This window comes from Seriola aureovittata, chromosome 4 (assembly GCF_021018895.1).
Source record: "Seriola aureovittata isolate HTS-2021-v1 ecotype China chromosome 4, ASM2101889v1, whole genome shotgun sequence".
NCBI lineage: Eukaryota > Metazoa > Chordata > Actinopteri > Carangiformes > Carangidae > Seriola > Seriola aureovittata.
The window spans coordinates 30,849,887-31,138,244 of record NC_079367.1 but is presented as its reverse complement, the minus strand read 5'-3'; the positions used below and the strand labels follow the sequence as shown (position 1 = coordinate 31,138,244).

Sequence of the window (288,358 nt, the reverse complement as noted above, 5' to 3'; positions counted from 1 at the left end):
AGTTTACAGGTTACATGCCTGGCCCTTGGACGGGAGCCGCCCTGCGGCTTGAGTCCTGCCATTATGGCTACCCTACAGGCAGCTAGGGCTCCCTCTACCAGAGCGCTTTATGCTGGCCGATGGGAGCGGTTTTGCCAGTGGTGTGCGGAGACAGGCCGGAGCCCGGTCTCTTGTGGGGCACAGGGGGTCCTCTTGTTTTTGCAGTCCCTGTTAGAGAGAGGGCTGACTGAGTCCACCTTGAGGGGCTATGTGGCCGCCATATCTGTTCGTCACATCCCTATTGAGGGTAGGACGTTGGGCGCAAAACCCCTTATTGGCCAGTTTTTGAAAGGGGCTAGGCGTATCAGGCCATCACGGTCCCCCATGGTCCCGTCATGGGATTTGCAGCTGGTGTTGTGGGCTCTGTCGGAGTCTCCGTTTGAGCCTTTGTCCAGTTTGGGGCTGGAGCTCCTTTCCCTCAAGACGGCTTTTATTCTTGCCATGTCTTCGGCGAAGTGGGTCTCTGAACTGCATGCCCTGTCCTTGCATCCGTACTGTTTGAGGTTGGGGGAGGAGGGCTCTGCCATCTCTCTCCTGCCTAATCCAGCCTTCTTACCTAAGGTACTCCCTCGGTCTTTCGTGGTGCGGCCCTTGGTTCTGGAGCCCTTTCACCCTCCACCACATGACTCTCTCCCTAAGGGCGTACATCGCCCATACGGCCCCAATTAGACAGGCTGACCAGCTTTTCGTCTGCTATGGGGGTACCAAGCTGGGCCACGCGCTGTCCAAGCAGTGGTTAGCCCGCTGGGTGGTCCAGGCCATAGCTCGGGCCTATGATAGTGCTGGAGTCCCTCCCCCCGGGGGGGTGGTGGCCCACTCCACCAGAGGCATGTCTACCTCTTGGGCACTCTTCAAGGGGGCTCCCTTGGAGGATGTCTGTGCGGCGGCCGGTTGGGCCTCTTCTGGGACCTTTTCAAGGTTTTACAGACTAAATGTTGGCTCATCTATAGCCTCTGCTGTCCTGCAAGCAGGCCAGTGAGGCATGTGGTCCCTACCATGCTGAGACATGGCTTCAGGGTTGGTGTTCACCCGGTGGTTTTGTTGTGGTCCTTCTTCTCTGTCCATAGAAAAGGAACAGAAGAGCTGGCCAGTATTTTCTTTTGCAGCAGGTGACCATGTTGGTCTTTGGCTGTTGTGCCCAATGGCTTATTATTTCTTCAATAAAATGTATTGTGATCAGTGAACGGTTGTCCTGAGTGTCTTTCAGCCTCACTGCACCTCCTGCCTGACCTTATTTGCTATACTGTTGACCCATACGGTGGCGTGTTGACCTGATATGAAATAGAACGGATGGTTACAGAAGGTAACCAAGGTTCTATGAATAAAGGTCAACACGCCAGCTTGGTTTGTCAGTCAGTAGGCTGGTTCGGCCTCAGTCGGAGAAAAGAGACTGAGCAGGTGATCGCGCAGCTGTATTTGTAGGCTCTGATTGTGCCCAAAGGGCGGAGGTGTTAATTTTCTAATTGTCTCCTGAAACAGCTCACCCTCGGAGAGAGTGACCCATACGGTGGCGTGTTGACCTTTATTCATAGAACCTTGGTTACCTTCTGTAACCATCCGTTTTAAGCTATTCATTTTTGAGGGGTTGGTATCTCTCACAGGTGAGTCTTCTGATCAGTGTCCAGTGCGCATTTTGAGAGACACCGTTGGCTCTCAATCTGTGATCCTGGCTAGTGCCTTGCCATTTTCTGAAAATTCCTCATGTGGTTATAGTATTCCCATACAAGGTGTTGAAATGGGCTACATCCCACGGCCTGTGCACATAATCCACATTAAGTCCGAATTGGTAAGTGGCGTCTTCCCTGTAGCTGTATGTCCTGCCCTGCCCACAAACGGTGTAGTTCTCCTAATGGGTAATTATATTGCTGGTGGCAAAGTCACGCCTGCGCTGGAAGTGTTGGCTTCCCCTCAGCGCTCGATAATGCATAGCTGTGAATCTGACTCAAGATTGTTCCCTTCTTGTGCTATAACTCGTGCTCAAGCTCGTAAACGTGATGAATTTACTCTGTCTGATACTGTGCTTATGTCCTCTTTGTCAGACGAGAGAGATGTGGAACCTATGATGGAGAGAGTTCCCGTACCTCCGCCTTCTAAAGCCGTTGAGCCCGTGCGCTCCGCTCATCCGAGTGTGTCCTCGTCGGATGTTCTGACGCTGCCGGTGAACGGTGAACGCCTCACCGCTGCGCAGAGGGCTGACCCGAGTTGGAAACGTTGCTTTGAAAGTGTGGTAAGTGCGGACAAAGCAAGTGATGAAGTAGTGGTCTATCTGATTAATAAAGAAATCCTGGTGCGTAGATGGACTCCTACTGCGACTGGTGCTGACTCTAGTGTCTATCAGATTGTTGTGCCTTTTGTGTATCGGGAGCATGTAGTAGCAATTGCTCATGAAAGCAAATGGTCAGGTCATTTGGGGATAAACAAAACCTACCGATTGATCCTAAAGCATTTCTTCTGGCCTGGATTAAAATCAGATGTTGCAAAATTCTGTCGCAGTTGCCATGTTTGCCAAATATCGGGTAAACCAAATCAAATCATTCCCCCTGCTCCACTCCATCCTATCCCTGCAATAGGTGAACCCTTTGAGCGCATAATAATGGACTGTGTAGGCCCATTACCCCGCTCTAGAAATGGGAATCAATATTTACTCACCTTTATGTGCGTTGCCACTCGTTACCCTGAGGCAATCCCGCTGCGAAAAATCACGTCCAGCTCTGTAGTCAAAGCCCTGACCAAGTTCTTCTCCACCTTTGGCCTCCCTAGAATCATTCAGACGGACCGAGGGACAAACTTCCAGTCGCGATTGTTCAAGCAAGTCCTTAAGACCTTGGATATAAGACATTGTGTCTCCAGCGCTTATCATCCTGAATCCCAGGGTGCGTTGGAACGCTGGCATCAGACTTTAAAGTCTATGCTCCGAAAATATTCCTTAGAAACAGGTAAGAGTTGGGATGAAGGAATCCCGTTTGTAATGTTTGCTGCTCGCGAGGCCGTCCAGGAATCTCTAGGATTCAGTCCCGCCGAGCTTGTCTTCGGACACACTCTCCGCGGTCCCCTCAAGTCCCTACAGGAGAAGTTTCTCTCCTCTGACTCCTCTAGTGAGAGGAACGTGCTTGATTTTGTGAGCAAATTTCGTGAACGTTTGCACCGTGTTAACGCCCTCGCTAAGGGAAATCTTTTGTTGTCCCAAAAAGTAATGAAATGTCAGTGTGACCGTTCTGCCATCTCGCGCTGCTTTGATGTAGGGTATAAAGTACTGGCCTTGTTGCCTATTCCTGGGTCTGCGCTCTCTGCGAAATTTTCCGGTCCGTATGAGGTCCGCCAACATCTCAGTGAAACTGATTATGTTATCGCTACACCAGAGAGAAGGAGAAAAACTCGCGTGTGTCACATAAACATGCTTAAGGCGTATTTCACGCGTAAACCAAACTCTGCTCCACTCATTGTCCCCGTAAAGTCCAGACCTGCTGTCAGTGCGCTAATTGTTACTGAGCCTCCTAACAGCAGCAATGATGAGGATGATTTAAAGACGCGTCATTTGCCCTATCAAACTGCTCGCCTGCCAAACTCGAGGATGCTCAAAATGTTACCTTCCCAGTTAAGCCACTTGACCTGCGCGCAACAGAGGGACATAGCTTCATTAATTGATAGTTTTCTATGTCTCTTTAATGATGTTCCCACACGCACCACTGTTTTGCAACATGACATTGACGTCAAAGAGGCAAAGCCCATCCGCCAGCACCCTTACCGGATTAACCCCGTGAAGCGCAAGTTAATGAGAAAGGAGACGGACTACCTATTAGAAAACGGTTTAGCTGTGCCAAGCTCCAGCTCTTGGAGTTCCCCATGTCTGCGAAATCATGCTTAGCCACGCCCCCGTCCTCGCTGCGCCTGACTTCTCTTGTGCTTTTAAACTAGAGGTGGATGCCTCTGCAGTGGGAGCCGGGGCTGTCCTGTTGCAGGAAGATAGTGATGGAGTCGATCACCCAGTGTGTTATTTCTCTCGCAAATTTAACAAACACCAGGTAAAGTATTCCATCATAGAGAAAGAGACACTTGCTTTGTTATGGTCACTCCAGCACTTTGAAGTTTATGTGGGCTCCAGTCCTCTGCCAGTTATAGTCTTCACCGATCAAAACCCACTCGTTTTCCTCAAGAACATGTACAACCACAACCAGAGACTCATGCGGTGGGCACTGATCATCCAGGATCACCATTTAGAAATTCACCATAAGAAGGGGTCAGAGAATATTATTGCTGATGCGCTGTCCAGATTATGAGGGTTGATTTTTGTGTATTTTAGATGACAAACTGGGTTTGTATCTTAAGGGGAGAGGTGTTACGGCCGCGGCCGTATTCGGGGAACCTTTGTCTTTCCCTGTGTATATTTGTGTGTGTGGTTGTGTTGTGTCCTGTCTCGTTCGCCTATTGTTGCAGTCTGACTCTGCGAGAGGGGATGCCCGTGACGTCACCGGGATTTCCTGGGAGTGTTCCGCCTTTTTCCCTGCACCTTCGATGCTCCAGCTGCAAGCCATCTCCCTTGATCAGCTGGGCCCGCCCCTCGTCTCCACCCCGAGTATAAAACAACTGTCAGTCGGTTGTTCGTGGCGATCTGTGTTGCCCGTGTGCAGACTCGCCTCCGCGCTGTGTACCTGCGCTTGTGTAACTGTGATAATTAATGTGAGCCGAGTGAACAATGTGAAGAGCTAAGGTTGTGTGGTTTTTGGTTTGTTAGCATAAAATCAAGTGCGGCTTTGTTTGAGATCTGGTGTTTTGATGTTTTGTTTTTCTTTTGTTAGCTGCTCGTGTTTTTTTTGTGTTAACTGCATTATTGGCTGGCTTTGTTTTCTTGTGCCGCCTCTCTTTTTGTTTACCCTGTTTACTTTGGTTAATAAATAACCTATTTTACCCTTAACATTGTGGGTTTTATGTTACTTCCCTTTCCCCTAATGAGCTGGTTGTAACAGTTTATATTCAAAATTTTGGCCACGAATTATCACTGGGAGCATGTTATCAGATTTATGTTTTGTTTTTGAACGCAGTGAGTATCCCTCTACTTCCTTTTCTGATTTCTTTGAATCTTTTTTCTTCAGCTCTTTCTTTTTTATTTCCAGCTCCTGTAGTTGTTCTTCTAATGCTTGTCTACGATAGGGTGAAGGGCATGCATCCAGTTCTGTAAGACATTGTTGAATTTCTACATCAATCTCTTCCTCAATCTGTCCTCTGTTCCTCCTTCTTCTAAAACTAAGTATTGTCCTACCAGACTCCTCTGAAGAGCTATCACTGTCTAAGCTTCTGTCCCTAACCTCATCTTCACTTTCAGTGGAACTATCATCTTTAACCTGCTTCTTCTTTCCCTCTCTAACCTACTTTTTCTCTCCCTCTCTAACCTGTTTTTTCTCACCCTCTTTGGCTCCCTTTTTTTCGGCCCTAGCCAGGAGTCGCCTGACTGTTGGGCCATATCCTACCATAGCTTTTTCTAAGTCACTCAGATCTTCATCTGAATCCTTTTCCTTAGATCTTAACTTTTCTGAGCCAACATGTTTTTCTTTTTTTTTACTCTTAGTCGTTGGGTACATCTTGATCGTTGTCTCTGCCTGTCCTACTTCCATCACTTGATCGTCGTTATCTCTAATACTATACCTACCTTCCTGACTCATCAGTGGAAGCTGAGGATAAAGCTCCTTAATGAACGGTTTCTCAGATTTTATCAAAGAATCTCTCTTACATATCTAGTCTTTCTGGGGCTCATTCTATTAACAAATTTATTCATTCATACTGTCCTAAATAAGCATGCTTTTGCCGTTCCCTTATCTCTTTTAATCTAAATTTCTGCTACCTGAGAAAGACAGCACTTTCAATACAAGCAGCATCATACCTGACCCGTCGGTCATCGTAAGAATGGGCACTTTCTAACTGAAGTAATCTGCTTCTCCAGACCCCCTTTTTGAGGACTGACCTGAAATTCTACCTAGAAAATAACAGGTTTTTGGCCGATCTAAAACCGCGTCCCTGAGGGCTTTTATCCAAATTAGCGGCTTCCTTAACTCTTATTCTTTTCCTTATCCCTTTTTTTTTTCAGCAGACTTATTCCTTTAGCCTGCCATTTCCTCTAACTCAGTAGGTATATTCTTTTTCCTTTTTCAGCAGACTTATTTTAGCAGACTTATTAGAACAAACTTATTTCCTTTAGTCTGCCCTTTTCCTCTACTTCCCCCCTTTTTACGTTCCCAGCAACGCAAATAAAAAACCCCAAATTTAAAAAAAATTTAGAATGGTAGACAACTACTCATACCAGCACTACAAAAACCCCACAAAGATTCTTTTTAATGGTGCAGCCTATCAGCGGACCTACAGCAGCAGCTCTAATCGAGCAAACCAGCGCACAATCTTGTGAAAAACTCACCCTGAAAAGAAGCTTTGATTGATGCGGGAGTTGGTCCGATGGAGCTGTCTGCTGATGTTGAAAAGGCCACAAACACGTCCAAGTTCGTGACGCCAAAAAGTTGTGGTATCTTGAGGTGCCGATGTGAAGAAGTGATCACTGCTGACACCTCTTTACTTGCAATCAAAAATAAGTTTATTTACAAGAAAGAAACAGTGTCAAAAATGCCGAATCCTGGAGCATCTCTGCCAATGTGAGATCTCCTCTCTACTGTCTCACAAACCCCTCTATTTATCTGTCTCAACCCTCCTTTGGGATTTGCCCTTCTTTCAATAGAGGAGCCTTCACCCAGAGGTTGACCACATCTGGTCTACGGCCTCTGGTCTTTGGCATTTAACCTTTTGGGCCAGCAAAGACCCCCACATCCTGAGTCTCTCGTACCGTATGTAGCAGAAAACCAATGTTTAACCAGTTTTGCCCCTTAATGCACATTCCTTAACCTCAACTTATAATGGATGGTTCAAGGAAACCTTTGACAAAGTCTTAGTTGACACCCTTCTTGAACTTTAGGATAAAACATACATAAAAGAAGAACATACAACAATTTTGAATGTTGTAACAAAAGGAAATGAAGTGGATAATACACTACAATGCCCATGTTATAAGCACTAATTTTGGTGTTAAAAGGGTATTGACGTCATTAAATCCCATGTGTTGACTGAAACCAAGAGCATTTATCTACTGCTTTAATGCGTTTTCCTGCTCTGTCTGTGGCTATCAGCTCCACTGAGAGAAGAAAATCTTTACACCTCAGAAATCTTTAGCTTCATTCATAAAAAGAAAAAAATCAATATTGTCCTAACACCTGTTTTATCAAACAAACAGGATGAAATAGTGTATTTGACTGTATTTGATTTGTATTTGATTATGACAATGTTCAGCTGGTATGGTTTCCACCAGACTTGTGGCAGATCTCTTCTCTGTCTTTCTGTCTATGTCTCACTCTCAGCTCTGTCTGTCCACCTGACTGTCTGTGTGTCATCTGATAACAGGATGTGTTTCAGACTGATTCTGGACAAATATTCTCACTTTCCATTTTTAGTCTCACAAGCCCCTTCCTCACTTCCTCTCTCTAAGTTTAACCTGTTGATTTGCCCCCCTCCGCCACCCTCCACCTGTGTGCACATACTGTGTTTGTTTGTGGTGTTTTGATTGAACATGGCCTTATTGGGAATATGCATAATGGGAGAGCAATATAAACTACAACGATTAAGCTCTAAAAACCATGTTGGTGGAAAACCTGAGGTGCATCTTTGACATGGGAAAGAGAATGAAAGTAAAAGTGAGCCCCTGTGATAATCCATGAACCACAAGAAAAACTGTTTGGATTTTTTGGAGGAAATATGGTTTATTTAAGTAAAATGTGAAATATTTAAATGATCTCACTGTATACACTTGAATCTGTGTGGAACAAAAGGTCAGTTGTCAGATCCCTTAGTGCCAAAGGATTTAAAAGCTGTGAGTCACGCAACAGACAGACAAACATTTCCTACTGCTGAAAACAGTTGTGATTGACAGTATTGCTATTGTAGCGTGAACACCACGATTTAGAATTTTTCTTTTGTTGAAAGGGGCACCAGTCCTCAGGGAAGACAAAAATTAATTATTTCATTGATTATTGTTATCAATGTCATATCAGATGGATCTCCAGTCTCTACTTCAAAACAACACAACAGGACAACGACTGGGTGTAAATAAAGAAGTTTATTAACTAAACTACTATCTACAGATTAAATGCAAGGTGTAATAATCATAAAGATCATAAAGCTGTGTGATGAGTTGGCAATGGTGGGAGAGAATATGTTATGGCAATACACTACAGCTATACAGCTTATGATCACTTCAACTATGAATGGGATTTGATGATTATATATTGCTATATTTCGACATCAACTCAGTCATGAGCAGAATGTTAAGACCGGCCTTCTGTGTGTTGCGCTGTAGCTGGAGACCCTTGGCTGGAACCCAGGTAGCTGTGGTTGCTGTGGTAACCCTGGAGACACTTAGAAGAGACTGGCGTTTAACAGATGATCTTCAAAAATGAAACGTGATAATAATTAAAAGTTACAAAAAATAACTCTGACTTGACTTGACTTATTAAAAATAAGAGACTGCGCGTGTAGACAAAGAAAATGTTACTCGGAGCACGTGGCAAAGAAAGAACAAAGGATACAGACAAACGATAAAGGAGAGAATGCAAAACAACTAAAAGCTGGGAGCTAAGAGCTTGGAACTAAAAGCTTGGAGCTTATAGCCAATAACTTAGAGCTAAGAGCAATGTGTGAATTGATCACATCTGTTTTATCCCCTGGGGGCTGAGGCACGTTTCAGGGGCGTCAAACGTCTTCTCCTGTGTTTCAACTTGGAGAAGAGAGCAACTCTCCACTTAACTTTTAATTTTCAATACATGACACAATAGAAGAAACAACATATAAACCTAATGGCACTAATAATGACAGACAGGAATAATACAAATGTGGATTTCATATTACATCCTTCAAAACCAGAAATGAGACCTAATAGGGTTTAACTGATCAAACAACATAATAAACATTTCCTAAAGCTAATAGTTTATATATGTGGATTACACAGCAGTTCTTTGACAGTAGTAGTAATAATATGGACATTCTGGATGTCTGGTGTGTGTTACCTTGTGTGAAGGATGCTGACAGTATGGTCATATGACAGACATTGTATTAAAGTCTTCATGTTACATCTCAACCATTCTATAGGATAGACATCTTGGGATTGATTTATTAAATAGCAGCATCACATGAGTTAACATAACAGTTAGATATTTAATTTTATATTCTTCATCAGATCTGGGTCTGTGAAGAGCGTTGGTCATTACTCAGGACTGGAATGTGGGTTGTCGTTTATGACTCTTATCTAAAGAGGGACACACATTTCAAACATTCTATAGGATAGAAGTTTGCGATTGACCTATTACATAGAAACATCTCATGAGTTACAGAACAGTTAGATATTTAATTTTATATTCTTCCTCAGATCTGTGTCTGTGAAGAGTGTTCTGTGGGTTGTAGTTTATGACTCTTATCTAGAGAGGGACAGAGGAAGTGAGGTTGGTGTGTGTGTGTGTGTGTGTGTGTGTGTGTGTGTGTGTGTGTGTGTGCGTATTCCTGCATGGCACAAAGAGGCCAGGATTCACACCTTGGTGACAATCCATCCATTTGGACTTTTCTCTATAAAAAACAATCAAATATCATTAGACAGAGTCTTATTGTTACAAACTGGAGATTTTGCCTATGCTCTCCAGTTTGCTTGGTGTGCATTCGTTGATCCTCTGGAGCTGACCCTTTGACCCATGGTCTGGTTGTGCATCCCTCTGACATGATAAAAGCATTGTCTGTTTGTGAGAGAAAGGTCCTTTGCCTCAATCAATTTGATAGTTTGATGGTGGGAAGAGTAACAAAGTGTCAATTTTGGATCCATAACTCTGGTTCAGGGGGTAGAACGGATCGTCCACTCACCAAAAGGTTGCTGGTTTAGTCCCCAGCTCCTCCAAAGATTCCATGGGCAAGATACTGAACCCCCTTGACCCTGATGGCTGTTTTATCAGTCCATGTATGATTTTGCTTGTGAATGGGTGAATGAGCCAAGTATTGGAAAATGCTTAGTCATTAATACTAGAAAAGCACTATATGCGCAGTTATTTATCATACTAAAGCTGTGATTAAACTTGCAATAACAGGTTTCTGACCACTTGAGGGCAGCGGAAACAAGTTGTGAACACAGCACTGACACTTCATCACTTTATTGTTATATTAACTAACATGTTGAACATTAATAATTATTCATAAAAAGTCATTTACAGATCAACATGAAGATTTGTGTGTGTGTGTGTGTGTGTGTGTGCGTGCATATACCCACTTATTTTTCAGTCAGCATTGCGTATACCCACTTCTAAATCCCCCCTGATGCACACCATTCAGTAGTATCTGCAAGCCAAATTGCCCATTTTTTCCCTAAGATGGTGAAGCCATGACCCACGCTACTCTGCCTCTAATTGGCTAGTACTCGCTGCCTTTACTGATTAGATTGGTTAACTTTAGGCATGAGGACTGATGAGCCAATCGGAGGCAGAGAAGGACGGGTCATGCCGAGGTAAATATTGCTAACCAACAAATTTTTACATTTTTGCAAGTTTACTTTAAATGATTTTCCTTTAGGATATGTAATGAACCGGTAAGATGAAGCTTTTCAAAAAAAATGTTATTTCACAATTACAAACGTCCTCGCGAATCAACATCAGCCAGCAGCTCAGCTAATGTTAGCGATGCTACACAGGTACAGATAAGCCCAACGTTGACGCCCACTCCGCCCCCCACCCCCGTCGGAGAGGACGTGAAAACTCCTGCAAAAAGCAAGTCTGTCTGGAATATACTGTAGTATGAGCAAAGGTTAGAAACCCGGTACTGGGTTGAAAGAGTATATCACTGTTGTATATTTTACATTCATGCAGGCTGCCTGTGTGACCAGTAATACCTACGAACTGCTCCTGATCAAGTCATGTTAATTTTATAATAGTGGCACACTCTGGCCCACGCTATTTGTTGCAAATCAGCTGTTCAAAGAGACAGTTTACAAAAGAAACTATTGACTTGTCAAGTGAGAGAATAGGTGTCATTAGGAATAGTTCACTCAGAATGCAGGGCAGAAATTGAGAGTTTACCCACTTCTCTACAGGGACCACTACACCACTGTGTATGACTAACTACCACCTAAGCAAACATAACAACAAGACATTGACCAACATGTACATGAGTTTAGACTTCTACTACTTTTTTGTGCTATTCTAGGAGAGTTTAGGCCCAGTCAGTTAACATTACCCAGGCCTTGGAACAAAACAAAGAGGTACTTTCCAGTGTTGTTGTAAAGTCCCGGCTTCCTGGTTTTCTCCTTTGTTCTTCTCACAGAGTTAGCTGTTCCACACTAACTCTGCTGTGGCTCCTGTTGCTTGGGAATCAGCTGGCTGACCTTGTGTTGTAGCCACTGATTCTAAGACTGAAAACTTGGTTCACTTTCAGTTACTCCTAAGCAGGTCGCTGCTGTTGAGGAGTGTTGCAGTCTACTGTGAGCAGGCCGGCATGAGAGCTGTTGTCTCAGGTAGCAGGGCTGACCTGTGCTGGGGCCTTGTTGCTCCTTGAAGAGCCGAGAGGGGAGAGGAGCTGCTGCTCCTGAGCAAGTCAAAAAGAGAAGAGAGAGAACAAAGAAGATCTGGTTTTGTTTGGTGACACCCTAGGTTCACACACTGACCAACACTGACTGGTCAGTGAGGTCCCTGGGGGATGGTCGTCCCCAGGTATGAACAGTGAAGAACTTTGGGGAAGTGAGTTCCTTTGTCTGTGGAACAAAGAAACATGGGGTCTCCAGAACTTTGAATGTACTAGAGTCCCAACAATGTGTTATAGTGGTGCTTGTGTCACCTGATGAGTCTCAGTCCAGTGTTCCCTTTCTTCTTACCTCTGTGTTTGGTCTCCACCAGCTCATCTTTAGCTGCTAAATACTTCACTATGTTCACTAGCTGCTCTCTGACTGAGTCAGTCTGCTGTTTGCTGCTCAGCAGGTAAGGACAAAGACAGCTTACACCCGCTGAGGATGAAAATAACGCTATGAGAGATAATTCTCTGTTGTTTCATCACTGCCACCAGGCACACTGTCACACTGTTGACATATTGTCACATTGTTATACAGTGTTATTGTAAAAATTTAAGGTAAATTTCAGGTTTGGTTAGGTTTAGGAAGAGGTTGTGGTATGGATGTCTGATAGAATTAATTTCCCTTCAGATCCAATTCTAGGTAAAACTGGGGCTGGTAAGACCAATACGATACTGACAACTTGTACAACATACACTTAGAGGAGAGTCAGCAGGTTACATTGGCTGTTTTATAGAGAATGCTGTATAATAATCCAAAATCCAAATAATTATGAATATTATTATCAGTGAATATCATTGGCTGCTCATGTGTTATAAGGTAAGGTTTGATGCCTGTCGAGTAAATTATTTGAAATTGATGTGTCATTTAAATGTACAGAGTATTGGGAATAAAGCATCCCGACATCTTTTGACAATAATAATATGAGTGATAAATATTTGATTGATGTGAGCTGAACCCAGAAGCCTTTATTGATTTATATCATTACTTACTTCATAACCATTTATATTATTACTTGGCATGTTTACTTTTATCAATTTAAATTAAATTGCATACTATGGTTCTATGAATGTGGGTAACTGTTGTTGAATATCAACACAAAAACTGAAGCCTGGACAGACATGAATCACTTTCCCACGGTCAGTGACCTCATCATATTCAGTATTGTGATTAAAGCTCGTGATTAAATTAATGAGACTTGAGGTGTTGCTATAGTATATCACACACATCAAAGACAGCGTCGCTGCTGTTCTGAGAACTGAAAAAATCCCCCACAAGATAACATTGACGGTTAACCATTATCACTGTCAACACATTTTTTCATATATGACTATGACGGAAGACAAAATTTTTCCTATCACCCAGTAATTAGGTTTGACAAGATTCTGGCGATGGTGTAAAGTTTCTGTGTCTGTATTGATGATAAAATACACATTTAACTTGTTTGGATAATGATCTATTTATATAGAATTGATCCTATAACAGAAACATTTGGAATCAAGTGTATTGATATTTCAGGATTGATCCTTACACCACTAGTGTTAAGGTTAGAAAAACATCTTGTTTTAAAACTTACTTCTTCATGAGTGGGTCATCATCATAATGCAATAAATACATGGTTAAGAGTCATAACTAGAAAATTCCAGGGCAATTTTGAGTGCCACGGGGGCTACTGCCGGGATGAGTACATGATTTATTTCCAGTGTTCAAAAGTCACCCTGATCATATTCTGGTTTTGAGAAATGTCTTGATATAAAAGACTCTGATATAAAACAATGGGAAATATCTCATATTCTGTGTTGTTTTTTTTAATAAAACAAGAGGCAACATGTCTTCAAACTGGCATTTAAAGGGTTAAAATCCTGAAAACTAATAATCATTTGGTAGGTTTGAGCAGAACTGAAGTGGTTTATGAGATTTATGCAAAAAAAGCAGAAAAAAATATTGATATATGATGATTTTATAGCATTTTCTTTGTGTGTCCTTTTTTGGACGCGAGGAACCCCAGAGGGTACAAAATGTGTTACCAGTGTATAATAGACCTGTAACAGTAACTGACATTAGATTTTAAAAAATATGTCAAAAAAGACACTTTCTTGCAGAAATCCATACCTTCAGCTGTAACACAGCCAAAATGATCAGCAAATCAAAAAAGAAAAGTAAAGAAAATGTCCAAAAAAGGACAGAGGGACCCCTGAGGGTTAATAAATCCCATGAACCGCCATTTAAATTACCACTATTATGTTTTTTTCTGTGCTAAATTTAACATTACTGGGGAGGAGAGCAACACGACTAGAAGTGACAGCGAGAGAGGGCTAGTAGCTTCTCCTCTCCTCTGTCTCAGCGGAGACCGTCACAACTTCATTCACTCTTTTAACAAAACAAAAAAAAAAGCAACGAAGGAAGCAGTAAATGGACTTACATATTTAAGACCTAACTAAATGTAATTTAAGACCTAACATGCGGCTAATGTAAAGCTAGCGGAGCTTGGAGAGTTGGTTATCTGGTTGCTAGGCGCACGCACGCACGCACACAGGTCAGGAGCTGCCGTTGCCATGGCAATGTGAAAATCTGCCCAGAATTTGGCTTCTACATGGCTTCAAACAACTGCAAATTATGAGAAAACTGTTACTTCTTTTCATAAACTGAAAAGACCGTGCCAGACACTGAAGCCAGAAGTTTCTACAGTCTCTATTTTATTCAGATATTCCTTAAAATGAGTGCGTAAGCTCAGTGCGAAGACAGAGTGAGATTCTTTTGAAAAAAAAAGACGATTACATTAGGTGTCAATGAGAGTGAGACAGGTATTGCTGCCGGACTCGGCACCCCCGTTTAAATTTTGTGCAGACCCTGCCTGTCAAAGTTACATTTTATGAATCCCAACAACTATGTCTACATTTTCAGAAAGAATTATTTGTCTCCTTTTTACGGTTTGGCCGCGAGCTCGAGTTAAAAATAAAAATAAAGGTTATTTTTTACTGCTTCACGCACTCTAGCCAACTGACGCTTTCACTCTAACTTTGAAGAAAAAGTGATTTGCACTCCTCCTTTGAGTGCTCACAGTTTGAAAAGTTTTCCTCCGTTTTACAGTTTGAATCACATTTCTACATGCAGGTATGAGAGAGCTGGGTGACTCAGCAAAAAGGTGCAATTTTGTAGAAAAAAGGTGGGTTTCTAAAGAAAATTCCAATGCATTTCTAATGCATTATTTATTCCAAGTTTTTTGGGAATAACTTTGGGAAAAATTTGAATTTTAACACCAAAAGTCATAGCACCCCTTTCGGGATCAAGACGCACGTTTTGATGTATATATTACCAGGGTTTTCTCAAAGCTGCGGGACGAGTTACGCGCCGAAATTTGGCGGAAGAATAATAAACACGAAATAGAATATTAATAGATGCCTCGGAGCTGAGCCCCCGTGGCACTAATTATAATGGCTACAAGAGGGAGTTGTCACTTGAATCTAAACAGATATTGTTTGAGGAATTTGCAGAACGGTTTTCCTCTCGTGAGAACTGTTTCCCCCTTTAGTTGTGGTTAGGTCTTAGGTTAGATTAGCCAGTCGTACTGTAAAATATTTGATTTATTATTAAGTCAATGTAATTACATAACTTTACTGGTTAGTGTAAATGATTTGTCACCCACTGAACAACCCTTATATCGAATAATCCTACTGACTAAATTTCTAGTGGATTGTTTTTAAATTATTCAAAAATGCTCTTATTTTATTAGAATATATATGCCTTAGTTCCAAACTGTATAAAGCAAAGCATAACTTGGGAAATTTACTTAAAATCACCCAACTCAAAAAAATGTAGCACTGAAATTTAGGTTTTTCTTTGTTTATCTTATCTTATCTACCAGAGTGTGTCTCTGCTAACTGGTAACTGCCATCTTTAACTCAGCAGAGGTTGAACATGTTGTGGACACTGTTGATGCACATGTGCCTGTGCATGTCTTCCACCCACGCTGCTTTGCTCTGGAGGAGAATGGGAGGAAGAGGAATCCAGCAGGGAAGAGGAAGACATCTGACACGAGAGGAGGAAGTGGAGCATCTCCATTCATCTCTGCTGAAACAACACTGAACATCTGCACAGCTGCAGTGAGGCACAGCTGGTTGAGGCAGCCCTGCTTTGCAGCATTCACTGCTGCAAGGCTGGTGGGATTTGTAAGTTCCATTTAAATGTAATGATGTAAAACCACTTGAAGTCTGAAAAAGCAGATGACCTTAATGACAGAATTTGCTTCATATGAAGTTATTGAGGCTTAATGGTGTTTACATATTTTGAGGCCTGTTCCATTTTTTTGATAATATAAATACAGGGGAATTCAATGTGATGTGTTTTCTATTTGATTTCACTCATATAATGTAAATGGGAAATATTATGCAAAATGCACTTTACCATGGATTTCTAACAGTAATATGTCTAAATGGTCCTCAACTGAATCCTTCTTGACATTATTACTTTTCTAGGTAAGATATACAACTCTAGAAAAAGTAAATGATTACATTGTGAATAAATAAATACATTTACAAGGGGACGTATTATGCAAAATGCTCTTTTCCATGGTTTTCTATCAGTAATATGTGTCCCCGGCCTGTCTACAAAACCCCCAAACATGAGAAAAGTCCATCCTCTCCATCTTTTGCTTGCTCAACTTTTCAGAAAATGTGTGCTCACACAGGCCAATTGGAGATTTTCCCTTGATGTCATCATGAAGGGAAATAACACCTCCCCCAGGTGGGTGACACTCCCCGAGCTAGGTGTGTGTTCAGCCCTCTGAGTCCGCCTTGCAGCCGCTATCGTTTATTCCCTGGCGTCACTGGCTCCGGTAAAACTATGTCGAAGGTACGAGCGATGCACGCTAGTTGCTCCGTTGTTGACTGTACAAACCAACACAAAAGTCTTTTTACCCCCTACGTTCGAGGATCTGAAGATCCAGTGGATTTATTTTATTTTATTTTTGATGGAAATGTACCCGCTACAACTCCTAAAGTGTTATAGCGGGCTAACCATTTCATTTCGGACTGCTTTCTCAACGAGGGCCAGTACAATGCGGGATTTGCTACATTCTGAAGATAAAACATGGATCGGCACCGACTGTCCGAAGCCCCAACTTCAAACTTGGGAGCTGTATTATATGCAATTCTTCTGCTTGGTATCGCTGTGTGACGTTGATTAGAGCCACCCTGCTAACTTTATCACACTTGAAAGGCGTTTTAGCTGTCTGTAAAGTCAAGCCAGTTTTGCAGTGATTAGCATAACCTATGCTAATCTGGGCTTGTTTATTAGTGCTGTGAAAGTTATTATTGAGAGTCATCCCTTATGATGGCCGTTTTAACGTTTATATCATGTTTACAGATACAGTGCCTGTAGGGAATATCTAGATAAGCGCAGAGTTAGAGGGAATATGTGAAAGGGGATAGTCTATAATACACATTTTTTGCATTTTGCACATATAGTGAGCTATTTGCAGCATTTACAAGCTTTTGACAACCCAATTTACACATAATTGAGTGCATTTGTTGTTATCATTTTTGCACTGCTTGCAGCTGTTGCCATAACTACACATTTGAGGAGATGTTGGTGTAACCTCTGTTTCCTCTGTTCAGGCCATCTATACAGCTTCCTGCAACAAGGGATGTTGCATGCCAGACTGACCCACTGTAGGCACACAGTTATCCTTGAGGACTCTTCAGCCTCACATCAGAAGTACAGGTCTGTAGCCATCTGAAGTGCATCTACTTTTGATGAACCTAACAGTCACTTATCAGTCTTGGAATAATGTGCAGGTAAATGAAGCTGTGGTTACTTAGAACTTGTGAGAGTGTGTAGGCTAAGGTTTCTGTCAATATTAACATCTTTGATTTTCTCCTTACTGTACCTCCAGACTCTACCTGGCTGCCATGTCCTACAATGAAAATGCTGACCGACCACAAGCCCAAACAAAAGAAGGTGAACCACTTTTCAAGGTCCAATTTCCAAAGGCCATGAAGGGAGAATGCAGAGCTACACCAGTTAAGACTGAGCCGACATTTAATAAGTGTTATATCATTTTATTTTTCAACCAAAAATGATTTGTACACATTGTATTATATATATAATATAATCATGACAGTTTCACCAATACCAAAATACAGTAAAGAAAATGTCAGGAGTTAGAAACAGACTTTCAGTCATTGTTTTGTAAAAAAACAACAACAACAAAAAAAAATGTAAACAAAATCTTTTGTGTTTTATCAAACAGGGAATGTGGTGGACCTCATATTTGAAAAAGTCTTTGTTGACCTGGGACCATACACAGAAGCTGCTTTGGCCATCCCCATCCCAGAGGACCTCACTGCACAGTTCGAGCGGCCTGAGAAGGAGGAGGTCATATCCAGCTCTGTGTCCCGGTTCTATCATGGGGCAGTGTAAAACCCACGTACTGGCATGTGGCGTCACGAAACTCGGCATGGATGCGTAGGACCAGGCTGGAATGACGACCCAGATTCTGTGACCAAGGAATCCCCAGCACCAGCTCACAAAGCTCCTTTAGGCTAGATACCTGTACTGACTAAAACAACTGGACAGGGCATTTAGTCTTGCAAACATATATCTATGTTGTGTCTCACGATTTTTTTTATGGATCCAGTGAATCCTACAGCTTTTTTATTATCACTGATTATAAATGCCTCATTTGATGCAAATAAATGCTTGATCGTTTCTAAAGAAATGACTCCTCTGAATTCATATATTATATGCACATTATCTGCTGATAGAAGAACTTTACAAATCAAAGAGCAGCTAAACTAATTTATTTGAGGGTGTGTTACTCTATTTGTGGTGTGTTATTACCATTGTAAAATGATGTGCACTGAAGTAAAACAGGACTGCCTAACATATTTTATTTAGATTGAAACTATGTTTTTACAAAGAAGCAAATCATACTGGTGTATTCCTCTCAACCGTAAAGGACCATAGTCAGTGCGGTACATGTTGCAGGCAGAACACAATGAGGCAGAGCGGCTCCAACCCAGGACGGTCTACCATACATGGTAAATCTTCCTCGATCTCCCATAGCCGTCTGGTAACCTACACTGTAAGAAATGATTCTGTGGTCATGTAGATTTGAATTAATGTATTAGGTAAAATATATTCAATATAATTGTGTTTTTGATTTTGATTTTCAAATAAAAATGTTCGGAATAAAATCCACCCATTGTAGTTAAATAAAACATAAGCATTATGTTGATCTAATTGCAAATAGAGAGAATATGGAATTGAATATTAAATTCAAATTAATGTAATCATTCAAATTTTAATTGAAAAGCACTTCCTGTCAAAGTGCGCTTTTTTTTAATTCAGCAGGCTATCATTTGGCCACAAGACATTTGAAGAGAGTACAGACAATGAATGTTCATATTCTTCCACATTGCCCATCTTGCAAAATTTAACTGGTTAACTAAGGTAAGGAAACTTCTTTTGTTATCACTGGGCTTGTAAGAACAACGCATGTTATTACAATATAAAATGAGCTATCACAGAAAAAGAGACTCAGCAGTAACAGAAAGTCGGCTTCTGCTGGCAAGGCTATATGTTTATGTAGTAGTGTGAGGTTGTTGCGCTATAATATGAACAGGGCATTATACATTTTGGAAGAATTCATATGGATCGATGGACAAACTTTTATTTTGAAGGATGCTGCAATTTTATTTCTTTTCATGCATAAATCTGTTAATTTTAGTGTGGTAATGTCCCGTCAGCAGCGGTTAGCACGGTTAACGTTAGCACTTAACGTTAGCAGGAGGGGGGAGGCTTAACATCGCACAAACTTTCTCATTTTACAGCTAAACTACACTAAAGAGGTTTCTGAAAACATTTTATGCAAGAAATGGGAAACGCAGTAACAGAATGCTGTTTCATATTTGTCTGGCGGTGTTAAGTTTGATAGTTGGAGTTTAGTGAGCCAGCCGCCGTACTCCATTGGAAAAAACGGCCATTTAGCATAAAGATGACGTTGGTGAATGGCTTGTTAACTAGTCATTTAAGTTACATTTTTACTGAAAAAAGTCCACATTTACCTACAAAATAGGTGCCGAATCAAATAGTGGCTTCTATCGTTACTTTATTTTCAAAATGTCTTCATGTTGCTCGTCCTGAAGGCTTATTTTAACTTGTGTATTTTTATTGTGGAGTTCTGCATGAAATTAGGTTTAGAGGCTGTAGTTGTGTGCTTTCAGCGCCTTCAGCGGACACACCCCCAGTGTGTCAGAGCAGAGAATACTGCTAATTTTTTAAGGTTTTTGAAACATAATTTTACTCATACGAAGTAATAGTAATTTTACTTTTACGAATTGTTTTTAGTCATTATAAATTGTCTGGGTGGTTAATAGCACAGTCTCTGGGGTTTGATAACTCAGAACATGTAGTTATTGTTGCTTTACAGTGAAACAGACACAAAAGAACACCTGTAAAATCAGTCTTTGAACATTGTTACGTTTTGGAGCTGCAATTTCATTTTATATTGGTGTTGTCTCATCTTATATTTTGTCTGAAAATATATATACATACCATAAAAAGTCAAAATACCACCCAGCCCTACTATACAGCATAGACATTTCATTGACATAGGGATGGTTTTCATCTGTAGAAATGTGGAGCTGAAAAGCACTTCTCATATCTAAAACTTTGTGTTTTCCTTAGGTGCTGCTAAATGAGATGGCAGTGTGAAGTCTGTGGATTCAGAGCGACAACAAGGGGTGATCTTCTGCAGCATTAAGGACTACAGCACAGGATGTTTGAGATTGGAAATTCGGTACCTTGTCTCGATTATGCTTGTCCATGCTCCTTTAAAACATTAAGTGCCCTCTGCGCACATTTGTCAAGATATCATGCAGAGGATGAAGCTAAGGGGCCAGAAGTAGTCCTCTCTTTCACATGTGTTATTTGCTCAGCCAAATATCCCATTGAAAAAGAATATTTCCAACACCTCGGCAGTCACCTAAGGATCCAGGTTGTACAAAAACCGATTTTTCCCATAAGTGTTATGTGTTTACATTTCTAAATTACAGAAACATTCAGTGTTTTTTTTTTTTTTTTATTTTTTGGTGATTGACTTTTTTGTGCATTCCTCCCCAGGACTCAGTGCACTCTTCTGTTGAGAGGACCAGAGACGTTGTCCTTCGGTGTCTTATGGAATACCTTGGAGAACATGGGGGAAATCTCAGCAAAGAAATCAACATAGGTGAACTTCATTTGCATTGACTTAATTCAAGGACCATAATTCCTTAATTCCTCAAGTAGATGCTGTTGTCAAATAGATTGACAGATCTGACCTTTGTTTTTGTTTTTTGTAGTATCTTTTTTTAACAGCTTCAGTGCTCCTTGTCATAGATTCTCCAAATCTCTGAACTCAACCTGAGAGATGAACACTATTCTTCCACAAGATACTGTACATAAAGAGGGATATTATAGTAGAACAGCATAAACCCCTCATTACCATGAACAATTGTAGACTATAAAAACATCTAAATAGAGAAGAAAACAAAACAAAGAACAATTTGAGACCAAGGCCCGCAAGAAAATAAAATAGATTTAAAGGCTATGAAAACAATAATGAATGTATTGTCTAGTAATGCGATATGCTTGCAATATATTTCTGACAGTTTTATACTAAGACACTTACAATTTCATGTTGCCGGACACTGAGAACTTGGAGGAACTTGAACAGCTCATAATGGCAATTACTTTGACCACAAAGCCCGGAGCTTCTACAAGCAACAGCTCAAAGAACATTGGAATTGTCATAGAGGGCGTGGAAGTCATCACAGGACTTGGATCTATTTCAAGGGCTTGCTCTGTCCTCCTTGGCTTGACCTACGCGCTGAATCTCAATTATCCCAGACAGCTGAAGTACACCTTTGAGGTATTCCAAAAAAGTTTCTTGGAACTGGATGATTCAATGCTGTCAAACAAAGTCCAGTGCCTCAAGAGCAAACTTCTGGCTTGAAATGAGACTGTGGTCGCAGTGCACACTTTTGTGCTACACAATGTTCAGCTTCTACAGAGCTTGAGAATTGCACATTTGAAAGTGCTATGTTTGTAAGTTAGCACTGATTTGGACTCTATCCCTCGAATATCAGTGAAATTTCTATTGTGGTTAGTCCAAAGTACAAATGTTTTTTACTCTATACAAATTGCACTTTTATCAATTATGTTTTGGCACATGCAGTTATGGAGGATTTTTCTTTAAGAACTTTATTGATCTAATTTAGTGGCTAAGTGAGGTGAGAAAGCATGGAAACGCATGTTCATGTAATATACAAATACAAAATAGTTTGAAGTCAGCATTCTGTCCTTTTCAAAGTTCTGGTTTGAAATGCAAGAGCTAATTTCTGTCTTGAAATGAGACTGTGGTTGCAGTGTTCACTGTTGTGCTACAATGTATAGAAAGCACAAAAGTGAATTGTTAATAAAAGTCTTATTTGTTTAACATTCAATGTCATTTGAGTATTTTGAGTTCTGTACTTTCTGGGACATAGACTAGTTATTCCTAAGAAAGAATAATATTTAGATGTAATTCATTGCATTGATTAAATTCAAATCAATGCACGGATTAATATAGATGATTATTACTCAATTATATATCATTGATATGTAGAATTAAATTAATTTTTATTAGTACTATTTACACACTAAGAAGTTTATCTTTTTCAAATCAACTCAATATTTTTGTTTAGGTTTTAATTACATTATAATTAATATAATTAATTACATTATAATAATTATTATAGCACCTGTATATAAGCCGCATCCGCTCTATTTTTAAAAAAAGAGATATACAAGCCGCACCGGGCTATAAGCCGCAGATATCTATGTTGGAAAATGAGATATTTACTGCATGTACAGAACGATTTTGAACTGTAAATGTACATGTATGTACCTGAACAGATTCTTTCCGAACAGTGCCTTTTAACACGGCAGCAACTTTGCTGATTAAAACGGAACAGAACCAAGAGAAAAAAAACAGCATTTATTTACTTTAATTTCTCCTGTGTTTGAAAGCACAAGTCACTTTAATCCTCTTCGCTGAAACCCATGAAGTCGTCTTCTTCAGTGTCGGAGTTGAACAGCCTCAGAAGCGCTTCGTCACATCTGTCTCCATCAGTCTCGCTCTCCGTGTCACTGTCATCCTCCGGTGAAGTTGACCCTGAAGGTGCGCCGCTCTCTTCGCGTAGCAGTCCAGCCTTTCGGAACCCGTTGGTGATGGTGGATTTTTATAATGACCAGTTGGTAATTTATCTGCTAAAGAAAAAGTGGCGTATTCTTCTTTGCATTGATTTTTCGTCTATCTTATTTTTTATTCTAATTCCAGTTAGAGCGCCCCTAGCGGTGGAAGAAAAATCCACAGAATAGCCGCACCTGTATATAAGCCGCATGGTTCAAAACCCAGGAAAAAAGTAGCGGCTTATAGTCCGGAAAATACGGTAATTCTGTGGTATCTCCTAGCAGCAGATATTTTCAGCTTCTGTGGGCATGGTTGCACAGTTTCCACAGCACCTATCCAAAATATAGAGAAAAATGGTAACATTCACCAGAATATAAAGCTTGTGAAATTCAAACACTGACAGACAGTGGAGCTAAGGTGGGTAAGAAGTAAGCTTGGCTACATATCAAGTGCATATAACATAGGTAATTTATAACATGTCACTTATTGCATATAATGTGGAGCTTGACAACAGTGTAGTGTAGAAAACTGCACAGTTTAGTCTGACTAAAGATTACTGTTGCTGTCAGACATGTTTATGCTGATTTACAGCTTTCATTGTAATACACAAAATACATTTACTACATAAAGGAAGATGTCATGATGAGCATCTGCTCAAAACATGGAGAAAAATTAATGAAATAAAAATGTTTTACTTTGTCAGCATCTATTAAAGTATCTTACTAGTCTTGACATTGAACACCTGTAGCAGTCCTCAGTCAACAAACATTTTCATAGACTGTAAAAGTATATCTAAAGAGGCATGACAGATAACTACATTACACTATTCACAATAGTGCTTATTTACCAAAAGAGCTCCCAGTAATGACAGACAGTAACAGTTAGCATTAGCTACCTAGCTACATGTTAGTAACTGTGTGCCAGCACACATCAGCAAACTGAAAATGTAAAGTCAAAACACAAAATTGGTTACCAACCATTCAGAAACGTCTTGCTGCAGTTGTAGAGTTTGAACTTCTTCAGCAGCCTCTCCCTCTGGCTCAGATTCTGGATAAAAGTTGTGTGGTTGAACCAAATCGCTACCGATGCCAGGGTGCTGGTCACGGTCACCGTAAACATTAGAGCATGGTGCCAGAAGCCCAAGCCACATCCCCTTCTGAAGAGGGGCGTGGTCAGGCACAGCTCATTTGCATTTAAAGCTACAGACACAGAAACAGCCTGTTCTGAACAGGGCTGAAAAAGAGGGGTTTACAGGAATGCTGAAATATAGGATCGGAGTGGATTTTTTAGCAAGAAGCTTCAAAGACATGTTTTGGGGACCTCTGAGACTTATTAAAACTTGTTGAAAAGGAGCATAATATGTCCCCTTTAATGTTCAATTTTTTGTTTTTTGGGGTATTGCTGCTGTGATGCTTTTTCTGACCATTACACAGTGGTGGAAATTAACAAAGTGCTTTTCATTTTATGCTACTTTATATACAATAATATATATTTTACTCCACTTCATTTATCTGACAGCTTTAATTACTTTGCAGATTAAGATTTTAAAAAGATATGGTGAAAACACAAGGCATTATTATACAGTAAATTCAAAAAGTCTACTGATTTTCATTTTCCCACAAAGCCGTTGACAAACTTAATGGTGGCAAGATTAGTGGGCAAGATTTTATCTTTGATCTCAAACCAGTGTAAAAATATAATCTGCGATCATGGGAGAGAAGAGAGTTAGTGGTTTCTATTCTGAGACATTTATTAACAAGCTAACTATGAAATAATGTCAATAACATAAACTGCTAACTTTCACCTCAACAAATCTTTTATTTAAATAAAAATAAACAAGTCCTTAACATTAGCTGGTAATTTGGTCATCAGAGATTTTCCTGTTGAAAAGGGAGTTTTTCTCTCCACTGCCACCAACTGCTGCTCATTGTGGGTACTGTTGTTTCTCTACAATATTGATAGGTCTTGACCTTAGCTTAAAGTGCTTCGAGATAATGTATGTTTTGATTTTACGTTGATAATGGCTTATAGCTGAAATGTGTTTGTGGATTGCCCCATATTAAATAATAAGACTAAGGGCATGCAGTCACTACAAACCTAGTGTTTAGATAAAAATAAATAAATAAATCAACACATGCTGGTAATTTGGTGATCAGAAGGTCGCTGGTCCGATCCCTGGCTCCTCTGGTCCGAATGTCCAAGTGTCCTTGGGCACAATACTGAACTCCACATTGCGTGAGTGTGTGTGATAGAGATGTGCTGTGTGTATAGCAAGAGCTGCATGAATGTGTGTGTGATTGGGTAAATGTGTGCTTTGAGTGGTTTATGTCTAGAAAAGCACTACGCAAATGCAGTTCATCTAACAGTCTGATATTACTGTAAGATGCAGCTGGTAAAAAAAATCTAAGTTACAGTCGCTGCTAAGTTTGGACTCATGGCTAGATCATAACCTAAATAAACTTGCATTGTGAAATAACACTAAGCATACATAGGCCTACTTAAAATTAACAAATGTATTTATTTGAGCATATTGTATGTGTGTGTTACACTGTAAAAAAAACAAACAACTCAAAAAATGGTTATATTCCGGCAGCTGGGGCGCCAGAAAAATATTGTAAAATAACGGAAACTAACTATCTCATAAAAATACAGTAAATTTCCATAATTATAATACAGTTCATAGCTTTAATTTTACATGAGATTTTCCACATTTTTTTGGCTTTTTAATGTTTAATAAAGAATATATACATGTGTAAAAACAATGAAATTACCTATAAATAAAGTTAAAATTGCAGAAAGGTACTGTTATTAGTTTATTTTTATGACATAATTTTACATAAAAATCTTGTATATTAATTCATATTTGGTGTAATAAAATGATAAACCACACATAAAAACATTTGATGTATCTTTCAAAAAATGTCAAAAAACAGTTGAAAAACTTGGTAGGGGGTTTAAAATTGCAACAATCTACTGTTAATTTTCGGTCATATCAAATATAAATTGAGTTTTTACATTTAATTTTACATAGATTTCTTGTATATTTAACGGACCTTTAATGTTAATAAAATATTTTATTAGTAATTAGTAATTAGTAACTTAATTAGTCAAGATGTTTCCATGGTGCTGCCTCCTCCTGTCCCGTCCTGTAGCTGTTGCAAGGGAACAGCAAGGACGCAGCAAATGTTACTGTATGTGGATCAAGGGTTTCGCCAGGTTGGATGGACTGAGTTGCAGCAATGGACTTAACACCAGCATCAGGGAGAGAGCAGAGATAACACTTATTATATGATCAAAAGTTGTTTCATTGACACTTAAGTTGTGGTGAGAAATATTTTTAAAAAAATGTATATTACAATATTTTTTATAATTTTTAACCATAATGGTGTACAGTATTTCACAGCACCAAAATACTTTAAATAAAAACCAGTAGTGTCGGCTCAGGGCTGGGAAATATATGGATATCATAGTGTTGTCTTTTGTCACTGGCTGCATTACAGTAAAGCGATGTCATTTTCTGAACTTATCAGACTGCTCTAATTATTTTCCTTTACACACTTAGTCATTATATAGACATTACTGATGATTATTTATCAAAAATCTCATTGTGTAATTATTTTATGAAAGCACCAATGTCCTCCTGACAATATAACCGAACAAGTAGTCAGATGAACAGGTAGCCAAATAAAATCTACACTGTTAAACTTTTCACTGCAAATTTACAGTAATTTACTGGCAGCAGCTTTGCCAGCAAGCTACTGTATTTTTTACAGTATCTCACTGTATTTTAGAATTACAGTTTATTACTTGAAACAATTCTACAGTTCATTGCTGTAACTTTACAACATGATACTTATATTTTTTCAGTAAATTACTGTATATTTACAGTATTTGAACTGTATTTGAATCTACAGTATGTATCCTGTATTTAATTGATATGAAATGATAATTACAGAATGTTACTGTAATACTACTACTACTACTACTACTACTACTATTAATAATAATAATGATTATGATAAAGAAATGACAGCAGGACAATATTCATTATGCAGTTCCTTTTCAAACATTTATTAAAATAAAAACAGTGCAAAACAAGTAAAATTAGACATGAATCAACCTTAACTCCCTGTCTATTTTCTTTCTTTGATTTGTTCTTTCGAAAGATTAACAATTTTTAATTTAAATTACAGTGCATATAATATTTGTTAACTCACTGTGGCAATTTTGCTTTTTATGAGAGAGGAAAATCAAACTGTTTGAATAAACCTGCTGCAGAACAGCAGCAGTATAGTTTGCATGAGTGTAGCATAGGGACGTGAACGGTCAACAATTACGCAACATTTTTTCTCAAATTCCAATAGTTTGAATAAGAAAATACACTGAGGTTTTAGTCACTTAGTGAAGTACATAAGTGAACACAGTGTTTAAATGAGTGGATGGGTGAGATAGGGGGTTGTGTGTGTGTGTGTGTGTGTGTGTGTGTGTGTGTGTGTGTGTGTGTGTGTGTGTGTGCGTGTGTGTGCGTGTGTAATATCAGACAAAGTCCCACTTGAAGTCACTGATCTTCTTGATGAGTGTGCTGACATGCGGATTCACTGATGTCGGCTTCTTCTGGACCATCTTGCCGCTCTTCTTGCTTTGCACCTTCTCACGTCCTGCTTTTGTGCCCCTCTCAGGATTGATGTCAATGCAGCTTCTGAAAAACAATATAGAAGGACAAAAATATGTTTTCTTTCAGGTGATATCAGTCTATGAATGCGACATATCAAATAATAGCATGTTCAGCACAATGTACTGATGCAGAAAGTTGACCCATGTTAAAAAGGAGTATCAGCCACAAATATATTACTAGAGGCAGTAGTTATGTTTGTAGCTGCTGTTCTTGTGTCAGAGGCACCACTGGCTATCACTACAGGTTATTAAAGTCAAGCTCATCAAGTCAAGCTCTGTGGTACAGTACATGTGAAAAAGAAGCTACCTTTGAATGAATTCCAGCGTGCACGCTGCATCATGTTGATACTGAAGGTTGAAGTTGTAGTAGGAGGAGAAGACTACAGCAAGCCCAAGCACGAAGGACGTGCCTTCACATAGCACCTCTTTTTCTATGCTCAACATCCAGCGTTGGTTTGTCTGCATCATTGGACCTAAGAAAAAGATAACAAGTTAGAATCAGTTAACAGAAATCACAAAAATAATGGAATCAATCTCTTCTGATTATGTTTTTATGACAAAGTAAGGTAAGTCAATTACTTCAAATTTGAGTGTGACAATATAAAAAAAACATGTTTGACCAGGACAATACAACAGTTGCACTATAAGATGTAACAGTCAGAACTGTAAATAAAACAATAAACATTCAATAATAAGTATGTTTTTTTTTGTGGTTGTTGTTGAACAAATAATTTAGATTCAAGGCAAGTAAGAGGGCATCCTGTAAAACTTGTGTGTAAGCTTTGTGTATGTGTAAGCTTTACTTAACAAACTTACTTAGCGAACTATGCATATAGCTGTCAATATTTTATTCACATTCAAAGCCAGATACTGTACTTACCAGCCATAATCAAACGTGGTGTGTCAGGCAGTGTGACAGTCAACTGCACAAGGGCTGGTGTGGCAGACACCACCAAGCAAAATGAATTATAAGACTTTGCAGATAAATGTTGATTGACAATGAATGGAATGGAATTATAGAATAATGGAAAAGACCTTATGTAAAGAAAGAAGAAAATGTCTAACTATAATCTTGTTAAAACAGACACTGAAACAAAGATAATCTTACATCAGTTTGGATGATGAGGGCATCCAACGGCTCCTTGAAGTGTGCCATTAGAACCTGAAGGATGTTTGAAACAGTCACACTGCAGTCAGTCCTGAAGAGAACAGCCTTTACGTCATCATTTGTTGGATTTTGTTTGTTTCTACCATGCTCTTCAAGAAAAGCCTCAATCTTTCGGACAATTGGAACGTCAGTCAGCACTTCAAAATGAGTGCACATGCTCCTTGGGAAAAACAAATATGGCCATTGTTGCTTCACGTCTTCTAAAGCTGGCGCAGGATTCGCATTTATCATTTGGCGCTGCAAGTAATATGTCGTTTCCATTAGTTTTAACACTTCTGCTCTTTCCATTCCTGAGGAACGTTCACGTGCAAAGAGCTCCACCAGCTTTTGTCTCTTATTTTCTAGAGATGCTTCTGTTTCTTCAGGTGGAAGCTCAGGCTGCCATTGTGTGCAACCGTAAGTGTCTGCAGGTCCTCGTGGTTTAGTTCCATTTGCATCCTTTGATGTTCTGCGACGAGCAAGTGTGTTGTTTCTGTTTAAATGTTCTATGCGTGTCTTTATTTGACACAGAAGAGATTCATAACCTGCCCCCACAGTTGTTCTTCCATCATCCATTGTATCTATAAATGACTGGGGATACTGTTGCACTATGTCCCTTGCAATGATGAGACACTGGGCTTTGCTCGGATTCACTTCAATTTTCCGCATGTCATCAACGAGTACGCGGATCATCTGTCTCCTATCTGCTGGTGAAGGCCTTTTTCCATTCTGGATGCATGTGTTTACACTGGGCGGCATTTTGTCCCAGTTAACTTTAAAAGTGTCAGGCCAGTTTGCCTTTGCAGGCAAGGGTGATGTTGGAGGAGAGGACAAGGGACTGCTTGAAAGTGAAGAGTTTGGTTGAGTGGGATGCATGTGGACATCAGCTGTGGTGGGGCAGAAATGGACACAGGCTCTAGAATGGGGAAAATATCACGTGTATATGGATTAATATCTGGTAACATCTGTCACTCTCATTGTTGCAGGATACACTATGCTTTTACACTTTTAACTACAGAAATATTAGTACCCTATTCCGTCTTATATGCATATAATCAGACGACCATTTGCCACATGATATTCTAACATGTGCTGGCCTGGGTATACAATACTTTTCCGGCATCAAACAAATCTATATCAAGTAAATCTGCATGTTTTTCTAATTTCTGCCTCAATCTCTGTAGTTTAGTAATATGCTTATATTTCTGTGCAAAAGCTATGCCCCAAGGTGTGATGTCATAAGTACATGTTCTCTTATCTGATCATATTTTGTTTTGTCGTTTCTGATTACACTATCAAATTGTATGTTTTTGTCAAATTTAATGTTCTCTACCATAAGAATTTGTTTTCTTACTGCATCTTTTCTTAGTGTATTTTTCTTCTGTAATTGCAATTATATATTTCATTTTATGTCATCATGTAGAAATTATTTTGGAAATAAGAGTCTGAAATCTGAAACATTAATTGCCTTTATGTTTCCAGGCATCCAGAAGTTTTCTGCACTGAATGGGCTTTATGAACTCTTCAATGTCTTGCTCTCTCACATACTGCAGGTCTTCCTCTGTCTCTACTCCCTGCTGTATCAACCTCTCCACCATACGACCTAGTGACTCGACAGGGATACTGGGAAGTGCAGAGAGGATGCCTTCCCTGATCAGATCACTAGGCTCCAGCATCCTATAGAAATGGAAAGGAGTGGTGGAGTGAGATCACTGACAAGCCAAGCATATTATACTCTGGCAGAGGATAATAGTCAAGAAGCCTAGTATGATCAATACAGACACAGAATGTACTTTCTGTGAGACAATAAACCCCTGGTCAACAAGACGGACAGATTGAAATTTTTTTGTGACAAAGTAGACAGCAGTGGCATTGCGAATTAAAATTAACTTAATCCTGCCAAAGACAAGTCATTCATCATTTTTCTCCAGGATGACACACATGTTCTTTTTATAGAGTGTGCCTTTAACACTAACTTCATGTGCTGCAACAGTACTGGTTGGCTGAAAGCTAAGAGGGGCAACTGATTCTTGTATCTTATCACTGTAGTCCTGTACAAAAAAGTCTGTGCCTCTTTCAATGGCAACACATGGTGGGAGGATACAACCAGCACTAAGGTAAGCTTGCAGAAGCTGATGCCTTTCAGCAAGAGTGCAGCAGAGGTTCTTGAAGTTGTGCAGTTTGCGTGCACATTGTTTGAAATACGTATGCTTACTTTCAAATCGTAGAGTCCATAAACGTATAAGAGGCCCAAAGCGAATGGTTAGATCTGGATAATGAGACAAATAATGATGTTTTGGTTTCAGTGGCTGATCTGGAAAACTTTCTTTTCTACTTTGTAAATAATCCTCTATCAAAACTTTCATATATGCTATTTGACCAGCGGTGATCTTTGGCGCACAGATCAGCTCAACAATTTGTCTGAGTTGCAGCACCAGTTGCCAGACATCATTGTCCATGGGGTTGTGAATCTTGTCCCCAATCAAGACTGGCAGAACTCTCAGCAGACACCAGTTCTGCACAGCATGCCCACTTAGTTTCTCACTTTCAGGATTTACATCACTTGGTTTGTTGTTGGCATCACTGCCAAGGTAACGAAAGTGATTTATACGGCAGTTTAGCTCTACATAACTGAACTCCTTTTGCTTTTTGAAAATATGGCTGATATACAGGGCCAAATCATATGACACAACACCTTCAAACACATCATGGCCCAAGCATGGAGGTAGACCAGGTTGGCATACGTGGAAGAAGGAAAGATCATTGAATTTTGAGTCAAATTTGATGCCTGCAGATGACTTTAAGCCTGATGTATCCAACTGCTGCACATGGTCATTGTAGGAATCAGCTGTCCTGATTGAGGCTTTTGCCATGGTAGAGGAAGTGAAAGTTTCACGATCAATACAACAGAATGTGCAGAAGTGAGTACTCCTGCTAAAGTTCTCACTGAAACCACCAATATTGTGTGATCCTAAATTGTCACCAGCGATGGCACACAGCGTGCCTCTGTACACCTGTCCATCAGCCATGACCAAACCATTTTCTTCTAGATCTTTCAGATCTCTTATCAGAGAGGCAAACACTTTGTCATGGCCAAAGTATTTAAAATCTTGCTCTCGGCATAATAATGCCAGTTGCATTTGATCCACACTTGACCTGTTGTGTGGTGCCACATCTGCCAGTGAAAAGTACACAGCAAGAACTTTATGGAGAAAAGAAACATCTGGTCTCTTGAATAAGTCCCAATAGAGCTTTAGATCTAGAACAACATTGTCTGTATGGTATACCCAAAAATGTACTACAATACTATTTGATTTGATTTTGAGATGTGTTTATGATATATTATGATATTTCGAATGCAGTTTTTTATTTTGCAGCAGATTTGAGGCACCTTGCATTTTGTGTGTGAAATTTTTGGATTTGTGTGTAACGTTTTGACAAAATGAGACCTAGTTTAGAAAATGTGTGAAAACAATTGTAAAAAAAACTTTAATACCCTGACTGCAATGGAAAGTATCCTCGGTATCTTGAACTGAGAATTAACAGCGAAGTATAACAAGATGCAAACGTAAGAGCAGCATCCTTCAGCTGAAAAAATTAAACTACCAGATTCCCTTCTCTTGACTGAAGAGTCAGGACATAATGAAATAAATGATAACAAATAGATAATAACTTGTTTGATTGAAAGAAATTCAGCACTTTTATGCATTAAGCTGATTAGTCATTCATTAAGGGAATCAGTTAGTTGGTGCCATATTTATTGATTTAAAAAAGGCATTTAATACAATGAATCATAAGGTCCTCTTATCATATATCTGAATGGGTGCAGTACAGTGGCGGCTGCTGGTCTTATAATGAGGGGAAGCTCATTTTCGGCCTACATCATAAAATGTGTCCGTTTATTTATATGTAAATTCGCAGAGTGACAGAAGAGAGTCGCCAAACACAACGCTAGTCGTTTTTAACAAAGACAAAGTCGCTGAGGATCAGTAACGTCTCCAGATCAACTCCGAACAACGGAATTAAAAACTTGAAAACTGCTCCGGTGGATGCTTATACTTCAAGATCGCTGATTCGCTGATTTCGCTGTCAATCAAAAAGGGACTCAGCCTCAGACAGATCATCCAATCATCATGCAGAAGCCGAGCGTCCGGGCCAGCCCACTGTCCCATAGACCCCCAGAGACGCTGAGCGTCCGATGGGCGGGACAAAGCCCAGCATTTATCCAATGACCGTCTAGTTTCGCTGCAGTGGAACAACCCACTCTCTGCTTCCCCATTGAAGTCAGGAGACGCTCGGCGTCTACACTGTGTAAAGCTCTGTGGCGCTGCGGGGATGAATGGGAAGAAGTCGTGTCGGTTACCTGTGATAAGTAGCTGATTCTGAACAAAAGATGAACGTGTTCTAGCGCATATTTAGTCAATGAAATGTTCACACAACAGGACATATTTGACCACTTATTTTGTTGACATTTTAGGGGAAGCTGAGCTTCCCTTGCAGTCTTAGAGCAATCGCCACTGGTGCAGTACGTTATTTCATCATTTTGCTGTAGTACACTGATTTTCTCAATGTGTGGATTGCAGTAGTGGCAGTAGATGGTAGCCATAGCAGTTAACAGTTCTCTGCAACTACTTGGAATCACATAGACATGCTGAGTGCAGTGTAGCAGAAGCTTCTGCCATGATAACAAAACAGGACTAATAAGATGATCCTTCTGGATTTTACATCCTTTACTCATATCTATTCATGTCAAATTGTTAACCTTTTAAGTTCGTACAAAACCTTTAAAAGTCTCACTCTTTGACAACAGCTGAAACTCAATTGCAAGTGATTGCAGTGAAAAGTATTTTATAGTTGTAATGACTAGAAAGGTAGCAACTCTTAAACTAATGAACAGGTCTCTAAGAAAAGAGAGGAAGGACTATTAATGCTTGAATTTAAAACATGTTTCAATATATAGGCTATGAAAAAAAACTTTTCATGTAGGTTATTTTTTATTTTTTTTATTTTTATTTTTTCACAGAAGTTCAGATCATAGACTGGTTGAGATAAATTAATATGTAGTCCTCTTCCATTCGGTTACTCCAGTCCGTGGTTTATGGAGGTTTTTCTCCCTGATCCATTTCGGGGTTTTACTTCCGCCTTACTGCCCGACAGGAAGTTGGCTTGAAAACAAGGACAGAAACTGAATTTATCCCAAGATGGATTAAAATATAAAAGCGTTGTTATTGTTTTCAAGTCGCACATTCTACAGATGATGTCTAACACGGCCAGGAGCGGAGACATCATCCACCTGAACGTCGGAGGGAAGAGGTGAGAAGCCGGAGGATGTTTGGGGAGTGTCAGCTAACCCGGTTAGCCACCGGGAACACGGCTAATAGAGGGGCGTCTGTTATCGGACAGGTCCATGTCCAATCAGGTCATCCATGTTTTACACGAGGAACAACTGCAAAGTGTTTACAGCAAAGCCTTCAACATTTGGTTGTCTCTGTAATAAACAGCTAAACCCAAACAAACTCAACATTAGCTAACCACTGGTCGTGTCCAGCGGTTTATCAGTTCATTGTGATTTTCTCCAGCCCGATGCTTCATGTAATCGTTAACTGACTTTAGTCTCGTAATTATGCTTTTCGTAGCAAAAACGAATGGCAGAGAGTAAAATAACTTAACATAGACAGAGGAAAGTAAGAGTAAAATTACGTTAGGCTGAAATTTAAGTTAATGGAATACCTTGTGTCCGACAATGGAACAAGGGCAAACCAGCGTGAACATAAGGATGCTGACAGTTTAGACAAACAAACAATGAATTAAATTGTTTCGCGATGTTTAATTGGTGTTTCATACGCGAGAAACAAACAACATGGAGAAAATTGATAGATGGCTGTGTCCAACAATGGACCTCTTAGTATTCGCCTATGATAACATTACAGAAACATGATTTAGCATCTTGCGTATTTATCCTATCCCCAGGAGGAAAGAAAATTCAGTTCGCAAACTGATGTGAACAGTGTCTTACCTACCCTTGCATTGTGTACTGTGCAAAGGTTTTAGTCATTTAAAGTAAAGCGGGGAAGCTTTTTAAATCAGTAAAGAGTAAAAACCAAAGTCAGATCAGTTTGCTGTGACCCCTTTGCCTTTAGAACAGCTTCAGTTCTCCTCATTACACCTGCACATAGGTCTTCAGATACTTGGCAGGTAGTTTGTGTGGAAAGGTTTTTGATGTGGAAAGAAGTGGCTGCCACACAACCCCAAGCAGATTATTTTCCATCGCCACACTTAACAGCAGAGGGATGGAAACATGTAGGGATTCATGGGAATGAAATACAATAAAATTACAATGCAGTGGCAGAGATTATGGGATGAAGAACTTTCAATCAAGGCATTTATATTTGGTTCATCAAGAAGTTAGGGAAGGTGACATTAGACCTGGATTAGAAGGATGAGATGGGGGTATACAAAAGTACATTCATCTCTGAACCTCAAGGGAAAACACCCATACAGAAACCAAATGGAGACTATGGATCGTGCTGTTTTTGTTTGTTGGAAATAAGTAGTACACCAACAGTAGTACAACAGTAGGTGTGTTTGTTTGTTTCCAGGTTCAGCACCTCCCGACAGACCTTGACCTGGGTTCCTGACTCATTTTTCTCCAGGTGAAACACACACACGTAGCATATGCAGCCAACCGCTCGTAATTCCCAGAGCCAAATTGACAATATTATGTCCCCTTGCTAACTGGCAAACACAGCTGTAATTTAAAATGTAAAGTAAGGTCTTTGATGAATAAGAATGTTCTGCTGGTAATTTCAGCATAAAAATAACTGCATTTAAACTGTGCTTCAGCTTGAGGTCTTTACTTTTAACCAAGGATATCAAGCTCTGTGTTTGAGGAATAGTGTGTGAATAAGAAACAAAACACTACTAAGGTTAAATTTATTAACTTAATGGTCAATCAATCAATTGGTCAATCAAAAGAAAATTATTCAAATATGAGGATGTGCTGCTGTTTTTACCATGTATGAGAGTAGCTGAAACAAGCTAAACAAGTAATTTCAGGACATTGCTTTGGTCTCTGGGAAGTTATGATTGACATGTTTTTCTACTTCAAGATTGAACAAATAATCAACAAAATAATCAGCAGATTAATATATAATGAAAATAATCATCAGTTGCAGCCCACTCGGGTTATTTGGGCTTCATGCTCAAAGGTAGGTGTGCTTGCCCATAAAGAAGATGATTTTTACCTGGAGTCTGGGAGGGTGTTCTCCAGTGTCCAGTAAAATGTAAAATGTAAATGCCTGCTGTGTGTTTGTGCTGTTGACAGCTGGATCTTTGTGTTTTGTTTTTGTCTTCAGTCTGTTGAGTGGTCGGATCTCGACTCTGAAGGATGAAACCGGGGCTGTAAGTACAGTAGTTGTGTTTTCATTTGGTGACATAACGATCAAATCCTACTATTGTTATTATTATCATTACACTGGAGGGTAATGGAAGCTATGTGTGTTTATAATAACTGTTATGTGTGTGTGAATCTGCCTTTGTCCCTTCTCTTTAACCGTAGATCTTCATCGACAGGGATCCCTCTCTGTTTGCTCCCATCCTCAACTTCCTGCGGACCAAAGAGCTGCACCCCCGCTCCATCAACGTGCACATGCTCATGCACGAGGCCGAGTTTTATGGCATCACACCGCTGGGTGAGACACAGAGGACAGGAAAAAACTGCTGCATGGCAGTTAAGGGTTTACAGGATTTTTATATTAATGTGATACAGTAACTTGGTATTTAGGTATTTATTCATCATATTTACGTTTTATTTTCTATCAGGAAAAAGCATAATATTGTTAAAAAGAAAAACTGCTGTGGGCCGGACAGTGAGAATTAAATTAATTCCACTTTATTATATGAACTCTCTAACTGTCTTACTTCACAGTATTCTGCTGAGTAACAGCTGGTAGCAGTAACATGCCAAGAAAGACTGGAGACTAGAAAGAAGACTGTTAGCTAGCAAACATGGATGTCAACAATGCACAGTTTAAAGTATTTCAAAAATTTGCTTTGCAAATGTTTAACGAAGATGGAGCTGTATTCAACACAGGATTTAAATAGAAACATCTTTAATTTAAAAGAAAAGTCCACAGGGGAGCTTTAACGTCTCACCTTACCGCAGTGATGTAGAAGTGTAACATGTCTGCCCTGCCTCTGATTCTTAACTATTGCTCAGCTCTGTTCTCTGTTGTAACTTCTAATTAAATCACTGTGTCTGTAACAGTCCGTAAGCTGCAGCTGTGTGACGAGCTGGACCGATCTTCCTGTGGAAACGTGCTATTCAACGGCTATCTGCCTCCACCAGGTAAACTACCCTGTCCTCACAGCAAGCCTGATCCGCCAGAGAGGAGGAGTCAGAGAGGTGCGGCTTAGTTTGAAAACACTGGCTTTAATAAGTCTTACAAACTGAGGCAGGATGAAGCTGCTAATTGAAAACAGTCTGAGCCTCCTCTAGGAAACCAGCTTCTGCACCAGGCTAGAATTCCCTAATGGAGTTGTAGCTAATAAAACACCTTCCTGCACTGAGCTGAGAGCCACACTATCTTAGGGTCCCTGAATTATTTCTGTTGCACTCTCTGCTTCATTCCCCTCTGTGTCATCCCAGTGTACCCAGCGAAGCGCCGTAACCGTCACAGTGTGGCTGGGTCGCAGCTCATGGGAGGCCGAGTCATGCCTGTAGAGAGAGCACCGGTCAGACGAAGCAACACCATGCCCCCCAACCTAGGGAACTCCGGGATACTGGGCAGGGCCAGCACTGAAGAGAGGCCGTCTGGAGGTATACACACACACACACACCACACACACACACACACACACACACACACACACACACACACACACACAGACACACACACACAGACACACAGACTCTAGGATTGGAAAATATTAGCACATTTTAAGTGTTTTTTGAGGGAGGGCTTGAGACCAATATGGTGTTATGTTATCTGCGTGTGTGTGTGTGTGTTTGTGTGTAGGTCAGTCATCAGATTCTGGCATGGTTCGGATCATCTGTGGTCATCATAACTGGATCGCTGTGGCCTACGCGCAGTTTGTCGTCTGCTACAGGTAAACACTTTTATTACCAGCCATGACAGTGTGGCTAGTGTTGTTTTCACCTTGTATGTTTGTGTGTGTCATTGTGGCAAAATGTGGTCCTAGAGACACCTACTGTAGCAGGAGCTACCACAGATGTGGTTTTGAGAACTTTTTAATTTTTTTTTTGGGCCTTTATTGGCAGTAGAGAGAGACAGGGAATGGGGAGGCAGAGAGAGGGGGAATGACATGCAGCAAAGGGCTGTCCGATGCGGGACTCGAACCGGGGCCAAATGCACATGAGGCGGATGCTCAACCAACTGAGCTACTTGATGCCCCGGTTTTGATAACTTTGACAGTCACTTAACCTAGAGGTGTACAGTTCTGACCAAAATGAAGGTCGAGTTCGAAAAAGGGTGTGGTCTGACCCATTAGTGCTGAGTACTCATGTTAAATGGCTGCGTGGCTTGTGTGTGGCCGCTGTTGAATGTCTTGGTTTTCATTTCGGGGCACATGTTAACAGGTAGAGCAGACACTCTGCATGAGTGATCTAGTAATTTGCTGTCTCGCCTATTTTATCACGCTTTGAATATGCCATAGACATGAAAAAATGCATGTGTGTCTTTATATGTTTTTTGTTTTTAAAATGTATTAGTTGTTAATGTAGATTAGGATGATTTTAAAATTGAATTTTAAATGTCATTAAGTTGTCATCAGCTTCATATGTTTTCTCTGGGACACCGGTGTTACAGAGTCTGTGTCCAAAACTCTCAGGCAAAAAGGGCACCTCAGTTTTACATGTTGATTAAAGGGTCAGTTCACCCAAATCACAAGTTCATTCAGACTCTGGTGGAACAACATGTCTAGACTGAGATGGTTGCGGAGGCATGAAAAGCACCTGGATGAGGCTTGCACTCATCTTTAACCTCTGTGTCTCTGTCAGGGTGAAGGAGTCGACCGGGTGGCAGCAGGTCTTCACCTCTCCTCGCCTGGACTGGGTGATTGACAGGGTTGCACTCAATGCCAAGGTGATGGGTGGCTCGCTGGGAGACAATGACAAGATGGTGGCCGTTGCCTCTGTGACAGAGATCATCCTGTGGGCCATCTGTCCAGACGGCAATGGAAATGAAATAGGTATAAGTTGGGTTTTTTTTTTCATATTACAGAATAATGATTTACCTCAATGCTAATTATATATTTTGACAGCTTTCTTAAAGAGCAGGTAAAGGTCTAATTTGAACTAAGAATCTTCCTGAAGAGACAAATCTTGTTTACAAAGCTGTTGCAGCGACACAGAAAAATAATTAGCATCTGTCTTCTGCAGGTGTCTTCAGTCTGAACGTGCCAGTGGAGGCGCTCTTCTTCGTCGGTAACCAGCTGATCGCCACCAGCCACTCAGGGAAGGTTGGAGTGTGGAACGCCGTCACAAAACACTGGCAGGTGGGTGGAGCCACTCACTCACATCAAATAGTTTTGTTCAGTTTAGTTCAAGGTTCACTCTCATTGACAATAAACAGCACAGTGCAGAGGTTTTTTGAAGATGCATTCAAAAATGAAGCCATGAGTAGTTGAACTGTTCACTGTGTTCAGTGTCACAGCGTTGTGTTCTTTGTTGTCTTTGTGCAGAACCAGGACGTGGTTCCTATTAGCAGCTATGACACTGCAGGCTCCTTCCTCATCCTGGGCTGCAACAATGGATCCATCTACTACATAGGTAAGAAACTCTGCTGTGACTGCTTCCTGCTGAAGTGTGTGTGATACAGGAAGTACAGACGGTTCAGTATAAAGACTGTCTGACCTCAGCAGGGATAGACAGAGACAGACAGTCTTTATGGGTTTGTAGGATCTGTATGTTTGTTTACAACCGTTTGAGTCTTGTATCTGTCTGATGGTTTTCAGGAGTGTCCATCAGTCAATACACCACTTTAGTCCAAACTAAAATATCTCAACAACCATTGGATGGATTGCCATGAAATTTTGTTGTACAATTTTACAGAGCTGTAGGACAAATTCTTGGGCTGTACAACAGTTGATGGATTGTTATCGGTAAATTATATGAATAAAGATATGTTTGAATTGAGAATCACTGCTGTCTGTGATGCCCCTGTCTTGTTTGTTTTTTGTTTGTCAGATGTTCAGAAGTTTCCTCTGAGGATGAAGGATAACGATCTGCTTGTGACAGAGCTGTACAGAGACCCGACTGAGGATGCCATCACTGCTCTCAGTGTCTACCTCACTCCCAAAACAAGTATGGAACTTTGACACTGCTGCCGTTTGTTAACAACGCTGCTGCTTTTCTCATAATACTGTTCACAGCTGATCATTTCATCCAAATATTGATGAAATCGCAACATCCAGGTCGCAGGAGCTGTCTTTTTTTTAAATGGTAAAATGTGTCAACATACAGTACCATTCTAAATGAAGCAAACATGCCTTGGCCTACAGACCTTATCCTCCAGATGTACAGACTTCAGCAAAAATCACATCCTCTTTCTCGTGATTTCACGATTTCTTGAGAAAATGAAATAAAATAAAAAATAGCATTCCCACTGAAGTCATGACTCTTATCACAATTTCTGTCAAAGTAATGGCAAAATTATTATTATTATTTTTTTTATTTTTTTTTACAGTAGCCAGCACCTCCAACCTAGAAGTACAGGTTTCTATCTCTTTACAGCTTTAGCTCTATTTGGCTGTTTGACTACTGAAAGCTTTGTGTGACAGTCAGGTTCGCTCTGATTCATCTTCTATGGGATGCAAGTGATTTGCTCCCTGAGGCTCTATGTGTGATGTGTGTTCAAACACCACACGTATTTTTCTACACTCTGCAGCACACTGCAGCATCTTAAGGCACTTTAACTCTCCAGAAAATTGCCAAGTTTGACCACATAGACACCCCAGATCAAAACTCTCACTGTTTTCATCCAATTTGAGTCTGCAGGCTGCAACAGCACAAGGTCAAACATGCGGAACGCAGTGTAATAAATTTATCCTTCAGTTATTAACTCTAATGCACAAAGAAAATAAAATCAGTTTTAAAAACGTGGGAACACCGTGAAACTAATTTTGTTGAGGAGTTTCCTCTTATGTCTGATTAGTCTGTAAAACAGAAAACATAAGAAAATAAATAAATAAAAAACAAATACAATTACAATAATAATTAGCATTAGCATGACGATTGATGAAAATTGAGCCAGAATTAAACAAGTCTAACATGTTGTCAGTCTTTTCTTGTACCTGTATTGGATATTATGACACAATTGACTCTCTGATAATGTAAAATGATGAATCTAATGAGAAAATGTATTAGTAAATTTACTGGGAGAAAACTGGACGATTGACTCCCACACTCACCACTGATTCCATCTAATCAGGTGACAGTGGGAACTGGATTGAGATCGCGTATGGGACCAGCTCTGGAACAGTTCGAGTCATCGTTCAGCATCCAGAGACCGTTGGATCGGGGCCTCAGCTCTTCCAGACCTTCTCCGTCCACCGCAGCCCCGTTACTAAGATCATGCTGTCTGAGAAACACCTCATCTCAGGTCCGAGTCTGAGAAACCTAGCATGTAGATCCAGAGAATAACACATACTGACCCACTCGTCTGTCATTATCAGGGTTTGTCCTCCGTCCTGTCACTGATTCTCATGTTTGTCATCTTTCAGTTTGTGCAGACAACAACCACGTCCGGACGTGGACGGTTACCCGGTTCAGAGGGATGATCTCCACCCAGCCAGGATCCACGCCGCTCACCTCCTTCAAGATCCTGAGCCTGGACGATGTTGACGGACACGGAGGCTGCAGCGCCGGGACAGAGATAGGTAACACACACACACACATGCAACCACAGGGGTTAAAGGTCAAAGTTTTAAGTGTCATCCCAAATTATGTTAAAAGTTCCAGGTGACACTTTCTTCTGCTTTCATCATTTGTTTTGACGCATTGTTAAAAAAATCATCTGATTATATTTGGAGAACAAGACAGCAAAAATATTCCAAGTTCATCACTGGTCAAAACTGCATTTTTTATACAGTAGTGGGGTGTTGGGGAAATCTCCATAGTTATTTGTTTGTTGCTGAGCTGAATGGATGCCTTCAAAATCTGCTTGTTAGAAGTAAATGATCATATTTCTCCAACATTCTGCTGCAGTGAGTTTGAGTCATTTATTCTGACCTCTGACTTGTCCCAGACTTGTAGTACTAAAATGCTTGTAATGTGAATTACTCTCAGACCAAAAACTCAAAGGGGTGAATTAATGAATCATGTGATCTGACCCTTTTTCATCAGCTGCTCAGTCACTGTACTGCAGATTTTGTCCAGCAGAGGTCCCACTGGGAGTCTGAGTGAAGAAAAGAGTCCATTAAAATTCATGTGAGTGTTAGAGTTAGGATTTTTCACAGGGCTCAGATGGTAATTACTTCTGGTTTCAGGTCCGTATGGAGAGAGAGATGACCAGCAGGTCTTTATACAGAGAGTCGTACCCGACACTGATAAACTGTATGTCAGACTGTCGTCCAATGGAAAGAGGTGAGTGACACGTTAATCATGAGGTTCAGATTGTTCTGGCCTCATTTCCCATTTCACAGGCTCCTCATACAGATGTAACAGAATCTTTGGAGACACTATGTAACACCTGGATATGTGCCCCACACATGCACAGGAGGTCGAGACATAATACCAACAAAGTCTTCCTCTTCACCAAACTGATAAACAATTTAGTTGTTTTATGGCTAAAAAGAGGATGAAGAGGAAGTGATGTAGTACCAGGAAATCTGTGTCGTTCCCTCTCTTTTTAAGATTGTCTGTTTCTATCTCTGTGCTTTTCTATGTGTTTCTAAGAAAAAGTAGTTTTGCTCTGTAGGCCTATGAGTTGACACAAACTTAGTAACAACTGAGATTATCATTAAGTATTAATTTTACGTGAAATACCAATAAATACAGGCTTTTATATACATTTACATACACAAGCTGCTCTTACAAGACCAAAAATAGAAAAGAGCTTTGAATGAGCCGTGTGTGTGTGTGTGTGTGTGTGTGTGTGTGTGTGTGTGTGTGTGTGTGTGTGTGTCAGGGTGTGCGAGGTGCGCTCGGTCGACGGCACGTCCATCACGGCCTTCATGGTCCACGAGTGCGAGGGCTCAAGTCGCATCGGTTCTCGGCCACGGCGCTACCTGTTCAGTGGCCACAGCAATGGCAGCATCCAGATGTGGGACCTGACGACTGCCATGGAGATCGCCGGCAAGGTCGACATCAGAGGTCAGGCTCTTCTACTGTCACAACTTTAATGTTCAGTGATGTCACAACAGAGGACAGGTTTTAATGGTCAAACATGAACACAACAGCAGCGGACGATCAAGGAAATATGTTCTGTGATTGTGTGTGTGTGTGTGTATGTATATATATATATATTATATATATATATATATATACACACACACACAAAAAAAAAATAATATATATATATATATATGTGTGTGTGTGTGTGTGTGTAATTAACCCTCTGTGATTCCGTCAGTGAGTGATGTGATTGTTTGTCTCACAGCACTGGGCGGGCCCACCGAGGAGGAGCTGCTGGAGCTATTGGACCAGTGTGACCTGGCTCTGACCAGAACACCTGACAGTACACCTAGAGCCTCTACCTGCAGGTATACACACACACACACACAATTTATGGAAATCAAGTGCATCCTGTATTTATTTAAGGTAATCACATGAAACTTGTGCTACAGAAAATAGCACAAAAGATAATGGAATCTCATATACAGACAGTGGCCACATCAACCTGGGAAATAACCCGAACTGCAGACACCACAACTTCAAATTTCCTGGAAGCCCTGATTATCTATTCTATCAAGTCCCTCAGCAACATCTTTCCGAAACTGCACTACCTGTTCTCCGTCATTCAAGTCTGCCTTGTACCACCTACCTAGACTCTTTACAGATTTTTCCCTAATTAATGGAATTTCCTCTTCGTCTATTACAAACTTCCTATCACTTAACTTCCCTCTGCTTATTGAGATACTTCTAGACTTACTAGGCTTGATTTTCATACTAGCCCACTTTAAGTTTTTATTAAGTCTCTCAAGTACTTGTCATGTCATCCATGTAGGCCCTAATTGGTATAAGGCGCATCCCATCCTGCCGCCTCTCTCCACCTACGTAACATTAGCTTTAAGAGTTGGAATTTATACAGTATATCGCTTGAAACCTGTAGACTATCTTATACAGGTTTTTTATTTTTGGCTGGACCACCAGAGCAGGGCCAGCAGGGCTGTAAACAATGACTGACTGACTGAGTTGAGGTTCCTCATTTGCCATTGCTCTTTCAAGGTGGCGTTTACAGTCTGCAGTGTTGACAACTTAGAGCATTTGATGCTAGAGTTAAAGATTGTTTCATAAAAGCAATTAGTGACAAATCTGGAGACTGAAACCAGCTGACACTAGATACAGCGGCTCCTATACACTTCACACATTGACCATACACGGTCCAGACAGATACTAGGTTCTCACCTGGTCCTGTTACATGACCACAGTGTTTCTCAACACTTTTGCCCAGAATGTCCCACTTTTAAAGAACTTAACTCATATCTAACCTGCGTTTATCTCTCATAAAACATATTTACAGTTTTCAGCAAAGTGACTTCAGCAGCATCATTTCCTGAGTTTTGGTGTTGAAGTTACAAATGTCTGTTTTGGTTCCATTAACTTTTAACAGTCAGAAACTACATTATTATTAGTGTACATATTATATTTAGTTGCATATTTTAGTGTTTAGGTAACTTCATTATGACAATTATATTGTAATAATTACATAATGGATATCAAGTTTTCATCTAAATCATCATATTACATGAATGATATTTGTTTTTGTTGTTGACTCTGGTGACTTCCTGTCTTCCAGTCTGCACTCTCAGCTCAGTGATGGCTTCAGGGTGGAGCGTCTTCATTCTGCAGGAGGAGGACGAGGGACAGGAGTTTCGAGTTCGTCGGCTTCACTATACAGTAGTCTCCCCCGACAAGCTCCACCCCCAATGCCGCTCGCCAAACCTCTCCGAGACCCGAGCCTCTCAGCTGGGCCCGGAGCCGAACCACAGACCCCATCCGTCCCCAGCCCCGCCTACACCCACAGCTCCATCTCCAGCCCCAACCAGGCCGCCAGCCCCCGCCCCCACAGACACCTGGACCGGGACAGAGAGTGGGGGTCTGTCCGCAGAGGGAGCTTTGTGGAGCGCTGCCAGGAGCTCGCTAAGGGTTCAGAGGCAGCTGGAGGGTTTGGGGTCCTGGCGGGGTCGGAGGGCATCAGGCGGAGCCTAGCTGTGTGTAGCGAGTTAGAGGCCAGATTCAGCCACAGGACCCCCACCACTTTCTCTGTGTCACCCAGTGCTCGCCATTCACCTGGAACACCTTCATCACTGTCATCATCACCGTTATCTTCATCACAACGCAGGGCCACGCCCACTTCCCCAACAAGCCCCCCCCCCCCAGTTGTAAGCCCAACCTGGTCTCAGACCCCTGTCTCACCTCGCCACGGCGCTGCAGCATCTCCTGCTGATGTCCCGGCATCACCTGAGAGCCCCACGAGTCCAGATAGCCCCGCCACCGCCCCTTCCACCAGCCCCAAACCACACATGAATGAGACCAGCTTCTGATTGGCTGATCTGGCTGAGATTCAGAGGCTCAGAACAAATCAGAGGAAGACTGAGAAGCTTCAGTATTTCCTGTCAGAACAGACAGAGTTGGTCCTGAGAGCTGGAACCTTGTTTTCAGCAGGTTTGGATTTCTGTCGCATGTTGAGACCTGAAGCCGAAACAAGTGGCAGGTCTGAGTGAGTAGCCAATCACCTGTCAAGTAGTGTCGCCTTGGTTGCCACATGTGGGATGGCTGTTTCCAAGATTGAGACTAACGAAATAATGTCAGAAATGAATCTGAACCACCAAAAAAACGGCTAAACGTCTCTCTAACTGTTTAACTGAAGCTGCACTGATCAATATTTTTACATTATCAATAAATCAACTAACTCAGTTTAATGTTAAAGGGCTCACTCTTAGTTCTGAAGCCAGTAACCATTTGCTAAACCCCATCCCAGATATGTACAGATTATAGTAACGGTAACAAATTTACCATCAATTTTCACAGTAATTTATGAAACAGTGGATCATTGATTTCAGACATAAAGACACAAAAACAGCTTCTGACCTCCAGCTGACGATCAATGACATTAACACCTGAGATAACAACAGAAAAAAACTACAGAAATCAGTGTTGCGTGGCCAGATTAGACAGATTGAACCCACACCGTTTTATATAAAAAAAAAAAAAAAGAAAAATTACGAATGCATAGATAACGTTATATTAAACATTAAAAAAACATGTACGCTTTAACAGTCTGATATCACAGAGCTCTGACAGAAGGAAGAATTGAATAGGGAAAAAAAAGTTTCTACTTAAGTTGTGTTGGTCAACACTGATCAGTCCGTGTGTGTCGAGGCCCCTCTGTGTTAGTCACTCAGACCAGAGGAGGGGCTTTTTGTTGGTGGAAACCGAATGGTACGAAAAGGAAGTATCCCAGTTGGGTGGGAAGCTGTTGATTGTTCTCACCAGTTGATGATTCTGATTATTTCATGTAGGGGCAAATAAAGAAACAGTCCTGTTGTTGTCTCATGGGTTAGTTCTGGTTTTACTTTGTTTATTTTGGTGAAGTTTATGCTCCATTAACTACAACCGGGTGTGTGTTACATTAGGTCACAGGTACCAGGTTTGTCAAATGTTTCTGTCTTCATCCTGCATTAAAAGAAAAGTAAATCCATGATCGTCAGCCAGAAACAAGAAGCTGCTGTCGCCTCTTTGTGTCTGAAATCATAGATCCACTGTTTCAAAACTTTTGACTTGTGGTAAATCTCTGCTGTATGAGAACAGACACAGTCAGCGAGCAGCTGGTGAACATAGTGGAACATTCACCAGCTAAAAAAGATATTTCCCTCAGGAGCTGGTGGAGACCAAACACAGAGCTAAAAGAGAGGGAAATACAGATCCTGTTCTATATCTTCAGCTTGTTCCACTGCCCCTGACTGACAGACAGAAGTCGGTCTATCTTTGTTTCTGTAGCATTTTATAACCAACAGATGAGTCTTTCTAACCAGAATCTTCTATCTGTTCCTCTTCTGACTGTGATTTTAATTAAAAAAAAGTTTTTATAGAAGCTTTATATTTTAAATTTGTATGTATCCTGCATTTTGGTAGTTCAGCAAACTAAATTATAAATTCACACTGTGATGACAAAAAAAAAACAGGTATTCAGTCCATTCTTCACTGTCTGATGCTTTATTTTACAGCTCTGTATTTTCCTAATAATTAATCTTCTATTAATCACAGAGAAAAAAGGAAGAACTGCACCATCTAAACCCCAACAACATTGATTCAGTATTCTTTCATTATTTAAAATGTATTATTAACTCCTCCACTAATACTTTTCATATTCAGATTAATGAAATAATATATAATATAATCAACAAATAAATAATGATGTATTATTATTCATTAAGAAAAAACTTTATTGATCCTGGGAAGACATTCACAAATGACCCAGCAGAATAGAAAGTGATTTTGAAATCAGCTCAAATCCGTTAAAGTGATGAACAAATAATGAGTAATTTTGGTATATTAGTATTGTGTTGTATCTGCAATTAATAAGCATTATTCAAGTATTTCAATATTTAATTATTTCAATGCTAATGCTTTTGGGCTTTTCAGTAAAACTTTCAACACAGGACTTGTAACAGATATTTTGTACTCTGTTGTGTTAAAGTTTCCTCAGCAGGTTTAGAGAGGGTTAAATCTGTTACTGCTGTCGGAGGCCCTCAACCTCTAAACACACAGTGGGTCACTGCTGCAGGACGGCGGTCATAAGCTCAGACCGTCAGTGTTCACAAACACTGAAATCAATTCATCTTCTTTCATTTGTTAATCAATCCACCAGGTTTCTGCCTCTTGTCCTGTTCCATGTAATGTTAATTTAATTAATGAGATCATTAGTAAATATAGTGAGATGCAGCTGGGAAGGACAGAAAAATATATAATTCTAGGTCATATTGTCCATACTGGTTTTGCATCATACTTTCATAATTGTGAAACAGCTGTTAAATAACATTCTGTGTGATTAAGTTGGAGAACCTGCAGAGACCCTCAATTAGTTTGATGCTAGATTCATTCTTTCTTGGAAACTTCCAAAGAAATTATAGGGAGCTTATTAGGAAAATATGGAGCCTTAAAATTAAGTTTTCAGACTGTCCACATGTTATGTTTCTTCCACCGTCTTCCTGTTTTAATTTGAAGTACTTCCTGTTGAAACAGTCTGCTTCCATCCACTCCTCTCGTGAGTCCACCTCCTATAACGTTGACACTGGTTTTACCTCCTGTCCTGTTGTTTTCCTGTCTTACTGCTGAGAGTGATGTCTGACTGTTTCTCTAGTCTCCATGGGCTCATCTCAATTTAAACACACGTTCTCAGCATTAAACCCTAAGTTTGTCTGTTTATGCATCTAATGTTTGTTCTACAGCCTGTGATGTGAATGTTCAGAGCCACAGAGCTTTAAAAAATATTTGTTAAAATAGAAAATATAAAAAAATCAAGCAGTTGATCAGTTGTTTTAAAGCTCTAACTGACAGTGTTTCGTTATCTGTTAATCCTTAGGTCTGTAGAATTACAGAAAAGACTGAAAAATGTCTATTTCAGCTTCATGATGTCTTTCTTCAAAAGTCCAGACGGACTCAATTTACTGTGACATAAAACAGAAAAGCAGAAAATCCTCACACTGCAGAAGCTGAAACAAAGGCATGAGTAATAAGTTAAACAGTTATTTGATCATCAGAATAGATGCAGATAAACTTTCCCTTGTGATCATTTCAAAATGCAGCATCAGTCAGTCTCTCTGTGGCTCTGAGCTGTTCATCAATGCTCAGTTTGTTTCCTGCTCAGTGATTGAATTTCAGTTATGTAAACAGCTCATAGTGAATGTAGTGAGACAGTTGTTACAGCTGGTCTCAGATCAGCACTGTATGGAAAGCTGTGACAGATGCATCAGACAGTTTGTAACCATGTTTACTAACCAAACAAGTTTTTCTAACAGACTTTGTATAAAAAATTAAAAGCAGTGACTCAAGGAGATGTCATGGGAATGATTTGGAAATTAAAACACCATCATGTTTTACTCCAAAAGCATTTATTTCACTCTGTAAACTAGTTAACAGCAAAACATCTTCAGCTCACTGAATGAAACTAATCAGCAGCCGATAAAAAATCAATACTGATAGAAAATGTCTTTGTCACCTTTAAGGTAAACACAACATGATCCACACAAAAATATCTGTTTTCTTTTACAAAAATAGATCACAAATGTGAATTTTATGACATGACAAATTGTGTAGATGATGATGATGGTGAAGGTCTGGTTCCAGCTGTGAACAGATGTGGAGCAGTGTGTTCTGTCTCTGGTTGCTTGTGAGTTTTCTCTGGTCACATTTGTCATGACAGTAAAACACTTCAAATCACTGACCCCTGATCAGCAGTAAAGAACCGTGTCTGGTCCCTGAAGGTGGCATCTTTATTTTCCCAAACCAAAAATATGAGCTAAAGTGTAATGAAACTGTGGTCTAATGTAAGTCAGCAAGTCCAGCTAACTAACTTACTACCTAGTCCTTCATCTACCTGTAACATGAGGTGGAGCTGCAGGTCTGGTTCCTAACTGCTTCTGCATCAGTCTGACAAAAGTCTTCAGTCCAACGTTGATGGACCTGAGCAGACCTGGAGCTGGATTTGGTCTCAGAGTGAGGACAGGCAGGAAACGTTCAGGCTTTGGCGTCTAGCATCTCCAGCAGCAGTTTGTGGAGGGGGACGTGGCGGTGGCGGTGCAGGCGCAGCAGGGCCTTCACGGCTCGGTCGGCAGCCTGTCGCAGCAGGGGGAGGCTCATCAACAACCGGCCTGTCCGGTGCTGCTCCCTGCGGGACGACTCGTACTCCTGCAGGGCCTCGTGGAGCCCATCCTGAAACCTCTGCACCGATTCCAGACAGTCCACCGGGTCTGCGTCTGTCGGACAAGGAAGACAGAGGACGTTAGGAATTACATTTAAGCACCGAATTTAAACATCACTTTATTAGCTCAGAGCAGCAAACATTAGTTGATTAGAGAAAAATGTTCTGCAACTAGTTTGATAATCAAGTCATCAATAAAGTTTTTTTTTGTGCTTTTTTTGTCATGTATGAAAGTAAACTAAAGGTTTTGAAATGAGGAAAATGAATGACACAGTGAATTTACTTCCTGTAGTTACAGTATCACAGTAAAAGTACTTCCTGTAGTTACAGTGTCACAGTAAAACTACTTCCTGTAGTTACAGTCGCACAGTAAAAGTACTTAATTGTGCAGTATACTGTCTCCTGTGACTGATCACTGATCAGATCATTGATCCTGGGTCATTTTACTGTTCCAGCTACTTTAACTACATCCTATACCCTTAGATAGTTCAGTTCACTTGTTCCCAACCTTGGGGTTGATTTTTGTGAAATATTGTAGTTGTTCTTGTTTGGGCTAACAATTCAGTCTCAGTGTTTTAATGTGGTCTAATAGTTCACAAGCCAAAATGTTGGAAAACCACTGATTTCATTCATTTTAAAATAGTAGAGGTAGAAGTAGTAGTATAATCTTAATCTGGAAGTGCTGATGGCACTTAAATTTGAAATCACCACAAGTTTGTTTATATTGTAACTAAAAATTTACATCTATAAATAATTTCTAGCGCAATGAGAAACATCACATTTACTGGATTATACAGCTACACCTGAACTAATCCAGTCTGCATCTGATGCATGAAGAGGCACATAGAGGTCAGGAGACGGTCAAGTGGGAGATGGGAAGGTCAAGGTCAGCCACACACACACACACACACACACACACACACACACACACATTATCTTCTGTTGTGTGAAATATTGATGTTCAGGCTGTTAATGGGCTGAGCAGAAAAACTAAGACCCACATCAGGCTGAAATACATTAACACACACACACACACACACACACACACACACACTGTGTCTGTGTCCTCCAGCTGACACTTAACAGTTTATAGATCCAGAACTGAGTCTATCAATACAGTTTATTGATCCGAGGCTCAGACAGTGGGAAACTGACCAGACTTCAGATGGAAGGACCCACCACTGTCCCATCATGCACTGCTTCATCAGGGTTATTTAATACAGTCAGATGTTATTGATCAGCTGCTGTCCACCCACTGTTAGTATTGTTAGCATTATTAGCACTGTAAGCCACACAGTGAACATCTCCTACTAACAAGTAAAACATGGGTGACATGTTCCTTCATCACCGTGAACACACACACTGTAGTTTACTTTGATTCAGTCCTACACACTGTCCAGTTGCACCAAATGTTGATTAATCCGCCACAGCCAGTGGTCCTCAACAAATTCACTATTTCCTGCTGTTTGTTTGTTTTTTCACCTTTATTCAGAAAGCAACAGTGAGAGAGAGACAGGAAAGCCACGGAGAGATAGAGAGATAGAGAGAGCGGATGATGCGCAGCAAAGGGCCACAGGTTGGACCTGAACCCAGGCCACTGAGGCCAGCACCAAGTTAATCTTTATATGTGTGAGGTATTTCAAAGATTTCCATCTTCAGTAGGAACCAATGAGCTCAGAGCTGAGAGCCACAGACAGATGGGGGACGAACTGAATTAGAAAAAGAGAACAATACCAGAATCAGACAAGCCCCCACCCCCCACCCCACACACACACACGCACACACACACACACACACGCACACACACACACACACACACACACACACACACACACACACACACACACACACACACACACACACATACACACACACACCCCACCCCCCACCCGAAAAAGATGACACAACAGCAGTCCCCGTTTCCAAAACAAAAAAGTACATTTCTGGAACTAATCAATATCAATACTGCGAAGCATCAGCCCCCAGCCACTGATCAATATCAATAACCACTCCTCTGGGATCAATACGTTCAGACTCCCACCCCTCCAACCCCTCCCAAAAAACCCAACTTCTCCCCTCTTATAATTGTAAATCAATATCAGTGTTCATGCTGCTGTTTCTGTTTTTACACTGTGTCTGTGTGAATGTGTCTGGGGGGGGGGGGGGGGGGGGATCCCACCATATCACCAAAGATTTTTTTCCCATGAACTATTGCAGTAATATATTTTTCTTGATTTAGTTCTATTTCCTGTTGTTTATCTGTGATTTGATCCATGTCAGGGTGTCAGGGTATAGATACAGTATCTGTGTGGTTGACTGATGTATGGACAGATAATAATCTTGCTCAGAGAAGAATATTTAGGAGAAAGATGATATTTTCCCCCGTCCCCTCTCTCTCTCTCTTCATTTTTTATTTGGGCTCACCCACCCACCACTGGCCTCCCATGTGAAAACCTCTTGTTCACATTCTCATGTTAGATTTTAGCAATTTATTTGTGTGCGCGTGCATGTGTATGTGTGTACCAGAGTTGGCGAGAGCCATGGCCTTCAGCGTCACCACCTCCTCGGGGCTCAGGTTCATCACCTGGTATTTAGCCGTCAGGTGACGCAATGCCTCGTACAGGTCAGCCAATCCCGCAGCTCGACACTGGCCCTCGTCCAGCCGCAGGTTCCCAGCGAACACAAGCTCTTCCCCTGCCACGCCCTGCGAGCGCCAGGCCACACCTACCAACAGCGCCTCCATCCAACCACTCTGCAGCAGTGACATCTGATCAACCAATGAGAGCCCGGAAAAACCTGGGAGGGGTGGGACAGAGCAGGTGTCACTCCAGTGTCTGTCTCATAATTGTGAGAAAACAAGTATCACTGTATTCTGATTGTTACAAAATGGTACCATAGTATTTAGATAGAGTGACAAACGTTGACAGTTTCACGTCTCTTTGTGTCTTTGTGGTGTATTACTACAACAGTGACATAATAATAATAATAATAATAATATTGATAATAATAAAAAACATCCACTTCACTCAATGACATTAATATCTGTCTCAAACCAAGGAGGAAATAAAATGTCTCCTCAAATACTGATGAGGACCCCCTGAGGACCAAACAACCAGACTACTGCCCCCCAGCTGGTCAGAGTGAATGTGTTCCTTAGTGAGTACCTGGGATCTGTTTGGCCCAGCCAATCAGAACCAGCAGCTCCCGGTTCAGGAGGTCACAGAGGGTCAGCAGGGTCCGCAGGCTGCTGTCATTGGTCGAATCGTCCTGATTGGCAGCCAGGGGGGTGGGTTCTGTCAGCAGCAAATGGGAAATCACCTTGTTTCCTGAAAGACAGACAATAATTAAATAAACTATCCAGACTCCAGCATGAAGTTTGAATAAAATGAATGAACCTTGATTACTCACGGTTGCTGACGGGGTGACTGTACGGCCCTTTGGTGTATAAATTCAGTCCAGTCTCCACTCGCCTCTTGTACTTCTGCCGTCCTCCTCTGACCCGGTCCATACGAACACCTGAACCACAGAGAGGCTGTTTTACATTTTGTGTCTGTTTGTAGTCAGTTTATGTCTCTTTGTGGTTTTTTTGAATCTCTGTGGTAATTTTATGTCTCTTTTTATTCATTTTAAACTTTATTCTTGTGATTTCTGAGTCTCTTGGCAGTTCTTTTGATTCGCTCTATGGTCATTTTTTGTTTCTGTGGCTAAGAAATATGAACAGTTACTTCAAACATAGGTTCAACAACATTACAAAGGCTCATGGGAGGTGTCTCTGACCAATGTAACGTACCCTCCCTCATCATCCCAGCCTGGAGACACTTCTGGAAGCGGCAGGCCTGACAGGCTTTCCTCCTCCGCTTGGTGATCTCACACTCGTTCATCACAGGACAGCTGTACTCGATGTTGCCTAGGTGACCACAAACAACTTTATTTAGATAACTTAAAGTTATTACCAACTACAGGGCCTGGGCACATCTTTACATTAAACAGAGCACATATCACACACTATAATATACTATAATATAATTAATATAATAAATTCTAATAATAAATTCAAAACGTTTTTTTGTTTATTCCTTTGAAAACGTGTCATCTCAGTTTGACTATGGCTTGTGTTTCTCTTCTCTCTGTTCCTGTTGTCATCCTGTCTATTCTCACGGAAATCTATAAAAAAAAAGTCTGTCCAGTCCCCCACCCCAACCCCCCACCCAGTCCACCACCCTCCTCCCATCACTGGGGCTTAAACTGCAGCGTCCTGTTAAAAGGATATTGATGAGCAGTGAAAAGACTGGAAGCTGGTTCTCAGCTGACTGAGTTGATTGTGGGTTTACAAGTCCAGAACATGTTCACATGACAGAGGTGGAGTTGTGCAGTAAAATTCAAACTAGTACAATTATATACATATATATATATATATATATATATATATTATATATATATAATACAATTATATACATACATATATATATATATATATACACATATATATATATATATATATATATATATTATATATATATATATATATATATATATATATACACACACATATAAAGACTTAAAGGTGACACTAGGAATAATGAGGAACATAATCCAGCATCTGAAATGAAGTTCGAGAAATCAAAGTTAAAAATATGTAATGTATTTATGTATGTATGTACTATAAATTCAGTAGTTTTTTAAATTCTAACTTTAAAATTCAGTAGTGATTAAATTTCCCCGTTTTCACAATAAGGTGTTCAGTTGCTTGTAAAACTGTCATCACTTTGCTTCCATAGATCTGTTAAAAACAGATTCAACATGTGCTGATGACTGAACTGATCAGACACGACCAACCAATCAATCACTCAATCATGGACGCTGTTATCTGATCTGAATCCAGCTGAGGTGAGAAACAAGTGTGAGCTGATGATTTCACACACTAATCAATACAGTGGTTGTGCTGCTGAACTGATCAATTGATCAACTCTGCTCATTAATTCACTTATTAATTAACACACACACACACACACACACACCCTCACCTTGTATGGTCCTCTTGAAGAAAGCCTTGCAGGCCTCGCAGGACGCCACACCGTAGTGAAAACCAGAGGCAAAGTCTCCACACACCAGACACAGCCTCTTGGGCCCCACAGCACCTATCGGTGTCAGGTAGTCCCCCCTCAGGATGGAGTCCACCTGCAGACAGAAAACACACTGAAGCCTCCTCTGCTATATAGTATAATTATCAGTGGTGAAAGGTAACAAGTACATTTAGTTACAAGTTCTGCACTTGAATATAATTCTGATGTGTGTTTTCTGCTACTTTATCTTCCACTCCACCAAATTTCAGAGGAAAACATTGTACTTTTTACACCACTGCATTTATTTGAAAGTTGTAGTTACTTTCACATTAAAACTTCACATGGTAAATGAGTTTATGAAATATAACACATTGGTAACCACTGGATTTTAAATCCCTGACAAGAAATCAGTGTCTGGCTGTGTCTCCAAGTTTCAGATGTCTCAGTGTTTCCCCTTTAAAGTGCTCAAATGATTTAATATTATACACAAAAACATCAGGGAAAATAGACTGTGTATGAGGTCTTTGCTGAGTTGTTGTTGTCAGTTTCACTACAGAGACATTTAAACAGTTGTTCGAGGCCCAAAGAGAAAAAAAACAATTAAAAAAAATAAATAAATAAATAAAAAAAGGTTGGAGAAATTCACAGTTTGTGTATTAGACCTTTGTTTTTTTGGACTGTGGACTAAACTAAGGGGTGGTGACATAGTTTAAGCAGCTACACCTGCAGCTGCTACAACAGTAAAATGCTGCTGAAGCGTAAGTAACTCAGGATCAATGACCTGATAAAATATGATTCTTTTACACCAAAATCTGACATATTGTACGTCATCTGACAGTTTATTCATCAGCGCAGAAAATATTAATAAAACAAAGAATAATTCAGAAATATTCTTCACCTGTGCTGAAAACGAGTCGGTGTGCGACACTGTAAATCGCAGCGAAGCCTCTGACACAACAGCGCTGCCTCCGACGCTTCCGCCGCTGGAAGTAGATCCCGTCGGGGAGTCGGGTTCCGGCGCTCCGCAGAGGAGGCTGTAGGAGGAGGAGGAGGAGGAGGAGGCCGGGCTGGGGAGGAGGAAAGCCGGGTGTGAAGGAGTGAGCGTGGTGTCCAGAGGGAAGGAGGGACTGAGGGGGGAGGAGTGGAGGAAGGAGGCCGGAGACCGAGCTTCATCAGTGAGAGAGGAAGAGGAGGAGGAGGAAGAGGAGGAGGGGGAGGACTCCAGGAAGCTGAGGAGAAAGAAGTGTGAGATTTAACAGTTAAAACTGACTAAGCAGGAGCAGTGATGCAGAAATAAGACGAAGAAGAAAAAAATCTATTAAAACTTTCTTTAGAAACCGTTTTAATCAAAATTCACTCTCATTAAAAAGTTCCATCATAACAGAATCACAGTGCAGTATGTGTCATTTTCAATTTGATTTATCTTTTTTCTTTTTTTTAGTTTTTTTAGTTAAAATCTTCCTCTTTTTGTTTCTTGCTGTGCTACAGGAGCAGAAAGGGGGGATGTCTGTAACTCTGGACGATACTGATCCACTTGACTCAAACTGTTGAAACTTCATAAACCACCAAAACATATGAGTATTTCTGCACCAAGTAAAGGCATTGTCTTCTGTCAGTGACATAATGAAGCAGATTATGAACAGGAGGAACGATCACAGAGAGGACAAACTGAAAAACTGTGAATCTGTCCTTTAATATTCTCCTACAATTAAACATATCAATCATATCATATCAAGCATTCTGAACAGGATGTTAACATGGTGTATTGAGTTTAAACTGCAGATTTACACAGAATTTGTTTTTGTTGTTGCTGTCACTATGGACACATAAAAATCACTTTCATCAGGATTTGTGAGTAGATGAATGAAATGCCTGGTTGTGTATGTGCAGATGTACATTTATATGAATATTGTTTCCTCATACAAATGTCTGGGGTTCATAATCATGTGAAAAAACTGAGAAAATTCTCCATCAAATCAGTCTCACTATTTTTGTGCTGAAAGCTGTCAAACCTTTGAGAGAATTGACACTTGCCCGTTTCCTGTGTTTTTGACATTATTTGTAAGGTTTTGTTTCATCTGTATTATTTTTTAATGATTCATTTTCAAGGTTTTATCTCATAATAATTTAGTTTCTGCAGGTTCACCAAGTTAAATTTAAGACTTTTTTAGAGGATGAAATTTACAACCTGTTTCTCTGCCAAAGTGAAAACCGGTGAGGATGATGAGACCTGGAACTATTTACCAAGTTCATGAATCCATTGAAATTTGTGTCAGATGTGTCTCTGCAGTATTTATCAGTCATGTCTGAGAAGATCCTTTAACTCCAAATTGACCTGGATCAGCAGCAGGATATGATGAACTAATAACAGAAAACTCATTTATTTAAAAAACATATTTTGGAGATCATTTTTTCAGTTTCTGCTAAAATCAAAACTAAAGTTAGTGTCTGTGACTAACTAGAAAAAACATGTGAGACTTTTGCAAAAGAAATGAAAGACGAAGCCTTTTCTTTAGATAAATAAAATCGATGCTTTTTAAGACGTGAAGGAAGGCAGATCCTCCATTTACAGACAGTGTTTTTATTTTTGACTTGATTGATTGATTGTGTTACATTCATGTTTTTTATTTTTAATTTCATGGATCCTCAGGCTCCTGAGCTGCACACGTGTTTGTCTTTGACACATTGTTTGCTGTGACCTGCTTATCTGATTGGTTCTTATTTGTTTACTGAGCATGTGAGACCAAACCAGTTTCCCTTTAATGATTAATAAAGTGATGTAGTGTCTGTGTTATCTGATAACACGTCTGCCTTTATGTGTGTTCTGTTCTATGTCTCATATTGTTCTTTAATAAATAGAACAATATCTATTAATATAGAACATAATTAAAACAAGTGAATAAAGAGTGAGAATGAGTTTCTCACCGCTGTGGGCTGAGGAGTGGATAGTCATCAGTCAGACAGAAGTCCTTCAGCTCCATCCTTCTTCAGGACTTCAGACCTGCAGTAGCACCACCTCCAGAATCTGATAGATCCAACCAGAAAATAAAATGAGTCCTGAAAAGTCCTGAGTGCTGTGTTCACACACTCAGCTTTCAGTCAGTAAAACAAGGGTTTCTGATGGTACTTCAGGTCCAATGAAAAAGTGGAAAATCGTAATAAATAATCTTCCACACAGGTGAAAGGTTTCCTTGAATGCTTGCAGAGAGAAGAGGATGATGATGAAGATAATGATGATGAGTGTATAAACCTACATAAATATCTGAGCTCTGAGGTGTCTGAGCTGCTATTTATCTGTTCCTCATATCATCACAGAGGAGGGGAGGGGCAGGACCTGCAGGATGAGCCAATCAGCATCCAGCATCACTGGTCAAAACAGAGGATTGACTTCTTCTTTTATCATCCCTATTGATTTGAACAGTGACAGATGTAGGCCACGGCGGCCAGCCACTTTTCCTCTAGGCCTTTCAATACACATGAGGAAAAACACAAGTTTAATACAGAAAATACACAAAACTAAAGCTGTTTAGTGTGTGTGTGTGTGTGTGTGTGTGTGTGTATGTGTGAGTGTGTGAGTGTGAGTGTGTGCGTGTGTGTGTGTGTGTGTGTGTGTGTGTGTGTGTGTGTGTGTGTTTACAGCAAACAGAGAAGAATAGCTGAACAGCAGAGATCTGCTGACGTCACAGCATCAGCTCCTATAGAACAGACCTGAAACCACCTGCCAACAAATCAACTCATCTACTCAAATAAAACTGAATATAAACTATGATTATATTTAACTGACTGTTCACTGAATCCCTCCTCCAAACACAGAATTGTCCAGTCACAGCTTAGTAACAGTTAATCACAGCAGGTGTCCGTGTTTGTATTTGGAGCTGCAGCAACAACACTAACCTTCTTTATTTAGTTTAGTTTAAAACTAAAAACACATCACAGCTCTTTTTTTTTTTTTTTACTGGATCAGTTGAGAAACTCATCACCTGAGATTTAACTCATCAGTTACTATTGCTATATTGATATATACTTATACTTATATACTCTCATTTACTGACTTTGACAGAGTCATCCATGCTTTTATATCTTCCAGGCTCAACCACTGTAACTCCCTGTATTCTGCAACCGCTCGGCTCGGCTCGGCTCGGCTCGGCTCGGCTCCTGACTGGTTCCAAGGGAAACCAGTCACAGACCTTTTAACCCCCTACACTACATCCACGCCCCTCTGATGGTCAGACATGGGCCTCCTCTCTTTCCAATCGAACTAAACTTAAATGCAGAGATGACCGTGCTTTCTCAGTCATGGCCCCAGATTATGAAATACCCTGAAATACCCTGTAAATCAGATCTGCCCCATCCACCGACTCCTTCAAATCTCGGCTCAAAACATTTTTTTTCTCAACAGTGTTCAAGCCATCAGCTGTCACTCTTAGTTGGTCTGCTTGCTTGTTTTGTCGTGCTGTTTTATTATCTGTTGATGTTTTTATTTACTGTGTTTTTCTTGGTGTTGTACAGCACTTTGGTCAGCTGTTTTTTGTTTTTTTAAATGTGCTCTATAAATAAATTCAGAATATTCTGTTTGAAAAAGACAAACAGTGAAGAATAAATGTAACATGTTAGCGTTAGCCTCAGTCTGTTACATGTTATTATTATATGTATACTGGTGAAGTTCATATTTAGGAAACTTTGACAGGATTCTCATTTTAAGACAAGTCACTTGGAAACTTTAATAAGCAGACTCATGAAGCTCAGTGACAAAATCTGACAGCTACTGTAGAGTTGTCAACAGTGGTTTGAATTTAGAAACGTTGATGGTTAACCCACTGTTTATAAATTATAAACTGTGGCATGTGAGAACAGAAGAACTGACAACTCAGAGTTACTAAATGGTCCACTGATTGTTTAAGTGCAGACTCCTGGGTACAGATGATTCTCTGTCTCTTATTTTTCCACTAATACTCTGTGCTCAGTGAAATTCAAACATTTGTTGTCCTGGATCTTAAAACAAGCTTTACATTCATTTAAAAAAATGTCTACAGGGTAAAAGCAGCAGGTTTGGCAGATAAGATGAAGTCATCAGCATAGAAAATGGATTAAGCGCTGTTTGTTGAGGTTCTACTGTGAGTTCAGTGTCAATCACTCCAGAAAACCCAGTGATTTAAATGGTACTGTGTCTTTTTAAGTTGACTTTACAGAGTCATAGTTCCAGTGTGAGCAGAGGAAGCAGCAGAAGAGAAATTAATGAAATATATTAGAAATATATATGAAGACAGAGACACAGAGAGCTGAGGATTAACACACACCTGCTGCCTGAGTGTGTGTGTGTGTGTGTGTATGTATGTATGTATGTGGAGGAAGGGGGAGGGTGCTGAAGCAGCACTTTCTGACACAGCAAGGTGTGAGAACCAAACACACACACACATACACACATACACACACACACACACACACACACACACACACACACACACACACACACACACACACACACACACACACACACACACACACACACACAGTGTGTCCTAATCTCACCCTCAGACGTACAGGCAGCTCAGATCAGTCTCACCTACATCTGCTGTTTCATAAGAGCTGCATAACTAGGTCTAACTGCCTGCCTGTCTCTCTCTCCCTGCCTCCCTGCCTGTCTATCTGTCTGTGTGGTTTCGTTAGGTGTTCTTGGTTTCCATGGAAACAGACAGAGAGGTTTTCTTCAAAACTTGATCTTCTGTGTTTAATTAATTTTTCAGCAGAATCAGTTTGATCTCTTCCTCTGCTCAGAGACCATGAAGGCCTAATCCTAACTGCAGCGGCCCATGTTCAAGTTCAACCCATGGCCCTTTGCACCATATCATCCTCTCTCTCTCTCTCTCTCTCTCTCTCTCTCTCTCTCTCTCTCTCAAAAAAGGCAAAAAATAACTTAAAAAGAAAAAGGTGATGAACCTGCTGGGACACACTTGTTGTTTACTGCTTTTAACTTCAAGAGTCACAAAGTATTGAACAACAAGTCCCAGCCAGCTTCATCACTTTTTAGTATCCCCTGGAAATTCATGTGTCCATTAGCTCATTGTTGATAATAATAATAATAATAATAATAGCAGTTAATAATAAATAAACAATAATAATTAGATTAGTCCACTTCCTCTGGCCGAGGTGTTCTACAGCCTGATGGCAGTGGGAACAAAGGATCTCCTGAACCTCTCTGTTCTGCAGCGCAGTGAGATGAGACCAATGCTGCAGCTGTAGCTGCTTCTCTGTCCTGCCAGAATGTTGTGGAGAGGATGGTTGGTATTGTCCAAGATGGCCTCCATCTTACATTACATGCATCTCTCCACAACAGTCCTGAGTGAGTCCAGACACCAAGCACAGACCCAGCCTCTTTGACCAGCTTATCCAGTTTCCTGCCCCAGCAGACTGCAGCATTAAAAAGTACACTGGCCACCACTGACTGATAAAAAATGTGCAGCATTGGGGGTTATTTCTATTACCATGGGTTGCTCAGAGGCTCTGTAACTTGTTTGTTTCATGTTATTTGAAGCCAGTTTATCAGTAAAGCTGTGAAATGATCCTCAAGTGCAGTGAGATAATCTGAGTAAAAATATCCTTAGATAAAGGCATAAGTCTGGATCCAGAGTGAAATCCATCTGAGAGCCGGACGGCACTCACACAGCTGACCCACTCACCTGCTTCAGATCTGGGTCAGTGCCACTCTGAGTCACCCTGATCTAACCTCACACCACCTGGCTCCTGCACGACCTCAGCACAGTACATCACCATCATTAGGCTGTAGAAGAAGTCTTTCAACCTAAACAAGGACGTAAATAGGTTGTTTTCAACCCTCCGATATGACCCATAGCAGTGTCTCCTGAAATAGTGCTCCTGCAGCCGCATACCTCCAGACCTCAGTTACCAGTTACCATAATAAACACAGGACTGTACAGAGAGCGGCGTAACGAATGTTGCCGTGGTTACTATAATAACGGTCACAGCTTGGTTATGTTAAGGCACAAAACTACTTTAGGTTAGGGATTGGAACACGTCAAGATTTGGGTTAAAATAAGTACTTCTTTAACATCAGACTGTCTTTGTTGTCATGGTTACAATTATAACAATGAACGGTCATGAATAATAGAAACAATATAAACTACTCCTTTGCACATTTGTCTTACCTTCAAAATCTAAGTAAAATTAAAGTGTAAGTAAAAGTATTATCTGCAAAATGCACCAAATATCAAAAGTAAAAGTACAGCAGCAGAATGTCGTTGTGGTTGTTTTCTTTATCTTTGTGGTTGTTCTGTGTAGCTTTGTGGTTGTTTTTCTTTCTGTGGTTGTTTTGTTTCTCTTTGTGGTTATTCTGTGTAGCTTTGTGGTTGTTTTGTGTCTCTTTGTGGTTGTTTGGTGTAGCCTTGTGGTTGTTTTCTTCCTGTGGTTGTTTTGTGTCTCTTTGTAGTTGTGTTCCATTTCATTTAGGTTGTTTTGTGTCTCTTTGTGGTTATTTTGTGTAGCTTTGTGGTTGTTTTCTTTCTGTGGTTATTTTGTGTCTCTGTGTGGTTGTTCAATGTTAAAATAAACCAAAAACAGAGAAGCAGACTTCAAAAAGTTCAAACCTCATAGAGCACTGAACAACAAGCTTGTCGGCTGGGTTCATGATACTTCCTGTCACACTGATGAAGCTGTTTTCTTCATCTGCCTGTGTTGTGTCTGTTTGTGTGTTTTCTGAAGCTGCAGTGTGTTGAGCCCTCTCAGCCACCGTAGTACTGCCCAGTGTGACTACAGCAGTAAACAGTGACGTTTGAAGCCTCTTATCCAAATTATGTAACGAATATCTAAGTTATAAATCTGATTGGAATCATCACTATGTTTAGATAAAGGGAGGAGGGCAGGGAGGGCTGCATTTTATATATATTTTTACATCTTTTGTAAAACACATGGTTTTGCATTTTGTCTAAAATCTACTTTTTAAATAAACGTTGTGGTTGTATTGGTCATGGTTCATGGGGACACCTACACCCTTCACTGTGAAAACTATTCAACTGAAGGGACCAGTATAACAGAACTGCTGCCACATGATTGGCTGATTGGATAATTGCACGAATAAGCAGGTGCACAGGTGTTGCTAAAAATAAGTGCTCAGTGAGTGTTTATCGTTGGTACTGGGGACTGAGTTTTATCTAGCAGCATGTTTGGATTTATTTCTTTTCTTCGTTTTTAGACACAGATGATAAAATATGATATCATTTACATGTATTTGTTGTCTTTGTAGGTCAGACTTTGACACATCAGTGTGTGTTAACACTACCCAGGACACTGGATGAACAGCTGTAGTATTTAGCAGAGTGTGTTGTGTGTGTGTGTGTGTGTGTGTGTGTGTGTGTGTGTGTGTGTGTGTGTGTGTGTGTGTGTGTGTGTGTGTGTGTGTGTGTGTGTGCGTGTGCATGTTGGATGAGGTGTTGGATGTGTGGTGATGCAGGTCTTTAAACGGTGCTGGCCGTTCTGTGAAAGTGAAAGCTGATATTCCGCTGGCTCAGTTTCAGCCTCAGTACTGGGTGAACCTGTGTGTAATCCCATTAACGCTGCCTGAGGGTGAAAGTATGTGTGTGCTGTGAGTCTGTGTGTGGACGGATTGGCCTATAATATAAAGTGGCTTACAGACCTGGATCTACATAAACAGTGCAGGCACTCAGGTTATGGAGCCAGGTGGGGGATTAGAGGGGGTCAGCAAGCGAGCATCACCGGAGGTGGCAACAACAAACACTTAGTACACATGGCTAGTGTTAGCAACATGCTAATGGAGAGTCCACCATTGAAAACAAAGAGTTAGAGACATACTGCAGGGGATTCAAAACCAACACACACTGACTGAGAAAACTATCCACATCTTTTACTGAAGTCAAATCAGCCAAACTTCATTTGCATAGCACCTTTCACACAGGTTAGTGCAGTTCACAGAGACTGACAAGCTTATAATAGGACATTTTTATTTCTTGTGTAGGCCTACATTGGTCTCAAATTATTTTACTGTTACATTTGCATTGTCTTACTGTCACTTACTGCACTAACCTGTTGGAAAGGTGCTATACAAATTAAGTTGAAGTGATTGATAAAAAAAATATTTCAAGTTAAAGTCCTACCTTCAAAATCTAAGTAAAAGTATTATCTGCAAAATGCACCAAATATCAAAAGTAAAAGTACAGCAGCAGAAAGTCCTTGTGGTTGTTTTGTGTCTCTTTGGGGTTGTTCAGTGTAGCTTTGTGGTTGTTTTTCTTTCTGTGGTTGTTTTGTGTCTTTGTGGTTGTTCTGTGTAGCTTTGTGGTTGTTTTCTTTCTGTGGTTGTTTTGTGTCTCTTTGTGGATGTTTTGTGTTTCTTTGTGGTTGTTTTTAGTCTTTTTCTGGTTGTTTTCCATCTTATTGAAGTTGTTTTGTGTCTCTTTGTGGTTGTTTTGTGTCTCGTTGTGGTTGTTCAGTGTAGCTTTGTGGTTGTTTTTCTTTCTGTGGTTGTTTTGTGCCTATTTGAAGTTGTTCTGTGTAGCTTTGTGGTTGTTTTCTTTCTGTGGTTGTTATGTGTCTCTTTGTGGTTGTTTTCCATCTCTTTGTTGTTGTTTTGTGTCTCTTTGTGGTTGTTTTGTGTCTCGTTGTTGTTGTTTTGTGTCTCTTTGTGTTTTTTTTGTGTCTCTGTGGTTGTTTTGAGTCTCTTTGTGGTTGTTTTCCATCTCTTTGTGGTTGTTTTCCATCTCTTTGTTGTTGTTTTGTGTCTCTTTTTGGCTTACAGCCCTGATCTCCTTTGACCGAAAATAACTCACTGTGAGCCTCCCTGTTTCCCTGACCAGACATTTACTAGGTGGAATTGGGATTTGAATCAGCAACCCTCACTCACTACCTCTCACTTCCCCTCTGTCCTACAGACCAGACAAACACAAACACAAAGCAAGACAACACTCACAGGTTTCACTAAAAGTGTGTGCAAATATATCTTCATTTCTTGTCATACAACCAACAATGATAAAAAAAAGTGAATCACTAACCATAAAAACAAACAGTTTAAAAAACACCAGAGATGACAATTTAAACAATTTACACAATCTCCTGTGTGAACAGATAAGGCTGGTCTCTGGCAGATACAGTGCATGTTATACATCAAACATTAGGTGCTGAGGAGGAAAGGTCATTAAGATGGATTCAGCATGAAAGTACAATAGAAAGTTATTAAAAACACAGTAAACACGCTCTCTTACAGGCTGGAACAGCTTAATTCATTTGGTAACAATAAGGATTATTGTGTCAGTTACAATCTACACAATATGACTGGATGCAGCTTCCAGTACATTCATGAGGCGAAACATGTGGACAGTGGGAATTATGCAGAAAAACCTGACTTCTAAAATAATGGAAACTGGAGGTCAGAACATCAGCCCACGTGGTTGGTTACATTGTCCAGGAGAGTCCTGAGTTTCTGTGTTCAGCAACAGATCATTAATGGGAAAAACACTTTTAATGCTCTGATATTCTTCAGATTAAATATCTTTTTTAATATCTATTTTAAGCCAAAAATAAATTAAATTAAAATGTAATGAAGTGGATAAGCATTTATCCACCAGGGTTACATGATGGCAGTCTGGTGAATGCTTTGGAACAAACTAAACCAATCAGCCGGAGACGTTTTGAACTCATCGCCTCAGTATTTCAGTGTCTACAGCCCCATGAGCAAATCAGTTTTCAGCAGAATGAAGCTCTTTCAATTCTTCAGGTTCCAAAGACTCTCGTTAGCTGGTGAAAACTAATAACTAGTACTAATCTTATCTATTAGCTTTTAGTTAGAAGATGGCTCATGAATGATGCACTTAGTGGCTAACATTTAAAATCTTCATGTTAGCAGAAGCTTTCTGTCTTTACAGTGGGACAGCTGTCATGGCTGAGTTTAACAAAATAGATGTCATAGTCGGAGCTAATGTGGTAAAATGTGGAATATGTTTGAAATTAAAGCTCTATTATTTAAACTTCTGCTGTAAATCATTCGTTAACAATATTTTCTTTTTTATGACTGCAGATGACACCATTCAAATCTGTATGCCACTGAGCAGACTGTTGTTGTGGTGTTTTATATATTTGATGCTGTAGACACTATGATCATTATCACACCTGAGCTGAGACGCTGATTTGAGCTGCACATTTTGTTGATTAATCAGTTAGTTGATTGACAGGAAAATAACTGGCAACCACTTTGATGATCATTTAATCGTTTGAGTAATTTTTCAAGCAAAAACTCCAAACGGTCAGTACAGCTGCAGCCTTGTATCTTTGTTCTTAGCTCAGCGTTTCCCAACCTGAGGGTTGACACCTGAAATGGTTCACATGTTAATTCTGAGGTGTTCACCACATTCGTAATGGAAGAGGTGAGTAATCAAGTTCTCATTCATTGATCTGAAACATCTTGATAGTTTGACCTGTTTGCTGGGTCACTTGCAAACACACACAGGCTGTGAGACTCAGTCTTGTAGGCAAGTGAAGTAAACACATTGGGTTTTGGACTGTAGCTTGAATAAAACATGATATTTGAAGACATTTTGTACTCTGGGAGTAACAGATATTTTTTCTTCTTTTTTTTTTTTTACTGTTTTTTTTTTTTACATTTTATTCACATTGTCAACAATTAATCAATAATAATCAGAAGATGAATGGATAATGAAAATAATCGTTAATTGCAGTGATGTTAATATCTTTCCCTCAGTCATCTGTCAAGTTAAAATGTGAAGTTGTTGTTTCTGAACTGATCTGAGTTCAGTGTTTCTCTGCTGTCTTCCAGTGAAGCCTGGTTAGTCTCCTAAATAAAAAAAAAACACACGACTGTCTCTTCTTCTACTAAACAACTTCACACGTCTCCAAACAAACCTACCAGACCTTCTCATACGATCTACGATAAAAATCCAGATGCTGCTGTAGCTGTGTACACATACACTGTGGGCACAGATTGGTCCCAGTGCTCTTGATAGAGGGCTAAACAGGGCCAGTCAGGGCTGCTCTGGTTTGCACAAGGCTATTTAGAGCTGGCCTGGAGTCAACATATGGGTTAGCCTGGTTTCAGTCACTGGGCTAACTAAAAAGGGCTAGACTGGTTTAGACTGAGCACAACACTACAATTTTTTCTTTGTATGTTGTGTTTAACTCACACTACACTTTTTCTGCTGTTATAATGAAAACCACAGCCTGGGACCAGAATTTAGATTTATAATAAAATGACTATATATAACAACCACCAAAAAGTGGATTTAGTGAAAAGATCTTAAGGAAACAGAACTTTTGGCCAAGCATGAATAAAAACACAGTTTAAATGTACACAACTGGTGAGCTGAACCCCAACACGTGAGCTGAACCCTGTGGGGTAAAAGTTATTTAGTCTCCTATCAAACCTGGTTTAGTTTAGTCTTGTCTGGTTGAGCTGCTAAAAGTTTTAAGAAATTAAAATAATTTTTTTCCCAAATCAGACTTTTTATTAGCTAGTGGGCTGACAAACTAACAAACATACCAGAGAATATATAACTGAAGACAAAGACTAAGCTGTGATTTCAGCTTCATTTTCTGGTTTTGTCTCTCACATACAGCACAGCTTCCGTCTGGGTAAGAAACTGCTGCCGAGTAGACAGAGAGAGAGAGAGAGAGAGAGAGAGAGAAACAGAGAGAGGGCAGATCTGGAGACCTTCTTATAAGTAGCCAAGATTTGTACAGAAAGTTGCTAAATTTGTCTCTAGGTGCTTTTTAGCAAAAAAAAAAAAAAAAAAATTCTGAATAGCCACAAAGTCTCTAAGTTGTCAACACTGCAGACTGTGAACATCCCCTAAAATTGTGCAAATTCATTTGAAAGAGCAATGGCCAATGAGGAAACTCCAACACAGTCACATGGCATTCAGCTGACCAGTGGTGGAACTCGATCACTCAGTCAGTCAGTCTGTTAGTCAGTCAGTCAGTCAGTCAGTCAGTCAGGGACATTCATGATTATAGGTGCTGTTGTGGTCCAGCCAAAAATGAGGAATTTCAAATTTCAGCTCAACTCAATATAGAATAACATAATAGACAGAATAACATGAGATAGTTAACCATGTGCACAGTCAGTTCATTACACCATTAACTTATCCTGGTCCCAGTCTCAAGTGTTCCTTACAACAAAAGTTATTTTCCTTTTTGCAATGAAAATCCAGTAATTCTTTTTTCTAGATCCAAAATTATCTGTGATGTTTCCTGGTAGACCAGATCCCTGAACTACAGGACAACACCCCTCCACGACATAAATCTAAATAAAGAAACCACCTGTCAGAGAGAGTATGGAAAAAATAACAGTGACCTAGTGTTGTGCAAGCCCATTCCAGTCCAGCCTAGCCCAGTCTGGTCTAGTGCAATCTGGAATATTTTAGTCCAGTACATTTTATCCTGGTCAAGTCTAGTTTGTCAAATCTGCTCATATAGTAAAGCCCAAACTAGTTCAGTTCAATCTAGTCTAGCCCTGTCAGCTATTGTGTAGTCCAGTCTTAGATTGTCTAGACCAGCTGATACAGGTCTAATGGAGTCCAGTCTGGCTTGATCCGGTCTATGCAGCCACACAGTGGTTTGGTCTTCGGGACATGATGTATCCTCTCCTGCAGACGCAGCGAAACGAGCCTTCGGTGTTCACACAGCGAGCGTTCACACATGGGAACTCCACGCTGACGCTGTCCTCGCACTCGTTTACATCTGCAAACACACACACAGGTACTATTAATTTGATTCACTAATTATATAAATACTGGCCTCATTATCTCTAATTCATCATGACAGAGTAGAAAAAGAAAAGAAACATAAATAGATGAAGATGTGTCCTTGTGTCCTTGTTCTAACTTAAAAATATTGGAATTTCTCTTTAATACTTTAAGCCCAATAAGTATTTACATTAATGTGTCAGGTAATACATACGTGTACTTACATATACACACATATAAATCTGTCTGCAGGCTGTACTATAACATGTGGCTATTTTCCCCTCTTTAATCTTTAATTACACAACCAGCCTGTGCATATTCTCATTTGTCCAGGTCATAGTATCCTAAAGGAGTTTTAAATCAAAAAAACAACTGGACTTGATTATTTGTCTGGGAAGACGTTTCACCTCTCATCCAAGAGGCTTCATCAGTTCATGTACACATCTGACCAGACTGGGACTGGTCCTACTTTCTGGTGTGGAGACCCAGGTATTTAACCTCTTGTGGGCGTTCACAAGGCTGATGATGTCACTGGTTCCCTTTTGTGCTCCAAGTGTCAACGACAGTCGTTTGCATGACTGTCGTTGGTGGAAAGTTGGTTTCGACTTTGTTAGTGCTCTATCGTGTTATAACGACAGTCGTTGGAGTCACTTGCCACTTGTGAACAGTTGTTATTCTTGGAGGCTAGATTGTTGAGTCTCCTGGGAAGGGATGAAAGAGCAGCATTGTAAATTGGAGATAGGTGGTGTCTGAGACCTCCTCCCCTGTTGAGGGATGGTTTCTCTACTTTTACATAGATGGCCTCTTTTACTCCTCTTTCGAACCAACTGTCCTCTCAGTCTAGGATGTGAACATTGCTGAGTGGGCTTTCTCCTTGAGATGTAAATGGACAGTCCAAACCTGAGGAGTTAGCTCTCCTGTGTTGGGCCATGCGTTTATGCAGTGGTTGTTTGTGCATAAACGCAAAGAATAACAACTGTTCACAAGTGGCAAGTGACTCCAACGACTGTCGTTATAACACAATAGAGCACTAACAAAGTCGAAACCAACTTTCTACCAACGACAGTCATGCAAACGACTGTCGTTGACACTTGGAGCACAAAAGGGAACCAGTGACATCATCAGCCTTGTGAACGCCCACAAGAGGTTAAATACCTGGGTCTCCACACCAGAAAGTTGGACCAGTCCCAGCCTGGTCAGATGCGTACATGAACTGATGAAGCCTCTTGGATGAGAGGTGAAACGTCTTCACAGACAAATAATCAAGTCCAGTTGTTTTTTTTTTTGTTTTTTTTTTCGATTTTCTTTTTTCTTTTTTTTTCGATTTAAAACTCCTTTAGGTTAATTACACAACAGTAAAAAAGGTTGTTCACTCCATGTTTCCCAAACTTCTGATTAGTTTTCCAGTATCTACAGATCTATCTTCTCTTTTCCTCTAAAATACCCAGTAGTTACTCTCTGGTTCCACTGACCCTACATGTAAGTCCCAGTGGGAACCACACAGTCATAAAGTGTTTCCAAGATTATAAAACACCTTTTATAAGTGCAAGAGGGGATGCAGCTGAGACTGAGGTGAATAGGCCAGTCAAAGAGAGAAATATGGAGCAGAAAACTAGAGTAAAATGGCCGAGGGCAAATAGCAAGAAAGAATGGGAGTCAGTCAATAGAGATTTGTCAGCAATTTTAAGCAGACTAAGAGGAAATGCAAGCGATAGACTAGAGAAGATGGGGGATATAATTTACTCCTATGGTGCAGAAAGATTTGGGGTGCAAGACAGAAAGAGGGTTGAAAGAGCACAGTTAGTTAAGTCCAGACGGCAAAGGGAAATGGAGAAATTAGTTAAGGAAAGAAGACAATTAAGAAAGCCGTGGAAAAGGGCAACAGAGGAAGAGGGGGGGGGAATTAATGTGTTGCAAGAAGATTTGAGAGGCAGACTAGCAGTACTTAGAAGGGCTGAATATCTTAGGAAAAAGAGAAAGAATAAAGAGTATGTAAGGACAGCGTTTTACAGGGACCCTTTCAAGTTTGTTAAAGGATTGTTTAACCAGGTAAAGGGAGGGCAGCTTAAGGCAACAAAGTTAGAAGTAGAAAAATATCTAAGAAACACATATTCAGATTTTGAGCAGAATACAGTAATAGGCCTTCCACCTGACATGCCGCAAGTAGGAAAGATAGATCATGAGATGGATGTTAGACCACCCAGGTGGAAGGAGGTTGAGGAGGTAGTCAGGCGTGCAAAGGCTTCTTCGGCCCCAGGGCCAAATGGAGTCCCCTACCGGGTTTATAAAAGCGCACCTGATATCCTAAAGGTTTTGTGGAGGCAATTAAGAATAGTTTGGGAGAAACAGGTTATTCCCAGAGCATGGCGTAGGGCAGGAGGTGTTTTTATTCCAAAGGAGAAGGAATCCTCAGACCTGAGTCAGTTTCGAATGATCTCTCTCCTAAATGTAGAGGGGAAGATCTTCTTTAGCGTAGTCGCACGGAGATTAGCTAGTTATTTAGAAAGGAATAGCTTAATTGATACTACAGAAGGCAGGAATACCAGGTTTCGCAGGGTGTTTAGAGCACACTAGCATGATTTGGCATCAGATTCAGGCAGCCAAGACAGAGAAAAGAGACTTGAATGTCATATTTTTGGATTTAGCAAATGCGTTTGGTTCAGTGCCACATAGCCTTATTTGGGAGGCATTTGAATATTTTAAAGTGCCTGGAGTAGTGGTTAATTTAGTAAAATCATATTTCCAAGATATTAGGCTGTGCTTAAGCACAGCAGGCTTTACAACAGGATGGCAGAGGCTAGAAATAGGCATTATGGCAGGGTGCACGATTTCTCCATTGGCATTCACAATGGCGATGGAGGTAATCATTAGAGCTTCTAAGTGGGTTGTAGGTGGAGAGAGGCGGCAGGATGGGATGCGCCTTACACCAATTAGGGCCTACATGGATAACATGGCGTTGATAACTACAACGGTGCCATGTATGAAAAGAGTACTTGAGACACTTAATAAAAACTTAAAGTGGGCTAGTATGAAAATCAAGCCTAGTAAGTCCAGAAGTATCTCAATAAGCAGAGGGAAGTTAAGTGATAGGAAGTTTATAATAGACGAAGAGGAAATTCCAATAATTAGGGAAAAATCAGTAAAGAGTCTAGGTAGGTGGTACAAGGCAGACTTGAATGACGGAGAACAGGTAGTGCAGTTTCGGAAGGATGTTGCTGAGGGACTGGATAGAATAGATAATCAGGGCTTCCAGGAAAGTTGAAGCTGTGGTGTCTGCAGTTTGGGTTATTTCCCAGGCTGATGTGGCCACTGTCTGTATATGAGATTCCAATATCCACTGCAGAAAAAATGGAAAGATTAGTTAGCTTTTACATTAGGAAGTGGCTAGGTGTTCCTAGATGTTTAAGCACAGTGGCACTGTATGGGAAAGGCATACTTCAGCTCCCAGTAACTAGTCTAGTGGAGGAGTTTAAACTTACCAAGGTTAGGACAGAGCTCCTGTTATCTGGGAGTAAAGATGCGGTAGTCAGTAAGGTGGTTCCAAACCCAATCAAGGGGAGAAAATGGAATCCAAGAATCGCAGTGCAGGAGGCAGAAGCAACGCTCAGGCATACAGAGATTGTGGGTAATGTCCAAATAGGCCGGGGAGGCTTGGGGCTTGGCCCAAGCAAACCGGTGTGGAGTAGAGCAGGTCCCAAGGAGAAGAGAAAGCTAGTCGTGGAGCAGGTTCGTAGACAGGAGGAAATATTAAGGGGTGCTAAGGCAGTGGCCCAGGCTAAGCAGGGACAGTGGGTGAATTGGGAAGGTGTAGACAAGAAAAAGCTTAGCTGGAAAGAACTCTGGAGTATGGAGGAAAGTGGTATTAGATTCTTGATAGGGGCAACATATGATGTACTGCCAACTCCCCAGAACCTAGGGGGGGGGGGGGGTAGAGCACAGTCTAATCCAGCGGGGGAGAGCTAGCCCAAAAAGGCACCTCTCCCTGACTCTACCTCCCTCATTCAAAATGGCCGCCACTTTCTCCAACTGTTTAGGGGAGTTTGTTTGCTGAATCTGCTAGTGTGTTTTGTCAGAGCTGATGATGGTGTTGTTTGTGGTAGCATAGGCAAGATAAAGAAAATAGTCGTGGTGTGAGGAGCAGTGATGGCTGGCATTAGGGGAGTGACTCTGGGACGCCAGTGATCACTGTCTAGCCTCCTGGAGGTGTCGTGGGACCAACTAGACGAAACACCTGATGACCCCAAAGACATGTTAGTTATCACTGCTCATTAGTCTGTATAGCTAAATTAATAGTTATCATAGGACATGTTAAGCTTAGGGAGCTATTCACTGAGTCTGGTCTATTTTCTGTAGCACAAGTTTCTTGTGTTTATCTTAAATAAAAAGTGTCTTGACTTGTGCCCATCTGAGCACCAATGGGTGTGTTGGTCTTAAAATGAGGTGTGATCAGGCGCATTGTTGGTACATTGCTATGGTGAGGTAGTGGAAAGTGACTGACCAACAAAAACCTGGTCTGAAGTCCTGACACAGCGTTTCACTGTTATTTTATGGGTGAATTATCTAGAGAGTGATATGCCTGTTACACACAAGCAGAGCAAGCTTCACATGTTGGGATCAGTCAGGTGGAACATTACAATACAGCGTCAGCAGGTCAGAGCTGCTTTGTGACATGTTGTGTGTTGTATATCTTTATCATGTGTCATGGATGTCTCTGCAGAGAAGCATTCTCACTGGTCAGGACCGGTCTAACTGGTCAGGACTGGGCTCCCTGGTCAGGACTGGTCAGGACTGGACTCACTGGTCAGGACTGGGCTCACTGGTCAGGACTGGTTAGGACCAGTCCAACTGGTCAGGACTGGGCTCACTGGTCAGGACCGGTCTCCCTGGTCAGGACAGGTCTAACTGGTCAGGACTGGGCTCTATCAAACAGAATCTAACTGTGTGAAACACTGCACTGTTGAGACAAAATACAACCCTTTTGAATCATGAGCCTGGAGCAGCAACAGTTTTTTCCATCATTAAAATAGGAAAAGTGAAATGGACACGCCAAACGCTTTTGACCGTTAAAATAAAGTCCCTAGTCTTAAAAGTAAGCTTCAAAGAAAGCTTTCTGCCAGTCAGGACAGAGTCTGATGTTGATCCATATCTGAAGGTGTGAGTGTAGTGATGAATCGAAGCAGCCATCTTTATGTACCTGTACAGGTCATGGAGGCCATGTCCAGTTCATATCCTTGGTAACAGTCACAGGTGTAACCCTCTGCGACGCGGATACACCTGCCGTTCTCACAGCCGTGCAGTATCCCACAATCCTCTGCTGCACTCAGGCCGGCATAGGACTCGTAACGCCCTGGAAGACAAGAAGAAGAGATGTGGTTTAATAAATATTTCCATTAGAGCTGCTTTAATGCAGAAATTAAAGATCTATTCACGTCATGTTTAAAAGCCAAAACCCAGAGTACATCCACATGTCTCAGTCCAAAATCAAAATTATAGGAAGAGTGAAGGGACACACAAGACGGGACCAACAGCATGATGAGGATAAGTGAGTTAAATCGAGAACAAATGATTAATTCAAGAGTGTGAATCTGTTTTATTTCAAATTTTTATCTGTGACTGTGACTTTTTAACTAAATAAATAATGAATAAAGGTTTGGATAGGAAGAAATGTTTCAGCCCTGGTTGGGTGGAAAGCTGCCGAACACCACCAGGTGGACTCACTCTCATACACCCTCCTTGGTCCTGCTACTCCTCCCCTGCTCCTCTCAGTGAAGGGAGTGAACGGTGGACCTGGTCTCCACGTTTCCTCCTCCTCCTCCTCCACCTCCTGCTCTTCATAGGGAGCTCCTGGCAGAGGGGCCAGGCTGAGAGTAGGACCGTCAGGCCGGGACGGAGGAGGAGGCCGAGCCCCGAACGCTGTCTCAGCCCGGGGATCCGGTGGGAGGTGGAAGGATGGAGGTCTGGGTTGGGAGCCGTCAGGGGAGCCATATTCTCCTTCAGAGTAGTAACCAGTGCTGAGAGACACAGACAGACACTTCTGTTAACATCCACAAACACAAAAACATCAACTTCCACCTGCTGCTGACATCATCTACTGATCATTCATAGTACAGCAGATGACTGCCATAATCTTTCAAATGTGGAAACAAGCACCAAAATTGGTATGTTTTTCCCTCTGGGGCCAATCAATTTGAACTCCCATTAGCTACTTGAATTTTCAAAATTTAAAGGCCGCCATTTCTGGCAAATGAAACACATATTTTACCACAGAATTTTACCCATGGGACAACTTTCAATGATTTTATAATTGAATCCTGTGTTTTAGACAATGAGGATGTCAAACTCACAACTCTTACATTTCCAGATTTATTTGTACAATTTGTAATGTGATGTGAAAAATTCTACATAAAACACAATGTATTTTGAATGATGAACCAAAAGTTCTGCAAGAGTCGACAGTTTACTTGTTTATTTGTCTTAACATTAGCTCACTAGGCTAACTCGCTAGCTTTAGGATAGTTAGCAAGCTTTTTTGTGAGTAATATTTTTGCTGAAAGACTTTCATTACATTTTTTACTAAATGTGTGTGTACAAAATTTCACCTTCTACATTGTTAAAATGTTTGATTTGACACCGGGATTATTCATATGAGAAAAGTGTGGATGAATTTATCGCAAAAAATTACATTTCCTAGCCAGAAATGCAGCCTAATGTGTTTTATCAAAAGCTTTACACAAGGGGCGTTGAGTGGCGCAGTGGGTTGAGCAGGCGTCCCATGTGTAGAGGCTACAGTTCTCGCTGCAGCAGGCCCCGGTTTAAATCCTGCATCGGACTGCCCTTTACTGCATGTCATTCCCCCTCTCTCTGCCTCCCCATTTCCTGTCTCTCTCTACTATCCTGTCCAATAAAGGCACAAAAGCCCCCAAAAAAATACTTTAAAAGAGTAATACGCAAGGAGGATTTTAGTTTAACATTTGTATCCACATTTGAAAATTTTTCCTGAAATGTGCAACCTTATTAAACAACCTTTAACAGCCTCAACAGGTGTGATAACTCAACCAATAACAATGTCTGTGAACACTTTCAGTCATTATTTTCCAAGTTGAATCAAGGGCAGTTGGACTTTGTTGAGGGATGTTTCTCTACTTTGTTGAAAGAGTAGTCCTGAAAGAGGATTGTACGTCAGAGGAGGAGGTCTACAACACCACTACGCCCGCCAATAATACTGTGCTTTCATCCCTCCCTTGAAGATTTAACAATCATTCACATCAATGACCTTGATAACGACCCCACAGAGGTTCAGGCTACGTCAACAAAACTACATTTTCATTTTAAATGAAGACAATCTCCGTCCAGAAGAGTGTTTTAGCTCTGTATCAGAAATAATCTCCATCCATACTAACACACCTGAAAACTCACACATACATGACCATTCACCTACTCTGGGCATGTGCGAATCAGTGTAAACAGGAAGCAGATTGTCTACTGTGCAGTTGGTTAACTGCAGAAAATACTCTGAATAAGGAACAGTAAAGACAGTTGTAGCATTAAAATACAGAATTTAACTGATCAACAGCTGCTGGCAAAGACAATTAGGTCAGTAACACTTGTAATTCATTATCCATGTTGCATTTGCCACTGGTAGACAAAGCCAGAACCAATCAGGAGCGATCGTGGGTGTCTATGTCATCATTTCCAAAGTCTCAGTTTCAGTCTGTCCGGACTACAACAGTTTTCAAACTAAAACTGGTCCAGCAGAGGTTCTGAAAGTCTCTTTTTTAGGGGCTCAAAACGTAGCAACGTACCAGAAGTGATACGTTTTAAAACTAAAACGTATTAGTGTGGATGTAACCTAAATACCTGTGTCTCCTCACCAAGTCAGTCAGAACTGAGGAAGCCTCTTGGATTAGAGGTGAAACATCATCAAGTATCTACAATCAAGTCCAGCTATCAAGACCCTCTATTCTACTTTTCTTGGATAATGTTGGTTAAGTTTAGATTTATTATTAAGTATAATATAATATCACCGGACTGATCCTTCACACCAGGTTGGTTCAGTCTGTACTTACAGAGACTGAAGTGTCTTTCACCCTGCAGAGGATGTTTCCACTGAATACTGACTGATGTAGTTTAACAGTCACAGCAGGACAGAAGACACAACATCTGGCTTGAATGAGTCTCAGGTCCACCAGAAGCGGTGAACACAATCACATTTCAACCCACTGACTGCTTCTTGGATCAGATATCTATCAGCAGCTTGGATGTCAATTTGGTTTTATGTGCAAAGTGACATATATAAATAAACCCTTGTTTGTATCTTATATACTAAAGTTTTCATTCTCACCCATACTCAGGCCTGTGATAGACTCCATCAGGCAGACTGAAGGAGGCAGGTGTCCTCCCTCTGAAGCCTGACCTGCTGCCTCCTGGTGGAGAGTAATCATCATAGTCAGGGCGACTGAAGTCTCTGCTGGGAGCTACAGCTGGAGGGAAGGAGTCTATACTGTAGGAAGGGAAACGTGGAGAAGCTGAGGAGAGGAGGAAACAAGTGTGAAACTTAAGAACAAACTTCAAAACCCTAAAACACATTGAGGAATAAAGGAGAAAAAAATTGAAATAAAAGAAGATTAAATCATTTACCACTCGCTCCTCCTCCTCGTCCTGCTCCTGGACCTGCTCTCCCTCCTGTTTCTGATCCGCTCGAATCCGGATAACTCGGAAACAGGGGAGGAAGAAAGGAGTTGCACAGAAAGGCGTAGTCGTCTGCAGAGAAGAGAATTATTCATCTCAGTCTGTGAAGCCAACACACAAACTCTGCCTGTTTCCTGCTGTTTGAGTTTGACACCAAACTACAACTGTCAGGAAGACTCAAACACTCTTCAGTAAGTTTACTTTGCGCCTCCTGCTCCTGTTGAAAATAAGTGGTTTTAGTTCTACATTCATTTTCAGTGTGATTCTGAGACAATAAAATATAGTCGCCAGTCTTCATTAACATTATGACCAGCAGAAAGTTTGAGTTTTTAATCTGCAGTGTTTTTGTTTGAGTGTTTCCTGTGAGATTTGTTACCGGAGTTGGTGGAGGGGCAGAGGGCACACTCCATCCCCCAGCCCTCTCCGTACAGACAGCAGCAGATGGTGAAGGTGACCTGCGCTCCCAGCAGAGGACTCTGACACATCAGGTCTGCTGAGACATGCTGCCAGCACACAGACAGGTTCTCATCTGGAGGCGGAGCAACAAGACAGTCTCACTTCTGCATCAAACCAGACCAGGATCTCTCTATAACCTGAATCACGTTCTATGAGAGTCTGAACAGAACCAGAAAACAGTTTAATAATACAATTAAAATGCCCCTGAATCCACTCCAACCTGAGCAGTCGCTATTGGGAAAATTGGGAAAAAAAGACAAGTGGACAGTAAATGAGAGGTTGTAAACATAGGGAGGAAAGACAGCAAAGGATGAGAGGAAAGAAAAAGAAAAGAGGAGGTATGTAAATGATGAGTGAAGGGATGGAGGAGGATGATGAAGGCAGGTGTCTTACCTACAGTGAGGTGGGAGGAGTTGACACAGTTTCGCTGAGTGTCGTCGAGCACCAGCGGAGGCTGACAACTGCAGTAGTACGAACCCACCGTGTTCACACACACTCCTCCTACACAGCTCTCCTCCTCACACTCATCATGATCTGAGACACACACACACACACACACACACACACACATACACACACACACACACACACACACACAGTTACTGCACACTCACAGCGTCTCAGCATGTAGCTGTAACTGTACTACTGTACTATCTGAATAATGAAGCATATTTTTATTCCTGTGTGTGTGCGCATGTGTGTAGGTGTGTGTGTGTTGTTCATACCGACACACTCAAGCAGTGTGCTGTTGTACACGTATCCACTGGAGCAGTAGCAGCTGTATCCGGGGATGTTGTTGACACACACTCCGTTTTTACACACCTCCAGGTGGAAACGTTTACACTCATCCACATCTGGGAGCAGAGGCAGAGGAAACACAGCTGGATGTTCAGAACAACTAATTATTAATATCAGTCAGGCATGGTATGTGTTGTTGAAATGTGAGTGCTAATGTACAGTACCATTCAAAAGTTTGGACAACTTTCCCAGAAAGGGAAACTTTTTTGACTGATACAATCAAAAATAGAATAGAATGTTCTTGGATTCTCTTTAGTTACTTTTATTCTATCTATTCTACTCTATTCTATCTTGGGGTGGAATGAGTTATCTGTGAGCTGGGAGCAGTGAGTTATCTGTGGGCTTCATCCTCTGTCCTGTTTATTAGTTTATTTGTTAAAGATGGTTAAACAGGCAGATTGGAAACTTCTGTGTGTGTGTGTGTGTGTGTGTGTGTGTGTGTGTGTATGTGTGTGTGTGTGTCCGTGTGTGTGTGTGTGTGTGTGTGTGTGTGTGTGTGTGTGTGTGTGTGTGTACCTCTGTAGCTGAAGGCTCCTGGTCCAGTAGTCACATATCCTCTCCCACTGGGACACAGAGACAGAAACCCAGCTGCATAGAAACATTCAAATACAGAAACTTTATCTGTCAGGTAATAAAGTGAGAGACACCGTGCACAATTCTCTAACAACTTTACAACAGCAGAACTGTAAGTTGTACATCAGATTTATATAAAACTACAAACACATTGTTAAATACAGACAGTGAGGTTATCTGAGCATCTTGTTTGTCTCATGAATATCAGTGAAATAAATTTCTCACATATCAGATCAGATGTCTCTCTCAATCCGTCTTCAACTTAACTTAACACACAACTAAAATCAAGACACAATTATCACAGGACATGAAGTAAAATGGTGCAGTGCAAATCATCACTGATGTGTGACCTTATCAAAGCCATCAGAGTGAACATCCAGCCTCTGTTAAAGGGGTTATATGTATATAGTGTATGTGTTTTCTCTGCTGCCGAATGTGGTCTCTAGCCAGGAGGTGGTGGTGGTGATAATGGTCACTTCCCAAGAGCTTCAGCCATCATTGTGTTTACAAGACAGAGGTTAGAATAGGCCTTCTGTGTACCTGTACTTCTTCACCCTCTCATGCTGAAATGAGGGCACACAGGACGCTACAGCGACTCATTATTGCAAAATGATATTTTGCGAAGGGATAGGAAGTTAGCATGCTAACTTCAGCAGCAGAAAAGTAGTGACAGAAATAGAAACAAAACAAGAGTTGACATTGGTGTTTCCACTTCTAGAGACAGCTGTTGGTGAGTAAAGGAATGAAGCTTGATGCTGAACTCGCAATGTTTCTTCTAGACTGGTAAGTAAACAGCTGTTAATGCTAATGTTAGCTATGGTGTGATAGCAAAAACTTACATATAGCACTTTTAACATGTCTTCATGTGTTGTTCAGCTTCCCTTATTGCATGTGCAATAAGGAGAGACACCTTTCATAACCTGTGACTGATAAACCACATCTGGAGGATCACATTTTTCATGTGACACTCATCCTCATGTCTTCCAGGACACACAGTCTGACAATATCAGTCATTATCACAGTTTCGAAATCTTTATCATGTCCCATTTCTCTCTGTAACTGCAGACACGTTGTGTGAACTGGTTCTTTTCCAGCACCACCTCAGCTTGATGAACTTCCTGTGTGCCCGGTGTCTGACCTGTGTCTGTGGGGGGGCAGGCGTGGTACTGGCAACCCAGCCCCCAGGCCTCTCCCAACGTGCAGCAGCACTCCTGCTGGCTGGTGTTGGTGGCCAGCAGGCTGCAGGTTCCTTGCTCTGCCAGGTTGTAGTAACACTCCCGCAGCTCGCCAGGACGGGCTGCAGGGAGGGGGGGCAGCAAAGGATCAAACTCCACCACACTGACATGGAAGGATGAGGATGAGGAGGATGAGGACGAGGAGGAGGAGGAGGAGGAGGAGGAGGAGGAAGAGTAGTTGGGGCCCACTGCTGCAGGAGAAGAAAGGAGAAATTCACCGGTTGACTTCAATAATAGAAAGAGTTTAGTGTACTGATAATCACATGACCTGAGGAGCTGCACACTGATTCAAAAGGAATCAACAAAGCATTTCTGCTCCACTGAAATGTTTCTATTTTTTCACTTTTTCATCAAAGAACTAGAATCACCTCCTGGTGGTTGTCTGCCTCCTCCACTCAGACTAGCTTCAGGTTACATCCCTGTTTATCCAGAGTCATAGAAAATATGAACCATTTGTGGGAAGTTTTCTCATAACTGCTGTGTGAAGTCTTGAGTAATGGCTAAAGTGTGTTTTGTGAGGTCACACTGACACTGAATCTAATCAGTTCATCCCACAGTCCAGGTGAATGTTTTGTGCCAAAATTGAAGAAGTTTTTATCAAGTGAGATATTGTGTCCATGAGAATGGGACGGATGGAAGGACAGGTCTGGCTGTGGAGGCATAAAAAGTGAGAATGGGACCATAGATCAAATACTGTGATTAAATACTGATACTAAGTCTTGTTTTGAATATCAATACGATCAATCAATAGGATCAATCCCAGAAAGAAATGGACCCCCCTCACTGTAGATGACGTTCTGGATTCGTGAACACGCAGCACTCTCTGATTCTCAGTCTAAAAGGATTCCAGAGGTTTAAAACTTTATCAATCACTTATTATCTTATTTGTGGTCTGGTTGTCAGAACTTCACGTTAACCTCAGCGTCCAGGATGTGGATCCTCAGGACTGACAGGATCAGGTTTAATAAACAGGTTGTTTCTCAAGCTGGTGTAGAGAATCTATCAGTATAAATTTACATGTGGTCAAGAGGAGATATTTAAGATTGTATCGAACACTTTGTACTTTATGTTTGACTGAAGATCACAGTGACAAGTCTTGTTGTTTGTTAGTTTTTAACGTTGGGACAAACAGACTTAACAACACTATATGATTAATTATTAAACATTAACAATATCAGTTTGTTTAAACAATTATAGATAGTTTTAAGCAGCTAGTTTGTTGTTTGCAGCCTTGTCCATATGTTTATTCATTTATTTAGCCATCATTTCCTGCTTTTCTGGCTTTTATCAGAATTTCTACACTTTTAATAAATTCAATTCAAGACTTTTCAAGACACCAGAGAAATTAATCAGAAGGTTGGTGGTTCAATTCATGGCTCCTCCAGTCCACTTGTCAATGTGTTGTAGGGCAAAATACTTGCTGGACTGAACTGTTACTGAGACAGATCGGAGTTTGTTTGTATACATGTCTTGTTGCAGATAAACTTGCAATGAGTGAAACTCTCAGAATCTCAGTGTGCTGAATGAGTCTTGTCTATGGTTGATTTTAATTCACCTATTCAGATGGTTCCTGTGGAACCTCACGCAGTCAGACTGGGGACTGGATATAGTTTCTGCTGTAAAAGGTGCCGCTCTAAAACCTGAATTCTGCTGAGTTCCAAGACAAACCATGACACTATTAATCTATAATTCCCAGCAATATAATTGACTTGGACCCATGTAGGGTTACTGAACAGGTCAGCGGGGCCAGACTCTCTGTATGAACTGACTGTTAATAGTTCTTGTTTGAAAGTCATAGAGATCAGTTAAAAGAATGCAAAAAAGAGACAGAGAAATAAAGAAAAAGAGACACACAAGATGACGACAGCTCAGTGTGTGGTCGTCTTGTCTCTGTCATTCTGCCCAGTGGTCCATTGTCCCATAATCTGTCTGTGCCTGGACGCAGCAAACAGACAGATGGAATAAACTATTTAAAACATAAATCATTTAAGTTGTTACTGAATTCGACTCTTGTCCATTATGAGTGGGTGAGTTTCCTAACAATCAAAAGTTGAAACTGATGTTACCGTCTACAGCAGGGCACAGAAATATTCAAAAATATTCAATTGTTGTAAATTAAATTAAAGACCCTCTATGGCACTAAACAAATATATGTATTTCTGTTTGTACCTCACTGAGGTGTGCATGTGTGTGTGCGTTATTTGCATGTACCTGATTGTACAGGGCTGACACACTTCCTAGCCGCAACGTCAAACTCCTCCAGGTCGTCACACACACATATGAAGGATCCCTCCATGTTCTCGCAACGAGCAGAACCACACGCATCCTGCAGAGACACACACTCATCCTCATCTGCGTGAGAGAGAGAGAGTGACAGAGAGAGAGATAAGAAAACATGGCTGCCAGTAGAGGAGTGGGTGTCATCACTGTGGAGGACAGCTGTATAGACAGAGCTGCACTTCCTCTCTCTGTTTTTCATCTATTGATCCGTCATTTAAATAAAGGAGTTTAGGAGTTCATTCAACAGAATACATACACACAAATATAACAAAAGGAGTAAAAACAGTTCAATACAGTTTGTGATCATGGTTTAAAATTCAGCGGTTTAATGAAGCTCAGATAATGAAAAATGACTAATTGTACTGGAGAAGAAAAAGAGAGTAGAGTTGTGTTGTGTTGGTGCATTTGAATGTCTCTGCAACAACATGAGAGAATCAGACTGAACTGCTCTGTCAGGACACTAAAGCATTTATTTAGTTTGATTTATATTTTGTTTATTTATTGCAATACTCCTCTGCTTATTAACTTGTAATTAATATTATTATTTATGCTTATTTGTAAACCATGCGCACACACACAGAATGACACTGTCAGGTTTAGTTTTTCTTTCTAATGTAACTGTCAAAAGATGGTTTGACATAGTGAAGTATAACTGGCATGGTTTTTCATTTGAATGTGATTTGAGGTTTTAAAAACAGGCTGTAGAACCAGTAGAACAGCTGGCTCTGACCAGTAGAGGCCTGCTCTGGTGATTTTAATACCAGTACCATGGTGAAACACTGATGATAACAACATGGTTAACAGCTTCTATCATCACCATCAGAGGACACAGAGCTCCTGTCTTCATTAACAGCTTTGATCAGCCACAAGGGGGAGCCTCTCCACCAGAGGCAGAACTGAGGCAGCCAGAGCAGAGTGTTACGTTCTGTTCTGCTTTAAAAATATGACTTCAACCATAAACCAGTAACAGAAATCTGAACATGTTGGACAGGTGGGTAAAAATTAGACACTAAAAGAAAAAAGGCTGAAGAGAAACACATACCCACGCAGGCTTTTCCATCGGCAGTGGTGGTGAAGCCCATGTCACACACACACAGGTAGGTTCCTATCAGGTTCTGACAGAAGGCGTGGTCCCCACACACCGTCTTATTGGTGCACTCATTAATATCTGGAAGAGGAGAGAGAGGTTCAATCTGAAGTGTGTGTGACTGTCTTTACTGAAAGTGATGTAGGAAATGGAAAAACAAAACACATCTGCTCTCTGAATCTCCAACTGGATACAAGAATATATTCAAAATGTTTCACATAAAGGAAACACTATATATCAAAAGGTGTCCATAAAAGTACCATACTTTCCTCTCATGGTAAATTTGGTTTTCTCTAGTTTTAAATTAAACATGAAACCTATCAACAACGCATCAGAAGGGGGTTTTGAATTTTGAAGATGACAGGCTGAGAAGCAGGCAGTGTAAATGTGTTTTCTCTGAAGGAGCTGGTTCAGTGCTTGTGTTGTAAGAATCACTCAGTGATGAAGAAATGATGCAGATCAGGACACAACCACAGCATGTGGGTCAGAGCAGCTAGAGACGACTAACATCTGTCACATTTAAGATCTAAAACTGTGTATGCTTTGGATGAGTTGCCTTTTGTTAAATGGACAAGATGAACGATCTCAAGCTAAGCTGTGTGTTTTGTATCTGATCTGTTGCTGTCTGTTTGTTGTTGATGCTGTTTGTGCAACTTGTCCTCCATCTGTTTCTCATTCACCATCATTTCACTTCCCTGGAGGGCTTTTATTGTGAAACATCTGCAGGAAATGTTCAGTTTCACAGTGAAAAAATTGGCCTCAGTTTCACTTTGTGTCCAGTCACCACGGACTGAGAGGCTGCAGTCAGAGCCTCAGTATGAACATGTAGATGTTTGTGATGTGCAGGCAGACTCACCTACACACTTGCCGGACTGTGTCACCTGGTAGCCCGGCTCACAGGAAGTGAGGCAGCGGTACGAACCAATGGTGTTCTCACAACGCTGTGACCCGCAAACTGACCCGCCAGACGAAACGCACTCATCAACATCTGAAAGAGAAATGTGTTGAACATCAACATTATAGAAAACACAACTTTTATTTAACTTTTGCTCAACAGCAGCCACTGTGGGTACAACTGGGCGACTGTGGATCAGGAGGTAGAGCAAGTCGTCCACTAATCAGCAGGTCAGTGGTTCGAACCCCGGATCTTATATGAAAACACTATATGAATGTGTGTGAATGGGAGGAAGCCATATGGGATACTGCGAAATGCTTTACCACTTTTCTAGTATTTTGCTGAACTGCTACTCTGCTGTAACAACCATACAGCCAGGGAGCTAACTCAGTAAAGTGTGATCACTCATCAGTCATCCAGCATTTTAACCCGCCTCAAAACATGACATGGATAAATAAATAAATAGTTCATAAAATGCTTAAATATGTTAAATAAGTTAAAATGTTACACTAAATTCATTAAGAGTTTAAAGTCTTGCAATTAAAATGCGAAAATTAGTTCATTTGTTTTAAATATGTACATTTGATCCATTCAAAGTCAGTTAAAAGCAGCCAGACAGTTCCTTTAATGGAAATAAATAAAAGTATGGCTGTGAGAAATTGTAACGGCACTCCCCCTTTAAGAGACTTGCTGCCCTTTGCCTTTAAGACGAAGTGCAGTGCAGAACAGGCATACAGCAGAGGAGGGGAGTAGAGAAATTAACTGGTGAAATACCTAAAGAAAAGTTGATTTAAGACCCTAAAAGAAATAATACCTACCTGGTTGCTGATACATGAAGATTGTGTAAGAGTTAACCACAACGGTTTAGGTGAGTTTTGAGATGTTTTATTTTGACGTTTTGTAAAGTTTGCACATGTGGATGCTAGCAAAGAGCCTATGCCGAGCTGTGTGGAGGAAGCCATTAATGTTGTTTAGCAGTTAATGTGTTCTGTTTATCAAGGATGCATAGTAGTAGATGGTAGATGTAAATTTGCATATTTGATTTGTGTAATTCATTTGAATAATTTATTCTTTTCATGGCCTGTCGTTCAGGTCAGGTTCTTTGATCCTGTTGAAATTGGTTGGGGACTTTCTTTGCTGTGTTGTGTGGGGAGACAACACCCACGATGCAGGACACAAGATGTCGAGCCATGCCCCTGAACCAAATTTCTATAGACAAGAACTTATCTTCATCGCACCAGTGAGGACATCCACTGCCAAGGTCGAACTATTGGTACCAGAGTGGTAGGAGTGTTGGTCTTTTTCTTTCTTTTTTCCCCTTTTTGCCTGAACTGAGTTGGAACCTTTACTCTTGTACTGAGATTTGGAGTGTTACATGTATTATACTGTGTTGTTCATTATTGTCGTTTTTATGAATAAAGTATAATTGTGTTTCATTTCATTTTGATTTGGAGATTGTGAATTTATTTTCTTATCAGGGAAAGGTGGAAAAAGAGTTAACTTAAAGGAAATAAGTAATTCAAAAATAGGTACAAACCCTTAACCTCAACCAAGATGACTACTCATAGACCGGTCTAATCTAAAATAACATAGAGGCTAACTTAAAATAGAGAATCTATTTGCCGTTTATTTTTTATTTTATATTTTACTTCGCCTGCAGGATTATTGAACAGCTGTTATATTTTCATATTACTTCTGTCTCGGCTCCGGAACCCAAGTCCTTGAGAGGGGCTGGTCTTTCCTCTTTGCTGGAGTTGCTCCAGGGGAGAGGCGGAGGGCCGGGGTGGGCTTTTTGGTGGCCCCTAGGCTCACTGCCTGTATGTTGGGGTTCACCCCGGTGGACGAAAGGGTTGCGTCCCTCTCCTATTGGGAGACTTCAACGCTCACGTGGACAACGACAGCGTGACCTGGAGGGGTGTGGTGGGGAGGAACGGCCTGCCCGATCTGAACCGGAGCAGCGTTCAGTTATTGGACTTCTGTGCTAGTCACAGTTTGTCCATAACTAACGCCATGTTCAAACATAAGGACTTCCATAGGTGCACATGGCAACAGGACACCCTAGGTCGCCGGTCTATGATCAACTTTGTAATCATATCATCAGACCTGTGGCCGTATGTTTTGGACACTCGGGTGAAGAGAGGAGCAGAGTTGTCAACTGACCACCACCTGGTGGTGAGTTGGATTAGATGGCGGGGGAAGACGCCGCGCAGACCTGGGAGGCCGAAATGGGTTGTGAGGGTCTGCTGGGAAAGCCTGGCGGAAGAACCCGTCAAGATGATTTTCAACGCACGCCTCCGGCAGAGTTTCGATCGCGTCCCAAGGGCGGTGGGGGACATTGAGTCCGAATGGGCTGCCGTTGTTGAGGCGGCTGTTGCAAGCGGCGGCCGAAGGGTAGCTGGGGCCAGTCGTGGCGGTGGCCCTTGTACCCGCTGGTGGACACCAGAGGTGGGGGAAGCCGTCAGGCTGAAGAAGGAGGCCTACAGGGCGTGGTTGGCCTGTGGGTCTCCGAATCAGCTGACTGGTACCGGCGGGCCAAGTGGAGCGCAGCCGCGACAGTTGCTGAGGCAAAAACTCGGCGTGGGAGGAGTTCGGTGAGACTATGGAGGAAGACTATCGGCTCCAAAAAGGTTCTGGCAAACCGTCCGGCGCCTCAGGGGAGGAAGGCGGCAACTCGCTCACACTGTTTACAGTGAGGGGGGCGAGTTGCTGACATCAACTGAGGATATAGTCGGACGGTGGAGGGATTACTTTGAGGAGCTCCTCAATCCCACCAACACGTATTCCGTGGAGGAAACAGCGTCAAGAGACCTGGGGATGGATGGTCTAATCTCCGGGGCAGAAGTCGCCAAGGTAGTGAAACAACTGCGCGGTGGTAGTGCCCCGGGGGTTGATAAGATCCGCCCTGGGTATCTCCAGGCTCTGGATGTTGTAGGACTGTCTTGGTTGACATGCCTCTGCAACATTGCGTGGATGTCAGGGGCAGTGCCTCTGGAGTGGCAAACCGGGGTGGTGGTCCCCATCTTTAAGAGGGGTGACCAAAGGGTGTGTTCCAACTACCGGGGAATTACAACCTCAGATAGAGGAGGAGCAATGTGGTTTTTGTCCTGGACGTGGAACTGTGGACCAGTTCTTTACCCTCGCTAGGGTGCTAGAGGGAGCATAGGAGTTTGTCAATCCAGTCCTCATGTGTTTTGTGGAATTGGAGAAGGCTTACGACCGTGTCCCCAGGGGCTCCCTTTGGGGGGTGCGCCGGGAGTATGGGGTGGATGGCCCCTTGTTAGCGGCCATTAACTGTGAGTCTGGTTCGCGTAGCCGGCAGTAAGTCGGACCTGTTCCCGGTGAGGGTTGGACTCCGTTAGGGCTGCCCTTTGTCACCGCTTCTGTTCATAACTAACCAAGTCCTCTTAGCTTCATTGAGCACCGACCTTCAGCTCTTGCTTGGGCGGTTCGCAGCCGAGTGTGAAGCGGCTGGGATGAAGATCAGCACCTCGAAGACTGAGGCCATGGTTCTCAGCCAGAAACGGGTGGATTACCCGCTCTGGGTCGGAGGGAGGTCCTGCCTCAGGTGGAGGAGTTTAAGTATCTTGGGATCCTGTTCACGATGAGGGTAAGATGGAACGGGAGATCGACAGGCGGATTGGGGTGGCGTCAGCAGTGATGCGGGAGCTGAATCGGTCCGTTGTGGGGAAGAGGGAGCTAAGTCGGAAGGTGAAGCTCTCGATTTACCGGTCGATCTACGTTCCAACCCTCACCTATGGTCATGAGCTTTGGGTAATGACCGAAAGAACGAGATTGCGAATACAAGCGGCCGAAATGAGTTTCCTCTGCAGGGTGGCCGGGCGCAGCCTCAGAGATAGGGTGAGGAGCTCGGTCATCCGGGAGGGACTCGGAGTAGAACCGCTGCTCCTCCATGTCGAGAGGAGCCAGTTGAGGTGGTTCGGGCATCTGGTGAGGATGCCTCCTGGACGCCTCCCTGGGGAGGTGTTTCGGGCATGTCCCACCGGGAGGAGGCCTCGGGGCCGACCAAGGAAACGCTGGAGGGATTATATCTCTTGGCTGGCCTTAGAACGCCTCGGGATTCTCCCGGAAGAGCTGGTGGAAGTGGTTGGGGAGAGGGCTGTCTGGACCTCTTTGCTGAGGCTGCTGCCCCCGCGACCTGGATCCGGATGAGCAGGAGATGGCGACGACGACTTCTGTCTAACTTTCCGTGTTGAACTTCAGTAAAGTGCCAGCTTTTGTATTTAAGGTATATGGCCTTCGGTCAAATTTTTATGCTATTACCCCACTCCTTCAGAGCCTAGAACTGGTCCAGTAGCATCATAGGGTTGTATCAGCGATACAAGTGCTACAAGTGCATGGTGCCTGGAAGTGTTGTATGAAGCCAACTGGACTTGCTTGATGTTCTTGAAAGCATTTCACCTGTCATCTGAAACTCTCCTTCACTTCTCTGATGAGCGGTCTTCAAGAAGTTACCAGTTCTCTTTGTAAAGCTCTTAGAAAGATTAATGATAGTTACACAGCAATATTTACCTATTTACCAAAGTACTTATACTAGCTACCATGCTAGTCTGTGCATTTCTTTTATATTACTTAAACTTTCAATTTGTAAGTGAAATCTTTCAAGAGCTACATAGCCTCACTGTAATGATGCAGTTGGTAAAATTGAACTGGTTTCAACCTAAAACTAACAACTCCAGGTCTTAGAAACAGTTTTGTTAGAAAGGTTTAAATTAATAAGATGGTGATAGACTAAATTCTGGAGGTGGTACCTTTATAACATAGGAATATGGATCAACCAGACATCTTCTCCAGTTATTTTAAGGGTTTGTCAGAGGAAGGTTAAATAAGTCAATAAGAACTCTCTGGATCTCCAGTAAGTCGTCCTCAGTCATTATAATAATAATAATAATAATACATTTTATTTAAAGGCGCCTTTCTTGGCACTCAAGGACACCGATTATGCTGTAACTTAATGATGTCATCTGGTCTCAAGGCTCAGCTCAGTTCGTGCTCAGTCACAGTGTGAAATAAATGTCTGTTTATGTGCTAATGTTGCTAACGCTAGTCAATAGTGTTTACCATTATGAAACAGCCCACTAAGAATGTCAGCTTTGTGGTTACTCCTGTTACTAATTTATCATTATTAACTACATCATTGATTTTGTCTTTGTTTGATAAGCAGTGGAGATTTCATCAGTCTGTCTGTTTAATGGTCTGTAACCATAAGTGTTGTGTTCAGCTTTAAACGGCGTCTTCATGAACAGCGACATATAAAAATGAGGGTTGCCTTTTTTTTCTCACTACAGGGATCTCGCCTGTTTCTCTCCACTTGTTTCTGCTGTTTTTCTGCAACCACTCCAAACTGGTCTGAACTTAAACTTATACAAACTTTAAAAGACTTTTGGCTGGAGCAACAAAGTCATCACATGCGAACATCTGCAGCCAAACAACAAAGGACGACTGGACTGTGACTATCAATCAAACTGTTAGCTGTATGGAAAATCTGACCATTACCCTGAGACTGTGATATGGTCAATATGTAAAACACTGTAAAAAAAATTGACTACATATACTGTATGTGCCTATAAGACACATGATATCTTGTAAGTTGATCAAATGTTTTGAAAGTAACCAGTAACTATATGTCAGATAAATGTAGTGCAGAAAAAGGACCTGATTCCCTCTCAAATGTAGTGAAGTTGGACTATTAAGTGGCATAAAATGAGAATACTGAAGTACCTTATGATGTACTTAAATTACAGTACTAGAGTAAGTGTACTTAATTATTTTTATGCCTTAAGAGTGACAACGTTTAACCTCTGCACACAGCTGATGGAGGTGAGACACAGTTTTTGTGTGTGTGTGTGTGTGTGTGTGTGTGTGTGTGTGTGTGTGCGTGTGTGTACCGAGGCAGGTGGTCTTCTCTGGGTTGGTAGTGAAGCCAGTTTGACACTGGCACTGGAAGGAGCCTTCAGTGTTCATACAGTGACCGTCCAAACACACACCTGGCTTCAGACACTCATCCACATCTACAGAGAGAGAGGGAGGTCGTGACTACATGCAACACACACAATATACACATCTACACGTCACCACGAGTACAGGCCAAAGATGACATCAGCATTACATCAGCTGTAAAAGCAGAAACAGAGGACCTCAGAGCTGAGCGGTTGGCAGCAGAGCCACATGAATACTGAGCTCAGTGTTTCTGTCTGCAGAACCACAGCCGCCTCTGACCGGCTGCTACCAACTCTAACATACACTACAGGACCTGTGTGGACTTGGATCTGGACTTTGAATATTTATGGTTCTAACTACAGTGGAGTGAGTCATACTCCAAACCAGCAGAGTGAGGCTCCTACATGTTGCTGTGATTTAAAGACAGAATCTGAACCTACTGAACTGTGTGAAACACAATCAATCCATAAAGTCGATTTGGACTTTATTAGCAACACCTGTACACCTGCTTATTCATGCAGTTATCCAATGAGCCAATCATATGGCAGCAGTGCAGTGAATAAACTCCTGTGGCAGCAATTCACCATCTTTTAATGGCTCCTTCCAGCAGGATAATGCTCCATGTTGCAAACTGGTTTTTAATCCACACGACAGTGAGTTTAGTGCTTAGTAGATCACAACTTACAAGAATCAAATCTAAACACCTTGCTCACTCACAAATTTGTGATCATATATGACTGTTATATAGATGTCCCTTGTGGATGAATGAGCACACAGCTGTGCACAGGACTGTCACTTAGACTAACCATAAGTAAAACTGGGATGAATCGCTGTCCTTAGCAAATGTTCCAGACTGCACAAACTTGTCAAATTTTCTCTTACTTTCAAATGAATGAACACCATGAGGAGATGCGAGTATATGATGTTTCATTCAGAATTAGAATCTACACCTCATGGTTGTTTCCTCCACTAACCTGTCAAGTTACAGGAAACATGGTCAGTCTCTCCTTCCTGAGTTACAGCAGTGAATAATGGCCAGAGGTGTTTTTACAGAACATTGTGATGTCACAGTGAAGTTGACCTTTGACCTTTTGAATATGACACGCTATCCCTTTATTTTATCCCTATAGACATTTGAGTTAAATTGTGTCATAATTAATGAATATAGTAGTATGAATTAGTGAGTTATAGCTAACAGGTGTTTTGTGAGGTCACAGTGACCTTGAACTTTTACCTTTAGCCACCGAAATCTAATCACGTCATCCCTGAGTCCATGTGAGCCACTGGGTTACAAGTTTACAAATTTACAATTACACCTTTAAGGTTAGAAGTTAAATTCTCAATAGATTAAAAGAAATGTCATGTTTTTCATGTCTTTTTTTCACTGTACCAAAAACACACTACAGTTTTTTTCAATTGCTAACAAGCATTGGTCAAAACTGTAGTCACACTGTCAAAACTCTTCACACAGTCAGCAAAACAGAAGTCTATGTGGAGCAAACTGCAAAATGCATTCAGTGACCACTGTGCTTTCTTTAAAGTTAATTTAATAAGTTAAATAAATTAGTGAATAAATATGTTAAAAAACATAGTTAAAAAAGTAATTAAAACTATAGGTTCTGGAAACAGTATCAGAGTGAGCGTCTGTGCTCTTGTTGATCTTTGGAAGTAGCGGCGGAGTGAGTGCTCTTACCGCGCTGTACTCTGCTAGCCTATCTGTGCTTTTCTTCCATTCTCTGTGCTAGTTTAATGTTTTAAGTCGAACGCAGACAGTCAAGAAACACGGCATTGAATTCATGGTGAAAATGTTTTTCTGACACGCTTCTGCCTTGGAGACTATTCGTCTTTTTACAAAAATAGCAATAACCAATATCTATATAATAATTTATTGGAGGATCTTTTAAATGTTCACTAGCTGTCTAGCTTCACACAAGATTACGCAGCGCAAGGGCAGTACAGTAAAAGACGATTGCACGGCGGGCTCGAGCATTAGAAGGCATTATTCAGCGAACATGAGTCTACACTCAGGAAAAAATTATCTTAAAGAAGACACCACAATGCAGCAAAATGAAGCTATTGGAGAACAACAAGCAGAGGTTGTAAATCAAGCAATAAGAGGCAGGAGCTTCTTCGAGCATTTGATGCTAAGTCATAGTCACCTAGAGCATCCACCAGACCCTCTCAGCTATCATAATTAAAAGCCTCTTCAGCCACAAAAGCGTATGCTAAGGCAAAAGCTGCTCAAGCTCAACTAGCCTACGCTGAAAAAGAAGCTGACATGATGAAGCAGATAGCAGACATGGAAGCAGGCATGCTAAAGTAAAAGGCTGACTGTGATGCCAAAGAGCTGCTGCTGCTGCTGCTGCTGCTGCTGCTGCCGAAGCCGAAGCCATAACCTCTGAGGAAGCTGGAATCAAAAGCGGGGAGTTCAGTCGGAAGCCCCACGTTGAAGACAAGCCTTTCAGTACGGTCCAACGCACTAGTGAGTACGTTCATCAACAGTCTGAGTTTCTGCTTTTCCCAGACATGTCTTAACACATTGCAGTAGAGCAATGTGAGAGAAGAATAAATAAAGTGGAAATACAATACGCTAAACCAATCACTTATCAATGCAACACATTGCCAGTCTACAAAGACATAAAAGAGCTAACAATAAATATGTGTCCAAGCAATACTTACACTCATAACCGTCCAAAGCATACAGCAAATCCTGAAAAAGACTACTTCCCTGAGCCTAAAGGTGCACAAGACTTTGCAAGTTATCTCATCTGCAAAGAAATGGTGAGTGCTGGTCTTCTACAATTTGATGACAAACCTGAAAATTATTGGTCATGGAAAGCCTCTTTTCTAGGTTTGACCAAGGACTTGAATCTCTCAGTCAGGGAAGAACTGTATCTGTTGACAAAGTGGCTTGGATCCGAGTCGTCAGAACGGGCAAAGAGAATTTGTGCAGTGCACACCCTCAATCCCGCAGCAGGTATCAACTTGGTTTGGCAACGTCTCGAAGAATGTTATGGGACACCTGAGGTCGTCGAAGATGCACTGCTAAAAAAGATTGAAGAGTTTCTGAGGCTGACCAATAAAGATAATGTCAAGCTGAGAGAACTAAGTGACATTCTCCTGGAACTGGAGGGTGCTAAGCAGGATGGTGCTTTACCAGGGCGTGTGTATTTGGATACAGCTTGTGGAGTTAAACAAATTTCCTTTTAACCTCCAAGAAAAATGGTCTGCCATTGGAAGCCAGTACATACAGGATCAAAGAGTGGCTTTTCCTCCCTTCTCTGTCTTCTCCAAGTTTGTTCAAAAACAGCCAAGGATAAAAAAGAATCCAAGTTTCACTATATCCACCCCCAGCAGTCATGTCTCTTCCAGGACAGAAAAGCCTTTTCAGTGTAGTCGTAAAAGTCTCTGTGACAGTACACAAAACAGACATCCCGGCAGAGCCATCAAGCATCCAAACTAGTCCTGTGCCGAAGAAATTGGAGAAGCCAGATCGTCAGTGTCCAATACATAAAAAGCCCCATCCACTGAAAAATGTGAGCTCAAAGAGCATCACAACTGTTATAGATGTTGTGGGTCTATTCAACACATGGCGAAAGACTGTAAAGTTACTGTCAAGTGCTTCGAATGCAACAGTGATAAGCACATTGCAGCACTGCATCCGGGTCCAAAATCTGCCGGGTGAAAGCATATCCTGCAGGGAAGAAAGAAAAAGCGGTTAAAATGTACACTGTGCTTGATGAACAAAGTAACAACTCTCTCGCTAAGACAGAGTTCTTTAACTTCTTTAAAGTCAAAGCTAGCCCCACTCCACACACCCTTAAAACCTGTTCTGGGAAAATGGAGACTTCAGGAAGGAGAGCTGTCGATTTCTTCATCGAGTCCATGGATGGGAAACTACACCTTCCCATACCCCCCTTGATAGAATGTGACATGGTGCCGGATCTCCAGTGATTGCACACCATCATCCCCACCTACTCCCAGTCACTGACAAGATTCAACCTGTAGACTGAAATGCTCCAATCCTCTTGCTTTTGAGGAGAGACATCCTCAGGGTTCATAAGGTATGTGAGCAAATCAACAGGCCCCATAACGCACCTTATGCTCAACGGCTAGACTTTGGGTGTGTGGGAGAAGTGTGCTTGGGAACAGTTCACAAACCATCAGAGGCCAATGTCTACAAAACGAATATACTGATGAATGGCAGCACATCCTTTCTCAAACCATGTCTGAATAACATCCACGTGAAGGAAGATTACGTAGACGTGGTGTAACATCACAGCCCACCCTTCCCAACTTGTGAAGAGAACACGAGTCTCACCTTCGGCACAGATAGTCTAGGGCGTTCAGTGTTCAACAGGTCCAAGGATGAAAACAAACCAGCACTGTCCATAGAAGATAAAACCTTTCTGGCCATCATGCATGCAGAGGTTGTACAAAATAAAGAAGACAGCTGGGTGGCTCCTTTACCCTTTCGCTCTCCGAGAAAAAGGCTTCTGAGCAACAGGGAGCAAGCTTTAAAATGTCTCTGCTCACCGTGAAAGACTCTGAAGAAGAAAACAGATATGAAAGATCATTACATCAAGTTCATGCAGAAAATGCTGGACAATGATCAAGCTGAGCCTGCTCCACCTTTAGAGCAAGGTAAAGAACACTGGTACCTGCGTACATTTGTTGTGTACCAGCCACAAAAGCCAGACCAGATACGGATCGTGTTTGATTCAAGTGCTGATTGTGATGGAATGTCTCTCAGATTATGTGCTCCTCAGTGGACCAGATTTGAACAATACTCTGTTAGGAGTTCTGTTGTGGTTCTGAAAAGGACCCAAAGCCCTTATAGCAGATGCGCAGCAAAAATTTTTTGCGTTGTCCAAGAAGACCACAGAGGTTTATCTTCAGTATCTCTGGTATGAAGATAATGATATCAACAAGAATGTGGTTGAGTTCAGAATGAAAGTCAATGTCCTCACACGGACCAGAGAGATGTTAGCAGAATCCAACCTGCGAGAGCACAAAGTGGATTCAACAGCAGTCAGGTAATGGAAGCTTTCCCAGCAGAGGACTGTGCAAAGGATCTGAAGGATTTAGACCTTGGAGTGGTCCCTCTCACACTTCAGAGGAGCCTGGGGCTTTCTTGGGACCTGCAAACTGATAGCTTTACTTACTTCGTTGTCGATTGTCGACACTTTGTATGACCCCTTGGGTTTTGTGGCTCCCATAATTATGCAAGGGAAAACACTAGTTCCGGGAACTGTCATCTGAACAACGAGACTGGGATGCTCCTCTCCCCCCGGAAAAGGAAGCAGAGTCATGGTAGGACTCTTTGAAGGCTCTTGAAGACCTGCAGATACAGAGGTGCTACAGTCCAGGCTTGCTGTCTTCAATGCAGAAAAAAGAAATGTGCATCTTTTCAGATGCCTCCACAGTAGCTATAGGAGCTGTGGCTTAACTGAGGACTGTTGATACTGAGGGACAGTATTACATTGGATTTGTCATAGGGAAGTTGAAATTAGCACCCCATCCTGCCCACACCATTCCACGTCTGGAGCTCTGTGCAGACATGCTTGCTGTTGAAGCATATGAGTTGATCAAAGACGAGATGGATTTGGAAGTAGATGCTGTGAAGTTTTTCATAGACAGTAAGATTGTGCTCGGTTATATACACAACTCCACTAGAAGGTTCTATATGTATGTTTCCGTAACACGGATTAGAGGATCCACACAACCCAACCAGTGGTATTAAGTGCCAACAAATCAAAACCCTGCTGACCATGCCACCAGGTCTATACTAGCAGATCAACTTCAATACAGTAACCGGTTCTCAGGCCCAGACTTCCTGTACTCTGACAAACCAGCTGAGACACCTGAAGCCAATCTCTTCACTCTCATTGAACCTGAAACTGATGATGAGATTTGGCCTAAGGTAACAACACTGACAACCAAGACATCAGAGTCTCAGTTGGGCTCACAACACCTCTACAACTATAACCACAGTTACCAAAATTCATGAACTCAGAATCCACCAACTGGCAGGGAGAGGGAGAAGAGTGAGGAGAGGAAGACCAGGAGCTGCGGTCTCTGATGAGATGAGGGCCACAATTATTGACCATGTGGTGGATCATGCACTCTCTTTGAGAGAGGCCGGTTTAAGGGTGCAGCCAAACTTTCGGCGTTCAACAGTTGCATCAATATTGAGAATCTTCCAGCAAAACAACAGGTGAGACATGCATCTCTCAAGTATTGAACTACATTTTTTTTTACATTTTTTAAATATATTGATTGTTTTGTGTTTTATATTACTGTATGTAGGATTCAAAGGTCGCCTCCTACAGGAGGCAGAGGCCGAATTTTTTCAGATCCCCAGTAAACTGCTCTCATTGATATAGTCATTGCAAACAATGCCATAAAACTGAGAGAAATTCAGGACAGAGTGCTGGCAGACAATGTTATTTTTGCCAATGTGAACATGGTCAGCACAACAACAATTGCCAGAGTCCTTGAAAAACATAAAATAAGGATGAAGCAGTTGTACACAGTACCATTTGAAAGAAATGGAGAACGTGTGAAAGAACTCCATTATCAGTAAGTCCAGGTAAGATGTCTGTTCAATAACCAAACAGAATACATGCATAGCTTTGCATAATGTGCTGTACTAAAACTGTGGATTTACTTTATTTTAGATGGTAATGGAAATGAAGGCCAGACCAACTCCACATATATTCATCTTTGTGGATGAAGCCGGATTCAACCTGGCAAAAACACGATGCAGAGGATGAAACTTCATTGGGCAGCAGGAAACTGTGGATGTCCACAGAGGAGCAAACATTACAATGTGTGCAGCCCTCTCCAACCATGGTTTGCTTTTGTACAAACCTCTCATTGGTCCCTACAATACAGAGAGGCTCATTTCTTTCTCAAGGGCAAGAAACACAACATGGGTTGTTGTGTGGGATAATGTGGCGTTCCACCACTCTGCTGCAGTCACAGCAGGTCTGGAGGAAAAAATCTGACTACAAGAAACCTGAATGTCACAAACTCTCTAAAATCACTTGTATGTGACACTCAGGAACAAACCTGTTTGAGATGGATGAGAGAGGATGTTCCATGAGTAGGACTGATTCATGGCAATAATTTAATTTAATTCAGTGGATCAGGCAAAAACAGACATTATAACTAAAACTAATAGAAAGTTTTCTCTAACACTCAGAATGACACACACTGCAGGAGAGGGGAATAAATAGTCCAAGCGGTTACTCTGGGATCCATCATGTTGGACTGTGACTCACCGAGACAGGACGTCCTGTTGTCACTCAGCATGAATCCCTGAGAACACACACACGAGTAGGATCCAGGTGTGTTCACACACTCTCCTCCAGAGAAACAGAAATCACTCTCCAAACACTCGTTAATGTCTGAGGACACACACACACACACACACACACACACACACACACACACACACACACACACACACATATTTTACAGATTATCTTCATACCAATAATCATCAGTAATTAGGGTAACCTTATTTATTTGAGTTATATATGAGCTGGAGTCATATGTCCAATGGTCACATTAGAGTCGAGTGTTGTTGTACATGATGTTCAGACAGTGAACCTTACTCACCTCTGCACTGTCTCCCAAGGCCGGAGGTTCGATACCCAGGAGGACAGTCACACCTGAACGACCCGACAGTGTTCACACACACTCGCTCAGGCTCGCACGCCCCTGTACTCGCACACTCGTCTATATCTGCAGGAGAGAGGGAAGAGTGTGATTCGGTCCAAAGTCTTTAAATCCGTCGACTCCTCGTCTCACACACACTTAACTTTCTGGATGACGGTTTCACTGCCACCAGTGAAGCTTCAGGTACAGATCAAAAGTGTCAGGTATGAATATATGGTGGTTTAAACATTCATAACAGAAAGAAGATCAACTGATCTCGTTTACATTGTCATGTGTCCTGTCAACAGACTCACACGTCTTTCTGTTTACCTGACTGCAGGGCTGAAGTACTCACTGCGACTTGAGACACTTTCTCAGAGTTGTCTCAAATCTCTGGGTTTTATCTGTACAGGTTTTGTATCAGATCATTTATTTTGTATCTAGATACAAATGAAATCATGAGAGGAAAGAAACTCCCCCAGTGCCCCTCTAACAATAACTCACCACCAAAACAGCTGTGTTTCATTTTTCTTTATTAATTCAACTGATCATTGTTACAGCAAGTGTGTGTGTGTGTGTGTGTGTGTGTGTGTGTGTGTGTGTGCGCGTGCGCACACACACACTCACACACACGGTTTTATGCAGCCTGAGGAGAACCTGCAGAAACTACTCAGGGCTGAAAAAGTACTTTTCCCTTATGATTTATGTTGTTATTTACAGTCCATATTCTCCCAAAAAGGTTAATAAAAAATAAAGGACAGTAGTCTTTGGAGTAAATAAATAAAGTATCAGATACATTTAGGAAATTAGAGATAAATCAGTTAGTTTAATAGAAAATTAATTAAGCTTTCAGTAATTTTTCAAGCAAAAGCAAAACACTGGTTCCAGCTTCTCAAATTTGAAGATTTTATAGCATTTGAAACTGGTTATCTCTGAACAGAACAAGACATTTAAATTCAAGACATTGATCTCTGGGAAACTTAATAATTAATTGATTGTTCCCCAAATCATCTGCACATCAACTGTTAATAAAAATAATTGATGAGATGCAGCCTTATAGGAATTAAAATATGACTTTAAGTACAGTTAGTGCATATAATTTCTGACACCAAATCTAGGTTCTACTGTTCCCAAAATCAGTTTGTGTGTGTGTTTGTGTGTGTGTGTGTGTGTGTGTGTGTGTGTGTATGTGTGTACCTGAACACACTCCATTCACACTGTGGTATCCCTGCTGACAGTCCACACAGCTGTAGGATCCTTCAGTGTTCACACACTGCTGACCAGGACAAGTCTTGCTGTTCTCACACTCATTCACATCTAAAGAGAGAGGGATGAGAGGGATGAGAGAGAGAGAGAGTGTGTGTGTGTGTGTGTGTGTGTGTGTGTGTGTGTGTGTACCTGAACACTGTCTGTTGGTCAGTGTGTATCCCGGCCGACAAGACAAACAGCGGTACGATCCCACTGAGTTCACACACATCTGACCTGGACACTGAGACGGCTCTGCACACTCATCTACATCTGAACACATACATTCAAAACACACACATGTTCATCAGTAAGTGTTACAGAGCTGTAGGTGGATTTTATTTCCACTGGACAGAGCCAGGCTAGCTGAACCCCCCCCAGTCACGAGTCTTTATGCTATGCTAAGCTTTGCTAAACTAAGCTAACCAGCTACTGGCTGTAGCTTCTTGGGTACAGACAGGAGAGTGGAGTCAGTCTCAACTTCTAACTGTTAGGATTACACCTCCCTCACTCTCGTCTCGTTGTTCCTTGTTTTCCTGCTGCTTTCACCTCCCTAATGTGTTTTGTTTGTCCCTGGTCTGTTCTGTGTGTGTGTGTGTGTGTGTGTGTGTGTGTGTGTTTGTGCGTTTGCAGTTCCAACTCCTGCCAGTTCCCATGCACACCTGTTCCTCATCTGCCAATTAACTGCACACCCTGCAGCAGCTTTTAATCCTGGCTCATCTCTTCATTCTCTACCAGATCACTCAGTCACATTGGCCCTCATTTATCAAACGAACGTACGACAGAAAACCGTGCGTACGACCATTTCCACGCAAGCTTCGGCATTTATCAATTTGGACGTGAGCGGAAGCTACGATCAGATCTCACGTCAGGTCTGAGCTCGTGTACGCAAATCTGAGTCTGGATTTGCGGTGCAGCACAGCAAAATCTGGCTGAGTCTGAAAATAATTATTAAACAAACCTCAGCTTTCATTAGCATAAACAGTCACATATTTAGAACAGATCAAAACGGGGGGGGGGGGGGGCACAGGATTCTTTTATTTTTCAAAACAGCTTCGTTGGCGCGCGGCTGCAGGAGGGCGCACTGCAGAGCCAAACTCATCTCCGTTACCCTCTTCCACACAGCGGTTTTATGAGCTCCTGTGACCCCACTCTTCAGACTAAAAGCACATCCTTATTTTGCGCCACCTCGGATGTCAGGATGTCGATCTCCATCTCTGAAAAGTTTCGTTTTTTTGCCAGTAACTCTTCTCTCCATGTTTGACCTTAGTGGGCGGGGCCTCCGAACCAGGAATATTTAAGGGCGTAACATGTTAATGACGATCGAATTCAGCCGCCGCATTTATCAAGACCCGATCATTCGTACGCTGGGATTGGTCAGATACGAATGTTTCATGAATCACACGTGTATCCTATCGTACGACCAATTCTGCGCTCAGATCTGCACTTGTTTTCACGCAAGATTGATAAATGAGGGCCATTGTGTGGTACATACGTCATGGCCAACCTCAGCTCTCGTATCTTTTGCTCTGTGTTTTGTGGACTTCCCCTCTCACACATCTACAAGTTACCCTCAATAATAATCAGCTCAACCTGCTTACAACTGTTTTCACTCTACCTGATCTGTTCTGCTTTGTGGATCCAGAAAAAGAAACACAAAACCTTACAGTAGTGGTTCCCAACCTTTTCCAACTCAAGGCAACTAGAAAATCTCAAAAATGTTGGTGGCCCTCAGCCAACCAGGCTAAATAATGCTAATACGGTCTCAGAGCACTTTTTATTTTAGTCATAATGATCAAACTTTCAGGACTGAACTGGAAGAAGGGGAAGCTCAGTTTTCCTTTTGGTTTGACAGAGGAGAAATCACTTGTAGATTCACCATCTGTCTCTGACTCTTTCCTTTTAAGTCTTCCTGCTGCTAACTAGCTATCCATGTTGATTGTCTAGTTTTTACCATGGATGTGATCTTTTAATGCACAGTCAAACTGAGATAGCAAACAGATATACGATGTGGTCCGGTGACAATAACATAAAAGTTCCTGTCATTGACTTATCACAGTGATCACATACAAGAAGAAAATATATTTAATGCTTTTAAAGATTGTTTTGTTTTAAAACAATTAAATGTAGCCTACATTTTTTAATATAATAATTATAATAATAATAATAATACATTTTATTTAAAGGCCCCTTTCTTGGCACTCAAGGACACCGTACAAAGTTACACAAATTGAGATTAAAAACACATTAAGAAGAAGCAACAATAAAAATGAAATATAAAAATAAAAACAATACAAAAGTGACAGAGCAATTGGCATGAGATGGAAAAGGCAGTTTTAAACAGATGTGCTTTGAGTTGTGATTTGAAATGGGGGAATGAATCGATATTTCTGAGTTGGGGTGGTAGTAGATTCCAGAGACGGGGAGCAGAGCGGCTGAATGCTCTACTCCCCATGGTGGTGAGACGGGTGGAGGGGACAGACAGGTGTGTGGAGGAAGATGATCTGAGGGAGCGGGAGGGAGTGGGAACATGGAGGAGGTCGGACAGATATGGGGGGGCGAGGTTGTGGATGGCCTTAAATGTTAATAGAAGGACTTTGAAATGAATACGGAACTGAACCGGTAGCCAGTGGAGCTGTTGGAGGACAGGAGTGATGTGGTGGATGGAGGGGGTACGATTAATGATACGGGCAGCTGAGTTCTGGACCAATTGAAGTTTATGGAGGGATTTAAGAGGGAGGCCGAAGAGGAGAGAGTTACAGTAATCCAGATGGGAAGTGACATAATAACATCTCTTCACCAAAATTGTACTGTTTTGCAAATGATTTGTCAGCCCACGGCCCAAAGTGTAACCATTGCCTTACACTAACTCGCAGAAAGAAAGAGTTTGTCCCAGAATGTCAGACTTTTCATTTAAAACACACTTTGACTCATTGTCCTAACATTCTTCTGCAGGTGTTTGTCTCTGTGTGATTTTTATGGAGATTAACCAACATGTAAATCTACTGAGGAAGGACTGCACAAATAACAGGATGAGGCTGGTTCAGAGAAGTTACTGAAGTCACAAGGTCAGTTCTGCTGCTCTCGATAAAAATATGTAATAACCTGATCTTAATCAGTTATTTTGTATTTTGTCTCTCATTTAAAATATGTGAATTGTTGACAGGTGCATAATTTCTATTCAGTTGGGTCAAGTTGCATCTAAAAGATTTGTCAAGTATTATCCATATATTACTCTGTTTAAATAGTGATTTAAAAAAACATACAGTTAAAATGTATAAGTAATACTTTTAAAAATGGTTCAGTTCATTATCAAAAGAAAAGCATAATTGGAGAATTAATGACCTGGATGTTTTTGTCTTCCGGTTGACCTCTGTGGGTGTTCACGTGGGGTTACGGGAAAAAAAGAGACGGACGAATGGGCTAGAGAAAAGAGCTGCTTTTGTGGGAGAGTCATTGCCGACGTTTTTTTTGGTTATTGTGGTTTTCATGTTGGACTGTGTAAATCTGGCTACTGAAGAAAAAGCTCAGAGGTGACTTTACCAGAGTTTGGACAGTTTATTTATAACGTGTTTTTCCGGCTACCGAGAGCGTCGAGTTAGCCACGTTAGCTCATCACAGTTGCCGCCGTCGAGGGAGAGCGGTCGGACATCACTTCACCTGCACAGAGGAGAGGAGGAGACGGGTCGGGAATAGCTGCAGCGGCCGTCGCGGACGTTTTGCTGAGGCTGGAGACCATCTGCTTGCTGTCTGCTGCTGTTGGGAGTGTGGAGGCTGCTGCTAATTGTTGCGGGCTGAGCCAGGCCTGACGAGGAGGATTTTTGCGGAGGTGGTAGGAGCTGTTTCATCTCTTCTAATGGAGGTAAACAGTACTGCGTCCTGTTTTTCATGAGCTCCAACATAAAGCGCGCCAACGAACTAATGCAAGCTTGCCAAAAAGACCAGATAATAAACACAGAGTGCACTCAGGTTGTTTAAACTAGCAGACTGAGAAAATAAAATCCCGGGTCAATTTTATTTTGGTTTTCCTTGTTTATTTTCCATACAATGTTTATTATTTTCTAATGTGGAAGATTTATTGTGTCCTTTAATACAAGACTGAGAGACTGAGAAACTGTGTTGTACTATTATTTGTCAATTCATACAGTGAGTATCTGAGTAAGATAATTCATACGTCTTGCAGTAATCTCATTTGGTTGTCAAAGCCAGGGTTATTCCCTCAGCCTCTCATTGAGTATTATAAAAGAGTGAGGATCATTGTTTACCCTAGACATGTTAACTATACAATGAGATGTCCCGTTCGCCACTTAATTGATTATTGGAGATAAAAAGAGGTGAATGCTATAATAAATATATCTGAAAGCGTTCCTCATATCACGAGCCGGTGGCGAAAGGGTTACAAATACAATAATAGCTATTATTATTAATGAACATGTACTTATTTAAATGAACAGGCATGAGGTGTTCATTTAACTTCAATGTAAGTTGACACTGATTATGACTGGCTGCTGCACTGTTTTGTTTATTTATTTATGTAATGAATTTGACTGCATTGCCTTTCTACTTTAATTCTGTTTTTTACTCTTGTGAATCATCAGTTATATTGACACATTTACCTGCTGCAGTCTGACCTGTTGTGGAAGTTTCCTGTGCTCAGACCAGCTCATGTGAATCTGGTCAGTAACTGTCACAATCCACTTTGCTGTTCTCCTGCTGTGGTGGAAATTTCCACTCACTCACCCTCTGGCCACACCTCATCAGCCAAATCTGCCACACCTGGTGTTCCCAGCTGAGTCTCATTAGCCATTACCTAGCCACTTTATAAGCAGCTCTGTTTCATTCACTCAGTGCCAGATTATCTGCGCTTCATGCCTGACCTTCCAGCACTAACCTGTGGACTGACTTCCCGGTACTGACTCGGCTCGCCTCTGATCTTCTCTTCTCGTCTCTGCCCCGGCAAACACTACAGCCTTCCGTTCCTGATCACGAGTTTTGCCTGAGTTTTCTGGTCTCCGTCTGCTTGTGGCTGTGTGGTGTTTCACCACTTCAGTTTTCCCTGTCCTGCTGGTTCGTCGATCCTCTGCCTGTCCCCAACAATCCTTCTGTTGTTCCCTCTGGATTCATCTGCATCGCTGCCTGTCCACCGGTTCTCGACCCTGCTTATATCCTCATCAAGCCTGCCTGCCCCCTTGGTCCAGTGGTAACTCATTCGCCTGCCACTCAGGAACCGCACAGGGACTGATGGGCTTGCGGCAAGGGGACAGGACAGTGGCCGACTACTCCATCGACTTCCGCACCAGATCCAGTCTGAGCAGCTGGAACTCTGCTGCCCTGGTTGACACCTTTCTCCACGGCCTGACTGAGTACATCAAGGATGAGCTGGTCTCTCACGAGGTTCCCTCCACACTTGACGGTGTCATCGAGCTAGCCATCCGGATTGACCTCCGCATCCAGGCTCGCAGAGGAGAGACGACAGGGGGCTTTCCACCGCCAGTCGCCAGCCCAGTTCAGAGGGGGTTCCGCCAGTTCATCTTCCTCACCAGGTCAGCAGATGGTAGAGTCTGAGCCAATGCAGTTGGACCGCACCTCCCTCACCCCTGAGGAATGGGAACGTCGACGCCGCTCCAACCTCTGTATGTACTGCGGGAAGGAAGGCCACTTCGTGTCAACCTGCCCAGCAAAAGGCAAGGCATAGTTGGGGAGATACGGGTGAGCCCAACTACACTACCTCCTCACAACCAAAGAACCTTCCTCTCATGTCTTCTGCTTTCGAACTGCTTCAGGGGGCCAACATCTTCACTAAGCTTGACCTTCGCAACGCTTATCACCTGGTCCGCATCAGAGAGGGAGACGAGTGGAAGACGGCATTCAACACTCCGGCGGGGCATTATGAATACCTTGTAATGCCCTTCGGCCTCACCATCATCCTCATCTTCTCCAAGGCCCGGGAAGAACATGTCCACCACGTCCAGTCTGTGCTCCAGCGCCTCCTTGAGAACTCTCTATTCATTAAGACTGAGAAGTGTGAGTTCCATGCTTCTTCTGTTTCATTCCTGGGGTACATCGTGGCTAAAGGTAACCTCCAGATGGACCCGACTAAGGTTTCCGCAGTCACCTCCTGGCCTGTTCCTGATTCCTGTAAACAACTACAGCGCTTCTTGGGGTTTGCCAACTTCTATCGTCGCTTCATCCGCAACTACAGTTCAGTGGCCGCTCCACTTACCGCCCTCACCAGCTCCAAGGTGCCTTTCCAGTGGCCCCCTGCTGCCGACAAGGCATTCCAGACTCTGAAATCCAGATTTACCTCAGCGCCCATCCTCCAGATACCGGACCCTGATCGCCAGTTTGTGGTGGAGGTGGATGCCTCTGACGTGGGGGTGGGAGCAGTCCTGTCCCAAAGGTCTGACTTTGACCAGAAGCTCCACCCCTGCGCCTTCTTCTCTCGGCGACTGTCTCCTGCTGAGAAAAATTATGACATTGGGAACAGAGAGTTGCTGGCAGTGAAGATGGCCCTAGAAGAGTGGCGGCATTGGTTGGAGGGCGCCAAGGAACCCTTCTTGGTTTGGACTGACCACAAAAACCTTGAATACATCCGCACTGCCAGGCCCGCTGGTCCCTTTTCTTCACCCGCTTCCACTTCACTCTCTCCTATCGTGCAGGGTCCCGCAACGCCAAGCCTGATGCTCTGTCACGGCAGTTACAGAAGAGAGAAGAATCTGCTGAGGGGTGTGCTTCCATCCTTCCTCCTCCCTGTGTCATTGCCACCCTCACCTGGGACATTGAGGAGAGAGTGAGGGCCGCCACCGAGGGTCAGCCTGGTCCCAGTGCCTGTCCACCCAACTACCTGTACGTCCCGGAAGTCCTGAGGTCAGAAGTTCTGCAATGGGCTCACGCCTCCAAGCTCACCTGCCATCCAGGTTCCAACCCGCAACTTTGTCAAGGCTTGCCCCATCTGCAACCAGCACAAGACTTCCCATCAGGCCCCTGCAGGACTTCTTCAACCTCTGCCAGTCCCACATCGACCCTGGTCCCACATCTCCTTGGACTTTGTCACAGGCCTTCCACCCTCCGACGGTAACACAGTCATCCTCACAGTGGTTGACCGCTTCAGTAAGATGGCCCACTTTGTGCCACTGTCCAAGTTACCATCGGCCAAGGAGACTGCTCAACTGGTCCTGTTCCATGTCTTTCATCTTCACGGCCTCCCTGTTGATGTGGTGTCCGACCGCGGTCCTCAGTTCTCCTCCATTTTTTGGAAAGAATTCTGCAGCCAGATGGGGGCCATGGCCAGTCTCTCCTCGGGGTTCCACCCCCAGTCTAATGGGCAGACAGAGCGGATGAATCAGGAGATGGAGACAGCCCTCCGTTGCATGGTGTCCCAGAACCCATCCTCCTGGTCCCAGCAGCTCCTATGGGTGGAGTACGCCCACAACTCCCTCACCAGCTCCGCCACAGGGCTCTCTCCTTTCCAGTGTGTCTATGGCTATCAGCCTCCGCTTTTCCCGGCCTTGGAAAGAGAGGTCTCCTGCCCGTCAGCCCAAGCCTTCGCCCGTCGCTGTCGCAGAACCTGGGCCCAGGCACGCACCACCCTCCAGCGCTCTGTTAGTCGCTATGCTGCCTCGGCCAACTGGCGACGTTCTCCAGCCCCAGTCTACCAGGTTGGCCAGAAGGTGTGTCTCTCCACCCGAGACCTGCCTCTCCGGGTAGAATCCAAGAAGCTGGCACCCAGGTTCGTCGGCCCATTCCCCATCCAGAGGATCATCAGTCCGACGGCGGTGAGACTGAGTCTTCCACGCTCCATGCGCATCCACCCCTCCAGCACGACTACACCATTGAGGGGTCACTGTCCGACGGTTCGCACCTCCTCCCTGCCTGCTCACCCTGAAGAGGATTCCACTGCAGAAGGGCCGTCGGTTAACGAGAACTCCACCAACTCTGACCACTCCAACCATCCAGCTGAGGAGATGGACTGGTCCAGCTCTGAGGAGTTTTGCCCCGGCAAACACTACAGCCTTCCGTTCCTGACCACGAGTTTTGCCTGTGAGTTTTCTGGTCTCCGTCTGCTTGTGGCTGTGTGGTGTTTCACCACTTCAGTTTTCCCTGTCCTGCTGGTTCGTCGATCCTCTGCCTGTCCCCAACAATCCTTCTGTTGTTCCCTCTGGATTCACCTGCATCGCTGCCTGTCCACTGGTTCTCGACCCTGCTTATATCCTCGTCAAGCCTGCCTGCCACCTTGGTCCAGTGGTAACTCATTCACCTGCCACACAGGAGACCTGGGTTCGAGTCCCACCTTAGCGCTTGCTTTTCAAGCTAAATATCAGCGCTGCTGCAAGAACTGTGTATGTTGACCTGCTTTGAGTACAATAAAGACCATTACTTCTTCTACTGAGAGTTTGTGTTGCATTTGGGTCCTGCCACTCCCCGTGACAAGTAACAGCACATCAACCTGAATAAACAGGTTTCTCTATGTACATCACAAATATGATTACCAAGAAAAAATGAAGATGTCTTATAGACCCTGAGTGTCTGAGAGTGAGTTCAGAATCTGGTTGGCAGGTTTGGGTCTTTCTCTTTACCTGTACAGTTGTTGTTGTGGAGCTTGTAACCATGGTGACAGACACAGCGGTAGCTTCCGGCTGTGTTTTCACAGCGACCGTTGGCGCAGGGAGCCTGGCGGCATTCGTCGATGTCTGCAGATAGTCACAACAGCAGAATGATGAGAGAAGCAGCTTGTGACTGTGGACACAATCATTCATCATCATCAGGCAGGAAACAGCTGTCTGACACAGCTTGTTGTCATGTGATTGATGATTCACTGTCACTTCATGAGGTGTCTGATTGTCCTGCGTGAGGATTGAGTGATTCAACACAACACATGTTGTGCAGCTGATTTGATTAGTTGATTGACATTTCATGATCAACATTAAATTAATCAGCAACTATTTTGATAATCAATTTGGTAAAATGGCAAAATGTGATGCTTTCAGAATCTGAAATGTTGGAATTTAAATTTAAATTTAATTATCTTTATATTTTTGCTGTTGCTGGAACAAAACAAGATATTTGATCAGGTCACTGTGGGATACTGTCTTCTGATGTTTCATCCCATGAATGATTGATCAGTTAATTAAGAAAATGAGAGGTACATTAATTGATAATGAAAAAAAACACTTACACATGACAGGTGGGTGTTACCTGTACAGAGCCTGTTGAGTAGTCCATATCCAGGCTGACAGGACGCGCAGCGATACGAACCAGGACTGTTGATACACTCCTGACCTGGACACTGCAGAGGGTCTTCACACTCATCCACATCTGAAACACACACACACACACACAAACACACACACACACACGTTTATACACATTTTTGCCACTGTCAGCTGGATCACTGTGTTAAACTGAGTGGACACTACAGGACTCAGATTTCAGCCAATACTATCTCTACCTCCACTCAGACTACTTCCAGGTCACATCCCTGTTTATCCAGTCATAGAAAATATGAACCATTTCGGTGAAATTTTGTCATAATTGCTGTGAAGTCTTGAGTTATGGCTAAAAGGTGTTTTGTGAGGTCACACTGACCTTGACCTTTGACCATAAACCACCTAAATCTAATCAGTACATCCTTCAGTCCAAGTGAATGTTTGCACATAAAAACAATCAAACTTTAAAAGTACTGTATTCAAAATTTTACAGAAGTATATTAATGTAATTTACTCTAATACACTGTACCTAAGTACAATTTTGAGGTATTTGTACTGTATTTGAGTATTTCTATTTTCTGCTACTTTATATTTCTACTCCACTTCACTTCATACAGAGATATTTTTAATGCTCTAAATTTCTTTGAAATCTTTAATTATTTGAAGATTAAGATTAATAAAACAAAATATCATCAACAAATCAATTACAATGTCTTATTTTAGGTTAAGATAAGACTGTATGGATCTTGGGAGGATTCAGAAGCTGCCCAGCACTTTATCATCTGCAACAATAAAGTGATCAACACATTAATGCATCAATAATCACAATACAATGATATACTGTACTAATATACTGCATGAGATGGACCAAATTGCTATATCATATTATATTATATTATATTATATTGTATTATTGTATTTCTACAGTGTGGTACTGCTACTTTTATCTACCAGGTTTTATTAACAAAACTTCCTTGCAGCAGCAAAAGTCTTTTTACAGAATGATCCCTTTCAATGTGCTATAATATTATGATTGTCATTTTTGATTATTTTTGATGCATTAACTTTTAACTGTCATTTTCATTTTTACATGTAAGGTGCATGATCGCATTGTTTAATCTGTGACAATACATCACATTTTAAAAGTTGTTCATATGTTTTTGAAGTGAAAATTAATTCCAGCTGGCAATGTTAGAGGTATCAGTTAACATCAAAATGAAAAATACTCAAGTAAAGTACAAGTACTTCAAAAGCATTGGCATTGGCTAATTAACATTGGTATCAGTACCACTACCTGGCACTTGGCCTCTCAGCCACTAGCTACTTTGACTATCCTAATTCTAATCATCCTCATTCTAAATCACAATGTGTGCTGTGCAGTCTGCCTATTGTATCTTTGGTTTACTGGTCATTGTGACAATAAATATACTTAATATATATATATATACCTATTTACTTTGACTATCGTAATTTTAGATTCTGTTTTGACTTGAAAGACTTTTTCATCTGGGACAGATAATCAAGTCTATTAGTCTGCATCAGGCTTTAGTGCTACCAATAAATCCTTACCTGTGCAGGTGTTGCCGGTGAGTCTGTAACCAAGGCGACAGACACATCTGTAGCTGCCTGGCATGTTTTCACAGCGCCCGTTCCTGCAGGGGTTCAGCTGACACTCGTCAATGTCTGAGGGCAAGAGAGAGAGAGAGGGAAGGAGAGAGCGAGCTGCTGTTGTTACTGTGTGATGCAGCACAAACAGTCTGAACACATGACAAACCAACAGGAAGTCCACGTCACCTTGACAACCGGTCTGCTGGCTGCTGCTCCTGTATCCGGACGGACACACACATCTGTAGCTTCCCATGGTGTTCACACACTCTCCCACTGAACACACACCTGGAGACTGCACACACTCATTCACATCTACACACACACACACACATACACACACACACACACACACACACACACACACACACACACACACACACACACACACACAAACACTCAGAGTTATTAACAGACATGAACACACACCAGTATGTACAATTATTTATCTCTGTGTGACACTGACACAGCTTTGAAGGACTGTGTTGAACAAATGAGCTCTATATAGATGATACAGTTGCCAAAAAAATTATATTACAATCAATTATAAAATAAAAAAATATTTGTTAATTAGAATTTATGTTAATTTTTTGACACTTTTAACACTTTAAAGAAAATACTTGTTAAGTTCATTTAACTCAAAATAGAAACATAGAAAAATGTTTCAGATGTTTGGAAGAATTTCCTTATCTACCTGGAAACCAGAACCTGTATATGTATCAATATCAATATATAGATATCTGAAAATTATCGGTAAAATATCAGACAAAAATGTGTGAAGTAGCTGCTCGAAATATCAGTAATATAGCTGAAAAATATTAGTGAAATATCTGAAAAAATAAATCAGTAAACTATCCAAATATTATTGTGTATGTGTGTGTGTGTGTGTGTGTGTGTGTGTGTGTGTGTGTGTGTCTCACCTTGGCAGTGTGTGTGCTGAGAGTTGGGCTGGTATCCCTGATAACACACACAGGTGTGTTTCCCACCTGGCTGATCCACACAGCGGCCACGCCCACACACCCCTGGTCTGCTCTCGCACATACCTCGCACTGCTGTTGCAAAAAAAAACAGGAATTAAATTATGATACATTATTCAGATTAGTACAGTTGTCTGTTTGTTAACCTGGGGGGTGGGCTGAGACGTTGTGAGTGTGCAGTAACTGTGTGTGTGTGTGTGTGTGTGTGTGTGTTACTGCTTTACTAACTAAACACTAATGCAGAAGTTGTTTTAACGTATAAACAATTTTAGAAAACAGAACTGAGGACACCCTGGTGGTATGGATCCAGCAGGAGGACCTTCAAACATCTGTCCTTTCTGCTCCAGCTGTGCTTGTGTCTGCTGGTACTCACTCTGGACTCTGGTCGGTCTGCTGGTCGGGCTGACAGGTGGTCTGTTCTGCAGAGGAGGGAGTTCTGCGCTGGTTCTTGAGCCATGCTCGGGGCTCTGTGGCTGGGCCGGAGCGGGGAGCGAGTCCCCTCTGGCTGGTGGATGGTCTGGTCGGGACACAGTGGAGGGACGAGCACCTGCTGAGACCAGAAAATACACAATAAAAACATAACAAAAAAACGTAGGGAAAAAAGTAGTGATAGTTCAATTAATAGGTCAGCTGATTAATAGGTCAGCTGATTCATTCATTCATTCATCTGGTAGTGTGACTCCTACTCCTGCTGTTATCTGCTGCTCTCAGAGCCTCTGTTACCTTGACTCCCGGTGGACGGAGGCTGTGGTCTTGGTTGTTTTGAGAATGATGGAGCAGATTCAGGAAAGCTCTGCTGGGTCCCAGTTCTGCCAGGAGTCTGGGGTTTGACGTGGGTGCCTGTGGTGTCGGTGCTGCCAGGCTGTACTGGTCTGTAGGGGGGAGAGCCAGCGGCCGGGCGGGTCTGAGGCTGAGACGGAGGCTGAGGCGGAGGCCGGGGTTGAGGCTGAGGTAGACTGGGTCTAGTCTGGATACTGCTAGTGCCAGTTGATCCAGCGCTGGAGCCAACACCCGAAGCAGAGTCCAGTAAAGTACTTGCTCCACCAGCTGTCGCTCCAGAGGTCGAAGGTTTCTGCTGAGACCTGGAGGATCCGCTGCTACTGGCACCGGAATCAGGACCTGAGAGGGGGTGGAAGCAGATGAAGTATAGATGAATGGTTTGTGCAGGGGTCCTGAGTAATCAGTTTACAGCTAAGTCTCATAGAAATCCAGTCCAGCAAAGCCTCGACCCTCATCTGAGTCAAACAAGAGTTTTAGAGGCTGGGTCACTGTTTTCAGGGCTCCAGACTTGCTTTGTACATTAGTTGCATCGGACTTTTACTTGTAATGGAGTATATTTACATTACTGTCTTAGTGCTTTTACTTAAGTTAAGAATCTGAATACTTCCTCCACCACTGATCTACATGTGGTGGAGCAACCTCCACTGATGATGTCAGGTCTGTGGTGGGCCTCTAAGGTCAATGGAGAGTTGTAACTAAAATCACTTCCTCGTGGTTACTGAGATAATGTGTCAACAAGAATGGGACAGAAGGACAACCTGAAAACAGTGTGGCCAGCTCTGGCTGTCACTGGCAACAGGCGTAACAAGCACTGAAACTTTTTTGTTGATGAAAAAACAATCAATAATTCTCTTAATTTTGAATTAGCAGTGTGTTTTATGGCTGTGATGTCCCTTGAAGAGGAGCACAGGGCAGAGAAGACTCTCAGGGTCAGAGCCAATCAGAGGCAGAGTGCGGACGCCTGGGAAAAAAATAACACTACACACAGACCGATTAAATGTCAGGCACACTGGTGAAGATGTTTAGGTTCTGGTTGCATTCTGGAGCCCTGGCCTATCATATAAAGTCAATGCAAACTTGGGGGACTCAATGCTGGAACAATTATATGTTTGGGATTTTTGCTTGAAAAACGACTAAAACTCAAAGATATGTTCAGTCCAGACCAAAGTGTTGGAGCGACCCATCAAGATTATCTTTATTATTAATTAATCTAAAGATTATTTTCTTAATTAATAGATTGGTTTATAAAATGTGATAAACTGCCCATCACAGTTTTTTGTGAAGTGATAAGAAAGATATTCACATTATTATGACAGGGGACTAAAGGAAACCAGAAAATATTCACAGTTAAGAAGCAGTTTCTTCAAAAATGATAATGATTAATTTTCCGTTGATCAGAGTAATCGATTAATCAAATAAACCACCGTCACCTTTCAAAGCCACCAGCAAAACAATTCCATGACATGAGAAAGATCAGAACAGGACCTCAGAAACTGAACCCCAGTCTTAAATAAAAACGTGTTAAAACACACAGGTGGTGTTGTTATCGACACACAGTATGTTTCAGGCTGGTATACTGTACACTGTAAGCAATTGCTGTAAATTTACAGCCAATTTTCAACACTAAAATACTGTTTTCATGTTTAACAGTTTAGTACTGTAGTTAGCAATGCATTGTGGGCTTCTTAACTTGGAGCAACAAGACAGAGGCCGTAAACAGTATGCTGATGTTTTAAATTACAGGACACTACAGTATTTTTGGGATATTTTCCAGAAGAGGACGGACAATTTAGTGGACATGTGCTGCATATCATCGGACTTCATCACTGTAGTGTTATGTAGAAATATCGTCACGACGCAGTGTCTATCTTAGTTGACTTTATTCACTCATAACATAACACTGGACTGAGACTCACTGAACTGTACCTGAGCTACTTCTGTTGCGTAGGGATAATACTCCCAGCCTCTTACTGCGTATCACTACCTGTGAACATCACTTACGTATGCTTGCGCTTAACTGCATAAAATAGTACCATTACAATACATCACCCTTACTTTGAGTCTTTTAAGACATGTACAAAATGAACTTTACTGTACTTTCATCTGGATGAATTACTGTGACTCAGTCTAACTCAAGATGCTTGATTGATAACAAAACTAACTCTTGACAAATATGAATTTACATCATCACATCTGTATGCATTAACACTTTTTTTTTTTTTTTTTCTTCTGTGTGGCAGTAAGTTCACCTGAACAGTCTCTGATGAATTTGTCTCTAAACAGAACTCTGCCACTAAGCACAGTATATTATTTAACTACTTCACATACTCTCCATATCTGTCTGGTGGCTTCACAAGTCTACCACTGGAGGTCATGTGTACTGGAGTCACTGGCACAGTGACTGGAGGTGGGTCAGGTGGTGGGTCAGGTGGTGGGTCGGATGCTGGAGCGGGTGAGTGCGGCTCTCCATCACACTCGATGTGATCTTCTCCGCCCTTCTCAGAAGTGTTTGGAGCACTGAGGAGGGGTCTCAGATGACGACGGTTCCTTCGAAGTACTCGTCCGTCTGTTTGGACTAAGTATGACCGTGGTGAGTCACACTGTTTAAGGACAGTGGCTGTCTTTGTCCATCCTTTCTCGCTGTCCAGCTTCACAGCAACACTGAGTCCCGACTGGAGTTCTGGTAGAGGTCTGACATCATGTCTGTTATTGTAGGCATGTCTGTAACCTTGTTTTACTCTCTCATCAACCTGTCTCACGTGCTGGAGATCTGGCCACACGGGCTGTAGCTTGGTTTCCAATGTTGGAACCGTAGTACGGATCTGCCTTCCAAGCATGAGCTGTGCTGGGCTCACGCCTGTAGCCTGTAACGGGGTCGCTCTGTAGATCATGAGGGCTAAAAAGGGATCAGCCTGTCTCAGAATCTTTTTGGCTGTCTGTACGGCCCTTTCTGCCTCTCCATTGGCTTGAGCGTAGTGGGGGCTGGTGGTTATATGTCTGAAATCATACTCCTGAGAGAACTGCATGAAAGCCCTCCCAGAGAATTGGGGACCATTATCAGTGATCAGTTCATTTGGGCAGCCCCATCTAGAGAAGATGTTCTTCAGTTTAGCTCTTGTGGTCTCACTTGACATGTCTTTGAGGTAGGCTATTTCTATGTAACGTGAAAAATAGTCCACAACTACCAAGTAGTGTTGTGTGTTCAGTTCACATATGTCAGCCGCTACTCTTTCCCATGGGCGATTAGGTAGTGGAGTGGTAATCAGGGGTTCTCTTTTCTGAGTGGGTTTGGACTCTTGGCAGTGTTTACAGGTGCTGACTATTTCCTGAATGTCTCTGCTTATTCTGGGCCACCACACACTACACTTAGCTCTTTCTCTGCACTTCACGATGCCTTGGTGTCCATCATGAATCCTTTGCAAAATCTCAGGCCTCATCTTTTCCGGCACTACTATTCTATCGTTGTACAATACTAGGTTGTCTGATACTGTGAGAGAATGTCTGGAGGTGTAGTAGGCTTTTACCTTGTCTGGCACCTTGACTGCGTATTTGGGCCATCCTGACAGCACATAGTGTTGGACCATCTGCAGTTCGGCATCCTCTAGAGTCTGCTGCTTGACCAAGTCCAGTTTAGTGGGTGAGATAGGCCATGATTTGAGAACTGCTTCCTCGTAGGCTTGTATTTCGCTTGTCAGTTCTGCAATTTCTTGTGTAACAGCTGCTTGTGGATGTCTAGAGAGTGTATCTGCTACTACAAGCTCTTTCCCGGGGACATATACAGCTGTGGGGTTGTAACGCATCATACGTAACAATAGTCTCTGACACCTCACAGGAACTGAATGGAGATCTTTGTAATTTATTAGAGGAATCAGGGGTTTGTGATCACTCTGCAGGGTAAAGGAGTCTAAGCCATACAGATATCTGGTGAATTTCTCACAAGCCCAGACTGCTGCAAGACACTCCTTCTCAATTTGAGCATAATGTTGTTCCGCAGTTGTGAGTGTTCTGGAACAAAAACTTACAGGTTTCAGCTGTCCGTCATGCTCTTGTAGCAGGACTCCTCCTAAACCATAACTACTAGCATCTGCGCTTACAATAGTTGGTTTATTAACATCATAGAATGCTAATACAGGGGACTTTGTGACAAGCTGTTTCACCTTCTTGAATGCTTCCTCTTGAGCTGCGGTCCACGACCATGCTGCATCATTTTTTAGTAGGTCATTGAGGGGTTTGGTAACCTCAGACAGGTTTGGGAGATACCTGCCTAAGTAATGGATCATTCCAAGGATCCTCCTCAGGTCAGTGACGTTACTTGGTGTTTCAAGCTCAGTGATGGCTTTGACTTTTGCCATGTCTGGTTGGATACCATGTTCATCAATGCGATGTCCAAGATAGATAAGTTGTTGCTGGCGTAGGAGACATTTCTCATGGTTTAATCTTAAACCTGCTTTCTTGAGAGTGTCTAGGGTTTTCTGAAGTCTCACTTCATGCTCGTCTGTTGTGTCAGAGTAAATGAGGATATCGTCCATGTAAATGGCCACGCCTTCATGGTCCTGCAAGAGCTCTGTCATTTCACGCTGAAAGATTTCAGGTGCACTTGTGATTCCAAATGGCAGTCTATTGAAGTAGAACCTACCAAAAGGAGTAATGAATGTCGTTAGTTTGGCACTCTCGCTATCTAACGGTATCTGCCAGAAGCCACTGGCTGCATCTAAAAGGGAGAACACCTTGGCACCGGCGAGTTTTGGCAGGATATCATCGATGGTGGGTAGGACATATCTTTCCCTTTTCACAGCTTTGTTCAACATTTTTAAATCAACACACAATCTTGGCTGGTCTTTGTTTTTCTTGGGTACAGGAACCATTGGAGCACACCACTCCGTCGGCTCTTTGATAGGTTGAATAACACCGGTCTTTACCATGCGGTCTAGCTCCTGTCGTACTTTCGGCAGCATAGGCACCGACACACGTCTGGCAGTTGACACGCTGTAGGGGACTGCATCCTCTTTTAGTGTGATTTTGATGGGCTTTATTTTCAGTTTTCCCACTTCATCTGGGCAAGAGTCTTTCAGCTGTACAGTAGAGTTAATCTCCTCTATGCGCTTAATTAAGCCCATTGCACTAGCAACATTGCGACTCAGTAAGTGGCTATGTGAACCTCTTGTCACATTCACTTTGAACCTGAATCTTTTCTCTTTTCTTATTGTAGTTGCTACAAAGTGACCTAAACAGTTCAGTTTACCACCTGGGCTGTCAAGTTTGTTCACTGTTTTCTTAAGTTTTGGCTTATTCTGTAGCTGATTAAATGTCTCTTCTGGTATGACACTTGTATCTGCTCCTGAATCAATCTTAAAGTCTATTTCAATACCTTGTATTGGCAGTTTCACTGTCCATGCATTGCTTGAATCCTCCACGTCTGTGATTTCTCCAAGGAAGTGTACTTGGCTCCGTGCACTTTCCTCTTCGGGTGCAGTTACCTCGTTAACCACACGGGAGCGACAAACGACTGCAAAATGTCCCAGTTTCTTGCAGTTGCGGCATTCAGCATTACGTGCTGCACACTTATCCTCTCTAGCATGCACACGACCACATCTAGAGCATTTGTGTCCTTTGTTTACGTGTTGTGCTTGTTTCGCCTTGGCCTCTTTATTGAATCCATGACCGTTATTGTGCCTCTGTTTATCTCTGGGTGGCGGACGCTTGTATGCTACTTCACTGACTTGTGCACAGTTAGCATTAGCCCCTTGCTCACTGACGTGCTGTTTGACTTGCTCTGACTGTCTCACTAGCTCTACCGCTTTATTGAGCGTCAGGTCAGGTATCAGCTGTAGCTTTTCTGATAGCCTTTTGTCTAATATCCCAATGACCAACCTGTCACGGATATTTTCATCCTTGGCTTCAGCAAATGCGCAGGTGTCTGCTAGCTCGTGCAGGCTCCTGATATATCCCTCCGCCGTTTCCCCAGCATGTTGAGTGCGCTGATGGAAACGAGCTCTTTCGTGAATAGTATTCACCTTTGGCACGAAGTAGCTTTCCAGTTTCTCCATCACAGTTTCATAATCATTCTGATCTTCCTCATCGGAAAATGTGAAAGTCTTATAAACGTGCTCTGCCTCCTTCCCAAGCGAGTAGAGCAGTCTACAGACCTGTACTTCTGCGTCTTCTTTGTTGAGTTTCGTTGCTATTCTGTAGCGGTGAAAACGTTGGCGCCACTCCGGCCATTGTTCTGGCCGCGAGAAGTCAAAACTCTCCGGAGGTGGGAATTTCGCCATTTCAGACAACTTCTGACACCATGTAGTGTTATGTAGAAATATCGTCACGACGCAGTGTCTATCTTAGTTGACTTTATTCACTCATAACATAACACTGGACTGAGACTCACTGAACTGTACCTGAGCTACTTCTGTTGCGTAGGGATAATACTCCCAGCCTCTTACTGCGTATCACTACCTGTGAACATCACTTACGTATGCTTGCGCTTAACTGCATAAAATAGTACCATTACAATACAATCACCATCATTCCGGTCTTGCATCTACAAAATTAAACGGTAAATGAATTAAAATTTTATTTTCTTTGCCTGTGTGGGTGCTATCTTATTGATATTGCCAAGAATGTTTGATATAACGCTCAGGAGTTTGTGTCGTTATACAGTGATGCTTAGATTTGAATAGGCTAGCCGAAACAATATTAGGACTTTGTTTTTTGTTGTTGTTGTTTAATCTTGGTCTGCATCCGAGGAGCAGCACCTGTTAAGGAGAGGCCAACATTATATCTTGCCCGGTGGTTAACGATTTATTTCAACCAAACCATAGGATTTTTGGAACATCGCCTAGAGATAGTTTTGGTGAGTTTTATTTTGTTTGTGTCGACTTTTAATGAAGTGTGTTTTAGAATGAGCTAACGGAATCAAGCTAGTTCGGTGAAAGAGACACTCAAGGCTTATATGGTTGTATTTTTCCGTTTAAAACGGAAAATTGCTGTGAAAATATTGACTTTCTGTACTCTTTGTAAATGCATTTTGTTTATTTCTCTGTCACTGTGCGCTTCACATATCCTAACGTTAGTTCTCCCAACTCTGTATATGATTTGTCAAACCGTTTTGCATCAGCTGTGGCTTTTCTTTCATAATCTTAACATTGCAACTCAGTTAAGGTTAAACATTTCAGCGTTAAGACTGATACGGTGGCACTAAAAAGCAGCCGGAAATGATCTTCCTGCTTGACATATAAAGCAATTGTCTATAGCCCTGAGAATAATGAAGTTCTAATATTGATTGCATTTAAGACTGATATTTTAGGAAACTGCGAAATTGAGTTATTGTTTTATCTACTGTGCCTGTCTACAGTAAACTGTGAGATGTTAAAGTAACAAGTTAAACAGAATATTATTGTAATTTCCAAATAATCATAAAAATATGCTGCATTTTTTTTTTTTTTACTGTATTCGACTGAAATCATTTAACAGTTTGAATACAGAAATATACTGTATTTCTGGTTTACAGACTACTACTGTAAAGTCAATTTACAGTATGAATACCGTAAAATTACAGTATATTGCTGGCGTCCCTGCTGCCAGCTCTTTACTGTTATTTTACAGGAACATTATTTACAGTGTAGCTACCCTGGTTCTCCTGGTTCTCCTGGCTGCCGTGGGGTACCAGTGGGGCTCCTCGTCCCCCCAGCTGTTGGGTTACTCTCTGGTTGAACTGCAGGGCTGAAGCTGAGTAATGATAACCAGGACCGGCTGGACAGATCTCCTTAAAGGCCACTGCAGGCAGAGACAGAGGGAGAAGTGATAACGCATCTCAGTTAATATAGAAAGAGTCATCACCTGAAACAGAGACAGAACCAGAGCCTTCATGTCCGGATTTATAGAAACTCACTCATTTCGTCTACAGCACGGAGGGCGATTATAATTAACTCTTGTCTGGTTTTCAGTTAAACCACTGCAGCACAAGAACCAGGAAGACTAAACTCACTATTCCTGTTCTTCCAGTTAGCTACAGAATACTGTAAATTCTCCTTTGAAAGCTGGTACTCAGATAACAGCCCTTGAACAAATAAGAGGCTAAAAAAAAAAAAAAAAAACACACACATTGAAGGCGAAATTACTTGTACCTGTATAAAGTCCACAGCTCTAACACATCACACACATCTAACCCTAACCCTAACTCACCTCACCTCTTCTCTAACAGAATGAATGTTTTCATACTCTCAGTTACATTGTTAACATATCATTTCTTCTTTGCCCTGCTCCTGATTATGTTACCATCAACAAAATGTAACACTTCCTGATGCTTTTTCACATTAAAAGCCTACTGATAAAAGGAAGGCTGTAGGACTTTTAATTTGAAAATACTGAAGCAATGTTAAGTTTCATTCATGTTAGAATGCCTGACATGACTTTTGCTGTGCTGGTGAATTATTGCATTGTAAATAAAATTACTTGTGGATTTTAAATAACTTCTGCTGCTTTGTAACCACTGCTTGAAGGGTCTATCTAAGTTTTCTCTGCTGCTGCTGAAAATGGTTTCTTGCAGAGAGCAGATGGTAGTGGTTGTCACATGACAAGAGCTTCAGCGATTGTTGTCTTTATGATACAAGAAGTTACAACACGTCCTCTTAGCAGCTTCGTCTTCAGGGCAGACTGGACTCTACAGTGAGTCGCTATCGGACCGTGATGAGATGGGCCAGGGCTAGCTGGTTAGCATGCTAACTTTAGTAGAAGAAAAGACGTGATAGAGACAAGAGTTAACATTGGTGTTTGTTTACACCTCTGGAGACAGCTGTTGGTAAGTAAAGGAATGAAGTTTGATTCTGAACTCACACTTCTTCTACACTGGTGAGTAAATAGCTGCTAATGCAAATAGCAGAATTGACAAATAGCTCCTTTGAAGTACAGAAACACCTCAGGTCTGTATGATCTTTAGGAAGCAGTCAGTAACAACAATATTGGACAAATTAAAAAGTTAATGACCTGATGATGGTGCTGGATGAAAAGTCAGAGGATGATCAAAGTTATTACAGTTCTTCATCAGGGGAACATGAACAACTGAACCATATTTCATTACTCTCTGATAGCTGCTGAGATTATTCAGTCTGAATTGGTGGACCAACCAAAAGAACAGAGTAACACACAATTTATAGTCGGCACTTTTGAGGCGTGAAAACATTGAATGAACAAATTGCCAATCTGGATCTATTGCTTTTAAAACAGGATAAATTAAACACACTATTATCAGATGGACTGAATGAAGAGCTGAACTTTCAATAATTTTGATACAATATGATAGAAATAACACTGGAATAGGATTTATAGTTTGTTCTTTTGGTTTGATTTGTTTGGATTTTACCATGAGATAAAAAAGTGTGAAGCAAAGAAAGGAAACAATACAGGTGACATGATGAAGGCTCAATTACTGAATGATGCAGTTATCCTACAGTATAGTTTGAAAATGTATATAAAATGGTTTTTAAACTGTTATTCCGGTTTGACCCGTGATAAGGGCAAAAGCTTTTGATTCAGCCAAATGATGTTTGAAAAAAGAAGTAGTCTGAGTTCCCCTGCTACCAGCTCCAGGACTGATCTGATCTGAGTTGAGCTGATTCATGATTTGATATATTTTCCATGGTCCTGCTTTGCTGCGGTGCGAAATGTTCTGCAGATAAGAACTGGTCTGCAGTCTCTTGCCCATGGCATTAAATTATCAGTCGGCTAGTAGGTTAATGGGTTAGCTTCCCTACTCACCAAGTGCGAGCTAACCAACCTGAACCAAAGTAAGGACACCTCTGGCAGTCGGGTCCCCAAGCTTTGCCGACTCGGCTGCAGCAGCATATCTGTTTGGTGATGTTCCTGAGGATGGGCAAGGAGCAGGAGGATGGACCCTGACCTGAGCCCAGGACCCGGTGACACTGACCCTTCTCCTCTGATATCACACTCTGGGCTGTGGAGGACACACAGAAGAAGATAGGAAACGTGTTATAAGAAGAAACCCCGGAGCTCGTCTGGGATCCAAACAGACTTGGGGCTGAGGCATCGGCAGAGCGTGGCATGCAGAATCAATTCATGCTGTTCTCGGATCTGTTCAGGCTGAAATCAACAGAGACATCCAAACAGAGCAGCCTCGACAGAGACTCAACACAGATAAAGCAAGCTCAGACATTTCCAGAGGTTTGACTGCAGGAAAAATGATGCAGCAACATCAACAGAGATCTCGTCCATGAGGCAAAAACCGTTCATTAAAACAGAGAGTAAAGGTGGTATGTGCAGCATCTTGTATTGATATCACAGGATGGTAGGCTCTCAACTATTTGACTGATGTTAGTTCATATTTTAATGTGTTTATCTCTCTGACTCTGAACTCCCTGGCAGCACGGTAGAGCTTCTTGAACCAAACAACAAAAATACAAATTAGCGAGCCTACGCAAATTTTCCTGAACTGCAACGGCAGTGACCATAACAAGATCATGGAAAATGCTGAAATGTATAGTGCGGCAGTCATGGATCCATTAATGAATGGGTACAAGCCCAGGGACCAAATATATTAGGGACACCCTAGTCTTCACCTTCAAAAAAAATACACATGAAACTAAGAAGAGACACAAAACCACTACAGAGACTCAAAAGAACCACAAAGAGAAAGAAAGAATCTACAGTACAAAGACATGTAAGATGAACATACATATACACAAAAAAAAACACAAAGCGACACAAAACCACCACAAAAAGACTCAAAACAACAAGACAGCAAGACTCAAGACAACCACAAAGAGACACACAGAAACTACAAAGAAACATAAGATGACCATACACATACACAAAAGACACATAACCACTGCAAAGAAACTCAAAAGAACCACAAAGAGACTCAGTAGGAGGGGTGGAGGCTTTTTTCATGTCTGTGCCCAGGGGAACACTTTGTTATAATCTGCCCATAGTAGCACTGGAGGAGAATAGTTGAATACTTGTTATATCAGTCACATAACAGTTTCTACCTACATTTTATCCAAAATTAGCCAACATCAGCTAATGGTCACTACACACCAAAGGTGTCATATCAGCAAAACTCCTGCCTGTGTTTCACAGAGGAGATCCGTTTTATTGCTTAGAATTTCAGCTTTTTTTACTTTATTTACATTCATTCATACATTCTCACATTAAAATATGGCATGTAGTTTGTTGTGCAATTAGTTGCTTGGATATTTTGACTCTGATCTAATCTATGAAAACATTGACATAATGATGGCAGTGGCTAAAATAAAACGGTAAGGAACTTAACATCAGAGTGAACAGCAGCATTTCTCTGTCCTCTCTCTTCTCCTGTAACCACACCCAGCAGTGATGTCATAGTGTACTGACACACCCGGCAGTACACTTGTACATCACAGCAGCAAGGCTAGAAGATAAGGCACTCAAGTGCTCTTTAATGAAAGCCAACATAACAAAGACAAACAGAGATGTTCACTGAGACGACAAACAACATAAGTGACGACAAACTTAGCCAAGCAGCCAAGACAGCGTTAGACCCACAGGTTCAGTCAGGACGGCCGGAGCAACTGTCTCCTAGAAATTCCATTTATATACTACTTTAATTTGTTCAATTTATACCTGATATCAAATGTACAGTATTGTTTCATGGAAACCAAGTGCTGTACAAATTACATCTGAAACAACATAGAGAGGGAACAGTCTAATGAACACATCTAACAACATGTTTAATTAGTTTTCCTATAATAACTACAGGTCTGGTCACACCAGGTTCTAAAATGCTGAAAAAGATTCACTACAACTACTGTATTTGCTTCAGGGCCGAAGTCAACCAATGGAAATATTCCGCATGGAGTGACCTTTGACTTGTAAACTCATGTCACTGACTGAGCTGTGAGTAAGGAAGCTATCGTAGCTCATTATCTATCTTGTTTGTTTAAATGAACGTATAAATTTGTGAGAGTTTTATTGGGAGTTAGGTGACAGACTGTTTCTCTCTATAAAACTATGAACTGTCATTTATACACACTGTTTTTTTTCTTCTGTGCAGCACAAAACTGTCCACCTTCACTCCCTGGAAAAAAGATCCCACCAAAGATAATTTTTCTTAAGAACGTAACTGACAAAACAAACAAGTCATATATAAATGTAGAGTCTAGGAGAAAAGCAAACTTACACAAACACACACCTGACAACCAGAGACCAAACAGACACACACACACACACACACATATAATACACACCCCTCCACAGCAAGTCCAGACAGTTTGGAAGCAACACAGACAAAACATGAGTCAGACTTAATAAACCAGCGTTGAGCTTTGATTAATTAGAGCGTTGTCCTTGGTTACCAGGCAGACCAGCATCCTGCAGCGGACCCACCTCCTCCTCCTCCTCCTCTTCCTCCTCCTCCTCCTTTTCAGTGAATGCCAGTCAGAATAAGCAGATCACCAGTCAGGCTTCATAAAAACCATCTGAGCACCAGCTTCCACTGATGTTCAGCAGAACAAAGAGTTCTACTGACCTCTAACAGAACAAAGAACCCACTTACAAAGACGTCCATTGACGTGCAGGGATTCAGAAGGATGGTGAGTGGACTTCTGCTGACTTTGACTTTTCTAAGTATTAAAGGGTCAGTGACATACTATAAATAAAGACAAAGTCCATGTCAGGACGAAGTTGTGGTGGATGGATGAATATGACACAGGAGCATGACGTTAGTTTAGCTTTTTATATTGTAACCATGACAACAAAGATCGTCTAATGTTGAGGAAGTACTTATTTTAACCCAAACCATGATCTTTTCCTAGACTTAACCAAGCCATGACCCTTATTATAGTAGCCATGGTGACAAATGTAGGTATGCTGCTGTTGGTACAGTCCACGCATTTAGTGTATCCCTGACAACCAAGGTCTGGTACACCTGCCATTGTAGGGGTGTTTTTTCAGGAGACCCACCTATGGGTCGTATCAAAGGGTTGAAAAAAAAACGACCTGTGTGGTTGTTCAGGTTGGAGGAGCTATTGCACAGGAAATGTACTAGTTGGTATATTGGGGGGAAAATATTGCTACACAGCATCAGATTAATATTTTGGGTACCTTTTGTCAGCAGATCAGTTTTTTTGATCACCTAGGGGAGGCATCAGATTCGTCCAAGAGTCATTGTGCAGCAGGACAACAGGACAGTACAGGGTTGTATACAATCTGATGTTTTGTTTGTTCTGCTTTGTGCGCGATGAAGATCTCAATCAAAACCTTGTGCAGCAGTTTGTGGATTCTTTTTTTTCCCAACAGATTGTAGACAGTGAGCTGAGATGGATTCAGGAAGTCCTGGTCTGGAGTCTGCGTTATTCCTGATTTCATTCCCAAGCTGGCGGCAGCATCTACGTGTGTGTGTGTGTGTGTGTGTGTGTGTGTGTGTGTGTGTGCGTGTGTCTTACTTACAGATGCAGATTCCATGTGAGGCATCAAGGATGAACCCCGCCCTACACACACAGCTATAGCTCCCCCTGGTGTTCACACAGATCCCGTTCTCACACAGCCCTGGCTGAAGGCACTCATTCACATCTACACACACACATTTACACACAACGCATGAACAATAGCCAACTGTGTAAGAGACTCTGCATTTATTTTAAAATGTGGGTGTAAGGAACATTTGGACAGAATAAGTGAGATTAATGAGATTTGTAATAAGACAAAACTTAATATCAAGTTGATTCTGAAGTGAGTTTAATTTCTGAAAATGATGTGAAATTGAATCTTCTTGAAGAAAATAGATGTGTGTGCCCAGTTTATCCTCTTAGTGTGATGTTGGTGCTGAAGAGGAGGATCAGCTCTGTCAGGTCTGTCATTTGTTATTGAGGGTGTTGTAAACGCTGACACTTTTCAGTCATATTACTGTGTGTCTTGTAATTTAAAAGGTATGACAGATAAGAACACATTCATTCATGCACAATAACACACACACATGCACGTGGACATACATACTGCTATCACACACTCACAACATGAGCTCAAACATGAAGCAGCTATGGTCTCTGTTGAGTTTGTAACACTGAGTTTGTTTAAATACACAATCAGGTTTCTGGAGAATCAACCATATCCTAGTTTCAGACATGAATAAGCAAAGTGGGCACTCTGATAGAAACCAGGACACAGATTATGTAGTATTCAGTCAGTAAAACAACAAATATGATGGTAAATGACGTGCTGATGACCAACACTCTGAAATAAAGAGAAGGTTAATAAAGAAATTATTGACTATTGTTGTTTATCATTAGCAGTAGAGTTTAAATCAGCCACACAACATTCTTCTAACCATTTGGATGAAAAAAAATAATAATAATAATAAAATAATAATTATATATAAATATATATATAATCCACCTATGAACAGTAACAATTTTTAACCTGTTTGTCAGGTTGCAGCTCCTCACACTCTGAAACCTGATGACTGAGACTCCACAGATTGTGTTGATATTTTATTAGTCCTGCTTTTCTTTGGTTTGATAGAGGAAGATAATTGAGAACTTGTTTTCATGACATTTTCATGTATATTCAAATCATGTTCTGTCAAAATTATTCTGCAATTATTCTGCAATGAATAACTTCAGTTGCCAATTCACTCTGGTTTCATGTTGCATCTCACCCACAGAGACCTGGTTGTAACAGTGTCTACTCATAATGAAAGCAGGAGGTTTCAGTGTCCGACTGTAGATCACATGTGTTTTTCAGAGGGCCACAGTTAGTAATGCATCCTGTGTAGACATTTGAAATATCTGTTCTGTCAGCAGCGGTGGAAGAAGTACTCAGTAGTACCAGTATACCAAAAATACCTTATTGGAATTAAAGTCCTGTAATCAAAATCCTGTTTAAGTAAAAGTACTGCAGTATTCTCAGCAAAATGTACTTGCAGAATTAAAAGTAAAAGTATGCGCTCCACTTTAAACTGTCTGCTGTCAGTGAGTTATGATTCTGAATGAAATCATCATATGATTGATCCTGAGTCATTTTGCTTTTGTAGCTGCTTTAACTACGTCATGTACACTTAGTTTAGTCCACTGGTTTGGTAATTTTACCAAGTTTGGCCTCAAACGATTTAATGGAACCATGTGAGAAGTTCAGAGATGACGCCAGTCTTAAACACCTGAATCTGTAAAATGTAGAATATTTCTCCCTGAAATGTAGTGAGGTGCAAGTATAAATTGTATTAAGGAGAAACATTAAAGTAAAATACAAGTACCAATAGGTACACATTAACATACAGACTCTTCCACCTGAGCTATTGTCACCATCTGTCTGTGACCTCTAACCTAAAGTACTGTGCGTACGTGTGTGTGTGAGTGTATATGTGTGTGTGTGTGTGTGTGTGTGTGTGTGTGTGCGAAAAACTCACCGACACACTGTGTTCCATTGGCTTGCTCAAAACCAACAGGACAGCTACTGTTGCTTTCAACTGCTAATGATTAATGATGGAATATGAGACAGAGACAGAGGGAGGGGGGCAAAGAAAGAACAGATTAATAAACTGCACGACATCTGATCAGGATGTGAGTGTGAATGTGAATTTATACATATTTATTTCCCACAGTGTTATCCACTATAAACAGCTCTCACTCAGCTGGCTGTGTTAAGCATTCAGGGGTGAACCCCCCTCTAAGAAAACCTGTTGACCCTACTGGTTTCAATAACTAGACCTATCTGCAAATGACTGTTTCAGAGAAGCCTGTTTATTTAAAATTGGTTTAAAAAAGTTTCTAATGACCTATGACTTTCAGCTGAAGAAGGAGACTGTTTGATTTTCAATTCTGTCGATCTCAGATGATCGTTCTGTTTTATTGGATCCCCTTGAAAAGCGGCATCAGGGACACTGTCCCAGACTGGTTCAAATCCTGCTCAGCAAACACAATGTTTTTGGTCATGTCACTGATGCTTCCTCATGCTGACCTGTGGTGTTCCCCAAGGCTCCATCCTTAGCCCCCTCCTGTTCTGTATATATACAGTATGCTGCTGCTGGGACACATCTTTCATTCACACAATGTTCAATAGCACTGTTATGCAGATGACACAGAAATGTACAGTATGTCCTATTAAAGATCAGTGCGGAGGCCAACTTTCATTATTGACTATCTTGTCTGGCTGGAATAAAATGCTTCAAGTCCCAAAACCTTCTCCAGCTTAATGACAGACAAAACATCTTGACTCCCAGTCTACAAAAGTAAAACCCACAGCCAGAAACCTGGGTGTAATATCTGTGTGGGTTTGTGTGTCTTTATCACCTGAGGAGAATCTCAAAGATCAGCTGTTTTCTCACACGACCTGATCTTGAGAAGGTTGTACATGTTTTTATACTGTCAGGGTATCAAGTGTTTAAATCTGAAAAACGACCTCACACCTTAAGTTGGTCCAAAATGCAGCTGCTTGGTTTTAAACAAACACTAGAAGATGGGATCTTATCACCCATGTGTTGGCCTCTATTCACTGGTTACTAGTCAGTTTTAGAATTGATATCATGATTTTTATTACAGCTTTTAAAGCTCTTCACAGTTTAGCTCCCAGTTACATTTCCTGAGCTCAGGCTGAGACCCTTAAACAGGACTCTACTGGCTGTTCCCAAGACCCCGTTAAACACCAAAGGAGACTGGGTTTCACAGCTCTGGATCTTGCTGTCTGAAGATCTGAGACTTGTAGAGTCAGTAACTTCTCATCTTTTTACAAAAGCCGTTCTTAATTTGGAGGCAGATGTTTTTTTTCTTTATTACAACTGTTATTTTTAGTGATTTTTATTATTGTTTTTATGTTATATTTGCAGTATTTTACTCAATTTCATTTGGATTTATCTTACTTTAAATCTCTGATTTTAATGCCTGATTTCTACTTCTTTACGTTGAAGACCTGTTGAAAACCATGTAAAGCACTTTGTAACTTTGTTTTGAAAAGTGCAGTATAAATCAAGTCATGACTATTATTATAATCCACTAAATAACACTGGTCCTTGTGCCTTTTATACATGTCACTGCATACTGGTTTGTACTGGTCAACAACAAACCAGTATGCATGGACTAAATTCTTCTTATTTTTCATACACTACCTATCAGTTACATTCAACTAAGACTGAACAATACAAGACTAGGTCAGAACCTAGTCTATGCCTGGACTCCCTATAGTGTGATTTCAGCTGTATTTACCATAACATGATCACTCAGAGAAACAGGATGAAACGCAACTGTTGGCTCTGAGCTCTGCTCTTGTCAGTTCATTCAAGGGGTAACACCTGGGCATTTGTCAACACTATCTATCTTGGCTAAGCAAGAACAATCAGGTTACAAAGCAAAATCCAGATAATAACCATAATGATGGAATAGTAAAAACAACTAACGTGTCATGGTGTTAGTGAGAACAGGAAAGTCAGTGATTTTTGTTAAGGTGAGGTATAGATAGTGGCACCTAGAATGACAAGGTTTGGAGTGTCTGGGTGAGTGTGCCATGTATATGCAATGTCCTAAACTTGTGTCAGATGGCGGGACATGTGTGTTACTAATCTCACCTGTAAAGTACAACTAAGGAGTTACCTACCTACCTGCAGAATCTGACGGTAGTGTCTGATTTGATTCAGGATTTAGTTTGCTGACAAACCCGGTGTGTCTATCTGCAAGATTGTAAGGTACCCTGAACTTACTTATTGTCAGTGCTCGGTGAGCGAACTCTGGAGCTCCAGTGCTTTAAGTTTCCCTAACTTGTGGCATAGGGCGATAACGCTCTGAGTAACTGGAAAAAGAACATTCAGAGGCATTGTCACTGTCTGATATAACATGGTCAGAGATGACATGGTCATTGTCTGATCCATATGTTTACTGGTCCTGTGTCTGAGCCAGAATTTCTGCGTAAGGCCGTCTCCTGCTCCTATTGTGGGAGTGCCTAACTTTACGCACTTGGTGGACATGGCGGTTACGCTCAGTGTCCCTATATGGCGTTATATCACCCCCCTTCGAGCTGTTCTGAGGGCGATCTTTTGAGGTGACAGGTCTGTGTGATGCTAAGGTGTTTGAGCTGGCAGGCTCAGTTGTTTTTTTTGCTTTGGAAGTGACCATGGTTTCCTAAGCCATTTTTGTCATCTTCTTTATTTCCTGCATGGTGGGCTTCCCTTGATGCATCATCAGTGCAACGTGAGTGCGTACACAGGGATGGCGGTTCTGCAGCAACAATGACTTGAAAGTGGAGTTTTCCACTAAGCCTGTGTGTTCCTACCCTCAAAATATGCATTTTACGTTTGTAAAAATCATTGGGATGTTCACGGCGTGAGTGTTTGCTTGGAGATGCTGCAACCACAGATTCTATCTCATCAGCAGCAGAAGAGAATTCCTCTGTCAGTGCTTGACGGAGCTCTTTGTAGTCATCTGGGAGGCAGTGATTGCATAGACTTGTGGACCGCTTTTGAGCTGGTCTTCCACACAAGTTTAGTTTTCTCTCTTTGGGTTGCATGGAGCAAATCAATTAAGTTGTGATCTAACTCCTTAAAGTAGTTTTCAATGTGTTGAGAGTTAGAGAGAGTTGTCTGGATCAAAATGTTCAAGGTCGTTTGCTATGAACTCAAGCACTTCGAGACCAGGGCACTGTGAGGTCCCTTCTGTGGAAGGCGAGACTAAGCTAGCTGGACTAAAGGAAGGAGCTGAGCAGCTGTCATCACTCTCGTGGAGGTGCAGTGAGGAGGCTGAACAGTCCTGAAAAGTCTTGGTCCTCCTGTTGGAGGGGTGAGCACAGGTGACAGTGACTATGATCAGTGACTCTACAAGATAAACTACTACTCTCTTCAGTGTCAATTTCAGGAAGATGGGAAGTCAGGTGGGTGTAACCTCTGTCTCTCAGTGGAGGTTGAGGAGCTGATTTCATTCCCAAGGACTTAGGGTCAGTTGGGAATTGGTCCCATTTTCTGAGTGGAGGTGGAGTTAACCTGTCATTAAGGGAAGAGCATGAAGCAGAATAACCAGAATCACATGCAATGAATAATTGTGGTGGAGCAAGGCATTCTGATTTAACCCTTAATAATTCCTCCTTGTGTGAACAGAGATGTGTGCAGGTCTCCTAAGTAGGTCTCCATGGCTTTCTTGTTAGCTTCCTGAACTTCCTGGAGGAGAAGAGCATTTTGAGCTCTAAGTGCTTTTACCTCCTCCTCTAGGGCTGCTTGGCTCTGAAGGGCAATGCTGGTTTGCCTGCAGAAGTTCTACAGTACACATCTTAACAATGGGCCTTTGGATGCAGTCTGAGCATCACCTGTCACTGAGTAGCAAGTCTATTTCTTTACTGCACTGGAATTTAACTTGCTGATAAATTCCGGGTAGCCAGGCTTCAGGCTCTGTGCTAGGGAAGAAATAAACTACTTTACAGAGGGGTTCTCCATTGCTGTGTCTGGGAAAGAGGGAGGTTAAAAAGTTTTTTAGCAAAACAAGAAGGTAATGTAGTTGGCTGTGGTGTTGCACTGGCAGACACCTTGTAGTGTAGTTTGGCAGTACACTAGCCTAACTAAACAATGCAGTGGCCTTACACTCTGGGGGGTAGCTTCCTGTGGAGGAGGGGTAGCTACACTAGTGGGCATAAAAGAGTAGGGATAGTAAAAGCAAGTGCAGGTTTACTGTCTGCTTGACAAATGTTTCAAAAGCAGTGACTGAGATGCAAAGGCAGAAACAGTCAGATTGATTTCTTCAAGTTAACTCAGGCTGTAATGCAAGGCAGTAGCAGCTAGGTGCAGAACTTGGGTTTCACAGGGCTGGTAGCTGTGGCTCTATCTCAGGCTCTATTTCTTACTCAGGCTGAAATGCTTGGCAGTAACAGCCAGGTACAAGCTCTCTGTATTACACAGGGCTGGTGACACGCTGTGTCTAAATTAAAGGGATGAGCACTTGAATTAACAGCCAATTCTGGCAGTTTGACTAGAAAGACGTGGTATTCAAATGCTGAACTGAGGTTCTTACACTTCCTACAGAATAAGCTAAACTGGAATAATTAGCAGCAACAGCAAGCTCTTATTGTGATACTAATGCTTAGGTGTTAGCTATTAATAACTGGAGGATGTTTACTTTTGCTTCAGCTTAATTTGGTAAACCAATTCTCACCACAATGCACTTGTTTGTAAGTACACCTGGATGCGGTTTTGGCCAAATTATGAACTTAATATTGCGCAATTATGAATATTTGCCAACAGTACTTAGCCTCGGACGGGGCGCCTAAATGTTGGGTCTGAGCTCTGCTTAATGAGCTGGACACCATAAATGTTGGATCTTTGGTTGTCTATCAGTTTATTGGTTATCATAAATTAAGAAAATGTTAATATTAAAAATATTAATATTAAATAATAACTACATTTTAAAATAAAATTTAAATTAATTAAAGTCCTTGGGGCCACCAGCCTATACTAATAGGCAAAATTGTTTCAGTCTCAAATTATTACTATTAATCTGGAACTCTGATTAATAATTACCTTAATAATTATAACCAAATTAGCATATCAACAGTAAATTAAAGTTGAAGGATTGGAATTCTACTAAGTAGAGGTTGGCAATAGTCACACTTGTGCAACATTAAACATACCAGTGGTTATACCTAAAGACATTTATTTACAATGGAGCAGAGTAAAAACACAATGTCTAATCTAGCATATACAGGTGTGTGTATGTGTGTGTGTGTGTGTGTTGTGTGTGTGTGTGTGTTTGTGTGTGTGTGTTTGGGGGGAGGTGTCTGTGGTGACACAGACAAAGGCAAGATGGCCGATTCAAAGTGGTCACTGCGACCACATGACCTGAACAAAGAAGACTACACAAGATGGCGGTAAAAAAAGAAACTACTCAAAATGGCCACTGAGACCACCTGGTGTGCAGGTTCTAGAACTGAGACATGTGTGTGAACATACGAGTACTCAATTAACTGTATAACTGACCACAACCTAAGCAAACATTACAACAACAAGACATTAATCAACAGGTACATTAACAAAGTTAAGACTTCATCTGCTTAGCTATGCTGTGCTATTCTATGCTGTGCTAGGAGAGGTTAGGCCCAGTCAGTTAACGTTACCCAGTCCTTGGAACAAAACAAAGAGGTCCTTTCCAGTTTTGTTTTTAAGTCCAGTGAGTTGGGAGGCTTCCTGGTGGAGTAAAGTCCTGTCTGGCTGTGTGGCTTCCGCTGTTATCTCCTTTGTTCTCCTCACAGAGTTAGCTGCTCCATGCTAACTCTGCTGTGACTCCCATTGCTTGGAAAATCAGCTGGCTGACCTTGTGTTGTAGCTGCTGATTTTGAAGAAAACTTGGTTTACTCTCAGTTATTCCGAAGCAGGGGGCTGCTGTTGAGGAGAGGAGTGTTTGCAGGCTGCTGTGAGCAGGCTGGCAAGAGAGCTGGTTTCTCAGGTAGCAGGGCTGACCTGCGCTGGGGCCTTGTTGCCCTTTGAAGAGCAGAGAGGGAAGAGCAGGAGCTGCTCTCCAGAGCAAGTCGAGAAGAGAAGAGAGGGGAAGAAAGAAGATCTGGTTTTGATTGGTGACACCCTGGGGAGTCACATGTCACACACTGACCAACACTGGCTGGTAAGTGAGGTCCCTGGGGGAGGGTCATCCCCAGTTGTGAACAGTGAGGAAATGTGGGGAGGTGAGTTCCTTTGTCTGTGGAGCAAAGAAACATCTTGTCTCTTGAATGAGTCCCAACACAGCAAAGGGCCACAGGCCAGACTTGAACCAAGACGCCGTTGCAAGAACTAAAAACCCAAATGTCACATGCTCAACCAGGTGGGGCGAGAGACAGAGTATCTTTCTTATTTAGTCTCTGACACAGAGCACAGCCTCCGTCCGGATCTACAATAGTGTAGTCTTTAATTACTTCAACTCAAGAACGTAACAGACTTTTATTACGGACAGGTCTTTATGTTTAACTCCCTCTGTTCGATATGTAGAGTTCGTCATAGTCGTTAGTACGAAGCCTTGTTACCGATGACTTCTCTCTCTCCCTCCCTCTCTCCTGCTCTCTCTGCACCGTGTGTCTTATGTTTAGTTATTCCTACATCAAAGTAGTTTATTTGCTATAATGGAGGCGAGGCTCAGTGTATTGGAAGTGCTCCTCCTCTTCCCTGCAGTTCCTGAGCAGCCGGGAAACCAGAGAGGTTCGGTAGACTGTAGCGTTGTTACCATCAAATGGGATATTTACAGTATTTTCGCGTTTCTGTGACAATAGAGCAACAATCAGAGCACTCATCCCTTAATGCCTAAAAGAAACAGAATCATTTCTATTGTCAACAGTTTGAAATAATCAAATTGATATTTTCACTAAATTTCAGAAAAAAAGCCTTTTATGACTCAATAACTGATTAATAATTACTCAGTATGATGTTTATCATATAAAGTCATTAATATCAGCTAAGGCTGAATGATTGAGGTCAAGTAGATGGAGCAGACCCAGACATCTCTCTGAAGGCAGCATTAGAGACTGAATCTGATTCAGGAGGTCATGGGTAGTCAATGAGTAGCAACGTGACATATGACCTTTTAGGCTGATCAAAGACCAGACAGGCTGCTGGATTCTGGATCATCTGTAAGGGTTTCACAGTGTAAGGAGAGGTCCACCAGAAGAGCATGCAGCAGTCGTTAATGAAGGAACATGTCAGAGTAATAGTGCAACAGTGTGGCTCACTGATGTTTTTAATAGTGTTTGGAAAACATCAGTAACATCAGGCTGCTGTTACACACAGTAACCTGTTAGTATGAGACATTAAGTCTTGGTTTGGATCAGCTCATGAGATTTATTGAATAGAATCATCAGACTTCTATTTCATGTTTCTCCTTTAAAATGACAAAAACAACTGACTTCTTAGAACGGGTTTAATAAACCTGGCTCTCCCTCTGTTTATTTCTGAGACATTTAAACACTAATAGTAGACATCATCCAGCTGGCAGTACACAGCAGAGAGAGAGTGTGTGTGTATGTGTGTGTGTGTCCTCTCTCTGTGGCTTTTAAAGCTGTATTGCGTAATTCTTTCTGATTTGAGAGACTGATGTGAAGTTGGATTCCAGCAAGTGTGCTAACACAACTTCCCATGTGTCTGTACACACACGTGCAGATGTTCAGTGTGTGTGTGTGTGTGTGTGTGTGTGTGTGTGTGTGTGTGTGTGAATTAAAGGCCTACAGTCCCACAGACCTACATTCCTTTACTGTTAGTCAGCTCTCTACACAAACATGGAAGCATCATTATCGACTGCTTGTGTGTGTGTGTGTGTGTGTGTGTGTGTGTGTGTGTGTGTGTGTGTGTGTGTGTGTGTGTGTGTGTGTATGTGTGTGTGTGTGTGTGTGCGCGTGTGATAATGTCAGATAGTTATATAAGCAGCTTCTGGTGGAATATCTCCAAAATATTTCAGTCATAAAGTATCAGAGTTTCACAGAGAGAAAGAAAGAGGGAAAATGAGTTGTGTGTGTGTGTGTGTGTGTGTGTGTGTGTGTTTAAGGTTGGCAGTACATCAGTATCACAGAGGTATTTTTGGAAACCAGTGTCAAGACTTTGATGCTGTTCAGGAAAACAAAACTGAAACTCTTTGAACAAACTTTATTTGAGTCTGAGCAGCTGATCGATCTGACGCGTGGAACCTCTTGCATCGGTAACAGTCAAACCTCTTATGATGAAATATATAAAGTGGTGGTCTGGGAGCTGATAAGATCTCACCACTGTCGTGCTCTTAAAAAATTTAATCACTTTTGATAATCTCAATAAATTAAATGAAACTCATCAGTAACAGTGAACTGTTGGTTCCTCTCAGGGTTTCTGGCTCAATAACACAAAGTCCACCCACTGGGAACAGTAAGGGCCTTTAGTAAATCCTCATTTGAGCTTTTTCTGTTCAGGATCAATATGTGGGAGTCTTTACCCACAGAACTTAACATGACAAGGATCATTTGCAACAGCGGCATCAGTCATTGGATCATTGTTTGTGTGTCTTGCTGTTGTGTATGTGTCTTGGCTCAGATGGGTGTTGGTTCATACAGTATACTTATTGTATACCGCTGTATCTAACCCTAACCCTGCTAGGCCCGCATAATATGAGGAAAATCTGTGTGATAACATTGTTCAATATTGCGATGACGATATGACTTGCCATAAACTAGAATCACCTCCTCCTGGTTGTCTGCCTCCTCCACTCAGACTAGTTTCAGGTTACATCCCTATTTATCCAGAGTCATTTAGAATATGAACCTATCACAGCCTGCCTTCTTTCCTGCTGCACTGGGAAATTTCCCCTCATCCAGCCTCCGTCTCACTCTCCACTCCGCCACACATCCTCATCAGCCTCACCGTCCCCACCTGTTGCTCCCAGCTGCACTCCATCTCCAATCAAGCCGGTATTTAAGCAGCCTTGGTCCACTCACTCATTGTCAGATTGTTTTCGCTGTCATGTGTGACTTTCCAGCACTCGCTCTTGGACTGATTTCGAATTGGCTTGCCTCTGACCACCTCTCCTCGTCTCTGCCCCGGTAAACCCAACAGCCTTCTGTCCCTGGCTACGAGTTTTGCCTGTGCTCTTCCTGGTTCTCGTCTGCCTGTGGCTGTGTGGCGTTTGACTGCTTCGGCTCACACAAGTGAGATCACCGTTCCACCTGCTGTCATCAGATCCTCCTGCCGAGTTAAACATCTCCTCCATGTGAGTGCCTTTGGTATTTCCTGTTCTGCTGGTTCTTCAGTCATCCGCCTGACCACGACAACTCTTCTGCCTGCTCCCTCTGGGTTTGTCTGCTCTGCTGCCTGCCTGTCGCCGACTCCGCTTCCTCATTGACCACAAGCGCTGCTTGCCCCCCAACGGTGCCTTCACTCTATCCACGAACTCTGAGTTCACCCAAGTCTCCCCACGAACTCTGCTTAACCCATGAACTGAAAACTGTTATTACCTGAGCCAAGTCCATACTTACCTGCAACCTGTGGTGACTCACCATTGCTACATTCATCCTGTTGAAAGCATCAATAAAAGTCATTTCCAACTACTCATCTGTTTGATTGTGCTGCAACTGGGTCCTACAACACCCCGTGACAGAACCATTTGTGTGAAATTTTGTTATAATTGCTTTTTAGTTTTTAGTAATGGCTAAAAAGTGTTGTGTGAAGTCACACTGATCTTGACCTTTGACCATTAAAGTCAAATCAGTTTCAAATCAAATCAGCAGAAGTTCCATCAAGGTGTTACTGAGATGTTGTGTCCATGAGAATGGGACGGATGCAGGACAAGCAGAAAACAATATGCTTTGTTGTTCTGGCTGTTGCCAGGGCAGAGGTGTAATAAACAAATATTGAAGTGTGCATATCCTCTGTCTTCCTCTACCATGGTGCTAGCTAACCTCACAGTCACCACCAAATTGACAGTGGAGGTTATCTCATTGGGTGAAGCTATATAATGTTATGTTTATCTTATCTCATCAATACAGTACAGCTTATCTGGCTCTTAATTAATAAAATAAAAAAAAAACAATACAAAAGGAATAGAATAAACAAAATTAGTTTCTAGAGCAGCAACAACAATGTTCACAGCAGCAGTCACTGTATATAAACTCTATATCTCTGGAAACAAATGTAAAATGTCTAAACTAAATAAAGCCCTGTGTGAATGGATGGCATGTGTAAATAAAAGTAAAATTTCCATTTTCCCTAATTCTTTGCATTTCAGTCTTTTACAATGTTTATTGCGCATGTTCACATCAAGATGATGATGAAAATATGATTTATCGGTCAGCAAAAGTCCCTTCATGAATAAACATTAAATCATAAAGGAGCTTGATGCAGATCACACAGAACCAGTACTGTGGCCAGTTCTGAGGCAAAGAACAAGGCCGCAACACTGAATCATTTGGTCTGTAAGACGTTAAACGAAAGTCAGGTATACCTTCCTGAGGCCCAACAACATCACGTGTCTTGTTTTGTTTCAGCAACAGTTCAAAACTTAAAGAGACTGTTTTTTTTAATCACTTTAGACAAAGACGAGCAGTACAACCAGAAGTGTTTTCTGCTTGAAGAATGACTAAAATGATCAGTTATTGAAATAGTTGCTAATTGTTTTTCTCTTGATCAACTAATTAATTCATTGACTTATTGTTTCAGCTCTAACTGAAAGAGAGAAGAGGAGGCCTGATGCTGACTGTGTGACACCTGCAGCGGATCCAGGAAGATTTAAGGTGCTTTAGAAGATGAAGATCTGACCACAGTGAGCAAGACATTCTTCAGGCTCTGAGGCAAAGCACAAAGGGGACGTATCAAAAGCCTTGATATAGTCGGACATAGGCTAAATCAATCAAAAATAAAGGCTTTTTCCTGCCTGAAGAACATTTCCTTTACAACATGGTTTTGTTGTTGCAGTTGGGGTAAGTTTTCCTGGGTCCTTCCTCCGCCTTGTCACTCATCTGGCCCCATGTTACTAAGTGAAGCTGAGAGTGACCAGGTTAAAGGCCTGGAACACCACAATGCATGGATGGTCCTGTGCCATCCGTCTGAATGATTTACTGGCAGCTATGTTTACAGGCTGTTAAATGTTCTGCAGCTGATAAGTGATCCAGCCTGTAAACAGACATTCAGCGCTCACTTTTCTCCGGTGGCTGTTTGTTTGGTCGCTTGTTTCACGAGCTGAGCTGCAGGACAATACGTGTGTTCATGTTTGTACATTAACCGCTAGCAGGAAAGCTAAGATGGGTGGCTGTTCAGAGTGTGTATCTCTTGTGTAGCAGCTGCTGTCTGGCTCACTGTGACTGTGATTCTGCCTATGATACAACTGACATTACTATTTTACGCAACATTTGTTTGGGTATGTTCAAATGCAGACAATAGCTAACTGTATTCTGTTGAATTACTGCTAAACTCGGGAGCACCATAATGAAACAAAAAGTATAAAATATTAATATCTCCATCCTTTCAGATTTCCTCTCAAGTGAGAACAAGTGAGTCACTGATCAGAGATCAGACTGTGACACAAAGAAAACAAAACCAGCCAGTTCTCCCCCTACACCAAACTGAGAGCCAGGCTGCAGATGGGGGGCCCCTCTCCTCAGGCCTGCTCAGGCTGTGCTGAGACCAGCTCACGTTCTAAACCAGGCCTATTCAACTGGTGGCCCATGGGCCAACTTCATGGGCCATCAAGTCTGATGGTCCGCCGATCAATCTTTGATTACAAATACATTTTTTCTACAATAAATCCTCTAAACCACAGAGAGGCTCTAATAATGCAGCAGCCCCCTTGGTAAACAGTTTCACCAGTCCCAGGAAGTAACTGCAGTGACTGTTCCAAACTTTCAACTACAGTACAGGGATGGAACTGAAACCCGGTATTAAACGGCCGTCGTGTAGTAGAGATAAGGTCCGACATCTCTCTCTCTCTCTCTCTCTCTCTCTCTCTCTCTCTCTCTCTCTGAGCCTGTATGTATGAGGGGCAGGGGCAGCTCTGCTTCATGCTGGAGCACCGTGCAGCACACACACACACACCACACACACACACACACACACACACACAGATGCTGCTCAATGGCAGAGAGACCTATACGCTCAGTGTAGGTCACATCCAGTGAAAGTCTGTCACATACAGACGGAGAAATGCTGTTTTCGACCATCAGCCTGTAGTTCATCCGTCGTTGCATCAGGAGTGTTTTTTACGCTGCAGTCTGGAGCCCACACACACACAGTTCACTGAATTATATGAACATGGGTTAATGATGAAAAGTAAACATTAACCAGCTGATTGTTCTGGGTGTGTTCCTAAATTCAGTGTGAAGAGCAGGTGAGGGGGTCAGTGATGTGGGGGCCGCAGGCTGCACAGTAAAAATACAGTCACAGAAACAGTCCTGTAGTAAATCATTGTGTATCACATTTGTTTTACATTTCCAGCATTACAAAATCAGTGTATAATAGTGATTTGTTTAACAATACAATATCTAACAACACCCATCACTAGTTGTGTGGCATCAAATGCTCAGGCAGGTTAAGTTCATCTTGAACTTTTTAATTCTCTTTGCTCTCTTCTGTCGTTTGCCTTATAAAATGCTGTGATTTGCTTTGTAAGAGATGTCAGAATTAACCAAAAGATATACCAGACAGCTGACATGGTGTGTTGTAGAAAACTATGTGGTTACTCTTGTTAATATTGGAGCTTGTGTTGCACAGAAAATCTAATTAACCACTTGGCCTGATTACTTAGAGCAGGCCTATTTATCTTTGTTTTTAGTCAATGATTAGGCTACTTTCGCAATGTGGCAAATTAACAGTTTTGAAAATGTGATGCCATGTTGTGTTGTCAAGTATACATACATAATGAGAATAGCTCAGGAAAATGTCTGGCCCCCGGGCCCTTAGCTTTCAGGACATGTGGCCCCCTGAACAACACAATTGAATAGCTCTGTTCTAAACCATGTCCCTGATGCTACTGCCTCTGAGACAGGATCTAGTTCAGGTCATATCTCTCTAAGCTACCTGTCCACGTCCGTCAGCCAAACCCAGCTCATCCTGTGTTACATAATCAGTGACTGAGTGAAGGCTATGTTTCTGCACAGTCTGTGCACATGAAAAGAACGGAGCAAGATGTTTTGAATTCATGACTCAGACTCATACAGGTCAGTTTTACATGTGCCATCCATTTTTTGTAGAAGACCCACCCATTGACTTGAGGAGGGGTTTTACCTGTCTTACCTGATCTGGACAAAGTCATATTCCATTACAAAGATGTCAATCATGTATAAGACCAGGAACACACAGGATGTGAGCATGGCGGCTGTTCATTTTCATTTCAAAACACGTTAACAGATTGGAGTGGACCACTGCCTGCATGAGACGCATGTCTCTCACATGTGGAATGATCTAGAGATTCGGCCTCTCTCCTATTTTTCACGTGTGCCGCACATGTCACCCAGCAGAGACAGACAGAGAAAAGACCTGTTGATGTCATAGTGACATCATAGCATCAACATGACATAAAACGGACTCCTTCCACTATTGTTGTCTCTGTCTGGTCTGAATCTGAATATGATTCATGAAAAAATATACATGTATTTTTTAACCATTTTAGCAACTGCATGTGGAGACAGTGACACATTACTGATGTTTTTTGTCATAAATAAATTACAAATTAATTTAGAATGACAAGAAATTCAACATTCCAGTAACCTGTAAACTCTACGTATAGAGACAGAGCTGCAGCAGCAGAGATGCTGCAGGTGTGACATCAGCCGCCACACTCACACAACGCATCCAGTGTGTTCCCAGCGTAACACTAAACAGTAGCTTCTGTTCTGTGGTGTGTGTGTGTGTGTGTGTGTGTGTACCTGTACTATCAGGACAGAGGACACAGTCGGTGATTCCCCAGCCCTTCCCGATGCCTCTGCAGCACATTTCCCTGCTCCTCAGTCCAGGCAGAGGAGAGCTGCACTGCACACACGCACACACACGCACACACACACATTTCCTGTTAATACACTGAACATACAAACCAGAACACAGCTGCATTTTAGTCGCACTTACAAGAGCCTATTTAACTAGTGACAAAGTTAAAATCAGTTTGATTGTCACTTCTAGTATATACACAGGACATAGAGAGGATGAGGTTTCTACTAGAATCTGGTGTGGACACATACAAGTACTACACATACCACCAAAGGGTTTAAATACACCAGGATAGAAAATATTAAAAGAAAATACTAAGAATTGAAATATTCCTAAGTGGAGCTGGGGGGGTTGGGAGTCATCAGTTTGTTTTAAAGTTGCATAGATAAACTAGATGAAAAGGAATTAAATTGTTACACGAATATTGTGAAACTGATGGGTCTCAAGATGAGTAAACTATTAAAAAAATTAAATCAATTTAATTGATGAAAAATATATTAGCTGACACTGCATAAGATGAGGACATATGGTGTAACTGTCAGGACAAGCAGCTTCAAACATCATCAGCACTAAAGTGATGAACCTGTATAAGTGACTCCCTGCAGCTCTGAGTAGAAATGTATTTTACCAGCAGCAGTAAACCTCATTTCCTGGACTGATGAAGTTGGTGTACCAGTATTTGTGCAGTACCTGTCCCATCACAGCAGGTGTTTCCAGCAGCTGTACTGACGGTATCATGTAGATGAGGTATGCAAGTTATCTTACATAAAACCAGTAAAACCAGTCTGCTGTGGGGAGAGACTGGAGCCACCGGTTTCATGTGTATTCAGTAAAGACCTGACTTGATCATTACAGTTCATCCCGAGAGGAGCATGAATGTCTGAACCACGTTTTATCACAATCATGTTTGAGTGAGGACCAAAGTGGAGGACGGACCAGCTGACAGATATCACCATTTCCAGCTACAGAAATAAAGTCCTTAACATGACTCAGCACTGAACATGAAATAAGGTCCAAGGTCCAGTGAACTAACAGCAGAATGACAGAGTTGTCAGTAGTTGTGTGAAGTGTGTTGTGTCAGTTGGACATGAGGACTGTGTCCCAGCATCTGAAAACAGAGCTGCATTTTATTATGGAACACAATATGGCTGAGGAGGGATTTTTTTATCAGAAAGGAGAGAAGTGTTAACACACTGCTTCTCTCTGCAGCCAGAGAGCTAATGTGAACCAGCGGAGTGTCCTCAGCGTGTAGTCACAACTCATTACAGGGTCGCAAAACATTAAATCACTCATGTATTTTCACAATAAAAGACTTGAACAACACTGTAATGAAAAACTAAATTATCCCTAAACGAACAAATGTTGCTCCGTTGATGTGAAAACTCATATAAAGGACATTTGCACCAATTTCCAACACATCTGTGTGTGTCATTACACACCTGTACACCAGCTGTCATCAAACAAGATGATGCCTATTTTCTGACCTCTTTGGCTCCGTTAAAATTAAACAAAGTCCACTTGTGACTGGTTATCACAGCTCATGGCCTCAGTGCAGATGTGAGCTCTGAGCAGTTCAACAGTCTTTTCCTTCTTAGATCTTTCAGTTTCATTTGAAGGATTGTCTGATGCTTGAAGACTAGAATGTATCCAGCATTTATAAAAGGCAGAAAAAATATACTTAATTTTGTGTTACAGAAGTATTTGTAGTGTCAGTGTCGGTCAGTTGGTCCAGACTGAAACATCTCAACTTGAGAAAATAATCGTACCAGTTTGAAAGTGATCCCCATCAAGATGAATCCTAATGATCTCTGTGACCTCCTGTCCTGAAACTGGTAAGACTGTAGGGACGCAATCAGGACCTTACAGAGCAGGTTTTTATTCTCGTTACTTATTAAAACCAGGTAAAGCAGTTCCAAAAGTGAGCCCCCCTCCCTGCTGCGTCTCACCTGTCCATCTTTGACCTCTCTGAAGCAGTACTTGAACCCAGAATACTGGGTGTATGTCCCATCCCCCCTCACTGTCTGGGCCTGGACTGGCCTCCCTGCTGGAGCCGGAGCACCTGCTGACCCCGAGGAGGAGGAGGAGGAGGGAGAAGAGAGCGTCCGCAGGGTGGGACTGAATCCAGACACCTGGAACGATGTGAGGAAAGAAACTGCTCAGAAACGAAATAACACTGTTGTCTGTGACGTCATCTGAAAACATAATGACATCATCATCAAAACATTACATTCACAATGATTCAGTAAGGAATGATAAGTGATTATTGACGAGCACCAACACTGGACCACAGAAGCCATGTGTGTGACACCAGGTGTTATTCTACAGCAGCTACAGTGATGAACATGTTACTCACACTACATGGCCAAAAGTATGCAGACACCCCCATCTACATCTGTTTTTCCTGATTTGGTCTAGACCTGGGATTCTGACAAAATCAAGACAACTGCGCCCCCAACACTCCATTAATGGGGCCTGCTGAGACTCAGTGATGTCATAAATATATTCATATATATATATGATATAAGTTATTATTCTTACATTTATTTAGCGGCTAAACATGACTCAGGTTTTGGAGCTATTGTTGCCATGTAATCATGTTAGCTGTGCTCCACAACTTGGCCTCCCTTATATTTGACATTTTGTGAAACTGTCCCCATTAAAAGTTGCTCAGCTGTGATTAGCTCCTGTTTGCTGTGTACTCATGTATGTACAGACAACAAACCCAGACCCATTATCAGTGTGTCACAGCCCCTCCTGTGTTGGAGATCAGTCGAATCAGCAGCCAAATAAAACCTCTACAAACCTTTGAATCTTTCATTTGGACAACAGAAATCTGTAGAATGATCATCACAACATGATGATCAATGAAATTCAACACGTGATGACTCACAGTCACCGTCTGGTGTGATCACCTCTTAATGACAACCACAGGAATCTGTCCCATCACCGAGCACAGCTACAAAGCAGCTCAAAGTTCTCACCTTCACCACCTGGTGGATCTTCACGCTGGCCTCAGGGGGGTGCTGCACTCTGACCTTCACCATGGACGGACTAGGAACTGCAAATGTTCACAAATACATACATATATATATATATATATATATATATATATATATATACACACACAATATGACAGGAGTCAGACTTTCTTAGGCCATAAGTAGTAAGAAGTAATCTCTTTGAAGAAGTGCTGATCCAGGTCAATGTTGTGGGGTTGACCATTAACCATATTTTTTCTGCCTCTGATCAGTACTTTTGTGAATTAACAAATTAATCAGAGTTAAAAATCACATTATTGGGACATCGCTCAAACAATCTTTACAGAATTCCAGCAAACGTGTCCGGGGATAAATCTGGCATGCTGGTAAATGACGTCCAAAGCCAAGCTAACACAAACCTCATCTTCTGACACAGTGCAGCATCTCAGAGGGTTTGGGTTCATAAACAGAAGACAGTTGTTCTGCCGGTCTTGTTTATATGGCTCTCTGTTGTGATTTTTATTTTTCTATGTCCCATTGTGTTTTTGCATAATGTCAAAATGTTAAAATTAATAAAAACTTAAATGACCAATTTCAGGGAGTCCTTGTTGCCTTGGTGACCATAAAGCACAATGTCTCTTGTCACAGCCTTTGTATGCTCCTCATCTATAACAGTGTACGAGGTGTGTTATGACAGTCGTTGGAGCAGAGGATGTGCTGAGAGTTCAGACTTGTTGAGCTTTTAATGGTGCAGATAATACATGAAGAATGAAATTTAACTGCAACAAATTACCATCATACATCTAAAGTACAGAAACTTGAGTTCAACTGCAGACTTTCATCATGCAATCAGAAAAACATCCTTATTGGTTAGAAGACGTGCAAATGGTTAGAGAGACTCACCTCCAGACCTTGCTGCCTCCTGGTTCTGTCCCAGTGGCAAGAGGAACTCTGACCTGGTCATCTCCTGATTGGCTGCCATGGCGGTGAAGAGCGCAGGCTTGACGATCTCATTGGTGGAGGATGGGGCAGCTGCGGCAGGGGAAGCTGCGGCGGAGGTGGGGGCAACAGGGATCTGGCAGAACTTTCCAGTGAAGGTTGGTGGGCAGAAACAGCGATCCTTCTGCAGGCAGACGCCTCCGTTCTTACAGAGCAGAGGGCAGAGGACTGCAGGAGAGACAACAAAGACATCTTCAGACTACTATCTTCTTTATTTGGATCCCTGTTAGCTGGTAGCTGTTAGCAGCACAACAGCTGGGATCGGAGGAAAGAAAATCAGGGGGTTTGGAGTGTGGGGAGCAGTAGAGCTAATGACCAAGAGTCCAAACATACAGAGGGCCTCACATTATCTGCTGGATTTTATCAGCTACATCTAATTTTAACATCACTATCATCATTAAGTAAATTATTATTGATGGAGGAATAAACAGTGATGGAGCCTGCACATGGTGTAGTCCACTCCATCAGTGCAGAGTGTGAGCAGCTGCTGGACCTAGTGACATTTCTCCTCATTCTGTATTCAACGTTTCACTTTCCCTCAGTGTTACTGAACAAGAAACACAACATAACCAACATACAGGTTCATCTTCTGACCTCCACTGTGAACAACACCCATCAGCTTCAGCTGCTGGTAGAGATTCAGTTGTTGCAGGTTTAAAGAAACATGTCACCATGGTTACTGAATTCATCCAAAAGTATTCACGAATTTAAAAGTGAGTTAATTAAAGATGCAGATTGTAAAATCAGTTTTATCGACACTGTAATTGTTACAGTTCTGTCACTAATGTTTAGTGAAATGCATCCCTGGAGCCATAAGTTCACTTCTCCTCACCTGAGCAGTGTATTTATTACTGTGCAGAAAACATAAGATATCCTATAGGATGGCTGGTTATGTTTTCCTCATCTTATTTTAAGACACAAGAAAAAAACAGAAGCTCTTAATTTACAGGCATGGGAATGGCTGATAAAATATCTAACCAATGTGGAGGGAGGACTGTGTTTGGGAACACAGGACGTATATTTAGTCATTAAGAAACTGTCTCCTTTAGTTAAGAGACTGTAAACAAAACTCTGTGTTGGAGTCATGACATGAAATAGAAACAATAAAGAACCAGATATTTACTAAAACTGTAATTCATCTGTTGTTCTAATGATTCAACCAGGAGAGTTTGTTTCATGTCCACCTGAAACTCAACCAGTAACCTGGAGTTATTTATGAACTTCATGAGATTTAATAAGGGGTTAGAAAAGGTTCAGATTTGATAAGTGGACTGGATACTGGAAAGAGTTTAGTTGATGGCTTCTTCATATCTGAAAACAATACATTTTGACTTTCTCACATTTAACACTAATTTGTTGAAAGAGCATCAATTGATCAAATAAAAATAAGAGCCACGTCAAGTTTCAGTCTGACCAGTTACCAACAGACTTCATTGCGCGCGCACACACACACACACACACACACACACACACACACACACACACACACACACACACACACACACACACACACACACACACACACACACACACACACACACACACACAGTACTTTAGGTCAGAGGTCACAGACAGATGGTGACAATAGCTCAGGTGGAAGAGTCTGTACATTAATGTGTACCTATTGGTACTTGTATTTTACTTTAATGTTTCTCTTTAATACAATTTATACTTGTACCTCACTACATTTCAGGGAGAAATATACACACACACTCTCTCTCACACACACAGGTCTGAGGCCAACACCAACACACATCCATCATGTTTACAGTCGCTGTGCGATAACACTGGGTTCTGTGTGAGGCCAGGTGATGTGTTGATGTAAAACAAAGCTGCTGCTCTGATGGGATGGAGGTGAAAGTGGACCAGGCGCCAACCGAACCAGCCAGCCACTTCCTACTTCCTGTTTGAGCTCGTCTGACAGGATGTTGGTGTATTGTTACCCAGATTTCAGCTAATGAGTCGATAACACCCCGAGGTCTCTGAGGCAGGAAGGAAACCTGCAGCTTTAAAAGCAGGGCTGTGGTTGAATAGTTCTCTTTGCTGGAATGGAGTGATAGGAGTGAAAAGAATAATTCTGTAAACAAATAAGAAAACACATTTGGAAATAAAGAGAAGTATAAACAAAGGAGCAAACAACGGCAATGCCAGCATGTTGACACGTGTGAGGCAATAACGGTCTGTGTAGACCCCCCCCCCCCCCCCCCCCCCGCGCTTTTCTCAGCCACTAACATAAAGGCTGTGTATGCGACTTGCGTTGGAGAGATGAAGAAGATAACGCTTTTACTGCACTGATTTAAGATGCTTGCTTCTGCAGGGAGGAGAGGCGCACTGGATGGGAGTGAACAGTGTGTGAAGCCCGATCCTCCTCGACAACCTGACATGGCAACAAACAGAAGTGAGACAGGGACAGTCACGTCTCTGGCTCTGTGGATGCTTCTGTGTCTACCTTTGACATCAGGAATGATGTGACACACAGTCGTGCATCGCTGTGCACACACAGAAAAACACTGAATTCTCCACCTAAGCATAGGGTCTGCTCCCCACAGCCCTCTGGGCTTCTCACAAGATGACAGTGTTGATGGGGGCACAGCGACATAGCTGCCTGAGACAACTGCTTGCTGAGCTGGAAAGGTGGCTTTGGAGCTTGCTAGATTGGCTTCAGTTACCTCGTGCCCAGGATGTAGGCCACCTGAAGCCGTGAGGATGGAAGTGGCCTCCTCTCTGCTAGCGCTAACGGCCTCTTGGCCTTTCCAGCGCCCGCCACGCCTCCCTCCCCTTGACAGAGGGGATGGGGCAGGCAGGCATACACTTTGCTGGCTGATCCTCACCTCCTCACAGCAGAAAACCAGGGCTAAAATAGAGCTGGTGATCCAACATATCATGCTACTGGGCCTTGCTGTCAGTTCTGGACAGTGCTCTGCAATCAGGAGGTGCAGTATCTGGGACTGCACCTGGATGCTGGGGCCATGAATGTTCACCTGTCAGAGGAATGCGTGACCTTGCTGGCTCCCTGAGATGCATCCCTGGACGGCTGGCGCAGGATACTCAGTCATGTATGGCCATGATAGGCAGTATGTGGTCGGGACCAATCCGCCATATCAACATGCTGGAGCCTATAAACATACATATAATATATGTACGTATGTAATATATATTACATGGTTTTACTTTCTAGTAAAGGATCTGAGTACGTATCCCACCACTGATACTGTTTGTGTAAGATATACTTGTGCTCCCAACTGCAAGTGTTTTGCATGTCATGTTTCATGTCTACCCAAGTGTGTACGTGTGTGTGTGTGTGTGTGTGTGTGTCTGTATGTGCGTGTGTGTTTGCAAACTTTGTATGTGAAATGTTTGTTTATTCTACAAGACACATGTTGCACATATGTGTGTGTTTCAGTGTAAACACAGTGACCTAATTATTATCCTGGGCGCCGCCCACAGATGGACTGTATCAGTTTGGAGGAGGAGGAGGTTTCTGGAGGGAAGTTGGGCAAAAGAGAAGAAAAGTAGAGAGCTGGTAAAAGGAGCATGCAGCCATAAACAAGGAGAGATTAAAGAGATGAAATGATATAAACACAAATAATGTGACAGAGAATAAACAGGAAGAAAACATTAAGGAATGAGTTGATAACAAGTGAAATGATTCATTCTGCTCTGACAGCGGAGGTCTGATTAAAGGAATACTGTGACTCACAACTCAACATCTGACATATTATCAGTTAAAGAAGTTCTGTCTGATGTGATCAAACAGCTGTTTATTTCCACATCCAGCAGTTACAGATCAACATGTGTTGTGTTGTCTGTGTCACCTGATGAATCTCAGTCAAGTGTTCCCTCTCTTTTAGCTTTGTGTTTGGTCTCCACCAGCTCCTGAGGGACATGGCTCTTTAGATGCTACATGTGCCACTGCTTAACCTTCATTTTTAATAAGGTAAAAGACTTTTGTCATCAGACTTTTGGATCTTAAGTTATAAATTACTTTAAAGGAGCTATTTGTAAGTGCTGTTTATTATCAGTCTTGCCAAGAGCTTCAGTCGTCATTGTGTTTACAAGACAAAAGGTTATAATATGTCCTCTCAGCAGCTCGTGACTCGGTATTGGAAAGTGACAAGATGGTACGGCCAGACCAGGGCTAGCTGGTTAACATGCTAACTTCAATAGAGGAAAAGAGACAAGAACCCTTGACGTTTCTCTAACCTCCAGGGTTTAACCAGCTGAGTAACAGGCTCGATGTGCTGGGAAAGCTAGAGCAACATCTGACCATTGTTGGCCTGGAACCCACAGGAAGTCCACTGCCATCACCTTTAAAGTCAAGTGGAGAGTGGAGCCCTTTCACCAGCAGCTTTGGGTCTCAGTGGATTTTACCAGCAGTCTGCCTCCAGGGTGACCAGCTCCATGCCAACAACACAACTCCTACATCAGGTTACAATCCTGGTCATAGGTGGCTCCATCATGGGGAATGTCAGAATAAACTGTCCGAGAAAGATCAATGAAAGCTATCAAGATCCTCGCTAACGAACTGAACCAGACATTAACAAACTTATTGTTCATTTAAGTACGAATGTCATTCGTACTGAGGAAGAATATACACAGATTTCAGTGTATTCAGTGTAGACTTGCTGACACCTACGAACAACCCTATAACCCTACTGAGTTGGCCCCTTGATCCTTTCATCAAGGAGAACACCCCTTCTTCCCCCTTACATCACCAACGCTTTATCGTCTTAACAACAATATCTTACCTGTGCATATGTTGATTCAGTCTAGGGGCCCCGCCTGCCCTATCCATGCATATGCTGATCCAGCCTAAGAGCCCCTTCTACCCCCTGATAACTTGAACCCAGGTGCTACACTACAAGACCTCTTGATAAACATTACCTTTTGTTGTAAATTCCTTTCCTGTCTGACCAAATGTCTGTAACCCCAGGTATATGCAAATACCGATGTCCATCCCATTGTCTTGAACTGTATAACTGTCCCCCTGCCCTACACTCTGGGTCAGTCTACTGCCTCAGACCCGCTCTGTGTCAGTTGGCTCACCGTATCCTGGGATACCATTAAACTTACTTCCCTACAGCAAACTTGAAACTAAGGACTTGAGTGAATTTTCTTCAACAGTACTTAATGAGACAATGACAAGGAGTTACTGAAAAGTGATCTGTTGCACTGTGAACAGGGGTTTCAGCAGGCCTTTGTCTCTGCACACCTCGCTTTCATCAGCCTGTGGTGCCCACTGTCTCCCTTATCTTGACAATTTTTATCTCTTCTGGGAATGCAGACAGTAATTTAGAGGTGGTGGGAAACATTGAAATTGGTCGGGGACAAAACAATTGATGTCAGTTGTACACACCATTTCTGTTATTTATAAATCTGTCCGTCTTGCTGGGCATGTGAGTCAATCTAAGCGTGCCACCTTCAAAAATCTAATTTATTCTCCTGTGTCTATTGTGCCTACTCAGCCACCCTTTGCTCCCTTTAAAGAGTATGCTACACTTGAAACATCTCAGAAACTGACTATAGACACATTTTGATACATGAAATCTTCCCAGATGTCCAAGTTTTGATGGAAACATCCAAAGATACCAAATAATGACATCACTATAAATGGATACAATGTTTTTAGATGTTATAGAGGAAGTAAGGGAGGTGGAGTCTCATTAACATGATGACATTGCAAAGCTCTGGTCACTGTATGCCTCCTCTGAGTTAATAATAATGGGGATCTTAACATGGACTGCTTCTCTGACAGCCCGAACAACGTGAAAGAACAATGTCTGGAACTAAATCTTTTTCAGTTCATAGATAAATCCACCACACCAAATGTCAAAAATCCTCCCCTTGCAGTTAGTGATCACTGTCCTGTCATCTGTGTCAGAGACACCAAAATACCTCAATCCCCATGGCTCAAGTCGTTGCTGATGGTTTTCCGTCAAGCCATTTTCCATCAGAACTGGGATGCCACAAGTGTCTACTTACTACTACTGTTTAGTTTAGTTTAGTTTAGTTTAGTTTAGTTTATTTCGAACATGTGCGAGTAACACAACAAAGTAAACTGAAAAACAAACAAATCCAATAACAATAGTCAAAACAAAAATAATAATGTGAACCCAACGTGTCCGAAAAGGAGTAGGATGAAGCATATGCTTACTTAAACCTACCCCTTCTCCACTACTCAATTATCAATCTTTCTCCCCAAACATACACATTTACATAAAAAAGAGAAAAAAAAAAAAGAAGTAGAAAATAAATAGATTAAATAAACAAATACATAAATCATTTATCATTTATGAAAACACTCGGTTATTAAACCCCTTCTTCCTCCCTGTACCTCGTGAAAACCATGTGTTTGTAACGCTTTTTAAACTGGATCATGCTTGGACATTGCTTGAGCTCCACACCCAGTCTGTTCCACAGCCTCACTCCACAAACTGACGGACAAAAACTTTTTAGTGTTGTACGTGCCCGCTGATGTTTTAAGGTGAACTCACCCCTCAGATTATAACCCCCAACTCTGTAAAAAAAACAATTGTTGAATATTTCCAGGAAGTAGATTATTTATTGCTTTGTACATAATTTGTGCTGTTTTGAAATGAACCAGGTCAGTGAATTTGAATGTTATTGATTTTAAGAATAGTGAATTTGTGTGATCTCTATAACCGGTATTATTAATTATTCTTATGGCTCTTTTCTGCAGTATGGATAGAGATTGTATTGTACATTTATAAGTATTGCCCCAAACCTCTGCACAGTATCGTCAATATGGTAAAATCAGTGAACAGTAGAGAATGTGGAGTGATTTGTGGTCCAGAATGTGTTTTGCTTTGCTCAGAACTGAAATGCTTCTTGACAGTTTGCTTTGTACATGTTTTATATGAGACTTCCAGTTTATTCTATCATCAATTGTTACCCCAAGAAACTTGTTTTCATATACTCTTTCAATGTCCACCCCATCTATTTGTAACTCTACTTGTGTATTCTTATTGCAATTGCCGAATAACATGAATTTGGTTTTACTTAAGTTTAACGATAATTTGTTTCTGTCAAACCATATTTTCAGTTTGCACATTTCAGTGGTGATCCTCCCCAGTAGTTCATGTAAATGTCCCCCAGAAAAAAAAATACTAGTGTCATCTGCAAATAACAATAATTTTAATGTTCTTGAAACTTTGCATATGTCATTTATGTAAAGTATAAATAGTGTTGGACCTAATACTGACCCCTGTGGGACGCCACAAGCAATGTCCAAGCATGACGATGAATTTTCCCCCAACTTCACAAATTGTTTTCTGTTACTTAAATAACTTCTCACCCAGTGCAATACTAACCCCCTGATCCCGTACCGTTCAAGTTTATTGATTAATATGTTATGATTAATTGTATAAAAAGCTTTTTTGAGATCTATGAATACTCCAACTGAATGCAGTTTGTGATCTATAGCGTTTGTGATCTCCTCAATTGATTCCGTTAATGCCAGTGATGTTGAGCTGTTTGCTCTAAATCCATATTGACTGTCAGAAAGTAATTTATGTTTGTTTATGAGTTTGTCTAATCTGTTATTGAATAGTTTTTCTAGAATTTTGGAGAATTGTGGAAGTAAACAAACTGGCCTGTAATTTGTGAAGTGGTGTCTATCCCCAGTTTTATATAGCAGCACAACTTTAGCTATTTTCATGTTGTCAGGAAATTTTCCGGTTTGGAATAATAAGTTACAGATGTATGTAAGTGGTTCAGAAATCCCCTCAATGACCTTTTTTTTTACAACTTTCATGTCAATTTCATTTGAATCAGTAGATGTTTTGTATTTGCATTTATTTACTATATCTATTATTTCTTTTTCTTCCACTGCTGTAAGGAACATTGAACTGGGATTTCTCACTATAAGGTTATCATTCCAATTCTCAGATAACACTGGATCTGGAATTTTTCTTGCCAGGTTTGGTCCAACATTTACAAAAAAATGATTAAAGCTATTGACCACATCGTCCATATTGTCCTTTTTAATATTATTATCAATAAAATATTGAGGGTAGCTCTGTTGTTTAGCACTATTTTTAATAATACTATTTAATATGTCCCATATTCTCTCCTACATACCCTTATAATATTCGTTAACTTGTTTTTATAGTTTTTATATTTCTTTTCTGCCTCTTTAGTCCTTAGTTTTATAAATTCTCTATATTGTGTATTTTTCTTTTTACAGGCATTTTGTAATCCCTTCGTGAACCATGGTCGATCTTTGTATTTTTGTTTTCTGTGGTATCGTTTTATTGGACAATTTTTATCATATAATGCTGTGAATATTCTTAAAAAGGTTTCATATGCACTATCAATATCACTTTCATTATATACCTTTTCCCAATTTTGTGCCAGTAAATCATTCTTAAGTATAGTCATAGTTTCCTCTGTCCTCACACGTCTGTATTTTAGTTTTTCCTCTGGCTGATTTCGCTGGCAGTTGCTGTTATAAACTGTAAACACTGGTAGGTGGTCACTGATGTCATTAATTAATAGTCCGCTCATTGTATTATTTTCAATATCATAGGTAAATATGTTATCGATTAAAGTGGCACAATGGGATGTGATTCTACTAGGTCTGGTGATTTCTGGATATAAACTCATGCTGTACATTGTATTGATAAATTCGTCAGTCATTTTGTGCTTATTTGAATTGAGAAAATCAATATTGAAGTCACCACAAATGAAAACAACTTTTTGATTACATTATACATGAATAACATAATTGTTCATAATCAATACTTCAATGTCTATTTTTTTGCTGATGATACAAGTTTAAATGCCTCAGGCCCCTCTCGAGCACAGGCCTTGACTCATCTCCATGTCTGCTTTTGATGCTTTCCAACTGTCACAGACTGGTCTTAAAGGCAGAAAAACACAAACACAAAGTACATGATTTTCTCCACCACTGACTCTGACCATTCTGCCATTTAAACTGTATTTGACCAATGACTCTTGAGGAATCATACAGATACTTGGGAATTTGTTCTGTTGATAATGGATTAATCAACAAAATGTTTCAGCCCTCAACTGAACCAGACCGGCAGTGTGTCACAAAACCAAAATAGTTTAGTTGTTGAAATATTTGACTGGATAAAACCCAGGATTTGGTTTTGAATCCATGTGCTCAACTATCAGTCATCACACATTGCTGCAATGTTCTGTTGGAAACGAAAAAAGCAGAGAGGATGAAAAATGATAGAAAGTCATGGATAGAAAGCAAAGGGGGAGATGGAGGTCATGGTGGAAAGAATGAGGAGCAAAGAGGAAAAGAACAGGAGAAACAAAAAAAGAGAGATGGTGAGAGGTTCAGATGTCCTGTTAAACGGTGGTCATCACTGAGTTATTTCATGGTGGAAACACAAAATAAATTATTTCTGGGCTCAGGTACAAATGTACAGTGTGCGGTTCAAACATTTCAGAGCCTTGCTGTTTTTCTAACCACTGATAAACTCAGATTTTAGGTTCCACACACACACACACACACACACACACACACACACACACACACACACACACACACACACACACACACACACACACACACACACACACACACACACACAGCAGGTGAAGGTGTGACAGGTTGCGTTGTAAAATTTGTGCTGAAAAAGTTAATTCAGAGACAGAAAAACAAAGTGATGGAGGACCAGCTGTTTGGACAAGGGGATTGACCTTTTGACCCCATGATGTCATCACCTCCTCCTGCATTTGTGTTTGTGTGTGTGTGTGTGTGTGTGTGTGTGTGTGTGTGTGTGTGTGTGTGTGTGTGTGTGTGTGTGTGTTAAGTTAATGATAAATGAAAGCCATATGTCATTGTGTTCCTCCCCCCTCTGCCCCCCTCTGGCCCCCTCTTGTTCCTCTCTCTCTGTCTTTCTTTTTGCCTCAACTTTCCATACAAATTATTTCCCAAATATCCAGAAAATCTGCATTAACGTTCACTTCCATCCACTACTGCTACTGTTATGTGAATATCATGAGTTGAGTCCGTCAAACCATTAAAGAAGAAGAGAGCACAAAGGGATGACATAATTTTTCTAACCCTCGGCTTTTTACTGTTTTCTTCTCTCTGTATTTAATTTACAGGCTTCTGGCAGAGTCACAACATGTATTAGCTAGGCATGCTACGTATGTCAAGTTGGACTACAATGAAATGCCATCAGTTTTCAAGTGAGTTGTACTAAACATGTTGTTGGACAGTTTTTTAAATTTTTTGTTTTCTGTCTGTATGTCTTCGGGTGTTCAACACAAGTTAATATTAATGGATTTTGTTTCTTCTTTTATTCTGTTATTCTTTATTTATTTTCTAATCAGGGGATAATGATGCTCTAAGTTTTGGAACTACAGTTCCCATGATGCTGCTACATGCTACATGTTTGTTTATTACATTAAGTCAAACTGTCACATTACCAGCAGCTCCTGTCTGCAGTGTATCATGATGTACAGACAGCTATCACTGGATTACTGTGATACTGAGGGAAACTTAAAAATAGGAGGATTCTGAATTTCGTTCTGCTAGCTCATTTTTCTCTGATTTTTTAATTGATTCATGATTATAATTACAGTTTATTTGTGATGTCTAAACATGTGTACACATACAAAATCACCTCACAGCCTGGATCCGATTGAGGGGCTGGTTTACAATAGGGTTTATTTATGAACAAACTGAGACACACACTCTGGCTCCATCCACACTACTACATTACGTGCGGTAGTTTTTTTGGGGTCCACACTACTACTCCTACTAGTTTTTGAGCCCCTACAACAGAATTTTTTGTTGATCCCGATTTAGTTTGAAAACTCTGGGGTTGTGTTTTAGTATGAGACTTTTGGAAAAAGCCTCCAGATGGTGTCTTGTCAGTCATGACATATCCTTCCCTGCTTGGTCTTGCTCCTATCAGGTGACCCTTTTTAAGAAGAAAACAAGGACTCACAGTCCACTGCCATAACTTTCAGTGACAGTTCCACCTCATCCTTTGTCCAAGTAAAGAAATCTCTGGTCCCATCATTCAGATCAACAGTCAGCCAATCAGAAAAGAGGCTGAGAGCCTCCTCTCTTCTGATTGGCTCTCTGAACTGTTGTTCCTAGAGCTCCAGAGAGAAGCCTGAGAGAGGAGATGTAAAACTACACTGAGATGGTTTTTGGTTCTTAAAACCAAAAATATATCTTCTTATGGATCAACAATTCAGATAAAACACAAGAAGAGGAAAATATGGAGCTCTAAATCAAAACTGTCTTAGTGTGGACGTAGCCTCTGTCTCTGTGTCATTCTCTCCTTTTGGAAACTAATGGAGACTCAACAGCCATTCGGCACCATTCCTGGATGTGACCCTGGCTCCAGAAATCCAACACTGAGCCACAAATAATCAAAACCAGTAGGTATGTGCTGTTAACACCTGGTGTTAGCTGTGAGCCTGGCTCTGGTCGGCTTTATTTCACTGTCAAAGTGACGTTATTGTGACTCTTTTGAAAAATGAAAAAACAAGTACAAAACAGTGAGTTTCCAAAGTTTTGGCATCTAACTATCAGATGTTGGAAGCGAAAGCAACCATGATTAGATTTTTCTGATGGTTCCCTGCTACTCAGACTGAGTAAGTGTTGGCTGGGATGGATCATTACCTGATTCAGGTTCATTTGCATAAAAATACCTGGAACCAAAGGCCGCTGGGAAAAAATGAGAGGGGTGATTTGAAGCTTTCAATTTAAACCAAAGAAGTCTACATCAGTGTTTTCTTCTCTGTGAAGTCTGACCTGTGACAGCTGAGACCTGCTGCCAGCAGGAATGATTTAACAAATACTGACCTGGAATCAGTTCAGACTACACAACTATTCCCTGGCTCCATTTCAGACTCTGCACTCTGCCAACCATCAAAGAGCTGCAGGTCACATGACACAGCTGGAGCAGCTTCACACATTACACATGTAACCTCATATGTTGAGATCAGATATTTACAGCAGCAGTTGATCTCTCTGTGTTTTCAGCTCCAACACTCGGAGCTTCAAGACAGGTATTTTTCTGATCCTCAGATTCTGTCTGTGTTCTCTGTGCACAGGTGGGAGGCTTGGTCGAACGAGGTGTCACCAGTTTGCCATTGTTGGAAACTGGGTGTTAGACATCTGTGTTCAGGAGTTTCCCCACACCTGTGTGTGTGTGTGTGTGTGTGTCTGTGTGTGTGTTTGTGTGTTTGTGTGGCTTCCAGGTGTAACATTCCTTCAGATTCATTTTATTATTATTAATCGTCCTCTGATTGCACTGATCGCATTGTAATTAAATGATTTTGTTTTAAATCCAGGTGTTCAGTCCTGAAGGCACATCTGGCCTGTTGTGGTACTTCTGTGTATGAAGCTCTTTGTTTAGAGACGAAGTTACCTGCTGCACTGTGTCGTATTGTGAATGTCTGTTTTTACAAAAATAACATTGATCTAATCTCTGCAGAGATTAAAGTAAGTGTGAGAATTTTACAGTCTGTTGCGTGTGTGTGTGTGTGTGTGTGTGTGTGTGTGTGTTAGGGTTAGGGTGATAAAACCTGTCATATCAACAGGGATCAGCACAACAGCAACACTAATGTGAAAACGTGCAGGGGAAAAGACCTGTTTCTGATCCTGATTCTCCTCGTTTCACCCAGTTCTGACTCAGGATCAGTGTTTCTGGCAACAGGACTGGGATTAGGTGAGTCCGAACACTTACAGACAATGAATGTTGAGAGTAAAAATAAAAGTTGCACTTACAGATTCTGAAGCCTGGTCCGTGAGAGCCGTCTCTCCTTCCCCCTCTTCCTCCTCCGCCCTCACTGTTGCTGTACAGCGTGGTCATGTTGCCTCTCTCACAGTAGTTGACGCATCGGCCCTGGCTGCAGCGCACCTTGCAGATGGTTGGCGTGAACATCACCTGGATCCTCTCCACCCCTCCTCCTCCTCCCCCTCCCCCTTCTGTGGCTGTCTGTCCATCAGCTGGCAGAAGAGAGATGATGAAGATGACGGACAGAGAACAGCAGAGTCGAGGCTGCAGCATGTCGAGTGTTGTAGTCACAGTTTCTGAGTGTGTTGCATTGTCCAAACTCCCAAACCTCTCCCCTCTCACTCCACTCTAACACTACGTCACTCGCCCCCCCCCTTCTATCTCTCTCTCTTTCTTACTCTGTGGGTCGAGTGAAAACGAGTGTCGCAGGAAAAAAAGAGGGAAGGAAGGAAGAAGAAAACGACCAGACGCTTCCCCCGCTCTCTCTGCACTCTCTGTTTTTCCCTAAACACCGAGTGAGTGAGTGAGTGAGTGAGTGAGTGAGCAACTGCGCCTGAGCTGGGGGGTGGGGTGGGGGTGTGGGGGTGGAGGGTGGGGGGGGGGGGTAGAGAGATAATTGAAAGCAGTGTGCAGGACTGGGCTCAGCTCCAAACTAAATGTTTAGCAGGGACCTGGTCCATCAGTCGCCACGGAGAGAGAGAGCGTATTAGAGCATGAGTCTCTCTCTCCCTCTCTCACCTTCACTCCTCCGGCTCTTGTGTTTTTATGGCCTTTTTCTGGTATGAACAGAGATGATCTATCTCTGCTCACAGTTTCACAACAGACTCCAGGACATTAGAGGATGTCAGGCTGATGATGCAACCCTGGTTTGGGTTTCAGGGGGTCGATCTCAGAAAATATGTTCAAGCTAAAAGGAGCTGCTGCCTGCAGAGGAAAGCTGAGCAAACACTGTAATTACTTCTTTTTTTTTTGTATTAATAAGTATGTGTTAACTTAACCCTACATGTTTTTATCATCCAGAACCCGCAACTATACACATCAATAACCAGCCACAGTGTGGAGCTGGACAGAAACACAGAGCCATGATCAGTTCTGTCCAATTCCAATAAAGTTTATTCAAACAAGACAACCGAGTCCTCAGTGCGTTACTGTGTGTGATACAACTATGAACAGATGGAAGATAAACAGTACAATACTACTGTAACACTACTAATATGTCAGATACTGCTGTAATACTACTTTAATACTACTAACATGTCAAATACTACTATAATACTACTGTAATACTACTAACACGTCAGATACTACTGTAATACTACTAACATGTCAGATACTACTGTAATACTACTAACACATCAGATACTACTGTAATACTACTAACACATCAGATACCACTGTAATACTACTAACACATCAGATACTACTGTAATACTACTGTAATACTACAAACACGTCATATACTGCTGTTATACTACTGTAATACTACTAACACGTCATTCTACTGTAATACTACTAATACGTCAGATACTGCTGTAATACTACTGTAATACTACTAACACGTCTGTAATACTACTGTAATACTACTTTAATACTACTAACATATCAGATACTACTATAATACTACTGTAATACTACTAACAAGTATGTAATACTACTGTAATACTACTTTAATACTACTAACACGTCAGATACTTTGGAATACTACAGTAATACCACTAACACATCAGACACTAAAGTAACACTACTAACACCTCTGTAATACTACTGTAATACTACTAACACATCTGCAATACTACTAACACGTCTGCAATACTACTGTAATACTACTAACACTTCTTCAATACTACTGTAATACGCCTAACATGTCTGTAATACTACTGTAATACTAATGTAATACTACTGTAATACTACTAACAAATCTGCAATACTACTGTCATACTACTGTAATACCACTAACATGTCTGTAATACTACTGTAATACTATTAACACATCAGATACTATTGTAATACTACTGTAATACTACTAACACTTCTGTAATACTACCGTAATACTACTGTAATACTACTAACACCTCTGTTATAGTACTGTAATACTATTAACAAATCTGCAATACTACTGTTATACTACTAACACATTTGTAATACTACTGCAATACTACTGTAATACTACTAACATGTCTGCAATACTACTGTAATACTACTAACACGTCTGTAATACTACTGTAATGCTACTAACACGTGTGCAATACTACTGTAATACTACTGTGATAATACTGTAATACTACTAATACGTCAGATACTGCTGTAATACTACTGTAATAGTACTAACACGTCAGATACTACTGTAATACTACTGTAATACTACTAACACATCGGCAATACTACCGCAATACTACTGTAATACTACTAATACGTCAGAATATGCTGTAATACTACTGTAATACTACTAACATGTCTGTAATACTACTGCAATACTACTGTGATAATACTGTAATACTACTAATACGTCAGATACTGCTGTAATACTACTGTAATAGTACTAACACGTCAGATACTACTGTAATACTACTGTAATACTACTAACACATCGGCAATACTACCGCAATACTACTGTAATACTACTAATACGTGAGAATATGCTGTAATACTACTGTAATACTACTAACATGTCTGTAATACTACTGCAATACTACTGTAATACTACTAACATGTCATACTACTGTAATATTACTAATATGTCATATACTGCTGTAATACTACTAACACATCAGATACTACTGTAATACTACTAACACGTCAGATACTAATGTAATACTACTAACATGTCTGTAATACTACTGCAATACTACTGTAATACTACTGTAATACTACTAACACGTCATACTACTGTAAAACCATTAATATGTCGGATACTGCTGTAATACTACTGTAATACTAGTAACACGTCAGATACTACTGTAATACTACTAACACATCAGATACTACTGTAATACTACTAACACGTCATATACTACTGTAATACTACTAACACTTCAGATACTAATGTTATATTACTAAGACGTCAGATACTATTGAAATACTTTAATACTACTAACACATCAGATACTAATTTAATACTAATAACACGTCTATAATACTACTGTATTACTACTAACACCTCTGTAATAGTACTGTAATACTACTAACAAATCTGCAATACTACTGTAATACTACTAACACGTCTGTAATACTACTGCAATACTACTGTAATACTACTGCAATACTACTACCACGTGTGCAATACTACTGTAATACTACTAACACGTCTGTAATACTACTGTGATACACCTTACACGTCTGCAATACTACTGTAATACTAATGTGATAATAGTGTAATACTACTAATAGTCAGATACTGCTGTAATACTACTGTAATACTACTACCATGTCTGCAATACTACTGCAATACTATTGTAATACTACTAACACGTTTGCAATACTACTGCAATACTACTGTAATACTACTAACACGTCATATTACTGTAATACCACCAATACGTCAGATACTGCTCTAATACTACTGTAATACTAGAAACACGTCAGATACTACTGTAATACTACTAACACGTCTGTAATACTACTGCAATACTACTGTAATACTACTAACACGTCATACTACTGTAATACTACTAATACGTCAGATACTGCTGTAATACTACTGTAATAGTACTAACACGTCAGATACTACTGTAATGCTGCTAACATATCAGATACTATTGTAATATTACTGTAATACTACAAACATGTCACATACTGCTGTTATACTACTGTAATACTACTAACACCTCATACTGCTGTAATACTACTGTAATATTACTCTAATACTACTAACACTTCAGATACTACTCCAATACTACTAACACGTCAGATACTATTGTAATACTACTAACACGTCTGTAATACTACTGCAATACTACTGTAAAACTACTGTAATACTACTAACATGTCTGCAATACTACTGCAATACTACTGTAATACTACTAACACGTCTGCAATACTACTAACACGTCTGTAATACTACTGTAATACTACTGTGATACTACTGTAATACTACTAACATGTCTGCAATACTACTGCAATACTACTGTAATACTACTAACACGTCTGCAATACTACTAACACGTCTGTAATACTACTGTAATACTACTGTGATACTACTGTAATACTACCAACACGTCTGTAATACTACTGTAATACTACTAACAAATCTGCAATACTACTGTAATACCACTGTAATACTACTAACACCTCTGTAATAGTACTGTGTTATACCTGTAATACAACTGTAATACTAACACGTCTGTAACACTACTGCAATACTACTGTAATACTACAAGTACATCATAGTACTGTAATACTACTAATATGTCAGATACTGCTGTAATACTACTGTAATACTAGTATCACGTCAGATACTACTGTAATACTACTATCACTTTAGATACTACTGTAATACTACTATCACTTCAGATACTACTCTAATACTACGAACACGTCTGTAATACTACTGCAATACTACTGTAATACTACTAACACGTCAAACTACTGTAATACTACTAATACGTCAGATACTGCTGTAATACTACTGTAATACTAGTAACATGTCAGATACTACTGTAATACTACAAACACATCAGATAATACTACTAATACGTCAGATACTATTGTAATACTACTGTAACTAGTGTAATACTACTAACACGTCTGCAATACTAATGTTATACTACTGTAATACTACTAACGCTTCAGATACTATTGTAATACTACTGTAATACTACTAACACTTCAGATACTACTGTAATACTACTAACAAGTCAGATACTGTTGTAATACTACTAACACTTCAGATACTACTGTAATACTACTAACAAGTCAGATACTATTGTAATACTACTGTAATACTACTAACACTTCAGATACTACTGTAATACTACTAACACGTCAGATACTAATGTAATACTACTAACACGTCTGCAATACTAATATTACACTACTAACAAGTCTGTAATACTACTGTAATACTACTGTGATACTACTAACACGTCTATAATACTACTGTAATACTACTGTGATACTACTGTACTACTACTAACACGTCTGTAACAGTGGCGGCTGCTGGTCTTATAATGAGGGGAAGCTCATTTTCGGCCTACATCATAAAATGTGTCCGTTTATTTATATGTAAATTCGCAGAGTGACAGAAGAGAGTCGCCAAACACAACGCTAGTCGTTTTTAACAAAGACAAAGTCGCTGAGGATCAGAACGTCTCCAGATCAACTCCGAACAACGGAATGAAAAACTTGAAAACTGCTCCGGTGGATGCTTATACTTCAAGATCGCTGATTCGCTCATTTAGCTGTCAATCAAAAAGGGACTCAGCCTCAGACAGCTCATCCAATCATCATGCAGAAGCCGAGCGTCCGGGCCAGCCCACTGCCCCATAGATCCCCAGAGACGCTGAGCGTCCGATGGGCGGGACAAAGCCCAGCATTTATCCAATGACCGTCTAGTTTGGCTGCAGTGGAACAACCCACTCTCTGCTTCCCCATTGAAGTCAGGAGACGCTCGGCGTCTACACTGTGTAAAGCTCTGTGGCGCTGCGGGGATGAATGAGAAGAAGTCGTGTCGGTTACCTGTGATAAGGAGCTGATTCTGAACAAAAGATGAACGTGTTCTAGCGCATATTTAGTCAATGAAATGTTCACACAACAGGACATATTTGACCACTTATTTTGTTGACATTTTAGGGGAAGCTGAGCTTCCCTTGCAGTCTTAGAGCAATCGCCACTGGTCTGTAATACTACTGTAATACTACTGTAATACTACTAAAAAATCTGCAATACTACTGTAATACTACTGTAATACTACTAAAAAATCTGCAATACTACTGTAATACTACTAACATGTCTGCAATACTACTGTAATACTACTAACATGTCTGCAATACTACTGTAATACTACTAACACGTATGTAATACTACTGGAATACTACTGTGATACTACTGTAATACTACTAACACGTCTGCAATACTACTGTAATACTACTGTAATACTACTGTAATACTACTAACATGTCTGCAATACTACTGTAATACTACTTACACATCTGAAATACTCCTGTAATACTACTAACACGTCTGTAATACTACTGCAATACTTCTGTAATACTACTAGCACGTCTCTAATACTACTTTAATACTACTGTAATACTACTAACACGTCTGTAATACTACTGTAATAATACTGTAATACTACTAGCACGTCTGTAATACTACTGTAATACTACTGTTATACTACTAACATGTCTATAATACTACTTAATACTACTGTAATACTACTATAATAGTACTGTAATACTACTGTAATACTACTAACACGTCTTTAATACTACTGCAATACTACTGCAATACTAGTGTAATACAACTAACACATCTGTAATACTACTTAATACTACTGTAATACTACTGTAATACTACTGACACATCTGTAATGCTACTGCAATACTACTGTAATACTACTGTAATACTACTGACACATCTGTAATGCTACTGCAATACTACTGTAATACTACTGACACATCTGTAATGCTACTGCAATACTACTGTAATACTAGTGTAATACTACTAACACCTTAAACCTTTGTATTCTGGGTTACTGTTTTTGGGCTTGGTGGTATCTGTCTGAGTGCTGGTTTCTTTAAACCATCATCACCTTCGTTCAAGCTGTTTTTCTTAAATTCAAACAGCAGCTGCACTAATAAGTCAATCAATAGAAAATGAATCTGCAACAATTTAAAAATCTATTCATCGTTTAGGTCACCATCACATGTTTGATGGAAAAACAATTCCAGCTTCTCCAATGTTGTCCAATGTTTACATATGAAATATTTAGCCGTTTTGGACTGTTGATGAGACAAAATAAGACGTTTTAAGATATCACTTTGGGCTGTGTTGTGATTCTGTAGACCCGCTGATTAATCAATAAAGGATAATAAATAATGAAAATGACCACTAGTCACAACCTAAAATCAAACCATCATCATTCTTTGATTCTATTGTATTGTATTGTTGAGATGAGGTTGTCCTGACCTCAAACCCATCCCACTCTCCTTCACACGCTATCATTACATCTGAGACACAGAGTATAATAATCAATTAGTAAAGAAATATTGTTGATAATAAAACATGCATTGTTTTGGTTTATATTGCACTTTTACAAGCAAACATCACCGGACAACTTTGAAACTGATGAAAGCTGCTTAAAAACATGATAATTCTCAAGTACCGCATTAGTATAATTAATATAATTACTTTTTCTTTTCAACCATGTACTTTGGAAAATTTCACATAAGCTTTAAAAGTCTTTAATTATATGAAGAAATATAAACCTTACAAGAAAGAGGAAGTATTAATGCCATTGATTTTTTGAGTTAAGCTGCAACCTCTGCCTCATTTTTAGCCCATATCTGTTTATTCATTACATTTTTGAAAATTAAGCATGCTGAATTACAGTGGGGCAAAAAAGTATTTAGTAGGCCACCAATTGTGCAAGTTCTCCCTCTTAAAAAGATGCGAGAGGCCTGTAATTTTCATCATAGGTACACTTCAACTATGAGAGACAGAATGGGGGGGAAAGAATCCAGGAAATCACATTGTAGGATTTTTAATGAATTAATTGGTAAATTCCACGGTAAAATAAGTATTTGGTCACCTACAAACAAGCAAGATTTCTGGCTCTCACAGACCTGTAACTTCTTCTTTAAGAGGCTCCTCTGTCCTCCACTCGCTACCTGTATTAATGGCACCTGTTTGAACTCGTTATCAGTATAAAAGACACCTGTCCACAACCTCAAACAGTCACACTCCAAACTCCACTATGGCCAATACCAAAGAGCTGTCAAAGGACACCAGAAACACAATTGTAGACCTGCACCAGGCTGGGAAGACTGAATCTGCAATAGGTAAGCAGCTTGGTGTGAAGAAATCAACTGTGGGAGCAATTATTAGAAAATGGAAGACATACAAGACCACTGATAATCTCCCTCGATCTGGGGCTCCACGCAAGATCTCACTCCGTGGGGTCAAAATGATCACAAGAACAGTGAGCAAAAATCCCAGAACCACACGGGGGGACCTAGTGAGTGACCTGCAGAAAGCTGGGACCAGAGTAACAAAGGCTACCATCAGTAACAAGCCGCCAGGGACTCAAATCCTGCAGTGCCAGATGTGTCCCCCTGCTTAAGCCAGGACATGTCCAGGCCCGTCTGAGGTTTGCTAGAGAGCATTTGGATGATCCAGAAGAGGATTGGGAGAATGTCAGATGAAACCAAAATAGAACTTTTTGGTAAAAACTCAACTTGTCGTGTTTGGAGGAGAAAGAATGCTGAGTTGCATTCAAAGAACACCATACCTACTGTGAAGCATGGGGGTGGAAACACCATGCTTTGGGGCTGTTTTTCTGCAAAGGGACCAGGACGACTGATCCGTGTAAAGGAAAGAATGAATGGGGTCATGTATTATGAGATTTTGAGTGAAAACCTCCTTCCATCAGCAAGGGCATTGAAGATGAAACGTGGCTGGGTCTTTCAGCATGACAATGATCCCAAACACACCGCCCGGGCAATGAAGGAGTGGCTTCGTAAGAAGCATTTCAAGGTCCTGGAGTGGTCTAGCCAGTCTCCAGATCTCAACCCCATAGAAAATCTTTAGAGGGAGTTGAAAGTCCGTGTTGCCCAGCGACAGCCCCAAAACATCACTGCTCTAGAGGAGATCTGCATGGAGGAATGGGCCAAAATACCAGCAACAGTGTGTGAAAACCTTGTGAAGACTTACAGAAAATTTAGATGAACTTTTGTCATTGACCAAATACTTATTTTCCACCATAATTTGCAAATAAATTCTTTAAAAATCAGACAATGTGATTTTCTGGATTTTTTTTTTTTTCTCATTTTGTCTCTCATAGTTGAAGTGTACCTATGATGAAAATTACAGGCCTCTCATCTTTTTAAGTGGGAGAACTTGCACAATTGGTGGCTGACTAAATACTTTTTGCCCCACTGTATCTGTGATCAGCTCCTGCCTGGAGTGTACCATGGATGACAGCTATCACTGGATTAACTGTGATTCTGAAGAAAACTTAAAACATGACGATTCTGAATTAAGTTAGAAGAAGCGCCTTTTGTCTGTAACTTTTACGTGGCTTTCGTGATGTTTGTTCATGATGAAGTTCAGATACAATAACGTCTTTGGGGAGTTAAGTCACATTTAATCTAAACGTGTGTGTTTCATCTCTGTTTTTGCAGCAATCTTGGTTTAAGTGTTAAATCTTCCCCCTTTAACACTTCCACTCCCCACCTCAGAGTTTGAAAATGCTGTTTTATCCTGAAGTGGAATATCTTTGATCCAGATGAACAGGAAAGCCTTGTAAAAACAAATACATGTAAAACAGCAATAAATTAAGTTAAACAATCTTTAGAGCTTTTTAAAGAATGTCGAGGATTTATCGCTCAGATAAATGATGCTGAGCTCAGTGACGCAAATGTAGTGATAACACACCAGACACACAAACTGAGGCTGAACAGGATAAATTGAAATCTAACAGTGAAACTGTTCTGGTTCCCCAGTGGGATCTCGGACCCTCCTCAGGGGCCTCAACTGTGCATAAGGGCTGGTTGTTTCTGCTGCTGTTTGTCTATGAGCTCATGTCCTGAGACACACACACACACACACACACACACACACAGTGAGCCAGTGAATCAGAACAACAATAAACATGCACAGTGGAACAAAGTAGAAACACTGTGAGCACATTATTACAACATTACACACTCCGCCTGCAACTAACCAGATTCAGGCCCATTAAGTGTCACGAAACAGAGCAGAAAACGTGACGATATTTGAGACATACTATACAAGTAAAAATATTTTTTCCCACAATGTTACATGAAAACAACTGTGTCTGTCTCTTAGATGAAATGTCACAGGTACAAGACACAAAAAACCTGAAGGAGAAAATCAACTATGAATTCCAAGATGCATTTCAGCCAGAGACATCCAATCACAAAGATTCAAACTGTGTTATGTACGTCGCTAACAATAAGATGAAGTTAGACTCCTGAGAAAACTGATCTTATAATATGCTTCTTAAATTTGTTTACAGTGGAATTTTGGGACAATATCTGAATTCATTTTCTAATAAGATAGTCAGATGGATTTAGGGCCACAGTTCCCAGTGATCCCAGTGAAAACACCAGTCAGGGTTTCACAGTTGATATGATGGACAGCACATAAAAAGAAACAAACTAATCCAGGTTTATTTAGCAGGATAATCTTATTCAGATCAGTTTCCTGCTCTGCATTAAATTCAATGTTAAATCCTCAAATTACTTAGTCTGTGATCAACTCTGAGCATTGTTACAGAAAGATTTAACAAAGGCAATAAACACACTAAAATTAATATGTTAACGCTGTATTTACTGCTGTCCTGTTTACTCTGAATTATAGTCTGACACTAATATTTTGAACAGGTACTAAAAATACAAATATCTCCAATATGTAATACAGTGCTGGTAGACCTGCAATAAGTACCAGTTATTTTAATTAGTGCCACGGGTGCTCAGTGCCGAGGCACTCCTCTACAGCTAGAATAGCTGAGAGGAGTGCCTCGGGGCGGTTCCTCGGGCCTATTATTATTCTTCCCCCAAATTTTCGCGCGTAACTCGCCCCGCAGCTTTGAGAAAACCCCGGTAATATATACATCAAAACGTGCATCTTGATCCCGAAAGAGGTGCTTTGGTGTTAAAATTCCAATTTTTCCCAAAGTTATTCCCAAAATACTGGGAATAAATAATGCATTAGGAATGCATTGGAATTTTCTTTAAAAACCCACAAAATTTCACCTTTTTTATACAAAATTTCACCTTTTTTCTACAAAATTTCACCTTTTTTCTGAGTCACCCAGCTCTCTCATACCTGCACGTAGAAATGTGATTCAAACTATAAAACGGAGGAAAACTTCTGCTCTCTCCAAAACACAACAACTGATTTTACATAACATGTAAACTTTTCAAACTATGAGCACTCAAAGGATGAGTGGAAATCACTTTTTCTTCAAAGTTAGAGTGACAGCGTCAGTTGGCTAGAGTGCGTGAAGCAGTAAAAAATAACTTTTATTTTTATTTTTAACTCGAGCTCACGGCCAAACCGTAAAAAGGAGACAAATAATTCTTTCTCAAAATGTAGACATAGTTGTTGCGATTCATAAAATGTAACTTTGACAGGCAGGGTCTGCACAAAATTTATTGAACCCTCAGGGGTCCCTCTGTCCTTTTTTCAACATTTTCTTCGTCTTCGTCTTTGTTGATCTTCCACTTATCCGGATCCGGGTCGTGGGAGCAGCAGCCTCAGCAAAGAGGTCCAGACAGCCCTCTCCCCAGCCACTTCCACCAGCTCCTCCAGGAGAATCCCAAGGCGTTCCAAGGCCAGTCGAGAGATATAATCCCTCCAGCGTTTCCTTGGTCGGCCCCGAGGCCTCCTCCCGGTGGGACATTCCCGAAACACCTCCCCAGGGAGGCGTCCAGGAGGCATCCTCACCAGATGCCCAAACCACCTCAACTGGCTTCTCTCGACATGGAGGAGCAGCGGCTCTACTCCGAGTCCCTCCCGGATGACCGAGCTCCTCACCCTATCTCTAAGGCTGAGCCTGGCCACCCTGCGGAGGAAACTCATTTTGGCCGCTTGTATTCGCGATCTCGTTCTTTCGGTCATTACCCAAAGCTCATGACCATAGGTGAGGATTGGAACGTAGATCGATTGGTAAATCGAGAAATTCACCTTCCGGCTTAGCTCCCTCTTCCCCACAACGGACCGATTCAGCGCCCGCATCACTGCTGATGCCGCCCCAATCCGCCTGTCGATCTCCCGTTCCATCCTACCCTCACTCGTTAACAAGATCCCGAGATACTTAAACTCCTCCACCTGAGGCAGAGCCTCCCCCCGACCCGGAGCGGGCAATCCACCCGTTTCTGGCTGAGAACCATGGCCTCAGACTTGGAGGTGCTGATCTTCATCCCAGCCGCTTCACACTCGGCTGCTAACCGCCCAAGCGAGAGCTGAAGGTCGGCGCTCGATGAAGCTAAGAGGACCGCATCATCCGCAAAAAGCAGAGACGAGATCCTCCCGCGACCGAACCCTGCGCCTAGAAATTCTGTCCATAAAAGTTATGAACAGAACCGGTGACAAAGGGTAGCCCTGGCAGAGTCCAACCCCCACCGGGAACAGGTCCGACTTACTGCCGGCTATGCGAACCAGACTCCCACTCCTTTGGTACAGGGACTTAATGGCCGCTAACAAGGGGCCATCCACCCCATATTCCCGGAGCGCCCCCCACAGGGAGCCCCTGGGAACATGGTCGTAAGCTTTCTCCAAATCCACAAAACACATGTGGACTGGATTGGCAAACTCCCATGCTCCCTCCAGCACCCTAGCGAGGGTAAAGAGAGCTGGTCCACAGTTCCACGCCCAGGACGAAAACCACATTGCTCCTCCTCGATCTGAGGTTCAACTATCGACCAGACCCTCTTTTCCAGTACCCTGGCATAGACCTTACCAGGGAGGCTGAGGAGTGTAATTCCCCGGTAGTTGGAACACACCCTCTGGTCACCCTTCTTAAAGATGGGGACCACCACCCCAGTTTGCCACTCCAGAGGCACTGCCCCCGATGTCCACGCAATGTTGCAGAGGCGTGTCAACCAAGACAGTCCTACAACATCCAGAACCTTGAGATACCCAGGGCTGATCTCATCAACCCCCGGGGCTCCGCCACCGCGCAGTTGTTTCACTACCTCAGCGATTTCTGCCCCGGAGATTAGACCATCCATCCCCAGGTCTCTTGGCTCTGTTTCCTCCACGGAATACGTGTTGGTAGGATTGAGGAGCTCCTCAAAGTATTCCTTCCATCGTCCGACTCTATCCTCAGTTGACGTCAGCAGCTCCCCGCCCCCACTGTAAACGCTTCGCCCGCCGGTACCAGTCAGCTGATTCCGGAGACCCACAGGCCAACCACGCCCTGTAGGCCTCCTTCTTCAGCCTGATGGCTTCCCCCACCCCTGGTGTCCACCAGCGGGTACGGGGGTTACCGCCACAACTGGCCCCAGCTACCTTGCGGCCGCAGCTTGCAACAGCCGCCTCAACAATAGCAGAGCGGAACAAGGCCCATTCGGACTCAATGTCCCCCACCGCCCTCGGGACGCGATCGAAACTCTGCTGGAGGTGTGCGTTGAAAATCATCTTGACGGGTTCTTCCGCCAGGCTTTCCCAGCAGACCCTCACAACCCGTTTGGGCCTGCCACAACACATTTTCTTCACTTTTCTTTTTTGATTTGCTGATCATTTTGGCTGTGTTACAGCTGAAGGTATGGATTTCTGCAAGAAAGTGTCTTTTTTGACATATTTTTAAAATCTAATGTCAGTTACTGTTACAGGTCTATTATACACTGGTAACACATTTCGTACCCTCTGGGGTTCCTCGCGTCCAAAAAAGGACACACAAAGAAAATGCTATAAAATCATTTCGTTCTGCTTTTTTTTGCATACATCTCTTAAACCACTTCAGTTCTGCTCAAACCTACCAAATTTGTATTAGTTTTCAGGATTTTAACCCTTTAAATGCCAGTTTGAAGACATGTTGCCTCTTGTTTTATTAAAAAAACAACACAGAATATGAGATATTTCCCACATAATACATGATGGAGGGATGTGACATTGTTTTATATCAGAGTCTTTTATATCAAGACATTTCTCAAAACCAGAATATGATCAGGGTGACTTTTGAACACAGGAAATAAATCATGTACTCATCCCGGCAGTAGCCTCCATGGCACTCAAAATTTCCCTGGAATTTTCTAGTTATCAATTAATATTCAGTTTTTGTTGATGCCAGAAAGATTCAACAAAGGCAGATACAAAGATACTGAAACTAGACTCACCTCCTCGTGGTTGTCTGCCTCCTCCACTCAGACTAGTTTCAGGTTACATCCCTGTTTATCATCGTCATAGAAAATATGAACCATTTGTGTGAAGTTTTGTCTTAATTGCTGTGTGAAGTCTTGAGTTATGGCTAAAAAGTGTTTTTTGAGGTCGGACTTGCCTTGACCTTTGACCACCAAAATCTATTCAGTTCATCCTTGAGTCCAAGTGAAAGTTTGTACCAAATTTGAAGAAATTCCCTTGAGGTGTTACTGAGATATTGTGTCCATGAGAATGGAACAGACGGACATACATACAGATGGACAGACAACCCGCAAACAACATTCTCTGGCTGTCGCTGGTGCGGAGGCATAAAAATGGTGTGCAAACTGTGAAACAGACAGAAAGGATTTGGTGTGTTTTAGGCTGATAACCCACAAAAAAAAAACACTGCCAGAGAACCCACACAATACCTACAAACTGCAGAAACAGCACACTGTTTTTGGATCATCGTCATGCTCAGAGAATCTGTATCTACAAGTAGTTTTGAAATTAAATGTCCACAGTTCACATAATCTGGTTGAAATATATACACATTAAGTGCTTGAAGATCCAATCATCACTAAAGCATGTGTCATGTAGAGAGCTAATAAAAACAAATGATATGGTCAAAGTTGTCATATTGGCATTTAAGGTGTATTGATTGATTTCTAAATGTTTTCATAGCCTAGCCTGTTAGCTTAGCTACGTTTTCATATTCTAGCCTGTTAGCTTAGCTTGACCTCTGCCTGCACTGCATTTTCTCCTCTGATGTTTCCAATGTGGCTTCATTTCCTCGACACAAGTCAGAAATGAAATCATTCAAAACACAAACTACTTTTAGTTCATTCACCTGCTGCTTAATGCTATGCTAATTACAACCTGCTACATCCATGGTATGGTCTAATATCACTGAGCTGGATGTTTGTCTGATGCTGCGTCATATTCTCAACATGATCAAACAGTTCATTAAGTCAGTCTAACATCTGATCATGTGATCATAGTTGACTGATCTATGTAAACTTGTCACTGTAGCAACAGTGGTTACATAACCTTAGAAACGATCGAGCCGCAACTCAACCATGCTCAACCATCCAACTCAACCATCAAAGCTGCACTCTGGAACAAATAGCACTACACCTCTGGCTGGGATATTAGTCAGTCAGACCAACATCGTGGTTGTTGCCACCTGCACACGCCACCACAGCTCAACCAGACTCTGCATACTTTTCCCCAAATTAGGGCTTTTTCTGGATTCAGTAATAAACTTCATAATGTCAGCTCATCTCAGAAGTGATTTATAACTGATCTCTTAATCCCTCAATCAAACTTCATTCTTCTGTCAGTTTGAAACTAAAGTGCACTGTTCTCCAGTCACTTCTCTGCATAGCTGGACAATAGCAGGAACTGTTTATTGGTCTAATCACAGTGATCAGGGCTGAACTATGAGACTGTATTAACAGTCACCTTATCTGTTGCGCACACACACACACACACATTCCAGCTCCATTAAATCACAGTCGGCTTGTTTTTGGACGAAGATGGAAAAAAACTCATTCTAACAATGTAGTGTATGTCTGACTGACATGACCTTTGTGTTCATTTTATCTCTCAGCACCACCATGTCAGATGCACACCGGTTATTAAACACAATAATGACCCATGTGCATACACATACACTGTCTGTCAACTTGTGTTAACATGTCTAAACGATAAGGCTTGATTATAATTTTTGTTCTCATATCTTCAACCTACCACTGCCAGATAAACACATTACGGCCTGGAGGTTAAAAATACACACTGGCACACTGAGGTTTGGTCATGGAGGAATTCAAATTAAATAAAAAAATTAAAAAAACATGAAAATGTAGACTTGATAAAAATGTAATTACTCATGATAAGTCAAACATTCAACCCCCTATCTCATCATTTCAACTTGGTGTGTTACACTTTTGACTTATGATTAGTAATTTTATTTTTAACCTTTTTTTTTTTTTTTTTATCTTTTCCAGACAGAATTGAATTAAATGCCAAACAGTGTACAACAGATTTAAATTAGGGTGTTGAGGTCCTCGTCTTCCTGGCCTGTCCCCATCTGGAGCTGTCACCATTTTTAACTTGAATTAAAAACAGATTGGAAAGACTGTGAGCAGAGCGGAGATGCAGACGTCTAGCATTATGCTTGTTTTGGCCAACAGAAGGGGCTGGCTGCTAGCTGTAGCAGCTCCAGAAATTAAGCTAAAACCATCTAAACAGAGTTATCCAATCAGATTTTTGTTTGTCCCTAGGCAGAGAAAAGGTTAGGTGGTTCATTCATTGGTTAGGAGTAAAAAAACATACTCAAAGCCACCCAGCCAGAATTTGAGAAAATTGTTTTCATGTTGGAAAGACTGAAGAAGAATAAGTTGCCTGATTGTCTGCAATTGACTTCACATGAAAACATTCATAACCAGGAATACTTTTATGAAAAAACCCTTTTAATTCTTTTGATCTGTGGACTCTTAGGGACAAAAGGAATAAGTAATCAAAGAATAGACAGTCTGACTTCATAACCTCCTCAAAAGGTAGGGAGTCACCACTGTCACATGCCATCTTCCTGGTTTATAATGCTGGTATGAATGAATGAATGAATGAATTACACTTTTGTGCTCATAATTTCTGTAAAATGAACTGAATAGTTGAAATGTTGTGAATCTATATAAGCTTACAATATGTAGCATGTTAATAGTGACAAAAGTTTAAAATGTATCTTTATGACTTGCAATGCGGCTTTGCGCAAGCTTTAAACTGGTCGTCAGTGAACAGGTGAGTTTTAAGAGGCTCAGCCCCCTCAGTTGTATTTTTTGCTCCCTCTGTTTAAGTTTCATGTAGAAAAATGGCAAAAACAATAAAATTATTGGCCAAGATACATGATGATGAGAAGACAATGAGAAGTGCGGTTTTAGTCAGGCTGAGGGAGAACAGGAGGTTTCCTTCTATCTCATACAAATCGCCCTGTTTTAATAGTCTAAGATGTAATATTTATTTCCTATAGATTTGCACTGAATTGAGTCTCAAAAATACGGAACAAAGCACAGTCAAAATAGATAAAACATTGGATATTTTGTTGATTTATTGAGCGTCAAATAAGAAATGTCCCCGGTTTTCATTTCAGATATCTGGTCTCTCTAGCTCAACTCTAGGTAGTGAGAGCTAGCATTTTGTTTTGTTGAGTTAGCTTGTTGTGTAGGAGCTGCAGCTTTATTAGAATGAGAATTATCACACGATAAATTCTAATCCGGTCATCCTGGAGACCAAGTTGATGTTTGTACCAAATTTGAAGAGATTCCCTCAACGTGTTACTGAAATATAAAGAGGTAAAAAGAAAGTGTGGTACTAGGGGAGGACTAGGATTAGGCAACCCAAATCTTGTTCTCATTAATGGCTTATAACTGATTTGTAAAGCTTTAGCAACTAATCTATTAATCACTGATAAAGCCATTAATTACAGTTTACAAACCCTTCATAAATGAGAGCATGGTGCTGATATTCTTTAGTGGACATGTGAAGTTATAGTGACTGACCTGAGGGTACAGTGACGTGGACGGTGTACTGGCCCCTCTGCGTGTGGAAACTCTTCACACTGGTTTTAACTGAAGTAGATGATGATGATGATGATGATGATGATGATGATGAGGAAGAGTTGGTAGAGGAAGAAGAGGAGGTCAGAGCGCGAAGTTTCTTCCTCTCCTTCTCAATGTGCTTCATCAGCAGGGTAGCCATCTTGTCTCCTCTTCCTCCCCGTGACAGAGTCTTCCTCAGCAGAACGGCCTGGGCCTCCTGCAGACTGTCAGAGAAATACATCATACACACAAAATACATCATATACACAAAATATACACAAAAATAAGTCATACACAATTTAAACACACTGATAAATGTGTGGAGTGTTAGAGGCTATATGAGGGTGAAATGCTCTTTTCACTGGAAAAGATATAAAGAGTAAATATTGAAGCCACCTTTTTACAAGATTGTTGTTTTAAACCAAGTTGGCTGTAAATATAAGAAGTCAGAGTTTGTTGGTGCAGTCCGGCTGTATCACACTGTCAGATCAGGAAAACACTCCACAGGAAGGACTACACGATGCGTTCACTGCTCCTCTGAAGAGGCCGAACTGCAACATAAACAACCTCCGGTTGTGATCAGCTGCAGCTGCTCAGTCGAGCTGTGGTCATGGTTACTGCTGGGACTACAGCTGCTGCTGCTGTGTGAATAATGGTGCTGTGGATGTGTTACAGTAGCTGTACTGCGACTCCTCTTTACGGGTTAAGCCCCACAGGATTTGAACCTATGCATCCAGAGCAGACAGATGGGCTGAGTAGAGCTGCACCAAATAGTCACTTGATCAGATAGTAGATTGATAAAAAAAATATCTGCAACTGTTTTGATTACTTTATTAAAAAATGGCAAATAAAATCCTGTTTTGTCAGATATAAACATTTCCTGCTTTTCTATATTTGATGCCACATTAAACCAGCAGAGGTAACATAACACATAATACTATATAATAATACAGCTCAGTCTTTCTCTGTGGATCATAGGGGAAGCAAAACAATTGATATATTTTAGGAAAACCAAGGAAAATCGACCAAAGCTGCTCTAATGAGTGAAATCAAAGAACCACTTGTTCAGAAATTAGTTATTTTAGTTAGTCAGGAAGTTAATTGTCCACACTGTTAAAAACAATACAGGAACATGATGAGTACAAATGACAGGGACACAAATCAACAAACCACTTGATTTAAAATACATCAAGAAAGTCAAAATGAAAGTAAAATGCTATGAATTCTGACAGGACTGTTAGCGCTATCAGATGAATAGGTGCTGCTCATCAACATAAAAAGGGAAACAGGGTTTTGAAGAAATGTGAGCTAAAATACTGATGTTCACAACTACACATTTGGCTGCTGTTGTCATTTGACCACATTTACAGACTGATAGAAAATTGGTGGGAACGTTCTGTTCATCTCTAACGCTGAGAGCAATGTGGGAGAGGGCCGCTGTCTGTGTTTCTGTCTCAAAGGCCTTAAACAGTGTGAGAAGGAGCCCAGACCTCCTGCAACTCCATGTATAAACACCACAGATTCATCCACAGCTGATAACTAACACACACTCCAACACCCTGCAGTCTGACAGAGCTTCACTCTCCTCACCTCAAACTTCACAGCTTTTGGTTTGTCCTTGACTTTTACGAGTTATTCAAAGCTGAGCTGGACAGAGCAGATAAAACTAAAGCCATGAGGAGCTGGTTTAAGACTGATGACTGAAAGGATATTAAAAGTAAACATTTGTTGTTCTTCATGAGATTTGTGTTCTTCATTTTATGTAGGGTTATTCTCAGGAACTGTACAGCTGCAATGCTCTGAGCTTCTTCTTTCTCTTCAGCTGGGGCTCAGACATCAGAGCTGGATATTAATGGATTTACAGATTTAAAAAAAAACCTTCTTTGAATCATTGGCTGCAAATTGTAGAGACAGTGGTTTAACAACACTAAGTGCTGTGCTACAGGTGTTATCCTCAAGAATCTTCTTTTTGGCTGAACCGCAACAGCAGGGACAAAGAGGAGTCATTGGTAACGAGGCTTCTAACAACTATGACTCTACATATCAAACAGAGGGAGTTAGATTTTTCCCCCATTTTTCCTCCACTTTTCTTCTTATAGGCAAGAAATGCATCAGTTCTTCCATAAACAACATTTCTTCAACCACTGGTTCTTTGTCAGCGACTCCACATTCCATCAGTTCATTGTAGTGGCTTTTTATTCGCTACTAACATTTTTTAAATAAGTATTCAAGGCCTCCCCTTCAAATTTTCTTCTGCTGACTGACTACAGGGATAAAGTAGCAGACTCTCAAAGATTCTTCTGAACATCTGGATGAAAAGATTCTGACCAGTGTGGCTGTAGATTTACTCAGCAGGTAGCTGGAAGTGACAAAACTGAGCAAGAAGACGAGATGTTTTCATCTCCCATCTTTGTTTAGTTTAGAAACAGGAGTCACAACTTGAGGAATGTGTTAAAAATCTTATTGATGCTGCAGCAGACAGAATATTCTGGATCCAGATGGTTGGAGGAGTCAACAGCAACAGGTGCTGTTAAACCACTGTCTGTGTGTGTATATTCACACCAGATACTGCAGCCTGTTTGAAGCAACTACGTTACCCAGAATCCCTCCAGACTCATTTCCCTGTGGTCTGAATCTTGTATTCCCACAGTCTGTCCTGATCCTGGCTCTGACCCCTGACCTCCATGACCTTTGACCTGTGACTCAGGGTTGTGTTGATTGTCAACACCGAGGAGACTCTGGTTTCTCACACTGACACAGATCAAACTCTTCACGTCAACTCAGAGACCAGGAGGAGACATGTTGACCTCTGTTGACCTTTCTCTCATGCTGACGGTCAAACATGCTTTTATATCCTCATGTCTTGTCTTCAGAAATTCACTATATCCACAGTTTGAAGCAAAACAACTGACCCACATCCTTAGCTGCTCGGATTTTAACTAACAGTCGAAGACCAGATCATGTCACTCCTGTTTCAGCCTCTCCTCACTGGTCACTTTTAAAGTTGAAGATTTTACTGATTCATTCGAAACTCTTCATGGTTTAGCTCACAGTTACGTTACAGAATGAATCAGAGCCTCATATCCTAAAGCAGGACTCTGCTGGATCTTTTATAAGTCCTGGTTCAGGTCTAAAGGAGAACTGCTGAAGACCAGAACTCCCTGCATGAACACCTGAGGCTGCAGAATCAGTGACATGAGGTTTTACTTTCCCTGTTATTTTATTGCTTTTATCATATTTTATTGTATTTTATGTATTTTACTCTATTTTATTCACTGTAATTTTTTTGCTGAATCTTTATATAATGATTTTTTTTTATTTAGTTTTAATTTGTAACATTATTTTGAAGGATACCGTGTTGTCGTCGTCATTGTTAGGTTGAATTTGTCTGACAGTTGTGTGGCGTAAGATTCCTGTGTCACCATCCACTACTGATGTTTCATTACGTTTTCATTTGCTGACCTTTTAAACTTGACATATAAAGTCAACATGTTGTTTTCCATGACAGCCCTGAAGTGTGGTCTAACTACCTACTGGACATCCTGTACCTTCCATGACAGTTTTTTTTTTTCTTTATCAAAAGCACTTTAATAAAAAATATTATAATAGATACTATTATTATAAATTCGCATAAATGTCTGTTTCTTATTGTTTTTTTCCATGTTGTTTGTGTACTTATTTACAGACCAAAATAAACCTTTACCACAGTGTGCAGTATGTGGTCACAGTGAGTAAAATCAGGTGAAGAGCTCCACCTGCAGTCTGAACAGAGAACTGCACCAACTCTGCAGTCTGGACTCAAACACAAACTGTTCTCACAGGGGAGAGAGGGACGAGGAGAAGGGGAGAGAGGGACGAGGAGAAAGGGAGAAAGTGGAGAGATGGAGGAGGAGGAACAGGAAGAGGAGGAGGAGAGAGAGGGAGAAGAGGAAGAGGAGCGGAAGGAGGAGAAGAGAGGGAGGAGGAAGTTGGGCAGTTGCCCACGGTAACATCCTGCACTAAGCGTGAGGAGAGAGCAGTAATCTTACCTCAGCAACTGCTTCTTTGCTCCTCCGCTCTTCAGCCTCTCCACCTCCTTCCTCCTCGTCTCTGCAGGATCCACAGTTCTCTCCCCTCTCAGAACCTGATCAGACCCCAGGTCTGGAATCTTAGAGCTTGCCCGTCTCTGGTTCTCTACTTTAGACCCTGAATAAAACTCTACCTGTGAGATTTTAAAGACCCCTTCCCTTTCCTCTGACTCAGAACTTGAACTAGTTTGTTCTTCTTTAGACCCAGACCCAGACCTGGACATCAGAGATCCTCCTCTCTCTGCTTCAGGCCTCAGGTTTGGGACTGTGTAGGCTGTTGATCTTTTAGCTGAGCCAGACTGTCGGATTACACTTTCATCTGCTGTCATAGACCTTTCTTCAGTCTCAGACCCTGAAAGAGACTCTAGATTCTGGTTTTCAGTCAGAGACCCTGGATCTGCTCCTTCCTGTATCTCAGTCTGTGGATGGGACTCCACACTAGAGGTTTTAAAGGAGGCGAATCTTGTCTCTGAATTTGAGTGTAAAGCTTCCTCGGCCTCAGGTTCTGGATCAGACTTCAGGGTTGGAGTTTTTTCTGTGATCTGTGCTCCTTCCTCTTTGGCCTCAGTGTCTCTGGTACAGGTTCCAGATTTAGATCCAGCTTTAGTCAGTGCTTCCTCAGCTGTGATCTTCATCTTCACCTCCTTACTTTTCAGAGAGGCCTGGTTCTCCTCAGGCAGTGGAAACCTTTTTTGAACACCTTCAGTTTTGAGTCTACACTTAGCAGAACCAGAGATGGGGATCTTAGCATCCTCTTCTCTGTTGTGGGTTTCAGCTGGAGTAGATGGATCCAGGTCTGAGGCTCCTGGTTTAGCATTTAAAATGGCAGCTTTGCTGGTGATCTTTGTTGTGGCAGCTCTGGTGGAGGCAAACAGAGGGAAAATGGCAGCAGGACCAGAGCAAGCTGCCATGACGTGGCATTGAACAGGTCTGGTGGTTCTCTTCGGGGTGGTGGTTGGTCCTGGAGGATTATGGGGGGGGTTGAATTGGACAGGAGGCCTGTGTGGGATGATGGTGGGTTGGAGGGAGGTCAGTGGCCGCTCTAGCACAGAAAACGTCACCGTGGAAAACTCACAGCGAGGACCGTGGAAACCTTGCCGGCAAACACAGCGATTAGATTGTCGGCACAACGCTCCGTTATGGCAACGAGGAAAACATCTGGCTGCAGGAGGAGACAAGGATCGGAGACAGAGAGGAGAAGGACAGAAAAAAGAAGAAAAGTAATAAATATTTAATTTATCAATTCATTTAAGATTAGAAAAAGAACAAAAATCAACAGTAAACATCATAAAACTGGTTTTCAATTTTGATTCATCCAGAAAAAAAAAGGACCACACACACCTAACACTATCATTGATAAAGCCTGGATTCAAGAGCACAAAACCTTTCACATGTATACAACATTATTTGACTAAAATGAGATGCTGAGATATGACAACAATTAGCATGTTTACAAAAAAAAAAAAAAAAAAAGACGTCAGAAGTCCCTCCTCATTTTCACAGTTTAAACACGTCTTGTGTCTCTTCTTTCAGCTCCTGAACATTTGAATTTTTACTTTATATAAAATATATTTCTCTTTTCTTCCTGATGTTGTTTCTGTCAAATGCTGTATTCTGTACAAGTTATCATTTTTATAAATAGGTGGTTGTACATGTTTCGAAGAATGATTTTTGCTCGCTTGTTAATTTTCATTGTTTAACCTCTTGTCTTTTATTTATGATATTTTCTTTTCCTGATTACATGACCAGAGGTTGACTTAGTCCACAGCTGCATTACTGGAGTCACAGTACAGATCCTCCTGGTTAAATATGACTCTAATACAAGTGAAAGTTTTTAAGTCACATTTTTACCTGAGTTAAAGTACTAGAGTACTTTAACTACTTCAACTTTAACTACAAGCTATTTATCTGGAAATAAACACTTAACTCAACATGCTTTCCAAAGTTGGATGGCAAATTTCTGTAAGTAGAGATGAATTCTGGTCATGCTGAACACAGCAAACATTTAAACAAAAGGAATCTTTATCTCATTTAATAATTTTTAAACATGGACTTGAAGCATCTTCTGCTTCATCTTTATCTAGTAGCCACTGTTAGGACACTGCCGGGTTCAAACTGAGCTGTTCAAACATGCAGCAGCACAACATGACTGACAGCATAGGAGTTGGCTGTGATCAACACAGTGTATGGTCTATTACACTTTTAGAAAATAAAATAAAATTCATTCTTCTGACTAGAAGCTCTGCTTCAAAGTAAGAGTACTTAAATAATACTCAAGTAAAGTACAGATACTGGAAAAATATACTAAAGTACAGTACTCAAGTAAATGTACTTTGTTACTGTCCACCCCTGCACATGACAGAAGAAAACCTGCTGGACAATAGTTCATAAACTGAGTCAGGCCCATGGCTGCTAATGATTTTGACTGCATTGCCATTTTTCATGCTAAAAAATAAGGACAAGAAAAGTCAAGTCAGTTTTATTTACATATAAAGACCTTTACAGGCTGTAGAACATACAACAACCCCTATATTTATTTACAGCCTTCATTTGATCGAGAAAAAACTGCAACAATAGAGAAAAAAATAAGCTGACATGTAGAGTTAGTCTCAGTACTACTGAGGACAGAGACTCAGAGGACAGAGACTTCTGTCAGTCTAATAGGTCGACTCACACTTACAATACATAGCAATGAACAAATCATATTCAAGTTCAATTCATCTGACATAAACTCACGAACGACAAGAAATAAGAAATGTGACTCAGTGGAGTTCACAGCTGAACCTTCAGAAAAACAAACTGCTGTTTAAGTGTCCCCATATCCAGGTAAGTTGTCCACTAAGCACCAAAATCATCAGCTGATAAAAGTGTGTGATAACAGCGAAATACATCACATGGAGGCAATGAATATAAACAGTCTGTGAATACAGAAAAATATCCCATTTAGAACTAAAAATAGTCATACTAAAACATACAAAACTCTCAGAATGAAAAGTCTTCATTCACAACTAAACAAACAATTCTGTAAATTTGCTATGGTTGGATGATTTTGGCTGAAATGCACCCTGGTAGTTGTAGTTGACTAACACAGATGTTCATCTTCTGCTCTGAGGAGAGTTTCATGTCCGTCAGAGACGTGGACAGAGATGACTGTCGGTCAATCTAAGGACAGCACTCTGAAACAGCTGCTCTCACTTTGAAACTCGTAGAGGAAAAGCCAGTAAGTAGACCTTGGGTTGAGATGACTTAGTGAAAGTTCTGGAGCTGTGAACTGTGGAGTTTTGTCATTCAGCAGAGTTGATGCAAAAACAAACTGATCTGCATTTTCACTTTTTCAGATTTTCAACATTTGGAAAAAATCCAGAGAGACAGACCGTCCGTCTGTCCATCCGACCGTCTCCTCTACACAGTTGTTTATGTGTGCTGTGTGTTTTTGAGTTTTCTTCTTTCAGGACAATGTGACCAAACAGAAAAGCTTTACGCTGCAGGCTCTGAGCCCCCTGGAACTTAGAGAGGTGTGTGTGTGTGTGTGTGTGTGTGTGTGTGTGTGTGTGTGTGTGTGTGTGTGTGTGTGTGTGTGTAAGCCTCCAGCCAGAGAGGGTTAATCTGTCTCCATTCATTCACGAGTTTCTGCAGGACATTCACAGCCGTATAATCCCAACCTGAAAGAAACCATGGGTCCTGTGTGTGCAGCCTCCTCTATAAACCACATTTACATACAACTCATCTGCAGCAATCAGTGTGTTTTGGAGGGAACGTAGCAGTTTGTTTTCATTCTGTCATAAAACAATCTACATTTGTTGTGTACATGTACATTTGCAAATCCTGTTTAGTGCATGATCAAGTGCATATTTAGTTCTCATGTTAAAATGAGTCAGCAGCACCTTCATTAGGTATGTAACAACAATTTAATTATGTAAACATTTATAAAGAGGTATAACTTATAAACAAAAACTGTTTATCAAAATCATAATATGTTGCAATGTAATTGCTGTTAGGTTATATTATGTTAATTAGGACCAAATCAGACTAAATGTAGTCCAACCTGATTCAGCCCTAAAACAAAGTGCATGGATGATTGCCTCAGTCAGTTAGCATGATGTCATGTATGAATACAACAGGTTAATATTACTTATATTACATATTATAAACCCTAACCCTAACCCTAACCCAGTTCTTCAAATCTTCATTAAAACAACATTCAGGTGTCTTTATCAAAACTGAAACTGATTTTCTATCTGACATCATTCCTCTTGTTCATATGGGAAATAAACAACAACTCTTCTTAAATTTACTCTTCCTCTTTGTTACTGTCCTTCCATTGGAACTCAATGGGGAACCAGTGTCCACATAAACAAAGTTTTCACGATAAAATAAATACTTCTAAAGATATCCACTTAACATGTTTAACTCAGACCGCTTAAACCACATAAACTTCATTTTGGAAAACATTGTTGCAAAAAATGAGGACTATAAATTTGAAAAACGGTGAACTTAGCCTTTATTTAGCTTACTGACTACAGCTGTTCAATCACTTGTCTATTCAGACAACAAACATCAATAGTTGTTAACTAAAAACAAGAAGCTGTTTTGGTTCACTTCTGTCTGATATCAGGAGTCATCATTTCAACACTGACTGGATGTTGATGGTAAATGTGTAAATCTGTTCTCCTTGTAAACTGTGTGCTGTGGGTTAACAGCAAAAACAGAGGTAGAACAGTCACTTATTGCTCTGTGTTATGAATTTTGAAACCATGAACCACTAACCCCAACATAAACAATGTACTTTTAACTAGCCGTTCAGTTTTGGCAAACAAAACCATAGATTGTAAATAAAGATGGATGTAGCCTCTGTGACGTCATCCGACGAGCAGATGAGGCTCAAGGTGAGCTGCTCCACTGTTGCCATCTTGGCAGTGTCTGACTCCACCCCCAACGCCTAGCTAATCCAAAAATTTGTTTTAAAGTTTAATCCATGGTTTATCGTATAAGTATTCAATCCAAAAAATAACTCTGGTCCATCTAAACATCTCGTTATCGGTTGGCGATGTCAGCAGTTGATATGTTCAATAAAGTTAATTTTCTCCTAAAGGGGCAGGGAGGTGAAGAAACTCACGTCACACAGATACAGGAAATAAACGGAAATGAAGCGTCCTGGTTTCTATACTGTTTCTGCTAATAGCTAGTTAACAAGCAAAGCCAGGTGTACTTGCTGATTCATGGTAATAATAAAATAATACTAGAATTTCACTCACCTCAAGTGAGACTGTGGTTTGATTCAAAGTGGGACAACAAATGGCGGCGGCAGCTTGTACTCACGTTTGGTGCATCTCCTGGTTCTAGGCGTCAAAGTCCATCCAACGCAGCACTGACCTCCACAGACATGAGGACTGACACAGAGAGAGAGAGAGAGAGAGAGAGAGAGAGAGAGAGAGAGAGAGAGAGAGAGAGAGAGAGATTATTTTTATAACTCCAAGTAAGTAAACAACAATAGCAAAGCAAGCTTGTGATTTGATGTTAACTGTGATGTGATGTCATTCCCAGCTCCGACATCTGAGAAGAATGGAACAGAGCATTAAATGTGTGTGTGCTGCAGACTGATAGCCTCTTGGCCTTCTGGGAAAAGGAATCAATTAACAGACCAACACTGGGTTAGACCCCCCATCAAAGTGACAGGCCAACACAACTTCACAGCCGTGTGTAACAGGAAGTGTGTGTGTTTGTGTGTGTGTGTGTGTGTGTGTATGTGTGTGTGTGTGTGTGTGTGTGTGTGTGAAATGTGTCAATAGGATTGTTTGGGAACAGTTTCACCACATTTGAAAAGTGAAGGAGAGTAGGAAACTAATCAATTAACTTTATGTATTGAAGAAAGACAGCACAGACAATAATGTTTTATTAGCTCATATTTATTAAAGGCTTTTTATTTCTAACCACTTTGAACACTGAGTGCTGACAGTGTTAATGCCACTTCCTTCCCATGCATGAGGGCGTTTTTTAAAATTACTTTATTGGTTATTTTAGAAAGTTTCAGCAGTAAAACATAATGAGTATGAAGATTGAAGTACATACTGTATACACGCAACACAAGTGAACAACTCTTGAGGAGGTTTCAGTGTTCAGATTTCAGTTGGTCTTGAATGATTTACACTTTAGTTTTTAACAAATTAACACATTTGACATGACTGATTTGAAAGAATTTATTAAACAGAAGAGAGGCTGGAGTCATAATTGTTGCAGAAACCCAGGATGATGGAGGCCACAGTGGAGAGTAAAAGATGTTTTTTTAAATGTTGCCGGCTGAGTGTGGACACAGCCTCCCTGCAGAGGATTTAATCATTACTTACAGTGTACTGGGTGTATTGTAGCTGCAGAGGAGGCCCCACTCACTCCCTCACACACACCAGGACCTGTGTATGTGTGTGAGTTAATGGTAAAGCTATGTTTAGACACACTAGTCTACACACACTCACTCAGTATTGAGTCTGTACACACAGTCTGGGCAGGTCTCAGGCTGTGTCCAACATCAGTCCCTTATTTATATTACTGTATAGTGCCCTGTATCGCCGTCTGCCATTATATTGCAGTGTCCACTACATGTAGTAAATTCAACACAATGGGCTGCACAACACAACACCAACATTTGAATTAGCAGAGAACATATCAAACACATTAAAATGCTGATGATGGATGATCAGTCATCACAGTTCATCCTGAGGGGAACCAACATCTTGACCAAATCCATCCAACAGCTGTTGAGATATTTCAGTTGGACCAAAGTGGTGGAACGACCAAGTGTAATTTAATATGGATGATGGATTAGTTGTTACTGATTTGTTTCCAAATGTGAAGATGGTATCTCTAATATTTGCCAAAAGGATTAAAGAGACACATACACCTGCAGCATGAGGCCGTGAGTGTGAATGAATGAGAACACCCACCCCTGAAGTATTATTTTCTGTTATTGTGTGTGTGTGTGTGTGTGTATGTGTGTATGTGTGTGTGTGTGTGTGTATGTGTGTTAACCTAAATGAACTGAAACCAACTCTGTGTAACAGAGACCAGAAATCATCTGATCATCCAACAGCCAGACGCTGATTGGTATAGGTAACTGACAGGTCACTAAGCCTTGCCCCCTCTAATTTCACAGTTCACAATAATAATGGTGACAGACTTAACACACAAAAATGTGAAATATTTTTTAAAAATCAGGTCTCTGGTGTTAGGCAGAGGTAGAGGAAAACAGCCTCTCATTTCTAGCCGACTTGCAATCCAATTTTTCTGTGTTTTCAAATGACTCGTTTTAAAATGAGAATCCTGTAAAAGAGTCTTAAATGTGCAGCTGTCATGCTAACAGACGGCTAACACTAGAACGTTCAAGGTAAAAAGTTTTTATCCCCACCTGCTGATGGTGTAGAACAGGGGTACCCAAACTTTTTCCTGTGAGGGCCACATAACTTTTCCCTTCTCTGATGGGGGCCGGGTTCAGTTTGTAACAGAAAAAGTGTGACAATCGCAGGGGTGCCTAAACGTAAAAATTTATTGTTTTCCAGAAAGCCACACATAACCAAATAACCCTTTCCGGGTTCTTCACAGAAAAAAAAGTCAGGAAATAAATAATAACACTATTAATGAAATAAATAATAATAGTTCAGGGGGCCGGGCCAAATGTGGGGGCGGGCCGTATCCGGCCCGCGGGCCTTAGTTTGGGGACCACTGGTGTAGAAGAAACAGCACGGATGTAGTACTGCAGTGGAGAAAGAGCTCTAATGTTACGATAAGGAAAAAATCGGACTAATTTTAACATAACCCTGTTAAGCTACTTAACTTGCATATTTCTCAAACCATGTTTAATTTTTTAATTACCAGAGAAAGGGCTTTTAGGATGAGGACTAACTGATATGTTTGACAAACGCAACTATCTCAGGTAACTCTGGGTGAAATTGTTACAATGTAAACTTCCCTGCTAATGTTAGCCTCAACCCTGATCGCATCCAGGACCGGCCCCTGCACTGAACCTGCACCTCCATATAATGAGTTTCAACTGGCCATGGGTTACTGCTTTAGGCATGAGCTAGTTAGCTGGACATGCTAAAATTAGAGCAGATAAACAGTGTTTAAGGCATTCCTTACACTTCAGCTCTAGCAAACTAAACCCAGCCCATACTTAGGCCACATGTTTGTTTTCTCCTGGCCCAGTATACGCCTGGTTCCAAGGCCTGAATCTGGCCCATATACCACATGACTGACAGATGCTACTTCCACATCTGGACCAATTCTTGTGCACACACAGAAAATCTTCCAGCTGTCAGTCAATACAGGAGAATAACAGCCAGAATCTGCCCATATGTGGAAGTATATGGGACTCAGAGGACCCAGGTTTATGTTCGACCAGAAGATTAATTTTGCTTTTGGAAAGACTAAAAAAAGAGCTGACCCTCCAAACTCTTCAGTATCTCTTTGCTAAACCCCTCAGCCCCTTACCCACCTCAGTAAAAGTGATTAGTCAAACTGACATTAGTGTCAGTTTAAGGACAGCTGTGCTGCCTGATGGGCTGATGTCTGCATCAAGTTTCTAGTCTGCAAAATGATTTTCATTGAGATTGGGAATATGGAAGATTTTGGAAATCATTCGGAGGATATGAGGTAGCGAATTTGTCCTGGTTGATAAGAGCATGCAGAACCTGCAGTACGGTCTCTTAAATGTAGCGACATCACTTCATATCAGGTTTTAGTGATTTCATAGACACTCATTGGTTCTACTGCTGCACTCACTGAAAGTCACTGTGAGGTAAAATGCAAGCATCAACAGAAAGAGTGATCAAGTAACATCATGGAGTCCATGTTCTCCCACCACAGCTCCTATGCTCTCAACAACTTCAAATGTTCTCCTTTTTCTCCCTGAGAGGACACTGAGCCGTCTGTTAGCTTTCACCTTTCATCTTCTGTTTTCTCTCCCACTGAGTCTCCACATGTCCTTCACACAGAGAAATGAGGAGGAGATTTAACCCCAGCCACACTGTGAAGATGTTTAACAACTTAAACCTTTTGTTTCATCAAAGTGAGGAGCTCCTTGCTGCTTGAAGTCTGAGTAGCTCAAAACCTCACAGCTTTTAGAACAGAATCAAATAGAATTCAACTTTACTGTTCATCTGAATGGAAAACTGTCTTTAGTTCACCAACACATCAAACAGTTAAAACAAGTAACAGCACTTCTTGATAAGGCATCAATTATTAAAAGTATTAACAGTTAATAAATCAGTTAATAATGCTTTACAGTCATAAGCACAACTAAGCACTAATAAGAACAACTCTTGGGTTGCCAGGTTGGCAACCTAAGAGTTGGACCGCAACAGCCGGGCCAGCCCTATAATCTCATGACTGACTGACTATATTTCCACCACTGGTCAGTGGAGTGCTGAGCCACAATCTACCATGCCGTTCTGGTTTCCCGGCTGCTTGGGAACTGCAGGGAAGAGGAGGAGCACTTCCAATACACTGAGCCTCACCTCCAGTACAGCAAATAAACTACTTTGATTACATGTATCATTATTACTGAAGGAGGCAGAGGAATAACTAAACATAAGACACACCGAGCAGAGAGAGGGAGGGAGCGAGAGTAGTCACTGGTAACGAGGCTTCATATTAACGACTATGACCAACTCTACATATCAAACAGAGGGAGTAGACATAAAGACCTGCCTGTGATAAAGGTCTGTTACGTTCTGGAGTTGAAGTAAATAAGGACTATTGTGGATCTCAGAAGGATGCTGTGCTCTGTGTGACAGACTAAATAAAGATATTGTGTCTCTTCTAACTTTCTCTCTGAGTGATCATGTTACAGTAAATACAGCTCAAATCACAGCTCAGTCTTTTTCTTTCATTTGTGTATTTGGTGATTTTGTCAGACGATGTCACAGTTATAAAATCAGGATTTGAACATAAGTGGTCCAGACTAGACATGAAATGGTATTGAAATTTAGTATCAGAATTATAGTAACCAAAATGATCGTGGTTATCAGTATTATCTCTCACATCAACACTTAACTTACTGTGTTGTTCTCTCTACATGTGGAATATTTTAAGTTTTGCACAAAGTGAGTCAAGCTATAAGGTCATAAATTGTTCTACCGTTGTAAGTCAATAGTTTTAAGTTTCAGATTACATTCAGTTACCAGTTTATGAAGAACATCTAAGTCAGTCTTATCCAACAGACCTGCAGTAAATCCTCCTTCATCAAGGTTAATGTTCAGTTTTTATTGAGTGTGTTTCAGAGACGTGTTAATTCAACTGTGTGATCATTGCATTATACAGAGAGATATGTCTGTTACTGAGCCTGACTAAGGAGAGACTTACTGAGTGTGAGCGTCTGTTAAAAATCCACATATTTGATTGATTGATTGAGTGTGTGTGTGTGTGTGTGTGTATGTGTGTGTGTGTGTGTGTGTACAGTCTAACAGGACTCTCAGGGCCAAGAAGAACTCTTTCCCCTTTTCACACACTTAGACAAACATGCCTGTTTATAACCTCTTTAAAGCTGCTCTGTTTACACACACACACACACACACACACACACACACACACACACACACACACACACACACACACACACACACACACACACACACACACACACACAATATCGAGATCTCTGCAACTAATCCTAAACCCTGTGAACTGACTGGCCTTATAAACTTTGTGTGTGTATGTATGTGTGTGTGTGTGTGTGTGTGTGTGTGTGTGTGTGTGTGTGTGTGTGTGTGTGTGTGTCTGGCCTCAAGTGCAAGTCTGACTGACAGTCAAGTGATGGATGCAAAGTCAACACACATACTCTCTCACTCATACACACACACACACACACACACCACACACACACACACACACACACAGACACACACACACACACACACACAGAATTTCACACATTCCTGAGGTGTCTGCAGTCCAACACACCTGCAGAGGATGATTGGTCGGATGTCTTATGGTCATACACACTTGGACTACATCAGTTACATCAGGTAACCTATAGACAGAATCATCTACAGCTGAACTTGGTTGTATCTGTGAATCTTCCAGACTGAAACATCTGCACAGCTGTGAAGAGAGAGAGCTGCTGCTTCCTCAACTGGTCATCCTCAGTCTGGATTCTCTTTTTCTGATTTTTCCTTTAAACAAACAATATCTTGACCACAGAAACACAGGTTAATGCAACAGCTTCAGGTTCATGTTCTGACACCAGTTTGAACTGTTAAAACTTTGTTTCAGAGGAATCATGTTTTCTACTGCTGCAGTCAAATCACCTCCTCCTTCACTCATTCACTGCTCACTGTACAATTGACCAATAGACCATCTTAGTTGTCATGGTTACTATAACTATAATGTGGTTAATGGTCATGGATAATAGAAACAACATAAATAGCTACTTTCACATGGGAATCGAACACCGCTCTGTGTCACACTCATCCATCCACCACAACCTCCTCCTGACGTGGACTTTGTTTCTCTTTATACTAAGTCACTGCACTTTTCCCTTTGCTCCTGTCATAATTACAGCAGGACAGTGTCTATTTCAAAGGTTCCAGCAACTGTGTCCTTCTTTTCCCAAGATTCATTGCATGCTGGTAATGAAAATAATATTGCAGCAAACAACACTGACAGAGAGCCTGAGGATCACACTGTTAAATGTAAGTATTGGGTTTCAGCTCAGTTCAACAGCTAATGGTACAACAGTAAAAATAAGGGTTTTCAATCAAGGTTGCTAGACGACAGAAGCAGCGCTTTGTGATGCAACTGCATTAATTCTACATAGACCAGAACATCTCATTTCAGTTCGGCCTACAAGAGCTACAAGAGACGTCTGTGGACATAAAAACTGAAGGCGAGAAGTCAACTACGACTCCAGAGATGCATTTCGGCCAGAAACATCCAATCACACACATTCAAATTCATGGGACACTCACAGTGAGCTGCTTAAATTAATTCTGTTTTACTTTCTGAGTTCAGAAACCATGGCAACATGTTTCAACTACAAATTACACAACAAATCCTCTTCCAGACACTTAACAACAACTGACCTGCCAAACATCAGCATGTCAGCATTGTCACCATCTTAGTTGTCATGGTTACTATAACTATATCCCAAATATTCTGATTTCAGCCTCTCAAATGAGAGACAATGTCACTGTGAAATAAATTAATTTGTGTATTTGGACTTTTGGTCAAACAAAACAAGACATTTAAAGAAATCACATTGGGCTCTGGGAAATTGTGATGGAATGATTCATGGATAATGACCACCTGTTCATTCATTCATTCATTCATTCAGTTTTAAGGCATGTTGATCATTTGATTGCAGCATAATTGATGAAAAATGTTATTTCAAAAAAGACAACTGTACTTTAGAATAATTTCACAGTAAACGTAAAAAAAGTAGGAAACGTATTGGTTTGTCTAACAGAATGAATGAGCCGTTTTTACTGTAAGAAGCTCTGTGTTTGGGTTTGAGAGTTTAATGATTTATTATCAGTTGTAAAAACATAAGTGTGTCAAGAGGAGCTGGACCATTTTACTAAAACATGACTGAGCTTTTGTTGTAGAGCTAATCAAATAATGGTTAATACACACACACAAACACTGTGTTTGTTTGACTTCAACAAGCAGAGGAGTATGTATGAAAACCGGTGTAACGTTACAAAACAATGTAACAGCTGCAGAGTAGGCCTAAAAAACAAATAATCGTGCTCACCCGGTCAGAAGTGCTCTCCTGCGGCCGCTGGCCTGCCCTCCTCTGACCTTCTCCTCGGGTTCCTTCACCGCCGCCGGCTTGTTGGCGTCCGGCTGCAGCGGGGTCGGTCTGCCGAGGCTCTGCCTCCTCCACCCGGTCTGAACCCCCTCGCGGTGGCCAGGCTGCACGTCTCCCTCCTCTCGGTGAGGATGATGCTGAGCTACGGTGTGAAGAGTTAAAATCCAATTCGTCCAAACGCAGAGCAGAGACAGCCGCATGTCTGAGTCGATCAGGGGACAGACACTTAAAAAAAAAAAGAGGAATATCAGCAGGTTGTTTGTGTGATGTTACTAAACCCCGGCAAAATGCATGGTGTCTGTTAGAGGTTCAGGTTCACTATTACTGTTCGACCTCCAAGTGATGGGAAGTTTCCAGACAATCTAACCCCAAAGATTACCCGGCCTCTGTTTTTATACTGCTGTCGACCAATAGGAGCAGAGCAGCTCTACAGCCAATAAGAGGCCAGGGCCAACGAAGGGAAGCAAGGAGGGAAGGAAAGGAAGGTAAGCAAGGAGGTAGGAGCAGCATAATTTTGATGTGCTCCGAGCCCAGACCTCTCAAGTGGTCTGGGACTGGATAGGTCTGCTTCCTGTCCTGAGTCCAGACCTCTTAGGTGGTCTGGGACACATCTGCTTACTGTCCCCAGATTACAAACAAAAGATGATTGCCAGAAAACTGCAGATCTGCTCAATAACTCCGTTTGTTTAAATAAAGGCTGGAGACTTGTCTGTGTGTATATTTTATTCAATTAGAGCCGGTACTATGTATTAATATCTCTTGTACAAGTAGCTGCGCTAATTTTTATTTTACTGTTAAATTGATCTAATTTTCAGATCTATCTATGGCTGCTCGACGTAGCCTAGGCTTTTGTTTTGAAGGGTATGGCCGGAAATGACCGTTGACAACATTATTAATTTGACGCTAACCTCCACGCTCAAGCTAACTGTTAACGTTTGTGCAGCTGGAGTAATCTAACGTGTTTACCAACTGACTGTCGGTACATTTTGAGTCGGTTTAAGAAACTTTCCATTCATTTAATCCGGAATTTTTTATCCGCCCGCTGTCAGCTCAAACACCGATTCTGAAGAGTACCGGTGCAGGTGGGTAGCTGCTGGTAGTTAGCTTGTTGGCTAGCTCCTGAGCTAACAGAATGGACCTGTTTGATGACCTGCCAGAACCCACACAGACCTCCGGTGAGTGGAGACCAAATAACGGCTACATTTTATTGACAGTGCCGGTTAATGTTCCACAACCGACATCCAGCAACTAGTTAAATTTCTCCTTTAATACCGGGGGAAGTTAAGTGTGTTATGAATGGGCTAACGTAGAAATAGGATTAAATTGGGAAAACATAGAAAATGTATTTCTCAATAGTAACATTATTAATATTCAGACTTCTGATTATTACTTCTGGTTATTCCTTCATTATCTGTTGATTTTATACATTACATAACAGTCAGGTACTAGAACAGAAAGGTATCTAAGTACATTTACCATAGTACTGGATTTAACAGCAGTTTGGAGTACTGGTGTTTCCGTTTCATGCTACTTGACACATTTAAACTATGGAGCCTGAAAGTGACTAAATGTGGTTAAAGGTTTACAGGAGAGTCAAAAATGTCCTTAGATTCACTATTGAATAACACCCCTAAAAATAAAAGTTGTGTAAAAAGAAATATAAAGTAGCTAGGGCCGCATCTAACTGTTATTTTTATAAGTAAGTATTTTCTCAATTAATCTTCTGGCCAGTAAAATCTCAGTAATTATTCAAAAATGCACATCACTTTTTGTTTGTTTTTTGGTTTTTTTTTTTTACCATTTGTGCTCCTAAGTAGAAAAAATTATGAGCACTTAAAGAACTTAAGGGGCACAATGAAAAAAGGGAACATTAAATAAGGGATATGTGGAGACATTAACAAGCAAAATAATTTCATTTATTAGAATACAAAAGGTACACTAGGTTATAATTATTTATTTATTTATTTATTTATTTAATGACTATGTCATTATGACAATGTTGGTACTGAACAAATACTGAAGGTCCTGGTTCAGAAATATAGTCATTAAGCTATAATTTAAGTTTGCTGATGATTATTAGCATCGGAGTTTAGTGAACCTTTGTATCTTTCCAATCTAGTTTCTCCTTTCTTTCTTTTTCTCCTATTTCTCTTCTCTCCCTTTCGTTGGGCATTCTTTTTGCTTCAACTTGAAAGTCCTCTGCAAAGTCGTGTAATTGAAACTTCATGACATTTCAGAAGATTCTGAAGCAGCGGCATCAATAATTCCCTGCGATAATTCAAACACACCCTTCGGTCCCCTGTTTTCAGAATGGAAACCTCCACCACAGTCTGCCAGTCCACAGGCACTGTCCCCAACCTCTTTACCTGATGAAGGTCTAGCACCAAAATGTTGAAAAGTTTATTACAAATCAGACAGTGTGCAGGATTTTTAATTCCAACGTCAATGCAACATTGAAGAGGCAAGTCAGCCAAGACAGCCCTACGATATCTGGAGCCTTCAGCATCTCAGGGCAAGTGTCAGTTTGAGGATGCAGAGTCCTCAAACTCTCCAAGTCTCCAACTCTTCCACTGGTCGACAAGATAGCAGTTCTCCTCCCCTCCTGAAACCAGCCTGGGCCAAGCTCTGCTTCCTCTTCCGGAGATGCCCCCTCCTCTTCAATGACAATCAAATGAAAGGGGTCACCAGGCCCAGATCAGGGAAACCGGAGCCCCCTCCTGGAACCAGACCTGGGAGGGGAGCTCACCGGAGAGGGTCTTGTGACCTTTGCAACCATCACCTGCAGGCACAGGCATCGGGTTGGGGCGTGATGTAAGCCGGATGGCAGGCTGGGTCGGGGCCTGGGTGTCCTGATCCCTGCCATTGCAGACTAGCTCTAGGTACATGTTACCACATCAAGAGCTTTAAAAGAGAAATTAGCCATTTGGTACTTTTAAGTACTATATCTTCTCTTATTGAGCTCTGCCAATCACTTTGTGTTTGGTTTGATTCTTCCTCAGGTCCGGTTTCAGCTGCGCCGGTCACAGCTCGACCACAGTCCACCAAAGAAGAAGAAGAGAAGGAGGAGAAAAGTGTAAAACGAAAACGAGAAGATGCAGAGTCTTGCACTGATAAAAGAGAGGAAGAGAAGGAGGAGCGAGGGGAGATCAAGAAAGTTTGTAAAGAAGGTTTTCAGCTGTTCCACCACAATGTTTGTTTGCTTCTCTTCCTCTAATTAAAGCCCTCAGACCCTGAGAAGAGGGAAATATAACAAGTAAAGATGATGAGTGTTTGTGTAAGAAAATGACAGTAGAACTTACTCTCTCTGTGTGTGTGTGTGTGTGTGTGTGTGTGTGTGTGTGTGTGTGTGTGTGTGTGTGTGTGTGTGCGCGTGTGCGTGCGTGCGTGCGTGCGTGTGTGTGCTCGTGGTTCAGGCCTTCCTGTATTGAAAGGCTATGTGGCAGCGAGGCGTGGTGAGCGGGAGGAGATGCAGGATGCTCATGTTCTGCTGCCGGACATGAGCAGCTGTCTGTCAGCTCTGCCAGGACAAGTGTAAGACCTTCATCATCTGTCCAGCAGTTCAAGACCAAAAAGTTCCAGGAACCAGAGGAAATAATCTCAGGATCTAAATTCATGATGTGATGGTGTCAAATTTTCACACTGCAATTTTTCTGGCCAAGCACAGTAAACTGTGTTATGATGATATTAAATATAGTTTCCTGAAATACAGTAGAATTACTTCACATATTTACCTTGGTATTCATCAAACCTAACAGAGTGAACAGTGACTTTTGTTGGACTGTGCAAAAACAGTAATATAAAACACAAAGGCACCGTGAATGAAAGCAGGTCAGTTGTTAAAAGTTTAAGGCAGTTGACTGGGAAGGACTTTATATGCAGCACTGTGTCTGTTTCTCTTCATGTCTGTAGGGCTGCTGCCTGAAAGTCGATGATTTGAGTCATTAGTTGAGTCACTGTCACTTTTTTCTTGTGCTCAACAGTGGAGATTTCATCAGTCTTTCCATTTAACAGCTTGTATCCATAAATATCTTCATTTAACTTCAGTATTCTATACAATCCTCTGTCTGTTTTTTTCATTACATTTGGCACAAACATTCATTTGGACTCAAATTCAAACTGATTGGAATTTGGTGGTCAAGGTCACTATGACACTAAAACACGATTTTTGCCATAACTCAAGAATTCATACACTAATTATGACACAATTTTACACAAATGTCTACAATGATAATATGATGAAGTAATGACCGTTTATATCCAAATGGTCAAAGGTCAAGCTCATAATGTTCTACAAAAACATCTCTGGCCATTATTCAACACTAACTCAGAAACAGAAGGAGAGATTGTGACCATATTTCCTGAAATTTGATTATTTGAAGAAATACATACAACCATGAGGCAGTAATCCTACTTTTTGGCTGGACCGCAACAGCAGGGCCAGCCTTATAATCTGGAATGTCTCGTCACTGAGTTGGGAGTTTCTGGTGCAAACAGGTTCTATTAGGGGGGTGTTTACAGCTGCAGTGTTGCCAAAACAGAAAGATAGTCTGTCTCTTCTAACTACCTCTGTGAATGATAATTTTACCGTAAATACCGCTGAAATCACAGCTCAGTCTTTGTCTTTAATTCATGTGTTTGATGATTTTGTCAGTCAACATCACATAAAATAAAATCAGGATTTGAACATCAGCAGTTTAGACATCTCACTCATTTCACTCTACTTGCTTCACTCTTTTTCTGCTGCCACAGCTCACAACTGCAGACATGTGTTATGTCCACTACAAACTGGTCTATACACTGCAGTGGTACCTAGAGCTACACAGTCACTTGCTGTGGTCTGTTTTCATCTGTACAAAGATTGATTGCATCCAAATGCACTGACCAAAACACTCTGGTTGTAAAAGTTTTCTAAAGTGATTGTTGCCTGGCCTATTTTGATTGTGAGCAGACCTACAGGTGTGCACAGATGTGTCGGATGCTGTTTCTCTGATTTGTCTCTTTGTGTCCTGCAGGACTCGTGTATCGTACTTTGCGGTGTTTGATGGTCATGGTGGAGCTCGAGCCTCTCGATTTGCTGCAGAACATCTCCATCACAATCTGTCCAAGAAGTTCCCCAGTGGTGAGTTCACAGGTTCATGGCTTTAAAGAGACAGTTTATCACAGCATGTTGTTGTGGTAGATTGTTAACCGGTTTTTCATTTGACCAGTTCATCCCTGGTTTGGGAGGAAGGGAATCTGTTTTCCCTGGTTGTTATTGTTCTCTTGAAGACAGAGGGAGACTGAAGAATGAGCCATGCTGTCTCCTCAATGGTTAAAATGTGCTGTTTTCTTTCAGGAGATACTGAGAATGTGGACAAGCTGATTAAGAAATGTCTCCTGGACACTTTCAAACAGACAGATGAAGACTTTCTGAAGAAAGCTTCCAGCCAGTAAGACTGAGTTCACAGAACACCTGTAGTTGAAAAACAAAACTGGAAACTGATGTTGTAATTTTGATGCTGTGGGCTCTATTAAACGTGTTACATGGAGTTCCTGCTTTATGTTCTTTGTTATTTGGTAGGTGTGTCTGCAGTCAGCCTCATCTGTTTCTTCTCTGTGTGTTGTGAACAGGAAACCAGCGTGGAAGGACGGCTCCACAGCCACCTGTGTGCTGGTGGTGGACGACATGGTATACGTGGCCAATCTGGGAGACAGCAGGGTAAGGAGACTTTTTTTTCCAAAAAAGCACAGTTACCTCCTTTGGACAAAGCTTGGCTACTTACCAGAGAGTCTCCAGTCCCCTCTCTCGCTCTCTCTGTCTCTCTCTCGCTCTCTCTCGTTTTCTTTCTCTCATTTCAGGATTGTAGCGTCTGTTCTTCAGCAGGAGCAGTTCTAAAATAGTTTAGAGCTTATCTAGTTGCTGTAAATCTGTGCCCCCTCTGAACGACATCAGACTGTGATGATAACATCTCTCTGTGTTTGTCTCCAGGCGGTGTTGTGCCGGTTGGAAGCAGCAGCAGCAGATGGACAGAGGAGGTTGGTGACTCTCGCTCTGAGTAAAGAACACAACCCAACTATGTATGAGGAGAGAATGAGGATCCAGAGAGCAGGAGGTACCGTCAGGTACACAACACACACACACACACCCCAACATTTTGTACTTTTCACATTTGAGAAGCTGGAATCAGAGAATCTTTACACAAAACATGACTTAAGTGATAAATGGAGTATAAAAATAAATCGAGCTAATATCTATATAATCTATATAATAACTATTTCTGTGTATTACAGGGACGGCAGGGTGCTGGGTGTCCTCGAGGTGTCTCGGTCTTTTGGAGATGGTCAGTACAAACGCTGTGGGGTCATCTCATCCCCCGACCTGAGGAGGTGTCAGCTCACAGCTAATGACAGGCAAGAATAGAACTACAGAACCTCAGACAGTCAATGCGACTTGATAAGAGCTTGGTATCACTCTCATGTCTGAATGTTAAATATGAAGCTACAACCACTGATTAACATCCTATGTTGAAGTGTTTAGTTTTGTGTCAGGAAGCTGCTGCAGCTGACATTTGTTCTCTCTCCATAGGTTCATCATTCTGGCCTGTGACGGTTTGTTCAAAGTGTTTTCTGCTGATGAAGCTGTTAAATTCGTCCTCAACATCCTGCAGGTGTCTATCTGATGCTTTATTACAACTTGTAATATTTCACTTTAATACATCCAACTGCTTTAATTTCGATGTACCCTACTTACTGTGGCTGTGTGCTCTTGGTTTATTACAAAATTGCAGGTGCAACTACCTCTCTGATGATCTGAGCCGTCAGATTTCTTTTTACATATTATTTGTTTTGTCACCTTATTTCAATGTAGCTAGAGCTACACTTTGCCACTCTCTCGGGATGTTATCGCGAAAATCCAAGAAATCGTAGAAAAACAATGCTCCTAATAACTGCAGAACTTGCCTGGGAATACTAAGGTTTTAAGTTGTCCTCAGTATCACAGTAAGCTGTCTGTACATCATACACTGCAGACAGGAGCTGATCACAGCTAATCCAGCTGCTGTTAGTGTGGAAAATTTGATACATTGTTCACAAATATAGGCAAAATAAAATAAAATTGGTAAAATTGGTTAAAAATACCAATCCAGAGGTACTGAGTAGTTATTACTATATTATTAATGAATACTCGTTAGTCATGAGTTGGACCACACCTATGCGTTTTGCACAGCTATTTCTTGATAAAACACACATACAGACACACTATTCTAGTTCCAGATTACAGTAGGTGTCTCCAGGACCACATTTTGCCATGTTGACACACACACAGTGAAAACAACACCAGCCATGCTTGTAGCAGCTTACTTACATCCCTCAGAGCATTATGGGAACTGGAGTTCCATAATGTAGATCATGATTATCTCCCAGATAGAAGTAAAACAAGATTTATAATAGGAATGACAAAATCCATTAAGGCAATATTTATAGTTGTTACTTTAGATAAATGACTGAAAGTGACGACGTTACTGTAAATACAGTGTTGTTATCACTGAGATACCAGAGGTGAAATTAACCGGAATTCTTCCATAATGTGATTGTTTGTATGTTTGTGTCATTATTGCTAGTGTGTAGTTTGTCCTAAGTCTCCTCCCCCCTCTCCCCCTGCAGGAGGGGAGTGTGGAGCAGAGGGCGGGGCTGACTGAGGAGGAGGTGCGGTTTGAAGCTGCCTGCCAACAACTGGCCAGTGAGGCGGTGAGACGAGGCTGTGCCGACAACGTCACCGTGATCCTGGTTTCTGTTGGCTTCTGAACACATATAGACATCATCATCATTGTCATCATCATCATCACACATGTACACAGCAACAGTTTGACTCAAATGCAGCTGATCTAATGTCTCCTCATTGTTTTGTTTGTTTTCAAATAAAAACCTTTTCTTTACCGTTTGCTGTGAAAGTGATTTAATGATCAGAGTGTTTGTGTTCGTCCTCCTTGACATCACATAACTTTATCTGAAAGTAATTTGAGTTTTCCACAGTATGATTAACACAAATAAAGTGGCGATCTACAGTCTTTTCAAGAGAGTTATACTGAGGGCTACAACTTGAGCCATGTTTTTTTAGCCTGTATTAGTTTACATTTCATCAAATTGTCCCTATTAAACATCTGCAGAATAATATATGATCGGCTCCTGTTTGCAGTGTAGGCATGGATGTCCAGACAACTATCACTAGATCACTGTGATACTATCTAGAAATATGTGTTTCATGTGTGTGTTCAGATATGACTGAGTTATGACTCAGTGGAGAGAGACTTTGATGCAAATTACACCAATCACATGTATCTTATTTAATTCAGCAGGAAAACTGCATGTAAACCTGAAAAACTCGCAGTAATTTTGGTGTCATCGTTCCATTATGCAAATGTAATATATGAACATATATTGAAATTATTCATTCATTCATTCATTCATTTTCTACCGCTTATCCTCTAGTAGGGTCGCGGGGGGGCTGGAGCCTATCCCAGCATCTTTTCGGTCGAGAGGCGGGGTACACCCTGGACAGATCGCCAGTCCATCGCAGGGCAAACACATAGAGACAGACAACCAGTCACACTCACAGCCACACCTATGGTCAATTTAGAGTATCCAATTAGCCTAGTCCCCATTTTGCATGTCTTTGGACTGTGGGAGGAAGCCGGAGAACCCGGAGAGAACCCACACAGGCACGGGGAGAACATGCAAACTCCACACAGAAAGATCCCAGCCGGGACTCGAACCCAGAACCTTCTTGAGGCGACAGCGCTAACCACTGCACCACCGTGCAGCCTATATTGAAATCACATATATTAAATATATGTACATAAAAAATGAAAGCACATGTAAAAATTATATATGAAACCTATTAGAAATGTGTACAATTTATATGTATGTATGCTTATATTGTAGACACATGTTACATAAACATATATCCATCCCAAACCATGTCAATATATGTTGATATTATATACAGTTGTTTCCAAAACTCTGATACCACTTTCCCAGAATGTGAAGACAGAAATGTTTCAAATAAATGAGAAATTAATAATGAAAAGATATATAAGCATACAGAATTCTTATATGTATGTTGTTTTTTAATAAACTTGCATATATAAATTAAATATATATAATTAACATACATGCTTGCAACAAGTTACAACATATAAAAATTAATCATATATACTATCATATCGTGCATATACAAATCTTACTGGAGTATTTAATATATGTTGGATATATATGTCATATATTACATTTCCTCATGGGTTTATTGACAATGTGGTAATGATAATGATAATGTGAATGGTTCAAATAGCTGTTGAAGATGAATTGATTTCCATAAATGGGTGATAATAATAATTTATGAAATGATATAGTGAATGTATTTTGTATTACATAATAAGTTGACAAGTTGATAATGAACTTGGGGAGTAAACGACTGCAACATCCCTTTAGTAATGTAGTTGTAGTACCACCCCAGGCCGCGCGATGTCGCTGTTTACAGTTGTTGGCTCTGATCCAACCGAGCCGGATCTTTGGCGGAACTCAGCGGTCGGTTCGCAACAGCAACAACAACAACAGCAGGATGCTCGGACAGCTGTCAGGCTGAAACTCACCGAGCTGCGGTTTATTGACGCGTTCATTCAGACTGCATTGATGCGCGGCACGCAGGCACGCGTGCACGGCGCCTGATCGTTCTCCCGATTCCTCGATGCACGGGCGAAGTTTAAACTGAGGAGAGAGATGAATCATCGGAGAGAGAGCAGATCCACCGCCGCTGCTGTTGCTGCAGAGCTAACAGGCTAACGGTCACAATGGAGAGGCTTTTATAAACTTTATTAACACGGGGACTCAGTGACAGCAACAGTCAGCTAACATGAACTCACTGCTGGACTTTGAGGAGTGTGTCAAAGACTCACCTGAGTTCAGGTAAACACACACACACACACACACACACACACACACACACACACACGCGCGCGCACACAGAGGATCTTCAGTCCGTGCACGTGCATTAGTGATGTTAATGATACTGGTACTGATGGTGTTTTATTTATTTTGTTCAGATTGAACCTGGATCAGTTCGAGACTGAGGTTTCCCTGCTGGAGACACACCTGGACAAGGTACAACTACTACTAATGCTACTACAATTACCACCACTACTACTACTAATACTACTACGATTACTACTGGCATTACTATTAATACTACGACTACAGCTATTACTACTTCTAATACTACAGCTACTACTACTACTGCTACTCCTAATACTGCTACTGCTTGTACTACTACCAGTGCTAATACTAATACTAATTCTACTAATACTTCTAATACTGCTATTACTGCTAATACTACTAATATTAGTAATACTTTTAATAATGCTACTACTACTTTTTGCGTATATTATATTAGTAATATTAATACTGCTACTGCTTTTACTGTTACGACTACTTCTGTTACTACAACTGTTCATAATACTACTACTGCTGATTTAATACTACTAGAAATATTGCTACTATTGCTTCCAATAGTACTACTAATCTAATACTGCTTATGCTGTTACTGCTACTACTGTAACTACAACTACAGATACTACTGCCAGCACCACCACTGCTACTATTCTTGTACCACTACTACTATAACTACTACCAATATTGTGACTACAGCTGCTGTTGATTATTAGTACTATTACTACTACTATGGATACTGCAAGTATTACTAACTATTACTGACACTGCCTCACTTTCTATTACTACTGAAAGTACTACTGCTGTTAATACTGTTAATACTACTACTGTACCTACTAATAACACTGCTATTAAACTAGTTATTACAAGTATTACACCTGATACCATTACAACTACTATTGGTACTGTTACCAGTACTTATACTGTTACTACTACTACTACTGTTGAATGAATGAATGAGTGAATGGTTTTATTTTTGTGTTTCATGTATTTATAGTAAATACATTTTCAAACATGCACAACCTCAAACTCAATAAATAACTTCAATCATCTACATATGTGTTATCATATCAACATAATATACATTACACATATAAATACACATTTAAACAAACAACCCAAACAAAACTATTACTATTACAACTGTTACCGTACAACTACTTCTACTATTACTACTACTACTGTCAATACTGTTATTGTTACTGCGACTACCACAATTACTATTACTAACATTGTTTTATTACTACTATTATTACTGCTACTGCTTTTACTTTAACTACTACTTTTACCACTACAGCTGTTACTGTTACTACTGTCACTACTACTAGTTACTACTACTACTGCTACTACTACTACTACTCTTTACATACACTGCTGCTTCTATTAGTACTATTACCACTACAACATCTACTGTTACCATTTGTATTATTAATGCTGTTATTATCATTATTGTTACTACTACTTTTACTACCCATGCTCTTATTACTAAAACCACCACTGCTACTATTGTTACCAGTATTAGTTTTACTGTCACTATTACTGCTGCTTGTTTTGTTTATCAGTGTACAGGTGCATCTCAATAAATAAGAATATCGTGGAAAAGTTCATTTATTTCAGTAATTCAATTCAAAAAGTGAAACTTTTACTGAATTTTGGGTTTTCATTAGCTCTAAGCCATAATCATCAAAATTAAAAGAAATAAACGCTTGAAATATTTCACTCTGTGTGTAATGAATCTATATAAGATATGAGTTTCACTTTTTGAATTGAATTACTGAAATAAATGAACTTTTCCATGATATTCTAATTTATTGAGATGCACCTGTAAATCCTACTATTGCACAACAACACTTTGAAACCTGATGCTCACCTGTGAAGTCTGTTGATTGGTCCAAAATCTTTGTCTCTGACCGATCAGGTGATGAAGCTGTGCGGTAAGATGGTGGAGGCGGGACAAGCGTACAGTTCAGCCAATCAGCTGTTCCTGAGCGGTCTGGCTGAGCTCTCCATGTACCAGAAGACGGACAGCATCATCATTGTAAGGAGCACAATGCTAATTCTAATGCTAGTACAGCATATTACAGTACAGTACAGTACTTTCAGGCATTTTCACATTTCAACTTTGAAGAACTTAGACATATGTCGTTAAAAAAACAACAACAGGACAGGCTCGTCTTTTTATCCATGACAGCAGCACGTCTCTCTGTAGTCCAAACTGAAATATCTCAACAACTATTGGACTGATACAGGTATCGCTGTGCCTGGAGGTTATATGACGCTGATGATAGTATTTAGCTCGGATCACCACTGTGCCTACAGGCAGCCTCACAGAGCTGCTGGCATGGCTGTAGACTCAGTCTGGATTATAAAACACTGAAATAAAATATTGGGATTTTGGTTGTACTTCCCAGATAATAAGGTGTGAACCTGCTAGACTCTGGGCCTGCCCAACCTCCATTGGTGACCGTCACCATTACCGTTTTTATCATACTTAATTTTCATAGCCAATTACCAAATGATACCATAATATTTAGATGATCATATTAGGAGATAATTATTTCCTAATTATAAAATTGTAATAATATTCTTATTTGTTATAATGATAATTTGAAAGATCTTTCCTTGTAATTATCAGTTAGTCAGTGATAATTATGAGACAAGGCCTCCAGTTTTTTTCTTAGTTTCTTTGGCACTGTAACATCTGTATATTACCACATAACCCACATTATTAATGCTGTGTTGGTTTCATCTCTCCTGGAGTACCTGAATATTGGTTTAGTATCGTCTCCTCGGCAGTCCAGGTTTAGGTTCAGGACCTTGTACCCAGAGCTGGTAGAGAACAGAGAAACCAAAAGCAGAACCTGCGACAGTGGGTTCATGTTGTTGTGTTGTTGAGTTCCTGCTGTGGAAAAGGCCTTGCACTAACTTGTAGTTGTGTGTCGAAGCAGCGGCATCTCAGCTTTTTGTTTTCATGGTTCTCACTGACTTCCTGTTTCCTTCCCCTCAGACCTGTCTGAACCAGTTCAACCAGGGACTGCAGGAGATGGTCAGCTTCCACACTGTGCGTACACACACACACACACACACACACAAGCACACACACACATATCCTGTTTTCGTGTTGTACCTCTGCACTTGCTTTAAACTGTTGTGAGTTAGAAGCTACAACTGATGATTGTTTTTAGTTAAAAAACAGTGATTTGTCAGATCAACATTTTGCCAGACTTAATACACAATCAATGTCAGTTGTGGCTATAACCATTAAGTTTCTTTGCTCTGATTTCATTACTATAGCTCAGAAAAACACAAGGAAACTTTGTGATGATAATTGGAAATAAAAACTAAACAATCTGTTGTCTTTTATTCAAAAAAATAATCCAAACACTGCTAAACAAAAAAAAAAAAGCAACATTTCAGTCAGATAGACCTCATGAGATGTGAACTCTCTCCTCTGATTTTATAAACTTTTCAAGTGTATAACATATTCATAACAGTTAGTTGAGACAATACAAACTCTACACCAATAAACATATTGAAAATTCCAAATGTATTTAAGGTCAGGTTTAATGATTCCAATACTTATTTTTAGTTGTGTCTTCACTTTAATTTGGACTTGTAGTTTTTTTATAAAGCTTCTTATTTCATTCAGGTTGTGTGAGTTTATTGTCTTTAGTTCAGAACTTCAGCTTTTGTTCTTACAATAATCAGATTCCCTCACAGCAGCAGCAGTAGAGGTAGTTGTAGTTATAGTCATGGTAGTAACTGTAATAGTTTCAACTCTGTCTGTCTCTTGTCCTCAGATGTTGTTCGATCAGACTCAGAGAGCCATCAGCCAACAGCTGACCAACCTCTGTACACAGTAAGTCTCTCTCACTCACATACACACATACACACACACACACACACACACACACACACACACACACACAGGTCATGAAAAGTCTTAAAAAGCAGTGGATTCACTTGGTGTTGGAAGGTTTTTAGAAAGTCTTAAATTTAATTCATAAAGATCTTGAATGTTTCTCTTGGATGCTGTGGACAGAAACATTACTTCTACATTTTGTCTGTGTGGTAATTTTGTCTCTTTGTGATAGTGTTGCCTGTCTATGATGATGATGATGACGGTGGTGTGTGTGTCTGAGGTTCATCCCCCAGCTGGCAGAGACCAGGAGGGAGTTTGTTCGGATCGGAGAGGATCTGGAAACGGCGGCGGTAAAAAATGCTCAGGTGTCTCGCCACAAAGCCGGTGATGCTGAGAGGGCAAGTCACCTGCTGCTCGCCACACGCAAATGCTACCAACACTTCGCCCTGGACTACTGCCTGCAGGTACGACACAGGCCCTGTTCACATCTGTACACACCACATTCAGAGTAGGTCTGGGCCACATGTGCCCACATTTGTTTAGCAGTGTGAACGTGAATGTGTCTTGGGCCACATTGAAGGACCAACTACTCCACTGACGTCCTCTGACACAGTCTGATTAGTCCCAACACAGTTTATAATGAACCAAAATATTTTACTGTTTGGAATGGATCAAACTTTTATTTCAGTGTAAGACCTGCGTGCATAGCATTAAGCATGAATTTGCTCAACCCCTCCGTGCCCTGCTCTCTCTTTCTCTACCTCTCTTGCTCTCACTTATTCACACACACACACACACACACAAGCACATTGACCACAGGCCCGTCTGGCTGATTGGCTAAAAACAACAACTAATACCTGCTTATTTGCATATAAAACAGGAAGTGGAATCTGATCACAAGTGGTCACTAGAGACGCATTTTAAAGCAGGTGTGAACTGATGATGATGTGCTGCATATGTTTGTTGTTTGTATGTTTGAATATGAGATACTGACACGCTTTTCTTTTTCAGCTTAACACTTTCAAGACTCAACAGAAGGTTGACATCTTAAACTCAGTGAGTTGGACTGTTTAATTTTACAAACTGAATCAGTATGTTGTCATTTTAAAGGGATGTTTCAACATTGTGTAAAACAGTTAGCTGACAATAATGAATAAACAGCTGATAAATTGTCGGTAGTAATAGTTGAAATATAGCTTAAAGTATGGATTATTAGTTAAAATAATTAAATAAAGGTAATGGATTAATGGTTGAAGTAGCTAAAAGCAACAATTAAATAGATTAAACGTGCAGCTTCTGGTGTAATGTGAGTGCAAACTTGACCAAAGCAACCTGAACACGGTTTTAAACATAACAAATGGTGTCGATGAAGGGGTGTAGTGTTTGAACTCATCTGAAGGGGCTGTGGGGTTACGTCACATTGGTAACCACTACTCCAGGGATCACTGACTGGGCTTTACACTGTCACAGCACTGACGTGTGTCGTTCTGTATGTCATCAGGTTTTCTCCTTCGTACACGCTCAGTTCACGTTCTTCCACCAAGGCTTCGACCTGCTCAGAGACCTGGAGCCCACCATGAAGAGCATGGCAGCACAGGTCTTGACCTCCGAACTCTGACCCCACTCTGTCTTCAGTCATGAGATAATCACTAATGAATAAGTGAATGTCTCCTCATGTTCTCACGTTCTGCTGTTACCTCTGTCGCCCTCAGCTGTCCCAGCTGTCAGCAGACTGTGCAACCGAAAGAAAAGACCTGGAGAACAAACACCTGCTGGTGCAGCAGAGAGTAAGGATCAGCTGTTTATTACCCTCATCACCTGGTTTATCACCTGTCAGTTCACCAGAAGTAGATTAATCTGAATCTTTGTAAAGTCGCTACAAGTTAAACTTCAAAATAGAAAACTTTAGAGACCAACTAGTGAAGGGGTCACAACAGCTGTGACACCTGTTAACATGTTGATGCTCCAAGTCATCAGTACTCATTAGTTATTACTACATTATTACATCAGTTCCCGTCCACAAACTCGGACTTGATTTTGATGTCAACTAAACACCTGTAAAGTTTAGTGACTGTAACTTGCACTAACAGACAGAGAGACACTTGCCAAGCTAAACAAGTTCCTGCTGTAGTAGGTGTCTCCAGGATGAGCCCTGCTGCTGCGCTGCCGAACATTTCTGATTGAATATTTATTTTTGATATTTCCAGAGCTGTCTCACCAACATCCAACAATTACTTTATTTCCACCTGTGAGCTGCTTGTCATGGGAAAATAATGTGCATCAACAGTATATTAGAAAATGTCCCCAACAAATGCATTAAATCATAGTCTGACTCTGAAGACTTAGAGTAAACGTAATTTGTCACTGTTGCAGCGTGAACACAGTGTACATCAAAAACCAGCTCAGAGTTACTGTATGTGTGTGTGTGTGTGTGTGTTCAGGATGCTTCAGGTGAGCCTATGGTCAGCCCGTGTCCTGGGAGCGATGACATCATCCAGGGTTACCTGTTTAAGCGGTCTAGGAGGAAATCCAAAACCTGGAAGAGGTACATGGTGGATCAACTGATGTACAACTGCGTGTGTGGCTGCGTGCGTGCATGTGTGCGTGCCTTATAATAATGGTCATGATAAAACTGGTATATGAACAAGACCTATTTTGATGATTGAAACTGTTTTAGGTGCTGGTTCTCCATCAGAGACAACCAGCTCATTTACAGGAAGTCACACAAGGTGAGACTGAACATTTATTTAAGTTATGACCTATTCATCAAACAGTAACAGATTCCACCCAGAATGTTCCACATACATCTTTATTATTTAGTGATAAATAATAATAATGTCAATTAATGTTTCCTTTTCAAAACTATTACAAAGTGCTTTGAAAGGAAAACATTTAAAATAAAACACATTTAAAATCATTTACACATGAGGACGCACATTGTATCATCGTTCTGATCAGATCCAGCTGCAGGATTTTAGCAGCTGGATGTTGTTGTCATGGTGCTAAAACCATTAGCAGCTGATGAATTGTCACTATAGGAAGAGAAGAGTGAGTTGCTGCTGTCGCTCTGATCTGCTGCAGGAGAATGCTGTGGTTCTGTTTGAGGATCTCAGACTGTGTGCTGTGAAATCCCTGGAGCACATCGACCGACGCTTCTGCTTCGAGCTGCTCTCCGTCCAGAAGTAAGACTCTCACATTCAAATACACAACAGTGAAGTGTGAGCCTGATATTCTGTATTTGTGTTATCATCAGTAAATCCCTTGTGCAGGCTCAAACCAAACACAAGATGTGAATCTTTAAAAGCACCTCACTAACCTGTTTGTGTCAGGTGCTGTGCTCTGCAGGCTGACTCGGAACAGCTGAAGCAGGCCTGGCTCAGTGCTCTGCAGGGTAGCATCGACCTCGCCTACAGAGAGAGAGCCGGCACGCCGCTCACACAGGCAGGTTCACCTTCCAGAAGAACTCTGCTTTAAGTAGGGGTGGAAGGATCGATTCCAAAATATCGAGACTTTTGATACTACGTCTTGTTTTTAAAGATCAATTTAAAGATTTTAGTGTCAATAGGATCAAAACCAGTATCAGTTTCTGTCTTCTATGTTGGACTCATTTCAGAGTAGGACTGTCTGTGCAAACAATGTTCCATTGTCATGAACACAAATAAGTTCATCCCACTCTTTGCCACTGCTGTTGTCATGTCATGCACTGAACCAATGCACACCGCACCACGCAACACTCATGCCATTCCGACACATAAAGGCAACAGTGGGGCTCCTTGGTGGCTGACCTGTTAAAACACATACCATTTAAGTTCAGTCGTTACCGCAGCGGCACGGGTTGGAGTTCAGCCTGTGCTGTTTCCTGCATGTGATCCCCGCTTTCTCTCTCTCTCTCTCTCTCTCTCTCTCTCTCCAGCTTTCATGTCTTTCTTTCACTGTCACTATCACATTAAAATAATGGCCAAAAAATAACTATAAAAGATGAATGCAGTGATGGCTGGAGTAGAGGAATACTGACATCCATTTACCTTTTTTTCACAAAACTTTGCATGAGTGAAGCCACTTTTTGTTCTGCTTCACTTGCTTTACACATGCTTCAGTTCAATCGAACCCAGGTCTCACAGCTAACAGGTATAAATTCCACCATCCTTGAAATGATTGCAGACCTTTGGTAAATCGTTCGGTGGTCATTAAAATGTATTAAGATTTCATTTTACCTCATAAATTATGACACTGCTCTACCCTACATCAAAATACACGAGCCACTTTTGATAATAAAAAGTATCAGTATTGATATCAATGATTCTGGCCCTGTATTACTTGGTATTGGATCAAAAAGAAATATTGTGGTATCACCCACCCCTACTTTATTACAGCTCCACTTATTTTTGTCATTCTGTATTTTCTATCTGTAATAATTGTTCTCACAAAGTTCATATCTGAGACATGATTACCATCCAGCTTACACAGATTCATTCATCACACACTTCTGAACTTACAGTTGTGTTCACACAGTTCTCTTTTTCAGTGAAGGATTAACCACATTCAGTTTGACCTCAGTATAAAGTGTTTATTAATCATGACATTTTTTTTTTATCTCTAATAAACACTGTCTGGATGTCTCCAGGATAAAGACACTCTTTTTACATCTACAACTGTCATCCTTACCTGTCAACAGCCTAAAGAGCTGCCCTCTCTCCAGTGTGTTGGGGACAACCCTCCGGGCCCCCCCACTCAGAGGCCAGCAGCCCTGGGCATGGCCCTGAGGGGCCCTGGGAACCAGCGGTGCTGTGACTGTGGGGAGGAGGAGCCTCGCTGGGCCTCCATCAACCTGGGAGTCACCATGTGCATCGAGTGTTCTGGCATACACAGGTAACCACAGCAGGAGGCGTGTCTTAATGCCACACCTGAGACGTCAGAGGTGTGTCAGCGTTACTGACACATCAGTCCACAGCAGCTCCGACCTCCATTACAGACAAACAGTCCCTCATCCTCTGTAACCGCAAATGGTCACTGGTCTGTTTCCGCAGCCAGGAATTTATTTTCACAGGATCATAACAATATCTGATATTTTATACGACATCATCTTCTAGAGAGTATATATTATATACTGTATTATATTATTTGTCTAAAGTGATTTTAGAATATAGATATGCTACAGTATCTGTGATAATACGTTGTCGTCATGTGTGTAGGAGCCTGGGTGTTCACCTGTCGAAGGTGAGATCTCTCACTCTGGACTCATGGGAGGCCGAGCAGCTGAAGGTAACACACACACACACACACACACACACACACACACACACACACACACTCTGCATATATTGAAGCAATCATTGTGTCATTTTTGCTCTCTTTCAATATGATGATTCTGAGAAAATAAGATAAAGTTAGAAATGATCATCTACATTAAAATATAAAACCAACTTAATTTAAACTTATGACTAACAAACTGTCTGACTCCATTTAGTTATTGACACTGTCAGTGGGATGTTGCTCTCTCTCCTCTAGTTACCAAAAATCTAAGTAAATTCACTAGAGCACCAAATGAGGATTAATCTGATGTTGAAAATAGTCCTCAACAAATTCGCTGTTTTTTCTTTCTGTTTGTTCGATAAAAACTACAGTGAGCAGCTAATTGAGGAAATGACTAAGACTAAAAAATTAAACAATATATTTGTGAGGTGTTTTTTAAGATTTACATCTTCAGTAAGAACCATTGAGCTCAGAGCTGAGAGCCACAGAGGAGAGAGGTCAGAGAGAGTTGAGATGATTCGGCTTCAGTCTTCTTCTTCTTTTTCTTCTTCTTCTTCTTGTTCTTTAGCTTCTGTGTGTTTTGGGAAATAATGTGATGAACCGGATTTACGAGGCTCGATCTTCAGAGGAGGGACGAGTTAAACCCACAGCAGACAGCCCACGGTAAAACCTCATATCTAATTGTCTGCACTACACTAGTCTACGCTGTATCTTTTTACTGAAGTGAATCCCTCATCAAGTGAGTGAAAATGAATCAGTAGTCATTTTCATAACTGATTAATATCATTAAATGTGTCAGGGTCTGATTGATTTATGTTTTCAGCGAAATGTCAAATGTTGGACTTAATGCTTAAATGAAAGTCTGCCATGCTTCTCTGTCAATATGAAATGAAGACTTTGGGTTTTTTGGCTGCAGATCAGTAAAACTTTTAAGTGAAGCTTGTTGTTAAACTGATGCAGCTGTTTCTCCTCCTCAGAGCAGAGAAGGAGATGTGGATCAAAGAGAAGTATGTGGAGAAGAGATTTGTGCAGAGCAGCAGCTCAGATGGAGCTCGTAAGTCAAACACACACCTGAAGCCTCCTTTGTAAAGTAAAGGTAGCAACACTAGATCATACACAATATTTTTCACAATATAGAAAAAAAATGATTTTGCAGTTTTGCACAGTTTGTTCTCCTCCTGAGTCCTACCATCATTTCACTGCTTTGCTTACAGCAGCTACATTGTACCTTGGCATGTGACAAATAAAACTTTGAGATAGTTTAGTGGCAGCATTGCTTATACCTGAAACATAAAATTTAATAATACAATTATATACATTGTAATGACAAACATCTGAAAAATGAAATATAATAATATGATCATGTTTTATAAAAAGAACAACTGAAACATAAAGTACTATAATATAATTGAATATCAATGATATTGTATATCGCGATATTTGGGCTGGAGTGTATCATATTAAACTATAAGGACACCTTGATCCGGACAAAAATATCTCCTCAGTTGTCAACTGTCAACATATCAGCCCCCAGGATCATTTCTATTGATTTAGTGGATTAGATAAACCTGATTTCTCCTGAAGAAAGCTGATAATTTGCCTTGTATGTTGTCCATGTAAAGGTTTGTCATCATCTTCAACACACATATCCTCCTGATTCCTAAAGTAACAAGTAGCTAAGTTTACAGAACAAACTGCCAGTTAGAAGAAACTGTAATGTTTTATTTTGTGTTTCCAGGAAGATTTAGCTGAACCAATTTTTTGGTTTATTGATTGATTTGTTTGAAAAAAATAATAAGCAACTATTTGGAAATGAATAATTATTAGTTTGAGTCATTTTTCAAGCAAATGTCAAACATTCACTAGTTATTGCTGTTCTGTCGAGAGGATTTGCTGTTCTGTATGATTGTAAAGTGAACACCTGTTGACTATTGGTCAGACAAAACAAGACACAGAGACATTTTGTACATTAAACAATTGGCAGATTAATGAGTAATGACAGTCTCTCTAGTCTGTGTGACTGAACTGTGAAAAGGTTTGAAGAAGAAACTCCTACCGGGGTTTAGAGGGGTTTAGTGGATTTAATGTTCAGAAGTGTCTCGTTCTGTTCCAGAGCATCATAAAGATGAAGCGGGGCTGCATCTGTATCAGGCAGCAGTGGCAGGAGACCTGGTTGCCATGGCAGCAGCGTTGGCTGTAGGGGCGGAGGTCAACAACAGCATTGGTGAGGAGGAGGGACGAACAGCGCTGATTGGAGCCGCTATCGGGGTGAGGAGGCTTGAAAACTGAACATACTGTAGTTCCACCAATAAATTCAGTCCAGGGCTGACACACCTCCACCCAGCTCTGTTCTGTGTTCACATCTCAGTTCCTTCTTTTAATGAGCCCCTGATTATTACTGAACACAGAGACCCAGGGGTGTCCTGGAGGATACAGCCATCTCACAGGTTTACATTCAGCTCTCGTTCCTGTACCTGTTGTTGTGCTCAGTGTGTGTGGTCAGTGTTTGCGTTCCTGTGCTGCCTGCAGGGGTCGCTGTTGGCCTGTGAGTTCCTGCTGCTGAATGGCGCCAACGTCAACCACCGAGACCTGAGGGGACGGGGAGCACTGCACTCTGCCGCCACTGCTGGACACACTGGGTAATCACTCACACACACACACACACACACACACACACACACACACACACACACACACACACACACACACACCTGTTCTCTAGTAAACAGCTGCTTTTCTTTGGCTGCTGTAGACAGGTGTGTCTACTGTTGAAAAGAGGAGCCAATCAGTACGCTGTGGACGAGAGAGGACAGGACCCATTGGCCATTGCCATGGAAACAGCCCACGCTGACATTGTCACACTGTGAGTCACAACTGAATGTAAAGAAGTGACATTTCAGGTTTCTGAACTGGGGATAAGATGTTTACATATGCAACAGACTGGGCCGATATAATGCAATATTTCCTGACACAGGTGATATTTTTCATAATATTTTTTGCAGTTGTGTCTGCCCTGCTCTCCGACCCTCATTCACCTGCTTTACTAACTGTACATTGAAACTTTTTATGTAATAAAATACAATAATATCATCAACCTTTATTTATTTATTTTCTTAGAGACACATTGAGGGGTGACCCTCATTTTCAATGATGTCGAGATTACAATAGCAGAGAGAAAACAAAGCAAACAATGAGAAAACAAAATCAGTTCCTGATCAGAACAATTACACTGAGAAACATTACAATTTAAAACATTTCAAAGCATATTTCTAGACTGTCCCAATGTTTTGAGTGGATCGATATTTAAAGTGTGCTGTAGGTTATTCCACAAGTCTGGAGCACAAAATCTAAAAGCAGTCTTTCCAAGTTCAGAGTTCACCAGAGGAACATGCAGAGTGATCCAGTGGAGAGAGCAGGTTTGATCAGAACCTACACTGAGATCTATTAGTGATGTGAGGTAATAACCTATTTAAGAGTGCTTTATAAGTGAATATGTGTTGCTCTCGTCTCATAGAGACAGAGGAGCTGACCTTTGGGCTGGACTTTTTTGAGATATTAAAATTTGGACCAGATGAAAAACCAGATTAGAACCAGGACTAAGTGCACATGTGAACAGAGCTGGTGGGCATTTGAGGAATTATTCTGTAATAATACAACCAGAACCAGAAAAGTAACTGAATGTTTCCATAAAGCTCTTTTTTAAACTACACATCATGTTTGCATGAATATTAATGATGGTTGTAATGTCATATTGGTGGAAGTCAGAGGTCTGAAGTGTGGAGAAACACAGCAGGTGTTTTCTTCTCTTTGTTGAACAGTATGGCCAGTATTTCCAGGACAGTTGTGTGATGAACTTCCAAACTATCCTGCAGACGCCCTTAACGTTAGAGGTTGTAGGGCGATCTTTCTAAATAACAACAGGACCTTTTCTCTTACACCACCCTCAGGACAAACTCTATAGTTTCTGTCACACTGGTAGAACAAATCTGAGGACAGATCGTCCGTCCAACTGCTGTTTCTGGTCTCATCTAATAAATCTAATAAAGAGGGTGAATTGAAGAGTGTAGAGTTTATTGATAGGGATATTAGTAAATTGTGATTATTGATTGTTGGTTGTTGTTTCAGACTGCGGATGGCCAGGATGAATGAAGAGATGAGAGATTCAGAGGGAGTTTTTGGAGCAGTGGGTGAGTAGACTCACACACCAACAACATACAGAAACACACAAACATTTTCCTTTTCTTTAATTTGACCTCTAACCTGTCACCCTTGACGAAAGTCTGTAAACAGCTGCACACTGATTATAAACATGGTGTAATTCCTCAGGAGACGATGAGACGTTTCAGGACATCTTCCGTGACTTCAGCGACATGGCCTCACATGACCCGGAGAAACTCAGCAGGCGGCAGTTCAGACGGGGGGGAGAGGAGGCCGAGGAGGATGAGGGGGGCAGAGGGAGAAGAGGAGGAGGAGCAGGAGAAGTGGCGAACAGCCAGGACAGTGTTGAAAAGACGTCAGAATGACATAAACCCGTCGGACTCTCTGTGGAGTCCTGCTCCAAAACCAGGTTTCATTTAACATGTAGAGTTTACTGACAGCTGGAGTCTAAAACTGTGTTGAACTCATAAGATAACATAATATAATGTAGTATACTCTTTATAAAGACACTGTAAGTGCACATAGTTTACTTCATGTACAGTTACTGTGGTTGGAAAAGTGTTACCAGTGTTCAGGAAGAGGAGGAGGAGGAACCACGACTGCAGCTAATGTCTGTTTTCATTATCACTTCATCTGCACATTTTCTTAATTAATCGTTTGGTCTTTAAAACAGAAATTTAACCACAGTTTAATTTAAAGCTCCATATTTTCCTCTTCTTCTGTGTTTTATTTGAAGTCTTGATCTATAAGAAGATATATTTGTGGTTTTAAGAACCAAAACCCATCTCAGTGTAGTTTCACATCTCCTCTCTCAGGCTTCTCTCTGGAGCTCTAGTAACAACAGGTCGGTGAGCCAATCAGAAGAGAGGAGAAGCCGTACACATTCAGTTCTATTTGAAGATATGATGGGCCCAGCTCCTCCTGCAGCTCCTCCATGTAGCTGCTGGGCCACCTCAGTAGCAGCGTCTTATTTCAGGGTTCAGTTTCCAATGGTTGACGAGGCCCAGGTCCAACAGTAACGCCCCAAGCAGCTGGAGGGTCACACTTGTTGGTCAGACCAGACTGAAACATGTCAACATTCAAGGATTAATCCCACTGACTTTTCCACTGTCAGGCTTACATGTGGTTCTTAGTGAAATCATCATCAGGTCAACATTTGTCCAGTACTTTTACTATATAGACGACATTACAGAGCATAAATACATGAATGGATATTGGTGAAAAAAATCTCGACCATAATAACATAACAGGGTTTGATTTCATGATGGTTTTAAGGATTATAACTGTAATGAATGAAATACCTTCAAAGATCTACCACATTTTCCACTGAGGATTCAAACACAGTCCCATTCTTCAGTCTTCAGTGGAGCTGAAGGTTTTAACTTGTATTTGATGTGTGTTCTCTAACCTGTGCTCAGAAAGGGATTTTAAATGTAGCTGCTGTTACATGTGAGACTGAATTATTGTTGTTCTTTAACAATTTTAGACACTTTATCAAAGAGTTTTACCGCTACACAAACGTCTGAGACTGAATGTAAATGTTTGAATGAATTAGGACTGAAGTGGCCGAACTGACTGTAATGACAAAAATCAACTGCCACACTGCTGCTGTTACATAACATCATGTTTTATTGGAAAATATTAAAACCTGCTGAAAACACTGCATCAATTCAGTCAAGTCCTGAAGATTCAGGGAAACATTTACTTCCACACTGTTACTAATATGATGCTACAGCTTAATAAAATGTCTTAATACATGTTGATGAGTCTCTGTTGCTTCTGTCAGAGTTCAGTCTCTGCAGCTCCAACCTTCAGACAGTGGAGGGGTGCAGGTCAGACTACAGTTGTGTTTCTATTCATTTATTTATTTGTGTTGATGTATTGTATTTTATTTTTGTGTCTTGCTCACAAGGTTCCTAACGCTCAAACATTTCATTTCATTACATTATAAAATATTCTGCATCTCCAGCTCAGGAAATAAAATCTGCTGCTCCTGAAGCATAACTCAAGTTTCTCATCATCATCATCATCATCATCCAGCCAGAAGAAATGAACATAAACAGAGGATGTTTTTATAAAAAGCTCATTCTCTACATCCTCAGGGGCAGGACAGAAAAACAAACTGTACCTGATTTTCAGTTTCATCTTCGACAGTCTGTCCTCTGCAGTGACGTTAAAGCTGCCGCTCTGTAAGGAGCGTTAGTTAGTGTTAGTGTCTCTGAATGGAACTGTGCACATTATGATCCTTGTCTTGTTTAAATTAGACTTCACATCAGCTTCTACACCGTAGCTTTATGAGACAGTAGGTTTGTTATTTTTATCTCTTTGCTTCACAGCAGATTGTTGTGACAACCATCCAGTTGTTTATTCATTAACACAACTGTTACCGGTAATGAGTATTTTGACCTGTGGTAACATCTGCATCACAGCTGTCTGGTTAAACTAAAGGTTAATCAGAACCAAGGACCCTCAGTGTTTGTGGTATAAACTTTATCCAGTTTACAGACAGTTGATTGACATTATTAGAAGAATATGATACTAATGAAACCCAGTACAGAGTTTAACTGTTGTATTTGTATGTGTAGATAATATACAATATACATACAATTTTATAGAGTGACAATGGTGGAACTCACCTCGACATTTTTTGTTTTTTTAAAACACATTCTATGAAAAGTCTTTGTGGTCTGAGCACACAAACACTACTGTTCACAACATGGAGGGCACTTTAGTTTTCACAACCTGTACAAAGCGTTTTGTGCATCAGTCCCTGACTTTTGGTAGAGATAGATAGATAAAATCTTTATCTGATTGATGTTTTAAGAAGAGGAGTATCAACTGTTAAAATGATCATTCCTCATATGTCTGTTTTAATAAAGCTCCCAGACAAAATATTACAAAACTACAGATCAGAGTTTAATATCAGATCAAACTAACAGAACCACAAAGATGTTCAAATGTCCCACGCACTGATAACTCCTCAAACGCCCCTCAGTCTTGTCCTTTCTTTCTCTTCTTTTTGCTCTTCTTCTGTGGTTCTTCCTCCTCCTCTGTTGTTTTCCTCTTCGGCTTCTCCTCCGCCTCCCCCACCTGCTCCATGGTGTCCCACACCTCGTCCTCCTCCTCCTTCACCTCTTGACTCACCCCCTCCCCCTCTGTGGCCCCCCCTCCGTCCTCCAGGTCCCGGCTGGCCAGCAGGAGGCAGTTGAGTCTGGACTTGAGGTAGACTTTGTGAAGCAGCTTGCGGTCCTCCAGGCTGTGGATGCGGAGGAAGCGGTCCAAGCCGCAGGACGCCACCACCGGCTGGGAAGGGTGACACTGCAGCCACCGCACCCCCCCCGCCAGCCCCTTCAGACAACTGCGCACCAGACCTTTCCTCAGGTCCAGCATGGCGATTTGGCCGTGAGTATTTCCCACCACCACCATGTTGCCAGCGGCGGGCAGGGACAGAGTGGTGAGCGGGTACTCGCCGTACTCTGCCTCCAGGACAGGACGGCGCTGAGGGGAGGACGGGTCGAACATGTGGACCTGACAGAGGACAGACAGACACAACAAAGTGATGAAGGACTGCAGGGGACTAGAGCTGACATGGTCTCATTTGAAGGAGGTGTGACTGAACTCTGGTCCAGAGAGCACACTGTGACATGAGCATATTACTGTATTTGTTAGTTATTGATGCTGTAACTGACAGAAGTAATGTAATGCTGTACCTGGTGGAGGTGGATTCATTCAGTTGCTTTGCATAATGTTTGGTAGTTTCATCTATAAACAAAGCTTCACTTTTAATTAAAAACTGAAGTCAGTTAAATGTGGTGGAGCATAAATATTAAATACTGTAAAATGAAAAAAAAAAACTCAGCTACAAGTGAAATAAAATCAGAATAAATGGTAAATGTACTTGCACTTATACAGCGCTTTTCCAGTCTTACTGACCACTCAAAGTGCTTTACAAAACCTGCCACATTCACCCATTCACTCACACATTCATACACTGATGGAACAGCCACCAAGCAAACTGACATGCAGTGCGGCGGAGCCGGGGATCAGACCGACGACCTGCTCTACCTCCTGAGCCACAGACGCCCCCTTTTAGTAGAATTAGTGCTAATTAATGCAATCAAATTTGATGGTGATGGTTTTCCTGCATCGTCATCAAGTTTCACAGCTACACAAGACTTTCATTACAAGAGGAAAAATGTTTATTACACCTCTCCCCTCAGTTCAGTGCCCAGTTCAGGCAGGATGATCTTAATGTGTCCTTAAAATGTAAAACATGAGACAACTGGAGATATTAGTTACAAATGTAACTGAAGAGATGGAACCCCTGAAATACAGCTGGATTATCCAGGCTTCATTTGTATAGTTTAAATGTGCTGCAGATGGAAACATCAAGATCATAATAGTTTAGGGATTTTTCATTCGTTTTTGTTTTTATTTCGTTTTGACTTTGAAAGGAGGTTTGGTAGTCTGGTTTAGTTTTTATTTTTTAAAAATGTTTAGTTTTAGTTAGTTAGTTAGTTAGTTTTTAGTTGCAGTGTTAGTTTTAGTTATATCTGTAATATGAAGTTTTTGTCAGAGGTGAGATTCAAAAATGTCAGAAAAAGTATAAAAACAAAACATCAAACCATTTAAAAATGTGTTCACTGGGGACAAGTGACCAACATCCACAAAAGACAATAACAGATGTGTGCTAGTCAGTGTGTTTGTGTCATTAACCAGAAACATTCAACAGGACACAACACAACAACAACAACAACAACAACAACAACAGAAGATAAGCTGTAGATCTGAGCACTCACATGTAAACAGTCACACCAGATGCAGCCTGAAGTGTAAATTGTGTTTCTGAAGTGAGGCAGGTCAAGTCAAAGAGAAAAAAACATTGGGATGAACCAACTGAACATGAACTCATCAGTCAACTGGACTGCCCAGCTGCAGCTCTGTGGCTCATCACTGCAGTTCATTAACTAGAAAATACTTGACATCATTAATACAGAGAAGGTTCTGGACACTTAAAGTTCACATGTGCTGGTAGTACAGTGAGAGCCAATCAGCTGTAAGATACTGCCGCATCCTACACTGAAACACCAGCTGGTGTATGAAATAAACTGATACAAAAACTGAAGACATTTTCTCTATAATTTGATTTACTTTTGTAAACACACAACACAGTTTCCGTTAGTTATTGTTCTTTTATAAAGCCTTTTTTATATTTTTATTTCAGTTAATGTAAATGTTTTTTCATATGTAGTTTCCGTTATTTCGTTTCAGTTAATGATAACAACCTAGTTAAACACATAAATAACTTCAAGGGTGGTCTTGTCGTATGTTGTTTGTCCCTGTATTAAAAGACCTGTCAGACAGTTTCTATCCCACTCTATTCTATTCTACCCTTTGTTGACATTTTGTTTACGGACTGTCCCTGTAATATTGGCGTATTAGAATTGTACCAATCTGCAGAGAAGACTTTAAACATCACAGGTGAAGTTATCAAAACTTTATCGCCCAGGGAGAAAATTGCCCTGAGCTCATACATTTTAAAACTGGCCTAAAAATCTCTCAATTTTAAAGCCCGTTTTTCTCACTGCAGTGAAGCCTCACCTGGTGATAGCCTGTGCAGGTGACCACTTTGTCGGAGTCCGGGATGAAGGCCATGTCTCTGACCCAGTGCGGCCGCCGTAGGTCCAGCCAGTCGTCCCGCAGGTTCTTTGCAGTGAACACGGACTTCTCGGGTCTCTCCAGGTCCCAGATCTTCAGCCCGTTCTCCTTCCCGCCGGTCGCGACCTTGTGCTGGTCTACCGGACTCTGTCGCATCCTGCACACGTTCTTCCCGGCATCCAGCTCGGTGACGGGCTCGCTGCTGTCCTCCCTCCAGACCCGCACAGTCCCGGATTCCCCGCAGGTGAGCAGCGCGGAGCCACTGAGCGCAGCCAGCCCGGTGAAGCAGCCCTCCGCCGGGTCTCCACAGCGCCGGGACTCGGTGAAGGCGCCCTTCTCGGTGCTGAAGGTCTTCACTGTTCCGTCCACCGAGCCAACCAGCAGCTCGCTCTCCGCCGGGTCCCCCCAGCACAGAGCGCGGACCTCCTGGTCGCGGCTCAGGTGGCTCGTGTTGCAAAAGTTGAAGGCCTGTTTCCGGGACACACTGACCCCCTTCAGGATGCCAGTCTCCGATCCCAGCCACACGGAGCACAGCCGGCTCCGGTCCCCCATCAGTCCGAATTTAAATGGACCGAGAACTCGCTTTAAACGTGGATTCAGCGCCTCTGGATTCTGGTCGTGAGATACGCGTGGTTCCTCTGTGGACAGTGTCGCGCGCAAAAGACGTCACTGTGTTTTTTGTTTTTTAACTTTATTGAAATACTGGTTCAGGTTCCTACAGACTAGAGAATGAAACTAAAATCTGTTTCACAGTCAAATCGCTCAAAGACAGTAAACTACAATCAGTTATTATGTATTTGAATAATTTGACATTTCAGTCCCGTTCACTTCTCAGCTATTTATAATTACTATTGAAAGGGTTTGGCGTGCAGACTCTAGAAGATCCAAAGGTGTTGCTGTTTTTAAAGAGAACTACACACTTTGTGGTGATACTGTGTGAATTTGTAGCTGAATATAGTGGATGTGTGCCACAAAAAAGATAAACACGTCTCAGAAATGAAATCTCAATATGTTTTCACATTATTTAATATTTTTTCATGAGTTTGGCGTGCAGACCATAGAGAATCTTGAAATCATTCTTTTTTAAAGTGGGCTTGTACTTGACAGTGAGTTCTTTGATTAACTGAGCCCAATGCATGTGGACTAATGTTCTGTCTTGTAAACCTCTAGATTGATAATAAAGGTTATTCAAAAAAGTTGTTACGCTATTACGCAGCGACCGCATGCGCAGATGACGCAGTTACTCCATTTTGGGTCTCAGGCTGCAGTAGTTAGCTGTAGCTGTTAGCTTTGGAAACGCGTCGTTACTTAGTTCGGGTTTATTTTTCCCGCTTCGATAGTAAAGTTGAGTAAACAGAGAGTTGTCTCCGTGTTCAGGTCTGAATCTGAATTTTCTTCGCCTGAGACATGGACGGAGAAGAGGACGACTTCATGTCCGGGAGCCGCTCCGGTAAAACCGTCCTCCTGCTTTGTTTCCTATTTAAATAACAAACCCACGTTAACTAACGTTGACTGTTGATCCATGAGTAGAAGGCCTAGGTTAAGTTTAACTTTGTAAAAATTAGTAACGGAATGTTATTTATCCTCTTAACTGCATGGTGATGAGGGATTAGCAGCAGTGTTGGATTTAAATAACCAGGAAATGTTCCGTTGTAGCTTCATGAACATCAGACAGGCAACGCTACAGCCCACCATCCTATTTGTCTTTAAATATCTTAATAAATGATGATGTTTGTATCTCATAATGATTTGGATCCGTCGCCTCCTCTCGGTTAACATCGTGCTGATTTGAAGGCTCACTTTATTTCAGTGTTGGTTGATTACAATGATAGACATCACATAATAATAATCTGAAATTAAATGTAATGTTATTGATATTGAACGATATCTGTGCCGAATAAATAAGAAAATATTAAAGATTATATCACCCTACATTTCAGCAGTATCTTTTATTTTATACCATGTGCTTTTGAAAAAGGCATACTTTTTTACATGGAGTTTTGTCGTGAAGACTCTTGAAGATCCTAAGATTTTTCTTGCTTTTTGAGGTGTAAGTACTGACTCGTTAGGATGCCCAGAAAAAAACACATCTCAAGAATTATATCTCATTATGTTTCTCAGATTATATAATGTATTCTACTTGGTCATTACCTGTGAACATTAAAATGCATGTTTTGTGCATGGACCTTGGTGTGCAGACGGGAAAGGATCCTGAAATCTTTCTGTTTTTAATGAGGGTTTGTACCTGAAAGTGAAGCTGAAACCAATCGTAAACCCCGTTGAGTTGCCATAGACTGAGCCAGATTCAGGTCTGGTTGGGTTCCTCTGTAGGCCTGAGGCAATACACATGGAAAACAAGAGCATAACAATAACAAGGGTGGGCATGTTTTAGCAGAACTGTTCAGACCTAACTGTAATTTAAAAAAAAAAAAAAAAAAAACTCAGATGAAGGTTAAACTATCCAAATGTCTAGCTGAAGTCCTTTTCAGAAACCATTTAAAAAATGACTTTATTCCTCTAGCAGCTCTTTCATTAGGGAGCCACATTTTCCGCCTCCTGCCTTTTTGCAGGTGTTTATGTTTGACATCAGTAACAAATATTTTGTAATAACATTAAGATACTGATGTGTTGTGTTGTTTCTGATCTGTTGTATGTTCTGCAGATGACGGAGGTGGCACTCCGGTTCAGGATGAACACCCAGCGTCAGACGGTGAGGACATGAGGAGCGACAGGCAACAATCTGAGGTCAGACTGAGTCTTCACTGCTCAAAGATTTATTGTTGTTTGTTTGCAAATGCCCAAAAAAAAGTGGATTTACTGTCCTATCAAATGATCAAATGAAAGTAATCAACTAAAACCACTCTTCTTCATTAATCTAATATTATTTGTATTAGACAGAAAAATTTGGTCGTGCTCAGCTCAGTTTGTGTGCTGCTGTTGTGGAGGATCATAACCAGCTTCACGGACTCTGCAGCTCTCAGTCTCAACTGACGTTTGTTTGATTAATAGTTTCATTCTGGATCAGTTAAGAGTTTTTACTTTTATCTTTCACTCTGATCCATACTTGTGAATATTTCAGAGACACGGGTGGTGAAGTAGTGAACTGAAGCCAGATTTAATGACAACCTTAAATGAATAACTGTCATATCCACAATGTGATGAATATTCAGATCAGCTGTGTTATACTGTGTTTGTTCTTGTTTTAAAAGATACTGGCCCATTTAGACATATGATTCATTATTAAACTTTTATTAAACTATTAAGAATATGTTGCTGGTTCATATCCACATTCTCAGACCCTCAGACCCTCAGAGCTCAGAGGAGAGGGCAGAGCTGTATGATGGTCATTCTCAGTCCTAGTTGGTGCTGCTGAAGTGCTGAGGATGATGTCAGAATCCTGATTTATTCTCATCTTAACCACATTAACTTGAAATAATCAACAAATTGCATGAAAGTTGTGATTTGGCTCCTCGGCACAGGTTGTTGGTGTTTTTGTCAAACTGACCTGCCACCATTTGTCTCAACAGGACGAGGGCAGCAACGATGAGGATGCCCCCCACGCCATGGAGACCAGCGGGGCAGCCAGCGGCTCTGACAACGAGGGCCACCAAGGAGTCAACAGCGACTCGGAGGGCGAGGCCCCCAGGCACCACAACGATGGCGACAAGAGTGACTCGGAGGCAGAGGCTCCTCGTCCCGCTGACAGCGATGACGACTCTCCAGTCAAACGCAGGATGAGCGGATCAGACAATGAGGAGGAGTCCCTGGTCAAACATGGAGCTTCAGAAAACGAGGAGGGGGAAGGTTCGTCCCCTGTCAGACGCAGGGGCAGCAGCTCGGACATGGAGGAGGGGGAGGAACGGCACAAAGCAGCCGCAGACAGCGACTCAGAGAACGAGGATGCCAAACCTGTGGCATCCAACCGGTCCAACGCTGACAGTGACTCTGACACAGAGACGCCTGCCAGACGCAAGGTGGCACAGATAGACTCTGAAGAGGAGGGGAAGCAGCAGGAGGAGGTTGAGCGTGGAGGAGGAGGGAAGTGGAAAGCTGTGATGCAGTCTGACAGTGAGGAGGAGGAAGGAGGAAGGAGGAAAGCTCCAGCAGGAAGTGATGGAGAGCAGCAGGATGAAGAGAGGGAGCAGAGAGACGACAGTGATGACGAGAAGCCAGGTACTGACCTCAGACCAGCTCATGACATAAATATCAGTACATAGCTTCAAAACTAAATGATGTAGTTTGATTATGTAATGATTTTAGTATATTTAGTGTATTCGGAGGATGGACAGAAGGGAGAGAGAGGAGAGACGTCAGGGAACAGTTGGAGCTGAGATTGATGCTATCCTTTGTTCTGATTGTTTCTCTGATAACTTATGAAGCAGAGGTTCAGCAGGTTTTTACCAGCAGCTGAATTATCCACAGAGTTGTCCTCCTCTTAAAACCAATAGAAACACCTAGAAAGCAGTTTACCTTTAAAACTCAGAGATTCACCAATGCTCTTCAGTGACACAGGACAGGACATCTCCAGCAGCTGGGAGCTGAGCTGTCTACCATTTCCTCAGCTTGTTTCACTGATAACTTCAAATCCAGATGTCCGATGACTAAAATCCTTCATCTGGTTCAAATATAGAGCTGAATACGGTGTAAAAAGTGTATGTGGCTTAAAAGTAGATAAAAGTCAATGTTGAACTTCTGTCAGACAAACACACTGACACATGATCATAGAGGATATGATGTCAAGTAAATTTTTATTTGTATAGCACCAATTCACAACATACGTTATCTCAAGGCACTTTCCAAATAGAGCAGGTCTAGACCTTCTCCCCAACAATTCCCACAAAGAGCAGCGCTAGGTGACAGTGGCAAGGAAAGACTTCCTTTTAAGAGGCAGAAACCTCAAGCAGCACCAAACTCAGGGTTGGCAGCCATCTGCCTTGACCGGTGAGGGAGAGGGAGAGAGAGAACAAGAATGTACAGTGATAGTAATATTAATAATAGAGACAGGCGTCATTGACAGGCTGACCAATGAAACATTACCATGATTGAAATTACAGATTTCTCTGGTTTGAGAATTGATGGAAACACTTGGGATAGTGTAACAACCCAACAACATAAATAACATAGGTCTAATTGTTTTTACACATTTTAATGATGAAAAGTTACAGATTATAACTTTAAGCTCCATCAGTCAATCTCTTTGTTTTATCAGTGGATTCATTCAATAGATGCAGCTTTAAAAACAACATCATGAACTGACTTCTGTCATTTGTAGGAGCATATTTCATTGGTATTATAGTACAGAAATAAAGCTCTGACTTCCTGCTGAAACCTGAGACTGTAGTTGCACCACGGGGTTCATCTTTAATTTAAGAGGAATAGTTGATGTTCTGGTTGATTAAGCATCGCTTGATTAATTTGTGTGTGTGTTTGCAGTGAAGAGGAAGAAGGCCATCGTATCAGACAGTGAGGATGAGGATGAGGAGAAGGAGGACAAACCAGGTAAGACACTGTGAAGTGTTTTAAAACTATCTCCCTCTGTGTACTTGGTTCATCATCTCTGACACTGAATACAAACAGTAAACAGTGCAGTAAACAGCTGCTGTGACATCAGTACTGTGGTGTGTTTAGCTGTGAGACTCACAGAGCAGCAGCTGTGATTCAGGGGTGGATTCTCCCTCTAAATCCCTCTGAGGCGCCAATTCTTTAGTCGCTCTGGAGCTCGGGCTCCCGCAGGGAAATTGTACTGTGATGTGACCAAACTGGAAGAGTAGTGAAGATAAAGAAATAGACCACTGGTGGGTGGGTGTTGAGGACAGGTGCAGGATTTACTGTTGATTCAACAATGTTTCATTATGGAAAAATTAAGAAATAGAAAAACACATGATACAGTTCCAAGGTTCAAAGAGTGAGACGCTCTGGACCAGACGGTTTTACTGTAATTAATAATGATTATTATTAATGTTATTAGCTGTCATTACTATTTTTATCAGTAGGAGCACTATAGTTGCCACTACATTACTATCGCTGCAGCTACTGTCACTATTATTAATATTGCTATCACTGTACATTCTTGTTCTTTTCCTCTGTGTTCTCTCTCTCTCTCTCTCTCTCTCTCCCTCCCTCCCTCCCTCCCTCCTTCCCCAACCGGCCGAGGTAGATGGCCACCCACCCTGAATGAAAAATTAAATAAGAAAATTATTACAATTGAAGTCGCAACTTCTGCCAAAGTAATCGTAAATCAATTTTATGGCATATCGTGCAGCCCTAATTCTAAGTATGTGCGTGTGACTGAGTGTCTGCTGTATGACTCAGTTTTCTTTAGTTTTTCTTTCTTGTTTTTTTGCTGAATATCTTGTTTGTTACTGAAGTGAGTCAGCTGCTGCTTTGTTCATTACTATATGTTGATGTGACAATTTACTTATAGAAAGACCTGCACAATAATAATCCAGTCCAATACAACTTCACTGAGTTTATAATGTTCAGTTTCTGATTCTGTTGTAAAGGTGTTCATTCAGTTACATGTTGTAGTACTGAGGTCACAGTGATTGTGTTTTACTGGACTATGTTATGAGAGGTGTTTCTAATATTCTGACTCCTTGTTTGTGTAAATAAGGAGGACAAACATGAGAAAATATGAGCAGTGAAGAGATGTGATGTTATGGCAGAGCTGTTGGATTGGATGTCATTAGACTTTACAGGTCTAATCTAATAAAGTGTATATTCATAGAACAAAAATATTTGCTACTTATGGACGAAAGGCTCAAAAGTTCTTTCTTCTGTTTTGAACTTCCCATCAGCCTCCAGGCTCCGGCTCACTTTACAGTAAAGGACAGAGAGTTTAACTCAGAGCAGCACAGTGGGATGAGTCTGGAAGTTTGAAGCAACAATGAACTTTTACTTTGCATGTGTAGTCAGCTCCGTAGAGGCCAGTTCTCCCAGTTTGGTGTGGAAGAGCGTGACTCTGATATCAGCCTCATCCAGCACCTTCAGGATGAGATGGAACACCAACTGTGATCCACACCTCATCACCACTGTCAGTAGGGCTGCTCGATTATGACAAAAATCATAATCACGATTATTTTGATCATGATTACTCATTGACTTTGGAAACACCACGCATTTAAAAAGAACATTGTCTTTTTAACAGTGGACTTTTCTTCAACTTAAAATACAATTCAATGGAAAAACAAACAAACAAATTAAAAGTTAGCTTACTAGATGGATAAATAGATAGATTGATACACAAGCCAATACTTTTTGGACAGACACCCAGTCATCATAATTTCACAAAGTATTTTTTCATTTGAGGTTTTAGAAAGCCAAATGTGCAAGCAATACAACACAACAACCCACTCCAACATACGTTGCTAATGTTAAAACGTAACTCAGAAGTGGATGGGGCGATGGTTTTTGTAGTGGTGATGAAATTTGTTGTGAAACAAAATTGTTTTATCTCGATTATCTTGTTTTCAGAATTGTTCAAAGCCAAAAGTGTAATGGAAAATAATATTAGATTATTCGCCCAGCCCTAACTGTCTGTGTTGGACCTCACTGTTGCTCTAATGTGTGTCAGTGGGAGTAAATCTCTGCTGCAGGTTCAACATCTGCTGGAAAGACTGAAACCAGAGGTTAGAGGCAGATCATACTGTCATACACTGAGGGAATGTTCAGATGGTACCATCAGGCTCATGTGTTTTCTCTCTGTGGTCCTAAGCAGTGAAGAGGAGTCGGGCAGTGTCAGATGATGAGAACTCAGACAGTGATGGGGGGTTAATTGGTCCTGATAAGAGTCTGGCAGCCAAATTGAGGGAGCTGGGCTCAGACAGCGGGAGCGATGACGAGGCGTCGAAGGCCACGGCGGGGAAGAAGGATGAGAAGGCACTGTTCGGCAGTGACAGCGACTCTGGAGACGACGATGAGGAGGAGTGAGTTCTGGACACCAGTTCAATTTAAACCTCACTGACCTGTCATTATAAACTCACACCAGGCTGCCACATGTTGCTCATACACAGAACTTTGCCTCAGACTCTAGTGGAGATCCAAAAATTTAACTTTGGGGTCAAACATGTAGAATATTTCCATCTGATGGAGGAATGTTGAATTCAGTGGAAACATCGTAGAGCTTCAGCAAAGAGCTGAAAGAAGCTGATACAAATAAGAATTTTAATCTGAATTTTAAAGGTGAAATCTGCCTGTTAGGGGGTTCTAACTAATGCTGCCATTTTAACCTGAAACAGGACCACACCTGGGCTACAGGCATCTGCTCAGTGTCAGTAAACATCTCGTCCATTTCAATTCATTTCATTCCTGAATTGTTTTAGTCTTTCATATGAAATGAAACCAGCAATTAATCCACTATTTGATTGACAGAAAATAATCAAAAACTATTTTGATAGTCGATCAAGTAATCAATTTTTTAAGCAAAAATAACAAAATAAAACCTTGTGGCAAACATTTTCTAATGTTTTACAGACAAACAGAATCAGTTCATGCAGAAAATGGACATCAGATTAATTAATAAAGAAACTAGCAGACCTAATGAAAACTTAACTATTAAACACAGAAATCTTTCATGTCACAAATACAGCTGAGACTTTTTGTCAGTTTGTGCCTCCAGTCTGTTAAACATGTTGTGGTTTTCTTTTTATTGTATATTTGATTATCACATTTTGTTCTGATGGACATTTTAAAAATAATTCGGATGGTTAATTTGGAAAAATTATACACAGATTAGTAATTAAGAAAAATGAGAAAGTGATCATTAGCTGCTTCCCTATGCATGAGAGAAAATAATAAATCAGTTTCAGACCAAAAAACTTTATTAGTCCCTCAAGGAAAAACTGGAGGCCAGACTTGTTTGCAAACATAACACACACAAACTTTTTATTCACACAAAGTGAACTGACTCTCTGTTACTTTAATGACCCTCGGAAACAAACATTTGAACCCCAAGTCTGAACTGGGAGCTGCTGGTGTGACAGTTGACCCCTCTGTTTCGTGCAGGAAAATGATTGCAGACATCTTTGGAGAGTCTGGAGACGAGGAGGAGGAGGAGTTCACGGTGAGTTTGTTTATGTCGTTTGTGTTTCTGAATCATCAGCTTTACCAGTGCTCTTCTTAAACACTAACAGATCACACCTTCCCTCCTTTCCCCCACACTTCTATAAGTCCTCACCAATATTTTGGCCTTTCTCCCCATTTTGCTTCGCTGCTCATGATTAACAATTTATAAAAACAGCGGGTTAATAACAGGAGACATCAATGATTTAAAAAAAAAACTGAAGGAAGCAAAGGGGATGTGTCAAAGTTAACAGAGCCTGATTAAATATCATCCTGCTCAATTTCTGGACATGAAGGTAGTTGATGGATTAGGTTTTATTTTCACTTGACTGAGTGTCTGTTCCTGCTGCAGGGTTTCAACCAGGAGGACCTGGAGGGGGCCAAGAAGGAGGCCAGGGAGAAGCAGCACCAGCTGGAGGAGGAGTCTGACTCTGATGAAGGCGTTGACCGCAGTGGTCAAGAGTAAGAAACATGACAGGGCTGAAACAATATATGACAATATGAGGATGTTTCTGAATATTGTGATTTAAATGGCTGAGCTGTTTCTTGTTGACGTCCTCAAAAAATGGGCAAACTTTCTTTGTTCTCGATTTAAAAAAAACAAAACAAAAAAAAACAAAAAAACTACCAACTTAACTTTTTTAATATAAAATATTTATACTATCTCATATTTATTGTTAACAGCGATTGTGGAAAAAGTATTAAATCCTTAACTCAAGTCAAAGTACTAAAACCACACTAGAAATACACCATGACAAGTACAAGTGAATGTACAATGTTATACTATTACATTATTACATAGTTATTTTTGATGTAGCAATATGTAAGTGGTACTACACACTAGTGTTGGACCTAATCTATAAACATTAATTTTTATTGTTTATATTTGCCACGCTAGCAAAGTAGAAGTACCTCAAAATGATTATCAGTGACCCGTCACTAGCAGCTCGCTGGTTTCCATTCTCACTGTCTGCAGCTCAACACACTTCTAATGATGGAAGTTTTCATTAAAATCATAGCTCCTGTGATTTCAGCACATTTTGAATAAGAATTTCTATATAAAAACTATTAAGTCAGAGTTAATAATGACAGATACAGTTCAGCTATCACGCACTGATGGAGCTGTATTAACTGTCTGCAGTACTTGAAAAACACAGACAAACACACTGTCATTGGATCTTGAAATCTTTGCATAGAAAAATTACAAAATATATAAAAAGCTAAATAGGTAAAAAATATAGTCTTTAGATACTGAATGTAGAAATTAATGCAAAGAGAAAACAGTTATGACCAAACCAAACCTGTACCAAAAAGGTTTAAATATACCAACATGATACAGAGTCATTAACATGTGAGGCTACAGACATTTTTTATTTCTTGGTTTCTGCTTTATAAGTTGTAATTGAAGACTTGTAATCTTTGTGTGTGTGTGTGTGTGTGTGTGTGTGTGTGTGTGTGTGTGTGTGTGTGTGTGTGTGTGTGTGTGTGTGTGTGTGTTCAGCACCAGCTTCATGTCTGACTTCGACATCATGCTCGCTCGGAGAAAAGCCATGAACAGCAGGAAGAGAAGACACCGCGACGGAGGGACATTCATCAGCGACGCTGATGATGTGGTCAGTGCCATGATCACCAAGATGAACGAAGCCGCAGAGGTCTGCCCCACAAAATAAAAGCCTCATCACCCCAATCACTGTTTTTTTCGGTGCCTGACTGACTGTGTGTTGTTTTAACAGGAGGATCGAACTCTGAACAGTCAGAAGAAACCAGCGCTGAAGAAACTCACTCTGCTGCCACAAGTCGTGATGCACCTGAAGAAGTAAGAGCTCATTATATTTGATATCTCACACCTCATAACCCCTCCGTCAGTCAAGTCTTTAACTTCTCCTGGAGCTCTAGTTTAAGGTGTTGTGGTGGTGTTTGTCCCTCAGACAGGACTTGAAGGAGACGTTTATTGACAGCGGAGTGATGTCTGCCATTAAAGAGTGGATCAGTCCTCTTCCAGATAAATCACTGCCTGCTCTCAGAATCAGAGAGGAGTTGCTCAGGATCCTTCAGGAGGTGAGTACAGATGGTCACAGGTGGACCTCTGGGTTTCTTTTTTAAAGACCAGGGCTATTTCATTGTTTTGACTGTGTGTCTCCTCCTGCAGCTGCCCAGTGTGAGTCAGGAGACTCTGAAGCACAGTGGGATCGGCCGGGCCGTCATGTTCCTGTACAAACATCCCAAAGAATCTCGATCCAACAAAGACCTCGCTCTCAAGCTCATCAGTAAGGACCTCTCACCTCACAAACACTTAGAGACAGGAGGACCAACACTCACGTTCTAAATGAAGTGGAAAGCCCCTTTTCCATTGGTCAAAAACCCGCTAAGACCTGCTAGCATTGGGTTTTTGTCAGCAATGGAAAAGGGAACAATCAGCATTCACCCCTGGGTCACATGACTCTGCAGTAGACGCAGGTATTTATCAATTCCGGCTCCGGTCAGCGTCGGTGTAAACAACACCTGAGTGAATGCACAAATTTTCCCCCCTTTCCTGCTGTGACGTCTGTAACGTCTGTAAGTCATAACAGAAAAACAAACTCGACTGGCAGTGGAAAAGGGGAAATTCAGCTTTTATTAGTGGGTTTACCCGCGTTTAAAACCCACTTATACCTGCTAATTTTGGTGGAAAAGGGGTATAATTGTCAAGACAACTGGTACTAAGTCGTTCTAAAACAACCTTCATAAAGTTACAATAGAACACAACATAAAAAGCTTCTGTTTGCTCATTAATCCAGTTTGATGTTAAAACTTTTAAATAGATTTTTAAATGTTTTATATAACCTTTATTAACACTCAGATGAACACATTGAGGGGACCATGTGTCCTCTCTTACAAGTGTGCTGAGTTTAAAACAATGAAAGAAAAAAAGTAACGCATTACAACAGGACAATGACATTGTCATGTGTTACAGGAAACATCACAGTAATACATAAGCAGTAATACAAGATGGCAAGATGAGCAATAACAGAAGGAAATGGAAAATAATCACGAACATAGTCTTACAAAGAAAAAAAGTGTTAAATCAAAATCATCAGTGTGTTCGTCATGTAATCCATCTGTGTTACGACTAGTGGAGAGTCGATCTACAGGTCTCTACAAAGTGTTGAACTTAACTCAGAAGTCTTGAATATTGTTTCTTGCCTGTAATATTATTTAAATACACTACCGTTCAAAAGTTTGGGGTCACCCAGACAATTTTGTGTTTTCCATGAAAACTCACACTTTTATTTATCAAATGAGTTGCAAAATGAATAGAAAATATAGTCAATACATTGACAAGGTTAGAAATAATGATTTTTATTTGAAATAATAATTTTCTCCTTCAAACTTTGCTTTCGTCAAAGAATGCTCCATTTGCAGCAATTACAGCATTGCAGACCTTTGGCATTCTAGCTGTTAATTTGTTAAGGTAATCTGGAGAAATTTCACCCCACGCTTCCAGAAGCCCCTCCCACAAGTTGGATTGGCTTGATGGGCACTTCTTGCGTACCATACGGTCAAGCTGCTCCCACAACAGCTCAATGGGGTTTAGATCTGGTGACTGCGCTGGCCACTCCATTACAGATAGAATACCAGCTGCCTGCTTCTTCGCTAAATAGTTCTTGCATAATTTTGAGGTGTGCTTTGGGTCACTGTCCTGTTGTAGGAGGAAATTGGCTCCAATCAAGCGCTGTCCACAGGGTATGGCATGGCGTTGCAAATGGAATGATAGCCTTCCTTATTCAAAATCCCTTTTACCTTGTACAAATCTCCCACTTTACCAGCACCAAAGCATCACCAGACCATCACATTACCTCCACCATGCTGGACAGATGGCGTCAGGCACTCTTCCAGCATCTTTTCAGTTGTTCTGCATCTCACAAATGTTCTTCTGTGTGATCCAAACACCTCAAACTTCGATTCGTCTGTCCATAACACTTTTTTCCAATCTTCCTCTGTTCTATGTCCGTGTTCTTTTGCCCATATTAATCTTTTCCTTTTATTGGCCAGTCTCAGATATGGCTTTTTCTTTGCCACTCTGCCCTGAAGGCCAGCATCCCGGAGTCGCCTCTTATCTGTAGATGTTGACACTGGCATTTTGCGGGTATTATTTAATGAAGCTGCCAGTTGAGGACCTGTGAGGCGTCTATTTCTCAAACTAGAGACTCTAATGTACTTGTGTTCTTGCTCAGTTGTGCAGAAGGGCCTCCCACTTCTCTTTCTACTCCGGTTAGATCCTGTTTGTGCTGTTCTCTGAAGGCAGTAGTACACACCGTTGTAGGAAATCTTCAGTTTCTTGGCAGTTTCTCGCATGGAATAGCCTTCACTTCTAAGAACAAGAATAGACTGTTGAGTTTCACATGAAAGTTCTCTTTTTCTGGCCATTTTGAGAGTTTAATCGAACCCACAAATGTGATGCTCCAGATTCTCAACTAGCTCAAAGGAAGGTCAGTTTTATAGCTTCTCTAACCAGCAAAACTGTTTTCAGCTGTGCTAACATAATTGCACAAGGGTTTTCAAGGGTTTTCTAATCATCCATTAGCCTTCTAACGCAATTAGCAAACACAATGTACCATTAGAACACTGGAGTGATGGTTGCTGGAAATGGGCCTCTATACACCTGTGTAGATATTGCATTAAAAACCAGACGTTTGCAGCTAGAATAATCATTTACCACATTAACAATGTATAGAGTGTATTTCTGATTAGTTTAATGTTATCTTCATTGAAAAAACTGTTCTTTTTTTCAAAAATAAGGAAATTTCTAAGTGACCCCAAACTTTTGAACGGTAGTGTAGGTTATATATTATATAAGTTGTGAGCTATTTTTAATCATTTTTCTGTTGAGGTATTTATTATTATGTCATTATTGGTTACTGCTAGCCACTATAGTATCTCATAGAAAGTAGCAAAACCTGTAATTATCTTTTTATTTGGTAAATCTTCCCATTAATTTGATCTGGGTCCAGGTCCATGCTAATTGATTGGTTGTAAATTATATTACTAAAAGTTCTTGTTCTACACAGTTGAAAAGTAAAAACAAAAATGGAATGTAAATTACAATAGATACATGTACTTAAATAATAATTGTTAATTAATTAATAGATATTAGATTTCATTCTATATGGTATTGATTTGATTTGCAGAAACCCTCCAAAAGGTCTTTTTCAGAATAAGAGCGTGATCAGCTGAGAGCAGTGCACAATGCTAACTGTCATTAAAGGCTGGTACAGTGTCACTGAGGATTAGCAGAGACAGTGTACTGATGATGAGTGTGTCTTGTGTCCAGATGAGTGGTCGCGGCCGATCTTTGGTTTGACGTCGAACTACAAAGGAATGACGAGAGAGGAGCGGCAGCAGAGAGACCTGGACCAGCAGATGCCTCAGAGACGACGACTAAGGTACTGACACACTCAACTCTCATCTCCACAACATCACACAGCTCTCATCATAAAACTGTATGAACAGACTGTATGAATGAATGGAGAGCCACATGTCCGTGGAAAAAGGAAGAGCACATTCAGCTGCTTTGGAATATGTTGACAGTAAAGTGAAGCGTGCACAGTTTGATGTAAATGAGCCAGAATATGAAAGTGGCCAACAGCGTTTTAAAATGTTTAATTTAGTCAATTCCTGAAATCTTCCCATTAGGTGAATTATTATTTTCCTTATATATCACTTTTCATACATGAGTTGCTAAGTGATTTACAGAGACATAAAACCAGAAATACCAGATCAAAATTGAATAAAAATAAATAAGATTAAAAATAAAACAGCAACTAAAGACCATCAGTGAGACACATGTCAACATGTTGACATTCTAATTCATGAGTATCTTCAAACCTCATTTAGATATCAGCTACAAACCTGTAAAGATTAACTGACTGACAGAGTATTCAAAACTGCCTCTGCGGTACTTCCTGCTACAGTGAGTGAAATGCATCATGGGAGCACAATATAATGTAAAATAATTCAGGTGTTATAAGGAGACTTTGACATAAGACAAGACACAACATTATTCATTTGTAAGTAATTAAATTATAAAGAACAACTGACACACAGTGCACCTGGGATCTTGGGGCCCTGGGTAGTTCCCTACTTCATTGTGGCTCTATAACTAATTAATTAATGTCAGAGCCTTTTTTCTTTTATCTCTGATGCTCTGTATTTGAAGACGATGAAAAGTCTTGTGGTGTAGGTTTATGACATGTCACAAATATCTGCAGCAAAAGATGAAAACCACCCACATATTGTTTTAGTCTGCGTGGATGTGACATTATTCTTCCTCAGGTCTTTGTAGGTTTCAGGTCATATCTCCCAGTTCCTCCAGGTGTTTTCATCCTACATAATCTCTCTCTACTTCTTTTTTTGTCATGTTATTTTCATTCTCTCCCCTCCTCAGCATCATATTGTTCTTCTTCTTCAGCCTCTCCTGTCCTGTTCTGGTTTTTATGTTCTTACTCAGTTTTCTTCTTTTACTCCTCCTCATCCTTCCATTTCATTATCCCCCACCCCCCACCCCCCACCCCCAGTCAGCCTCAGAAGGTGGAGAGGGCAGAGGAACCTGACGTCTTCTCTCCACCAATCAGGTTCAGTTTTACAATTGCATGGTTGCACTTCAAAGTCTATAGACTGAGAGTTTAACAGGAATTCAAAGTGTGAATCCAAGCACAGATAGAAGGACTGAACGTCCTTATATGGGCCTGGAAGGGAGGAAGCTGACTAGGCTTATGTTTACTGTGTGAAGCTGTACACACGATGTAGCCTAAGTTCAGCGTTGTTCAGCACAGTAGAGCCGATAGTTCCTGAGCCATCAGGAGAGAGCAGGGACTGTTCTGGCATCAGGAATTAAAATTAGACTCTGGTTCCTCTGGTTGAAATGCAGGTAAGGTTCCTGGTTTCCTGAAATGGTTCCTGGGTCGCAGGTCACAGACTTTAGCACTGACTTGCTGACTAACTGCTGTGAGGTGGAGAATGCTAATAATAGCATGGAGACTCTGCTGGTGGTGTTGCTGCTCAGTGGGACATTTATCCTGCACGTCAGCAGACTGTGGACGTCCTGCTGAGTTTAAGCATCAGGTGCAACATTCCAGATGTATGAACTCTGCTTGTTTCCCACCCTGGTTACTGTGTTCACTGTTAATTCATCATGATATAAACCCATGTATCTCTCTCTCCCTCACTTTCTCTCCTTTTAGTTCAGGGGGTCAGACGCCTCGCAGAGACCTGGAGAAACAGCTGACTGGAGAGGAAAAGTAAGTTCAGTTTCACAGTGACAGAAGCTGGTGGTTTGTTGTCTGTTGGATCCAAGAAGTTTTGATGCTTTCAGTTCCACAGCGCACATATCCAAAAGCTTTTTACAGGAACTGGAATCGACAGAGCTCTTGACTTATAAAATCATGTCACTGTCATCACACTCATGTCGAGTGAGGCTGCAGATGTCTGACAATATGAAAGTTTGATTTTGTTTTTAACGATAAGGATAAACACTAAGCTCCACCTCCTCCCTGCAGAGCTCTGCGACCCGGAGACCCCGGGTTCTGTGCCAGGGCTCGGGTCCCGATGCCTTCCAACAAAGACTATGTTGTACGGCCCAAGTGGAACGTAGAGGTGGACTCCAGCAGAGTGAGTACATGGGTGGGTGGGGGGTGGAGGGGTTGTCTTCCTGTTCTGTCAGAAAGTGATCATGTCAGAGAGTCTGAAGGCAAAACCTGATGTTCAGTCACCTGGAGAAGTTGAAAGTCATTTACAAAAAGAAAAAAACAGAGTTTAAAGGATGTCAGCCTTCACTATCTTCACTTCTGTGTGAATTTTATAATGAAGGGGAGTCATCAGTGACTGGATCTGTGAACAGTAGGCTGCTGTTCTATTTCGCCACCTATGAGGTTTATCCAGGGGAATGTGTTTGGGAAAATAAAGGCAGATTTTTCTCTGGTATTCTGAATAACTCTTCAGTCCATAAAATTGTTAAAATAATAATATTTAAAGCTATAGTAGTAATAGTAAGAATCCCTTAAAATAAAAATGCATATATAAATCCCGTTTGCCTTTATTTCAGTTGAATTATCCAGTGAACCAGTTAATCAATATTCAGCAAATGTCATTTAGATTGATTCACCTCTGAATGACTTCATAAACTTCCTCCTGTTAATAATGAAGTTCGTAGAGTTAAACATTAAAGTTAGTGAATAGTTCATACAACAATAAATTATAAAATTATCAGCTATAACTTGGTGTAATATTCAATCAGAGCTCTTATGTTTGTTTACTGTCAGTGGAGGTTTGAGTTTAGGAGCTGAGCTGTGATTGGTCCTCTGTAGAGCGGCTATAAGAAAAGCCTCAGCCTGCTGGAGAAGCACAAGCGGCGCTTTGCTGAGGAAAGGAAAATGCGTCGCCCACAGGGAGCTGTCAAGATCAGCATAGAGGGGAACAGAATGCCCCTGTAGTTCCTGCTGTTGACCTGTGGGGGCAGTAAGTCCTTCTGCATGGTGTGCAGTGATGGTGCAAGCTGTGTGTGGTGTTTTTCCTGAAAAAGGATGCACCGCTGTTTCCAGATAAAAGATGTTAGCCTGTAAACTGACTCACCTGTGAACTGATTTACCTGTGAGCACACAGCACCACACTAACATGGCTCCTGTGTGGAGTCATGAATGTGTGATGAATTTGGTGGAGGCTTTTTGTTCATGGGTGTTATGATGCATGACACCTTACACCTTTTGTTGAGCATCCAGGTGACATGAGGCTCCTCTGATCCATCAGCCTGTTTTGTGTTGAAGTGACATCAGCTTTTTGATGAGCTAACAGCTCAGCTGACTCGGCTGTTGACAGCGATGATACTATAGCTGAAACGATCATTAGATTAATCAATGATTGCTGAAACAAAAGTGCAGTGGAAGATTTCAGCTTCTCCAGTGTGAGGAAATGTTGCTGCTGCTGCTGCTTCTTTTCTTACATTTGATAAACAACTCAATTCACTGTCTAACAAGACAAATTTAAAAACAGCAAATGTTCATGTTTGAGAAGATGAAACCAGCTAATTTATGGCATTTTAATGATTAGAATGACAAATAATTTATGAAAATAGTTGCAGACCAAGTAGTGCAGCAGATGACTGCAATAATCTTTCAAATGTGGACACAAGCACTAAAATTAGTATGTTTATCCCTCTGGGGCCAATAATTTGAAAATCCCACTAGCCAAACCAAATTACAATCTTTCCCGTCAAAACTTAAGTCAGTGCCAAAATCTAAAAGGGTAAATACTGTAGTGTAGTGTAGTGTATTGTAGTGCAGCAGGTGACTGCAATAATCTTTTTAAAAGCAAGCACAAGCACCAAAATTTGAAAAATCCCATTAGCCACTTGAAATTTCAAGATGGCTGCCATTTCTGGCCATGGGAAACATATATTTTACCACAGAATTTTTACCCACGGGACAACTTTCGATGATTTTGTAATTGAATCCTGTGCTTTAGACAATGAGGATGTCAAATTCACAACTCTTATATTTCCTCAGAGATTTATTTGTGCAATTTCTGATATGTGATATGAAAAATTCTGCATAAAACACAATGTATTTTCAAACATTTATTATGAATGATTAACCAAAAATTCTGTAAGAGTTAACAGTCTGCTTGTTTATTTGTCTTAACATTAGCTTGCTAGGCTAACTCACTGAGTAATGTGTTTGCTGAAATATACTGTAATATACTGGGATTTGTGCCCAGTTTAACATTATCCACATTCGAAAGATTTCCCTGAAACATGCAGTTATTTTCTGCACTAAAGCATCAATGAACCAATCAAGTGATTAATCATTTCAGTTCTAATTAATACATGACTCTTTTACTGTGTCATTTTGTTGTCTACTCTTCCTCTGCTGTCAATATGACTCAGCAATTCCTGCACATATTCCACATTGAAATCCACCTGCAGCTTCAAATGGCATATTACCTGCCTTCCTTGGTATACTTTTAGCAGTAAGTGTGAGTTTCATGGACAAAATCCAGCAAACTCAAGTAAAGATAAAAGTCCTGGATTAAAAATCCTACATCAGCAAAAGTACTGTAGTATTATCAGCAAGTTGTACTTAAAGTATCAAAGTAAAAGTACTTTGTTCTCCAGTGACTGATGCGTCCACAGGTTCCCAACCTCAAGGTCAGGCCCCTCCAAAGGGACACCAGATTAATCTGAGGGGTTGTCAGAGGATTCATGGTAGAGGAAACAAGAACAACAAAGTTCTGGTTGACATTTTTTTTATGAATGCTGGAAAAGCACATTACACTTAATTTACCATGTGAGCACAGGTACTTCCACTCCAGCTCCATGTTTTTATATCTGGCATTTATTTGTTCATACCGACATTGCCATCAGCTGTTTTAGTCTCTGTCATTACTTGAGTGCCAGCTTTTATTTGAGATTTTATGGTATAGTTGAGCAAAATTCATATATTTTGGAAACAGAAACATTTCTCCACGTTCCCCATGATGACAGGTAATGTAACAGTGAAGCCTCTAAACTGCCTGTCAACTCTGAGGATTCAACTCCCACTGCACATCTCTGGAGAAGTGAAGTGGGCTTAAGAGTGATGAAACACCAGATGAAAACATACTGCTTTTGTTAAAACTGCTTTCTATTGTTAAAAGATTTCACATGTCCAATTTTATGTAAAGTTTGTATGTAGCTGGATGTTGAGCATTTAACCTGACGGCGTCAGTGCAGTCAGATTTAAAGCAGAGATGTTTAAAGAAATCATACAATCCTCAACATGTTTCTATCTCACATTTAGTTTTATTTTCTGTTTCTGTGTCTGTTTCTTCCCTCAGGGTCCGATGAAGAAGGGTTTGTCTCGTGTTGATAAACAGATGCGTAGATTTGCTGACATCCGCCGCCTAACGAAGACGGGTCACGCTGTTAAAATCAGTGTTGAAGGCAACCGGATGCCGCTCTGATTTTAATATCCATAGGATTTATTCACTTTTTGTTCCTGAACAATCCCACAATTATCCTCCCCCTCCCCCCTCCTCCTCAGGTCCAGCTCTGCCTTACTAAAGGGCTGAGGTCAAAGTGTGAACATCTACAGAGACTCACCTGTGCCTGGACACAAAATATTAAATATGATCCACAATGATCCTTGGAATGAATGACAACTGCTCCAGATTGACTGTATCCACAGTGTTAGCATTACACTTGACCTCAAAGTTGGCAGTCAGCTTTATGTTGAAGTCTATAATACTATCCAGTAAGTATTATAAAATGACTCAGAGATAAAAGTAATGTCTAAATTCATTGTATTGACTAATGTTAACAGTTAGCTATGTACCTTTTTACTTCCAAATCAAGAAGGTTCCTAATGTTAACTTATGTTAGCAGTCAGCTACATTAGCCTTATCTGAAACCTAGCAAAATCTACAACATTGGCTTATATTATCAGTTAGCTGTGTTAGTCTTATCTCAAGACTAGCATGGTCCATTAGATAAACTTACATTAGCGGTCAACTACATTTGCACTAGCTCCAAACCAAGAGGATCCTCCATGTCGACTAATGTTAGCATGATGTTAGCATTACCACCAAGCCAGCTAATTAGCATTCATGTTTATATTCAAGTCCAAAATGGTAAATAATGTTAGCAGTGAGTTGACAGAATAATGTGAGCTTTACATCTAAGCTAACCATGATAGTTAATGTTGGCAGTCTGCTACATTGACTTTAGCTCCAAACCAACTGTAAAGTGTCGATAATGTTAAATAATTAGTACTATATTAGCTTTCCCAACAAGCCTGCTAAGTTAGCTAATGTTTAGCTAACAATAATGTAACGTAATGTAGCTTTAATGTAATGTAACTGACTGCTAACATTGTCTTATGTTAGCAGTCAGCTACATTAGCTGTATCTGATGTTATCTAAGGTTAGCAGTATTTTAGCTTTATCTACAAGCCAACTAAGTTAGTTGATGTTAACTTAGTTGGCTTGGTCAGTTTACTTGAGTTAAAACCAATGTAACTAATGTTCATAATGTTAGCTTATCATTCAGCTACATTAACTATCTTTTTAATAATCAAGGTCTAAAACATTATTTATATAAGCAGTTAGCTATGTAACCTTTTCTTCAAACCATTACACTCATTACACTTATCAGATCATTTCTGTCCATAATTGACTATAATAAAAATATTTTCTTAAAACAAGTGACAAAAATCTGCTGGTCCACTTATTTTAAGAGTTTTCTGGAAATGAGTGTCTTCAAACAAAATGAGTAAAGCAATTTTCTGTGCTATAGTAAAGAAAATTAACATTCGTTTTAGAAAATACATTAAAATTAAACTACAAATCTCACCATACTGGCAGTTTTCTCCACTTGTTTAAAGAAAATAAAACTACAGACAAAAATGTCTTTATGACCTCCCAACATCAGTCTTTTAACTTTAAAAACTTCACTATAGCAGCTGCTTGTAGCTGACATGAAGTTTTATCACAGCTGCTGTTCCCCATAAAGGACAAAACTACAGTCTCTTTACAGTCACCTGTGTGAGTTATTTACATTTAAACCAGGTGACTTTACTTCTGTACTACCATCAGTAAGTAGGCAAAGGTGAGATAAAACTGCCAAAACCAGCCACAGTGGAAATTAAATGAACAATGACAGATAGAGGGAGGTAATACTGATGGTCAGTTTGCTTCATGGTGATTCTGGTAGTTAGAGATAAACTCGATGCAGCTGATTCAAGGATCATTATGGTGAGATTTTGAGATTTTTGTCCAAATTCCCCTCAAATTCTCCAGTACTGGATTTAAGAACAAAATCTGCCCCTCACCCTCTTTGACTCTGAATGAGAAGATGTTTGTATTTTACTAATAGGCTGGCCAGACCTACCCCTCAGTCCATTTTCTCTCTTTTCTGCTCCCGTAGCAACTTTACAGGTGGAAACTGTCTGCAGGACTCAGTTCACACAGGTAACACCATGGCTCCATTTGATCTGGATCAGTCTTGACTTTTAAAACAGACTCAAGGACTCTGTAGTGAAGATGTGAGATCTGATCCCAAGTCAGTTTGTTGACTGTGTGAATCAGCCCGTTTGTCTGCACTGTTCTGGATCAGATGATACTTTTCTTAATAAAGACTCAACAGAAACTCACATCTGCTCTCTGAACTCTTCTGTTACAGGAAGTTCACTTAACTTGTGGTTTGTTGGCTCTCTACGATTTCAGACCAAACACATGAGGTAGACCGTAGACTTGAGAACACCCAATAATCCTATGGACTTTACAGACCACACCTAAATGTAAACAGTCACATATTTGATTTTCTAACCTGGGATCCTCATCCTCTATCTTCGAGTTTTCTTTCAGTAGGAAAGTAGAGTTACAGAACTCAGATTCTATAGTTCAATCTTTCCAGTCAGTGGAAGTCAGTGCCAAAATCTAAAAGGGTACATATTGTAGTGTAGTGTATTGTAGTGCAGCAGATGACTGCAATAATCTTTAAATGTGGACACAAGCACCAAAATTGGTATGTTTATCCCTCTGGGGCCATTTATTTGAAAAATCCCATTAGCCACTTGAAATTTCAAGATGGCCACCATTACTGGCAAAGGAAACATATTTTACCACAGAATTTTTACCCACAGGACAACTTTCGATGATTTTGTAATTGAATCCTGTGTTTTAGACAATGAGGATGTCAAAATCACAACTCTTGCATTTCCTCAGAGATTTATTTTTGTAATTTCTAATATGTGATGTGAAAAATTCTGCATAAAACACAATGTATTTGCAAACCATTTATGTATGATGAACCCAAAGTTCTGTAAAAGTCAACAGTCTACTTGTTTGCTTTTTTGTGAGTAATAGTTTGTTGAAATATACTTTCATTTAATTTTTTACAGTGTTCTAAATTTCACCTTCTACGTTGTTGAAATGTTTGATTTGACACCTGGACTATTCATATGAGAAAATAGTGGATGAACTTATCGCAAAAAAGAATATTTCCATGACAGAAATGGCGGCCATCTTGAATTTTCGAGTGGCTAATGTGTTTTATCAAAAGAGTAATACTCAAGGAGGATTTGTGCGAAGTTTAACATTATCCACATTTGAAAGATTTCCCCAAAATATGCAGTTTTCTGTTCCTAGGTAGAGTCCAGCCAGTGTTATGAGTGCAAACATCAGTGTAATTATTAAATGGTTATTTTTCTACAAAGTCTTTTGGTTGATGTTACACATTAATGTTAAAAGTCTTCCCTGTATCGATCTAAACTTTTCAAGAAGCAGGAAGTATGAAGTTCTGCAGTTATTAGGAGCCTCATTTTTCTATGATTTCTATGTGGATTTATGGACGTTTGTGATCAACATCATAGTTAATGATATCCTCAGAACTCACATTGAATCTAAAACTACACTTGAAGCTCATTCAGATTTCACAGAACTTAACGTAGGTGGAAACCACTTGAATGAGGAAAATCTCAGTCCCTCCAAATTCACAATTTCTGCGCTGCCGAGTATCTGAGGGACTGAAATGTTCAGATTCCTACCAATTTTAAGGGATCCTTATCACAAATATTGTTCTATGTTAAAAAAATAAATATTGTAATTGATATATTGTAATCAGATTTATTGTCAAAGGTCTGTCGGTCCCATAAGTCCAGTATTAATTGAGCTTCAGTTGGTCAGACTTTAAGTCAAGCTAACATGCACTGTTTTAACCTGTGTCAGGTGTGTTTACCCTCCGCTGTCACTGACCTTCAGAACAACACAGTCTTGGCACAGTGATCATTTACTCTTTATTATGCACATTTAAACTTCAGGCAGTAAGAAGCATTTAAAACAGAGTCAGTGAACAGGACTGAATGTCAACAGGAACCAAGTCAGATCAGACACAGACATCTCTCTGATGAGGAAACCTTTTCCACTGCACCAGTGTGTCGCAGCCGACACAGTCAGATACAGTCAGCCGTTAAATCTTATTCATGGTTCAGGTCACAGCGATGTGCTGATTCAGCACTCATATGAACCTGAACCTGCTGCTGACAGTTTTACATGATAGTTTTAGTCCATGTAAAAGAAATGAGATGAACCTTTTAAACACTGAAACATTGTCTTCTGTTGTGGATGTAGTGGATGAACTCTTCATGTTGAGACTTGTTAAGGTTTTTTTTAGGACTTGTAGCCTGAGCTAATGTAAATGCATAATACAGTCAAAAGGTCTGACCATTTGTAAAGGAGTAGTTAGCATTTTTGTCTTTCTCTGTGAGAGTGAAGTGTTCGGTACAGAGTAGGGCTGCACGAAATGCAAAAAAAAAATATTGCGATTATTTTGGCCGATATTATGATTTCAGTTGGAATGATAATTTTTTGCATTTAATTTTCACTGGAAAAAAAAGATGATGATGATGATGATGTGATTTTTGTTGGTGTTGTATCAAATAAACATGTTCCTTTACTGCTGGAGAATATGATTTATAGCACCACAATGTTGTGACACATTTCACCTTTATCAAAACAAATTGCAGCTCCTTAGATTTGGATATTGTACTTGGCCATATTGCAAAGTCAATTATATTTCTATTTATTGTGCAGCCCTAGTACAGAGGTGGAGTCAGGATGTGTTAGCCTTTGATTAGCATCAAGACTGAAAGCAGGGGGAAACAGCTAGCCTCAAAAACACACACGCCTGTCAACACTGCTACCACAGTTTGAAGTTCTCCGATGAGTTACATGCTGGAATTATTGTGGAAGTCCAGTGACAGTGAGGTTGCCAGGTTTGGTATTGAGCCCATACAGAGACCAAAACTTGTGATCACCAACTGTATCTGTAGCCTGATAATCAGACTGAATTATAACAGTAGGGATTATTCATCATGCTAATGTTGTTGTCGGCTGCTGTCCTCGTTTTCTAACTGTGAATTAAAAACAGACGTGTAGCGTTATGCTTGTTTTGGCCAACAGAGGGGGCTGGCTACTATAGCAGCTTAAGAAATTAAGCTAAAACCAACAGTACATAGTCATCCAATCAAATTTTTTGTTGTTCAAACCTTATCTCTCTCTAAAGGAAAGTGAAACTGCAGTTCCTGTAATGACCACTGACTGCTGCTCAAAGAAAACTAACTTAAGTTAGTTTTATTGTCATGTCATTTTGAATTCACGGAGACACATTGGCCTCATCACTAAGCTGTTCTGTGGTCAGCTGGTGTCTGGTGCAGTGGAAACGTCCTGCTGGGAACAGACCTGCTGCACTGGAGCTGGAGAAATAAAACTATGAGACAAAATCCAGTCAAGTCGTGTCAGATGTTTCAGTTTGAGGGTAGAGGCGGCAGATGCCCCCAGTCAGAGTCAAGAGAGGGGAGGGGGTGATGATGCATTCAGGTGATACCCTAAAAAAAAATGCTTTTAATTAGCATCTTTTAAGAAGCTTTTAATTAGCAGTTCAGGTACGAAAGTCAGCTGTCACATAATATCTCTCTCAATTAACTCAACGTTGAATTTATCAAAACAGAAACTCTATATTTGAGAAATCTGTAAAACAAGTCAGATTAAACAAATAAAATTCTGATTCAGAGCTTCGTATTGTTTTTTGTTAGTGTTAGCAGCACAACATCTGAGTTTTAGCACCAATACAAACTACACTTTCCTCTTTAAGAAATAAAAACATCTTTTTCTAAATAAAAAAAAAGCTACTTTTAACTAAAGGAGCCAATTCTTATCAATTAGTGCTTGACTTGATCTTAGAGCAGCAACTGGAGACAAACTTTGCCTAAAGAAAATACAGTTGAAAATTTACAAACAGAAGGTTTGTGATTTTCTCTATGTGATCAGAGAATAAACCAACAAGATCATAAATCTGGACAGATATTTGATTTGAACTTTTTTAAACTGGAAAACTGTTTATCTGGAAAACTGTTTATCAATACAGAAAGTATAAAATCTAAAATTCCTCAACCTGTGACATAAAATTTAAACTACTGTCGCCATGTTTTAGTGCAGACGTTTTATCCTTCAGACGTTGGAGATGCACAGCAGCTTGATTTCACACAAGTGAAAATCAAATCCATCTTTTCAGGCTCCAATAATACAATCATCTGCCAAGTATTTTTTTTAAATGTTTGACCTTTTTCCAAAGTTTCCAATGAAGCCTTCCCAGATATGTCTGTGTAACAAACTTCAGGTTAAGTTCAGTGTAGAATCATATAATAACTAAATGAGGTTTTGAATGTGCTTGAAAGTTTAAAGTTTCTTATTAAGACATAAAGACTGATCAAACCACATGGATCATTCAAATAAAACAGTAGAGCTTTCATTTGTTTTTCTTTGGTCCTGACTTTCCTGCACCTGTGATGAATTTACCAAGCAGCACCTGAATGCACCATCACTGAACATTCATCGCTGTGAAGGGGGGTTGGGGTTGGTTGGTGTCCAAGTGAAAATGAAGGTGGAGCATTGATGTGTGATTGACAGGTGGTGGGCGTGTCTCAGCAGGTGACTGGCAGTTGGTGATTGGCTGTTTCATGCATCAGTGGTGATTCCTCTGCAGAGAGAAGGAGGCCTCAGTGTGAAGAGAGTGTAAAGGGACATTTCTGTGTTTTAAGCTCATTAACTGAGATGATAGTGACTGTACCTGTCCAGAGGGGGCTGCTGTAGAGAGGGGGCGGGCTATCAGGGGGAGGGGGCGTGGCCTACCCTCTCCTGTTTGGTAGACGACTCATGCCAATCCTGTCAATGGGAGGAGGATTGACTCGTCGCCGTGGCAACTCCACTGCTTTGCTATGAACAAAAAGGAGGATAAAGAGGTGAAAAACACACACGATCTAAAAAAAAAGGGCTTCACCCATGTTGCTTGGGTATGATCAGCTGATTTCTGTCCTGATCAACAGCTGTAGTTTAAAACAAGGTGCATTTTGGAGGTTTTGAATTAAGAATTAAGTTAAAATTAATCGGTGGCTCACTTGGTAGAGTGCATACCACATAGGCTTAGTCCAAACCACAGCAGCCATGGGTTTGAGTTCGACTCGCAGCCATTTTCTGCATGTCCTCCCATCTCTCTCTCCCTGACCCTAAAATGCTTCTATCTATTCTTTTCTATCTGACATTTATGTTCTTTAATAACTGAGATATTGTTCAGTGTATGAAAAGAATCAGAAAATTGTGAAAATAGTGAAAAGTACCAATCCCAAGTTCACAGGATCCAGTTTCTAAAAGACATTTAATTTACTTTGATGTACGACAAAGAAAAGCTTCACATTTTTCTGTTTGAGAAACTGAAACCAACAAATATTTGGCTTTTTTGTACTTAAAATGATGATTCAGTTATCAGAATACTTTTGGATTAATCATCTAATTGTTATAGTTCTGATGTAATCTGGTCCAGGATCAGGAACCTCAAACAAACTCATATTATCATTAAAGGAGATTGGGCCTCATTCACCAATATCTTCTAAAGTGTTTTCTTAAATTCTTTCTTAAGTTGTTCTTAAGAAAGTTCTTAAGAAAACTCTACGTCAGATTCATGAATGTGTTCTTAAACCACAGAACTGTGCGCACCTGTGTTCTTAGATTGATGAATGCCAATCTCCTGGTAAATTGAAAGCGTGCGCCAGTTGGCCCTAATTAGCACAGGCAACGCCCGAAAATGCCCTTAAAAGGGCGTGAGACTGAAGGGTCGTGTGCAGACTCAGACAGAAGTCACAAAGAGATACCGTAAGGGAAAGTTGAGAAAATGCCAAAACAAAAATCTAAAGACGGAGCACCGGAATCAAAACGCAAAAGGAACTTTAGTAGTTCTGAAGCGGAGGTACTGCTGCAGGAAGTGAGCCACAAACAAGCAATTAAGTGTTAATGTAGCGCTCATTTATTTTAAAAGACCATAATGCTTTGTAAAATAATAAGTTATTTTTTTTAAATATTAAAAATGACAAAAATATTATTGTAATTTGAATAATTTGATATTATATAACTGTAGAACAGAAGAAAACATTGGTGAATGTCAGAATCTTTGTAAAAAGTGCGTAGGTGGGTCTTAAGAATGGTTGGTGAATGGGGCCCAATGTTTCCATCGTCATAACATTCCTCTTTCTTTATCTGAGAAAATCGTTTGTGTTCAGTCTTCCTCTAACGAGTTGTCTGAACTACCTGTCAGGTGTATCTCAGGTGTCCCACAGCCATCGTACTGTACCTCTGCTTGTTTGCTGCCTGTTTGGTTTCCATGGAGCTGGTTGACAGGCGGTCTAGAGGTGCGTTGTTGCCAGGGAAACTCCTCTTCCTCTTTGGCTCCATGACATCATTTTCCATCCTCACCAGGTCATCCAATCGGAGCAACTTCGCTGTTAGCTCCTCCCCTGGCTTCACCCCTCCAAGACGGGGCTGAAGAGATGCCAGAGGCCTCAACGCGGGCCAGTCTACATGCTGGAACACAAGGACAGGACAGGATAAGCCTATGTTCTGAAACTAATACAGACTGGGATAAGACAATGGACCAAAATTAAAGGGAGCTGGGATAAGGCTATGTTCTGAAATTAAAGGTGGTTGGGTTACGTCTCTTTACAAAGTTACAATTTGATAAACACAAACAGTCTCACAACATAGCATATTAAGAACTGTTCTGGAGCTTTTAGTCACACCACATGGTCTTCCTCAGCAGATGGAGTTGCCTACTTGTCATGAAAATGTAAATGTATAAAAAATACTTTTTCACTTTAAGAACTTCTTGCAACTCCATCTGCTGAAGAATATATGATATGATTAAATGCTCTGGAACAGTGATTAAATGGTCCTGTCAGCAGCTGTTTCTCAGGTCATGAATGAACTTTGAGTCACAATGGTATAGTCAGTAATGTACTGTAATGACAGGACAAACTAGGATAAGTTTATATACTGGAACATAAGGACAGTTGATGCTGAAGTACAGTGAAAGGCTAGGTTTATACATTGAAACAAAAGGATGGGATAGGTCTATATTCTGAAAACAAGGGTTGCAATACAGATGAGTGGTTATATGTGTGATATGTTTAGTTTCTCTCTCTCTTCTCTATACATTTTTAATCTAGTGTAGTTTGAAATTTCCATCAAGTCTTTGATTATTAAACTTAGATACTTTAATAATTTTACAGTGGTGGTCCTCATGAACCCTGAGGTTCACTGAAGCTGACACAGGATTATTTTAATTTATGCTCAACATAATTTTCCTGGTTAATGAACAGTTAACTGATGCAGAAATAAAAAAAAAACTCTCACTGCAGTTGGATGGTTCATAGCTATTTCTGCAAATATCAGTTAAAATGACAGTTTGTTGTTGCCTAGAAGCAGAACTTGGAGGAGGTGAAAGGCTGCATTGCAGGTAGGTGTGGTCAGTAAAAACACCTTAAATGAATATATCTGCATGTGTGTGTGGACTACAAGGAAAGTAGTCCGTCTCTGTCACACAGGTCAGAGGAGGACAGTGAAAAACTCGTCCATGCTTTTGTTTCCAGTCATGTAGACCACTGCTCACAGGAGTACCAGTTGCTCCAGCTTGAAATTGAAATGAATTTTTTGATTAAAGTAAAATGTTTCATAACAACAGACCATATTCAGATCATGATGATTTGATACAAGCTCCAACAAAAATCACATCAGCATCATTTTTACATTTTCTTTTCAGTGAAAATGAAATTGCAAAAACGACCATTCTAACTGAAATCATGATTCATATCACAATCACAATATCTTCCAAAATAATCGCATATGCATATTGATCAGCCCTAATATGACCATATCACACCTGTGCTCAGGTGCAGTAGCTTCCTGTGAATTTTACAACTGATTTTAAAATTTTAACAGTAATTTTTAAGACTCTTTATGTTCCTGTGCTGGGCCCTTCTCACAGATCTTCCCAGTTACGGCGCCCATTGGGTTCTGTTGACGTGGGCCTCTGAAATCACCTCAGCAGCTGACCAGTAGAATCTGACTGTTTAATTAAAACAAAGCTGTCTGTGAGTCTACAATAAACAGTAGTTCATTTAGTCTGGGGGTTGAGGGTGGATGGAGAGGAGGTGGTTCAAAATTCAGAATCAGGAATTATATGAACGTGAACTAGTTGTTCTAATCTTGTGAAGTGTGGATTTGCACAACACTGAATGTAGTGTGTAAATTAGAATTAATTAGAATTAAATGAAGTGGTCAACAGCTGACTTCACAGTAACATCGTGACTGATGTGAAATCCAGATGTTGTTTTCTATAAGGGAGTCTCCGTATAGAAAACAATGACCTCTGCAGAGAAAAGCCACCCTGCTCTGTTCACTGTTTTCCTACGTCAGGACTCCATGTTGTGGATCAACTCTTACATCATGACCCTGACAGCGAGCAGTTTCTCACTTCCTGTACGCCCGCTGCCTCAGATGAGTCAGACGATCGGTTTTCATCCAGACTAAACAGAGACCCCCTTGAGGTTTCTGTCCTGCGGCCGGACGGACCTCAGGGCATTGTTCACTCTGATGTTACATAACCTGATATCAGCACAGAGGCCCTCTGAGGGAAGGAGCGTTTGATTTGGCCCTCAGGATGATTTGATAGGACACAATCTGATCTGCTGCTTCACCGTCTGATCCTGACTCTGATCCAGGTCTGATGATTCCACCAGGTATTATGCTGCATCAGTATCAGACTATAGTCTATAGACCTCATGAATTGTATAATGTCAGATGGATGAAATACTGAAGGTCTTTTACACATGAAAGGTTTGACGTCTGAGTATCCTCCAGCACTTAAATGCAACATCTGAAATGCAGGATGTGAAAATGTCTCAAACCTCCACACACAGAAATTTTACTTGAAACAATCATTCAGTGGAATAAGGAAGGTTTAATGAAATCATTTCAGTTCTGTGATTCAAACTTGAATCAACATTAAAAACACTTATAGAGAAGAAGTGTGTGTGTGTGTGTGTGTGTGTGTGTCTGACCTGAGGTTGATGTTGGACTCTGAAGCCGTCGACACTGCAGTGCAGCAGATTGATGGACAGCAGGCAGGAGAACAGCAAACAGCCACAGAACTGCATCTGCAACAACAACAGCATGAATACATCACTGTTTCTACTGGATGAAATGTGGTGATGATCACACTGACCTCAGCTCAGTGTCTGAGCTGCAGATTTCTGACACGTTCTTTTTACTTCCAACTTTAGTTTTTTTTGCCCCGGACACTGCAGCTGCTCTGATTGATTACTGCAACATAGGATGTGATTAATCAATCAGATCAGCACTTGCTATATACACAGTACATCTGTATCACACTCTCACACACTGACAGTACATCAGGTAATTTAGGGTTCAGTAGCCAAAAAAGACTTCTACATGTGGACAGTTGGAGCCAGGGATTAAACCACCAACCTTCTGAATGGAGGACAAGTTGCTCTACTTCCAGAGCCAGAGCTACCTCCATGTCGTAAATGAAGTTACTGATCATGGTTAAAGAACATCCTCACTCTTGAAACGTGGTCATAAGACTAATATATTTCATAAATATGTCATATTTTTTGTCTTGTGACGTTAGCAGAGACTCTGCTGTCTGACTCTCTCAGCTGCATGTGAACACAGCAGCAGCTTCAGAAAGAGCAGAGGTCAGAGGTCACAACCACCAGACAACACATGAGCTGTGTCTCAACGCCATGCACACTAACTCTATGCATTATCTGTACTGTACTAATTGTCACAGTTGTTGTATTAGTGTACAAAACTCAGCAACTTTTCTGTTTTATTCTAACAGCTGATTGAATGTGTTCCTTTGGATGTCGATCAAAATGTGAGCTGATGTGATTACAGCTGACAAAATGTTTTTCTGAAGATGATGATTTTTTGTTTTCCATCTCTCCATCCACCCACCACCCACAATTTTATTTTGATTTTTTTGCATCAGTGAGGAGAACTTCCATTTCCTTCGTGCATTGCACAGAGGGATAATGGTTTACATCAAATATCTGCACACTGACTGTATTATCTATCACTTTTCCTGTGTCAACACAACAGACTCAAAACCTGCTGAGAATCAATGTGGAGTCCGGGATCAGAGACACAGGTGTTGACCAAAGTTTTCTTAAGTTTTAAAGTCTTCTCCCACACACACACACACACACACACACACACACACACACACACACACACACACAGCAGGACAGTTTTAGCTCTGCTGATGGCTGAAGTGTATTGTCCAGCAACATCAGCTAATTTTAGCATTTTCCATCCCTGCAAATAAATGCCTTTTGACCGTCACATGCACACGTGGCCCTGAATTCCACACACACACACACACACACACACACACACACACACACACACACACAATGAACTTCTCTCATTCACACCACTGCTGATGCTGACACGCTGCAGTTCTCATTCATACACATGCAAAGACGCAAACACACACACACACACACACACACACACACACACAAACACACTCTGCAAATTCTTCCATTCACAAAAATACCCTGTTTCCTCACTGCAGGCCAGCAGCAGACTGAACATCACAGATCAGATCCAGTAGAAAACACCTGGACCCATTAAATTCAGCTCCAGTGGCATTTGATTTTCTGTTATAACCTTCATGTTTGGATATTTTCCAGCCAGAAGGAAATTAAATTAAACAGGGAATTACACCACGTTCACCTGTTCAAGATTTCAATCTAAAGCCTCATAGAGATGTGAGAGCTCTTTTTCAAGAGTATTATGGTTAAGACAGGCAGCAATAACAACATTTGTACCTACAACAGAGAATACAAAATATGTCATGAATTAAATCAGATTTGAAGAGAAAATGAATTGTAAAATCATCAGATAAAATATTACATATTAGAAACAGCTTAAATAGCTGAGAAGAGCTCTGCAACCACAAAGATAAATAATACCAGTGTAAAACAACAACAACTTAATGCTCCAGACCATCAGCAGCCAGAAAAGAAAACACAGTTTCTGCACCGCTGACATGAATTAACTTTTGTTTCTTGGTTTTGTTTGACTGGAAATTGACATGAAAACTAAATATACATGAAATGAGCAGCTGAAGTAACTGTCACAGTCAAAAACTCTAAAAAAAAAACTGTCATTAAATAACAAGTTCATTAATAAAAACTATTAGCTGATATCATGCAAAAGGTTTAAATCTGCACTGGATGTGTGGTGTGTCAAAGTTGGAACACATGCAGGAGTGTTAACCTGTGCACACCTGCATCCCTACATACACCCGCACACCCACACACACCCACCCACCCACCCACACACACACACACACACACACACACACACACACACTGTACCTTCAGTGGGGAGCTGAGTGTCTGTGAGGAGGAGGAGGAGGAGTGTGTGCCTGTCCTGCTGCGTTGTCTCTTCTTTCTGTTTCTGTGTCTTGTTGTGGCTTCACATCAGGTTTTATAGCAGCTGCCCGGGAATCTCCTGTCCAATCAGCAGCCTCCGCTCCTGTGACATCACTTCCTGTGCTTCTTTTCCACTGTGTGTGTCTGACATTTCGTCATCAGGTCCATTACCTGCTAATGAAAGCTCCTGGGAGCAATCACACCTCCCCACCACACCTTGCCTCCTTTCCTCCTGCAGCTCACTCTTTAAAAATAAACACATTCATATCTGTGATGTCTTGCTCTCAGAATCCTGGACTGTCAAGGTGTCTCACTGCCTCTGCTGTCCCCTAATAGCAGAGTACTGGGGACAGAAGAGTGTCTAGATGAGTTAACTCTTAAATCTCAACTGCCCTGAGAGAAATGACAGTGTCAGTCATTTCAAACTCCCGACAACAACAATATCTGAAGATGATGACGAAGGATCTCCAAGTGTTAACCTCATCCTGACCAGGTCACTCTGTGCAAACCCTCATCACATCTCGACCACGGCGAAGTCAAGTCACGTTTTTGAAGAGGTGGTGCTGTCCTGCTGAGGATCAGCTCAGGAAACAGGAGGACAGTAAGGGTTATTACATATTTTTTTATTTAATGTGAAGAACTTGTTGCTCACACTGACACAGATACATGACGTCAGTAACCAATGCTGTCACCCTGAGGAATCAGAGGGAGTAAATGGTGAAAGATGTGTCTGAATGACAAACTGCATGATGGGTAAAAAGTAAACCTGAACGAAGATGTGGTGGAAAATAATCATTGATCTCATCTAATAAACAGGTGACTGATAACTACTGATGCACCAGTCACTCACTTTAAAGCTCCTCTTTGGTTTTATGGTTTATTAAATAGTGATGCTTTGTGGACAAGTTTCCTGTTTTGTGGCTTGTGCACAAGGTCACACGTGCACAAGCATTTCAGCAGCACAATAAACACTCCCACCTTTTTTAATGTGACAGTAACAATAATGTGCCAAGTAGCAACGTGTAGCAAAGGCTAAGATGAGGAAAACCGCTGGCTGATGTAAACGATGATGTTTTATGAGGAAGGAAATGTATTAATTACATTCATTATATTCATTAAATTAATTCATTTGGCAGGTTCTTTTGTCCAAAGTGATTTATAATAATAATCACACCATCCAGGAGCGAGAGCTACACATCATAAAAACTGTCTGTTTCCCTTTTAAACAAATGACTAAAAACATTTTCAGTCTAAAATACTCTCATCACATTTGTTTAGATGTGAAGGACACTCAAAGTTTGATTTGGTGTGAAACAGTGAAAGTTTCCCTCTATGGACAAAAAGCTTGAGTTTCAGCATTTCTTAAAATCTTGTGTATAGTGCAGCACAGTACAGTGTGAGGCTGGTGATTAGACAGAAAGGTAACATCAGCTAAATCCATGGCCTCAGGTAACTCTTCATCTACACTATTGTAACATTAGTAGTGCCAGGTAGGCAACCAGGCTTTATATCACAACAATCAGTACATTTTAAATAAACCACAGACTCTATACATGACTCATAACAACTGTAAAATTTCTTTGTGCCAAAGAGAAAATTTTACAAACAAAGAAATTAGTGAATGTGACAGTTTCTCTCAAATTACTTAAAGCTTCCTGTGGAGATTTTAAAGGGGCTATATGTCAGTTTTTGCTTTCGCTACATGGCCAGCATTAGCATTAACAGCAATTTACTTACCAGTCTAGAGGAAACATTGCAAGTCCAGCTGAGCTGTCTCCAGCGGTGGCAGGCAGCATTCTTCTTTTCCTTCTATTTCTAGCACTTCTGTTCTTTTATTGAAGTTAGCATGCTAGCTAGCTAGCTCTAGCCTGGCAAGTTTGTCATGTCACCTTCTGATTGGAAGTCACTGAAGCGTCCTGTCTCCCCTGAGGAAGTAGCACTGCTCAGGGGGGTGTATCCTAACCTTTTAAATTGTAAACACAACAATGTCTGAATGATTATCAGCAGCACTAAAGAACAAAGAGGTAACCCGTTTTGTTTATTCCCATGCACGTTCACACAGATGTGATCCACAGTCCTGCCGACTTCACTGATCTACAGGTGGAGGTGACACATAAAAAGGAAACACAGATCCAAGCATTCAAAAAATTTGCTTCCCAGTTTTTTTGATGAGGAAGGAAATCCATTCCACATGTGTTAGCCCTTGAGGAAGCACACAGTGAGTTCAGGTAGGAAACTGAAAGTAAACAGAAACAACAGGGAAACACTTTTTATTACAGCCTACAGTTCACAGTGTAACTGTGTTTTATGAATAAGGTAAGCTACCAGTAAAAACGGACAGGTTCCTACTGCTAATAATATCCAGTTGTATCTCTCTTGTTCCCACAGTCCTGTGTCTAAGGACAGAGGCTGCTGTGTAGACCATAAAACCCCTGGAGACAAATTTGTCATTTGTGATATTTGGCTGTATAAACAAAGTTTGACTGATTCAGACAATAATGTGACACTGTAAATCAATTGCTGTGTGATAAAGTCTTCGTGAAAACGCAATAGGAAAAATGTAAAAAAAAAAACTTCTTGCATGACGGTACAACGGGACACAGTCTGATCTGGTTCCTCTCCATCCCTCAGAGCAGAACTAGGAACCAGGTGGACCCATGAAGACCTGCAGTACATCACTTCAGCCTCTTTTTGATCAGGTGTAAATACACCTTTTTCAACCAAAGTTTCAACATTTAACATGTAAACATGAATCCTTATCCGTTTCCATCTGCGTTGGAATCTGAACTCTCATGATAAGTTTCATCCTCTGGTGATGGAGGTCCAGTTTCATCCAGATGATTTTTTTTGGTTTGTGTTGCTGTTGCTACGAGTGACAGGGTCCTCTCCCATGGCAGGCGTCCCCCCAGGGCCAGACAACTTTTGTTCCCTCCCTCCATTCAGTCAGGACAGAGGATTGGGTCATTGAGAAAACACACCTGGGTTAATAATAGTAATGACACTGCAGCTAACAGGCTAATAATGATGGAAAAACCCCCCTCAGTCCGGTCGCCCTTTAATTAGTGACGACCTTCTCTGCTCACAGTGATGTCATTTTACCCCTCTATCCACCCTCACCTCACCCCACCTCACCCCTGTTGCTATGGGAACAGAACACATGAATTTAAATAAGTTGAAGCAGTGGCATCACGGTGGCTGCATGGATTGCACAGGATGACAGTAAAATACACACGGGGTGGGCAGCACACACACACACACACACACACACACACACACACACACACACACACACACACACACACACACGCTGGAAGCCGGAAAAAGTGAGAGTGGAACAGGATAATTGTGAATCCCTGCAGAGATGGACAGACAGTGGCTTTGTTTGGATTGCCCACTTGTTCACTAACTCACCCACTATAGTGTTTGCTACATAGAAGAGACTCACTAGAAACAGCAGTTCATACATTTAGGACTCCACTTGCTCCATGACTGTGCTGGATATTTCAGGCATATATCTTCATCATTATATCTTATGAGAGGTGTAATTTGTTACACATCTGTCATGTATTGTGCTTGTCTTAATTTGTGTCTACAGAGAAATCTGCACTCTGTTTTTGTCAGTTTATGTTGTTTATAAAATTAAAAATATAAAAAGTTTTAATAATGAATTTTGAAATCCTGCTGCTCAGGCAGAGGAGCAGACAAGCCACTGCACCGTCGAGATGTCTCTCAACAGGTAATAAAATCACATTAGCTAGCAGCTAACGTTAGCACCTAGCCTGCAGCACTTTAATGGGACAGGCAGCAATGCATGATGGTCTAGCTTGATCGATGTAGTGTACACTACATTTTGTGTCCCTTGCGACAATTTTGTAGTGACCTATATAGTGGATAAAACTTACAGTTGAAAATTTGAAGAGCTACAGAATGGCTGATTCACTATAATGTATAGTGGGCTATTGAGTGAGTGAGTGGATGTTCCCAACAGGGCCAGTGTAGACCCGGGCAGCTGCTATAAAACCTGATGTGAAGCCACAACAAGACACAGAAACAGAAAGAAGAGACAACGCAGCAGGACAGGCACACACTCCTCCTCCTCCTCCTCACACACACTCAGCTCCCCACTGAAGGTACAGTGTGTGTGTGTGTGTGTGTGTGTGTGTGTGTGTGTGTGTGGTGTGTGTGTGTGTGTGTGTGTGTGTGTGGGTGGGTGGGTGGGTGTGTGTGGGTGTGCGGGTGTGTCCGAACATTCTGTTGTGTGTCGTGACTGATATCACAGTATCCTCTGTATCTTCTGCAGCCTGCCACATTTGAGTAACGCTCAGTCTCAGTCAATGAATTCAAAAAAGATTTATGAACTACCTGGACCTACAGTTGCACTGAAAAGAGGCAACAAAACAGATGCTAAAATTTACACTTGTCTTTGTGGAGGAGGAAGATTGTTGTTGTTCGTGGGATTTCTCACTTACTGTTGGAGAAAGTGCAGATGGTTTATTTATACAGTGTTGGCTAATGAGTAGGGTGCTGGTTAGCTTAGAGAAGTCCTGGCAGTGTTGAAGGTTTTGTTATTTTCCAATAGATTGTCACCAAGCAGCTGCAAACCTGCAGTTCCTCTAACGGCCACTAGAGTCTGGCTCCAACAGTGAGTCAATCCTCATAGACTCCCATGTTAAAATGTCCAACTTTGCAGCAGAAATAAACATTTACAGCCTTGTACAAAAACAGTTTTTGTCTCTAGAGCTAATTGTGCATCTCTGAATTTCCAGAGTTGAATGACACTACTTTCAAGTATTACCAAGACTTCAACACATTGTCAGACACTTGGTCAGGACCGCTGGCATCACTTTTTAACTCACTGGGAACCAGTTTAGCATCATTTTCATTTCAACAAGAGGCATCACATTTTTTTAATGAACTGTTACATTTATTAACAGCAGCAGAGTCACCAGGAGGTGGATGTTGGTTGTACAAAAGCACAACTGTCACACGGGAGACCAGGATTCACATCCAGACTCCTTTCTATTGTTTAGGCAACAAAAATGATTTGGTTCAGGTTAGTGAAAGATTGTGGTCTGGTTTAATACAGAAAGTTACTGTGACTTCAAAACCATGATGTGGTTTCAACCCATATACATTGGCAGACAATAGGCTGTAGTCTGCTTGACTCATGCGTCAACGTTCAACACAGCAGACATTAGAAGTGTATCAGACGTTGTTTGGCACTAAACTGGTTCCAAGTGTGTTAAAAAGTGACTTGGTGTTGGTTTTGAAACCAGTGTTACACCTGGTATCATCAGCCTTGACAGACTAGATGCATACTGCTCAGACACATTGTCTTCCATTAATATTACCTTTACTGAGATTTAAATCTCCATTAGTTTATACTGAGGCAACAGCCAGGACCAGGACCAGTACATAAGACAAAGCATCAAAACTTATGAGGTGTTTGTGCTAACAATTCTCTCAACCAACAAAAACAAGTAGGACACTAGTTCAAATATAATATAGAGGAAAGTCACAGGGACCAGTAACCATAAAGAAAACTGTATTTCAAAGTCTGATCTACTTGTTACAGTGGTAGTCACATTGATTCTACTGAGAAAAGGTAGAAGTGTACAGCAAAACCCAAGTTTGCCGTTCAAAATATCCCCTCAGACACATAATGGCAGTGTCACAGTGTGACCATGTTTCTTCTACCTCTACCAGCTGTTGTAGTTGTAATAACAGATGTTCAGTTTCCTGGTGTAAGACCTTTCAGTCTCAGTCTGTTACTTGTGTCCCGTGTCTCTGTGGTTTTAATTTTACTTTGACTGGACGGGAATCAGGAGAGGTCAAACTGTAAAGTTTAAAATCACATGACCTGCTCTTAAGGGGAGGAACAACTCGAGCTACAGGTGAGTCATGAATCTGGCTCCCACTTTTTGGCTTTAAATTTGGACAGTCATCCTTTGTAACGTTACCGTGGCAACAGGGACAACACAATCACCCATAGCAATGGCCATAGTGAGGACATTGGCGCCAACATGGCTGACGAAATGCTGTGGCAAACCACCATCATGCCCTGGATACAGCTCCCCATACAGCCACTGTCAGTTAGAGACTCCTCATCTGTTCACCAGGATGACAGGACAACTCCTGTGGTTTTTCACAGGTGAGGAAGGGGAACGATGGGGAAGAAAACATCTGAATCTTTCATTAAAAACAAAGTTAAATCTGTCTTTACCAACTCTCCCAAAGAGGAGATGTTAGTTATCAAAGAGGAAAAGGAAGTGCCTCTTGTGTTTCCTGCAGGACTGGACCCAGTAGTCATCTAGTCCCGGTCCTGTCAGTTCACCGTCGTGCTGACTCTGCAGTAACAATGTAAAGCTCCAGCTGATGATTCACAGAGATCAGGTGACTGAGATCTTGTGATTGAAGCTCCTCTCTGCCAAATCAAGCCTGTATGATTCCCCTGGATATTCCCCGCCGTCCCCTGTCTCTCGCCTCCAGCTTTCCCCGACCTCACTGTTTACTTGGACTGTTTTCACTCTGAAAGCTGAGATTTAACTCTCTCTCTTAAACAAGAATACCAACAGTTAGCAGCCTGAGAACCTGCTTCTGTACTGGTGCAAAGGTTGATTGAGACAGGACCTTTCTTTTTGTTGCTGTTGTGATTTAACTGCAGAAAACTCTGAGACTGTTCTCAACAAGACAATTACCAAACTCACAGAATGAAGCTCCAGCAGCTGTATTTCCAATATCAACTCCCAGAAGGAACCAAACACTCTGTGTTCCCACCGTGTTTCCATGATGGAAAAAAAGGAGAGATACATTTCTGGATTTGTGGATAACACAATCTGTAAATGATGAGTCCTGTGGTTGGAAGATACTATTTATACAATAGGAATACAATTTAAGTTAGACAGTGCTACACACACACACACACACACACCGGCCAAGTCCCACTAACTAAGTGGTCAGGTACAGCAGTTACGATGCGTCCATTCGAGGACCAAAATCAATAAGTGACTGTTTTCTGCAGAGTTGTCGATGCTGGAAAATATGACAACAGTTTATCTTGAAGCATCAAGGTCCAGTGATGATGAAACTTTGGGGTGTGTTCACACTAAAAGTTGGCCTGCATGGAAAAAAACAACCTTTAATTCGCTTGAATGGAACCAGCTCATTGGTACAGAGTGACAACACAGAGGGCCACAGCAACACAATGAAGGCTTGTTTGACAAAGCAGTCACACAAAGCTCAACCTTTGCTGCAATACATCTTCATCCAGTAAGGTGCCGAGATGCAGAAAAGTTGATTCTAAGTGAACTAGTGGTGACAAGGTGCTGCTTCCTCCCTCAGGAACTCTCTACCATCCCACAGTCAAAACTCACGTGTTCAGACTAACACCCTTCCAACCAAGTGAATATGAGATACTTTATAAAACAGTTTACAGTCATTGTTACAGTGTAAGATTTCAGGACCCAAATGCAGACCCAAATGAAGCCGGTGCAGTTTAAGGATTTATCAAACAAGAAAAACACTGATGTCTTACTTAAAGGTGAAACAAAATCCAATCAAGAATCAAATGAATCCAAGGTCCAGAAACAAAGACCAAAACATCAGGGAGACTAAACAGACAAACTGACAAAGGCTCCAGGAAGGAGGTCAAAACTCCAGCAAGACTTATACAGACATTCATACAACACTTACAATACAGAGGAACTATATTATTAGACTGTCAGGTTTCAGCTTGTGCCCTTCATTTTTGACTTTCACCTTTCCCCATGCACCTTGGATGTAGGTGAAGTTGTGACAGAAACCTCTACTCTGCTTAAAGACTCATGGAAAGACAGAAACTGTGACACAGTTCAGGGGCTGCATCTGAAGACCGATTGTGTCACAGGGGCACGACCAGACTGTCCTATTTCAGAGGCTTGTTCAATTGCAACAGAGAGGTGATTCCTTCTTTTCCTGGGCTTCGAAGGCTCCAACAGGTGGATCCTTCGTGGCCCAACCATGGCCCAGCTTGGCATAAACTGGCAGCAAACAACACTGACAGAGAGCCCGGGGATTAGACTTTTACAGTTTTTCACTCTTGCAAAAACACAGTTCCTGAAACTAGGACCCTGTTTGTCAAAGCTCCACACACACAAACCAAAACCATAGACACAAAATACAATTACATCACTTACAAAAGAAGCACTACATCAAAAACTAAAACTCTTCTAAAACTGATTAACACAAACTTTATACACAAACACCAAATATATGGATCTTTCCACTGCCAACTGCACACGCCTGTACTAAATCTAAAACATTTTTCACATTTCTACTTTTCTCATGATATATGCTAAGTATAAAAACACTATTACTTATGTTTTTGACATTTCTCATTTGTAGCATGCTGTAAATATGAACACAAATGCAATGGGGAAACAAAATCTCTTTATTCTCAATACTGAACTGAAGATAACATGAACATACTGTACTGTAAAATACAGTAGGCCTATACAGTATTGCAGTTACTGTCTGTCCTGTCTCTGATATCATCTGTAAGAATTGTCCTATTTCTTCTGACCCGTCCTCTCGCCACTCCCTGTCCTGTGTCTCCTCTTGCTCCTCTTCCTCTTCCTCCTTCACCTCTTCCTCTTCCTGGTCTGCCTCTTTCTCCTCTAGCTCCTTCTCCTCTTCCTATTTCTCCTCTTGCTCTTCCTCCTCTTAAAAAAATGCCGTGTAGTGTTTTGCAAAAAGTGTGAGGCTGAGAATGTGCGTATAGTTGTGCAAGTATGGGCTGACATTTTGCTCCTTGTGTGTCGAGTTTCAAAATCTGTGCATTATTTTTTAATTTTTGTGTGTAAACAATCATAAAAAACTGTAAATGTAAGTATTGGGTTTCAGCTCAGTTCAACAACAGGACAACTGTGTTGTCAAAGTTGCTAGACACCAGTAGCCGCGCTTTGAGACACAATGATAAGGGTGGGCACAGATTCAGAGTGTAAATCCTCTGTAGACCAGAGCGTCCTGTTTCAGTTCGGCCTACGTGGTCTACCACAGCCACGAAGGGCCACACATTCATAGACTGCATCCTTTGAAGGATACAGCCCCTGAATTGGGACACAGCTAGAGACTTAAATACACAAGGGAGGCAGGGGTAATTGGTAACAGGTGAAACACATCAGAGTGGGGCAGACAATCACAAGAGAGTGAAAACGAGACAAAGACAAGAGGTAAATATCCAAGAAAACAAAATAAGTAATTCCAAAGTAAAACAGGAAATCATAAACACAAAGTCCAAACAAAGAGTCCTTTCAGGGCAGTTATTACAGAGCAGAATAAGGATTGTTAACAATGTATTGCCAGCACAAATGATCCAAATGTTCATTATTAATCTAATGGGAAAAGGCTCAAAATCAACTTGTCTCTGCTTCTCCAACATCAAACAGGAGAGACATGTGAAGCCAAGATGATCCTAACTAAACACAGTTTACAGGGTGGGGTTATCTCCAGGACCAGACAGACAGAAGTCTGCTGTTGTTTGATGGATGACAGAGTCCTGCTGCTCAGAGTTGAGGAGTCATGAGACAAGGTCTATGGTTTGATTCCTGCTCTAGTTTAAAAGTGGCAAATTGCCTTTTAGCATGACACTAAACCCCTGCCCTGTTATACTCTCTACATGTCTCACAGCTTCATGTTGATGTGGTTCACAGATGACGCCTCTGCAGGAGCTGCTTGTTTCTGTGTCTCTGATAATGAAAGCTGCAGGGCGCTGGACAGGCCAACGGAAAAGGACAAATCTATTTAACACACAGCCGGTGGGATTATGATGGGGGGGGGGTCGGGATTCCCAGTTTCCACAGTCTCTAACCTGCTGGAGCTCTCTCACACTCACATCTGAATGTTGGAGTCATGACTTCCTCATTGTGACCGGGAGTCGACTCCACACCCCAACACCAGCCGAACCTGTAAAATCCATCAGTTGCTGCGGGAAACTCTACACTGGCACCAACACTGGAGAAATTAAAGGGAGACTTACCAATACCCAATACTGTTTTCCCTCCTGAGGGATACTTCTGGTTTAATGCAGCAACACTTGTGTCAATAACTCTGGTCAAGCAGCAATAATCACAGGTAAATTCATATCTCTGATCTCTAATCAGCCAGGTCAGAAACAAACCAACGGTTAATCCAGATTAAAACCACTGAAGGTGAGTACATCTGAAATGTCTATAATAATACTATTAAGACTCAAGAAACCAAAATGATCCTTTAAGGCCTTTGCATACCAAATTCACTATTATCAATATAACATCATGTTCAGTTTGTCATATTTTCAGCTCTAAACTGGTCAAACACAGTCAACAATTTTCAGTGTTGTTTCATATCCAACAAAAGGTTTAATTGAATTATACCAAAAGGAGGAACCTACCCAAGGTGGAGTATGACAAACAAACAAATACATAATTAAAGCAAATTTATTGATTGATTGATTAAAAAAACAAAACAAATCTGGCTTGCAAACTCCTTTACTGTGAGTGTGATCTATTGTCCAGAAAGAAATCCAACCCCTAGCCTACCTTCCTACCAACCAACCTACCTAGCTACCAACCTGCCAACCTCCCTACAAACCTACCAGCCTACCTAGCTATCAACCAACCTACCTACCTACCTACTTACCAACCTACCTACCTATCTTCGACTCTACTTGAAGCTGAACTGGTAAGACCAGATAAACCATCAGGATGTTATTTTTTTCTTTCATATTGCGTCTGTAATGAGCACTTTAGTCTCTCTAGGAGACACTACCAGGACTGGGTGTTGTATGACACTAGCTGGCCTGATGCTAGTACTGCAGCACCTCTGTTGCGCTCTCACACATTTTCTACGTTTTATCATTTGGGGAAATTATGCTGCTGATAATGTGTGGACTCCTGGATGTGGTCCAGATGGAGCAGAAGACAGAGAACGCAGGACTGTTGTTTCTGCTGCACCAGCTGCTTCACATCACACATATTATCCTCATTTTCCAACCGATTAACCTGTGTGTATGTGTGTGTATGTGTGTGTGTGTGTGTGTGTGTGTGTGTGTGTGTGTGTGTGCGTCCAGCAGCAGTGTCAATGAGCCATGTGATTGGCTCATTACTGATTTAAAAAAGGGACACAGTCAGCCAATCAGCACAAAGAAAACATACCTTTCCTCCCCTTTCCCATCATCCCCTGGGAGTGGATGAACTGCAGTAAAAACTCAATGACAAAACACTTCAGTGGTAGTTTGGTCTCCTCTTCTCGTCCCATTAAATTGTTGAGGGAACTGAACCTTCAACCCTGGCAGGTCACAGATGTTTTCTTGATCCTTCTATGGGTGTTTACTGAATTATGATAAACAAACATCATAGAAATTTGAATAAAACAAATACCAAATCAACACTATATGTATTAAAATCGCCGTGGTTCCCTTTGTAGCCACAGGATGGCAGCAGAGTAAAGGAGAAGTAGAAAATCTTCACTCAGGACAGAGTGCAGCAAGATGTTTTCAGATGAAAACACATTAGAATACACATGATCAGTTTCAGTTAATTCTGATGGGTCCTGGCTTTAAACTGCAGATATGAAACAAAAACCATTGTTATACATTTTGCAATACACCTGGGTAATTATAAGCTCATTGAAATTTCACACCCTCAACATTGAAACATCTTAATAAAATTTGAAACCCGGACACTCCTCGGGGATCCCAGGTAGCCCTTCACTAGTCCCTAAAACCTCCCTAAGAACCCCTAGAATTTCCACATAAACCATTAGAGGTTCCTTAGGACACTATAAAATCTAATTAAGAACCCCACTGAAGGATGTCTAAATCTTCCTCAAGAATCTTTAGAACTTCCTCAGGGACTCTGGGAATCTGAAAAACCTCAAAGTTCTTCAAAATCCCTGGAAATACGTCAACAACAGTGGCGGCTGGCCAATAGGGGGCGCTAGGGCGCCGCCCTCCCTGATGGAAAGTGATTTTTAAATGTTTTTATTTTTTCCAAAATAATCGTTTAAAATAAATGATTACTGCTTATTTTACAAATAAATGTGTTTTGAATTATAAAGAACGAGCCATATATATAATATAAACCATTATTTACGGGGTAATTTGTATCCACGGTCATTTCCCCTCTCTCCTGGGGCGCTAGAAAAGTTGCCCCAGCACTGCAGCAGCTCAGCCAATGGTAGACTGTTGCTGAGACAAAAAAACACATAGCAACGGGTAATTTAGCCAATTAGCATCATCAAATTTGTTAAGCTTGGGGCGCTGAAAATATCGCCCCAAGCTTATAAGTATCCTAGCAACCAGAAACAAGTGTGGGAAATCGAGATGGTGTCGTCAAGTAGACAAGACCAAGAACACGCAGGGCTTCAGCTACCCGTAAATTCTGTAAAATCGCTCTTGCTAAACCACTTTGAAAGGAAAACTTTAAGGGAAAAACTTTGTGTTAAAGAACTTGGAGCTGAGAAGCCCGGTCTGAATTTAACACAGCAGACACAGGAGAAAGGTAAAACTCACCAGAGGAGCTTCTCTCTGAACTGGTATGACATGAAGGCTTGGCTAACTGGATGTAGTTTTGCAAATGCAGTATTCTGCTTCCCGTGTTTACTTTTTAAAATGCCGGGGGCAGATATTACATGGACTGTAACAGGAGTTAGAGACCTAAAGCATTTATCAGCGGATTAAAAAACATGAATGCTCGAAGGTGCACATGAACAACGCCGTCAAGCTAGCCGTGCTAGGCAGGACTAGCATAGCTGCGCAGCTGGATGAAGGACACAGGATTGCGGTCAGAAAACACAATGAAGAGCTGGATCGAGGATCATTGAGTGTGTGAAGTTCTGTGGAGCTTTTGAGTTGGCATTGCGAGGCCACGATGAGACAGCATCGTCCGACAACCCCGGCATTTTTCGGGGATTAGTCGACCTTGTGGCCTCGCTGGACGGTGTATTAGAGGAGCACCTGAAGACCGCCACTGTGTTTAAAGGCCTCAAAGACAGTTCAACACGAACTTTTGGACTGTCTGCTGACGGTTCTTCGAGATTGCATTCTGGAGGATATAAAAAGGGCAGATTATCTGGCTATTCAGGCAGATGAAACAACAGACACTGCCACTCATTGTCAGCTGGTGCTTGTGCTACAGAGGAGACAAAGTTCATGTACAAATAAGAGCACTCACTCACTCACTCCCTCACTCACTCCCTCACTCACTCCCTCACTCACTCACTCACTCACTCACTCACTCACTCACTCACTCACTCACTCACTCACTCACTCACCCCCTCACTCACACATACACTCACACAGACACACACACTTTTTCTGTGTATAGTTAACTTTAATCACCATCCACCTGTAAATATTATAATATACCATTATATTGTAATTTTGTACTATGAGTATTCACTAATGTATTTAATCCAATTGCTACATTTTATGTTCCTATGACTCGGTTTTTCTTTGTAAATAGTTATTTTTAATCATCATCCAACTGTAAATGTCTCTCAAGAACTTTAATTTTGTATTAAGAGTAATCACTAATATACATCTCATATCATTGTCATTATCTGTCAAACTGTTGATTTCTAAAGGGCAATTAAATGATTATTGTTTATCCCTAAAACAATGGTATCTTTTGGTTTGGGTTCTTTTATTGGGATAGTTACTGAAAGCTTCTGGCACATACAGCCCCACCTAGAATATTTTTCACCAGCCGCCACTGGTCAACAACCCCTAGAACCTTGTTAGGAAACCCCAAATGATTTACAAAACCCCATAAAATCACTTAAAAACCCCTGGAATCCCTTTCTTGATAACTCTGAAACCTCTGAAATCTTTATTTTAACTTTATTCATTAACCCCTGATAAAAACAACCCCTTGAAACCTCAGTAACACCAAAAGTCTCCTCAGGAAATCTAGAGGCCTCTTAGAAACAACAGCTTCTTCTCGACAACATGTTAATCATGTTGACAAAACCACAAACCCACTTTAGGACCCCTTAAACTATCTCAAGAGCCCTTTAAACCTCCCTGAACATATCTCAAACCTCTTCAAGAAATCTAAACCTCCTGAAGGCCCTGGAAATCCCTTGTAGAACCCACCTGACCCCCTGCAGGACTCCTAGAGCCTCCTCAGGAAACTTCTGAAGAACTGCAGTTCTTTCCCTGTTATTTTGTATTTAATAACAGGACATAACATATTTAGTGTTCTTTTCCTTTCCAATTCAGTCTTTTTTCCACTGCTCTCTGCACATTCATTAACTGGAATAAAAGTGAGTTTTTCACTCCAGTTAAAGCATTTTAAATTTGCATGGATATGTTTTTGCCCTGATAAAAATACCTTCACATTCGTAGGACACATTTAAAAGACAACAAAAAATTTTAACAAACAAGATAAAACTGGAAGACACAAAACTCGGTAGAACCAGACTACAAAATTTATGCTCATTAACATAATCTTTTGGATTGAGATTTTTGTCAGTACAGTGTTTTGCTACTCACTTGGAAAAAGAGGACAAAATCTGACTTTGGAAATTGTCTCTCAGAGGTCTTCAAAAGGGACAAACTGACTAACAGCAGTTACACTTCCTAAATCTCTCAGTGGCATTAAACCCCTCTGTGATTCCAAACATTGCTGAGCCTTTAATCTGTTCATTCAGATGTCACTTTAATCTCAGTTATCTCAGTGATAATCTGACGTTAGTGTCTGTCCCTCAAAGAAACACCACTTGAAGTATTTGTATCTGTCTGATGATCTGACGTTGACATGCAGTCATTGTCATGCAGTATCTGCTTACCTGTAGATGTGACAGTTTAAAAAGGTACAAGCTGAAATGTGGTTGAGGTAAAAGGCAAATATAATCAGCATGTCAGTAAGCAGTTGGCTACTCCTGGCAAGAGATGAAAGCAGCAGATCCACATGAGGCAACGGCTGGGCGTGATAATTTGATGGATAGCGGCGTGCTGCAGGCCAAGTCCCGCCCCTGAGCTGTACATACCATGTGCAAGTTTTTAACGTAAAACTGAAAACAGGATGGCGGACAACACTGATGATGCTGATGATGCCAGGCCGACACATGCCCACCCTGCTGGGATTAGAAAGACGACACTGCTGCAAACCTTTAGACGATGAATAGATATTTAAAGCCAACATAAAGCATGAGAGGAACTTCTACCTGCTACCTGCATAGGTAAAGTCACAGGCTAAATGAGATATGAAACTGTAGGAATTTGTGTTTTTACCCTTTAATTACAATTCATGTACACTTCATATTCCTACTAATCATTTTACAATCACCCATCAGTTTTGTTGCTTCATTTCTATGTAAATCAACTTGCTGAGACTTGAAACTTGCTGCAGAGAGACAACCTATTACTGCTGTGGTCTTCACAGGTACTGCTGTGATCAATACTCAACAATGATTTGAGGGGGTTGAAACATTTATATCCTTCTTACCTGTAGCTAACTGTAGATAATACAATATATTTCCCATATGTCTGGATTTCGGACACTCCTAAAGTGGACCATACCATTTCGTAATCTTGACGTAAATTGAATGTCTCCTCTGCCTGCTTCACTCCATCAGTGACTCCTTCCTCAAGTCTCTGCCCCCGTATGTCAAACAAGCAAATTGAGACACTGTAAGTAAATGTAAGTTGCAGTACATTTATCTTTACTACACGTTACTTTCCTACCTTCAGAGTTTCTGAATTAGTTTGTGTCAGGTATCTATAGATGAATGCTAATGTTAGCTATTTTCTTACTTTTGCCTTAAATTACAGTTTAGCACATAATGTTAGATAGTTTCTAACATTACTTTAAATTACAGTTCATTTAACTAATGTTAGCTAGCTGATAGCGCACCCTTTCATTTCTAGTGTTAGCTTGTAATTTCATTTCCAATATAAGATGTCATATGCTATCTAATGTTAGCGATCACTGTTGCTCAGTCATGAGAGACAATGGAGGATTAATTGTTATAGAGATACTTTTTGACATCAAAAGAGTTTATTATTTCATGTTGATAGTCTTTGTGTGGCTGTGGTGGTTTAGTTAGTCTTTTACCTTTTTTATTAGCTTCTATAATAGTCATAATATTCTTACAAGAATTCAGGAGTTTGTGTGCTGAAGCCTCAGCAATTCTATGAGCGGTGGTGGAAAGTTATTAGTACATTTAAAATTTTGAGGTACTTGTACTTTGCTTCATTATTTTCATATTGTGCTATTTTATACTTTCAGTCCTACCTTTCACATGGAAATATTCCCTCTACTTCACTACATTTATTTGACAGCTTTCAGTTCTCTGAAGCACGCCCCAGTGCTGTACTGGGTTCCATTTCATCCTGGGGAAAATGTCGATCCGCCTGATTGCCATTGTATAGTTTGCATTCTGACCCAGACAAAATAAACTAAGAGTTTGAACTGTGAAGTTCAAACTAATTAATTAGTTCATACGTTCACCTTTTGATTTTTGTTTTTGAATGCATTTACTTTACACCTGCATCAGCTCATTTCTCCCCTCCTGTTGGCAGCAGAACAAAATGTGAACACAACACTGATATGTCACCACTTTTCATATCACCAAGTTGATATGTTTAACTTCAAACAGCTGCTTGTTTCCACCTCCAGCAGTCATAGATCAACATGATGATTCATGTGTTGTGGTATCTGTGCCTGTGTATTAGCATTTTATTATTTTATCTTTACTATGTTGTCTTGATTTTTATTTGATTTTTGATATCATTCCCCTTTATTTCTGGTTTTACTCACTTTAATACATGTCCTCTGTTTTAGTATTTAATTACTTTATCTTTATCAATCTATCTTTATCTTTGCTTTCCCTTCTTAAATAAAAATATATTTCCTGAATCATTCTATAAAACATTTAGATCATCATACTCAGACATACAGACATACAGTATCTCTCTGGTTTGTCTGAGCAAGTCTAAGTGTATAGGTTTTTGAAATTCAACATCAACCAAACCTGCTCTAATTTTCCACAATATGGTTTTAAGCTAAAGTTTCAGAATAGAGCAGCACACACACACACACACACACACACACACACACACACACCACACACACACACACACCACACACACACACACACACACATATGCAGCAGCAGATGGTTAACAGCAGCATCTTTTACACAGATAGACAGAAACTCTAACAGGTCACAGTCCAGCAGATCTTCAAGGACACTTTCACTGGATGGATGGCCTTTACTGTCACTGTGTGTGTGTGTGTGTGTGTGTGTGTGTGTGTGTGTGTGTGTGTGCGCGTGCGTGCGTGCGTGCGCGTGTGTGTGTGCGTGTCCTAGGATCACACTGTGAAAACCAAGTTTGTGTTGCTGTAAGAGCATGATAACACCACATTTTAAATTTTGATCAACAACGAGGACCAGAATCATTAGTATTGATACTAATACTTATTATTATCAAAAACAATGAATATACTGTGATGTAGGGGAGAGCATGAGTGTGTCATGATGCAACTGGGACTGGTTTAAAGGCAAACAGGGGTCACAGAAATTCAGGTTTTTATTCTTTACTTAACTTTGGATGAATTTAACTGATAAATAAAAACTGTTCCTGTTTTTATTTTGAAAACTTCCAACTTTATTTTTTACAGTACATCTTGTGACGAACCTGTCCATTTTCCTGGCACGTTGCCTCACTCTTCTCTTGTAGTTCTGGGAGTTGGCTGAAAGGTGGAGCCGGGAGGGTGGCTAGTTAATACCTGCCCATTTGGGCAGGGTCTCGTAAAGGCATTAAGGTCCGCCCCTCTGGTAGTCTCTGTCTCTCAGCTAGGCCTACTGTAGCCAGTTTCTCTCTTAGTTTGGTTTGTTGCATCTTACAACACACATTACACCATATTTTCACTCATCCACACACCTCTGACACGACTGACTCTTACTCACACACCTCAGTTGTTAGTTACCTTGTTTATTCATTTGAGTTAAATAAATAATTTCTTGATTGAAGTGTCTGTGTGTGGCCTCCCTTTTTGTCTGTGTTTCCTGTGCCTGTGTCATGGTTGTAATGTTGAGCCTGACAGCGATTGATTGTTGATGCCTGTTAATTGTGTCATGTCTGTTATGGTTGAGCATGACAGCGATTGGTTGTTGATGTCTGTTAATGTTGAGCATGACAGCGATTGATTGTTGATGCCTGTTCGTTGGAAAAAAAGTAGCAGCATGGCTGACCCAAAAGAAGCAGCATGGCCGAATGGAGAAAATACATACTAAGAAATTGCTAAAGTGTGCTCGTGTAGTTTTTCCACCTTTTTTCTTTAAGTCATCATTCTCCCCGGCATCGGGGTGTAACATTTGGAGGCACCGCTGGGATCGTGTGCAGCGTGGTTAAACATCTACGAGAGGTGTCCCCAGCCGTCACACATCCTATAAAAAAAAAAAAAAGGAACCGGGACTATCGGAGCATGTGAGGAGTCGGCCGCCGTGGAACCCCAACTGTCTTCGGCTGCATGTGATCTGAGGTATTGTTATATACCAGGAGAGCTACTGCTAAAGAGATAAAAGCGGTTCCACTTCGCCGATAGCACCCACACTCTGCTAAAAGAATGGCGTCGACAGAGATAGAGAAACTACAACTCGAAGTTATAAGAGAATTGTGTTCGCTGCCCAAAGAAAGTTTAGGGGAGCTGTGTGACTATCTAATCCAAGCCGGAGCGGAGCTCGAGCATGTTAGCAGCAAAGGACGAACGGCTCTCATCGCGCTAATCTCATGCTACATCCAGAGAGAAGAGCTAGAGGACCTTGAGGATCAAGGGATGGCTGAATTACTCGATCTTCAAGACAAAATCATCGAGTTGCAGGCTGTGTGTGATGCTAGTGCAGCAAAACAAGCGGAGGAGCAGCAGAAAAAACAAAATGAAGAGGAGAAAAAAATATTAAAAGAAATTGAAGCCTTGCAGCTCCAGCTAGCTAGCACACAGAGCGGGAGAGACAACAAAGAGAAAAGAGACACCAAAAACAACGGGGACAACAGACAGGTAACACAGAACACAGCCCACAATCCTCCACCCCATTACTGGCACAAAGACTTTAAAATTGCTGGACAAATCGGTGAGCCGGGTCAAAAAGACAAATTGACGTTTTCAAGTTTAGCGCGCCAGATTGAACAGGGGCTAAGCAAGGGGTTCCCGGAACTAGAGATTGTGGAGGCAGTGATTAGAGCCATAGCGCCTGGCATGCAGCTTCGCAGCTATTTGGAGGGCAAAGTGAACTTAACTTTACCAACATTGAGACGAATCCTCCGTTCACATTATCAAGAGAAAAGTGCAACCGATCTCTATACACAGTTGACTTCCGAGGTGCAGGGATTAAAAGAAACCCCCCAGAACTTCCTCATCCGCACTCTCGACCTTAGACAAAAGATCTTGTTTGCCTCACAGGAATCGGAGTCAGGTCTCCAATATGATCCGGGGCTAGTGAAAAAAATGTTTCTTCACACTGTGTTAACTGGACTTCAGAACGACAGCATTAAGCGAGATCTTCAGCCTTATTTGGAGCAAGCTGACATCTCCGATGAGCTGTTGCTTGAGAGAATGAACACTGCCTGTGCCTATGAGACAGAGAGACAGATGAAAAAGAAAATGGCCGGGCAACAGAAACCTGTTACTGTACACTCGGCACAGTCAACTGATGTTCCTACTGCAAAGAATGAAAAACCAGCTACTCACCAAAATCCGAAAGTTTCGCCTGTCGTTCTCTCCCAGCTTGAGGAGATTAAATCAGAGATAGCTGTGCTGAAAGACCTGAAAGTTGAAGTGTCTCAAATCAGAGAGTCCATGCTACAGCCCCAGCACGTGCCCAGACCACAACCACCAGCAGGGGGTACGGATGGCACATCAGGACTGCAGTTCTCAGGTCAGCAGATGCAGGATTTGTCACAGAGCTACTGGTTCAATGCAGGCCCCAGACATCGAGGCGGATCGGCTCAGTACCAGCAAAGATTTGCTCCACAACGCAGTTTTCCTCCACCAAATCGTGGACGAGTGAGGAGATGTTTTGGATGTCAACAGAGTGGAGCTGAAGATTATTGCACACACTGTTACAGGTGTGGCAGCAGCGAGCATTTCCTTGCAGGATGTCGAGCAAAGGGACAGAGACAATTTGGAGGTGAGCCTTTAAACGAGAGAAGGTCATTCACGCGGGACAGGGAGTGACCCATCACACAGCAAGGTCCCAGCAATGCGCACACTGTGGACAGAGGGGAGAAGGGGTAATTCTGAAACAGTGCACAGCCTGTAAAAATGTGCTTTATTGTTCTAGATTATGTCAAGTTGATAATTGGGCTGAACACAAAAAACATTGTAAACCTCTTTCATGTAACGCCCCCTCAAAAAGACAGGCTAAAAGAGCCCCATTGGTAGGAGAGAAACACATGGTTAACTGCTTCATTCAAGGTCAAAGGACCCAAGCTTTGTGGGACTCAGGCTCCCAGGTGACAATAATTGATGAGTTATGGAAAGATGTGCACTTACCAGACACAAGACTAAGAGACATTTCTGACATTTTGGATGTGACACCAGCCCTAGATATAAAGGCAGCAAATGGGGAGAGCATGCCATATACAGGTTGGGTTGAGATAGCTTTCAGGTTAGCTTCCGGGGCTGCATCTAAGACAGAAATAATTGTCCCCACGCTCGTAATGAAGGGTGGTAACCTTGCTCAACCAATCATTGGCTCTAATGTAATCAAAATCATTATTGATAGTGAATTGCAACGACCAGGCACTACTCACAGGGAACAGCTGAGTAAAACAGTGAGGGCAGCATTCCCAGGTCACACAGACACTTTTGTAAAACAAGTAACCGCTGTTGTTGAGCAAGTCAGTGTCAAGCAAGCAAATGAGTATGTAGTCAAGACAAAAAGGGAGAGAATCAACATACCCAAACACATGTCAGTCCAAGTTGAGTGTCACGTCCACATGGAGTCCCCACAGGAGGATGCAATACTAATCTTCGAGCCTGATGTGAATCCGCGCTGGACAGAGGGACTTGAACTGTGTGACATGCTTGTAGAGGTGACCAGAGGCACAAAAAAACCCTCTATTACTATAAGTGTGCAGAATCCCACAGATCACGACATAGTGTTAGCAGGGAGGACTGTTATTGGGACTGTCCAGCATGTCCAGGCTTTCTACCCAGCCTCTATGCTAGAAAGATCACGTCCACCATCGTCAGTCACAACAAATCACATCACGGCTAAAGAGGATCAATCTAACAGTAATGTTTGGGACCCACCTGTAAATCTGAGTCACCTCAGCAAGCCAGAGCAGGAAGTCGTTCGCCAGATGTTAAGAGAGGAGTCTGCCTCCTTTTCGAGAACAGATGAGGATATTGGCTGCATAGACAAGTTACAACTTAGCATATCTTTGAAAGACACTGAGCCTGTAGCAAAAACATATCGCTCTGTGCCTAAGCCACTGTATCAGGAAATGAAGGACTACCTGAGTGACCTCATCGCTCAGGGTTGGGTAGAGAAATCTAACTCCCCTTATGCTTCACCAGTCGTTTGTGTCCGGAAAAAGGACGGCAGTCTACGACTGTGCATTGACTACCGTGAGGTGAACAGGAAGACGCTCCCTGACCGTCAGCCTATCCCCAGGGTGCAAGATATAATGGATGGCCTAGGAGGCAACTCTTGGTTCTCTCTCCTCGATCAAGGAAAGGCGTACCATCAGGGATTTATGGCGAGGGAGAGCAGACCTCTGACCGCTTTTGTGACACCATGGGGTCTCTATGAGTGGATCAGGATTCCCTTCGGTCTGATGAACGCTCCAGCTGCCTTCCAGCGCTGTATGGAGGATTGCTTGGAAGGGCTGAGAGATGACATCTGTATCCCTTATTTAGATGACACCCTGGTATTCAGCAGAACTTTCGAGGATCACGTCGAACATGTGAGGGCAGTGCTACAGCGGTTACGTCAGCATGGTATAAAGTTAAAATCTAGAAAATGTGAAGTGTTCAAACGTGAGGTCCGCTATTTGGGGCGCATCGTGTCTGCGGAGGGTAGTAAAATGGACCCGGCTGACACAGTGGCAGTGAGAGCTTTAAAGGAGAAGAGGCCACAGACTGTGGGAGAACTGAGAGCGGTCATGGGACTTCTGAGCTACTACCGGCAGTACATCAGAGACTTCTCCCGCATCGCCGGCCCTCTTTATGCCCTGACAGGATCAGACCTCAAACCAGACAAACACCAAGACAGAAACACAAGGACAAAAAAAGTGAAGGGAAAGTTCAAAGGGGCGCCTTCACACAAGCTGATCACATGGACTGATGAACATCAACTGATACTGGAGAGACTGATTGACTGTCTGGTTGAGCCACCGATTCTTGGATTCCCAGACTTCAACAAATCATTCATTTTACACACAGACGCTTCGCACCAGGGTTTAGGTGCTGTATTATATCAAGAGCAGGAGGGTAAGCTACGTGTAATAGCCTATGCATCACGCACTCTGACCAAAGCAGAAAAGAACTATCATTTTCATTCAGGGAAACTTGAATTTTTAGCATTAAAGTGGGCTGTTAGTGAGCGATTCAGAGACTATTTAATTGGCTCCTCCTGTACTGTATATACAGACAACAACCCACTTACCTATGTGTTGTCAACAGCCAAACTCAATGCAACAGGGCATAGATGGGTTGCAGAATTAGCTGACTTTGACCTAATGATCAAGTATCGTCCAGGAAAAGAAAATTGTGATGCTGATGGTCTGTCAAGAATACCCTGTGACATAGAGATGATGATGGAGGAGTGCACAGAAGAAATGTCTTCCCCTTCAGTGCAAGCCACAGTACAAGCTGTTGAAAGTGATGTTTCACACACAGTGTGGTCCATGATGTCTTTTGAGTGTGCAGAAATGGGTGAAGACACATCTACACCATTTTCAAAAACTGATATCTGTCGAGCTCAGAGAGATGATCAAACTATTGGCCCAGTCATTGCCTGCAAACAATCAAGAGAGAAACCTACAAGAGAGCAGTTAAAGTCATTCAATGTACAGACAAAGTGTTTGCTTCGTGACTGGGAGAAACTTACCTTTGATGGAGATGGAATACTTCAACGAAAGACTGCAACCAGAACCCAACTTGTTTTACCTGAAAAATACAAACCAACAGTTTTGAGACAGCTCCACAATGAGATGGGACATCAAGGCGTGGAACGAACAACATCGCTCATCCGGGATCGCTTCTTCTGGCCACACATGCAGCGAGAAATAGAGCATCATGTCACACAAAGCTGTACATGTCTGAAACAGAAAAAGCCCTGTAGAGAATCCAGAGCTCCACTCGTACCAATTGTCACCACTCAGCCATTCGAGCTTGTATCCATTGACTTCCTTCATCTGGATAAGTGTCGGGGTGGATATGAATACATATTGTTAATAGTAGATCATTACACACGCTTTGCACAAGCCTACCCCACAACATCAAAATCTGCCAAGACTGTTGCTGATAAAATATTCAATGATTATGCACTGAAGTTTGGATTCCCTCTAAGAATTCACCATGACCAGGGAGGTGAATTTGAGAATCAATTGTTTTCACAGCTGAAGAAAAACTGCGGGGTGATGGGCTCTCGAACCACACCATATCACCCGCAAGGCAACGGGCAGGTGGAACGGCTAAACAGAACACTGCTACAAATGCTGAGAACGCTCACAGAGAAACAAAAGTCAGATTGGAGAGAGTCATTGCCCAAGCTCATCTATGCATATAACAGCACCAGAAGTGAAGTCACAGGGTTTTCACCTTTTTACCTCCTGTTTGGCAGATCACCAAGACTACCTGTTGACTTGTTATTTGGTTTGACCCCAGAGACTGGGACTGCTGATCATCAAGAGTACATGAAAAAGTGGAAACAACAGATGCAAGAGGCTTATGAGATCACAAAAGCAAATGCAAAAAAATGTGCTGAGAGGAGCAAGAAGAATCATGATAGCAAGGTCAGGAGTTCTGTTCTGAATGAGGGCGACCGTGTTCTCATTAGGAATATGACACCTAGAGGGGGAACGGGAAAGCTCAGGAATCACTGGGAAGATTGCATCCACAAAGTCATCCGTCAGGTGGGAAAAGACATGCCCATATATGAAGTGATACCTGAGCAAGGCAAAGCGAGAGGACGTAGGATCCTGCACCGTAACCTCCTGTTGCCATGTGACCATTTACCCCTAGAAATTCAGCTGAAACCAGCTAAAGTGAAAAGACAAATCACAGCTCAGACTCGTCGAGACAAAGACCAAACAGACCAAGAGAAAAACAATGATGATAGTGATGATGATGACTATGGATACTATCCACTCAGAAATCAGCCTGTGCCACAGACCCAAGTCCACACAGATAGAGAGGATGCTGAAGGTTTCACACAGCTTATGCAGGATGTTGAGCCTGAGCATCAGGACGTGCACCAGCTGGAGCGGGACACAGGAGATCCACTGTTAGAAGAGGACATGTCACTTCAAGATGAGATTGCACTGGAGGCGAGAATACCAGCACCACAGTCACCTGCTCAAAGGGAAGATCACAGTGAGAATGAACAACAATACCAACGACCAGTAAGAGAGAGACGACCCCCAAGAGTTTTCACATATGATCAGCTCGGCCATCCCAGTTGCTGTGGCGCCGGACTCCCAGTCAACATGATGTGCTACTATTCTCCAACATCCTATGGAGCCATGCACGCAACAAGTACATGGACAGCTCCAGTACAACACTGGAATTATCAGCCTGCTGTTGCACATGGCTACTGAACGAAGAACATGCACTGACATACACACACATACACTCATGGATGGACTGTTTCACAAACTGAGTGTTGATGCACTGACATACACAAACATACACTCATGGATGGACTGTTTCACGAACTGAGTGTTGACATGCTTACAGATACACATACTGTACCTTAGACAGTCATAATTGGACTAATGAACAAGCAGTGTTGATACACGTGCCACACACTCCTGGACTTTGAATAAGCCGAATGATTGTATACATTGTTGAATGAATAATTGATTTGATGATGTTATGTACAATAGCTAAAAGCTTTAAACATTATTCAATTACATTACTCACCTGTTGGTTGAGATGTCGGGGACGACTTCTGTGTTGTAGGGGAGTGTGTCATGGTTGTAATGTTGAGCCTGACAGCGATTGATTGTTGATGCCTGTTAATTGTGTCATGTCTGTTATGGTTGAGCATGACAGCGATTGGTTGTTGATGTCTGTTAATGTTGAGCATGACAGCGATTGATTGTTGATGCCTGTTCGTTGGAAAAAAAGTAGCAGCATGGCTGACCCAAAAGAAGCAGCATGGCCGAATGGAGAAAATACATACTAAGAAATTGCTAAAGTGTGCTCGTGTAGTTTTTCCACCTTTTTTCTTTAAGTCATCATTCTCCCCGGCATCGGGGTGTAACACCTGCTTTTCCTTTGCCTGTGTCTTGCAGTGACCTTGTGAAGAGCAAAAAGCTGATCCCACTCTTCAGGCACTGTACAGCCAGGTTTTACCATAGGGTGAGGTGGAGAGTGCAGTCTGTGGTTACTTTCTCCAAGATGGCCTGTTGGTGAGAAAATAGGTTCCCCAGGGAGACTGTTTTTTGGGGGATGCGGTTGTGCAAATAGTTCTGCCTTTTTCATTGCGTCAAACTGTCCTTCAGATTGCTCATGATGGTGTTGCAGGTCATTTAGGTGTGAGAAAAACCTATGATTGAGTTTTGCTGCATTTTTACTGGCCATGTTTGAAAAGGTAGGTGGGAAACCTAATCAGACAATTAAACCTGCGCCCCTTAATCCCATTCCAGTTGCTGAGCACCCCTTTGAGCATTTGATTATGTCACGCTCTGAAGCTGGTAGTAACTTTTTGCTTACTGTCATGTGCCAGGCTATGCACTATCCTGCTGCTAATCCCCTTAGAAACATCACGACCAAGTCAGTTATGAAAGCTCTGATGCAGTTCATGTCTATTTCTGGTATCCCAAAGGTTGTCCAGTCTGACCATGGATCTTACTTCTCCAAGTTGTTTGCTGAAGTGTTAAAACAGTTAAATGTCAAACATACAGCACCTACCATGCCCAGATCCAGGGAGCTCTTGAATGGTTCCGTCAAACCTTGAAGTCCCTTCTCCCTGTATATTGCTCAGAATGAGACTGTGATTGGAAGGAGGGATTACCCTGGCTGATGTTAGCTGCCAGGGAGGTGTCCCAAGAGAGCCTTTGTTTTAGCCCCAATGACCTGGTTTTCGGTCACACGGTTCAAGGCCCTTTAGCAACCCTTCAGTGACTGGCAAGCAAAGGAGGCCCCAAAGTGTTAATAGATTATGTAAATGGTTTCCAACAGCGCCTGTAGCAGGCAAACAAAATGGCGCAAGAAAACCTAGAGGCAGCCCAAAGTAAAATTAAAAAGTGTCTATGATCAGTGGGCAGAACGATGTGAATACAGACCTGGTGATCAAGTTCTAACCTTTGGTTGGTTCCCCTTTCCAGGCCAAGTTATCTGATCCCTATACTGTGACCTGAAAAGTGTCAGACCTAAACTATGAGTTCAACCCCTGACTGGAAGAAGTTGTTGCAGTTGTGTCACATTAACTTGTTGAAACCCTATTTAGCTCGCTCTGCTGTGCCAGGTTCAGGGATGTCGATTTTCTCTGCTGCTGTTGCAGCACCAGTGGTTCATTCACCCCCACCTTTTGATCAGGCGGCAGAAGTGGAGGGAGAGTTGTGTATGCCAGATGATGGGATGTTGAGAGGATGTCTCAAAAACTCTGAGTCTCTTGCCAATCTTGATGTAATGCTGAAACATTTACCTGACCCAAAGCGAACAGAGTTGGTGAATCTGATTTAAAAGTTACCCTTGCCTGTTGAGTGACATTCCATCTCGTACTCATCTTGTTGAGTATGATACTGATGTGGGAGAGACCCAGCCAGTCCGACAACATTTTTATTGCATGTCTCGACCTTGTGCCTGCAGTTGGTCTTCCCGAAGCTTGCTAGTTTAAGATAAACACAAAGCTTGTGCTACAGAAAATGGACCAGACTCAGTGAATAGCTCCCTAAGCTTAACATGTCCTATGATAACTATTAATTTAGCTATACAGACTAATGAGCAGTGATAACTAACATGTCTTTGGGGTCATCAGGTGGGAACCTCCTTTCACCAGTGTTTCGTCTAGTTGGTCCCACGACACCTCCAGGAGGCTAGACAGTGATCACTGGCGTCCCAGAGTCACTCCCCTAATGCTAGCCATCACTGCTCCTCACACCAAGACTATTTTCTTTATCTTGCCTATGCTACCACAAACAACACCATCATCAACTCTGACAAAACACACTAACAGATTAAGCAGATTCAGCAAACAAACTCCCCTAAACAGTTGGAGAAAGTGGCGGCCATTTTGAATGAGGGAGGTAGAGTCAAGGAGAGATGCCTTTTTGAGCTAAACTCTCCCCCGCCGGATTAGGCTGTGCTCTACCCCCCCCCCCCACTCCCCCACTCTCCAAGACAACAAACTAACAAACAAACAAACAATCAAACTCACCTAAACAGCCAAAGACACACTACAAACCAATTCAATACAAGCAAACAATACAGGCCACCTCACCTGGACTAACCACATGGTCTCAAAGAGGCTCACACAGGCCACACCCCCACTTAAAAACACTTCCTCTTCCTGGATTTCTTCCTTGCTTCTCCTAAGAGTCTGTCTATCCTAAGTGCTCCCCCTGCTGGGCCCTCAGCTACCATTACTCCTTCTCATCCAAATCCACTGACTGGATCTTGCTGCCTCATCTGACATGTCCTTTACAATTTTCCTCACACTCTGTCCACTTGCTCCTAACTCCCTTACTAAAGAGACAACAGACCTTGCTACAAATCCTCTACATCCTACTTCCACTGGACAAATCTAACTTTCCATCCTCGTTGCTCTGCTTCTGCCCCTAACTCTGCATACCTGAGCTTTTTCCTTTCATATGCTTCTTCAACTAAGGCCTCCCACGGAACAGTCAGCTCTATGAAATATACTCTCATTCTACTCCTAGACCACAAGACTATGTCAGGCCTTAGCTTTGTAATGGCTATTTCCTGGGGAACAAGAAGCTTTCCTCCTAAATCTACCTGTATTTCCCAATCACCAGCACCTTCTAAGCTGCCTTGCCTTCTTGTTGTCTTACCAACTTTCTCTCCCTCTTGAACAAACTTGATTGCACCTTTCTTTGTTTTAGGTCCTCCTAAATTTGCCTGCCTCCGTAACTCTTCAATTCCTGCAGCTAAGCTTTTTATAACCTGGTTATGTCGCCACGTATACCTGCCTTGCGACAGACTAACCTTACACCCTGACAGAATGTGCTTTAAAGTTGCAGTACCTGAACACAATGAACATAGTGGGTCTCCATTTACCCAGAGTTTTAGGTTCTGGGGAGTTGGCAGTACATCATAAGTTGCCCCTATCAAGAATCTAATACCACTTTCCTCCATACTCCAGAGTTCTTTCCAGCTAAGCTTTTTCTTGTCTACACCTTCCCAATTCACCCACTGTCCCTGCTTAGCCTGAGCCACTGCCTTAGCACCCCTTAATATTTCCTCCTGTCTACGAACCTGCTCCACGACTAGCTTTCTCTTCTCCTTGGGACCTGCTCTACTCCACACCGGTTTGCTTGGGCCAAGCCCCAAGCCTCCCCGGCCTATTTGGACATTACCCACAATCTCTGTATGCCTGAGCGTTGCTTCTGCCTCCTGCACTGCGATTCTTGGATTCCACTTTCTCCCCTTGATTGGGTTTGGAACCACCTTACTAACTACCGCATCTTTGCTCCCAGATAACAGGAGCTCTGTCCTAACCTTGGTACATTTAAACTCCTCCACTAGACTAGTTACTGGGAGCTGAAGTATGCCTTTCCCATACAGTGCCACTGTACTTAAACATCTAGGAACACCTAGCCACTTCCTAATGTAAAAGCTAACTAATTTTTCCATTTTTTCTGCAGTGGATATTGGAATCTCATATACAGACAGTGGCCACATCAGCCTGGGAAATAACCCAAACTGCAGACACCACAGTTTCAACTTTCCTGGAAGCCCTGATTTATCTATTCTATCCAGTCCCTCAGCAACATCCTTCCGAAACTGCACTACCTGTTCTCCGTCATTCAAGTCTGCCTTGTACCACCTACCTAGACTCTTTACTGATTTTTCCCTAATTATTGGAATTTCCTCTTCATCTACTACAAACTTCCTATCACTTAACTTCCTTCTGCTTATTGAGATACTTCTAGACTTACTAGGCTTGATTTTCATACTAGCCCACTTTAAGTTTTTATTAAGTCTCTCAAGTATTCTTTTCATACATGGCACCGTTGTAGTTATCAACGTCATGTCATCCATGTAGGCCCTAATTGGTGTAAGGCGCATCCCATCCTGCCGCCTCTCTCCACCTACAACCCACTTAGAAGCTCTAATGATTACCTCCATCGCCATTGTAAATGCCAATGGAGAAATCGTGCACCCTGCCATAATGCCTATTTCTAGCCTCTGCCATCCTGTTGTGAAGCCTGCTGTGCTTAAGCACAGCCTAATATCTTGGAAATACAATTTTACTAAATTAACCACTACTCCAGGCACTTTAAAATAATCAAATGCCTCCCAAATAAGGCTATGTGGCACTGAACCAAACGCATTTGCTAAATCCAAAAATATGACATGCAAGTCTCTTTTCTCTGTCTTGGCTGCCTGAATCTGATGCCAAATCATGCTAGTGTGCTCTAAACATCCTGCAAACCCTGGTATTCCTGCCTTCTGTACTGCAGTATCAATTAAGCTATTCCTTTCTAAATAACTAGTTAATCTCCGTGCGACTACGCTAAAGAAGATCTTCCCCTCTACATTTAGGAGAGAGATCATTCGAAACTCAGACTCAGGTCTGAGGATTCCTTCTCCTTTGGGATAAAAACACCTCCTGCCCTACGCCATGCTCTGGGAATAACCTGTTTCTCCCAAACTATTCTTAATTGCCTCCACAAAAACTTTAGGATATCAGGTGCGCTTTTATAAACCCGGTAGGGGACTCCATTTGGCCCTGGGGCCGAAGAAGCCTTTGCACGCCTGACTACCTCCTCAACCTCCTTCCACCTGGGTGGTCTAATATCCATCTCATGATCTATCTTTCCTACTGGCGGCATGTCAGGTGGAAGGCCTATTACTCTATTCTGCTCAAAATCTGAATATGTGTTTCTTAGATATTTTTCTACTTCTAACTTTGTTGCCTTAAGCTGCCCTCCCTTTTCCTGGTTAAACAATCATTTAACAAACTTGAAAGGGTCCCTGTAAAACGCTGTCCTTACATACTCTTTATTCTTCCTCTTTTTCCTAAGATATTCAGCCCTTCTAAGTACTGCTAGTCTGCCTCTCAAATCTTCTTGCAACACATTAATTCCCCCCCTCTCTTCCTCTGTTGCCCTTTTCCACTGCTTTCTTAATTGTCTTCTTTCCTTAACTAATTTCTCCATTTCTCTTTGCAGTCTAGACTTAACTAACTGTGCTCTTTCAACCCTCTTTCTGTCTTGCACCCCAAATCTTTCTGCACCATAGGAGTAAATTATATCCCCCATCTTCTCTAGTCTATCGCTTGCATTTCCTCTTAGTCTGCTTAAAATTGCTGACAAATCTCTATTGACTGACTCCCATTCTTTCTTGCTATTTGCCCTCGGCCATTTTACTCTAGTTTTCTGCTCCATATTTCTCTCCTTGACTGGCCTATTCACCTCAGTCTCAGCTGCATCCCCTCTTGTACTCTCCTCTTCCCCCTCTGTAGCTGTGTTATTGATATCCTTCGAACTGTGGTTTTCTACCTGTCGCTGGACTTCATCCGACTTATTCGATTGACTTCTTAAAAAGTATCGATCGATGCGGCCACACTGCCTTTCCTTTGCAACACATCTCTTTCTTCCCTGATGCATTCTAAGGCCCCTAACTGACGTTACTTTCTGCCAGCCACAAGGACAAATCTGGAGCTTATTTCCCTCTGGTCTAACATTTTTATTCTCTCCAGCTACACTCACGTCACCCTGAGAACTATTCTGCCCAGTTCTAGTCCTAGAGAATAGGTCCGTGCCCCTATCCTTCACTGAGTCGCATATCCAGCTCATAGTCATGTCCGTTCCAGTGTCCGTTGCCATATAGTCTGCCTGTGAGTCATCTTCCACCCCTGCTCTCGCTGACCCTTGGGGTATTTTTCCTAAGTGAAACGTAGCTTATGTTGGCTGTGACAAAGATGCTAGGCCTCGCCACTGCTACCATGGATTGCTAGCCCATGGCAGCACCCTTGGGGTCTTTGCCTCCTGTCAGCTGTCTATCCAGGCTGTCAAAAAAGTCAGATGGTACGTTTAGACCTTGTACTGATCTCAGAAAGGTGAACCAAGTAACCAAGCCTCATTCTTTTCCACTCCCATATATGGAGGATTGCGTGGACCAGGTCGGCTCAGCGAAGTTTGTCAGTACGTTTGACTTACTTAAAGGTTACTGGCAGGTTACTTTGACGCCTTTAGCTAGGGAGATTGCAGCATTTATTACATCCAGTGGTTTGTATTCTTACACATACCATTTGGTTTACGTAATGCCCCAGCTACCTTCCAGTGACTAATGAACAAGGTGGTGTCTGGGCTGGTGGGCTGTGCTGTGTACTTGGATGATGTTGAGATTTACAGCGACTCCTGGGAAGATCACCTTCAGCGCATCTGGGCCCTGTTTGACCGGTTAACCTGGGCATCGCTCACTATTAACCTGGCAAAATGTGAGTTTGCCAAGGCAACAGTCACCTACCTGGGAAAGGTAGTTGGCCAGGATTTCTTGGGGATGAAACTAGTTTCTTGGGGATGGTGGGATACTACCTTGGGTTCTGCAAAAATTTCTCCAGTGGTTGCTCCGCTCACTACGACCGTTACCATTCTCCTGCCATTTTGCCTCACTCTTATCTTGTAGTTCAGGGAGTTGGCTGGAAGGCGGAGCTGGGAGGGTGGTCCATTTGGGCAGGGCCTCCAAAAGGCATAAAGGTCTGCCCATCTGGTAGTCTCTGTCTCTCTCTGCTGGGCCTGCTGCTGCTGCAGCCACTACAGCCTGTTTCTCACCATATTTTCACTCATCCACCCACCTCTGACACGACTGACTCTGACTCACACACCCCATTTGTTAGTTGCCTTGTTTATTCATTTGAGTTAAGTAAATAATTTCTCGATTGAAGTGTCTGTGTGTGGCCTCCCTTTTTGTTGCCGGCCTTGAATCAGTAACGATATCCATCTCTGGTGCAGTAAATGTAATAAATATACCTTGTAAAATAAATGAAAATAAATACAATTATCTCTTCATTGATTATGTTCCTGAACTGTGTTGTGTGTGTAATTGGCAGGTTCCTGAGGAAAGGATTGATGCCAGTGGCCCCCTGTGACAGTAAAATTGTGGCAGCACTGCTCTGATTGGTGAATTGTACTCTGGTCTGAGCTTGCTCACTGGCACTTTGGCCCTGCTCCATTGCTACGGTGACAAGAGACATATACACACACACACATACACACACAAACACACACAGAGCACGCACACGCACTGCAATAATCCTCACAAAGCAGAGTGTCTGGTCTTTGAGTGGGCCCTTGGCGTGGGCTCCTGTATACTTGCCAATAGTATTAACCCCCTGACCACAACACACACAAACTTTCCACTATAATAATGTCCTAATGCAGCAGTAGTGGGGAGGAGACTGTGAATTAGCTCTTTGAAGAGTTTTTTTTGAAGAAAATATTTTATTAGTCTGGTTAATTGGCTGTAAATTTCTGTTATCGATTAGTCAGACTGGCTACAGTGGCTAGAATCAAGTGCTGGTGGAACAAACAGATCAGCATATCTTCATGAATGGATTGGCATAAACTACTCCACCACTGGTGGCAGACCATCAGCCACTTTTTGATCCAGTGCTGCGAGTTTTAAAAACATGGATACATTCTCTTCTCTCTGAATCCTGATGTCTGCCTTTCCCTGGAACATGCCAGATATTTCTATACATCAACAAACACAGCAAACATTGTGAGCACTGTCTGATCGTTCTTCTGAGAGATTCATGGTCAGAAATGGTTCCAAAAAAAAAAGCTCAAATGATGTTCACAAGTGCTGGCAAGTCAGGGACACCAACTTGGAAATTATACAGTCTCCTTAATTTAAAGAGCTAAACAGACATAGGTTTTCCACAACTTGGCCACTCAATACATGTTCTTGTTAATGAGCTATAATTAATATTCATTTTAACTGTCCTCCAACCTGAACAACCACACAGGCTATTTTACAATATAAACTAGTATTCCCTACTTTCACATGGG

General features: G+C 41.3%; 8 protein-coding genes and 1 long non-coding RNA gene across 23 annotated transcripts; 4 read left to right on the top strand and 5 right to left on the bottom strand.

Annotated features, from left to right (window-relative positions):
• Window positions 1-22,655: 22,655 nt before the first annotated feature.
• Window positions 22,656-24,007, bottom strand: LOC130167325 (uncharacterized). The gene is made up of 2 exons (XR_008827271.1): window positions 23,849-24,007; window positions 22,656-23,203 (listed from the first exon to the last, which is right to left on the bottom strand). It is a non-coding gene; the product is annotated as an uncharacterized LOC130167325 (long non-coding RNA).
• Window positions 24,008-33,848: 9,841 nt separating this feature from the next.
• shkbp1 (SH3KBP1 binding protein 1) lies at window positions 33,849-48,927 on the top strand. The gene is made up of 17 exons (XM_056374432.1): window positions 33,849-34,005; window positions 35,292-35,345; window positions 36,048-36,093; window positions 36,251-36,383; window positions 36,959-37,039; window positions 37,340-37,510; window positions 37,710-37,800; window positions 38,711-38,901; window positions 39,092-39,207; window positions 39,394-39,481; window positions 39,899-40,015; window positions 41,142-41,312; window positions 41,434-41,589; window positions 42,199-42,295; window positions 42,840-43,024; window positions 43,311-43,413; window positions 44,670-48,927. Exons 1-17 carry the CDS (start codon window positions 33,947-33,949, stop codon window positions 45,415-45,417), a joined length of 2,607 nt encoding a protein of 868 aa, XP_056230407.1. The 5' UTR covers window positions 33,849-33,946; the 3' UTR covers window positions 45,418-48,927.
• A 43-nt stretch (window positions 48,928-48,970) lies between these two features.
• On the bottom strand, window positions 48,971-56,111 carry esrrd (estrogen-related receptor delta; the record flags this gene model as incomplete). The annotated part of the gene is made up of 7 exons (XM_056373168.1): window positions 48,971-49,851; window positions 52,320-52,592; window positions 52,961-53,122; window positions 53,205-53,312; window positions 53,587-53,703; window positions 54,821-54,974; window positions 55,758-56,111. Coding segments are annotated over 7 exons (1,407 nt in total), but the record flags the coding sequence as incomplete, so codon positions are not given.
• Window positions 56,112-64,792: 8,681 nt separating this feature from the next.
• Window positions 64,793-193,018, bottom strand: LOC130167390 (latent-transforming growth factor beta-binding protein 4-like). Of its 9 annotated transcripts, none has more exons than XM_056373539.1 (38): window positions 192,577-193,018; window positions 185,154-185,224; window positions 179,796-180,996; window positions 175,729-175,991; window positions 158,113-158,334; window positions 145,266-145,529; window positions 144,366-144,442; window positions 143,331-143,513; window positions 141,327-141,429; window positions 127,414-127,473; window positions 125,460-125,582; window positions 121,795-121,971; window positions 119,649-119,795; window positions 111,969-112,364; window positions 111,619-111,795; window positions 111,189-111,320; window positions 110,458-110,583; window positions 110,233-110,346; window positions 108,653-108,772; window positions 108,034-108,147; window positions 99,611-99,730; window positions 99,410-99,529; window positions 98,174-98,299; window positions 97,834-97,959; window positions 90,496-90,618; window positions 84,551-84,682; window positions 83,650-83,775; window positions 82,539-82,679; window positions 80,231-80,515; window positions 79,036-79,107; window positions 78,447-78,575; window positions 78,115-78,255; window positions 77,642-77,794; window positions 77,215-77,337; window positions 76,919-77,102; window positions 74,296-74,588; window positions 73,772-73,924; window positions 64,793-68,572 (listed from the first exon to the last, which is right to left on the bottom strand). In XM_056373539.1, the coding sequence occupies exons 1-38, from the start codon at window positions 192,831-192,833 to the stop codon at window positions 68,430-68,432; spliced, it is 7,017 nt and encodes a 2,338-aa protein (XP_056229514.1). In that variant the 5' UTR covers window positions 192,834-193,018; the 3' UTR covers window positions 64,793-68,429. The 9 variants fall into 9 exon arrangements, with proteins under 9 accessions (XP_056229514.1, XP_056229507.1, XP_056229505.1 ...); XM_056373532.1 differs by having other exon boundaries at window positions 127,414-127,476; window positions 192,577-193,017; XM_056373530.1 differs by having other exon boundaries at window positions 80,231-80,518; window positions 127,414-127,476; window positions 192,577-193,016.
• A 500-nt stretch (window positions 193,019-193,518) lies between these two features.
• On the top strand, window positions 193,519-200,547 carry ilkap (integrin-linked kinase-associated serine/threonine phosphatase). Of its 3 annotated transcripts, none has more exons than XM_056373137.1 (10): window positions 193,519-193,808; window positions 195,633-195,791; window positions 196,047-196,164; window positions 197,646-197,752; window positions 197,969-198,062; window positions 198,244-198,331; window positions 198,602-198,735; window positions 198,904-199,023; window positions 199,199-199,280; window positions 200,275-200,547. In XM_056373137.1, the coding sequence occupies exons 1-10, from the start codon at window positions 193,766-193,768 to the stop codon at window positions 200,413-200,415; spliced, it is 1,086 nt and encodes a 361-aa protein (XP_056229112.1). In that variant the 5' UTR covers window positions 193,519-193,765; the 3' UTR covers window positions 200,416-200,547. The 3 variants fall into 3 exon arrangements, with proteins under 3 accessions (XP_056229112.1, XP_056229111.1, XP_056229113.1); XM_056373136.1 differs by having other exon boundaries at window positions 195,633-195,800; XM_056373138.1 differs by lacking the exon at window positions 195,633-195,791.
• Window positions 200,548-202,176: 1,629 nt separating this feature from the next.
• On the top strand, window positions 202,177-217,645 carry zgc:162872 (BAR_ACAPs and ArfGap_ACAP domain-containing protein). The gene is made up of 22 exons (XM_056375065.1): window positions 202,177-202,572; window positions 202,710-202,767; window positions 204,530-204,649; window positions 205,619-205,672; window positions 206,412-206,470; window positions 206,754-206,937; window positions 207,485-207,529; window positions 207,975-208,070; window positions 208,186-208,260; window positions 208,915-209,018; window positions 209,151-209,202; window positions 209,555-209,655; window positions 209,803-209,914; window positions 211,149-211,342; window positions 211,666-211,735; window positions 212,295-212,389; window positions 212,704-212,780; window positions 213,840-213,994; window positions 214,256-214,365; window positions 214,479-214,589; window positions 215,852-215,913; window positions 216,053-217,645. The coding sequence occupies exons 1-22, from the start codon at window positions 202,520-202,522 to the stop codon at window positions 216,247-216,249; spliced, it is 2,184 nt and encodes a 727-aa protein (XP_056231040.1). The 5' UTR covers window positions 202,177-202,519; the 3' UTR covers window positions 216,250-217,645.
• Window positions 217,646-218,357: 712 nt separating this feature from the next.
• wdr74 (WD repeat domain 74) lies at window positions 218,358-222,673 on the bottom strand. The gene is made up of 2 exons (XM_056375071.1): window positions 221,486-222,673; window positions 218,358-219,412 (listed from the first exon to the last, which is right to left on the bottom strand). The coding sequence occupies exons 1-2, from the start codon at window positions 222,092-222,094 to the stop codon at window positions 218,876-218,878; spliced, it is 1,146 nt and encodes a 381-aa protein (XP_056231046.1). The 5' UTR covers window positions 222,095-222,673; the 3' UTR covers window positions 218,358-218,875.
• Window positions 222,674-222,768: 95 nt separating this feature from the next.
• LOC130168309 (protein IWS1 homolog) lies at window positions 222,769-243,759 on the top strand. Of its 5 annotated transcripts, XM_056375067.1 has the most exons (17): window positions 222,769-222,992; window positions 224,205-224,287; window positions 225,070-225,715; window positions 226,976-227,041; window positions 229,257-229,467; window positions 230,546-230,603; window positions 230,955-231,064; window positions 232,104-232,254; window positions 232,336-232,418; window positions 232,531-232,660; window positions 232,752-232,869; window positions 235,914-236,025; window positions 237,157-237,213; window positions 237,823-237,879; window positions 238,138-238,249; window positions 238,945-239,095; window positions 241,448-241,580. In XM_056375067.1, the coding sequence occupies exons 1-16, from the start codon at window positions 222,950-222,952 to the stop codon at window positions 239,068-239,070; spliced, it is 2,163 nt and encodes a 720-aa protein (XP_056231042.1). In that variant the 5' UTR covers window positions 222,769-222,949; the 3' UTR covers window positions 239,071-239,095; window positions 241,448-241,580. The 5 variants fall into 5 exon arrangements, with proteins under 5 accessions (XP_056231042.1, XP_056231045.1, XP_056231043.1 ...); XM_056375070.1 differs by lacking the exon at window positions 237,157-237,213 and having other exon boundaries at window positions 222,772-222,992; XM_056375068.1 differs by lacking the exon at window positions 238,945-239,095 and having other exon boundaries at window positions 222,773-222,992; window positions 229,260-229,467; window positions 241,448-243,759.
• Window positions 243,760-245,389: 1,630 nt separating this feature from the next.
• On the bottom strand, window positions 245,390-254,996 carry ostn (osteocrin). The gene is made up of 5 exons (XM_056375072.1): window positions 254,902-254,996; window positions 252,553-252,648; window positions 249,789-250,018; window positions 248,235-248,380; window positions 245,390-248,144 (listed from the first exon to the last, which is right to left on the bottom strand). The coding sequence occupies exons 2-4, from the start codon at window positions 252,646-252,648 to the stop codon at window positions 248,293-248,295; spliced, it is 414 nt and encodes a 137-aa protein (XP_056231047.1). The 5' UTR covers window positions 254,902-254,996; the 3' UTR covers window positions 245,390-248,144; window positions 248,235-248,292.
• Window positions 254,997-288,358: the final 33,362 nt, after the last annotated feature.

What these genes read in the sequence shown, in the direction of transcription:
- shkbp1 (XM_056374432.1), top strand. Translation starts at nt 33,947, where the DNA reads ATGATGTCTAACACGGCCAGGAGCGGAGACATCATCCACCTGAACGTC. An exon ending in CTGAACGTCGGAGGGAAGAG is followed by an intron (nt 34,006 to 35,291) that starts GTGAGAAGCCGG and finishes GTTTGTTTCCAG; the next exon opens with GTTCAGCACCTCCCGACAGA. An exon ending in TGAGAAACACCTCATCTCAG is followed by an intron (nt 41,313 to 41,433) that starts GTCCGAGTCTGA and finishes GTCATCTTTCAG; the next exon opens with TTTGTGCAGACAACAACCAC.
- LOC130167390 (XM_056373530.1), bottom strand. Translation starts at nt 192,833, where the DNA reads ATGCGGCTGTCTCTGCTCTGCGTTTGGACGAATTGGATTTTAACTCTT. An exon ending in AACCAGGAGATGCACCAAAC is followed by an intron (nt 180,997 to 185,153) that starts GTGAGTACAAGC and finishes CTCCTCCTGCAG; the next exon opens with CCAGATGTTTTCCTCGTTGC. An exon ending in CTGCCCCCCCACAGACACAG is followed by an intron (nt 79,108 to 80,230) that starts GTCAGACACCGG and finishes GTTTCTATGCAG; the next exon opens with CTGGGTTTCTGTCTCTGTGT.
- ilkap (XM_056373136.1), top strand. Translation starts at nt 193,766, where the DNA reads ATGGACCTGTTTGATGACCTGCCAGAACCCACACAGACCTCCG. An exon ending in AGAACCCACACAGACCTCCG is followed by an intron (nt 193,809 to 195,632) that starts GTGAGTGGAGAC and finishes ATTCTTCCTCAG; the next exon opens with GTCCGGTTTCAGCTGCGCCG. An exon ending in TCAGCTCTGCCAGGACAAGT is followed by an intron (nt 196,165 to 197,645) that starts GTAAGACCTTCA and finishes TGTGTCCTGCAG; the next exon opens with GACTCGTGTATCGTACTTTG.
- zgc:162872 (XM_056375065.1), top strand. Translation starts at nt 202,520, where the DNA reads ATGAACTCACTGCTGGACTTTGAGGAGTGTGTCAAAGACTCACCTGAG. An exon ending in TGGAGACACACCTGGACAAG is followed by an intron (nt 202,768 to 204,529) that starts GTACAACTACTA and finishes CTGACCGATCAG; the next exon opens with GTGATGAAGCTGTGCGGTAA. An exon ending in CCCTGGACTACTGCCTGCAG is followed by an intron (nt 206,938 to 207,484) that starts GTACGACACAGG and finishes TTTCTTTTTCAG; the next exon opens with CTTAACACTTTCAAGACTCA.
- wdr74 (XM_056375071.1), bottom strand. Translation starts at nt 222,094, where the DNA reads ATGGGGGACCGGAGCCGGCTGTGCTCCGTGTGGCTGGGATCGGAGACT. An exon ending in CCTGCACAGGCTATCACCAG is followed by an intron (nt 219,413 to 221,485) that starts GTGAGGCTTCAC and finishes GTCCTCTGTCAG; the next exon opens with GTCCACATGTTCGACCCGTC.
- LOC130168309 (XM_056375066.1), top strand. Translation starts at nt 222,950, where the DNA reads ATGGACGGAGAAGAGGACGACTTCATGTCCGGGAGCCGCTCCG. An exon ending in GGAGACGACGATGAGGAGGA is followed by an intron (nt 229,468 to 230,545) that starts GTGAGTTCTGGA and finishes TGTTTCGTGCAG; the next exon opens with GAAAATGATTGCAGACATCT. An exon ending in GTCTTCTCTCCACCAATCAG is followed by an intron (nt 237,214 to 237,822) that starts GTTCAGTTTTAC and finishes CTCTCCTTTTAG; the next exon opens with TTCAGGGGGTCAGACGCCTC.
- ostn (XM_056375072.1), bottom strand. Translation starts at nt 252,648, where the DNA reads ATGCAGTTCTGTGGCTGTTTGCTGTTCTCCTGCCTGCTGTCCATCAAT. An exon ending in GAGTCCAACATCAACCTCAG is followed by an intron (nt 250,019 to 252,552) that starts GTCAGACACACA and finishes CTTGTGTTCCAG; the next exon opens with CATGTAGACTGGCCCGCGTT. An exon ending in CAGGCAGCAAACAAGCAGAG is followed by an intron (nt 248,381 to 249,788) that starts GTACAGTACGAT and finishes TTTTGTTCATAG; the next exon opens with CAAAGCAGTGGAGTTGCCAC.